The sequence below is a fragment of the Chlorocebus sabaeus genome, chromosome 4, assembly GCF_047675955.1.
Source record: "Chlorocebus sabaeus isolate Y175 chromosome 4, mChlSab1.0.hap1, whole genome shotgun sequence".
NCBI classification, from domain to species: Eukaryota; Metazoa; Chordata; class Mammalia; order Primates; family Cercopithecidae; genus Chlorocebus; species Chlorocebus sabaeus.
Window position 1 is genome coordinate 89,019,073 of NC_132907.1, and position 288,358 is coordinate 89,307,430.

Consider the following 288,358-nt stretch of genomic DNA (forward strand, 5'->3'; position numbering starts at 1 on the left):
TTAATCATCTTTACATCTGCTCTTTCACTGATGAGGAAACATGGTTCAAACATACACATTTACTCTCTTCTCAATAATTCCTGACCTCCACCCTCACCAAACTAAGTTGCAAGAAAAATGGGACCTAGTTGGAAGATCATCTTGGTTCTTCTACTCTGCACATATTTCCCCACTTATGATGCTTGTGGAAAGCTGAAGAAGTTTCTCATCTTTTCATTTTTGGCAGACTTATTGCCTGAGAGCTTTGGCGTGCAAGATACCTCAGCCCATGAAACACCATCTGCTACTAGACAGAGACTCTTCCTCGAGGCCCCAACATTCTCCGCCCTGGGCTTCTGGGCTGAGCCTTCCATCTTTTTCTATCTCTTTTCAGTAAGCTGAGGAGAAATGCTAAGCAGTCAGGCTGAAAAGAAAATATCTCACCACCCGCTCCCATCCACAAGAGAACCAGGTGCGTTTGCAGCATGGATACTTCACACTGTGCCAGTGACCTCATTTCCTTGGGACTAGATACTCTATTGAAACAAGGGGCTCCTTCCTCATTAAATCACTTCCTTGGTTAAATGAGTGTGTTTCTGAGATTCTAAAAGTAAATTCAGCCAAGCCTAAGGGTATTCAGACTAAAGGTGAAAGGTAGATTGTTCTTGTGTGGATGGAAAGAAGAAAATGTGCTGGGGACCCCTTGATGTCCTGTGGAGGGACTGGAGGTGAGAAGAATGGATAAGGGTGTGGGGCTTGTGGGAGATCAGTGGGGTTGGGAGGGAGCTGGGGGCAGGTGTGGGCTCGTGCTTGCACATGGTAAGTGTGTGGCCCTGCCAGGACACCCAGGAGAGCTTGTCTCAGGGCCCAATTGACAGGCAGAGGCCCGCGGGGGAAAGATCTGGAGGCTGAAGATTAAGCAGGGAGCCAAGCGGGCACAGGGAGCCCTTGGGAAAGGAAGAATGGGAGTCATCCCTGCTGCCAAGCAGACAAGGTGGCCACGGACTGTCAGGGAGGAGCCACGCAGAGTCAGCCTGGGGGCTTTTGTCTTTCTCTATCTTTGACACACAAAATAGAGAAAGTGAGCTCAGCTTCCAAAACCACCATGTGACCATGGTGAAAATCTGGAAAACAGGTTGATGAGAGTTCGCAGCACACTGGAACAAGGTCGCTGCTCTACTTCAGAGTCTAGGAAGGGGTCACGCCCTCCACTAAGGCCCTGAGAACTGCCCAGGCCCTGGGTTTTGCCTCTTGCTGGCCCTAGAATAGAACTTGCAGAGACCTTACATCTCTGTGGCTGACCAAATGCAAGTGGCAGCATTGTCCACACGGGGCCTTTTCCCGGTTGTCCGCTGATCTGCCGTCTGTCCAGAAACAAAACTCCCTCCCTGAGTGTGGAGAGCCGCGAGTATGTGGAGGAGAGGCTGAGACAGAAAACACTGTCTGAGACGTACCCTGGGAGGCTGTGGGTGTTGATGTCCATGCACAGACAGAAACGTGGTGGATGTGAAAAGTGACTGACCACAGTCCTAGGAACTCTGTCCTGCTGCTGAGGAGCGCCTGAGAAGGAATGAATGATGCCGAGAAGATCCTTGATGTTTATTTACCATGGTTTCCTGTTTCTCAAAATGGAAGACAAGTCACTGGTCATGGAGTCTTCCCAGGCTGCACCCTCAGTGAAGACGATAATGAAACAAACTACTGTGCACGTGTATGTGCCTGCATGTGTGCATGTGTGTACATGTGCACGCGTGTCTGCGTGTGTGTGCATGTGTTTGTGTTTTTAAATTGTCCCTGCAGGTTGCTCTATCTTGATAAAACTTCCAATGTTGAATGGCTGTGCCTACCACTTTAAGGCCTATGTGACCACCAACTTCTAAAAGCAGCATCAGGGCCGGGGACGGTGGCTCATGACTGTAATCCCAGCACTTTGAGAGGCTGAGATGAGCGGATCACCTGAGGTTAGGAGTTTGAGACCAGCTTGGCCAATATGGTGAAATCCCGTCTCAACTGAAAATACAAAAATGAGCCAGGCGAGGTGGCGGGCGCCTGTAGTCCCAGCTACTGGGGAGGTCGAGGCAGGAGAATCACTTGAACCCGGGAGGTGTAGGTTGCAGTGAGCCGAGATCACGCCACCGCACTCCAGCCTGGGTGACAGAGCAAGACTCCATCTCACAAAAGTAAATAAATCAATCAAAACAGTACCAGCCGCTTTTTTCCTCCTACCGCCTCTCCTTCCTTCATTTAAACTCACCAGGAGCTGGTGGAGGCAACGGTGAAGACACAGGGCTCATTCTGAAAATGGAAATAGAAGAAAGAATAACAAAATTCTTTTTTGAGAGAAAGAGAGAAAAAGATAGAGACGTACATATCTAGGGTGGCTTAAACAACACACACTTATCTTCTCACAGCTTTGGGGGCCAGAAGTCCGAGGTGGAGGCCCCTGCAGGGGTGATTTCAGGTGGGGGTTTCCCTCCAGACTCATGTGTGACGCCTTCTCAGTGTGCCCTTGCATGGCCATTTCTCTGTGTGCACACAGAGCAAGAGAGAGAGGTCTCTGGTGCCTCTTCCTGATCTTATAAGGACACCTGTCCTCTTGCCCCGCCCTGATGACCTCCTTAAAGTCTCTATCTATTTCCAAATACAGTCACATTTGTGGGGAATTTCCAATTCAGTCCATGATGTGTGGTCCTGAGGAGGGGTTTTGGATACTTAATGGTCTGGAAGTAAGCTTAGTGGGTACAGACATATGACAAAGCATAGTACCTTCAAGAAATATTACACTCACTCAAAAATGATGGGATAGAGTTAAAGCTGAACGAATATTTGGTCTGTTTCCCCTCAGGCACTGATCCCCAGTGCAGTGATGGGCTATTTAGGTGCACTAAGTACAGAAGACAAACAGAGCTAGGGCCCCTTCTGCATTTGCAGGAGGCCTCCCCCAGGGAGGACAACTTTGTGACCTTCCAATGCTACAGGAGAAGGCGTGGTTTTCAGGTTGAGTGAGAATGGGAAGCTAACAGCACACCATGGTGCGGAGTTATTTGGTGAAATGAACCAGGGGAAATGGCACTCCAGGGGGATTATGGAGACAAATGTAACCTGTTTTTCATTTATCCTGATGGTTTTGAGCCTGGTTTTCCTGGGGAGACCAGCATGCCTTCTTTGGCTCTGAAGAAAGGATGGTGACAACCAGATGTGCAAGCAAAGTGGGCAGCACTGCCCCTCCCCATGATCCGGGCACCCACCTGGCAGAACTCCTCAGGCCTGGGTTCCCACCAGGGCTCAGCACTCGCTTGACTCTTAGCCCTGGGGCCCCTGAGTGTTGCTGGCTCTCATTCCAGAGTTCAGATTAAAGCTCTTAATGATTGCAAACCCACTGCAGAGGCTTTGTGGTTTAGCCTCCAGCTGGGAGTCAGCTGGCTGGGTCAGCCGTCTAAACCCTGAAGTCAGAAGAAGAGATCCTGCCACTGAGAACCATGCCCAGAGGCTGGCACTGGTGTGGAGCTTTGCAAGACTCTTGTCAAGCATCCGGACCATGGAGGGGAGCCAGGTCTCTGCCTGGGTGACTCTAGCAGGCTCACGGGCATGGACAAAGCTTCTGCGAAGGACCACTGGCAGGAGGATTTGCCCGGTGGACAGGCAGCCTTGGATATTCTGACCTGGACTCTACTCACTTGGTCTCTTGAAGTATTACAGGTGGTTCTAGCTCTGTTGGCAGCAGGAATTCTGTAAATGTAGCTGTAAAAATGTGAATAGGCATCGCCAAAATCCTTAAAAATCCTCCAGAGCCCACTTTGTCTGGCTTCTATTTCAGAGCATAACTTTCTATCCATCTCCTATATTACACGAGTTGAGATTCTGTTTTAAAGTTTGGTGCATGACTTTAAGCAATGGATTAATTGAATAATAGTAAGTGAAATGGAAAGGCTGGCATCTCAGAACTTTGGAGGAGCCTAAGGAATCCAATTTCTTTGTTTTATAAGTAACAAATCCAACAGCCAGAGCAGTAAAGTGAGTTGCCCAGGGTCACCCAGCTAGTTAATATAACCACCTGTTGCACTCTGGAACCCTAAGGGAAGGGGTCATGCCTCATTTAGTTTGAAGCCTGGAACACAGCAGGTGTGGTGGCTGGTATTGTTCTGAATTACTCATTCCCCTTCTGTGTGAGTGCCGTACATACCCCACCACTGACACTTACCATGCAGAACCTGCCTGTAGGAGTTCACTTCCCTGCCTCGTTGACACTGGACTTGACCATGTGCCTTGCTCTGACCAGTGGGGCATGAATGTATGACAGAGTGCTGGTTCTGGGCAGAAGCATTAAGAGGCAGCTGACATTTCTAGTAGCTTTCACTCTTTTTCCTCTGCCAAAACCACAGGACGTCCTGCGTAGGGGCTGTTCTTCAACCTGGATTCTGGAGTGAAGAAAATGCAGAGGACAGACCCACAGGCAATGTGCAGCCAAGATATAACGTCTTGAAGACGTGAACCTTTATCATTGTAAGTGGCCAAGATCTCCAGGTTCTTGTTCCAGTGACCAAGTTGACAGATACAGTGGTGTGCAGTGACTATAGGTTGAATTAACGGAACGATAAATGACCAGGGATAAAGGTTGTTTCTTTCCATGCCCTCTAGATACTGTGGTGTTCATCTGGATTTCAGGCCGTTACTTTTATGAGTTGGTGATGTGATAAATCAGGTTAAAGTAGAAGAATTTGGGCAGGGACAAGGGATACCAAGATGAAGGAGCGTTCTTGAGAATACAGCCTGAGGCAGGTGTGAACCCAGTGTAGTGACACTGCCAATATGTATGCTTTGCATGGCTCTGCAGGTGACCAGCCTCAGCAATGTGATCCACAGAGAGCATGAGCTCCTGCTGCTGCCACTTCTGGTAGGTAAAGTGAGTAAAGCCATTGTCTCGCCTGGTGGAGACTAAAAGCAGTTCCAATGAAATGGCTAAAGCAGCGTGTTGCATGTGTTGGTGAGTCTGTGCCTTCCCCACCATCCTGATGAGTGTGTTGTTTTGCCCTCTCTTCTCCTCTGAAGTGAGGTGATCCTTCTTGGATGATGAGACACATGGTTGCCCTACGGAGGGCTCAACTCCAAATGCAAAACTAGTTCATCTTGACAGTAGCAGATAGGACTAGCCGAAGACTAAGCAAAAAGTCTTTAATCACTTTGGGTTGAAGATAATTAAAATGAATTGATATGAAAAGAACTTATTATGTATCTATCTGTCCCACTGATAACTCAAATACACACACATTACTTAAATATTGCATTTGCATATCTGAATGTATGTGTAGAAATAAATCAGGATCTTGAATTCACAGTTTGTGTTTTCGATCCCTCATCACAGCACCCCTTTTCCACGTCTAGATGATCAGGTAAAATTGGGGTTTGGTTCTAGGGCAAATGATCATCCCAGTGTGACCTCTGCTTGATCCTGGGACTCTGCTCACCTGAGTTATGCTCTCAACCTGGAGGGGTCAAGGCATCTTTTCTCCCTGGTGAGCTCTTTTAAGCCTGCCGTCGTGACACGGAGGACAATGACATGTAGATGGTTACTAAGCCTAGAGTAACCATAAAATGGGATAAAAATGTGTGTGAGAACCAGGGTGTATTCATCCATTTTCACACTGTTGATAAAGACAAACCCGAGACTGGCTAATTTATAAAGAAAAAGGCAGTGTGCCGCCAAGATATAACGCGTTGAAGAAATGAACCTTTATTGTTGTAAGTGGCTAAGATCTTGAGGCTCTTGAGCTTGGAAAGCCAGCGTACCAAGTTAACCCAAGATGAGTGCATTAGTCAGGGTTCTTCCGTGAAACAGAACCGATAGGATACCTGCATACGTACATAGACAGATGTGAATATCGACATATAGATATGCAAGAGGGGATTTATTATGGGAATTGGCTCACGTGGTTATGGAAGTCCCCCTTTATTCCGTCTGCAGGGCTGGAGAACCGGGAAAACTGGTGCTGTAATTTAGTCCAAGGCAGAAGATCCCAGAGCTGTGGGGCTTGGGAAGGGGCCGGTGTAAGTCCTGGGGTCTAAAGGCCTCGGACTCAGGGGAGCTCTGATGTCTGAGGGCAGGAGAAGATGGGTGTGTGTCCCTGCTCAAGCAGAAAGAGCTGATGTGCCCTGTTTCTGCCTTTTTGTTCTATTTGGGCCTTCAGTGGATTGGATGGTACATACTCACATAGGTGAGGGCAGACCTTTACTCAGTTTACCAATTCAAATGCTAATATCTCCTGGAAACACCCTCACAGACGCGACTGGGAATAACGGTTTTGCAAGCTTGTCCAACCCGAGGCCTGCGGGCTGCATGCGACCCAGGATGGCTTTGAATGCAGCTAACATTAAACATTCTTTCTTAAAACATTGTGAGATTGTGTGTGTGTGTGCGTGTGTGTGTGTGTGTGTGTGTGTGTTATAGCTCATCAGCTATTGTTAGTGTCCGTGTATTCTGTGTGTGGTCCAAGACAATTCTTCCAATGAGGCCCAGGGAATCCAAAAGATTGGACACCTCTGGGTTAAAGGGACCTGGGCATCCCTTAACCCAGTCAAGTTGACACCTAAAATTAACTATCACAAAATTAACCAACTGAGTTATTTGGGCGCTGGCCTCTGACGACCTGTTGATCTGTCAGCACCTACTCAGCCTGATAATGCAGACCATCTCTCTGCTTGCAGCAGTGGAACTGTTTTCCAGACTGGCTGCTCCACGACCTCACCAGGCTCCCAGGTGGCCCACGCCCAGAGGAATCCGTTTTCAAGCATCTGAATTTATGGCACTGTTGAATGGCCGCCATTTACTATTAGAGTTTCACTGTATTCCAAACTCCTCATGACTTCCTGAAAATGGTCTTTTAAAGAGCTGAATCTTCTACAGGGTAAGGGGAGAGGGTGAAGTCTGCAAAGCTGAGCTTGTAATGAGGTGATAGTCTGTTCTAGGATTCCGCAGAGGAAATAAGAGCCTATTAGCATGCTCTTGAGTTGTAAAAAATAAAGGGTACATTAAAACTACCTACTGATGGCCGGGCGCGGTGGCTCATGCCGGTAATCCTAGCACTTTGGGAGGCCGAGGCGGGTGGATCACAAGGTCAGGAGATTGAGACCATCCTGGTGAACACGGTAAAACCCCGTCTCTACAAAAAATACAAAAAATTAGCAGGGTGTGGTGGCAGGTCCCTGTAGTTCCAGCTACTCGGGAGGCTGAGAATGGCGTGAACCTGGGAGGCGGAGCTTGCAGTGAGCCGAGATTGTGCCACTGCACTCCAGCCTGGGAGACAGAGCAAGACTCGGTCCCCCCCCCCAAAAAATATATATATATATATATATGTGTGTGTGTGTGTGTGTGTGTGTGTGTGTGTATTGATTATGTTTACTTTTCAACTATAAATTTGACACTGGAATCAATAATTTAGGAGCAGAAAAACATTGTGCTTGAGATAACTGAGATGGCCTCAGGCGGGGATCGTGTCCTCTGTAGTGTGAGAGCCAAATCATCCTAATTCACACTGCAACAGGTTTCCCTCCATTCTAGCAACCACAGAATGGCATCTGAATTAAATGTCAACATATGGGACTCTTATATTTAGCCTTTAATCTTAATCTTGATACAATATCTCCTTGCAAAAAAAAAAAAAATTGCAAAACATTACCGAATGAGGTGTTGTTTCTTTCCAAATGGTAGCTGCTTTTCTTTCTGAGGTTTAAAGTTTGCCATCAAATAGTGAGCTATGAAATCCTGGGGAAGGCGCTTGTCTTTCTTGGGTATCAGGATCTCCCTCTATAAATTTAGGCCTGGACTGCAAGGTCTCTAAGATTCTTTTCAGTTCTGACAACCTGCACCTCTGTGATACGTTTTGGCTATGTCCCCACCCACATCTCATCTTGAATTGTGGTTCTCCTAATTCCCACGTGTCATGGGAGAGACCCAGGGGGAAAGTATTGAATCATGGGGGTGGTTTTCCCCATACTATTCTCATGGTATTGTATAAGTCTCATGAGATCTGATAGTTTTATAAAAGGGTTTCCCGCTTGTTTGGCTCTCGTTCCCTCTTGCCTGCTGCCATATAAGACGTACCTTTCACCTTCCACCATGATGGTGAGGCCTCCCAGTCACATGGAACTGTGAGTCCATTAAACCTCTTTTTCTTTATAAATTACCCAGTCTTGGGTTTGTCTTTACCAGCAGTGTGAAAACAGACAAATACACCCTGGTTCTCACACACATGTTTATCCCAGGCAGTTCAAATCTCTTGGAGCCCTTTCCACAGGGTCTCTGGTCTTGGTGAGCCAGAGCCCAGCATGTGATGTCCCTGGAGGCTGTATCCCATCTTTGCTTATTATTTTCCTCTTTCTTGGTACCTCTTTTTTGGTACCACTCTTGCCGACCTTTCCCTATTTCTTTGACTTCCTCTTGTATAAAGTCCTTTCTTCTTGAACCTTAATACTCTATGTTTGCTGGGGCTCACTAGATGCCAGACCCTTACTGATCCCAGCACATGCACAGTTGGCTGAAAGCAAAGTTCCTACCCTTGAAGAAATCCCCCCAAGGTGAAGAGGCAGGAGGCCAACCAGCCTCACATGTGGTGGTTGGTGCTGTGATGGGGTCTCCACGACCCAGTACTGGGGGCTAGAGGAACTTGGGAGGCTGGTGAAGTCCTCTCAAAAGTACCCGTGTTTGAGAGGGAGGACCCCTTAAACAAACTGGACCTTTTCACCTGCACTGGAGAGAAAAGTACAGTGCTGGCTCAGAGGTGACTGGAGATTTCCAGTGAAACGCTATTGATAATTAGGAGGAAACAGAGGAATTTTGGCCCACAGTGAAGGGCTCTGCACACCCCACTTAGAAGCACAGGTTTTATCCACAAGTCCTTCACCCAGCGGCTGACTGTGATCTGATGGGTTCATATGGCAGATAGAATGAGAAAAGACAATTGAACGGCAACCATTTAAAAGATTATTGCAACAATCTAAGCAAGACGATAGAACAGAACACTTTTTAAGACCGGACAGTGATAGCGCTCAGGGAGTGATTTGGAGGGGGTTGTAAAGTGGAGTTGGAGCAAGAGAGGAGTCCAAGGATGACCCTAAGTTTCCAGTTTAGGACACTGTGTGAGTAGCGACCCCAGGATAGAGTAGACAAGAGGGATAACTTTGGGGGCTGAAGAGTAGGAAATAGTGAGCTTGGCCTGGGGTGTGTGGCGTCACAGTGCCTGGGAGCTTTTGGAGAACTAGGAGGAGACAGAAGAAAGGTATGCCCCAGGCCCAGGAAGGTGAGCTCTACGGAGGAGGACATGTCTGCAGCAGAGATGCTTGTGAGAGACCATCAGCAGCTTTAGTAACAGCAGTTTCCTGAGAGAGAGCAGGGCAGGAATCAGAGACAATAGATGAGTGGGTGGTACTTGAGGGGTCACCAAAAGGGACCTCTCTCCCCTCTCCAGAATACTTTTGATTACTTAAACTACAGTGAGACACTGGAGCAGAGAGGGGTTGGTGACAATGTTTGATGTACCCTCGGCCCTCTGTCCATGCAATGAGATGCGACCACATGGTCTTTGGCCTCCAGCCATCTGAGCTCTGCACCCCGAGCCCCTGTGGCTGGGAGGGACGGCAGACCGGTGCACATCCTCTGCAGGTGTGCCCTGCGCAGAGCTTGGGGCCAGTAGAGTGCTGGGTGCTCTGACCTGTCTTATTACTGTGTCTGGACTGGGGTGAAAGTCCAGGGGGAAGAAGCTTGTGATTACATTCCCCAGAGCAGAGCCTTGCTGCCTCTGCCGATGGCCCCTCCAGACACAACCGAGCAACAGTACATCATGGGGGAAAGAGAACAGGGTTTTCTTCTGATGTATGCAGGAGCAACAAACGGCAAGAGGGAGTGAGCAGCTCCCTTACCACAGGGGCTTTCCAGGCGAGTGGCTTTGTGGTCCTCTTGCAGAGCCGAGGAGTGGCTGCTGTGTAGGGAAGGGCCTGGTCTTGCCCATGGACCCTGGACATGATTCCCATTAAGGGGACGAGCACTAGTGGCGGGTCTCAGGAGGCCCGCCTCTGCAGCATGTCCCAGATGACCCCATCCTCATGGATGAAGTGAGAAAGCAAACACAGGGCCCAGGGCACACAACTTGCAGAAGTGAGGGCAGGGTCAGGAGGGTGCCTTTGGAGGGACAGGTGCAGCACCTGGCATTGCTGAAGCTCTCAGAAGGGGACTGGGGGAAGTGGAACACCAGGCAGAGATCACAGGCTGGGCTCAGGAGGGTTCAGGGAGGCCTCGGGCCAGCCTGGCCTGCTGCCTTGGGGAGCAGACTCCGCTGGCAAACTGGCCCGAGGAGCCTCTGAACCCATCCCGTGCGATGCAGAAGTGAGAATTCCAGGCTGAGAAAGGGCCTGTGCTGAGCCCCTGGTCCAGGCTCACACACACTATTCAGGATGCAGACACGCCGGCAGGGGTGGGGTGGGTGGTTCACATGGTTTTTGTCATAGGAAAGGTGCAGTGTTCTGAGGGTTTGGGGAGAGTTTCTTCACTTTCCCAAGTCTCCTGCTGACTTTCTCTGTTAAGGCTGCTGAGCTGGGAGCTAGCGGTGTTTCTAGCTGGGGTGGGGGTGGGAGTGGGGGTGACATTAGAGAGCTGCAGGGAGACAGAAAGAGGCAGCCTGATTGCGGGCTGGGATGTGTCCAGCTGGGGCCAGCCCCGCTCCTCCTCCAGCACAGCTTTGTTTTGTCTGGACTCCTTCACTCAGCCTGGAATATCTGGGGGCTGCCTTTAGTCCAGGGCATTGTGCTTCCTGGCACACAGGGATGTCCCCCTTCTCCCCCTCAGGTTCCATGGGGCAGCTCCTGGTGGGCTTCCCGGGAGTCCAGTGAGACTGGAACAAAGGCTCTCTGGGCCCTGTCCCGGCACTGGAAGGCAACTGAGAAGCAAGTGGAGAAAATCTCCACAGGCAGCCCCCTGCGATAAGGAGAAGCCTGGGTCTCACCACCGGTGCAGCTGGGTGTCCACCTATACAACGGCCAGGGCGCTGTCCAGATGCTAAGACGGCTGTGTAACTGCACCAGTCTGGCCCCCTTGTCACCCATCTAGGGCAGGCAAGGGCAGTGAGGATCACACTGTGATTCGTGAGAATCAGGTTAACTCAACGCCCCCCAGACAAAGCTCCCCGCAGCCCAGGAACCACACAGCGACTTCCGGGGAGCTGCAGTTTTACGGCATGGTGGCCTGCGACTGAGTGGAGAGGGGAGTGAACCTGTGGATCCACTGAGGCTGAAGGTTCAAGATATTCATGTCAGGAGGGGACGCAGGTGAAGGGGGTCTCTCTAGACTTGGATTTTGAAGTCACCCCTGTGGTAGCTATCAACTTCACATCTAGAGCTTGTTTCTAGCCAAACATGCTGAGACTATATTGTGCAAAAACAAGGAAAAGAACCCCAAACCCATCAGTCCAGATGGAAGGAGATTCTCGGCTGGCCAGAAGTTTCCAGAGTGCTCGGTGGGCAACGTCAGGCACCTGCCTCTGAGGAGCTCTTGGAACATCAGGAAGCCAAGAGGTGCAGGCAGGAAGATGGTGGTGTACAGGGAGGGGCTGCACTGGGGAAGAGATGATGGACATGGCCCGGCAAAGCCACAGAGGCCGAGATGACATGGGCACTGTGTGTCCACAAAAGACAGACCAAATCGAGAGAGGAACAGGAGGTGAGGGACACAGGGTGAGGTGCGAGGTCACAGTTTAGCACCCAGCTGTGCCATTTACTGGCTCCATGGCCTGGGAGAGTCACGAGGCATCAGTGTGCTGCTCCCTCTTCCTCCTGCTGTGGACAGGCCCATTGATGGCGCCTCCCCCAAGGGAGGGTCAAGTGGGGCTTTGCACATGAAGTACTCATCTTAGGGCTTGGCACACAGCCAGTGCTAAATATAGCCTAAGGCAAATGCAGCCCACACGAGTTGGATGTTGTGATGTTGGCCATAGAAGCAGATGAAGGCTTTGGCCAGTGCTGACATGATCTAAGCCAGCCTCTCTCGAGCCCCTTGTGGGGGTGTGTCAGGCCAGTTGGAGCGGCCGACTGGGACACAGAGATAGCCTGGGTGAGGGATGCTAACCAGACGCCAGGACGATGAGTCTTGCAGCCCCAACAAGCCGGGCCCTAGGCAACCCCTCACCTGCCACGCTACCCTTCTCCAGCCGGCATCTGTCTCAAGTGCACGATCATGAACAGAACACAGGCTGGTCATAGGCAAATTATGGGCAGATCATGGGCAGGTCACAGGCAAGTCATAGGCAGAGCCTGGGCAGGTCACAGGCAGACCATGGGCAGGTCACAGGCAAGTCACAGACAAATCATGGGTGGATCCTGGGAAGGTCATAGGTGCTTCTTCCATCTGCCCCTCTTGCCCATGCTCCCGTTTCACTGTAAGAGCCCAGGTTGAAGAGCCCAGGTCTCTGGTCTACCATTTCCCTCCTTAACAGAAGCAAATCCACCCCCTCATCCTAGCCCCATCCTGTGGTCATGGTCAGCCTCATAGTACATCCATTTGCGGCCATACATTATTTCACTGCTGGAACATAAAGCCCTTGAAGGCAGGCCCACATGTTGGCCATTTTTGCCTCCTTCATGGGACTAGGTCAGCAGGTGTCCCATGAAGGGCTACTGACGATATGATGAAAGGATTACTGAAAAGCCTCTGTTTGAAGGACAAAGGTCTGGAGGACAGCCCCAGTACCTGGGTGAATCAATAAGACTGTGGTATCCGACGGCTCTGGGTTTTGGAATAAGCTGCCCCCAGCTCCCCAGAATCCCATAGAATTCTGCAGAATCCCCCTTTCTTTCTGGCAAGTCCAGAAAAAGCTATATAAATTTTCTGTCAGATTTCTGCTCTGTAAAATGGGACTGGGAATATTTCCTCCCATGAGTGGGTCTGTGCGTTGGAAGAGGTGGTGCAGAGCCTGCTGCGCCGCATCAACAGCTGGTGTTCTGCACAGACCAGGCAGCCGGAGCACGTGTAGGACCAGCCATCCATTCCAGCGGCTGACATCCCGAGAGCAGGTGTCTGCCTCTGTCACACCAGTGGTAGTGACTTCTCACTGGGTCCCAGTTACTGCAGGTTAAATCCAACCCCAGGGAAAGGGGCATAACGGTGAATTTTATGTGGCAATGTGGCTGTGCAGTCTTGAGGTCGAATTGCTGCTTCTCAGGGAAATCTCAGTCTTTGCTCTTAAAACCTTCATCTGACTGGATGAGGCCCACCCATATTACGGAGGGTACTCTGCTTACAGTCAATTGATTGAAACGTTAAGCACTTCACAGACGCAGCATAGAAGCCCTGCCTGGCAACAATAAATAGCTTACCAACGAAAAAGAGCCCTGTACTAGACGGATTCACAGATGAATTCTACCAGAGATACAAAGAAGAGCTGGTACCATTTCTGCTGAAACTATTCCAAACAACTGAAAAGGAGGGACTCCTTTCTAAATCGTATTATGAGGCCAGCATCATCCTGATACCAAAACCTTGCAGAGATACAACAAAAAAAGAAAACTTCAGACCTATATCTTTGATGAACACCGATGCAAAAATCCTCAATAAAATACTGGCAAACTGAATCCAGCACACATCAAGAAGCTTATCCACCATGATCAAGTGGGCTTCATCCCTGCGTTGCAAGTTTGATTCAACGTATGCAAATCAATAAATATGATTCATCACATAAACAGACTAAAGACAAAAAACACATGATTTATCTTAATAGATGCAGAAAAGGCCTTTAATAAAATTCAACACCCCTTCATGTTAAAAACTCTCAATAAGCTAGGTTTTGAAGGAACATACCTCAAAATAATAAGAGCCATATACGACAAACCCACAGCCAATATCACAGTGAATGGGCAAAAGCTGAAAGCATTGCCCTTGAAAACTGCCACAACAAAAGGATGCCCTCTCTCACCACTCCTCTTACACATAGTATTGAAGTTCTTGCCAGGATAATCAGGCAAGAGAAAGAAATAAAGGGTATATTCAAATAGGAAGAGAAGAAGTCAACCTATCTGTATTTGCAGATGACATGATCCTACATCTAGAAAATCTCATTGTCTCAGTCCAAAACTTCTTAAGCTGATAAACAACTTCAGCATAGTCTCAGGATACAAAATCAATGTGCAAAAATTGCTAGCATTCCTATACACCAAAAGGTAAGCTGAGAGCCAAATCATGAATGAACTCCCATTCACAACTGCTACAAAAAGAATAAAATACCTAGTAATACAGCTAACAAGGGAAGTGAAAGACCTCTTGAAGGAGAACTACAAATGACTGGTCAAAGAAATCTGAGATGACACAAACAAACCATTCCATGCTCATCGATAGGAACAATTAATATCATGAAAATGGCCATACCACCCAAAGCAATTTACAGATTCAATGCTATTCCCATTAAACTACCACTGACATTTTTCACAGAATTAGAAAAAAATCTATTTTGAAGTTCATATAGAACCCGAAAAGAACCAAAATAGCCAAGACAATCACAAGCAAAAATAACAAAGCTGGAGACATTACACTAGCTGACTTCAAACTATACTACAAGGCTGCAGTACCAGCATGGCACTGGTAAAGGGACAGACACACAGACAAATGGAACTAAATAAAGAATGCGGAAATAAGATAACAAACCTACAATTGCCTGATCTTTGATAAACCTGACAAAAACAAGCAATGAGGAAAGGAGTCCGTATTTAATGAATGGTGTTGAGAGAACTGGCTAGCCTTATGCAGCAAATTGAAACGGGACCCCTTCCTTACACCACATACAAAAATCAACTAAAATGGATTAGGATTAAAGACTTAAATGTAACACCCTAAGTTACAAAAACCCTACAAGAAAATCTAGGCAATACCATTCGGGACATAGGCACGAGCAATTGTAACAAAAGCAAAAATTGACAAATGGAATCTAATTAAACTAAAGAGCTTTTGCACAGCAAAAGAAACTATCATCAGAGTGAACAGACAACCTAAGAATGGGAGACAATTTTTGCAATATATGCATCTGACAAAGGTCTAATATCTAGCATCTACAAGAAACAAATTCACACACACACACAAAACAAAGAACCTCATTAAAAAGTGGACAAATCACATGTCTGGACACTTCTCAAAAGAAGACATACATGAGGCCAAAAAATAAATGAAAAAAAGCTCAATATCACTGATCATTAGATAAATTCAAATCAAAACCACAGTAAGATACCATCTCACACCAGTCAGAATAGCTATTATTAACACATCAGAAAACAACAGATGCTGGCGAGGTTGTGGAGAAGAAGGAACACTTTTACACTGTTGGTGGGAGTGTAAATGAGTTCAACCCTTGTGGAAGACAGTGTGGTGGCTCTTCAAAGACCTAGAGACAGAAATACCATTCGACCCAGAAATTTCATTACTGGGTATATACCCAAAGGAGTAGAAATTGTTCCATTATAAAGACACATGCACGTGTATATTGATTGTAGCACTATTCACAATACCAAAGACATGATCAACCCAAATGCCCATTAGTGATAGACTGGATAAAGAAAATGTGATATATATACACCATGGAACACTATACAGTCATAAAAAGGAAGAAGATCATGTCCACCATAGGGACATGGATGAAGCTGAAAGCCATTATCCTTAGCAGACTAATGCAGGAACATAAAACCAAATACTACATTTCCTCTCTTGTAAGTGGGAGCTGAATGATGAGAACATACGAACATGAGGTGGGGGGGGACGACACACACTGGGTCCTGTTGGAGGGTGGGGGATTGGGGTAGGGGAGAGCATCAGGAAGAACAGCTAATCGATGCTGGGTTTAAAACCTAGGTGATGGGATGATCTGTGCAGCAAACCAGCATAGCACACGTTTACCTATGTAACAAGCGTGCACATCCTGCACAATTTCGAACTTAAAATAAAAGTTGGAAAAAAGAAAAGAAAAAGAAAGAAAAGAAACTCTGCTTGAGGCGCCAGGCCGCTGTCCTGTGGAATTTGAACTAGAGGCTGCAACATCAACGTTTACCATATCTCCAGCCCGCCGGCCTGCCCTCCAAATTCCCAAACTGCCAGCCTCCACAATCCTGAGAGCCAATTTCTGAAAATAATTTCCCCTGCATCCCCGGCCCCACCAACCCTCTTGATGTCCTACTCATTCTGCTTCTCTGAAGAAGCCTGACTAATAGGAGTTGAGGTGGCATGGGGAGGTCCCACCTCCTTTTAATTAAATGCAGCAGGAAGCCACCATCACCAGCTGCCACCATCTCCCCTGCAGCCTCCCCTTTACTCAGGGGCACTTTCTTCTAGGCCATTTCTAGTTTTCTCCTACAGTCTAGAGCCCCATTTCCTCCGCTTTGAGACCCGTCTCCCAGTATGTTTGTTCCATCCTTTGATTTCAGTAACTAACCTTGTGAAGAATCATGAGGTAGTTCAGAAGCACACTGTACAATATAAACTTTATTATAAAGCTTCAGCAAATATAAATATCCAGGTGCCCCTTCCGAATGGAGCCACAGCGCCGGACAGGAGAACAGCAGCGGCGCTGAGGATGGTGGGGGTGGGGGGGGTGTGCCGGAGACGCCGGGCAGATTCCCACCCAAACACCCGCGGCCTGGCTTCCCACCTGGCATTATAGAAATGGCCAGACTCACCAAAAAAAAAAAAAAAAAAAAAATAGAAAAAAAGAAAAAAACAGATTAAAATCTCACAACACACAAAAACAAAACACAGGACTCTAAGGTTATTGTCACACCGGCTGTGTGGCTGACGTCTGCTATAGCAGAACCGTAACTCTTCTCAGGATGGTAGGGTTTTGATGTAACCTATACTTCCGATCTGTCATTTACAAAGAAAAGCATGAAGAAATGGGGTTTTAAAAGGACACTCACTTGCAAATAACTGAGAAAGATAAAACATACAATATAAAAATCTCTCCTTCAAGGCATGAATCTGAAAGAGATGGAAGCACCTTAGCAGGAATTTCATTTTTCCCATTTCCATAGGCAAAGTCCCAAATCAGAATGCAGTCCCCTGGCCCTAGAGATGACGCTGGCTCAGGCGGTGGCTCCAGGTTCCTAGTAAGAGATGCTCAGCAGCTGGGGAGGAGGAGGAGGAGCCTGGGCAGCCTCCTGGAGCTCCCCTGACCTCCACTCAGGAAGTTGGTCACTCCTGATGGCTTGAGGGGCCTCCCCAGTGGGAGGGGAGGCTGGTGAACTTGGGGGCAGATATTTTGTATGTGTTCCTTATTTCATGGCCTTTCCTTCTTTTTATAAGGCGCCAGACATTAAGCAAGTTCAGCCCCGCCTGTCTTTTTGACTTGATTTTGCTGCAGTACAGGCAGGGGTGAGAGCTGCCTCTCCCGTTGTGGAGCCTGCCTTCTGCCTCACGAGCCACAGCTGTGCCTGCCAGGGTGCCACATTTCAGCCTAACAGGAGAGGCTGTGTGTGCGGGGACACAGGTCTGCACGCAGGCTCACGGTGAAACGTGCATACATACACTCCTGGTCAAAGAGCCTAACACGGTTTTCTTCTTTTGGCTTTGATCTTCCTTGGATGTATTCCGACACAGATTGCACAGCTCATTGGTGGGAAATTTCCCTGCCACACAGCCACTTTCTCTGCCGTGGAAAGCTGTCCTGACTCACAGGTTGGACTTGGAGCAGGTCTTGCAGCACTGCTTGCCGTAGAACTTGTGGCTGCACACCCCGTGCGGGGGCACCAGGTAGCACCAGCGGAAGTAGTCTTTGCAGAAGGCATCTGAAAATGAGCAGAGCTGCATTACTCAGTGATCCCGAGTGCGGTGGCTGATGTTCAGCTAATAGCTCTGTTTGGCAAATAAAAGCGTATTTGTCACACTCCGCGGCTGCTGCACAAAGGCAGCCCCCAGGTCTGAGGCGGGTCCTGTGGAACACATTATTTTCACAAGACCCTTCTTGGAAGCTTCCTGCAAAACTGAACTTTTCTTCTTGTGCTGAACCCACTCACTCAACCATGCATCTATCCATTGGAGTCTCTGTTGACTGAATTTCAATTCTCCAATCCTCTGGCTGAGCCAAACCACTTGCCTTCCTCGAGCCGCATTATCTCTCAGAATAGCCTTAACGGGCACCTGGCCATCTGTCTCTGCAATGCTGGGGGCATTTCTGTGTGCACAGGGATGGCATTTAGAGGGCACCCAGTTAATAAGGGAGGTTTTTGTTTAACCTAGGGAGAGAAGCTGCTTTAGTTAAGATTGATTCTTTAAATACAGTGAACAACATTGATATAGGAAAGAAGTCATGCTTATGTCATGACCATCTATGTTGTCCTGGGGTGTCATGAGAGGCAGCAGGGTCAGCTTTATGGACCATTTCATTGTAGAACTGGAGAAGATGTAAAGAGAGAAAAGGTAGGTCAGATGTAAGACCCTAACTCCAGGCCCTCCAAGGAACTGCTCCAGAAACCTGACATTCCAGCCCCATGCCCAGGCCATGCTGAGGGGCCCCAGGCACTCACCTTTCTTCTCTGCAATGGGGCAGAAGTGAGTGTTGCAGGCCAGGGAGGCCGAAGGCTTCTGGTGCAGGAGGCAGCCTGAGGCCGGCCGGCCCCCCACCAGGCACTGCACGGACCTCGTCTGAACGCCACCCCCACAGCTGGCTGTGCACTGCGAGAGCAACACACACATGTCACCATGGCCCCAGGCTCTCAGGCACCTGGTTAACCTCGGTGTGCCCACGTTTCTAAGAGGCCCGCTGCTGCAGGCCAGTGAGGGAAGAGTGACTTCCATGGGGAAGAGGGCCTCGTAGAGGCAGGTGGAGTTACGGTTGGCCAGGATGCGCGCGAGCGAGCCCCATCCCTGCTCACCTTTTCCAAAAGCAAGCACCAGGCATGCACTCAGCCAGGCCTCAAGCAAAGCATTCTAAACCAACCAGCTGACATAGCTCCTGGAACCCTTCCTGTTGTTCAGATAGAAGACAGCCTTGGCCAGTGACAGGACTTGCTCAGGCTGGGACTTGAACTCCTAGAGTTGGATGATACGGTCTCAACAGAGAGGTCCCGGGCCTGGGCTTTGTCGGGGCTGAGTTCACTTTTTTAAAAAGTAAGTATACTGACAGGTGTGGTGGCTCATGCCTGTAATCCCAGCAATTTGGGAGGCTGAGGCGGATGGATCACCTTGAGGTCAGGAGTTTGAGATTATCCTGGGCAACATAGTGAAACCCCGTCTCTATAAAAAATACAAAAAAATTAGCTGGGTGTGATGGTGGGCACCTGTAATCCCAGCTTCTTGAGAGGCTGAGGCACGAAAATTGCCTGAACCTGGGAGGCGGAGGTTGCAGTGAGCTGAGATCATGCCACAGCACTTCAGCCTGGGCAATAAGAGCCAAACTTCAACTCAATAAATAAATAAATAAATAAATAAATAAATAAATAAGTATACTGATTTAAAAAGCTGATATTCATGGATGGGCATATTATCTCTTCAAATTACAGGCAGCAAGGAAGGACAAACTTAGATCCCTCTGCCAATAAAGTTATCTACAAGTTATCCTTCTGATTGAAAAACATGAAAAGACTTAACATCGTGGTTTCTATTTATGGTATTTCAGAGAACACAGTTGCTGATGTTACCATTTGGGACCCGGCGCAAGGGTACTTACTTACCTGGGCTGGGTTCTTCCCTAACTCTTGTCCCCAGGGCCAGCCCTTGTCACTGCTTGTTGGCGTAACCCCTCATTTCCTCTTGCCTCTCCAATTGAAAGCACCGCCCCCTCCACCCAGACCATTCAAAGTGATCTCTCTCTCTACAACTGGGAGTGGCTGGCCAAAATTCATCTCAGGTATGGATAGAAGGAGAAGTGCCTTGAAGTCTAGAGTATTTTTTGAGTGTGTCAATGATGGTTGCGTGGCCACAAGGAAACTTGTGCATATCTGGGGATAGCAGGCTTGTTCTCTGAGCCTAGCGTGAAAGAAGTAGTGCCCTTCAGGGAATGCCCTTGCCAAGCCATCCTTTCTGGTGGTCCGATGGGGAGAAGCTTGACAAGTCAATCTTTACAGTGGCACCATCACCCACATTCCCAGGCCCCCCATGCATGAGGGTAGGCACTGGCAGCTGCTGGGGCTCATTTTGCTAAGGTGTTGGCATCCTATTGAAGCCTCCACAATACTTGGAGTATCAACAGCACAGGGAGAGAGAGGGAAGGAAGGGAGTGGGCTCAGTTAGATTATCTTTCATGAGCCGGCCTAATGCACACACCACAGAACACAAGTGGGACCCATCTGAGATCAACCACTGCAAAGAAATCAGGGGATAGGCAACTAAAGAGACAGAGACACTGGAATCTGTGATTGAGTCATTTGAAAAATAAAACTACCCACTGTCTAGACTAAATCATGTAAATTGTGCTCAGACAAGGCTAGGGTTGGAATATGTTGAAAATGTAAGCAATTAAAGGAGCGCCTGCAAGAAGACTGGATCAGATAACATTTTAGAAGTCCTGGCGCATGGTGGGCAAACAAAACAACAAAACTGTTGCTTTAAAATGCAAGGATCATACTGTGAAAAACTGGGGACACGCATGACTGTCTTTGCGCCCCAAACCTACAAGAGAGTATGTCAAAGACCATTCCAGCAAGTGAAGGCATCAGGCCTGGGGCTGGTTCTCCACAGCCCAAACCAGCCTGCCAGTGAACAACCAGGGACTGAACCTTTCTAGGACCTCCTGCAATCAGAGCTTTGCAAAGTGACTTAAATCGCTGGGGACAGGATTCAGTGATGGAGCAGTCAAACATCTTTATCTGCCCATTGAGAGGAGAAAAGTCGGAGACACGAATGGCCCTGAAAGTCAGAAGCTGAAACTGTCTGTCTGGTTTTTTTTTCCTCTTTGGATGAAGAATGGTTGAGCCCCTCAGCATGTGTCTGGAACATATCTGGGAGGCTTACTCCCTTTGTTTCAAACCCAATTTTAGCAAAAGTTGTCAACAATATATGACTATAGAAACTGGAAAAAATAATGTGGGGAGATTCACGTTTGATTTCAGAATTATCAGGGTCACAAGGATAGAGCCAGATGCTGCCCATCACATATTACATCTTTCTGAACATTCTGCAGAACCACATTTCTGCCTTTTTTCTCCGCTGTCTGCATTCCAGACACCCTCTGAGCTCACGCAGCGCACCGAGAACCTTGGGACTGTGGTCACTCTGCTGAGAAAGCAGGTCCCAGGAACTCATTGGTCACATCCGCTTCCATCAGTGTCTACAACATCTTTTGTTTCTTGGGTTAGACTTATTTTACGATAAGCAACTCACGCAGAATTCCATTCTTGCTTAAGATATGCCTCAATTAGAAATCAAGAGATCTCACCATTGTTTTTGGGGTTTTTTTTGTATCATTTAAACAGTTCCAAAATAATTAATATGTGGTTTGATTCATTTTTGTCACTGATTCACTTATTCAGCAGATTTTAATCACTGATATGGTTTGGCTGTGTCCCCTCCCAAATCACATCTTGAACTATAGTTTCTGTAATCCCTAAGTGTCATAATCCCATAATCCCCATGTGACCAGGTGGGTGGTAACTGAATCATGGGGGCGATTACCCCATGCTATTCTAGTGATAGTAAGTGAGTGAATTCTCACAAGATCTGATGGTTTTGTAAGGGGCTTTTCTCCCTTTCCTCAGCACTTCTGCTTGCTGCCGTCATGTGAAGAAGGACATGTTTGCTTCCCATTCCACCATCATTGTAAGTTTCCTGAGGCCTCTCCAGTCCTGCAGAACTGTGAGTCAATCAAACCTCTTTCCTGTATAAATTGAGCATCTCAGGTATGTCTTTATTAGCAGCGTGAGAACGGGCTAATACAATTGCCCACCTCCCCAGTACCAGGCACTGTTCTAGGCACTTGATACAAGTGAGGAACACAATCGACTTGGCCCCGAGCCTTAGGACAGTTGCAAATCCTTGCTACTTACGGTGAGGTTCTTGGCCCAGCCACAGGGGCCTGGGGGGAAGCTTGTTATCAGGGCTGACTCTCAGCATCCCTGATTCCAAGACGCACAGCATCAGAATCTGCGCCATTCCCAGATGATTCCTACGCACAGGAGGTGTGAGAAGCACTCATCCCGAGAGTTTTACAATTCCCCGTGAAAAAAAATTCATGGAGAAATAAGCTTCCACATTTCTCAAAATTTTCATTTCTTTATGTAAGATGACAGAAAGATGTTCAGCTGCACATTTTGGAAATATTTTGAATGGATAAAGATGGTTATATGCTTGGAGATGAAAAAGAAGAAACCTGAAAATGTTTATTCACTTTTCATTCCAGGAAGAAAAAAATCCAAGTTATTCCTCAGTCTCACAAATACGATGGCTTAAAACTCAGCACAGCCGTTTAGAATTCACCTTCCAGACGTTCCCTTGGATCTGTGACTTCCAAACAGACGGATCCAAAAAATCACCTGGAGCCTTGATAATCACACAGACTCCTGGGTGACGACAGAGGGGGCAGGCAGGTCTGAGAGTGTCCGACAGGTGTGGTGGGTAAGTCATATGACACAGCACCTTAAGGAAACATACTACTCAGTGGAAGGGGGGCCTGGGATTTGGATCTGGAAGTCAGTGCTTAGTGCTTCTTCCTCCAGCTTCATGGGATCCAACCTGAGCATCCTACCGATGGTGCAGTGAGAGGGGACACCGGGCTGTGCTGTGATGGTGACTTGCACCTGTACCTCCTACCTATCCACTGTCAGAGCCAGCTGTCCAAACCCCCATGATGGTGGCTTCACCCCCTGACTAGCAGCTCTCCAATTTGAATGTGCATTAGAATCACCCAGAGGACTTATTAAAACAGACCACAGGACCCCACCCCCAAAGGGCTCAAGCTTGAGCCAGTCTGGGTGGAGCCCAAGAGCCTGCACTTCTAACAGTGACTTTGCTGCTGCACTGCAGGTGGGGGCCATGCTAGGAGAGTCACCGCCCTAGGTTTTCAGAGTTACACTGGAAAATGCTCTTCTGTCTTTTCTTATTTTCAGAACTGACTTCAACCACATCTTAATCTAACAAAAGTGGTGCATACAGCCAGCGTGTGGCCTGACTGCAAACATTAGAGAGACTGAGACTCCTTTCCATCATTCTAGACAGATGGTTCCCAACCCTGCCCCACCCTGTCACAGCCTGCAGAGGACCTCGTGACCCCCAGTTCTACAGAGCTCTCTCCTGTCATAGACCCCTCTTCTGTACACACAGCAGTTTTGCAGTGTCTGTGAGGACCTGTCTTTAAGGCTTGCCTCTCCTCCAGCTGTGAAAACTCCCCAGGGGCAGAGAAGGGTAAGCCTTGGCAGGTGTCCTATCTGAATGACTGGGGTTGATTCATCCCCCATGGGAGCGTGGAGCAGAGTGTGATGCAGAAGCATCGCAGGCTCCCATGGCCATCATCGGGCTGGTCATCCCACAGCCACCCAATCTTCCAGTGCCTTCGTAAGCCTCTTGGTCTGCGTCCCTCATGGGGGTACACAGCACTGCCCAGCTGTCTACCCGGGGCCTGATGCTAGTCCCAGGTGAGCCCAGCGGCTCTTGCCAAGACTGTTGGATTTGGGAAATTGGATGTGGAAAAGCATCAACGCAGTGTCCAGGGGATAGTTCTCCCCGAGGTCCTGCAAGCAGGGCCTTTTGGTCATCTTAGGACTCAAGGACTTCCTCAAGAATGATGGCAGCTGCTTCTTCACCTGAAAGACCACCTTGCTGACTTTCACACTCTAAGAGAGGCTCTGCAGATAGCATTAGCTCCAGCCCCCTTCCAGCAAGTCTAATCCAAGACATGGACTAAGCACCAAGTTTCCTGAGTGTTGAAGTACTAGAAAACCTCTCCCTCCTAATCTTCTGTATGCTCCTGTTTCAGTGGCAGGCTCCATGCTTTTAGAGAGTTCAGCAGCTCATGTACCAGAGATGAACCACACAACTACACGAACACTATTGAAGAATAGGAAGTCAATCATTACTATTAGTCATTAATAAAATAAAAGAGATGCATTTTGTATAAGAACATTTGCTTTTAGTTTTGTTTTGTTTTTCTGTTGTTGCTTTTTTTTTTTTTTTGAGATGGAGTCTCACTCTGTTGCCCAGGCTGGAGTGCAGTGGTACGATCTCGGCTCACTGCAAGCTCCACCTCCTGGATTCACGCCATTCTCCTGCCTCAGCCTCTGGAGTAGCTGGGACTACAGGCACCTGTCAGCACGCCCGGCTAATTTTTGATATTTTTAGTGGAGACGGGGTTTCACTGTGTTAGCCAGGATGGTCTCGATCTCCTGACCTCGTGATCCGCCCGCCTCAGCCTCCCAAAGTGCTGGGATTATAGGTGTGAGCCACCACGCCCAGTCTTTTTTTTATTTTTTATTTATTTATTTATTTTTTAATTGGAGCAATTCTTCCTTGTTACGTCACTGCTCTTTATGGAAAGGAGCTAGTGGGACTTGAGGCTGCCAGTCTCCCTCACGACTGAAGCTCTGGTGGCCTCTCTCCAGCATGCTCAGAGGAAGCATGACAACCTTGGGGCTTCGGCAGGGCAGAGCTCATGTCTCAAACAAAGGGAACAGAAAACAAACAAACACATGCTAATTCCTGGAGGTCACAGGCTTCACACACTTGTTTTCTTACCGTGAAATCTCTCCTGAGAGGCCTGCTCTAAGTCCCCCTCTTTATTCCCCTTCCTCCTGAGGGCCTGGGTGCGCGCTCTCTCTCCCGGTTTAGAGCTTCTGCCCTGTAACTTTCCCACTATCCCAGGACCAAATGTCCATGCTCATTTCAGGATGGGATGGCAGAGACCTCAATGGCCTTATTCACAGAAACCTCTGCTGTCCACATAACCGAGGTCGTGAATTTTTGCACAAACCCCACTGGTTCCAAATGCAAACTCCCTCAAACTCAGCAGGTGTGTGTGGTGACCTTCTCTATCCAGCAGCAGGCCGGTTCATGTTTTTCTGGGCACCACATAATTTTGGAAGATGATGAAAGCAGATTTACTGTAGAATTATCAGAGGTGGGAGACTAGATCAGGGTTCAGGGAATAACCCTGGGATGAACAGCGCAGCGCTCACGCAGCCTCATCGGTTGAGATGTCCATGCACTCCGTGTGTGTTTGTGTACACACGCAGGCACATGTATGCTCCTGTGTGCGCTTGGTGCAGGATGCAGTCTTATGCAGGCTTAACTGCCACGGTGGAAAATCAAATTCATTCTCTGACAAGGCTGCTGCCCCTCAGTGCCCATGAGTTTCCAAATCAGTGTGTGCTCTGTCTTGGTCACAAATTGACCAGATTGGGAGCTCCTAGAATGAGTCGGGGCTGCCCCACACTGCCCAGCACTGAGGGCACACCCTGTCTCTACATGTGGGGTCAGTGTCCAACAGGTGATTGCACGCAAGCTATTCCCAGACCAAATTAGCGTGGGAACAACCTGACACTAAGCCCAAATGACTGCAGTGATTTAAATCAGTCCCGGGCTGCCCTGCACCATGAAATGTGAAGATAAGCAAAACATTTAAATCAATAGAAATCCTGCAGACCAAATAATAGGAACAGCGATCTTTAGACTGTCACAAGAATAAGCCTGTCTGGTGGCAAAGTTCAGCCAGACCCGGGCCATTCATTACCGTCTGACAATTTCCCACAGTGTGAAGGCAGAGACTTGGGCGCAAGTGCTACGGTAAACATAGCCCTTTCAGCCATTACCACCCCCAGGAAAAGTTACAACCTCAGAACGCAACAGATGAATCATGGTGGATAAAGACTTCAGCCAGCTTATGGTAAAAATGACTTAGACAAACAGATTGAGTATCTCAGAACGGCAACAGCTATTAAAGATGCAGTTTAGGTTTTAGATGTATTTTAGGGCATAAGTTAAACAATGATAAACCTTGTTTTCTACTTTCTAAATTTGCTGAAGTCTCCGCAGTAAGCAGGGGGGTGGTGAACACGGGCTTGACAGCCAGAGGACAGGGTTCAGTTTCAGGGTCCTCAGTTTCCTCTTTGTCCCTGACCCACCCACATTTCTCACAGACAGAGAAGGCAAAGTGTCTGCCTGAGAAATGCCTCGACTCAGCTGCCTAGCTCACTTACTGCTTCACCTGGCTCAAAAGACAGCAGACTCAGAAGAAAATGAAAGGAACGGGGCTGGGTACAGTGGCTCATGCCTGTAATCCCAGCAATTTGGGAGGCCGAGGTGGGTGAATCACCTGAGGTCAGGAGTTCGAGACCAGCCCGACTAACATGGTGAAACCCCAACTCCACTAAAAAATACAAAAATTAGCTGGGTGTGGTGGCTCACAGCTGTAGTCCCAGCTACTTGGGAGGCTGAGGCTGGAGAATCCCTTGAACTGGGGAGGCGGAAATTGCAGTGAGCCAAGATCACCCCACTGCACTCCAGCCTGGTGACACAGCGAGGCTCCATCTCAAAAAAAAAAAAAAAAAAAAAAAAAAAACCGAGAAGCAGACTGATACACAGCAATGCAGCAATGCTATCTCACACAGGCACATCCAGAACTCCAGCGAGCAGGGTGAAGCATGGTGTCATTTGGAGGAGATTTTGAACTGGTTTTATTTTTGTAAAATTTTAGCTAATACTGAAGAAAGATTCCAGGGTGGATTAAATTGCTTTGGATTTTTGCTATGTCAAACTCGCCTGGTTCATTGCAGCTTCCCGTGCAGGGCTGGGTTTAAGTTGGCCAGTGCTGATTTTAGGTCTCAGGTGGTGGGGGGTGTGAGTGAAGGCAAAGGGCTGCAGAGCTGGGGCTACTCCGGTTCAAGGGGAGTCAGGAAGGCCGAGAGTGGAAGAGCCAGCAAGTCCGTTCCTTCTCAATGTCCTGGCCACAGAGGCTGCGAGGCACAGGGCCCTGAGGTCTTGATTCTGCGTCTCTTGGTTGACACAGGAGAAGTCCAAGTGCCAGCAGAAGCCACGGGCATTCAGTGAGACCCAGTCCCTGCTACTCACACTCCCCTGGTCCTCGTGGCTCTGGGCTAGGGCTCTGTAGCACATAAAGCGAAAGAAGACACTTGTCTGCAGGCAGCTGACCCTCTCTGGGGTCAGAAACAGACACAAAGAGACAAGGACACGAACAACACCCACGTGAGTTCCCTGGGGCTGCTGTAATCATTGCTACAGACTAGGGGCTTGAATCAACAGAAATTTATTCTTCCACAGTTTAGGATGCCAGAAATCCAAAATCAAGGTATGAGCAGCAGAGATGGTTCCTCCTAGAGGCTGAGGGAGAGCCCGTCATGCCTGGTCCAGAATCTGGTGGTGCTGGCAGCTCTCGGTGTTCTTTGTCATATGGGCATCACTCCGACGCCTGCCTCTGTCACCCATCACGCAGCCAGTGCCACCCACCACTTGCTCCCCACGTGAGGAGTCTCTGTGTCTTCCTGTGGTCTTCTCATGAGGACAGCCAGTCCTTGGGTTTAGTACCCACTCAAATCCAGGATGATGTCAGCCCAGGTAATTACATCTGCATTTATTTCCAATAAGTCTACATTCGGAGGTCCTGGGTGGACTTGAGTTTTGGAGACATTACTCAGCTCAGGACACTGCCAATGAGATACGGTGTGGGGTCCCTCTCCAGAGGACAGATGACCAGTGGCGGGCTGGAAGTGGCCACAGAAAAGGGAATTGGGGGCTAGGAAGGATGGGAGATGGGCTGTGCAGTGTGGGTGGGGTCCTACCAGCTGGAGGATGGTGGACACAAGAGGAGAGACACAGGCTTGGGGAGAGCTGGTCACTGTCAGGGACCAGTGATTCCAACTGACCAAGCATTCGGGGGATGCTTGGTTGCTGAGCTCAGCCTCCCTTGTTCACACCTTGACTTTGGCTGCCCAACAGGCACCTGCACTGATTTCTGCACTCCTCTGCCTACGGAGTGGCCTATGGTGGGTTTTGCCCCATTGGCAGGTCCATCTCAGGAATTCCTCAATCCTTAAAAACCCAGTCAAATTGGTTACTAGGTGATCTGGCCACCTGACTGGGATGTGAACTGTGTACGACTCTTTATGAGCTCGTCTGGCCACATTCCATTTGCTTTCTCTGGCAGTGCCTCTCCCTCTTCTGATCACATGCACACAAACACACACACACACACACACACGCACACACGAGGACATGGCCTGGATCTCCTAAACCCACACATGCACTCTCCAGCCCACCCCAAACCAGCCACATGCTTGGGTGTGTCTGTTTCCACTTGCACCATGGGTCAGCAGCCAGGAAGCACATGGTTGGCCAATGAGGGTTACCTTTGGCTTTTAAAGATGACACTGTCACAGACAGGTCTCTCAACAGATGCACAATATCCACGGACAATGAAAGAAAAACCCAAGACAAGGGTGTGCTTTGATGGTCTGTGCTGCAGGAGGAAACGTCTCTAAAGACAGAATCTTAGAAGCTGCCGGGACTCACTCACTGAATTTGCCTTTCCTTTAAAATTCACCATTCAGCAAATTCAGAATACTCAGTATGGGTTAGGTGCATGGCCACCATATATATGGTATATCAAAGACAGTGAGCCCTCCTTATCTGTAGGTTGCACATCCCTGAAATCAACCAACCAAATCAACCAACTGCAGATCAAAAATATTTGAAAAAAATTTTTCACAAAATTTCAAAAAGTGCACCATTGCTACACTGACTCCATGAAAATGAAACGATGTGTAGCATTGTATTAGGCATTACTAACAATCCAGAGATGGCTTAAGGCACCTGGAGGATGTGTGTAGGCTGCATGAAAATGCTGTGTCATCTTCTTTCAGGAACTTGTGCATCCTCAGATTTTGGTATCCAATTCCCATAGATAGAGAGGGATGACTGTATATGTGGTTTATGCATGTGTGTGTGTGAGAGTACGTATGTGTGTGAATATGCACACATGTAAATATATAGAATATACATGTAAAACACATAGCATAACAAAGCAATCTGGATAAACATCATTTTTGATGGTTTTCATGTGATCCTATGTGCTTTTTTTTTTTTTTTTGAGATGGAGTCTCTCTCTGTCACACAGACTGGGGTGCAGTGGCATCATCCAGGCTCACTGCAACCTCTGCCTCCTGGGTTCAAGCAATTCTCCTGCTTCAGTCTCCTGAACAGCTGGGATTAAAGGCATGCACCACCACACCCAACTAATTTTTGTATTTTTTAGTAGAGATGGGGTTTCACCATGTTGGGCAGGCTGGTCTTGAACTCCTGACCTCAAGTGATCCACCTGCCTCGGCCTCCCGAAGTGCTGGGATTAGAGGGATCCTATGTGCTTTTGAGCAGCCTTGATCTATGCTGGCCTTACTAAGTTTGGGGCCCACTATGGAATGGGAAGCGTGTCCAGGCAGCTGTTTTCTGTCCATACTTCCTTTCAGCGCAGGCCCTGGGGGAGGTTGAGGGTGTGAGGTGCTCCCTGGGAGGACGTTCCCTCCTCCGTGGGATGGGCTTGTTATGCTGAGAGCTCACAGCAACACCTGGCACAGTGCAGGGACCCAGGACAGGGTGGCCTGGAGAGGAGGATGAGTGGGCAAACCGGGAAGAGGACTCATGGGAGAGTCCAAGCAGGGACTTCTCTGTGGACAGGGGCAAGAGGTGGGCAGAGAGGGAAGGCTGGACATTCACTGCGGATAGGGTTATTCCTGTGGCACCAGGCACCACGCTGATCATTTGGGAAATGTCTTTGGAGAGAGACAAGGACCTGTGAAAGTTTTTCTGAGTGACAGAGCACAAGCCACAGCCCAGTGGCCTCTGGAATCAGATGCTGGAAACCATGGAGGCCCAGCTGGAGTCTGCAGGAAAACTCTTGGTGATGGGCGCCTTGGTGGCACGATCAACGTAGGACTTCACCTTGGGTGTGTTGGGGCAAATGCCACCTGTTATGGTCACGCAACCCTGGCGGGGGGCGGAGGTGTTTTGATAAGGTAGGAAGCAGAAGCACACGCATGAGCTCATTTTTACTTGCTTTTTAGCAACCAGCATTCAGTCCCCATGACAACAGGCTCCCATCGGGTCAGGTCTTTGTTCTGCTGCCCTCATCCAGGAAAGGCAACCTCTGTCTGCCTCCCAGAAGTGAGGATACAGGGCAGAGGGCCCCGGGCAGCACCATCGCTGGGACCCAAGGACCCCGACACAGTGACTATTCTCCGAAGCCAGACGACTGGCGTGTGGCCCCCATTGAGCCGGTGAGCTTATGCCTCTCACCAGCACTGTGGGGGCTGACTCTGTGCCTCAGTTGCCTCATCTGTGAAACAGGGATGATAATGTCACCCCCTTAGAGGGCTAATAGGAGAGAGAAAGGAATTGGCTCAGAGCAGCGCCAGCACACGGGGCTCTCGGTGGGGCTAGCTGTTGTCCCTGTGCTTATTCCTCTTCATTCCACTGTGGGAATCCCTCAGTCCCTGAGGGCCCAGTTAGGGACCCTCATGAAGACGGGCAAGACAGTGAGAGAGCGCATGTAGGGGCTGCTGCCACACACAGTCACTCCTGTTCCCTTCCACCTGCTTCCCTCCACCTCCATCTCTCCAAAACGAGAGAATCAGAGCCAGCGCCTCTGCAGCAGGCAGAGAACCTCTGTGTAAATTGGAAAGAGGCTCACTCTCCCAGCCAAGAGTTGGGAAAAGAAGTCCAGATAAAGTGCCACTCTGCTGGGCAGCCAGGAGCCAGTGCACACGGTTGTGGTGAGCTGCAGAGAACCGAGTATCAGCCTTCGGAACTCCTAAGGGGTCTGGGCCTACCACGACCTGAAAGCAGAACCGCCAGCAGAATCGAGGGGGCGGAGCGAGGCGCAGGCACAGACTCCCACGAGGATGAACACAGAAACAAAGACCCCAAGGAAGGAACCCCTGCTCCATTGTGGGTGTGAGGCTGCCAGGGACCCGAGCAGGAAACAGCGAGGGCTGAGGGTGGGCTGAAAAGAACCGTAAACTTACAACCACCTATTTATTCCAGGGCCCACATGCCTTTCGTGTTCACACTCATCTCTGGGGAATTCAGCCCAGATTTTACCCAAAGCATTGCATTTCCTTATACTTAATTGGGTGACATTTAGAGGAAAACACATGTGCCCTAAAAAATTCAGCAACACTTGGAGACCATCCTCAGAAAGCCACACCCACACCCAGGAACCAGGCTACCCGCACACGCTCTGGAAAGAAAACCTCATGCAGTGGCTTGGCCGGTTTTGGGAAAACACCTTCGCAGAAGCATCGCTGGGAGCCACGTGCCAACCCCAGGCCCGAGCTGTGCTCGCCCACTCTCCAGGAACCGAGCGCCTCCCCTACCTGAGACCACGGTGAGGCAAACCAGCTGCCCCTCGAGGGTCCTGCAGCAGCAAACGGGGGGTGCCTGGGGCACGGAAACGGGGCACAGGCACGTTCCAGCTCCAGGCTGGGCTTCGGCAAATGCGAGCACTTCTTTGAGGCCAGCTCTCGATACTTTCCGGAAACATACTTTTCAGCACATTTTAAGAATCTTTTCTGTGTTCCTCTTTCACATGTCACAGAGCACTAAAAATAGGAGAACAAAAGATGTCGATGAAAAAAAAAAATCTCTTTTTTGCAAAATCTGTGGGTTAAAATATCAAAGACACCTGCTTGAACATTTGTATAAGTGTGAACATTCAGTGAAAATCGTTGAACCTTAGCATTTTTAAGAGACATTATAGAATCTATCATTAAAAATAAGAGGACCTTGAGGGCATCATGGGGCATAAGTAGGGGCAGGACAGTTAGAAACCATGAAGGGAATAATTGTAAAGCTACCGTTTCACTGGAAAATTTAAATGTTGGGCTGTCATTGCTAATGGAACATACTGAAACTTAATACATAAGTACACGTGGTAACTACCACGGCTCCACTCCATAGATTGACCCACCCAGCTGCAGTGATGTTAGTTCCCAAAGCAGGGGCAGGTAGAAGAAACTCAGGGCTCACAATCTTCCCTAGGAATCCGGGTGCTGCCTGTGAGGAAAGGAAGGGTGCATGGAGAGCAAATCCCTTAGCTCCCCACTAAGGCAGGCTCTAAGCTTGAGCTGCTCCAGTTGCAGACACCCTGGCTTATGCAGAGGTGCCCTGTGCAAAGTAGCAGCCCAGGCAGGAGGCTGCAGCCCCCGCTTGCCGGGAGAACACACAGGAGCAAGGTACACTGTCCCAGCACAGACTGGGCACGGAGGGTCTCTGGGGCAGAGGTCCTGGCTCCCGGCGTTGCTCTCTCCTGCTGGGGTAGAGTGGACGATGTGCAGCTCCAGTGCACCTCTGGCTGAAGTGCCCTCAGGTTCCCCAGCAGAGAAGCCCAGGTGGCAACACCTGCCCAGGTCCTGACCTCACATTCACATTTTTAGGCTTACAGGTGTGCTTTTTGTGCATCCTGATGGAAGACGGAGAGGAGTTGGAACACTCCTCTTGGTTGCTTGCTGATCCAGGCCTAAGAGAGAAGCTCTGGCATGCGTGTGTGTGTGGTGTGGGATGTGTGTGTGTGCATGTATTAAATTTCAGGGCAAGGACTGTCTACCTGGACACAGCCCACAGATTATATAGCCCATGTCACTTATTTTCTGTAGACTCTGCCTCTAGGGATATGTACCCAGGGACCTGCGTTTTCCAATGACAGTACATTCAGTTCTATGGGACACTCATTCCTACCCTCCAGGTGAAAGAGGACCTGAAGTACATTGTTACCAATGGCAAGCTCACTTAAGCGAGCAAGGGTGCTCTTATTTTTTAGTGACAAACTGAAACAGTGTCTCAACAGGATTCAATGCCTTGCTTGGCACTGCCTACCAATCTGAACAAAGTAGGCATCGTTCGAGGGTGGGGAAAACACAGTGCCTGATGAGACCTGGGTCCCTCCCTGAGGAGCATGGTATCAGGGAGGAGCTTTCTTCCCACAACTGCTGTAGCAATACAGAGGCGCAGCTCTGGGTTACGGTAATCTCTCAGTACCCCGTTCAGACAGGTTCATGCTTGGCTGGTGGTGCTGTTACCACGCTGTGGGGTGTAAGATTTCCGAAGCGCTTTTGGAACCATTTGGTCCAAAGCTAGTCATGAAACCATCAGTATTCCAAACTAATGATTCCAGTGTTATTCCCATGATGAAGGGGTCCAGGACAGCTCCTGAATGGTGCAGAAGAAAGGGCTTCCCAGCCTCCTGCAGCACCAGGTGACTGATTTCAATAAAACTAACAGGAGAGTTTCCTTTCACAAACAGAACAGCTGCCCCCGGAAACTTGTCTCAGGAGATGGGTACTGTTTCTTTCCAAGCAACCCATGTTCTTCTGGAATGTGGCTACACCTGCCCAGGAGTTATGTGATCCCCTATTCTCACGCTCACACCCCCTCAATCCTCTCGTCCCCTGCTCCACTCCGGACCAGTGATAAGGACATGGATGCCACTGTGTGAGATGCCCCCAGGACATGATTCAGAAGCCAAAGGAAATGAAGCAACCCCATGAAGTTGATGGAAGCCGAGAGGGTGGTCTGAAGCTGGCAGACCAGAAACTTGGCAGTGCAAAGAAGTCAAGAAGAGATAAAAAGAGAGAAGAGAGAGGAGCGGGAAGAGGAAAACCAGGAGAGAAGAGGCAGTCCTGGTGGGGAAATCTGGTGAACCTTGCTCCCCCGAGACCAGGGTGCACCTACCTGGGACCAGGCGGACACCAGCCACTGCAGCTTTTTGGGCTTGTGGCAGCGCTGAAGTAGACAGGCTTCATGCATCCTGGGCTTGGGCTCTGAAGTGCAGACAGTGTCGGGCAGCAGCTGCGCTCTGGCCGAGGGGTTGGTGCTCTTACAGGCCACTGCCCGCTTCCTCCACCCCTTCCCACAGGTGTGTGAGCACTGCACAGAACAGTCAGGATCAGCACCCAGCAAGGACCACGTGCAACACAGCAGATCATGCAGGGGACCTGCCACCACCCATGCCAACCCCGCCCAGGTTACCTCTGCCCAGGGCCCGGTGCTCCATGCCGGTGGGCAGCTCTGAGAGTTGCAGGCCTGCCTGGTGGAGGGAGCAGGCTGTGGGCACAGGCTGGCTGGGACTGGCTCTGAGTCATAGTGCACGCGCCGTGTGCACTGCACCGGGCGGCTCTGGGCACCCCCGCCGCATGTCCGACTGCAGGCACTCCAGTTCCCCACGGACCAGCTGGGCAGGGACAAAGAGACCTTGGTGAGGGATGGCTCCATCACTCTGACAGAAGTGGCCCCACACCTGATGTGGAGGTGGCGGCAAGATTTCCCAGCCACGGTCGTGTGTGTGCAGTTATTTTCAGTTCCGCCGTTCCCGGGTGAGCACTCCTGCCAGAGCCTCCCTGCGCCTGCTGTTTCTCACCTTCCTGATCCTGATTCATGCTATGCCATTCTTTCCCCTCCTCTGGCTTTTGGGTTCTGGTGGACTTGGAAAAGACCCTATTCGGCACAGTGTGTCTGTTCTCTTCTTTTTTAAAAAATGCAAAATTTCAAACATATAAAATATAACACATCTATGGGTTCCTGTCCACTCAACTTTCACAATGTCAGTGTATGTCCCCAACCCCTACTGCATTTTGAAGGTGATTCCAGACATGAACATATCTCAGTATGAATCTCTAAAAAATAAGGATGTTTAAAAAACATAACCATAATATCATAACATCTAGAGCACTAATGATTCTTTAACATCACTGAAGAGTTAGTGTTCCAATTCCCAGCTGTGTCATCAATATCCTAATTTGATATGTTTGTTTGAGGAATCCAAATAAAGTCCAGACTGTGCAACAGATTCACATCTTCTCTTTCAGGCTTTAGGCTTTCCCTTAAATTTTGTTTATTTTTATGTTTGCTGTATTCGTTAAAGAAAGAGGATATTTCCCTTACTGAGTCTTCTACAGTGTGGAAGTTGATTTTTTGCTGATTACAGGATTCTTGGAATTACATCTCTGTGATGTTGGTTCTTGTGTTCTTCTGTCCTCTATTTTTAATTCTTTAGTAGTTTGTTCTAGTGGCTTCTTCAGATTCTGGTTCAACTTTCTCATACCATTATTTCGTAAGTGATCACGCATTCTTCCAGCAGGAGGCTCAAGATGTCAGAGTATCTTTCTTTCAATTTGTTAGCAGCGGTGGATACTTGTAAAGTGTTTTTCTTTCCTGGTGATAAAAGCATACCCCGTCAACATGCATGTTGTCAGGTGATGGGGTGCGGAGTGAAGTTGGAGCCAGGCTTTGTCCAGTGGGGTCACCTTTGATCGAGACACTGTGCCTGAGTGTGTCTACCAAGCCTCAGCTGGTTTTCACAAGCCCATCTGCAGGAGGGACTTGGTGTGCACCTTGGAGAGGTTGTCAAGAGGAAGGGGGAATCATGGCCCCACAACAGGGACTCACTGGGACGGAGGGCTTGAGCTCCCTCCTGGAGTCACTTCTGAGGACTTGACGATTTCCATTCATGTTAATTTCCCTGTGCAAACCCCTGTGGGCCAGTCACAAGGGGATGGGAGGGGAGCTGGCTTCCTCACCACCTCCTTGCAGCACATCAGTGCAGGGCACCAAGGGTCCCACCTAGGGGTTGCCTGCAAGGCTCTGCCTGCAGCTGTGTCTGTGCTGAGGACCCAGGGCAGGGGCATCCTGTGTTCCACTCTACAGCATTGCTGAGTAGAGGTAGGGCAACAGTGACTTGCTCCTGAATCTCAGGGTAAACCTGAGGACTTGTGAAGATGCCCAGGCTTCTCCTTTGACCCTCCATCCTGTGCTCCCACACTGAATCCCACAGTCAACCTCAGGTTTAGGTGTCAAAGCAGAAGCCCAGGGAGCTTGGCCAGGAACTCCGGAGGTGCCTCTGGCAGCAGCCACGGCACCTGGGAGAAGTATTCTCGAGGATGGCATTTGTGGACCCAAGTTACACAGAGAGAGACAGAAAGGAGAAGGGAAATCCACCATGATTCCTCCTACGAACATCACTGCGACGATTTCCTCACTCCTGCTTCCGGTGCTGTCTGTGTGTAAACATATTTTTAACATGGTCAAGAGCAGGCAGTATATGCAAGTTTTATTCAGCATTCAAAAAATTCATTGGCTAGGCTGGGTGTGGTGGCTCATGCCTGTAATCCCAGTACTGTAATTCCAGGCTGAGGCAGGAGGAATAAGCCTAGGAGGAAAACTCTTAAGCCTAGAAGCTTGAGATCAGCCTGGGCAACATGGCAAAACCCTGTCTCCCACACAAAAATTACAAAAATTAGCTGGGTGAGGAGATACACAACTGAAGTCCCAGCTACTCGGGAGGATCACTTGAACCCAGGAAGTCAAGGTAGTGGTGAGCTGTGATTGTACCACTGCACTCTAGCTTGGGTGACAGAGCGGGACTCTGTCTCAAAAAATAGAATAGAATACAATAAATAAATAAAAATAAAAATTCATTGTCCAAAACAAGCGTTTTTCTTATACTTCAAAGCCTTTATAAACACATTTCAGTGTTTCTCTAATTCCACAATCTGGATCGAGGTATGCAGATATCTAAGTAAGAAATACAGACAAAAAGGTTCGGACCTCAAGCTCCAGGAGATCCAGGAATATCCTGAAACTGCCTCAGTTCTATGCATGCCTGGCTGGACGTGATTTCTGAGCAAAATGATGAGGGCCTCTCCTCAAGTTCTCCAGGGAGTCTGTGACTCAAGTAATTTTAGAGCCAAGGTTTGGACTCTTCTGAAAGTCCCGAGGATGAATTAGGTGGCAGAACCTCGAAGGAGAGGGAAATTGATGGGAAACAGAATTGATTCCACCCCGAACATACCACATGACTTACGGCTTTCAGATCGAGCACCATGATAGTTTTACATTCTTTGGTTTGTAGAAGCTTTGAATTATTTTCCACCAAGTGTTTTTACTGAAAAGATTCAATTGTAGTTTTAAGAAAATTATGAAAAGACTAAAATGTAAATTGTGTCCACATAAAAAGTAAACATGTCAGGGTTGTAGGAGTTGCCCTATATGGATTGTGGTAATGCTTCAATTTTTCAGTGTCAACAAGATTAGTGTTTTTTCTTTAATTCAATGTTAAGCCACCTAAATTACATATCCTCATTATGAAAGATTGATTATTGGCTTCCTGGCTGTGATAATTCTGCAGGTAAAGCCTCTCGGTTACTCTGTGGCCGCTTCTGTGTGCTTTCCTGTTGTTTTTAACTTTCCTCCCATTTCTTACATTTGCTCTCTCAATCATGCAGCCTTATAAATTACAATGGGTGTTCTACACTGTGTTGGCTGTTCAAGAGCTTTTCACACCGCCTCGTTAAGTCTTCTGTCTCCACCACCTTAAGACGTTCCAACTGGGTGGATCCATTCTCTGCCTTCTCTCTTAGCTGCACATCATTAAAACAGTCCTCCTGAACAAAGCTCCTTCATACCACATCTGGAAACACCAAGTGTCTGTTTTGTTTAAAAAAACCGAGCTTTAGGGGAATGTCTTCATTTCAGCTCATGAATGAGTCAAACTCCACGCAAGCTTCTGTGCTAATGTCTGAGGGTTCCACGAACGGTAATAAGCTGTGTTCAGTAGCTCACCAGTGGCCACAAGGGTTCTCATTTTGTTTTGGTTTTCCTAAGTCCACCAACTGGAAGAATGCAAAGTGGCTGGTATTACCCAAATCAGTCAGTTTCCAAGGCAGGACTCTGGAGACTCAGTTCCCACTGACCCTCAGGACCTCCACTGCCCAAGGCTCCCTCCCAGGGTGCACCTTTGTGGCTCTCAACACTGCCCAGCAAAGTGATGGGGTTTATAGCCTTCACTGAATAGTCTACCTAGGATTTCCTGGTACCATCTAATCAATATGCAATATCCCTAATGCCAAACAGTCTTTAGTCATTTCTCAACAAAATGACTCCCTCTTCCCCATTAAAAAAAATTCAAATGACATGTTGGCTTTTGCATGTAATGCTTTCTTTGAAAATGCCAGTTTCCAAAAAGGGTTTAGCAATGTCCCTTGTCATGACGCACCACACAAGCAGATTATGTGTCCTAACGACAGCTCAGACGCAGAGGCCAGCCCTGGGCTGGACCCGAGCTGCTGCCTAGGGCCCAGCCCCACCAGGGCAGCCGTGTTCTGCCTGCAGCTTTCACATCAGCACGTCTCCCTGAGCCTCACTTTCAGAATTTAGTTTCAGTGTCTTTTGTCTGCTGATTCTTTTTGAAATTTCACCATCCAGCACTCTGTGGTTCTATTTTCAAGAATAACTCTAGGAATCCTACACAGGAATCTCTCATAACACAATAAAGACAGAATAACAATGGGGCAGAACCCTTGTCACGGCACAAGCCTACACGAGGCATTGATGAGGGTCAGGGCTCCAGCTGCCAGCTGGATTTAGTCCAGAGGGATGGGTGCTGGATGCCGTGAGATGCAACATTAGAACACAGCATTCATTACGCCGTGCCTCTTCAGCATCGGAGTTAGACGTGGGGACTCCTGACTTCCGCATGCTGGTGTGTGGGTCACAACTTCCCAGTAGGCTGTTCTAAATGAAACCGTTCCTGTCACTGACTATACCCAGATACTCATACACTGCAGACTCAATGGCCCAGGGGTCAAGACAGCTGCCAACATGGTCTGACAGGATCAATATTGCTTGGTTTTCGAAGACACAACAACCTTGTCTTCATATAAAATAGCAGCATCTTCATGTGTATAATTTAAGATCTAATGTAAGTAAATTGAATGTTTTAAAGATAACAATGCACATTCAACAATAAACAGGTGACAACTGGAAAAATCTGCCTCTTCCACAGGGAAAACATTAGTTAACAAATTAACTAAGAGTGCAGGCCAGCTGTAAGCTGAAAGCACAGAACCCAAGATCAGCAGAACTTGGGAGACACTGATGTCCTAAGCCTGTCTGATAGGTGGCCAAGGGTCTTTTTAGCTTGTCGTCCTCCTCGGCTGGCTTGGGGATTTACTATGGGTCTAGGACAAAGGATGCTTCATCAGTATCACCTGGTGCCAGCTACACTTCAAGCAAGTTCAAAGGTAGAAGTCCAGCTCTAAAATAAACAATGATCTCCATGACCAAGTACACAAATGAGCACAACAGGTAGAACGAGTTATTAGACAGATTGCACTGTGCCCACACACGACGCCTTCTGGAGCAATGCACACCAGTCTCCAAATCCTCCTAAAGTCCACCAGTCAGTACATCAGAAATCACATCCTCCAAAAACCCAGCAGTCAGGACATCAGAAATCACATCCTCCAAAAACCCAGCAGTCAGGACATCAGAAATCACATCCTCCAAAAACCCAGCAGTCAGGACATCAGAAATCACATCCTCAAAAACCCAGCAGTCAGGACATCAGAAATCACATCCTCCCAAAACCCAGCAGTCAGGACATCAGAAATGACAGCAACATGCCCGCCCATCCCTCCCAGCTGCAGTTGGTTTTCATAGATGCTCCTGACACTGCCTGGCAGGGCAGTGCCCTCAGACTGTCTCCTGGGAGGTATCCATCTAGGAGTTAATGCCAGGGTCTGGCCTGGTTTTTCACATGGGAACGGACAGCCCATTTCTGATGACTGGTTGGTGAGGATCAGGGCCCAGCACCTCAGGGCTCGCTGTGAGCATTTGGAAGCTTGCAACTTGACAATCACTTCGTTTTCTTCAGCCTCAAAGTCAAACCACTTTGCCTGACTTGTGAAACCGAAGGACAGATTTACAACGAGCCAGACAGACACTGAATTGTTTTCACCTCTAAATGCAGGATTTCTTTGCTGAAGCACACAAAGCCAAACTGAGGACATCAAAGCTCCCCGCAAAGGCGGCGCTGTGGGCGTCAACTTCAGGGACTGTGAGGAGCCAAAGGTGTGTGAGGAGTTACTACTCTGAGGCCAGCATGCCATTTTTACCAGGTTTTCCTGTCTCACCATCCTGTCATCAGATCTTATCTTCAAAGGAATCAGTATGATCTACAGAGCTTTCAGTGATGGGGGAAAGACAGGAACATGCAATTATGAGACACACAGACCAAAGAAACTGACCTTGCTTTTCAAAACAGACAGCCTCAGTAATTCCCTCTTTCAACAAAAACCCCTCAGCAGAGGGTTCCTCTGCAGAACCGTGGGGGGCTTTTGCATTCCCTTTTAAAAGGGAAACCAGTCAACTCTAAATGGCAACAGCGCTCTGGTTCTTGGGAGGCTGCCCCTCTGCCCACTTTCCAGGGACGACTGGAAGAAAGAGCAAGGCACTCTACTTTTTTCATCAGAGTAAGAGGTCTTCTCTTCTGTCTGGTGTTGACTCCTGCATCGTCTCTGCTGTGCTCCACAGCCATATACGCCATTGCTTACAGACCTCTATGTCTTGTGGGTAAAGGGCATCCAGAGCCAGTGGTCCCCATCTTTGCCCTCTATGCACCGGGAAGGGCTCCAGCATTGATCACATTTACCAGCCTTGTCTTCTGTATGTGGAGACCAAGCTCCCAGAAGCAAGGAGACGCACATTTTACGGCCACCCCCCTCTTCAAAACAGCACTGCTGTCACAATCAGAGTCATTCCTGCCCTGCTCAAAAGAACAGGAGTATTTCGCCCTCTTCAGGTTTCTGTGCTGGAAGGGCACCTCTCCCTTGCTGCTTCTGTGCCCCTTCAACACCCACCCATTGAGCCAATGGTTTCTACTACAAATAACTTAACTTTGCTGTGGACTAAAAACTCCTGGGGTGGTAACACACAGGTAGGCAACCTAACCATCTAGACCTAATTCCATCTGAGGTTGAGCCCTGTCTGAGTAAGAGGTAACTCCCTCTTTACCAGGCTTAACATCCAAGTTCTCATGCCCAACAGTAGCACAGAGGTGTGGCTGCTGTGGGCTTGCAAACACCTGCACATTCCTGGTCTCGCTCCTGTTCTGTGTGAACCAGAAATCGGATGGCCTCGGCTCTCTAGGGATTAGAGGTCAGGAATCTGAAATTGTGCAAAGCCCCGGGGGCCTGGATGACTGGCAGCTTTGGAAACATGATTTTGGAAATGTAACATCCAGTTCTTCAGAAAATCCCCGAGACTGACCACAAAAGTTCTGAGCTATCCTCCCTTCCCCTTTGTGGCCTCAATTTCTTGTATTAAAGTTGTACTAATTTTATTTTTCAACCATTATGAGGACTAACTAGGATGTGCCAATAAAAAAACTGGGGAGGGCGGGGGAGTCTGGTCAATCGATTCTTCCGGAGGAAAACAGATGCTTTCATTCCCTGTCATTAGCATCTCAGCAAAGCCCAGCTGAGCCCCTCTGAGGAGCAGGCTCTCTGGTTCTGCACAGCCCTAGTGATTTTGAAGAGCGTGTCTGCAGCAGGCTGCTGGCCCACAGCGCGTGACTTAGCCTCTGTGAGTGCAAAGTCATGGAAGCTTGAGTTCCTTCTCAAAGAGGGACCCTCCCAGAACCAAAGGGGTTTCAGACCGGGGATGGACCACAGCTGCTTCCTTATATACTGACTCTTCCAATATTGAAATACAGATATCTGAAAAGTAAAGGTAAAGATCTCCAATATTAACGTTCTTTCAAGCCTCCTAAACAACTCAGCTTAAGAACTGTGGAGACATTCCTAGCCAAGGATGTCCTACCCTCAGGGCAAAATCTTAAACTTCCATTGTATTTGGACATAGAAGGTTGTAATGGATGTACTGATAACTGTTCAGGGTACAAACGTTCTTCTGCTACCCCGACATGGAAGCACACAAGTGGTTTTCCAGGGGTATATAACTTCCTGTGTGAGAGCCCTCGGCTTTGTACTCTCTGGAGGGCAGAGCACTAGAGTATTCTCTGGATCTATTTCTGTGCTAGTGGCTCTCTACCTGTCTGCTCCGTCCATCTCTGGACACTAGATGTGCTGCCTGGATGGGCTCCTCCTTGCCCACTGGTTTACTTCCAGCCTCGTTAGAAACTCTTCTTTAGTCATCCTGAACTGACACATGAGACTCACTGTGCTTCTTCATCCCTTGGCAAAGCACATTGGCGGCCGCCCACACACTAGCTGAGCGCCAGTGGGTGAGGTGCCAGCCTTGCCCAGGGATGTCAGCATCCTTCTGCTGCCACTCCAAGGCTCACAGGGAATGGGCTGAGTCTGTCCTCCAATCTGTTTATGGCAGCTGAACTTGTTATTGGAATTATGTAATATAATTAAATTTGGTGTAGCTCTATGAAACACGAGCATTAGAAAAGAAAAGCTGTTTCTGTGAAAACGAAGTTAAATCTTTGGAATGACTCAGCTGAGACCAGTCATTAAATGGCATTGCTGTCAAATTAGGTGTGGCTGAGACAAAAGTAAAATATTGAGGAAACATAAAAATTTTAAAATGACTTCCCACTCAGATAAATGGGACAAGTTTCATCCTTCTTTCAAGAAACTCAGACTGGAAATTATATGCAATGAGCATGTTCTATGAAATAATCCACTTAGATCCTTCCACAGGCAGACCCTACTCAAAAAACAGTTCGGATCATAATTAAAAGAATTAGCAAATGAATGCACATTATGTCTTTTAAGTGAACATAAATGTTTCAGGTATGTGTGTGCGTTTTTTAAAAATAATTTTTCCCTCTATCTACTTTTTTCATCAGAGTAAGACGTCTTCTCTTCTGTCTGGTGTGGACACCCGCATCTTCTCTGCTGTGCTCCACAGCCATAGAAACCATTGCTTACAGACATCTCGGTCCAGTGGTCCCCATCTTTGCTCCCTCTTCCTTTCCTGCCATCTGCCCTTCCTGTCATCCCAGAAGTGGGGTGCCCCTGGCTTCATCCTCCAGCCTTTTTCTGACCCCACCAAATCACACAGACTCTGCTTCCCGATTTTCCAGCAAAGCTACTCCCTCCTGTGTATCTGACATTCATGTTGGCTGTGTCCAGGTCTGTGATGGTTAATTTGATATGTCAACTTGTCTAGACTGCAGTAGACAGCTATTTAGCTGAGCGTTATTCTAGACATTTCTGTGAAAGCATATTTAGGTGAGATAAACATTCAAATCTGTAGGCTTTGCGTCAAGTTGATGACTCCCATAATGGGGGTGGACCTTATCCAATCTGTTGAAGGCCTGAATAGAGGGAGGTCTCCCCAGAAGGAGGGAATTCTGGGCTTCAGACTTGAACTGCAAAACTGCAACTCCTTCCTGGGCTTCTGGTCCACTGATCTGTCCTGCAGATTTTGGACTTGCCAGTTCCCACAATCACATAAGCCAATTCCTTTGTTTGTCTCTTGTCAGCTAAAGAAAAGGCAGGCTTTTAAAGAAGTAAAGTTAGTTTTATTTAGAAGTCTTATAGAGGACTGCAACCAGGAGAGCCTTTACCTCACACAGGCACTTCCACATCCAATTGGTTCTGGTTCTTTGCAGAACTCCCATATGAGATCCCTGTCATTTTTCACAGGCATTGCTCCTTAATTGTCCCCTTGCTTCTGAGTCTGAGTTGATAAAAGCCAATCTCCACTCTGCTGCCAAGAAGAAGTGTTTTCAGTGTGAACAAGAACACACAGCACTACTATAATATCTGAAATTCTCCAAGGCTCCCCATTTCCCAGGACACAGGGCTCACACACATGGACCTGCGGCCTCCACCACCCCCTCTCTGAATGTCCACAAGCCCCAGTGGGTCAGTGGTTCTGGGAGTTCAAAGCTCCCAGGAAAGGGCCCCTCAGCTGTTAGAGTAAAGATGGGCTGTGTTGTCAAAGATGCCACAGGATGGCAAGTCTCCAGTGTTGCTTCCTTTACGTCCAGACCTAAGGGTTCATTTGGTCACTACAAGTACCTAACTAATATGTCCACTGGTTGCTTTTTTACCAAACGCTCAATTTGGCAGTCTTGCCCTGTATGTGGTCCCTGCCTCCGCAATATAGTAAACTCTTAACCTTTTTTTTTTTTGAGACGGAGTCTCGTTCTGTCATCCAGGCTGGAGTGCAGTGGCCGGATCTCGGCTCACTGCAAGCTCCGCCTCCCGAGTTCATGCCATTCTCCTGCCTCAGCCTCCCGAGTAGCTGGGACTACAGGCGCCCGCCACCTCGCCCAGCTAGTTTTTTGTATTTTTTAGTAGAGATGGGGTTTCACCGGGTTAGCCAGGATGGTCTCGATCTCCTGACCTCGTGATCCGCCCGTCTCGGCCTCCCAAAGTGCTGGGATTACTGGCTTGAGCCACCGCGCCCGGCCAACTCTTAACCTTTTAAAGGAAAGGAACGCAAGCTCACTGCAAGCACATTGGAAAGGCACGGACAAGGATAGAAACACAGCTCCTCACGATCTCAGGACAGAGAAACCCCCTCTCATAGCATCCAAGCTCCCGGACAGACCTGACCGCCTCCGCTCCTGAAACCCAGCCTAGGGTGCTCTCTGGCCAGCTCTTTTCTGACAGTGCTGAAGAGAGACACGGTGATGAAGGGACAGCAAGAATGAAACCACATATTTTAAGGGAACGAAAGAGACTGGTTTGCAGATCAAGAGGAAACAGCATGCAGGAGCTCTGAGGGTTTCGTCCTGGGCAGGAGGCCACTTTGCCCACTGAATACTTTCTTCTCACACAAAGGACTTGCGTGAGGGAACCGAGAAAGGAAGCTGGGAACACACAGCGACACGAGGCAATGGCTCCTAACTGTTCTCAGGTTCAATGCCACACCTATCAAGCTAAGAACGTGCCAGCGCCATCACCAGAAAACCAATGTTAGGAATTACATCTCATAAATTAAAAAAGAGCTAGAAAACCGTGACACCATCAGAGCCTTTTCCTGCCACCTGGACATAGGCCAGGAAATGGCCTGTCAAAGTGCCCTCCACCTCTGAGTCCTCTACTGGGTCCCCTAGACTCACAGGGTCATTGTGGCTTCCATTCCTGTGAGACGCACCGCCTGTGCCTTTCCCTCCATCCACGGCGTTCGCTGTGTTGAAGGGAATGAAGTAAAGCCTGTCATCCCTGTCACAGACGCCATGTGGGGTCCATGGGCCAGGCACCACAAGCCCATGCACCCAGCCAGACCCAATCGAGGGCCTCCCTGGACATTAAGAATGGCTATGAAGAGGGATGACAACAAATATGTCCCAAGAAGGGGTGGATGTTAAGGTAGGCTGTGCAGGAAGTCAACAGTGAAAGGTTATGGTGACAGCAGGGCAAGGAGGTCTTCAGTGTGGCAGGAATGAGGGCTACTAGGACAGGGTCTGTGAAGACACTGGAGGAGGCAGTAGCAGGTCCTGGAGGGTCATGGAGGCCACATGACAGCATTTAGGTACCAAGCAAATGACAATGGAAAACCATGGAAGGCCGGACTTGGAGAAATGTCTATACTGGGTCTGTATTTTATTTTATATTTATTTTTAAAATTATTATTATTATTATTTTTTGAGCTGGAGTCCCACTCTGTCACACAGGCTGGAGTGCAGTGGCACAATCTCAGCTCACTGCAACCTCTGCCTCCCAGGGTTGAAGCCATTCTCCTGCCTCAGCCTCCCAAGTACCTGGGATTACAGACTTGCACCACACACAGCTAATTTTTTGTATTTTTAGTAGAGATGGGATTTGTTCATGTTGGCCAGGCTGGTCTCACACTCCTGACCTCAGGTGATCTACCCCATTCAGTCTCTTAAAGTGCGGGGATTACAGGTGTGAGCCACTGTGCCTGGCCCAGGTTTGTATTTTAGAATGATCACTGTGACTGCAGAATGAATAAGACACTAGAGGAATCTAGGCTGTAGGTAGAAATTTCTACTCAAATCTCCTGAGGCTGCAAGGGCGAGAGGCTGGTGGCTTGACTATGACTAGAGCCTCCTTTCCATTAGAGGGGGCCATGCTGTCTGTCCATAAAACTTACACTTTATAATTTGACATTTCATCAATGCCTCTGTGAAACTCACAGGACTGAGCACACGTAAAAATACTAAACATTTGTTGACCAGTTGACAATGAACATCACCCTCCTCAATTCACAGACACAGAGCTATGTTATTTCTTAAATATAGTAATATATATATGTAAGATATTAATATAGAAGTTTCCTTTTGGGCTCACCATAATGTACCTGTGTTTCAGCAGATTTGCTTTTGCCTGTGGATATAGAAATCCATAAAGTTATAACCAGGCACCAATAGGACAACACAAATCAAAGTTCTTTGTGAAGTCTTGCCCTGGTCCATGACCCTGGCTGGCTGACCGCCCGAGGACAGCCTTCCTGTGTCTGAGGCCTTGCGGTGCAGGGTTAGGGAAGCGGTGGCTCTGCAGTCAGGATGCCTGGGCTCCAATCTCAGTTCCAACCTTGCCAGCTGGACGGCCTTCAGGAAATCATTGGACACCAACGTCTCCATTCTCTCCGCTGCAAAGGGGAGATGGTCACAGTAGCTTTTCTATGCAGTGCTGGGCAGGCTGGGAGGACTAGCAGGGAGGAAGTGCTCAGGAAGGGCTGGCTGTGGTTACCATGATTTCATTCCTTTGTCTCTTCCTCATCCTGTCCCCTGCCTCTTCTCCTCAACCCTCACCTGGGAAAGGGAGCTCATTCACATGTGGTCCACAGGATTCCAGACATTCAGTCCCCCAGGCTGTGTACCAGAGGGGAAGCCACGTTTCCCTATAGCAGTATTATTTTATACTTATTATATACATCCCTTCTGAAAATCAACAAAGAACCACTAAAGACCTGACTGGTAAATATGAATTAAAAAAAAAAATCACAGAGACACAGACATTAATTTTGTTGTATTGCCTCTTAGTGATTTTCTGGCATGGGTAAAAATGATGTAATTATGTGGCCATTACTTGGAAACTATGTGATTTTGAAATATTTACTCTTACGAGAACTATTGAGAAATTTTAGAATTTCTAAAATGAGAAGGACGGGGAGGTTGAAAGAATGCAGAAAACAATGCTCTCAAGCAGCTGTAACTGGATGGATTTATTTATACCTAACGAAAAGAAAGTGAATGCCATCTCAATGATGCCGGAAGAGCCCACACAGGTGTTCTCCACCTCGCCTGGGGAGAGAATGAAAGCAAATGATCACAGTGGGAAGAACAGGCCTTTCATGTCCTACGCCGTGAAGGTTTATAAGGGGAAAGAAAAGACTACCAGTGCCTCTTACAAATCCCTCCTTTCAAACAGAAAAATGATATTAAATGCTTGATTAACTCCCAAGAGAAGCTGCTGAAGCCCACTGCAGCATGGAAACAAGAATTCTAGGGCCTCCATTTTGTGCAACACCTTTTTTTTTTGAGATGGAGTTTTGCTCTCGTTGCCTAGACTGGAGTACAATGGCTCGGTCTCAGCTCACTGCAACCTCTGTCAAGTTCTCATCTCAGCCTCCTGAGTAGCTGGGATTACAGGTATGCACCACCACATCCAGCTAATTTTTATATTTTTAGTAGAGACAGGGTTTCACCATGTTGGTCAGGCTGGTCTCAAACTCCTGACCTCAGTGATCCACCCGCCTCAGCCTCCAAAAGTGCTGGGATTATAGGTGTGAGCCACCGCGTCCGGACTGGGCAACACCAATATTAACATTCCCAGGGAGAAGTGGCCCTTCTGCCACAAAGTTCATGGACTGTGATCACGAGACCACTGACTTTGTTTAGATATTTTAACAGCTGGCTAGGAAATGTCTTCCTCACACAGTTTAGGTGAAAGCCAGCTGCAAGAATACAAGCTTGTGTGTTACACAGATTTGATGATTTCAGATCTGACTTGCTTCTTTACCTAGGGAAATTTTCCTATCCTGAAGACAAGCCATTTTCTTGAGAAAAGAAATATGTTTCCTAAATCACTGAGAAGAAAAATTTACTAAACAATACATCATCTAAGTCAACAAAAGATACTTGCACGCTAATAATGAGATGACTGCAGACTGAAAGTAGCTTTAGGTTTTCTGAACTACTTGGATATTCATGGCTGCAATGCCATTAACACTATTATTTTGCCGGGATTGAAAGGTGATGTAGAGACGCACTTTTGATTAAGACACGCATTTTGCTGGAGGATGCTTTCATCTAGCCCAAAAGTTGGCAAATATCTTATTAAAGGACCAGATAGTAAATATTTCAGGCTGGTGGTGATCTCTGCTGCGAGGACTCACCCCTGCTGCATCACTGAGAAAACCACTGGAGACCCCGTGCAAATGAACAGGCCTGACTGTTCTCATGAAACCTTACTTACACAATCAGGTATGTCAGGCTGCACTCGGCACACAGACCATAGGTTGCCACCTGCTGATTTAACCAATTCTACTTATAAATAATAGAATTGGACATATCTGCGAAAACCAGGAAACAACTAGTGTTTTTAAGCACCCAAGACACCTTACAAGATAGACCTGTTGGAGTTTGATACCTACGTTGAGCCTAGCCATCATGGATTACTAGGAGATTAGGACAAGTGACCCCATTGTTGGGAATGTTAACAATGAAACTACAGCAATAACAACAAACAACAACAACAAGCCCCACATATTAAAGCCTGAAGTTCTAACAAAATATTTGCAAATCTTAAAGGGACGAAATGAAGCTTATGCAGACAGCTTCAAATATTGCAGCAAGTAAGAAAGCAAACCAGCCGCACCTTACATGTAGTATATGAATTTGGTTATTAACAGCCACGCAGAATCAGTGGCCCCTGCAGGACAAACCAAACGCTAGGCAGGGCACTAAGCTTTTTTTTCTATTATCTATTGACTGGTTTAATTTTCCCCGCAAACCAATGATGTGGACCGATGCTATTATTTTCTAAAAGTGAAGTGCAGAAAGGTGACATAAGTGGTGTGGGATGGGATTAAACCCAGGAAGCCCTGGGCCTGGACTCTCATGACTAGTTCTGGTTCCTTTTCAAGCACGCACACACACACCAAGTAACCGATTCACATACATTAGCCCACTGAACAACCTTACAGGGCAATGGCATTAGAATTTCATTTCACAAACAAGGAAGCTAAGGCTAGAGACACCGAGGGCCCTGTCTGCAGCCACAGAGGTTGATGATTGTTAGCATTATACAGCTGGACGGCAGGATCAGGAAGCCCAGTGAGCCTGGGTTCTTATCCACTGTGCTGCATTGCTCCCAGATAAATATAACTTCTGCAAGCCTGGCTAGTCAGCTGGAGAAAAATCTGATGTGAGTTTGTAATTTAACATTGCTTAGCTCTAAAATGACCTGGGAAAAATGTATATATTTAGTAATTTTGTGGGCTTGAATATTTTAACTGGACAATGGCAATTTATGTGATGCCTATCTATTTTATACCCAGGTAACTATAGAATTCATTACTCCTGGTAAAAGTTGTGTATTTCTACTTTCTGGCTGATTTTCTACTCAGAGCAGTTTTCCAAAAAGTCCTGAATGATTCAGTATTGAATCAGTGTCAAGTTACTCAGGGCCTTGATCATTCCAAACAGGTTTCCCTTAGTCATTATGCACATACAGATTGTCTATAACATCTGAAATATCTTTTCCTGCCTCTCACCGGAGCTATTTCGTGGTATTCTAGAGAAAGCCTACGTGTCTAACATGAATTTAAACATTTCATGAGTAATGTAGGTTCATTTTTCTTTCTTTTGAAATGAATGACCTTCCCACAGGAGATGGTTTAATTCATTTCTCGAGGTGTGAAATGCAATTTAAATCACGGAGGATTCACTAGCAACTGTATGGGCTTCCGTTCTTTGGCTTTTCATTTCTTGGGAACACTGTCAGCTTCCCATTCTATTACAGACATGAACCCTCCTCGCTGTAACTCCTTCCTTATGACAAGGATTTTAAAATGATGGCCTCCCTCCTCATCTAGTTCCAGGCTTTTCTGGCGCTTTTGCATTAGGGTTTCTTAGATTAATACTTAGAAATGATGTTCTCCAGGCTCTTGAGCCATTTTCTGAGAATTTTTTCCAGGTGTCCTCCTGCAGCGAACCCGGATGCTTTGAGGCTGGCCTGCAGCCGCCCGGTTCCCAAGGCTCCTGAGCTCCACTAGTCCCGGGGCTGTGAGGGTCTGGGCCGAGCAGGACTGGCCAGTTAGGACCATCCACCAAGGTTTTATGTAAAGTCTTCAGTGACAGGGTCGCCAGGAATCACCATAAATCTAATGGGTTTTAAGAAAGAAACCAAAGAAGTGGATCGAATCCATATTTTACACAGATCAAATCCACAAGCAAGCTGACACAGTCCGTGAAATCAACATCAATATCCTGCCTGGAGTCTCAGGGACATTCTCTGCTGTCAGGCAGTAAGAATATCTTGGTCACATCATTGGATCCACGAGGTCTCTACATTGCTTTCTAAGTGGTTAGCTTGCTCATGCTAAACAAAACTGGGAATCGAATTTCCTTGCTTTTAAAGAAATTGGTGAAAGCAGTCAATTCCATTCAGCAACTGAATGATAAGGTATACCTCATATACCTTATACCTCTGTAGATGGGTCTAGGCAAAGGACTGAAAAGTGAAGAGTTGAAATGACAGCAGACTCAGGAATACTGACTGTCATTTCCACATAGGATTTGATTTTTTACAATGATTTGTAAGCATCTGTAAGTTTTATCTTTTAAGCTTTCAAATAGCTACCACGATGAGACTCAAGTATGAGAGCATCAGATGCTGCAGACAGTTTTTCTGGCCGATAGATGCTGTTAGGCCAGGGGTCTGCCTAGAGTATATGGCTAACATTTGACATCACAGTCATCTTTCTTGATAAGTCTGGAACAATTTCATTCTCTGCAGGAAGGACTTCACACTGAGGCACTTTGAGGAGATGAATCAGCTCCAGGAAATGAACATATTGAGTAGGTAGTACAATATTTATGTAACCTCCTGGCTCCCGTCCCTTGAAACTACCTTTCAGATGCCTTCATTCTTCTTCAAGACACCTTCAGATTAGTTATTTCTGATTTTCTTTCTAAGTCTTAGGTACTCATTGGTTGAATCTTTTTCCCATCAAGTGGGTTCTATATATTAGCAGACACTAAAGGGTTATAAAAATGATTTAAAATATTTAAATAATATTGTTAGCTATTTAGGCTAGTCAGCTAAATAACTAGTTCAACAATGGTTACTGTTTCATTCTTTGGAATCAGCTTCACAATGTAAAGCTTTAGCCATTACGTCACAAAACTTATCAAATGAATCATGTTGAAACTGTCATATTTATCTATTGCTCTTAAAAACATTGGTCCAGAACACTAAGGGAATATGAGGAGGAATATACTGTACTGGTATCTCATTAATGAAATTAGCTGTATTAGAGTTGGCATAATTTATTGGTCTATGCTGCAAAAGAGCCTAATGATTCTCTGGTATTTATGTATATAAATATAGACATCAGAAAATACTCTATTTTAGATTTCAGTGGTTTCACATATGCTCAGTATTCTTACAACGAGTTGGGGATAGAGAAAGGCTGTATTTAAAGACCTCCTTCTCTAGTTCATCTGGTTTAAATGGGAAAGCAGCCAACTCTTGTAGCATTTATAATAATTCATTCTGAAGAGTCATACGTAGAACAAAGGAGCAGTGTCTGGGTAGTTTAGGCAGTGTTGTGATGTCTTCCTTGAAATGCCCCTATGATGCAAAGTCTATATACACACAAGTTGCAAGAGAGAATTGCATTAGCATTCACAAACTCAGGAAAGAACTGGGGAAATTAAAATTATTTGAAGTAAAGAAAAGGTTCTCCTGAAGAAGAAGAAGTGAAGGCATCTGAAATGCTGACCTTAGTGGAGAGTTGAATGCAGATGTCTAATGTACGGTTAGTTGTGTATTACAAGCTAAAAGGCATTAAGTGGCCTTGAATAGACAGTTAAAAATCTCATTGTCTTAAAGAAATCAACATCTATTGCAAGTCTCTGAACCATCTACAGTCAGATGATCCCTGCTGAGTAATCCAATGCCCAAATCCCTCTAGTTTATAGGGTTCCTATAATGCTAATAGCTAATGTTTAATGAGGTGCTTTATCTGCATGAAATCTTTAATTCTCACAACAAATCTGTGTGGTAGGTTTAATTATTGTGCACATGTCAGAGATTAATAAACAGGTGCAGAAATACTCATGAAAGTGCCCAAGGCGATGCAGGAGCATGTTGTGGAGCCAGGATCCCAGCACAGACAGGCAGACAGGGCTGCACGTGAGTTTGGAACATCGTGAGACCCATCATTTAGAGGCAGACCGAAGGCACACCCCAGATGTGGGCACACTGGCCACGGGAGAGTGTGGCCACTGCCAGTGCTGGGGAAAGCTTTCACAAGCATCCTTCACTGCAGGTGGAAAGGCAGCAGCATGGTTTTCATACAGAAATAACGCTCCTGTTGGTCAACACAACAGATTCTGAGTTAATGTCTTTGGTAACTATAAGGTCATACAATAATTTGACAGGTATGGACCACTCTTTGATAGATTTATTAAAAAAAAAACACATCTCTCTGAAACTTATTTTTTATTTTAAACATCATGGTGGTCATTTTGGGAGAGATGGTGCAAGTGAGGTAGTACAGATTCCTTTTCCCCAAATCAAATAAAGGCTGACAAACTGTGAACATCTCAAAAGAACCAAAACAAAACACTATTCTTGTTACAAGCCATTGATATTGGTTCCATAAAGCACTCAGAATAAGGGTGCCAGAGGAACAAGGCCTACAGCAGGGAGATCAGCTCTATTTTTGGTCTAGAAATGCCTTGTATGCAAATGCCCTGGTCAGAATGAGTTGGGAGAAAAGAAACCTCACATGGAACCTACAGAAAAATTACAAACCCCTCCCTACAAAAACACATATATGAAAAGGGTATATGGCATTAAAATTTTTAAAATATTCTGGAAGAAGATTGACTTCAGCAAATCAATTTCACAAAATGTGATTACACTGTCAGGTAACATAAGAGAGTGAGAATTCAATGACAACACCAAGTGGAGAAAAGAAGACAGAATTCTATCAACAGGAGCTGGCATGGAGCAACAGAGAAGCAGCAAGCAGCCAGGAAATCCAGGAGCAATCATCCTTTTGAACAACACTCCTGAGATGCTCACTCGCTGAGCAGGGAGACTTATACCATCAAACTTAAGAATCAGAAAGTTACGGCACAGAAGGACTGGCAAGGCTACTGGATCCACTTAAACAGACAATTCAACCTGAACAACTGTGGTCAAGACTGTAAAACAGAATTTACATGCATTACTATTGAAAGATTAGAGGTACACAATATAAAATTAATATTAAAGCTAAACTGAAACAAGGGAACTGCAAGCAATTATAACAAAGGTTGGAGCTTCAACTGAAATGAGAGGACTAGAGAATGAAAGAGGTGGAAATGTGCCAATAGCTTTATTTTGCCTGAGAAGGTCTTTATGGCTTTAGTTTAATTTGTAACATTAATAAATCAAGAAAGAGTGGCATAAGCAATGATTTTAAATTGTAGAGGCAACTATAGTAGTATTAGAAATATACGGTATGTTTTCTAAATAACGAAAGGGTACAAAAAAGAAGACAGTCATATAGCAAAAGCTATAAAAGAAAAGTAAATGTTAAAAAACATGAAATAATTCAAATAAGAAGTAAACTTAAACAATATAAGACATATTTTGAAAGGTAACACACAAATAATATAGACCAATCTTATGAAATGTATAAAAATTATAAAGAAAATACTATTAAAGCCACCAGACCATTAAAGAATACATAAAGATCAACTGGGGCTCATTACAGGAGTGCAAGGATGGTTTAATTACTCACACACCCCAAGCTTCATTCACCTAAGGCTATATAATGAGATGTACTTTTCTTCACAAATGTAAAGTCATGACTGCTTACTTCTTTTGAGTGATGGAAATGTGAATGGGTTCAAGTGTTCTTCGTTGATGGAGCTAACACAGTGTCATGAACACAAAGACACAGAACATCAGTCAACACTCAGCATCCTCTGTGACTCTCTGACTCTGGGGTCTCGTGAGTTTACACCTTTTGACTATTAAGCCCAGGATCCTGTGTGACTGGACAAAGCCAATCTTCTTGATAAAAGAAATAGTCACCAAGGATTGGTAGCCACAGAGCTTGAGGTAACAGTGTCCTGTGGGCCTTCTGGGGGTGAGGTGGGGGTAGGGGTATGGGTCTCTTCCTTGTGTCATGTACAGATTGTCACAAACTTTAAAAAACACATTTGTTAACTTCTTTTCTTACAATTTCTCCAAGGCCACTATAGAATAGTTATGTAGGAGAAAAGCCATGAGCAAAAATTTAGTCATGCTGAGAAGATGGAAATAAGTGAATGTTTCTATAATCAGATAAAAAATTACAATGTAATAGGTGATACATATCAAATAAGAGCCAGCACTTAATTGAGAAAATGCAGAAACATTCCAACTGAGATCAGGGACAGGAAAAAATACATTGTAGTATTGTTCTAGAAATATGTGCCATTGTCTTTAAACTAAGGGCAGGGGTGAGCAAGAGATATACACACTAGAGAAAAAAGAAATCTCACATGGAACCTACAGAAAAATTACAAACCCCTCCCTACAAAAACACATATATGAAAAGGGCATAAGGCATTAAAATTTTTAAAATATTCTGGAAGAAGACTTAATTCAGCAAATCAATTCCACAAAATGTGATTACACTGTCAGGTAACATAAGAGAGTGAGAATTCAATGACGACACCGAGAGGAGAAAAGAAGACAGAATTCTATCAACAGGAGCTGGCATGGAGCAACAGAGAAGCAGCAAGTCAGAAGTGTTTCAATGGGAAATTCCAAGACACTTTCCCAACCTTCCCTCTGTGCTTCAGCGTGCTAGGCACACATGTTGAGGCACCCCGGAATACGTACATACCTCCAACTAAGTCGTCATAAGACACACAACTTACAACTAAGTAGTCATAAGACGTTCATTGTAATAATTAGCAACAATAAATTGGAGGAGTGAAGGACACCCCTCCAATGTCCTTCACTCTGCCACAGGATCCTTCTCCAGAGAAATGGATGAACCCGAAGGAAAGAATCTGGGAGGTGGCAGAGCAGAAATAAAAGGCTTCCTGCCCAGCCACTGATGAAGGAGTCTCTCAACACAGAGAACATCTAAGTAAAGTCTTGGTGACTCAGCCTTAACGTGCCTGGATTCAGGATTCAGGATTCAGTTCAGGATTATTAGATATTTATGGAAGATATCAACACACACAAAAAAGGAGCATAATCTACCGCTCAGACACTGTGAGGAATATGGAGGAAAAATACTCTACAGATAAAAATACTTTATGGAAGGCGAAGAGAAGGGAAGAGAAAGGAAAGAAAAAAGGAAGGAAGGAAGGAAGGAAGGAAGGAAGGAAGGAAGGAAGGAAGGAAGGAAGGAAGGAAGGAAGGAAAGAAAGAAAGAAAGAAAGAGGGAAAGAAAGAGGGAGAGAAAGAGAGAAAGAAAGAAAGAAAAAGAAAGAAAGAAAGAAAGAAGGAAAGAAGGAAAGAAAGAAAGAAAGAAAGAAAGAAAGAAAGAAAGAAAGAAAGAAAGACAGAAAGACAGAAAGAAAGAAAGGAAGGAAGGAAGGAAGGAAGGAAGGAAGGAAGGAAGGAAGGAAGGAAGGGAGGGAGGGAAGGAAGGGAGGGAGGGAAGGAGGGAGGGTGAGGGAGGGAGGGAAGGAAGGAGGGAAGGAAGGAAGGAAAAAGAAAAGGGAAAAGAGAAAAGAAAAGAAAGAAGGAAGGAAGGAATGGAGGGAGGGAAGGAAAACAAACTAGTATCTTCATAGAGAAACAAGTAGAGCAGGATGCTTTAAAAGAGAAGAAACAAAGACCAAAAAAGAAAATAAGCATTTGAAAATATAAAGGAGGATAATCAGGTATAAAACAAACAAACAAACAGAAGCAAAACAAAAAGCATAAAACCTGTAAGATAAAATTAAAAAAACTTCCAGGACAAAAACACAAAGAGATGGACATTTGAAAAGAAAACACAAGAGCATCGTAACATTTGTCTACTGCGTTACAGTTCAGAAGGCAAGAGAGTAAACAAATGAAGGACAGTATTAGTAAAATCTATTTTCCCCAAATTGAAAGGAACCACTGTGGACTCAGCAAATGAGTGAAAATACAAAGCCATTAAAGCACATAAGAGAACAGAAATAAGTAAAAGTCCCTAAAGCTTCCAGAAAGGGGAGAGGAAAATGAAATAAAGACAGTTTCCAAATGAAGGACTGGGGATTGGAGGAGCAATGAACTTCTTAGTAGCCACAGTGGATGGGAGACAAGGACATTACGCTAAAACTCCTGGGAAAAGTGACTTCTGCCCCAGAATCCTGTTCTCTTTGCTAGTTGAGAAGCCTTAGAGGCAGTCAGAAGATTGCTTCTGTGTTTCCCACATACAGACAATGCCTGGCATCCACAAACAGGGTGTTCAGCATGGCAGAGACACACAGGAAGCTCCAGGAGGGTGACAGACCTGGGCTGGAACAAGGAGGGCAGCACTGGGAATGAGGAGTGCAGGGAAAAAGGGATGGAGAGATTGGCCTGTGAGGGCGAAATAGAGCGTGGGCATTTCACATGCTCATCTCCTCCTAACCTTTGTTCAGATGGCGCTTTCTATTCAGTCTACCCTACCACCTGCACCCCCTTCTCCTGGAATTCTAATCTCCCTTTCTCCCTTCGTTTTGTTTGTTTGGTTTTTTGTTTGTTTTTTTCCTCCCTTTTTTTCGTTTTTATCCATGACACATCACTTTCTAAAATATGCTATCATTTAAAATACACTATGTTTATAAACATCTATAAATAAAAAAATAGAAATAAACATAAAGTCAAAGCATATGGCCTAAATAAACACTGCATCTGTTGTTGACTCTGTGTCGCCCCCAACTTAAATACACGCTCCTCCAGGACGGGGAGCTTTGTCTGTTTATTCACTAAGGCGTCCCAAGGGCCTGACACATAGTAGACACTCAATTATATTTGTTAAATGAATCCATGAACTTAACATATATTTTGGAATTTATATAACAAACTTAAGCAAACAAAAGTCAGGCAATCATTAGCTTCTAGACAAACAACATTCTATACATGAAAGAAGACAGAATCAGGGAGCTCTGCTTTGCTAGCAACAATAATAAGTAATGATGACAATGAGTAACCATGGGTTCTAATCATGTAAGCAGGACGGAGGGACAGGAAGTTGGTGGTGAGAGGGTTGAGTGATATAAAACTGATAAAAGGTGCCACAAAAAAGCTAGGTCCTCACCTGCAATGGATAACAGGATAATCTTTAAAATCAGTAAATGGCTATCATGCATGTTATTTCCAAATATCAGGATCCCAGAAGAGAGAACCAAAGTCACTGCAATTCTCAGTGCTGGGTCACTGAGGTTGGAGGTGGCTGGGGCAGGGAACTGTGACTTCTCATAGATGGCTTTAAAGTACAATACAATGTTTTAAACAATGCTCATGTGGTGACTAAGTAATAAAAGTTCACTGAAATACTAGACGTAAGAAACAAAAACCTAAATTTAGTTTAAGTGTTGAATTTTAACAATTTATACAGATTCTTCTCTTTACTTCTCTTTAGTTTTTTTTTTTTTTAAGACAGAGTCTTGTTCTGTTACTTAGGCTGGAGGACAGTGGCATGATCATAGCTCACTGCACCCTTGACCTCCCAGGTGCAAACAATTCTCCTGCCTCAGCCTCCTGAGTAGCTAGGACTACAGGTACATGCTATCACACCTGGCTAATTTTTAAAATTATTACTATTTGTGTAGATGAGGTCTCACTGTGTTGCCCAGGCTGGTTTCAATCTCCTATCCTCAAGCGATCCTCCGGCCTCACCCTTCTACAGTACTAGAATTACAAGTGTGAGTCACCACACCCAGCTTAGTCTTTGTAAATTAAGGAAATAGATCACAAATGCATTAAAACAATGAAAAAGTCCTAACTATTGGAATTTCATTTGGTGTAAAAGTAAAAATCAGACTCTGGGACAGTGTGGGTGGCTGGAGCTGAGAGAGGAATTCTTCAATGGATTCTTGCCTCGCATTGGATCCAGACAAACCCACGCATTCTAGGAGACTGTGGTCTTCCTTCATGACGACTGCAATCATTTCAAACCTTGAAATGATTCTGTGCATTCACTGGTCAGCCTGGTGAGCAACCGCTCCTCTCTAGCACGTTCGCCCTATAGCTCAGGGGCCACTTGCAAATCATGTAATCTGTGGCAGGTGCTGGGCTGTCTATCATTCAGTAAGTATCTGCCGAGTAACTGAACACGCGCTGTAGTATACACAGTCTCCCCGATAAAAGCTGTCTTGGTGAATGGGGAGGAAGCCTGGTTTTCTTCTGTGAACACGCGCTGTAGTATACACAGTCTCCCCGATAAAAGCTGTCTTGGTGAATGGGGAGGAAGCCTGGTTTTCTTCTGTGATGTGGTTGAAGCATCTGTCCTTCCCCTGACATTTGACTGTTCTTTTAAATTACATTAGCAAACCTCAGGCTATGAGACAGCATGAGGGGAGATTTCAATCCAACTCTGTCATTGAAAGTCACAAATTCTAAAGTAGTGACATCTTCATACATTTCACATCCAACACATTTAGGATCTGCGATTTTCAGAATCAAAGGATGGTTTAAAAGACTGCAAAGTGTCACCATGTTTTCGTTAACAGAGTTCAATGCTCTTGAAAATGAGGCCTAGGTGAGTATCTTCAAAGAAATCGTGACACTAAAACATATTTATTCTTAATAAACACAGGGTTAATAAAACAGGTTTTTTTGGTTGGTTTATTTGTTTGCGTTTTTGTTCGTTTTGTTTTGTTTCTTGTTTTTGGCAAGAAAAAAAGAGAAAAATGAGACTAGTGGTCATACTCTGAGGGAGATGTTCCCTTTCTGGGGCCAGTTGTGCTGGGTCCTGTTTCTAGGCTCAATAGTCCTGGCTGACCCCACTCCAAACGTGAGCAGCCCCACTGTGTGAGTCAGGGATGCCTGCCTTTATGTCCACTGGCCCAGTCTCTCCAGAGACCTTCCATCCTAGTGTGTCTGTGGCAGAGCACCTGACCCTTGACCTGCTGCTTTCCAACACCCCTTGAAGAATGTGCACAGAAAATCTAGCAACACTGCATCACGGGTCTGCAAAAAGATTTCATCTTCAGTTTAAGCTCATCACAACTCACTTAGCTCTTTATGTAAATTACTTATTTCTCAGAGTTTTAAGATAATCATATGTGAGTAATCCTGGATATTTAGCAAGTCATAGTAATTTATACTAGGATCTGTCTTATCTATTTTAAATCAGAAAGTAGTGGTCTTATAGCAGAATATATCACTTCCAGCAGTAGCGGAAATGGAATAGAATAAAGCACAATTCTATGGATTCGTTAGAAATGAGCAGAGGCATGAAATGATAAGATGAAGAAAAGAAGACATGGTAAGTAGAAGACATACAATAAATTGGTGAACCTAAATCCAAATACAACCACACTCCATAAGAAGAGATTCAGCTTATGTTAAAAGAGATAGGTTTGGCCGGGCACTGTGGCTCACACCTGTAATCCCAGCACTTTGGGAGGCCGAGATGGGTGGATCTCCTGAGGTCAGGAGTTCAAGACCAGCCTGACCACCATGGCAAAACCCCTTCTCTACCAAAAATGTAAAAATTAGCTGGGCATGGTGGTGCGTGCCTGTAATCCCAGCTACTCAGGAGGCTGAGTCAGGAGAATTGCCTGAACCCGGGCGGTGGAGGTTGCAGTGAGCCAAGATTGCACCACTGCACCCCAGCCTGGGTGACACAGTGAGATGCTGTGTAAAAAAAAAAAAAAAAAAAAAAAAAATTTTCACTTGATAAAATCAAAATCCAGCACAATATTATTTACTAAAGACATAGGAAAACATAACGACACAAATATATAAAAATAAAAAGAATTAAGAAATGTAAGACAGGTCAAAAAAAATAATAATAAATGGAGCTGGTACCCACAGTATTAATTTCAGACAAAATAAATCATAAATTGGAAAGCAAGATTAGAAATAAGGATGATCATTACTTAATAACAAAAGAACAATTCATGCAGAAACTATAACTACCTAACAATACAAAGTGGAATTTTAAAGTCAATGGTAAAATAAAACTAAGAGAAGAAATGGAAAAAAAAATCATAATGTGAGATTTTAATAGACTTTTCTCAGAAGCAGAGAAAGTGGACAAATATAAAAACATAACAGATTTAAATAAGTGACTATGCAATTTGATCTAGTTGTCATATGAATAACCCTGTTCACAACACATTCCTTGATTCTCACGGGAAATATTTATAACAAACTCCCATTGCTAAGTCATAAAGGAAGTCTCAAAACTGCCAAAAATAAGATAACTTTAAAACTTCCTTTTATTTCGACATAAGAATACTTTAAATAACAGAAAAAAAATGTACCTGAAGCTTCCATGCATTTGGAAATATAGAATCACAATTCTAAATTAGTCATGGGTCATTGGGTCAGAGAATAGAGCAATGGTGCCTAATTGTGTCTAAAAACAATATATTGTGTTCTTCCCTCCAACCCTAGAACCTTGATTCTGAATGAAGCTTGCAGTTTTCAGCAAATATTTCAGGAAGCACTTACTAGTACACTTGCAGTAATTGCATGGACATAGATATAAATAGATTTGTAATGCAATCTATCTATTCTATCTATCCACCAGTTTGTTTTGTATTCTCATTCCAAAATATTTGAAGCATGTGCTATGGTTTTAATTATTAAGGGACAGTTATGCTGAGTGTGGGAAATCTCAGTGAATTTTAGAGCCAACCACACTGGAGTCCCAGAAAACAGAGTAATGAAAATATGAAAAATTTAATGATTTAACCTAAATAACCAGCTAAGTTTCCTGAAAACTAGAAGTATTCTTAAGTTCACAAGGTATCTTTCTGCCCTTTCTTATATGGATCATATACAAATATGTGTGTGTGTGTATGTGTATGTATACATTTAAACATTTAAAAATAAATGTGTATATATAATATATATAATAAACATTAGTATATTATATATTATACATTAGTGTATATATACACACATTAGTATATATATAACACACATTAGTATTTTAGTATATATAATATATAAGTTATAATATAAGTATATATAACATATACTTTCGTTAGAGACATATGTAGGCCAGTGTCTGTACCTGCTTAAATACATTTCAAGCTCATTGTTTTGGTGCGAAGTGACATCTTCTCTAGGGGAGAGACAGTAAGGTGTCATCTTTTATACCTCAGAATCAGCATTTTGAGGTGATTAGACAGTTTCAAGTCATGGCATTCTTACCTGAACTGGTGACGTCACACTGTAACTGAATAGTTCCCTAACAGTGTTTATCTTTTATTTTATTTTAGTGCTGTTGTGTGTGTGTGTGTGTGTGTGTGGTTTTTTTTTTTTTTTTTTTTTTTTTGAGACAGGTTTTCACTCTGTGGCCCAGGCTGGAGTGCAGTGGTGTAACCAGTGCAACCTCTGCCTCCTGGGCTCAAGTGATCCTCCCACCTCTCCCTCCCAAGTAGTTGAGAGCACAGGTGTGCGCCACCACGTCAGCTAATTTTTGGTATTTTTGGTAGAGCTGGGGTTTCGCCATGTTGCCCAGAGAGGCTGGTCTCGAACTCCTGAGCTCAAGCCATCCACTTGCCCCAAAGTGCTGGGATTACAGGCGTGAGCCACTGTGCCAGGCCCAGCACTCATTCTGGAGGGGCCATAGCACTTCTTGTTTCCCTGGTAAGACTGAGATTGGTTAGATGTCTTTGCAAAGGGCACAGTGGTGGGCAAACAGGTACCCAAAGACGATCAGGTGGGCCTCAGCACGGTGGCTCCTGTGGGTGAGCCACATAGTCCCGTGTCCACCCCACTGGGCTCTCTCCCAGCAGAGCAGGGAAGCCTTGGGATCTAGAGAACAAAGCTCTAATGACTCTGGAAGGGCCCCTCACTGTCACTTCTTCCCCCTGCAAGTACTCCAAAGCTGAGTAAAACTGGCTCTCATTCCAGAAGCACAAGGAAAGAAATAGCAGTGAACTGCTGCCCGCGGGCCTTTGAGGCTCACACCCATGATCCAACAATGGTATAAAATGGCTTCTTGAACTCAAGGAATGAGTGCATAGTAGATCTGCTAAAACACCCCGCATTCTAATACAATTCTCAAATATTCCAGAAAGCCACGTTGACACAGAAGTGGGGCTGCCTGCCACCCCGGCTGTGACATTCGTGGGCCCCAGTGCAAAACAAATGTGCCAGGCCCCTTGTTAAAAATCCTTTGGAGGCCAGGCGCAGTGGCTCACACCTGTAATTCCAGCACTTTGGGAGGCCGAGATGGGCGGATCACAAGGTCAGGAGATCAAGACCATCCTGGCTAACACGGTGAAACCCCGTCTCTACTAAAAATACAAAAAACTAGCCGGGCATGGTCGCAGGTGCCTGTAGTCCCAGCTACTGGGGAGGCTGAGACAGAAGAATGGCGTGAACCCGGGAGGCGGAGCTTGCAGTGAGCCGAGATCACACCACTGCACTCCAGCCTGGGTGACAGAGCGAGACTTCATCTCAATTAAAAAAAAAAAAAAAAAAAAAAAATCCTTTGGAATTTCACATCAGCAACAGCAGAGAATAAAACCACACAGGAGGCTCCTCTAAGCAGGGAGCCCTGGGGGCTGCGCGGGTCTCACTCCCAGGAAGCCCATCCTGCTGCTTGGGAAGGCGCAGCTACTTAGATAATTAAATGAACCGAGATGTTCACTTCTCCAGCGTTCCTGTGAGCAAAACCCTCTCCTATACAAACATCACCTAAGCAACCAGGTTTCTTTTCATTCCCTTGGTAACCTGTGCATTACTGGGTGATTAGTATTTTCACGGCCTCAGATCGAAAAGAGATAAGGAACAACAGAAAAGGAAATTGCTCTCCCCTTTCCATTGCAAGTGCTTCTAAAGGAGAGCAGTGGAAATAACGCTGCCCTGCTGAGCCTTATCTTTCATTTCTAGAGCGTGCAACAAGCAGGCAGAGCTACGGACCCATGTATCTTGGTTGTAAAAGGAATTATTCCACTAATGGGTTTTGTATAAGCGAGAAGAATAAACCATCCAAATATCAAGTGGAGATGGGGCTACAGAGAAAACAAAGCATTTGATCACGATATGTGATCCAGACTCTTACTCAGCGTTATCTAGACTCTTACTTGACGTCCCTAGAAGAGTCCTGAAAAACAGAGGGGGAAGTCTCCATTTATCATCTGGAAAGCATTTCCTCTTGTATCTTCAATCCCCTGTCCAGGAAGGTGTGTGATTAGTGTTAATGCTTAGAAAATGAGAGTTAAGATCAATGACCTGAAGAGCCACTCCATTTAGATAAACTGAGAAGTATAAAGGGAATAAATATTTGTGTGATTTATCATCCATGTTTCAAAAGCAAGTGATAAAAATGCCTGATTCATGTTAGAATGCAGATGGAGGCAGGGCAGCCGCGGGAGGGCCGTGGGCTGCTTGTCTGGGCAGCGCCAGCGCACGGAGGAGGCTCTGTGTGAGGGAGGAGCTGGAGGAGGGAGAGCTGGAGGCTGAGCAGCTCCCCCACGTCTGGGAGGAGCAGGTGGGAATTGCTGACGCCTCTTATTTCTCTAGGATACTCCTGCTGACCGAGGCTGCACAGACATTTTAAGAGAATCTCCAGCAAGACTTCTAGACACCCAACACCCTGCCCCCAGCAGAGATTTATGACTTAGGGGATCCCATCCAGCAATGCAATTGCAGGAGCCTGCAAGTCTGCAGGACGGTCTCCGGGTGCTGAGGAGGAGGCTGGGGCTCCAGCCAGCACAGCGGGTTTCCTTTTTCATTTAAGTTAAAAGTGAGAAGGCTATGGATTAAGATGCTTTACAGGTTCCACCCCTCAATCCTTGTGGGACCCTCCTTCAAGTTGAACATGAAACACCAGATCACACCCCCCTGAGCCCCACTTAGTGTCAGACAGAGCACGAACTGTGGGGAAGGAAAGCACTGCTTATTCCCTCGGGGCTGCGGCTCCAGCTTTGCCAGGCTGCTGAGGACACAGGTCGGAGCACCTGCAGCCTCGAGGCCAGGGAAGCCTCGCAGGGAGACAAAATTCGGTAAGAAAGATGCACACTCCATCCTCAGAGAAATGGAACATGGGTTTCCTAACCAATGAATCAGGAACAAAAAAAAATTGTTAGTATCCAGAACATAATAGAAATATATTTTGCATTTCAGAAGAAAAGTAAAGTAGCATTTTAAATTAAAATCTATGCTCCCAACTCAATTGTTAATATAATACAATGAAACAACAATCTCCAAGGGTTGATATATGCAATGTAGGTCCATTATTCTGTGTTTTTGCCATGGATAGTTTTGCTTTATAGACTAAATACATAACTGTTGTGAATTTGTTTCTCCTTTTACAGCAACAATAATCATAGCCGAGATTTAGTGAGAGTTTATCACACGTGAGAGCGTTTACGTGGAATCCTCACCTTATCTTAGGAGACAGGAAGCCTGGATCACGCCTGAAGTGGGGAAGGCAGGGTCAAGCCCAGGGAGGCAGGCAGTGTCATGGCTGCACCTTTGACAAGGAGCAATGCCGCCCCGCGCCTTTGTCTGTCTCTGGCCCGTGGACATAACCCATGCCAACGAGGCCACTCCACAGAAAGAATTCCAGTGCAGGAGAGTTGTGGGAGGGGAGTCTGGAGATCTTGTTTCTCCTGTGAGACATAAATTTACTGAGCCCCACGGGCGATCAGGCCCCTGCTATTTGCGGGCGTTGGATTAGGGGTGGGGAGATCGACTTGGTTCTCCTTAAGATTCTCCCAGACAGGAAAGCATGGCATCGGGTTCACAGAGAGCCTTCTGTATTGTCTCAAAGTTTCCCCTTTCAGAGGGCAATATGAACCTTCCAAAATATGAGGTCCGCGTGTCAAAGGGTTCCATCGGATGGGGGGCTCCAGGGTTGACTGAAGTGGATGTGGGGCAGCCTCAGTCTCACGTTTCTACCTGCTGTCGGTACATCAGCTCCAGCTTCCCCTAGACTGGCCCTCTGCTGCTGAACTGCACCTTTTCTTCCAGCACACAGTGCTCTTCACAGCACGTGTGTATTAAATCGTGTTTGAAAGAGTCAAGTGTAGAAGATAGGACACAGCAGAACGCAGGGACGTCTTTGCCTCCGAATCTCTCGATACCAGAAAGACCAAGCATAGAGAGGCGGAGGCAGAGGAGGCTTAGCCAGAAAAACAGCAGGAACCACAGGGCGAAATGGGTCACTCATATGGAAAATAAAGGTAACTTCCAAAGGCTCCTCTAGAGGCTTGGGCCGTCTGCCCCTTGTGATGGGAGGGAGGGCAGAGTAGGGGGTTGGAGGCACAGAGAGATATTGGCAGGAGGAAGGGATGGTCATTGTTTCCTTCTCTTTAGTCTGAGGTCCCAGGTGGAGAGTGTGGGGCAAGGAGACGGAGGAAATTGTAGGTGACGTGAACCCAATGTCCTGGGAGGTGGGGAGTAAATGACCCAGGAACAGGTGTAAGGATTGTGTACCATCCTTGGGTGACCACACTTTTAGAGTGAGAACATGCGATTTTGGGGATAGCATTTACTGCTAATCTCCATGTGCAGAGTGGGTCAAGAGTTGGGGGTATCCAGACTGAGGTGACCAGGGTAGTATAGGGGAGGTAGGGTGAAGCAAGGCAGCTCAGGCACTGGTGAGGGGAGGGTTCCAGCACTGCCATGGACTCTGCCTGGGTGGGGGCTCCGGGGTCCTGGGCAGTGAGCGGTGGGAAGATCAGCCACGCAGTGAGACAGAAGGACAACATCAGTGTGGATCCTGAAGCACAGAAGCTGCATGACAAGAGGCATGACCTGTCTAGAGAGGGGTGTTCAGGACCGAGAGGTCACAGGTGAGGTGTGTGTGAGCTCAGAATGTGGTTGAGCTGCACCAACTAGACCCAGCAGGCGAGGCTTAACAAGGGAGGGAACGGTTCCCTTTGTGTGAGTCTGAGCTGGTGGGCAGCCGTGGGGCGGGGGGAGCGCAGTCCTTCTCCAGGTCACCAGGCTCGACTACCTCCGTCTTGGCCCTCTACTCCCCTAGGAGGTGACCCCTGCCCCAGGGGCTGCAGCTGCTCACTAAGGCTAGGCCCTGCTGTAGCCACAGAGGTGGGCAGAGGAAGAGGAAGGAGCAGCTGCCTCTTGAGGGCTTGGCATGGAGGGCACAGGCTCGCATCCCATGGGCCAGACCTCAGCGTGGGAGGACAGAAACAGTGTCCAGCCCGGATCCCTGTGCAGGTGGGTATATACAGTGTATGGGGCAGAGGCTTCTATTAACAAAGACAAGAAGGAGAAATGGACCTTGAGGGATCCTTCTGGGCAGTTATTGTTGATGGCAGGAGCGAGAGACTGAATCAGGGGAGACCATTTGAGTGGACAGTCAAGGAACAGACAGGTAGGTGCGTTGGAAGGATCCCACGGGTGGATTTAGTGTTGACAAACTGACCACAGCAGTAGCAGTAGCAGTCGCAGTCGCAGTCGCAGTAGCTGTGGTGACTGAGTATCTGATGAGACCTCCGTTTGCAGCACGATGGTGAGTCAAGGATACTGCAAATGCTCCTATCTCGGGGTCCTCCCAGGGGAGCTCCTGAAGGAGGCTGATGTGAGGCAGATACTTTACACGAGAGACACGTGGGAACATACAAATGTAGTTTAGATGTGTTAAGGAACAGTTGATTCCAGAAGCTTTGTGATGTTTGAGTAGTGCCTATTTCTCAATGGTGGCAATCCAGACAGGACCTGTCCAGCTTCTCTACAGAACAGCCCTAAGGGAGAGTGGAGTCACAGAGCTTGGCATGTGACTCCACACATTTTCTTTTTGTCATCTCACAGCTGGGCAAACTGAGGCATCAAGAGGTGAAGCCACTTCCCCAAGGCCACAGTGCCAGCCTGAAATGTCTCTTCCTGGCCTAATGGGACCATGGTTCATCCACATCTCCTATGGACACATACTGAGGTCCCATGTGAGCCAGGCACGTTTCTCATCCCTTGGGATGTGTCAGTGGACAAAGCAAAGATCTGATTCTGATATGGGTACAGGGCAGGGAAGTGCTGGGAGGAGAAGGGCGGGGTCCCTGGTGAGGGCTCCACCCTTGGGCCTGTGCCCATGGACCTAGGTGAGGACAGGCATTTCTGTTTTCATGCCCAAACGTTGCACTTTCCAAGACCACCCTGGCCCACCATTTCCCCATCCTGTGCCTATACAAACCCTGAGACCCTAGCCAGCACATAGACAAGCAGCTGGACGTCGAGAGAAACACATTGGTGGAAGAACACACAAGCGGTCGGGTGTCGAGAGAAACACGTTGGTGGAGGGGCATGCTGACAGGCACCAGCAGATGCCGGCGGGGCCATCAACCAGAGCTTGTCTGGGACGGTCAGAGAACTCAGCTGTGGAGCAGCCCAACTCCAGGGGAAAGACCACTTTCCCATTCCATCCCCTTTCTGGCTCCCCATTTGCCTCATTGAGAGCTACCTCCACTCAAAAAAACCTTGTACTCATTCTCCAAGCCCATGTGTGATACAATTTTTCCAGTACACCAAGGCAAGAACCCAGGATACAGAAAGCCCTCTGTCCTTGGGATAATGCAAAGGGTCTAATTGAGCTGATTAACACAAGTTGCCTAGGAAAGGCAAAACTAGAGAAACACATTGTAACACGGGCCCTCTGGGAGTTCAGGAGCCCTAAACATTCACGCTTAGACGTTGCTGTGGGGTCGGAGCCCCACAACCTGCCCATCTGCCTGCACCCCGTAGAGGTCTGGACAGCGGGCCATCAAAGACGCGAGCCACACCTTCATTGTACACCCTGCAAGCAGGAAAAGGGAGCTCCTGTCATTTCAATTCCAAAGAGATATTTCCAGATAGTAAGTGCGAAAATTCTGTACCAGGAACAAAGATTTATCGAAATGGATACAAGAGGTGAGGATGACAGTCTTGGATAATGGTTGAGGGTAAGGGCAATTTTACCTGACCATGTAAGAAGCTGCTTAGATTTCCATTATTGAAATTCAATAACTGTATTATGGTCTCGCTTGGAAAGCAATGTTTGGACAGATTTAAAACAGGGTGAGACGATATAGAAACAGCAAACCACTAAGAGTGACAGTAAACGAGCAGCCACATAATCTCCTGTTGAGCATGTTCTACCTGAGGTTTGGTTGAAGAAGAAGTCTGGGTAACACCAGGAAGAGTAGCCCCAGGAGGAGGAGAGCTCCCTTCCCACTGGGCCCATCCCCAACATCCCAGGTTTCCTCTTGCCGTGAGTGTCAAGGAGGACGTCCCTCTGGGCACTATGGGGGAGGCGGCAAGAGAGAAAACAAACAACCAACAAGCAGATTGCAACAATGGGCAACCATAATTTAAATGAACTCTTCTGCTCTTTCCAAGAAAGAACCAAAGCAGCTGCCAGCATTCTCCCCTTGCGGTAGGACGGAGGCCCGTCCTAGGGAAAGGACGCAGTTGCTCCCCTCTGCCACTGCTTTTGCTTCTCTCTGCTGCCCTGAGGCCGCCAGCTCTCCTGCTTTCTATGCCTGGTCCTGTGGAGTTTGCAGATGCAAAAGGGTCTCTTCAGGGGTATCCCAACTATCACTTTGTATCTGAATTATGTGATACTTCGAAGCACACAATTAGGAGCCCAGACACTGGTAGCTTGTTCCTGTGTTGGGGTGAGTTTTCTCTAGCATTCTTTTTAGATGGGCTTCACTGAGTAGACCAGGGCCGACTAGACTGCAAGGCTATGCTTGATCCATTAATATGACTAGCTTGAGAAATAGCATTCAAGCACTCAACATTTCCAAATACCCTGAGCTTTAACATCCTGACGGATTTACTTCCACATGGAACTAGTAACCCTAGTTCCTCCTGCATGTGAAACTCACACACGCACACACACACACACATACACACACACTTCTTTAAGTCTAATTTAGTGGTTTCCCCACTTCACAGCACTGGTAACTAGGTACCTTGAAGAACCACAGATGCTTCTCGCTTAACAAACCTGGACTAAACACGGTATGGAAAGAGGAATTCAGCACAGGAAGCGATGCTCCCAATTTCCATATGGCAAGGCAAGGACCTGCAATCAAGGTCACAGTGATGTCAACACCAACTGGAATGCACGCAGACTCCACTGTCTAGGGAGCAGGGGGTGGGAGATCGAGTTGCTGCAGCAGTTGACAATGTTCTGTCCTTGGCCTAACTCTAGCCAGGTTCCTCTGAGCCCGCTTCACCACAAGGCCTCACCTGGGCTTATGAAGTCCTGAAGAAACACTAACATGGTTTCTGACAGCTCAAGGCTACATCCCTAAGATAACCCCAGCCCCTTTTAAAGTGCCTGTCTGAGAAATCTCAAGGCTTCCCAAAGCATTTCCTGTTTGTTCTGGCTGACACCTGAAGATAGGACCCCTGTCTCCCAGTCTCTGTGGGAAAGTGGGAGCCTCACTTCTATGATCGCCAGTTGGCAAACCAAGAGATTTCACAAGGACCAACCTTTCTTCATGCTTTTTGCAGGTTTTCACCTCCCCAACTCTCCTGAGCCCTGAGTCTGCCCCTCCCTGTTCTTCTATTCTCCCTGTAAAATGCCCAGTCATCTCTGCTGATCTAAGGGGAGTTCACTTCAGGCCACAATGTTTTCCCTATTGCAGCAGGGATCACTGACTAAAATCTCTCCTGACCACTTTATCCAGTATTTGGCTTCGTTTTTCTCTGACACAACTCAGCAAGGGGCTTCCATTTCCTTCGGACAGGAAGATCACTTTTGCCCACAACGGTGCCATGCTACATACTGCCTCAGCCAGCCATGGGGTTTATTTCCTAAACGATGTGGGTGTGTCTGTATTTGCTGTGTCATTCCAGACACAGAGGGAGCCTCTGGTGAGTGGGCTGTGCTCTTGTCATGGAGCTCAGCACAGGCTGGAGGCCTGTCAGGGTGGGAAAGGCCAGCAGCCAGCTCTACTGCAGTGGCCCACAGGGTTGGCTCAGGGACAGCTGAGGGCCGTGGAGCATCATCATGGGTGTGCATCAACTCCACAGGCCCTGGTTGATACTGGGAAGAGTCTCCCAGAGGGAGTCCCACGCCTCAGTGTGCTGCATCTTAAGCACTTAATTTCTTGTGTAAATTCTGACTGCATCTCTCTCCATAGCAGGTCTTGGGAAGTGGTGGTTCAGGAACCGTGACTGAGGCAGGGGTGGTGGCTTTATAAGGTGACAGGTCCCCGATCACATCAGGGGCAGGTGTGCTGGGAGGACAAGATCTTCCCAAGGAGGTGTCCTCCTTACTGTGATTGCAAGAAGGGTCCTGGCTCTTCAAATGTTGGTAAGTGACCTCCTTCTCTTTACTGAGAGACCAGGGGTAACACCTCCAAAAAGAGAGTGCCTCCCGTCTTCCTGTACTTTATTGCCTCGGGGAGAGTACCCAGCTTCTTGCTTTTGAGGCATAGTTCAGCAAACTTGGAATCAATTTGCCAGCTATTGTGGATCTTTATCATCAAAATGTATTAGATTATCTTGTATTAAGTCTTCGAGTGCCTTGGGCTATTTGAAAGATCTAGTTGGAGCTAGAATTTCATTCTGTAAATATGTGATCTCAGGTGCATTTTAATGGAGGCAGGAGGCAGAGAAATCCTAGGCAGACAGGGGCAAGTCCCCATGAAACCCCAACTTCAAGCCAAAAACAGCCCAAAACCCACAGACCAGAGGGAGAACTTCCATTCCTGTTTGCCTACTCTCTTTCAGTTGGTTCTTTCTCAATAATGCCTTTTAAGCAATCGAATGTTGCCCTTTCCAATAGTACATATGGCCTGGCCTGCCCCCATCCTGTGCCTCTAAAGACCCCAGGCTCAGTTGGTAGAGGGGAGATGGCCTAACTTGGGGGAGGAGACCTCTAAAGACTCCAGGCTCAGTTGGTAGAGGGGAGATGCCCTAACTTGGGGGAGGAGACCTGCTGACTTTGGGAGAAGACGACCTGCCATTTTCATACCCTCTCCAGCTCCCCTCCCTGCTGAGAGCTTTTTTTATCACTTGATAAAATCATCTGCCCTCACCATCCTTCAGTGGTCAAGCATGACCTCATTCTTCTTGGATGCTGGACAAGAGCTTGGGGCCCACTGAGCGTGGGTACCAGAAAGGCTGGCCCTTTGCCCCTGCTGGTGGAGGGCAGCTGCCCCACACTACAGGGTTGGGGCTGACTGAGCTGCTAACACACCTCTGTTCATTGGGCTGTGGATGATGGAACTAAAAAAGCTAATTAGCACATTAACACCCACTCTGGGGATCTGGGGTCACGGGCACCCTTGCCTGGGTACCACTATGTTCCTCTCCAGGCAACACGCCTGGTCTGGCTGCGGACTTTACCTGGAGCTTGCTCCTGTGTCTTCAGATCGACAAGCTGGATCCTGTACACACTTGCTCACATGCTCCCTCCCACAAGGGGCTGAGTGCAGGAGGCCAAGTAGACAAGGCGCCCCTGCTAGGAGTCCAGCAAAGGGCCTGAGAAAAATCCTGCATCAGTTTTCACAACCTTTTGTGACATGTCCCACTTAAAGATGAAGAAAGTGAAGAACAGCGGGATGAAGGCCTTGCCCAGACGTGATAGCTCCTGACAGTGTGGTAGGACCATGGCTGCCTCAAGGGGGTCCTTCCCCACGTCCTGCCTTAGAGAACCCAAGCTTGGGTTTAGGAACTCCTAGGGGCAGTAGCAGTGAGGGTAGAGTAGGGTGACAAGAACCCTGACTTTCTGTGGCTCCAGCCCTCACAATTGTATGTTTGCAAGGCACTGAGGAATCCAGGGTCCATTCCCCACTGGCAGGCCTTTTAACGCGTTCTTCCAGCAAGTTTCATTCGGCAAGAAAAGCACACACTAGTGGACAGGACAGCAGGCTAAGAGAGAATGCATCATTATCACCATAGCGTGTTATCACTCCTGCCAGCCTGCAATCAATGAAAGCACAAATACAACAAATAGGACACCATTCTAAGAATGTCCACTTACAGTCACAGGAATTTCCAGACCACTTCCCAACTAAACATACTCTCTAGGTCCCTTGTCCAGGAAGCTCTTGTCCCCTTTGCTTCTCCACTGTTATGAGTGACATGATGGCAATCAGCACTTCTCTGTCTATATCAGGAGCTATAAGACTCACTGAGCACGTCTGCAACCTGGGAAACCTGCTTTGATGAACACGATGCTTCTTACCTGGGAGGACAGGCGGACACTTTGCAAGGCACCAGCCCCGTGACAGGTCGAGTCTTGGGATTGCAGAAAGATGTATTTACTTGAAACTTCAGGTCTCTGTAGCAGCCCTCCCTCACAGTCATCTGTCCTATAGAGAAGGATGACAAGTAGAATAAAGACTCACATGCATGCCCCACAGTAAAAGGTAGATGGTGAGCTAATAAAATCTCTTTCAAAAAATCTTAGCCATACTGGCATATCTTTGTGTGAATGACTAACTGGCCAACTATTAATATTCCACTTTTCTGACGTGTCTTCATAAGTTGTAGTTAGTGAGTTTCATTCATTTTAAGATGTATATATTTTCCCTCCATATTTTTATTTGAACATCTTTAAAGTCAACATTCGTTTTGCGATCGATGTCATCATACATTTGCTGAAATGTACCTGCTTCTTTTCTACTCTTTCCATAGCTGAAAACACCAGTGGATTTTCAGCAGAAACACCAATATTAAATATGCCTGTTCCACTTTTCCATTTGAGATGACAACAAGAAACAGTAATAAATCAGCAGGAAACACAGACAACAAAACAACAAGCAGTTTGTCACCAGAGAATTCAGAGAGCTAAATCTGAAAGGCTAACTTTAACAATCATGACTTAGGTGTTGCATAGAAGGAAGTCGATGGAAATGCAAGTTTGTTTGATTCTCAGCCTCTATCTATTTAAGACTTTGTGAACATTCCTATATTTGTTCAATATTTCAATTAATTAAATTTATCTCAAAGGGATTTTAACTTAAGTGAGGTACCAGGAATAGTCAATTAATTGAGACAGAAAGTAGAATGATGGTTACCAGGATCTCGGAGGAGGGAGAATTGGGAGCTAATGTCTAATAGTCACAGAGTTTCTGTTTGAGAAGATGAAAAAATTCTGAAAATGATGCTGGTGATGGTTGTACATCAATGTGAATGTACTTAATAGTACTAAAATGTACATTCAAAAATGGTGAAAATAGCAAATTTTACATATATTTTGCCACAATAAAAAAGAGATACTTTGGGAAGCTGAGCCGGGTGGATCACAGGGTCAGGGGATCGAGGCCATCCTGACCAACATGGTGAAACTCCATCTCTACTAAAAATACAAAAATTAGCTGGGCGTGGTGGCATGTGCCTATATTCCCGGCTACTCAGGGGGTTGAGGTAGGAGAATCGCTGGAACCAGGGAGTTGGAGGTTGCAGTGAGCCGAGATCGTGCCGCTCACTGTACTCCAGCCTGGCGGCAGAGCAAGACTCCGACAAAAAAAAAAAAAAAAAAAAAATTACAGCTAAAAGACACTTTGAGGAATGATATTAAAGAGTGAATGCAGGACCAGGCATGGTGGCTCACACCTACAATCCCAGCACTTTGACAGGCTTAGGCACGTGAATCGCTTGAGTCCAGGAGTTTGAGACCAGCCTGGGCAATATGGCGAAATCCCATCTCTACAAAAAATACGAAGAATAGCCAGGCATGGTGGCACGCGCCTGCAGTCCCAGGTACTCAGGAGGCTGAGGGGAGGATCATGTGAGCCTGGAAGGCAGAAGCTGCAGTGAGCTGAAATGGTGCTTCACTGCAGTCTAGCCTGGATGACAGAGGGAAACCCTGTCTCAAAAGAGTTAATGCAGTAGGGGAAAAAATAAATAGAACCAAACTAGTGTTGATTTAAAATTAACACAAAATATTTGGGAGGCCAAGGTGGGCGGATCACGAGGTCAGGAGATTGAGACCATCCTGGTTAACATGGTGAAACCTCGTCTCTACTAAAAAATACAAAAAATTAGCCAGGCATGGTGGTAGGCGCCTGTAGTCCCAGCTACTTGGGAGGCTGAGGCAGGAGAATGGCCTGAACCCAGGAGGCGGAGCTTGCAGTGAGTTGAGATCGTGCCACTGCATTCCAGCCTGGGCGACAGAGCGAGACTCTGTCCCCAAAAAAAATAAAAAAATAAAAAAATAAATAAATAAATGAAATAAACACAAAATACATTCAGAACTAAAAGTGATTTTATCACTGTCTTTGGAAATACGGATGAATGAATCCTGCAGATTGGGTAGAACACCTGTTCTCACTCCTCTGCAGCCCAAGCCGTGTACAACTCAGACGGACTCAGACAACTCAGAGTTTGCTTATAAGGAAATACAACAAAGAGATTGTCTCCGAAGAGGAAAGGAGCAGACTGTAGACACCAGGCATGAAAATCTCTCATGCCAGTTCCACAGAAGTCAAACCCCTCCTGACTTAAAGAAAATTGGAAGTCTCTAAAATATACATTGAAAACAAGTTTGACATTTTGGCATTGCTTAGTCAAAAGGAGTGGGGCCATTCAGAAGGGAAAGTCACACTCCACACATTATCAGTTTTCTCAAGTGTAAAGAGGAGGGCAGCTCTCCTAAGTTCTAAAGCAGGAGCCACTGTAGGAGCTCATGGCTCTAAGCCCCAAACCACCCATTTTTTGGGGTTTAGCCCTTTGAGCATTGATAAAGCAGAAAGAGAAGTTACATAGGACCCTCCTAGTTTTGTAAAACCAGTCATCTCTCTGCTAACTTGGCAGAATTATATATTTAAGCCAGGTAAGTGCATGATGCCCCCTTAAGGTGAATTTTGCAATTATTTCTCTGATTTTAGTGATCTTTGATCAGGAATAGGTTATTTAAAAATGACTTTGATACATACTCTAAACATGTAAGAAAATTATTTTAACATATTGAGCCTCTTGAAGAAGAATATTTCTATGAAAGAACAAGATTTAAACCGCTACAGACTAAAAACAAGAGGACTAAGGAGGCGTCCATTGAAGATGGACCTCAATCCCTTGGGGCAACAGAAAGACAATACAAGTAAATATTTCTAGTACTCTGGTAAATTTGCAGTTTCAACATCTGTTCTAAAAGATCAATTTAGGAAAATCAAAGATGGATTTGGGATTGGCCTTTGAGTGTCCAACATCCCCCCAGGCAGGTGTAGTGGAGGTGGGGGGAGGGAGCTGCTCAGGGCAGCCTTTGAAAGGGGATGACACCATGGGGCGAGAGTAATGCTAAAAGAAAAGAAAAACTCAGGATTCCAATTCACTACGCCAAAAGGAAAAATCAAGCTGAAAACTGAGTCATGCAAAAAGCTGCCTTTCCTTTTGTTCCTAAAAAGAAAGCTGCAGATACAAGGTTAAACACCCCCACTGGTAGCTACCGCATGTTCACCTTATCTGGTGTACAGTGCCGATTTACTGAGTGAGATGAATACTCAGTTGACGATTCCCTGCCTGCTCCTTTTCCCTTGCGACCTGTGGATTCAGTGGTGGGACCATAACCTTACTCTTTCTCCTCCAGTCCACTTCTCCCCCTTAAGTATTGAAGCTCTCAAAATAAATCATCTTTGGAGAAAGGCACAAACCACAGACTGTGTTTCTGGGATTCTGACTTCCTTTCTTCTGGCCTATCCTTAACCTTGGCAAAATAAACTTCTAAATTGACTGAGATCTGTCTCAGATACTTTTTACAGTAAACAGGGTGGATTTCTAGAATTCTGATGCTCAGCTGCCTGAACCTCGATTCAACAGATGCGTCCTTGTGTTGGAGACGAGAGTAGAAGTGGAATCTGCAGAAGCCTGAGTGGTCACAGGCTCCCGCTCCATCCGTGATGCTGGACAAGGCTCGGTTTGCAGCTCAGGTGGGACTCAGCGGGGCAGAGACACGTGCAGGTGTGTACAGGATTCACAGAGGTTGTGCACGATGACCCAAATCGCTGCACAGTGGAAAGGAGGTGATGTCCCAGAAACCTATCACTGTCAGTGTCCCTGAGATAGCAGTGGACCAGCTCTGTGAGCCAACACGTCACACTCAACACAGACACGGGTACCGAGGGGTGGGCAATGATATGCCCCAAATGCCTCATAGTCAAGGCCTCACAACCGCTCCCGCCCTCAGGAGGGAAGAGCAGCACTCTGTTCTGGATCAGCTTCTGTTTTCCAGCAAATGAATGTCCTTTTAAAAATGGCATTTCCTTTTAAAAATATACATACACATGCACACATTCCTGCCACTCCCAGACTAAAAGCCCATTTTTTTCTGTGTTTAAGCTCTGGACTTCCCAGCCTTGCCCTTCTAGCCCTGTGATGCTGTGACCCTGCCCTGCAAGCTCCTCTATGGTCCTCTGACTTCCCAGGGCCGTCCACCTGCTGTTCTCTCCACCTGGGGTGCTGTGCTCTACAGCCATGCCTCTGGGCTTCCCCGGCAGGTTTCTTCTCATCCCTTTCAATCGGAGTCAAATACCCGCTTCTTTAGATTCCTTGGCTCACTGGTTCTCAAGCTTGAGTGGGTATCAGAGCACCCTGGAAGGGCTCATTCATTAAAACAGGGAGTGCCAGGCTCTGCTTCTAGATTTCAGCTGCAGCAGGTCTGTGGCTGGGTCTTAGAATTTGCATCTCTAACAAAGGCTCAATTGCTACTGCTGATGCTGGACCAAGGACTACACTTTGAGAAGTATAAGTCTGCTCTGGGCAAACTTAGAAGCCACTATTGATTTCTATTTCAGTTTACCCCAGTGTGATTGGTACACACAGCTCCTAAGACTCCTGGGATCTCTGGAATACGGAACTTTCAGTCCTCACTCCCTGACCTCACCAACATCCAGAGAGGGCAAAGAGGCTTGAGACCTGGCTAATCACTGATGGCTGGTGATTTAATCAATCATTCTGATGTCATTCAACCTCTTTAATGATGGAGTTCAGAGAGATTGGTAGTAGGTAAACACATCCACATGGTGGGGAGTAGCACATCCCAACTCCATGGGGTCAAAAGCCCCTGTGCTCGGGACCCTTCGAGACCTCAAGACCTATGTAACTCTTCATCATTTGTAACCTTTGTAGTAAACCCATGATCGTAAATCAAGTGGCTTCTTGAGTTTTATGAGCCATTTTAGCAGATTAGCAAACCTGAAAGGGAAAGCCTGTGGGAACCCCTGACTTTGTAGACAAGTTGTGGGTACCCATGAGACCCAACACTGGAAACTGGCATCTGAGAGGAGGAAAGTCCTGGGGAATTGAGCTCTTACCCCTCTGGGGTCTGAGGCTAATTCCAGGTAGTCAGTATCAGAATTGAACTGAATTGTAGGACACCAAGTTAGCAGCATCTACAGAATTGGAGAACTGGTTGTTAGTGTGGAAAAACCCCCCTGATTTGGTGTCAGAAGTGCTGTGAATAAAAACGGTTCATGTCCAGCTAGCTCAGCTATATGCACATTTGCCCTGAAAAATGATAGCAGTTACATCTTTTCCTCTCAAAGCATCCCAGTTGTTTGCATTATGTTGTAGTTTGCATTACCGTTGCAGTTTGCATTACATCACAATTTGCATTACATTCCTGTTTGCATTCCAGTAATGCATTACATGGTGACTCTAATTATAAGGTTCTGTTAACATTTGTGTGTCATCTGTTGGAACAGATTTCTCAGAAACAGATTTCTCAGAGTGCATGTGTTATTCATTGTTATAATTTCAGTAGCAAGCATGGATTTGTTTGTCACTTCACTTAGTAAGTAGTTTTTGAGCCATTGGGTAATTCTGTTATATTCATTAACTTCTATGTTTGGACAAGTTATTAGTGGATTAACTAATACTTATCCCCCCAAACATCATCAAAATAGGGGTATATTCTTTTCTTTATATATTACTCAAGGACAAACTGGGGCACAATTTCAATGACTGACTCATGTATCAATGCTGAGATGCAATTTGAAGATGTTTTATGAACCCACTTTCCACTTGCTAACTAGGACTGAGAGACTATTAAATTAGAAGAAGAAACAAATGTTTGTTTTAAAATATTCGTTTTAAAATGTTCTGCAGAAAATCTTACGGACTTCCTTAAGTGTAACACTTATGATGATCCAATTTAAATAAGAAACATACTGAATAACGATGCTATTTTTCTCAAACTGTTAGAGGTCTAATGAATACAGGTGAAAATTAACCTGTTCCTCTACTTACACTTACTTTTCAAGTTTAAAGTCTATTTTTTAATTCTTAACCAAACTCTAATGGCTTTTAAGAAGGTGCGATTCTATAAATAATGGCTTCAGTTTGGTTTCCTGTTTTGAAATTTAAAACATGTGAAATTCAAACCTTTTGTTCAAGTCTGAATAACGAATCATGCCTCTATGATCATTCATTATTTTGCGTAAGGTATAGTCTCTTAACTAAGCAAGTAAAGAATCTGTTTTGCTTTGAAATAGAAACAGGAGTTGGCTTTATTCATGTCCTTAGTTTTTTTTCTTATTGGAGACATTTGTTTGGCTTCACTCTTGAGCTGCCTCAGTGTGGGCAAAGTCCCAGGTCCAAGTCCCAGAACTTTTACCTGTTAATTGGATAACAGGGAAGTCTGGATCTAGTAAGTCATTTGATAATTTAGTAACAATGTAGTAAAAAAATTTAAAACTCAATGAAAAACACTGTTTGTCCAATGTACGTGCAAGTTTTGCCTCAGCCAGTTATTTTTTAGCTGTGACTTTAGAAACCTTTTGTTTTCCTTAATGAGACTTTACTAGCATTTTAGGCAACAACATCCCTTGTTATGTAGCACAGCAGTGCATATTGCAAGACTTTTAGCAACCCTGGATCCTGCCCACTAAGTGTCAGTAGCATCCCTCTCCCAATTATCATGACAACTAAAATCTGTCACAGGTTTCCAAATGCTCCTTATGAGGTACAGTAGAATCTTCAGTTGAGAACACCGATGGATGACAAGCACATAAGGTAAGTATATAATTAGGAAATAAAAGAGAAATGTAAAGTGTTCCTTTGAAAGTTTTAGCAATTAATAGAAATAGAGCAAAAAGAAGAGCAGGTAGCAGGTTCCAAAAAAACTTACTTAAGAAAATAATGATGAAAATGGTACAAAAGATAATCCATGGAATGTAGCTAAAGCAGTATTCAGAGGACAATTCATGGCCTTAAATACTTATGTCAATATATGAGTAAGAATAAAAATAAGTGAACCAAATATTTTTAATTAGGATGTTAGAAATAAAGGATAGCCCAAGAAAGCAGAAAGAGGGATCTGATATAGAAACAAAAGTCAATATATTAGAAACAGAAGTCAATATGTTGAACATAATAACATACAACTTTGCATATCTTCTTTCGCACTCTCCTCTGTATCATAGGTTCTAACTCTCTTATCTGTGAAGCTTTCAGTTAGATCCCACCAATCAGAGCCACTAGCATGAGATTTGGAAGGTGAAAGAGAGTGAGAAGCCACATGCTCCCATCTTTGGAAGCAGTGGAGGTAAGGATGGGCTTTGGCAGATGCAAAGGTCTGTGGCCATCTTCAAGCCTTCCCTGGGAATCACTTGCTCCAGTGCTGGATTATCTGTAATCATCACCATTGATCTCTAAAAGTTTCTGCAACTTTCTGGCTTTTTAAAATCCAGAGTAACTCTGAGAGCTACAGATGTCTGGCCTTTACTCCTTCAATCTTTCTCTTTTGTAAACAACCAATTCTCTGTATTAATTAACTTCTTGCTTGAAATACCTAGAAAGGTTTCTATTTTCTTGGTGAAACTGTCACTGATTCATTGACCTCATGAAGAAAATAAGTAGTAAGCACCAATATGCAAGATAAGAAATGAGAATAAGAAAATATTTACATGTAGAAGAAATGAAAATAACCTAATGGGATACTACTTCCAAATATATAAAATTAAAATTAAAATTATACATTTAAAAAGATGGTTTTCTTAATTAGAAAAACTCCAGAAGGGATAAACAATCTAAGTAGTCTATTACCACACATAATAATATAAAAGCTTACCAAAGATCTAACTCCTTCAAAAAGCAACTGATTCAGCTGCTTCAAATATATTTTACCAAATGCTAGGAGATAGCTAACACCAAAGCTATTAAATTGTTCCAGAGCATAAAAAATATGAAAGATTTCTAGCATTTATAGAAATGAATGCAGTATATTTTAGCACACAAAAGAAAACTACAGCTCAATAATACTTAGGAACATTAATGTGAAAAATACCAAATAAATTAAGAGAAGGCAAGATCAAATAGCATATTAGAAAGAAATAAATCACCAGATAATGATTCACAGCAGGAATGTAAGGATGGTTCAATGTCAAGAAAATATGTTAATATATTTCACCATTTAATGAATGAAAGGACAAACATAAACTCCATAAATGTAATAAAGTTTAGCATTTCATAAATTTACCCTCTATTTTTGATAAAAATATTAATGAAACAGACAACAGATGGATATTTACTCACATCACTGTATCTGAATATTTGTATGAGTTTGTGTGTTTAAGTGTGTATATCTGTATCTACATATATAAATGTAGGTACTTGTATGTTCATTTAAACCTAGAAGCTAGCATTATGGGAAACACTAGAAATATTACCATTAAAGTCAGAAATAAAAAAAATTAACTATTATTAGTTAAAATTATTTTGGAGATGCTGGCTGACACAATTTGACAAAATAAAAAGAATATAAGGAGTATGAAAGTTATGACAAGGGGAAAGCTTATGTGGTACGATTATGTATCTAGCAAGTTCAAGAGAATAGGTGTTAAGATGGATCTGATAACTGATTATTGGAAGTAGGGAAAAGAAAGGACTAGAAACAGGGAGCGTGAGATGAATGATCAGAGATTCTCGGGTAACTTGAAAAAAATCAAACCTGACTGTAAAAAGTCCAGAGAAGTATCTGAGGTAACTGGGAAACTGACCCCTGTTGCCAAGAAGGTGTGAATTCGCTACAATGGGGCAAACCAAGCAAAGGTGCCCTTCAGGCCACCATAGGTGTAGGACTGAAAACAGAGATAGAGGCAGAGATTCATGCAAAAAGACACAAGCCCCTTCCTGGGTAGTGATGGTGGGGAAAAGCATTCGATAAGCTATCACTCTAAGGGAGAATACAAAGAAAGGAGGGCCCTGATCTTGTTAGACATCTGCATTCATGGAAATAAATAAGTCTTGGAAATCCAGAGGAAAGAAGTTTCAAGGGAGCAGTGGCCAGCTGTCGAAGGCTGCAGGGAGACCAGCGAGGAAGTGCTGAGGAAGAGCCTATGGATGTGGTGACCAGGTGGGGTCTGGATTGGATGATCTTCGAAGATGATGTGGATTGCAGAGATGAAACTGAGGCACTGGGGATGAGTTGGTGGTCCCTTGGTGGGAACGCAAGCAGGAAGTACAGATTGCACTGATGAAAACCTTGTGAGAGGAAAATAAATCTTGGGACTTCAAAATTACTAAGCTAAAGGGAAAAGTCAAGCTGGGAACTGCTTAGGGCAAAGCTGCCTCCCCTTCCATTAAAGTCATCCCTCTGAGGCTCACCTGAGACAAACGCATATCTGATTGCTTCCTCACCCCTATTATGTAAAAATGCAGAACTGCTGAGCCAGACTAAATAGTGTATTCAGTGGAAGGCTGATCAAGGACTCAAAAGAATGCACCCTTTTGTCTTTTATCTACTTGTAACCTGGAAGTCCCCACTTTGAGTTGTCCCACCTTACCAGACTGTACCAATGTACATGTTACACATACTGATTGATGTCTCATGTCTCCCTAAAAATGTACAAAAGTAAACTGCACCACTGACCACCTTGGACACATGTCTCAGGACTTTCTGAGGCTGTGTCATACCAGTGTCCTTAATCTTGGCAAAATAAACTTTCTAAATTAACCAAGACCTGTCTCAGATATTTTGCATTCACAAGCTTCACATTGAAAAGCAAAGAAGGAAGAAGAGGAGTAGGAGAAAGAAGAGTTTAAGATTACGGAGGCCTGAGCACATTTAAGAAAAAGGAATGGTTGGGAAGGAGAGGGAAGAATGACATTGAATGAAAAAAAGGGTATATTTGATGATAAGAAATGTGGATAATGGGATGAAGAGCACCAGTGGAGAATTTCATTTAGAGAGGAGAAGCATCCCCTCTGGGGCAAAAAGACATGACAAGATGAGTAACAGGGGACCCTTGAGAGAAGGTGGTGGGAGCAAACTGATGCTTACATGTGGCACGGCCTTCCCTGCATAGGGGAATGGAAACTGCCTGGTGTACACTCAGAGACCTAGGCTGATGGAGACAAAAACATATGGAACCTATTGCAGCATATTCCATCATAGGTTTGGCTTTCAATTTGCTTCTGAGGGTAAAGTGTTGACTTTAATCCTTAAAGATCAGTAGGGTTTGGGATTCTGTTAACAGAAATTGTTTTCCTCTTTTTACAAAATTACCATGATTAAAGTCATATTGCGGGGGGGGGGGGGGGCAGTCTGCTAATGATCCTCAGGCTTGCTTCCTGGGAGTTCTCCAGGGAAGCCTTTGTCTTCAGTTTTCTCCCCCATGCACTAAGGCATCTCCACTCACCTTTCAAAGGTCATAAAGGCTGGCCTTTCCCTATCCCAATGCCTGAGAGACAATCTTCTGATTGCCACTTTAAAATTAACTGCTGCATTCAGTGGAGTTATTGTTTTTCCTTAAAATGCAGCTTTTCCCCCAGAGAAATCACTTTCTCGTTGTGACTTCTGAACGCCAGAGATTCCAGAAATCTCTCTGGGGGCTCCCTGGAGTACAAGTCAGGAACTGGTGAGTGTCCTTTGCATATGATGCCTTTGGAAAGAAGTCCCCTGGTGAAAACACAATGGAAAACGACTTTCCTGTGCATTGTAGACACTGAGACATAGTATTAAAAGCACAGACTACTTGGCCTCATGCCCAGCGCTTTTGATTCAGCAGGTCTGTGCTGGGGGCCCAAGAATCTGCATTTCTTAGGAGTTCCCAAGTGATGCTGATGCTGCTGGCCTGGGGTCCTATGATTCAGAGAGCATCTCAGTCACTCTTCCACAAGAGTTCTTACACAGTGATCTTACCCTGGCAGGCACCCAGGTTCATGAAAGTGAAATCAGAATCTTTACAACTCAATCTCTTTTCAGTCTCTGTGCCACAGAACTAAAAATTTCTGTGTGTGTGTCACATGCACATGTATTTGTAGTCAGGATTTCCTCAAGAGAAAAGGTTTTAGCCTTTTAGAAACCACCCCATTTGAAACACTCTCCATAAAAGTGAAGCCAATGTTTGTAATTTCTAAGGAACTTTCTTTAGAGTATGGAAGCATTATTTGTTTATAGTCTGTTGAAAGTAGGAATAACACTTGGATATATTAATAATTGCTCAAGAATGTGAGCTGCCACATTAGAAGTGGGTTGTTCATGCTCATATCTAAGGAGAAACTCTCTGCAAATGAAGGATACAGATGACATAGTGACACAGAAAAAGCCGATCACTAGGCCCCTCCTGAAGGGAAGGTATGCATTTGCAGAGCTGTGCATGGAGGGAGAGACAGGTTGGGTGCACTAAGATGCTTACAGTGATGTCTTTCAAGGAGGGGTGTCTCAGGAATGATTTGTGTTCTTTACTTTACATTTATTTATGACACTTGTAATGAAAAACATGCCCAAAACTTGCAAATTTCAGCCTTCATGAAGGTGGATATCCTGTCTTGCTGACACCCTGGGCAGGCTTGGCTCAAGGACACTGGGGAGGAGGCCCTGACTGCTCTGAACTTTCCTATCTGCCTGCACTCTCTCTGTCCACCACTACTCTGGCCTCCTCTTCCCCTGACTGCACAGAGGGTTCTGCATCCAAAGGCCTAAAGGGGTGAATGGAGGGAGGAAGGAGCCAGGGGTTACCGGGTAGCTGACATTTGGTTTTACTTTGATTCATCTTATATATTTGCTGACTGACCAGACCACAGAACATCAAACTGGAGAGGCCTTAGAGGCCCCTTTAAAACACACATCTCTGCCTGTCCAGGAGTGAACATGTGCACACACGCACACATGCATGCACGCGCGCGCGCACACACACACACAGAAGAGGCAGACAGGGTGATGAACCAGTTGAAGTACCTTTCTCAGCAGAAGGCAGAATAGAAGTTAGTCCCAAACACCACCCTCTCCACCACACCATCCATCACACCAGGGTCCTGCTCCTGGGCCTGGACCCCAACACTCATACCTGACCTGTCAGGGATCACACAGGTGTCACATGGTTGGGTTACTAAAGAGTAGGTTTGAGTTACGCTTTAAGAAACCATTTTTCATGGTTAATCCAGCGCTATTGGGAAACACATGAGATCAGAAGGTCTTTGCTTGACTGGAGAACCTGAAGTCGTAGGCTAGTCAGGGACATTCAGATTTCTTCTTCCATATCTTTGATTTTGTCCCTTATTTTCTACATGGCTCCTATCAGACCAGTTCCCCTATAGGATTTCTCCCTAAATCCTCTCTCAAACTCTTGCTTTTCTGTTATCAGTTTGATATGAACAGGAGGCAGGGAAATGCTGGGTAGAAGAGGGCAGGGTCCCTGGTGAGTGTTCCACCCTCAAGCCTGGACCCACAGCCCAAAGTGAGAACTCTCCCTGTTTTCTTGCAAGAATGTTGCCTTTTGGCTTCACCTTGCCCCCTGTCTTGTGCCCATAAGAACCCCAAACCTCAGACTCAGTGGACACACACATACATAGAAGAGAGAAGCATCTGAACATCGAGTTGAGAAAAGTAGCTGGACATTGGAGACTATGGTTGGAGAAGAGTTCAGTCAGGGATGGTTGGAGAGGAGTTTGGCTGGGGACAGCCAGATTCCAGGGGAAGATTATCTTCCCACTCCATCCCCTTTCCAGTTCCCTTTCCTGCTGAGAGTCACTTCCACCACTCAGTAAAGTCCTCCACGTTCACCACCCTTCGATTTATTCCTGTGACCTGATTATTCCTGGATGCTGGACAAGAACTCAGGCACCAAGAGGGCAGGGTGTAAAAGGCTGTCACCTGACCCTTCACTGAGCTGGTTAATACTTAGCAGTCTACAAATGCTAAAAGAGCACTGATTGTAACACAGGCCCTCTGGGGCTCCAGGGGTCACAGACACTCCTTCCTGGATGGCAGAGCTAAGAGAGTATTGTGACATACTTGGATGCTACAGCAGGGCCCGCGCAAAGCCTGTTTCCACCACACAGGAGCCACCAGCCAGTTCCAACGTTCATTCACTCTGGTTTCTACATCCATCTGCTTGTGTGCTCCTTCTCATAAGGGATTGAGCACAGTGACTGAGTAAATAAGTCACCCCCTTCCTGGGTCTCATGCAGGGAGTCAAGGGCACTCTCTCCTCTCATATTCAGAACACCGTGCCAATCCATGTTTCCATTCTCCAGTAATAAGACATCTATTTCCTACCTGTCCACCTCCCATGTAGGAAAAACTACAAGAGCTAAACCTAAGCAAAAGAAACTACACTCCAGTTCTTGCACACTCTGTTTTCAAAGGATTTTTCTTGGGTCCTTAATCAGAGACTTTTGATGACAATACACATGTAATTTGCTTGCTCAAGATCTTGGATTAGTCTACTTAGACCTAAAGTACTAAGTTCTTGTATGTGACATCAGCAAATCCTCGGCCTTCAGGCTCCAGGACTTACAGCATTCTTCTCCAGCCATCACCTCAGACTCAGACTGGAAGACCCCTCTCTGGTTACCTTGTTTCTGTAGCTTGCATACAGTGAATTACATAAGCCAATCTCTCCCAATCAATCTCTTTTTCTCTACATAGATAGATAGATGAGTAGATAGACCGATACGTCCTTTTGGTTGTTTCTCTGGAGAACCCTAATATACCAAGCCATATAAACAGTAATAGACACAAAAGTGAATTCAAATGTTTATTCCATTGACTAATTTCATATGTATGAATATTCTGAGAATGCAAAAATATGTACAGACAGCCATATGTCCAACAGTATTGAGGCTTTCCAAGGTCTATTATTATACCAGATTTTGGATGATTATTTTTAGATTCATCTCACATGATGGAATGGAGTCTCCTTGGCCATTTAGCTCAGGTATTACTTCTCTGGACATTTATGGAGACTCAGGTATTATTTCTCTGATTAATGGCACGTCCATGAAGCAACTTCTCAGCAGTACTTACAATCACTTAACTTTGTCAGAAAGAAAAATCACAGAGTCTATTTGAATGCCAGAATCACAGAGGCCAATTTTCTAAATGATCTATATTAATAGATAAAAGAAAGGAAGGGCACAAGCTTCAAAAGGTAATGCAAGAAACTCAGAGAGAACAATCCATTAGCTGTGGAAAGACAAACCCTGGCCATGGGGTGGTGAGTTTGATGAGCAACGTGCTTGGGCACTGCTTTCATCTTTTTACAGAAACCAACTCTGGCCAGGTCTTTGGAAACCACTTAAAAACCATCATGTTTGCCAGACTGTCTAGAAGAAGAGTCTTAAGTCTGAAAGATCATGATTTCATCAAAGAATTGCTGAGTTTTCCATAATTCGAACTATAGAACGAATTCCAGCTGTTGCCAAATGCTTTATCCTCCTTTTATAAAGAAAAAGAAAAAAAAATCAAACCAATTCTGTAAGCAAAATTACATGGAAAACCAGAGGATGTTCCACAAACGAATGTATGAGCTCTCAAAAGAAGCATGCATTGTTTCTATCACATATGCTAGATATATTACTGATGCCTCATGCATGAGCATTACAGGACCTTGAACTTGGAAGAGGGAAGACAGCTCAAGAGAACTGGTGTATTCCTGGATGCAGTCCAAATTCTGAATGGTTCCCAGTGTATTTAAGTGCCAGGTTGGCCCGGCATGATCACTGTGGACACATGTTATCTCAACATTTACTAGAGCTTGGAGGCTGAGGCACCTTCACATGTCTTACCAGAGGCAGATTCCCTGCTTCATAGGGAACTGGCTTCACTAGCTGATTTCCCTGACAGCCTTGACCTGTCAATGGCCAAGGGACATGCAGCCCATCTGGATATAGGTAGTAATTACCCATTTTTAAGGCTCCAAGTTTGCAGACTTTAAGACCTGTGGGCAAAAGGGACCTGCACAGAGAAGGTGGAGAAGAACAGGCCATGGCCACATAGTGGGAATGTGGGAAGAACCCTGGCACCCCTGATGAGTGGAGGCTTGCTGGAACTGCACAGACTCTGGCAAAGGGAAAGAATTCCTGCTTTTTGGGAAGATGTGGGCTTCTTTGTTTGACCCTGGAGCTCTGAATACACTTGAAGAAATGGGCCCGGGTGACATCACACAGCCCAGGCCCCTGAAGAATACATCCCACTCTCTGGAAGACAAACCTTTGTTTTTTTCTCTGCTTTTTTGGGCAGAAAGGGGTTGGTGGGGAGGTAATACATTTTGTAATTTATAGGGACTTAGATAAAGAATAAAGAACAGGAGACATTTTTAGTAGATCAGCTCAAAGGTGACCCAAGGCAGGGAAGAAGAAACCAGAATCATTTCAAGTTGAACTCTGGGACCCAACCCTTGAGCCAAAGTTTAAAAAAGAAAGAGACACACCCACTCTAGGATTCAGAACATTCTAGCACACAAAGTGAGGATGGGGAAGATCTTATCTGAAGCAGTTCCTGTGAAAAAGATCTAGAAATGTTAGCCAATCAGATGGGCAATAGGAACCAAAACCCACTACTGCTCTTTAAAGCCATCTCACAGCAATGGAACTCAGAGGAAGACAGGCGTCCCAACTGCAGTTGAGCTGACGCTTTTCCTGTGCACAGGCCTGGAGATCTCTCTGAATTCTCACAGTTCTTGGAAGGCAACAGAGTCTACCATCTTGCATTGTCAGACATGGGCATATGGGTAACTCCTTGCTCCAGACTGCAAGTGATTTTGAGGACAGAGCCAAGTATATACCATCTGTCCTTATACAGTCCGAACTCAGCATAGTGGCTCACACATTTAAGAAAAAATTGCTGGATCGAAGTACTCGATTCCCCAATTAAGATGCACAAATGTAAGATACCTCAACTAGCTATGACACTAAAGAGACACTAAATAGTTTTCATGTAAAGCAATACCTACTTTGGCATTTCATTGTTCAATTCAGATAGAGAAGAAATCAAGCAAAGGTCTCTTGTATTTCCCCAGGTGGCTTTAAGATGTTTAGGGTTCAGATCCAAACACGTAAGCATTTGCTGACTGATGATCAATGAATGAATGGATAAATGGATAGTTTGATATCAACAAAGTCAGGCAAGTTTGCAAGTGATTTCAATCATTTTTTTTCAAATTTAATCCCTAAATGAATTAAAGCTTAAGTCCTAGAAATATCTGTGGATGGTGAAGAGAATATTATTGAAAAAAATGTAAGAGAGGATGGTTTTCAAGCCAGTTTTAAGATTTGTCTGAGAAATTTTTGTTGTGAATTGGATGAATATTTCCATTTGAATAAAAATGCATCATCCCCAGACATTACAGCATACAAGTTGGACAATTTAAGACATAGGTAAAATTTTAATAAGTATTTTTATTTGGAAATAAATCAGAGGTTGGAGATTAGTGATTTGGAATACATTGAGCCTAGTGAATTGTAGATACTGACTTTAAAAGAGGACAGCATATATAATTTTGAGAAAAAGCTGATGTTTTGACAAGGTAAACAAAAGTCTAGTGAAGTCATTACCACATCAAAAAGTCTCCCTCTCAGAGACAGACACAATAGGATAAACTGGTTCTGAGCAATGTTGTTGGCGTTGGCATGCCGTTTCCTTATTTGAGTTTTATACCCCATTACCGATGCTCCAGATACCCACTGAGTGTCCAGTTAGGGCACAACGAACCAGGAACATTGAAATTAAAAAATGCAATTATGTCATAAAAGTGAGAGGAGAGAAATAAGAAACAGAAGAAGCTGTCAAAAGGGAGATAAAAGGCATTACTTGGCTGTGTGAAAACCTTATTTCCTACAGAGAGATGGACCCATTGTAAGAGATAAGGAAATGAGATCTCTTTAAATCAAAAAGAATGATCCGTCCTCTTTTGATGCGAAGTAGTGTTTCTGGACTGAAGCAAGAGGTGGGGGAAATTTTCCAGCAATCTTCTTCCCTTTCATGAATTCCATAACTGCCCCTTGTAGACCCTTAAATTCTCAAAGAGAGAGCTAAGAAAAAGATGATTTAAAAGTTTCAAATTCAGAACATTGGAAAGTCTATGCAAGTAGAAGCCTTAAAATTTCTAAAATATGCAGATAAGATGAAAATGGCATCTATACGTTCCCTTTTCCTTTGGGAATCAGGTCAAGAATTTTCAGGTGATGCACTGACCTAATCTTCTAAGAAATGAGAATAATAATCAAAGGTTATTATATCACGCTCACTGGCAAAGTTAATTATTCTCTCACAAAATTGAAAAACTAAGAATGAGACTCATACTGGATTTTCACCCTCCAATATCAATCATCCAAGCAGTTAAAATACGCTATTGTCAGATACCACAGAATTTAAATAATCTGATTTAACTTTTGAAATTTAGAAGGCTCCAACAGGATACAACTAATGAAGCATTTAATAAACTCAAAGTAATTGAGCATTTAGTTCTAAAGGATCTATGTCATCAGATATCATCAACTCCTGAAATCCTGAAGTTCAGCAAGGCAGAGACAGTAAATTCTGATAAACTGCTTAATCAAAATAACCACTTAAAATTGAGTAATGAAGTCTTGGGATATAAAAGCCCTTATCTCATAAGCAGTCACTGTAATTAACATTCAGTGAATATACTATCTTAGTTGAGACTATTGGGGGAATAGTCCCCCAAACATAGATCAAGGGAAAATTGAATACGAGAACTGAAGAAGATCAGTTTTCACCCTGAATGGCCATGAAACGTGAACACCGCCTACGTGTGAGGTCACCTCCTCATTGCTGATATTTCAATCTAATGTTCAATGGACTGCAACACCCATTGCCAGGTAGAAGCTGTATTAGGAAAGGAAGACAGAAAGTCAGAGAACACATTATGCTTCCCTGGCAGAATCATCTTTGTTAAAGAATGTGAACATCAGTAACAAGCTAAGTAGCAGTTTGGCTGTGGTGGGGTGACATAAGAATGGGAGTCAGTAAACCTGTTTGAACCAAGTTACCTGCTAATGATAATAAGGATTGCTTCCAGGCATTGATATTCATACAGTCTTTACACTTCACAGACATGAAACGTGTCAGGCCTCTGCGCCCAAGCAAGCTAAGCCATCATATCCCCAGTGACCTGGACGTATACATCCAGATGGCCTGAAGCAACTGAAGATCCCCAGAAGTGAAAATAGTTTAACTGATGACATTCCACCATTGTGATTTGTTTCTACCCCACCCTAAATGATCAATGTTCTTTATAACCTCCCCCACCCTTAAGAAGTTTCTTTGGAATTCTCCCCACCCTTAAGAAAGTACTTTGTGAGATCCACCCCCTGCCCCCAAAACATTGCTCTTAACTCCACCGCCTATCCCAAAACCTATAAGAACTCATGATAATCCCACCACCCTTGCTGACTCTCTTTTCGGACTCAGCTCACCTGCACCCAGGTGAAAGAAACAGCCTTGTTGCTCAACAAAGCCTGTTTGGGGGTCTCTTCACACAGACACGTGAAACAAAATGCTGGTTCAAAATTTCTAAGGAGCGTGGCCTGATGAAGACAAGACTTGAATCTGATATGGCTGCCCCATACCTGTGGTCATTCTACCTTTACCCTGTCAAAGGTTTTGACAAGATAATATATGTGAAAGCACATAGTAGGTGCTCAATACATGGCAATAATGTGTTTCTTACTTTCATCTTGGTTGTGTAGAAAGTAATTCTGGGCATACTAGGGAAGGAAAGAGAGAGAACAGGCGAGAAAGGCTGTGGTTTTACGCATCTACAAAAACAGAGGAGGATTGACTATAGTTCAAACCCCGCAGGATACAATTTGCAAGTGTTCCTCTTCCTAATCATACAAACATGGCCAGTGACAGGGTGCCTTGATTGAGTTCTGAGTCTCCGTCCTATGAAGAGGTCAGGTTTTTACCAGGAAGACTGTAGAGCATCATCCTACAGGAGGTGGGAAAGTACAGACATCCTGAACTCCATCCAGCTGTTGAATTGAGAATCCCTGTTTTCCACTGAAATTGAAAACAAACAAAACTCACTGGCTCTATAATGCAGCTCTTTAGAAAAGTGATTTGGGAATGGATTTCGGGTTGATTTCCCCCAGAAACTCTCTATTCCTTAGGGATAGTTAGATGAGTTGCAAATACACTAATCATTCATTCAGTGTTTCAGGATACTGAGATGAGTAGCCTGGTAGTAGCTGAGAAAACTAAGAGTTCCTCTGAATGCTTGATGCTCAAAGGAAAGACACCAGTGAACCTGGTCGATTGAAACAGAATCATCGACTGGCCATTCTCTACAGATGTTTCCATGGAATTCATTATACATTTTTTACCAAATGAAAATGTACAAGAAAGAGTTCAAAAATTCATACTTTCCTTAAACAAATATGAAGTTTTCTGATTCTATTATTATCCTAACCAATTATTGTTTATTAGAAGATCTTAAATAGGAAGAGGTAAAATCAAGTGCATTCAACATAATCCACAAAAACATGGGTATGATTGTAAGATCAGAAGGAAAAGGAAGGAAAAATACATATGGTTAGAAACGTTCCATGTCACACAGAGAGAAGAGCATACAATGTCCTTCTGTTCCAGGATTTCCTAAATAAAGTAAACTGATGGTTGACTTGGGCCATATCACTAGTGTGAGATTTCCTTCACATTTCTCTCTGGTCACTATTAGAGCAACGTGCTTGCTATCCTTCTGTGTAGAAGGTAGTCATGTTTTTCCTAAGACAGTATTTCATTCAGAGTCATTAGCTTTGCTAGCATCCATAATTTAACTATTTCATCCTTAGTTCATACTGGGGGGAATGAACATATGTCAAGCACATAGCGTTAACTTTTAGGACTATTTAAGTTTTTTGTTAATCTCTCAGTTTTCCTTTAGTTTCTTCATCTTATTTATTTACAGCAACTATTGAGAACATACACATTTATTTTTATTTATTTTTGTTCATTCATTACCTTATTACTTCATGCCAGTTCTCATTTATGAATCATTTTCTTTTACTTAAACATAATATTGTCAGATTAACTTATTAGTTATTAAAACCCGGATTGCACAAAGCTGAAATCCATTTGGCCAGATGGAAACTTGTGTATTTTATAAATATCAGATAGAATTTACTATGTTGTTTTAAGCTTGAAAATATTTACTCATTACTATTTATATCAGTCAGTCAGTACATATTGGCTCTAGCTAAAAACTTTCTTTAAGTGGAACCAGCTTTGCTGACTTAAATGTGAGCTTCCATTGTTTATGGTATGAAGACGACAAGGCACTCGACTGACAGGTGCAGTTCTTTTTGACATGTTTTTTCTTGATGTTTTCATTGCAACTTTCAAAATATTCTTTTATTTTCTGGGCAAATCTGACTATACAACTTGCAGGCAAAGCTCTTTCCAGGAAACGTTTTGAACAAGATTACTTAGATCAAAAAACCCACTTTAGGACAATGTGTTTTCCATGCAAGTGTCTGTTTCTCACCATCAACATGATGTATCTCATAATTACAGTGACTTTCATTTGGCTCATCTCAATTAACAAAATCACAAATGAGATGGAAAGCAGGAACCAATGCATCTGTTGACTTCCTCAGAGGCATACACTGAAGCAGATAAACTGGAAAAGGCAGCTCAGGCTGACAAGCGACACTCAGGACCACCACTCCCCACCTTGGGAATGTCACTGCTACTGGCAGGGAGAAGCCCGGGCTACTCATTAGGACTCAAGAAAGGCTGGTGCAATGTACCCCATGGCTGAAGGCTCACATGCTGCCTCCAGGAGCAGCATTAGAAGGGACCTACCCCCTCCGCAGGACACGGAGCACTCAGAGCGCACGATGGCCCAAGTGTAGCTGGGCTGGGCAGGGGGTTGCTTCTCAGCCCCCAAGCGAGGCATGGAGTATTCCCAGGCAACACCCGGGTTCCTTCCCTGAAACAGCAGCTACAAAATAAGAAAGGGGGAAAATAAAACAAATTAATGCAAAACCAGCAAATACATGCTAACGTGCTTTAGATTACTTAAAATAACAATCAATCAACAAAATGTTTATTATGATGATAAAATAAATTCAGACTATCATCCAAACTTTACATAAAATTTTTGAGCAGGAATAATCCTCCCATCTAGATTCAAGCTCATCTAAAAAAATGTCTAGACTTTGTACCCTTCTCCTTACAGTTAGTGTATGCCCACATGTAAAGCTTCAAACACTTTTGCAGCTTAGAAAAAGCATTTTTAGGTTATCATTTTTTATTGATACATAATAGATACACATATATTGGGGGTACCTGTGATAATCTGATACAGCCTAACAAGAGCATTTGGCTATCTCCCTCGGTGTTTCTTTGGGATCCTCTGCAAATCCCCACATCTGAGTAAATCAGAAAGAGAGACCTACAAAGCGTCGTCACGCTTCCTGGTGTGTTCAAATAACCCAGGACATTTCAACAGCAATAGGTATGATCCATGCCTGACCAAAGTTAAGTTAGAGCACTTTCTACTGGGAAAGATGAAGGAGACTTTTGCCTACTGGCAGGTACCCGTTAAGTCCACGGGAAAAGGTGTTTTATTAGTAAAGGAGATCACTGAGTCATAGTTTAGGGCATGGAATGGGTTTGGACTCTACATTTCCTAGCTTGAAACCCAATCATATGGACCAGCCACCATTCCTCTTATAAATGTATTAGATCCTTGAATCTTGGTTAGAAGACTTTTCTAGAAAACTCACCATAACCTGTTGACATAAATCCCATGCATGCACCTGAGAGTCATGGCATCCTGATATGATGCCCATGTAGACCAAGATCCTCACCCTCCCCTGAGCACGCTGGCCCCATGCTCCACCCTCTGCCTGATGACACAGCTCCAGTCTCAGTGGTGCTAATGTTGTGGGACAGGTATAAGCCCAGGACAGGGGGTTGCACTGCAAGGTCATTAAGATACTCTCCAGCCCTGACATTCTGATCCTCTGTAACTCTTCTTCCATTAAGAACAGTTTCCTAACAAGCCCCACTTATTTTCAACCCGGAGGCATCTCTCTTTCTCTCTGATTGTTAAAGCTAAAAGCCTTAGATGGTGGGAGACATGATCAAGGAAAGAATTCAAGATAAATATGTTTATAAAGGGGTAGAATGAAAGAGTTCAGGGGCAGGACAGGAGATGGAAGTAGGACCTGTGGAGATGCAGCAGTTGCTTCACTTAAACCACACCCTGACTGCCAGGGGAGGCATCTCCCAGGAAGACACAAGTGGATGAGATAGGGTGGCCAGTCCCAGGGAACAGGTGGGGGTATCCAGGTGGCTGTACCCCCATAGCAAGGTGTAGGTCGATGGGGCAACTTTTTAACCAAGAACCTTCTTTCAACCGCGCACAGAAACATAACAAGGTGGGGAGTTAGAACATCCACTGCCCACCACTGCCATCTGCACAGTTGCATGTGATAGATGGTGTTGTCAGAATCGGACTATATTTTGCGAGCCTCTGCATTCACAAGTAAACAGAACTGCTCGGTTCAGGAGGTGACCCACCCACTGGACACTGGGTTGATGTGACTGCAGAGCTGTGGCCAGCCAAGGTCAATGCTGTGACACAGGCAGGTCATCACACAGCAAGGGGCTTCGTCTCTGGGCTCTCTTCTCCTGTTGCCACAGAACACAGCAGAAATGCTGATCTCACCCCAGACACAGGTGAAGTCAGAGCCCACCTCCCTCCCTCAACAGTGGCCACTTCTCACAGCCGTCGAGCTTATAGGACAGAAGAAGACTTCTGCAAACATCTACTGCTAAAACCCCCAAATGGGAACACAGGTGGGCACTTAAATACAAATGTAATCATGCACCAAAATGTGAATGATGATAAAAACAAGTCTGCTGCCCCATTCCAGCTATGGATGGATCACTCTTTTTTATAACTGTTTACATTCTTCTTAAAATTATGCCAACAGCCATGAATTTACACAAATACCAGAACACCCCCAAAATCTAAGCCCCAAAACCAAGAGGCTGGACTTTACCTCCACAATCAGTGTTTCGTTGGTTGGTCCAGCAGCAATTAAGTTCTCGGGCTCATTATAGGACCGTCTGTAGTCGAAAGTAGTGCCTGAAAATTTGTACCGGCCGGGCCAGTCCACGGTCCAGTGCCCATTCAAGTAGTACCTTCTGAGGGCATTGCACACAGAAATGTAGGAGGTAGAGACATTCATTTCATAGATGCGGATACTCCGGGCTCCAGAAGGAATGGTGACCATGTGATAATACTCTAGATAAAGGAAATGGGGAAGATACAGCTTGTCATTCCATAAGGCAGAATCTCGAAGCAACCCCAGTCCTCAGTAAACGAAACCTGAGAATCCACATTTGGAACTGGGGGAAGATGTGTTCTGGTGACCAGTCACCTTAGAACTATACCCGACTGCTTTTTATTAATTGGAGCAGACCTCCTGTGATGTTCACTCTTCTTAAGAACAATTTTATTTCAAATAACTTAGCAACCACTTCCAATCAAAGCAAGAGGCTCGAGAAGCCAAGCGCTAGCTGAGGCAGGAAGTGAGGCAGTGGAAGGTAGGCCTGCTATTTTCGCTGTCGCCTCAAGCTCCTCTGCTAGGAAGCCTCAGTTACAATCTTCTTTGCCCAAGGCTTGCAGGTAGCTCTAAAGTACTCACGGTTGGTGTGGTGGTGCTTGGAGTAGAGACCCCTGTGAATTGTGCAGGCTGAGTTATTCCCGTTACACACCCCACAGACATCTTCAACAGCATCAGATCCAAGGACATTGTCACATCCAACTCTCTGGAGGGCCCACGAGGTCACATGTCATTCATGAAAGAAAGGACAACACAGCAATACTGTCACCAATCTCACGCGAGAAACCTTCTCCCCACTAGAGTTGAAAATTTCACCAACGTAGGGTAGTTAACAAATATTTATTGGATACCTAATATGTGCACAGCGGGGCTACAGTGTCACCCTTCAAAAATGTAGGAAGCTTTTAAAATGTGAATCGTCACCTGTCCTCTTTAGTATTGTTACACAAGTGGCCCTAAATTGTTGTCATGTTGGAGTGACGGGTGAATTTCAGACTGACCTAAAGGGCTTAGTACAATGACAAGCAATGTGTCTACACAAGGTTCTAACAAAATATGCCATTGTGGGCTTTAATTGTCTCATGCAATGACAGAGAAGGAGCAGATGACACACAGAAATTCTCCTCAGTAGTAATTACATAAAGGCCATGTTTATTCACTTCCTTAGAATTTTAGGAGCTCTTCAAAATTTCTCTGATGTTCGTTTGTATTACACTTTCTAACAAAGAGAATAGGCTCTATATGTCAAAAAAAAAAAAAAAAAATCCACTCAGAAGCAAAATAACTACAATTCTTGGCTTGAAATCCACAGGGCCAGATGCATTTCAGAACTTAGAGTGTTTTTTTAAATTCAGAAAGGTAATAGATGTTATGTATGTAATGCATATGAGAATCCCACAAGGGCCTAGGTGGCATCCCATAATTAACTCATGAATGTTTCTATAGTAAAGCCCTACATATTTATAGTAAGTGAGATAAATAAAACCAATCAATAGTCTCATATCAGTTCAGGAAAGGCTTTGCCACCAAACAAATTCAGGTACCCCCCCCCCCCACCCCGCATTTTCACAGCTTTTTGGATTTCCGAGTTACAAATAAGGGATTATGACACTATATCATTAAGAATCCTAAATACAATAAAATAATGAACACATCAATTAACAATTAGACAAAATTGAGGACTGTACAGCTGAGGTACAATGAAAGAGATCTTAATGGAATCATCCAGCCTAACCCTCATGTATTAAAAATGATTACACTAAGGATCTTAGTAGATGACTGAACTTTACCATGGTCAATAATTTAGGGGAAGTGAGAACTAGAAAATATGTTTTTGGACTCCATAAGATATGCAGGTTGAATAACTTCTTCATTTGAAACCCCATTGTCTACATGCAATGTGTTTGATCTGCTAACACCTTTACTTGGTTTATAACAACATTTTTTTCCACCCCTTCCCTCTGCCAGTCAGGGTAAGGGTAACATCAGTCACTTATGTTCATTTAGCTGCCGACACTTCCCCAGCTTGTCTCCTGCATCCCTGACCGCCCGCCCTCCTCAGCGAATGTGTAGCTGCTGTATGTTGCTGAGGCCTCTGTCCGAGCTGAAAAGTGGCCCAGGCTCTCACCCAGCCCTGCTTCACTGACTCTCCACACTACTGCCCACAAACTGCAACCGAATCCTGTGGCTCCACTGTTCCCAGACTCAATACCTGCTCTATGTACATGGGCACAGGATCCCCATCCAGCCCTGGAGATGGCCTTGAAGACTCTCTTCTCACCCCAACCCTTCCCACAGCATCCCCCAGTTCCCCACTTTCCCTCTGGGCATTCCGATGACTGAATCGGCTGCTAGCAACCCATGCATCTGGCACCACCACGTCCCCTCTCTATTTTCCTGACATCCCTCTTCCAACTCATCCTTTCAGATCTAGCTTGGATGTGGATGTTCCCTTCTCCTAGGAGCCCCACAAATGTCCCAGACCCACATCTAAGACAGAATGGGCCCCTCCCTCTCCTTATGCTCTGCACACACTTCCACTGCTGCAAAGCAGCGTGTCATCAATGTGTTCTTCTGGCTTTCTCCCCACTGGGCTGTGACTTAGAGGGAAAGGCTTGTCTTATATGTCCGGTCTTTCTAGCCTCTATGGGATGCCTGACACAAAGCAGACTGTCTGGAATCATTTGTTGAATGAATGAAGGATCATGATTACCTCACATATCCCATCTATACAAACATTACGGCTATCCTCCGAGCATGGAGTCCCATCTTTGACTTTATTTGACAAAGAAAAGAAGAAATCAAATCCTTCTGCGATACAGTAGAGTTTGCATAAGTCCTGATCTTAAAAAGAAATACACACACAAACACAAATAAGAAAAATACTTAAGCTCTGATCATTTTTGCTCTGAATTTTAGATAGACTTTCTTTCTTCCCCCATAAAATAACTCCCACACAATAATACATTACAATGGCATTTTTAATGGTTGGCTCATTATGTTTTGTTTTGTTTCTTTAAATTTATTTATTGCTTCACTATTAAGTTTTACTCTATAGTGTCCTTTAAGACCTTTGATTTTTATACAGTGTTTGGCACATAGTAGGCATTCAATAAATATTTGTTGGCTACAACATTAATGCTTTACTGTTTCACTAGTATCATTAACTACTATCTTGTACAAATGCAAGAAAAAAAAAAACTACCATTTTGTAGTAACACACAAAATTCTTACAGATAAAATGTAATAAAAGAATTGAAAACATCACTGAATTTCTTAATGCATTTGGTAAAATACATGAAAAATTAAACAAATAAAAAGAATAACTTAGATGAAATCTCTTGAGAACAATGTTTTCTACAAATATATTGTTTTAAAATATTGGTACCTAGAGAAATAGGAAGTTTACTTCCTTCCTAAATAATCCATTTCAAGGTTTTTTGGTTTATATTTAATATGAACTTTTTTTTGAAACCATTTTGCCTCTTTTGTTCTCTTCTTAGTAAAAAAGGAGACAATTAATGATGAACATTTTGTCTGTCTTAGAATTTTTTATAGGCCTGAGATTCATCTACAGGTATTTTCCTTATCATTCAAGATAAGAGGCACAACTGAATAATTCTAAGAATCAAATTTAGTGTGTGCTTCCATGATGAATGAGCTTATTCACTAAAGATTGTCAGTCAGGAGGAACGCACACACGTGTTTGAACCATGATTTCAAAGCTCATTCTACCTTTCTCTCTCCCTAGCGGCCTGTATCACACTGGCTTCATTTGTACAGATTTAGGAGTAAAGGGACAACCAAACATGCTTCGGGGAAATTGCTTGCAATTTCCTTTCAGAATTTTCTAACTGCATGAACCTGACACTGTGAAAACACTGTATACACTGAGATGATGAACGTGAATGTCAGATGGGACATCCCCTTGTCTATGTCCAAAGGGCTTCTGTCATTTTTTTCAGGCAATGTTCCCAGTTTCAAGCAATAAGATGATTAGGTTTTCTTTGAATTTCTCCTTAATTATGCCACTTGAGCTACTGACCTTAAGTTATTTTAATCACCGAAACACACTTATTTCTTTCCCAGTGGGGAGTAAAGTCTTATACACACCACAAATAAACTTCTTGGTTTATAGTTATAGATCAATACTTTCTGAACATAGTATGCTTCAAAATTATTCCATTTTCTAAAATATACTGAAATTTCTCTTTCATTCTTTGACAATTATAAGTATTCAACGGGTAACTGGCTTATAGCAACAACTACTGTAATTCTTAATTCATCAACTACTGTAATTCTTAATTCAAAAACATACAGATTCAATTTCCACACAGGAGCTATCTTGTATTTTTTTTTTTATCACTTCTTTGATGAGTTTCATTGTACTATGCACACCCTTTCTATGTGGTGTGTTGATTTCTGACCTCATAGCTGGTCAAGTTTAGATAAGAGGTCATGACAGTGGGGCTGGCAAAATAAAACTAACCTCCAGAAGAGAACATGTGACCCTCACCTCCCAGAGCGACAGCTGGTTTATTTGTGCACCACGCTCTCAATCATGTACTTCTTTAGAAAGTAAAGGTGGTAAAGCACAAGGCTTATTACCCGAAAGCAGTTTGAGATTTACCTTCCACTTGAGTGTAAGGCTTCCACTTGTAGTGCCGCCCTCTGAATCGTCTGCTGTTGTGCTCGGCACACTGAGCGGCGCGGAAGTCAACACTGTCCCGGGGACATTTCTGACTGTTGCAGAGCTTCAGAGTGCGAGTGGAGCCCTCGCAAAACTTCCCTCCATGCGATGGCCTGGAATGTGTATTTTGAAGTCAGAATTTTCATATTTTAGTAGCTACCTAAATTATTTCAAATTAGGTTTATTGGAGAGATGAAGCTAAGAGTGTTAGAGTGGGTACTTAGGGAAAGTGGATTTCTTTTTTTTTGAGACACCCTCACTCTGTTGCGGGCGGATCACGGAGTCAAGAGATCGAGACCATCCTGGCCAACATTTGTGTTCTATATACTTTTCTTACGACTTATTTGTTTTAATCAGATCCTTGGTATGTCAAGTAAATGTGGTTAAAATCCAATTCCTGAACATTACTGTTGGTGCTGTTATTTTTTGCTGTGGTCAGGTAGTTAGAAGCATCTTAAGTTATAGCACAGAGAGGTAATTAAGAAATGCTTGAGTGAAATACCTTTCCTACTCAGTGCTTCTTACAATCATATGCATAGCACAGACTTACTATTAGGAGCTGAGACCAGGCGTGATAGCTCATGCCCATGATCCCAGCACTTTGGGAGGTCAAGGCAGGTGGATTGCCTGAGGTCAGGAGTTCGAGACCAGACTGACCAACATGGTAAAACCATGTCTCTACTAAAAATACAAAAATTAGCAGGGCAGGTGGTGGCACCTGTAGTCCCAGCTACTCGGGAGGCTGAGGCAGGAGAATAGCTTGAACCCAGGAGGCAGAGGTTGCTGTGAGCCAAGATCACACCACTGTACTCTAGCCAGGACGACAGAGCAAGACTCCATCTCAAAACAAAAAAAAAAAAAAAAAAAAAAAAAAAAGAGAGAGAGAGAGAGAGTGAGCTGAGACACAGGCATACTTCTTGGAGGGTTGATGGCATGGAAATTGTCGTTTGTGCGGAAGGAGGTCAAGGCATACTTACTTGGGGTTGGTGCAGAGGCGACTCCGATGAGACACTCCCCCTCCGCAGGTCCTGGAGCATGGGGACCAAGAAGACCAGTCTGACCAGTGGCCATGGGTGGGCTTGGGGCCTTCATCACCATATTTCACACACTGTCCTCCCCGGCACCACTAAAATTTTCAACATAAATAAGTTGACTTGACTCAGACAGATAGGTAGATGGGTTCATCTCACCACTGCTAAAAGGCTGAGTAGTGGGAAATTTTGCAAACTACGCAGATGTTAGCCTCCCTACCCTCAAGTAGCACCTAATATAAATACAGTACATTCAAGGTTGCTTTTTTTTCCTTTCCAAACCTAGCATCCTCCTATAAATTCACATTCAAGGTTGCTTTTTTTTCCTTTCCAAACCTAGCATCCTCCTATAAATTCACATACAGGGAAGATGAATAGGAAAATCATTTTCAAATGTCTGATCTCCTGGAAACTTAACACATTTAATGAAGGAGTGTTATCTGAACACTCAGTCTCACTGTTTAACTCCCAAGTCAGCAAACTCTGACCTGTCCTGAAAACAAGGTGCTTTTCACATCTCATGTTCAGAACAGAGAGAGTCTCAGGTAGGAAAGCACAGCTGGGGGCTCTGCATGGCTCAACACCTTGTCATTTCAGGCCAGTGCTCTGTGCTTTCACCCCAAAGCACCTGGGCTCAGAGCCTTGGGACGATTAACCGATGCCACGTTAGAGGTCACGCAGCTTCCAAGGCAATGAAGCAATCCTTGTGGAATTTCATCTCTCCCCACGAAGGCTGGAGATGCTATCTGTTCCCCTTTCTCCAGAGAAGTGCTCATTCGTTTTAATTCATGCTAAATTCCACGTAGCAAATTCACTGCACCACATATCAGCGCTATGCACTATTTAACATGGTGTCCAACAGTGGTGGTTCCCTGGGTGGTTTGGTGTGAACTTCTAAGATCTTAAAGGTCCAGACTGTCTGTTGGGAGGAAGAAGGAAGATGTTTGTCCCTTGTCCTGGCCCCGGTGGAGTGAGAAAAACTTGGCCTGTGGGCTGGGGAGACCTGAAGTCAAGTCCCTTTTTACCTCCAAGTTTAGAGCCACTAGATTTGTACTGAGAGAGAGAGAGAGGAAAAAAAAAAAAAGGCTACTTCCATAGGAGGAAAGTAATACTTCTATTATTAAATGATGTATTAGGGTAACACATATCAAGACACTGATATTTGACCAGTGTTGCCACATACTATGGCAGTTCAAATGGCTCCATTTAATGCTATTTAAGTAAGAACAATTCAATTTAAAAACAAGAAATTCTGAGGAGTAAACCTCATCCATTCAATTTGTCAATTTTTTTCTTTAAGCAAAACAACATCATCTCTTCCATCCCTACCTGCCCTCGCCCCAGGTGTAGAACAAAGTCCACTGTCCTAGGCTCAAGGAGAAGCCCATTGCCGGGAATAGGCTCCTACTCTTAGACAGCCTCCAACAGGCGTGGGGACAGGAGGGAGGTTGCACTGGTTGTGCAGAGAGGGAGGAGCTGCCAGGTGTGTACTACTTGTCATTGTTGTTTATTTTTTTCCCTTTCTTAAAACCGTCTGGTCATAGCTTTCTAATGCAGGAGACATGAAACATGAAAACAGAATTTCAATAGGTTAAATAACTGAAAATATTTCTGGGAAAATCTGTCTTGGTTCGAAGATGAACAGGATTTGAAGCCCCAGAATGAGGTCAGGTTAGTGGAAGACAGGAGTGCTGTCTCGAAAGCAGGATGTTTATCAAAGAACCACTGTTTTTTACCAGGAATCTGTGAGCAAACTCAATGTACATCATAACATCGTTGTTGATTTACTTTGCTGCTGTTACTTGGCAAAGTTCACAGACTCAGAAAGGGGTACTGGCATGGTAATAGCTTTCACTCTTCTGTTTTTGTAAAAAGCTTATTTTTAAATGAAAGATTTACAGATACACACAAGTAGAGGAAATAGCACAGGAGTCCTTGAAATCTGCGGTCCTGCCTCAACATTTATTAACTCATGTCCAGTCTCATTTCACCTAAATGCCCGTCCACTTTCTCTCCCCCAACACTGACTCCCAGACTTGAAGTCATTTCTTCAAAGCTCTTTCACGAAGGGTTCCCCAAATTAAGAATGTTAAAAAACATAACCACAACACCATTGTCATACCTAGAAACCTACAATCATTCCTTAATATCATCAAATGTCTAGTAAGTGTTCAAAATTCCAATTTGGTGTTTTTTAATTTTTCTTTCAGTTAACATAGAATCACAATCAAAACACGGTTCATTTATTGCATTCAGTCGACATGCTTCTCATGTCTCTCTCCACATTTCAACTCTCCCTTGACGTTTTCTTTAATTCATGTGATAAGGGAATGGATCTGTTTGTTGGGAGTTTCCCATACTCTGGATCTAGCCGGCTGCGTCTCTGCATGCCATTGAACATGTCCCTGGGTTCCCTAGATCTGCTTCAATCAGGCAATTGGATCCAAGGCATTGGTAAGGTTCAGAGTTGGATTTTTGGCAAGACTGAACCATTGATGGCTTTATGTATATGCACACAGAATGCCTGGTAAGGCCTCCAGCATTGGTGTTAGGATGCTTCAGTGTTCAGGGAATATAGGCTGACTTGCAAAGGTCCCCAGCTTCCTAACTAATGCTTTTAGCAGCCATTAATAGTCATTTCCTAGATCCTTTACATCTTTGAGTGTTGCAAGACTAATGATATTCTAATTTTTTTTCTTTTTCATGATTGTCTGGATTACTTCTTTTAAGAAAAAAACAACCTTCAACAAATACCTCGGTACCCTGAGTTTGAGATTGTACAGGAAAACCATGATGCTTTTCTCTAAATGATAAAGAAAAATATGCTAATGTCATATGTTTCTTTTGGAAATGTTGCTTGAGCTTCCTCTTGACAGGAGCCGGACATCTTTGGCAGGCTTCTAGCTTTCTGACTCAGCAAGGTATCCCAGGCTCATCTTGTACATTCCTTGTGTGGGGAACGGGTGCTTGGTGTTAAAAAAAGTCAACACTCACCGAGACAAAGGATCTCTCAGCAAGGCTAGTGTACTTTCTGCAGAAAGGGTACACTTGCCAGCAGTTTTGCCACCAGAGTACACCAAACAAAGGATACAGGGTCATTTATAACCTGACACATCCACCCTACTGCAGTGTCTGGTTTCCATTGGCTGGAATGGGATCTCACGTTCTCTATTTGTCCCAATTGGTTAGCAACTTAGAACTTCTTAAAAGAGGCAAAGGCAGAGGAGAACAAAGGAAGGAGGAAGTAACTGTGGAATGCTGAGAAAGGTAAAAGCACCTTCAAACAAGGAAGAGGAACAGGCTATGGCCTAATGCTTGCTTGGACCAGTATAAGCATGCCAGGGCAAATATTTAGGCTAAAATGTGGGAGCTAAAAACACAGAGTACATTGATTTCTTTATTACGGCTAGCAGATATCTAAGAATGTTAGCATGGGTCTTTGAATAAATTGTGCTTCTAAGGGAAGTTACTATTTATTCCTAATTAGATGGGGAGAGAAGTCTCTCTGAAGAGGAACTTCTACTACACTTTTTATACTTGTTATAGGCCTGGAATCATCCATTTACATAAGAAGTTCTGGCTCCTTTTATTGAGAAAACTAGATTAAGAGGTTGTAGCCTCTTTAAACATTTTAATTTTAATTTTTTCTTTACATTTTAATTTAATCTTTAAAAATTTTAATTTTAATGAAAAAATACTTCATTAGTTCTTAGAAATGTATTAATTTTAAATTTAGGACTATAAATGTTACTTAGCTTCTTTGATTTTATATATGTATCTCTTTTATATATTAAAAATCTTGATTCTTAACAACATAAGCACATTTAGTACTTCCTTTATCCTAGCAAAATAAATCCATCAACAATAATGTGATTACTGAAAACAGTTTAAAATTATTTGTAGCATTTTTTTCTCCACTGAATCTATCCCATTTGGAATGCACAGACTAATTACTGGAGTTTAAAGTCTTGAAATAATTCCTCTGTTAGGATTCTGGTGAAGCCAACAACTTGATACATTAGGTCAAAATGTTTCATTCTGCCTTTGATGTTTAGGGATTATTAAATAGCATTTTAAGCTATCTAAAATAATTACAAGCTTTTCAGCATTTAGGGTTTATTCTTTTTAATGTAAGCAAATAGCTATTGATTAGTATTTACTTTTCTTTGATAAATGACAGCATATTACCCAGAAGTTTTTCCATCCTACTTTTCCACTTAACAATTTGTTCTGTACATCATTCCACAGAAGTATATAGACAAGACTCTCATCACATTTTACAGATACATAATATTCCACAGGGTGTTTATCCAACTAGTCCTCTATCAATGGTCATTTGCAGTATTCCAGTTTTTTGCTGTGATAATGACTGTTGCAATTCCTTGTATTAGGCTGATGCAAAAGTAATTGCAGTTTTTGCAATCAAAAGTAATGAGAAAGGAAATAGCAAAATATGCACGTATTAAGTCGATGCAAAAGTAACTTCGGTTTTTACATCTTTTGCTATTTCTGTTAGAGTATACTTAAATGATTTTCCTAATTTTAAAAAGTATTAAAACAAAAAAACTTTGAGAATCTGATGAGAAAGCACTATATCTTCTGCTAAGGGGGTTGTGGGAAATATAGGTGCATGTAGACACACACACACACACACACACACAATATTAGATCTAATTTTAGGCAGATAATAGATGGGTGAAGCCATCAGGTCAAGATTAAGAATGCTATGTTAAATATACATATAGATTTCCACTGAAATACCAATTAGGTTTCTTAGGACTGACTTTATCACAGTTTTGTGTCTTATTGACAGATACTGTGACTTATGAAAAGGGCTTTATCTTACAGAGGAAGATGCCACAACAAAGTGCCTATGCCTGTGGCGATTGCTGCTCACAAAATAAGCACGTCACACCTAAACGCAGCAGATGCAGGGGAGCAGTGTATTGAAGCAGAAAAAACACCACTGAGTCATCAAACGGGCATCACAGATCAGCTCTGCGAGCTGTGTGATCTGGGGAAGGCACCCATGTGCTCTGAACCCCGTGTCCTCTTCTGAAATTAGGGATGATAGAAACTACCAGAATGAGTTCAGAGGGAGGGTTCAATGTAAGGACTAGGCCAAGTGCTTAGCACTGGACCTGATGGAATCACATAGTGAGAGCTGGTTTGATTTCACAAGAGGGGTCCTCAGTGACCAAAGAGCTAGAATCCTTCAGGCACGCATCGCATCTCAACTGTGGCCCCTGCCCCTTGCCCTGGATTTCTCCTGGGGTGATCACAGAGGAACCCAGGGCCTTTCCCAAAAGAACTCTGGAATGTCCAGTGAGGACTGCACTAGGCTACCTGTAGGGCTGCTTTGAGGATGAAATATACACAATGCACTAAGTTTAGCATTTGGCATTAAAAATGAAATAAATATCAGTCTATGTTACCACCTCATACAACCACTGTGGAGCCTCAGCAACATCCTTAGTAGCAGAGAGAGGAGACAGGGTCCCATCAAGAAGAACAACATTGGGATACTGACCGCTGGCCAAACACACATCTAAACTGATAAACCACAGGGGCACATGCAAACCAATGACAATGACACACAGACACACGGCCAATATCAAAAGGGACTGTTTACGTGAGACTTGGATGTCTTACATGGTTTGGCTGTGTCCCTACCCAAATCTCATCTTGACTTGTAGCTACAATTCCCATGCATCATGGGAGGGACCCAGTAGGAGGTAATTGAATCATGGGGGTGGGTCCTTCCCATGGTGTTCTCATGATAGCGAATAAGTCTCATGAGATCTGATAGTTTTATACATGAGAGTTCTCCTACACAAGCTCCCTCCCGCCTGCCGCCATGTAAGATATAACTTTGCTTCTCTTTTGCCTTCTACCATGATTGTGAGGCCTCCCCAGTCATGTAGAACTGTGAGTCCATAAACCTCTTTCCTTTATAAATTATCCAGCCTCAAGTATGTCTTTGTTAGCAGCCTGAGAAAATACAATGTATGAAAGGAAAATAAAATCTCGGAACTTCACACTCACTATACCAAAAGGAAAAGTTAAGCTTGAGAGCTGGGTCGTGCAAAAACCACCTCCCATTTTGTTTCTAGAGAGCTGTGAAGATGGAAGGCCACGTGTCTCCACGGCCGGCCTCCCTCACAAATTACTCACAAGGAAATTCTTTGTGGGCCTCCAAATCTTTACCCCAAAACAGAGCTCTGTTGAATTTCACCATCATCATATGAATTAATGAATTAATTTCACCATGACCATGTGAATTAATGAATTAATTTCACCATGACCATGTGAATTAATTATCTTCACAGATACAGGACAAAGACAAGACTAAAACTCACCTCTCCACCCACCCCAGACAAATGCATATTTGCCTGCTTCCTTGACTCTGTTTTCTTTATCCTCACAAATCCTCAATCTCCACTCACATGTAAAATGTGGATTCAGTGAGTGTTGACTGAAGCTTCAAAAGAATGTACCTGCTGGCCTCATTTGCCTACTCTCCCCTCTTTTCTTCTTTCCTGCTTTCCTTGCTTCTCTTTCCTTTGTTTTTGTTTTTGTTTTTGTTTTGAGACCAACTCTCCTTCTGTTGCCCAAGCTGGATTGCAGTGGCACGATCTTGGCTCACTGCAAACTCCATCTCTGGGTTCAAGCGATTCTCCTGCCTCAGCCTCCCGAGTAACTGGGACTACAGGCACCTGCCACCGGGCCCAGCTATTTTTTGTACTTTTAGTAGAGACAGTGTTTCACCATGTTGGCCAGGATGGTCTTGATCTCTTTACCTCATGATCCGCCCGTCTCAGCTTCCCAAAGTGCTGGGATTACAGGTGTGAGCCACCAGGCCTGGCCTCTTTCCTCTTTAAATATTGAAGTCATCAAAGTCCTCTTTGGAAAGAGCAGGGGTCACAGGTGCCCCTGTGATTTTTGTCCCACCCCCTCCTAGAGCACATCCTCAACTTTGGAAAAGTAAACCTCTACATTCATTGAGATTTGCCTCAGTTATTTGCTTTGACTTGCAGAGTCCCACATTGGCCACTGAACAACCAAGTACCCTGGACAGAACACTTTATTGCTTTGGACCATGGTTCAGCTGTGTAATTTGTAGGAACCTACTCTATGTCAATATAGCCTTTTTTTTTTTTTTTTTCAGTACAAAGGAAAAAGCTATATTTGAAATACAAGGGAAAATAATGTCAAATATCAATGGAAATTAATTTAATAGTGTTTTTGAGATAAATAAAATGTAACCAGAACATACAGGTTATTTTGAAAGAGCATCACAACTACATTACCTAGGAAAAAGTAGCACCTGACCACAAAGAAAGCAGGATGCCTGGAGAACCACCTCCTGTTTCATGCAGGCAATAGCTCAAGGGCAACGTCAAAAAGGCTGTTGGTCTTTTAAGAAATAGGCATAATTTTGCAAATGACCACCTGAAGAATCCATTTTAATCAATGACAGAAGAAAAGTCATGATTATCTGCAGCATAACATTCAAGTAAATTACCTGATGTCCTTTGACAATTAGAATTTCCACGCCATATCTCATTATACTCATTTTCTTTCAAGACACTGAAAGCATTGGTATTACATTACGTATTATGGATTAAATCAACTGTATCACTGGATCACTAGCAGAATTCAATGAATTAGAAGAATTCAAGGATCAATCTCATGCCCTTTGAGGAACTGAAAAAAAAGCACATTAGCAGTGTGCCCAGAATGAATGGTGGCTGGGGGCTATTCTCAATAAGTTTATCTTATTTCTGTTCATTTCTTCAGTTGGCACTGCAATAATTTAACCTGAAAACATGTGTTAGCATTGTTGTCAACATTTTAAAACCTTTCTGTCTGTAGTCACATTTGAATATGTATAAGATGTGATGTAGTTTCTTTGGTATTTAAACATAATAGAACAATGGTATTTAGGCATGTTCAAATACTGTACTAGATCAATGCCTAAATATCATTTCATATTCACTGATGCCACTAAAAAACTCAGATACATAAAAAGCAAAAATACTTATAGTGATAATTTGGGTCCAGGATCTTTCTATCTTCATCAATAGTCTTTTACATTTAAAAAATGCAATTACAAGTTAAATCAAAAGAATTAAAATATTATTATGGAGTATTATGATAATTTTTTAAAGTTTTAGTAATGAAATTGTCATTCTTTACCATTTAGTAATAAACTTGTTATCCTGTATATTTCTTTTTTTTCCGACTTTTATGTTAGGTTCAGGGGTACATGTGCAGATTTGTTACATGGGGAGATCACATGTCACTAAAGTTTGGCGCTCGAATAACTTCATCACCCGTGCAACGAGCATAATATGGGATAGTTTTTCAACTCTTGCCCCCTCCCACCATCCCCCATCAAGTAGCCCCCGGGGCCTATGGTTCCCATCTTTGTGTCCACGTGTACTCAGTGTTTAGCTCTGGCTTGTAAGTAGCAACATGCGGTATTTGGTTTACTGTTCCTGCATTAGTTTGCCTAGGGTAATGAATGGCCTCCAACTGTGTCCACATTGCTGCAACATCTTGTATACTTCTTCTTCTCTCTACTATAGCTCTCTCTCTTCTCACAGGGGCAACAATAGGTGAAAATGATGTGCTCCAGGATCTTCAAACTGATGTTCTGTGACTTTCACAGCACTGTTTAATGCTGTTCCTTTCCATGATAAATGGTCGTCAATGGCTTAATGTTTCCCCTCAATAGACTGAATCTGTCATCACCTATTGTCTGATTTCCGTGTCTATGAATTCCAGGTAGCTCATCAATTTTATTTTCACAAAAGTGAGAAAAAGATTCCTCTTCACATTATCAATATAAAATAAACACAGTGTTTGATAGGAGCATGGGTATACATATGTATATGAGAAACACATGTTTTAAAAATACCTATGCAAGAGGAGTAAAGATGCATGGGTTGAAAGACTAGCATCTGAATACGATGCTGTACCTACAGTTAGCTTCTTACCATGTCATGCCCACAAATAGTGCCTTCTGCTGCTGGCATAAATTTAGTCTCACATTTCCTTCCAATACGATGGCACCACAGGGCTTTACAGATGTCCTAAAGAAATTTTTTAAAAGGTCATTAGGATTACATCATATTGTCCATTCATCTATAATAAAAATATCACTGAGAGATTTAAGGTGAAAACAACAGATATAATTTACAAGCAAATGCCTACTTAGCAATATGATAGCACATAATAGAGTGAGGAGTAAGGAGACGCATGTTCTAGACTTGGTTCAAATTAATTCCATCTCTTATACTTTGTTTTATTTATATATTATCTATTTAACAAAATTATATTTTCTAAATTAAAATGTAAAATATGCTTAATTCAGATACTGCAGAAAACTATGAAAAGTTAAAAAACCTAAACTTAATATTTCATAATGTATCCTTCTCAACTCCACCTTCCATGAATCTCTCCAAGTCTGAATTCTTATTTTTAAATTAAGAATGTTTAGGATGCTTGTTGGCTTGTCCATCCATCTGTCCATCCATTAATCCATTCATCCATCCATCCATCCAACCATTTAACGATGCATCCACCATCCCCAAATCTGTGATTAAAGCTTAAAATATGTGAGGCATCTTGCCAGGCAAGAGGTTCCATTGTGAATATGACCCTCTTTGCTTCTTGGTTTTCATAGGGTAAAGAAGGAATTTGCCGTAAATCACCAATTAGCGCATACAGAAAGAGATGCCCCAGTGATAAAGATTTATAAACTATAAAAGACTCTCCAAGTGCAAGGAATTGTTTTTACTGAGTTCAGAGGAATGTCTCAATGAAGGGCAAACAGTAGGACTTGTGAAATGATGGAACCTTCTGGAATGCTGGTGGTAGACTCAACTGGACATGTTGAAAACATTTCTTAAATTGTCTGCACAACTGTTCAGAATATTTAAACAAGCGCTGCATTATTCCCCAATAAATTACATGGCTGCATCTACTGGGTGATTCATGTTATGAGGAAAATGCAGGCAGTGAAGCACATCAACATAGTGCAGCTGGGAAGATGGCACTTTGCTGCATGGTGATCTCACTCCATATTTCAACCATGTGAAAAGAAGGTTTTCTGCATTGTGTGAGTCATCTCATGAAGGGTTTTAATACTAGTTCTTAAATCTCCTGCATGTATTTCATTATATACTTAGAAGTTAAGGTACTTATTAAAGACACAGCTTCATATTTTCCCTGGCTGTATCTCCTTCACTAATAAACCAGATTTTGGAGCTTGAAATATTAACAAGTAAACGTTCAGTGTTTTAACTCAGATATCAATTGCTTTCATATTACGCTATGGTTTAAAATCTCATATGGTTACAATCACTGTGCAATTAAATGTCATGATCTTTTGCATCCCCTGGGATCCTCTCCCTTGTGGAAAGTGTGTTGTGTTGATGGTCAGGGCTTTGCCTGGCTGAGGTCTTTGTCAGCAGGGAACAGACAGTGATGCACCTGTGGCTGCTCCCATGAAGACTGCTGCTGAGCACCCTGGTTTGCTCTCCTTCAGACAGGCTTTAATTATGTTCATTAGTATATGGTGTCAGGGGCCTCTGTTCTTGGCCAGAATGGTGTTTAGAGATAAAAAGTGTATGCAGAAACCAAGGAATCCATGAATTCAAGGGCCCTGAATGTAATTCTCCAAACAGACAACTGGACAGTTCTATTTGCTTGCAGGAACGACAACTTGATAGAATGCCAGGATAAAAATAAACTTCCTTAAAACCACAGCCTGTGCACACCAGCTCGATGTCTGGGTGGCAATATGATAGGTCAGAACCGGAGCTAGGGAGAGAGGTGGGGCAGCCCTTGGGTGGCTCACAGAGACCTCCTGGACTGATGGGGCATAGAGATCTCCTGCTTCAGGAGGCTGAGCACGCATACCTAAGGAATGAATGAATGAGTGTGAAAGCAGATTCCTTCATACTGAATGAATGAATGAATGAATGTGAAAGCAGAAGCTGCTCCTGTGGTTGGGTGATCTGGGAGATAGCCACAATGGTCCAGTAGAGTTTGGGATTCCTAGGTAGACAAGCAGATCCAGTGTGGATTTTGCAGGCAGATCTGAGCAGGCAGGACCCCTGAGTCCTCAGTGGGCACATGAGGATAACAACATGGAATCGTCGACTTGTCCTGGGGGCCAAATGCAGTGGTTACAGGTAATGTGTTCGGCTCAGGGCCTGGCACCCAAAGTAAAGGCATGAAGGCACTTCACATTTCCTTTCTCACTTTAAGGGCTCGAGGAGACAATGGCACAGGTCTCCATCTGCGTTCAGGGCTCTGCCATGTGACTACTGTGACCTTAGGGAGTTAGGTCCTCATTCACAGGGCTGTTTCTAAGACTACTCAAGATAATACAAGGTAAATTGTGTTTTAAAATGTTAAATTTTTTTACTATGTTCCTTATCATTATCTGGTACAGTGCTTGCTACTCGTCTTTCAATAAATGCTTTCTGGGCACATAGAATATGTACTCATTTGCTCCTGTGAAAACCAGTGACAGAGGACCAGGAAAGCTTTATGGACAATAACATTAGCAAGAATCAGGAAACTGTGATCACAAAAGGCCAAAGATGACTTAAGATGACCATGATTCAGACTACCATTCAGAGTAATTTCAGAATATTCTTTGGGGGAGCATTTTGCAGAATAAATACTGACGAAGATATTGTTAAAGGGATGGGCTTTCAACTTTTTAAAGTGTAAAGCCTTCAAATATAGGATGCTGGTGACAGCTCACTGCCAAATCATGTGTCTCTCTAATTCAGTCTGTGACTCGGCTCATGCCATCTCTGTTTTTCAGCCTCATTTTGGAACCTGCTCAATCCCCAACTCCAGTCCTCAAGGCTGGAATAAATCACAAAGTTAGAAGAAACTTGAAAATCACATAACCTATGGTATTGTCTTTCGACATTTAAAACATCATTTGGGACCTTGATATCCTATAGATGTACTTGTCTGCCATTTAATAAACATGACACACTGTCCCAGACAAACAAATAAAATCTATAGTGTCTTAAAGAGTTGTGATGACAAAATAAAAATAGTGTACATTCTCACTCACATATGGAAGTGAAAAAATGGATTTCAGGATGGTGGAATGATGGTTACCAGAGGCTGAGAAGTGTAGTGGAGGGGGATGGGAGGAATAAAGAGGAGTTGGTTAGTAGGTTCAAAAATACAGTTAGATAAAAGGAATAACACCTAATGTTTAGTAGGACCATAGGGTGACGATAGTTAACAACAATTTATTGTATATTTCAAAATAACTAGAAGAGTGTGATGTTCCTTACACAAAGAAATGATGAACATTTAAGGTAAGGGTATTCAGTTTCTCTGCTTTGAACATTACACATTATATGCCTGTACTGATATGGGAGGGGGCAGGGAGGTGCTGAGTAGAGAAGGCAGGGTCCCTGGAGAGGACTGCACCCTCAGACCTGTGCCCACAGACCTAAGTGAGAACAGACACTCCTGTTTTCATGTCCAAATGTGACATTTTCCAAGACTACTCTGGCCTGCCATGCCCCTGATCCTGTGCCCACAGAAACCTGAGATCTTAATGGGCACACACAGTGGCTGAACGTGGTCAAGAGAAGTAGAGGAACAGACCAGCAGACACCAGCAGACTGGCAGACCAGTGACGGCGGAAAGATGAATGACGCAGCAAAGGAAGAGAGGAGGGATGTCTGGATGCTAAGGGGAATTCAGCTGGGGGCAGCCAGAGAAGGGTCTGGCCACTGGGCAGCCTGACTCCTGGGGAAGACCATCTTCCCACTCCATCCTGCTCTTCCAGTCCCCCATCCATCTTGCTGAGAGCCACCTCCATCACTCAATAAAACCTCGTACTCATCTTCGAGGCCATGGGGGTGACCCAATTTTTCCAGTACACCGTGAGAGAGCTTGGGATACAGAAAGTTGTCACACTGGTCCTCCGCCCTTGGAATAAGGCAGAGGGTTTATCGAGCTCGTTAACACAAGTCGTCCACAGATGGCGAAGCTGAAGGAGTGCACTATAACACACGCCCACTTGGGCTTTGGGAGTTCTGGGAGTCGCAGACACCCACTCCTAGAGGCGGCCGTGGGGCCGGAGCCCGAGAGTGCTCCCCACAGTCTCTGTACCTGCCTGTCTGCAAGCTCCCCCTAGGGGTTTGAGCAGAGGGGTGACAGAGGAGCGAGCCACACCCCTGTCGCCTGTCCTGCAAGGAGGAAAAGGGAACTCTTCTGTTTTAGTATCAATGTATTACAAGTACCCCATAAACATGTGCAACTATTATGTATCCATAAACATTAAATAGAAAAAGTTTTAAAAAAAAAGTAAACCACAAATGAACAGCCAAAAACCAATTGTTCCCTCCAACTTTATCAGTTTGACTTAACTGCTAACATCATGGTACGTAACATACCATGATTTTATTAAAGCATTACTGTTGTAGGTCATTATATCCTTAATGAAACTTCAGAGTCTTCTTGGAACAAAGATCCTATTAAACATGGTTCTAGAGTCCAGGCAGTTGGAATGTAAGACTTGCTGGGTGTTGGGGGAACTCCAAGTTTAACAGCAGTACCTAGGATGCTGAGGTGATCAAATTTCAAAGCAATTCTGGTGACTTATGTTTCAGATTGCAGGGTCAGGCCACCGAAGCAACACTGACAAAGCATGATAGGTACGCGATGAAGACAAAATGTTTTTAATAACAAATACCTAACTTCGGTAGAAAGGAGCCAAACCTATGCAGAGGATTCACTCTTGCTTTATCTCTGCAGCTAAGGTACACTACCTTTAACGAAGCCTCTCTCTTTTCATTCTAGTCGATAATTTAAGAGTTATGTTCACAAAGACCAATTTCAGTAATACAAACTTGGTTAAGGTTTATCATCACAACATAACACCCCAGGTAAAACCAACATTTTCAGATGGCTGGGCTGAAACCGTATTGTGGTGCTTCAATATTGTGAATGGCACACCACCAGATTCACTTCCTCAAATTGTCTGTACCACTCTTCAACTCGAGATGGATTACGGACTTAAACCTAAGACCTGAAACTATAAAAATTCTAGAAGATAACATTGGACAAACCCTTCAGGCATTGGCTAGGAAAGAATTTCATGACCAAGAAGCCAAAAGCAAATGCAATAAAAACAAAGATAAATAGCTGGGACCTAATCAAACTAAAGAGCTTTCGCGTGGCAAAAGGAACAGTCAGCAGAGTAAACAGACAACCCACAGAGTGAGAGAAAGTCTTCACAATCTATACATCTGACAAAGAACTAATATCCAGAATCTACAATGGATTCTTACTCAAACAAATCAGTAAGAAAAAAATAAACAATCCCATTAAAAAATGGGCTAAGGACAATTCTCAAAAGAAGATATACAAATGGCCGAAACATGAAAAACTACTCAATATCACTAATGATCAGGGAAATGCAAATAAAAACCACAATGCAATACCACCTTACTCCTGCAAGAATGGCCATAACCAAAAAATCAAAAAACAGTAGATGTTTGTGTGGATGCAGTGAACACGGAATACTTCTACACTGCTGGTGGGAATGCAAACTAGTACAGCCACTATGGAAAAAAGTGTGGAGATTCCTCAAAGAACTAAAAGTAGAACTACCATTTGATCCAGCAATTCCACTACTGAGTATCTACCCAGAGGAAAAGAAGCCATTATTCAAAAAAGATACTTCCACACGCATGTTTATAGCAGCACAATTTACAAATGCAAAATCGTGAAACCAACCCAAATGGCCATCAATCAACAGGTGGATAAAGAAATCGCGGTGTATATATATATGATGGAATACTACTCAGCCATAAAACAGGAATCAATTAACAGCATTTGCAGTGAGCCAGACGAGATTGGAGACTATTGTTCCAAGTGAAGTAGCTCAGGAATGGAAAACCAAATATTGTATGTTCTCACTGATACGTGGGAGCAAAGCTATGATAACACAAAGGCCTAAGAATGATACAATGAACTTTGGGGACTTGGGGGGAAGAGTGGGAGTGGGGCCGAGAGATAAAAGGCTACAAATATGGTGCAGTGTACACTGCTCGGGTTATGGGTGCACCAAAATCCTACAAATCGCCACTAAAGAACTTATTCATGTAACCAAATACCAACTGTACCCCAATAACTTATGGAAAAAAAGAATGCAGTTACAATTGATGTTACAGTCAGATATACAGTGCACTGTCATTATTTTTTAAGCAGTGAGATGCTTTTATTACTAATCCTGATTATCACTCCACATCAGTGGACAGAAAAATCCATTGCCATATATGTGTCATGTATTATATGTAAGTATGTAAACATACACATACACCAAATATACATTCACATATACAAAAAAAGGATGCATACGCATTTACATTGTCTATTCACTTTTCAAACTAAATAGTGTTAGGTATTTAAAACAGATTTATCCCTTCCTAAAATATCATCCATCCATCATCTAGATTAGTATATTTCTGAGTGAGTCTACTGTACCCAGGGCTGGTCTGGGCACTGGGTCATTTGCTTCTTATTGTTATTTCTTGTTTTATAGCCTCCCATTAAGAAACTTCCTGATCTCTACATTACGTCTGAACAAAATAGGCTCTTTTAAATAACAATTCAGCAGGTGTTCATTTAAAAAAATAAGTTTTACAGTTTAAATTGTTCTAAGATGTTTCAATTCACATAGAAAATAAAAAAAATCTCTAACTGCCACGCCATATGTAATTTTGAGATTTGATGACTGAGAGTTACTGGCCACACAAATAGGTTTTAATTTTTAAAAGAAAAGACAAAGCTGGGTGCGGTGGCTCACAGCTGTAATCCCAGCACTTTGGGAGGCCAAGGCAGGCGAACTGCTTGAGGTCAGGAACTCAAGACTAGCCTGGCCGACATGGTGAAACACTGTCTCAACAAAAAATTAGCTGGGCGTGCTGGCATGTGCCTGTAATCCTAGCTACTCAGGAGGCTGAGACTTGAGCCTGGGAGGCAGAGGTTGCAGTAAGCTGAGAGCTGGGATGGTGCTACTACACTCCAACCTGGGTGATAGAGCAAGATTTCATCAAAATAAATAAATAAATAAATAAATAATAAATAAATAAATAAATAAATAAATAAAACACATAAAGTTTTGTTAAAGAACATGTTATACATTTTTTAGTATAGAAATATGCATATTTATGATATATCTAATTCAGTGTCCAGTTTGTTTTCTGATTTTTGTTTACTAAAGAGAAAGAAAAAGAGCTCTATACTCTCTGGACAAAAACATGCTGGACTTAACACTAGCTAGCCAAATGTGACCTAATTTTAAACTGCAATTGAAGAGTTAGGTCCTATCAAAACTGCCTACTCACAGGACTCAAAAAATGACCATGTACAAACCAGTAAATGACCATGCAAATAGACAAGTGAATAAAAGGAGAACTGAAGGTCAATCTATAAACTAAGGCAGAGAGAGTAATTTATTTATGATTGAAAAATAAAAATAAAAGTTTAAAATGCGAATAGAAATTTTCATGTGAAGATTGAAGCTATGGTTCTATAAATCTAAATATTCCCTGTACTAAAGTAGTTAGACAGAAATTAACATTTTATCATTATGGTTTCACCTGGGAAGATTCTGAATTTTACCTATGTCTAAGCAATGCTTTTCTAAATGGATTTTGAATAAACTCAGAAATGACATCACAAAAAAAAAATAAATAAATAAAAAAATAAAGAACATGTTATATCATAAGGAATGATCTGACATTACGTGATTTTAATGGATGTATTGTTTGTTTAATTTTAAAAGATACTTTACTTCTACTGTCCACTGTAAAGTAACTGGTATCAAATTCACTTTTCTGCAAAACAAAACAAAACTGCCACGAAACTATGAAATTATATACACCACATATATGGACCAATTGTTTCAGGTCTTGACAATAGTCAACACAGTACTGTGATGCTCAAGAGAAGGAAAACACGCAAGGAGAATGCCACAGTTGCCCACCTCTCTTCCTGGGAGCACTTTGCAGATCCCTGCTGTGGGGAGGTGCATCCCAGGGGGATGATAGCAGCAGTCTCACTGATTGGAGCATGCAGAGGTCAGAGTTGAGGCCTGTTCAGTAGCTAATTGAGAGTCGGCTCATATGGAAAAATGTTACATTGGGCTGCGGGTCCCAGGTGTCTGTCTCAGGATTTGCTGCAGGTCCTAATGGTAAGGGGTGAGCAGCTGCCACACAGCAGGATATTCCGGGTGGCCTAGCAGAGGACCACAGCTGCAGGCTGAAAGCTGATGAGGGCTTCAAGACAGAGGATGCCTAGGGCTGGGAGAAACTAGAGTTTTGGCTCACGCAGAGTAGAGAGACCTCAATGGGCATCCTGGGCATTCAGTGGAAAGCCCAGAAGTCCATGCCTCATGGAGAAGAACCACACACGAGAGTACCGGCTACACCACAGGGCGCCTCATGGAGAAGAACCACACACGAGAGTACCGGCTACACCATAGGGTGCCTCATGGAGAAGAACCATACACGAGAGTACCGGCTACACCATAGGGCCCAGAGAAAACAGAAAGAGATGACCCCTAATGAAGAATAAAACACAGTCTTTGGGGATCAAAAGGACTCACCTTATATGTAATAACATAATGTAATAGAAATACCTATATCATAAAATAATATACTATTCAAGAAAAAGTAGAGATAATAAATGAATAAATGGGAAAATGCAGAACATAAACAGAAACTATAAAAAATGGAATTCTGGAACTAAAACTTACAATAAGCCAAAGGTATATTTCACTGATTTATCTAAGCACTTTTCATCTTCAAAACCTAGGATGAATTCTCGACATTTTCAGATAAAGAAAACTGAAGATAATTCGCGGTTAGCAGCTGTGTGCTAGAATAAATACTAAAGGAAGTTCTCTAGGCCTTAGGGAAATGATATCACTTTGAAACAGACCTACAGGAAAACATAGATGCTAAACAGTAAATATAAAAGATGGTCTAATTTCTTGTCTTATTTAAAAGCAGCTATTTTAAAACAAAAACGACAACATTGCATTTTGTGGCATTTAATTTGCAGAGAAATGAAATACATCTCAATGATTGAAAAACAGGGATGCATGGACTTATTTGTTGTAAGGACCTTGCATTTTGCAGAAAGTAGGCACAATGTTAACTCCGCCTAGGCTCTAAGGATGCATGCTGTCATCTCTAAAGAAACCACTAAAAATTAACATAAGGAAGTATAGTTACAAAGCAAGTCGAGGTAAAATACTAAATTTAAAAAGTAGTTTAATCTAAAAGAAGGCAGAAGAAAGGGAACAGAGAAACAAAACAGAAATGAGACTAATAGAAAACAAATAGCAAAATGGTAGATTTAAATCTACTACATAATTTTTACATTAAATATAAAGAGATTAAACATGCTGGTGAAAGGTCAGAGACTGTTCAAATGAACAGAAAAGCAATACTAGGCAAAAGGATGTTTACAGCAGACACATTTTATACAAACACACACATCAATTGAAAGTAAAAGAGTGGAAAAAGTGATCATGCAAAGAGCAATCCCAAGTGAGCTGATGTGGCTATATTAATATCAGATAAGTAGAATTCAAGCAAAGTAATATTACCCAACAATAAAAGAGGGTATTTTACAATGCAAAAAGAATCAGAAGACAAAGCCATTCTAAATGTATGTGCACCTAATTATGAAGCTTCAGAATATATAAAACAGAAACTAATAGCACTAACATGAGAAATAGAAATATACGTAATCATTGCTGGAGATTTTAACACTCATCTTTGTGAAATTGGTGGAACAAGTAGGAAATATGATGGATGATGCACAAGATGTAAGAAATATTATTTAAAAAATAGTTATTTCTTGAATATTCTACCCAACCACTGCAGAATTTATATTCAAGTCTCCACAGAATGTTCACCAACATAGATCATATGCTAAGCTATGAAATATGTGTCAATACATTTCAAAAGTATATGCAGAGTATATTCTCTGAACAAAATTATGAAATTAGAAATCAAAACTGATAAGTTATCTGGAGAATTATTTGGCAATTAAATAATATTTAATATATTTCTACATAATATGTTGGTTAATGAAGAAGTTACTAGTTAAATTAGAAGATATGCTTAGTAATATTGAAAACCCAATATGTAAACATTTTCAGAATACAGCTAATGTGCTTAGAAAGACATGAATAGCTTTACATATATTAAATGGTTATATTAGGAAAATAAGAAAGGTTTAAAGTCAATGATTCAAGCTGCTACTTCAAAGAGCATGAAAAAGACAGGCATACTCAGCCTTGGAATATAATAAAGACAAAACAGAACTTAGTGAAATAGAAAAGAATCCAACAAACAAATTTTAAAAATTAACATTAAGCCCAATATTGATGTTTTTGAAAGGATTAATATGATAAACTCCTAACTAGACTGATAAGAAAAAAAGATTTTAAAATGCATATTATCATTATAAGGAATGAAAGAGGATATATCATTATAGATCTTACAGTAATTAAAGGAATTCATAGTCATTTGTTGAAAAAATATCTCCTTTAATATCACTTTTAATGATTTCTTTACTTTTTCCAATGAATTTGATCAGTCTAGCTAGGAGTGTCTTCTGAATAACGCTTTATCTGTTAGTGTAGTTGAATCAGTAATTACAAAAACCTTTTCATACACAGAGCTCACTGGTGAATTCTAATCAACATTTAAGAAAGAAACAACACCAACCTTTTTCAAACTTCAAGAAAACAGAAGAGGAGGGGATACTGTCAACTGATTTTATTAGGTCAGCACAACTCTGATAATCAATTCTTGAAAAGAAATTATGAGACAGAAATTTCCCAATAATATCAATCAAGAACACAAATGTAAAAATCATGAGCAAATATTAGCAAATCAATTCAGCAGATTATAAAAATGAACAATAGATTACGACCAAGTGAGGTCATCCCAGGAATGCAGATTGACTTAACATTCAAAGTCCCATGGAAAAAACTAAAGATCAATCAATGTAATTCACCACAGTAACAGAACAAAGGAGGAAACAATATAACTATATCAATAGATATAGAAAAAAAAAATTGACAAAATTCAACACAATTGTGTGATAAAATCTTTGAACGAATTGGGATTAGAATGAACTTCCTCAGTTTGATAAGGGGTATCTGTATAAAAACCAACAGCTAACATCATACTTATTCACGGCAAAATATTATACAATTTACTTTTAATATTAATATATGGAGCAAGGTAATTATAACGTTCAAGAGCAGGCAACATTTAGCAATTATGATAGAAATGAGAATAATTGTTACTTACTGGAGTCAGAGAGGGGTTGAAAGAGGGGCACAAGGAAGGTTCTGGCTTTATGTAAATAAAACGTGTCTTGATTAAGATGCCAGTAACATGGGAGAATACATTTGTTAACATTCAGATTGCGCATGTAAAATGAGTGTGTTTCTCTGCATGTAAATATTTCCTCAAGAATAAAAATGCACCTTGCATTTAACTTTTCATTGCCTATGTTTTCCAAATGACACCAGGGCACCATGAATGACACAGTCCGTGGTCACAAAGCTAACTACCATGGAAACCAGAAGCACGATCTAGAAGATCCTACCTTTGAAAAAAAAAAAAAAACCATTAATTTTTTGTCCATTTTCCTTAACAAAGAAGAGTAACACTGAAAAAAAATTTCTTAGGGAATTCATATCTTCTGCCCACAAGAAATGGCACTATTGAGAATGGCTGCTGCTGCTGCTGACAGATTTACAGCTCTTGTTCCAGTCTGGGACTCCCCAGCCGAGGAGATAAGGATCCAGTTCTGGCACAGAGCTGGAATTGAACTCTGGGGGAGCTCTGCTTGACTTTAGAAGAAAGAAGATTATCACGTTAGATTTAAGTTGGGAGTATTCCCAATGCATTTTGAAATGTGTGGAAGTTTCTGGAGGACTATATTTTTTTCTAATTTCTTCTTGATTTTTATTATAAACTAGAATAAGAAAAATCTTAAAAATAGTTACTTTTGTTTAATTTATGCATAGCTTTTCCTGTGTTTGACAGAGCAGGTTCCTAAATCTCAATTTTCCCTTTCTAGCAAGAGCATATGTCTCTGTGTTACATGAGGAATTTCTGTTAGTAAATCACTCTGGTAAAGTTCCTGGGGTTGACAGAGTAGATACTACCTTCTATGAGAGACAACTCTATAAATACCTTGTTTGAGGGAAATTTATTAATCAGTAGCCCTAGGTAGGCTGCTGCTTTATAATAAAATATGCTTATATTGGGAGAGAGGAGGGGGACTTTGTTTTTTTAAAACCATTTAAAAAAATGCAGAGTATTAATTTGCCAACTTACACTGACTAAACTTTATTGCTGAACTCCCACATGATAAATCAGAAAGAAAGATCCAACCTAACAGGCCAAGTCGGCTCTCAAATGAAAATTGATACCCACAACAGTATCTCCTGTCATCTTCTTTGCCAGTGAAACATGTGTTGCCTGTTATACGGGACCAGCCTTAACATACAGGATTTGACATTTGGTAGGTACCCAATAAATGCAGAATACATCAACATCAGTTACACTAAGTAAAACAGTCTTATGAATCATGTTGCATTGAGCATATGCCAATAATCACTTGCCTTTTTAAAGTCCAGCATGCAGAGCTTGGCCTTCTCTCCGAACTGCCACTTGCACTGTGTGTTTGCATCATACAGTTCTCCTGGCAATTTCTCGGGATACTTATATTCCTTCACAGGCTTTGGTTGATCAGCAAGGCAGATAGCTTGAGCAGTGCTGGAACAAAGAGGAGATGAGCTACTAGTAACTGCCCACAGAGTAACCAAAGGACATACAACTAATTATGCCCTTTTACCCCATGCAATTTTACAGCATATATTGTGTATACCAAGAGGAGAACTTTTTGTCTCCTGAGGTACAATATAATGTTTATCTTAATTATATTTAAATACAGAGACTTCAATTTCTGAAATTATTTATTATACATTGTACTTGTTCCAGAAAGACGATTTGTACTTATTAAATTTCTTAAACTTATGAGGAAAAGTGCAACTGAATAATTACAGCCAGTTTTCAATGTGAGAAGCTCTTATGATGGACACCTTTTATGCACGCTTCTTGCCAGAATCAACCAAAAGATGGGCATTATAAAAATAAAGCACAGTTTTTTCAAAGCCTGGAATTTTCTTTCTTTCTTTGCTTTTTATTCTTTTTCCCTCTAGGGTAAGGGACACCTGTATATTATCTTCCAGATTCTAGAGGTTCTTCATGGAACACTGGATTTCCACCAGCAATGCTCTATGTTCAGGATGATTTCTGATGACCCCCAAGTCAAGCAGAAAATTAACCTTGCTAAAATTCATTGGTAGATGGCTAAAGACCAACTAATAATTTCTTTTTCCATAAATAGATTATCCTCTTCTCTGCCAGGATGTTCTTTGGTATAATTTATGCATTTGGTGAAGAGTATTTAAATATTTTTGTGTTTTCAAATAGCAACTAAATCCCACCTATAAATTTCAATAGGCCCTTCCCCGAGAAAACCAAAAAACAAAAACCTATAATCACAATATAATGAGCAATGGCAGATCATCCTCCAAAATTGGCTCTGCATGGTTGTCCACCTTGATTGGAAGATTTCTGGCTCATTTCTAGGACCCCAGTCCCACGTTCCACTGCTTCAGAGCTCAGGACTCTGTGCATAAAAAGCAACAAATAGCCCAGATGGGTTCTCTGTGAATTACACCAGAGATTAGGGAAGAAATTACACTAATTCTCTACAATCTCTTCCAATAAATCAGAGCAAAGGGAATATTTCCTAAATTATAAGATGAGGTCAGCATTATCCTAATATCAAAACCAGACAAACATGTCACAAGAAAAGAAAGTTTTTCTTATCTCTCATAAACATAGATACAAAAATTCTCAACAAAATGTTAGCAAATTGAATCCAACAATGCATGAGAAGAACTATACACTATGACCAAGTGGGATTAATCCTAGGTCTGCAAGGCCTGTTCAATATTCAAAAGTCAATTAATGTAACCTATTACATCAATAGTCTAAAGAAGAAAAAACACATGATCATATCAATAGATGAAGAAATAAACCATTTGATAAAATTTAACACTTATTCATGATTAAAAAAAATTCCAGCAAACTAGGAATAGAGGAGAATTTCCATCTACAAAAAATATACAGTTAACATTATAATTAATGGTGAGAAACTTAAAGCTTCTCCACTAAAATCAGGAACAAATAAGAATGACTCCTCTCACCACTCCTTTTCAACACTGTAATGGAAGTACTATCTAGTGTAATAAAGCAAGAAAATTACATAAAAGGTATACAGATTGGAAAAGAACAAATAAAACTATCTTTGTTCATAGACGACATGATTGTCTATGTAGAAATTTGAAAGAATCCACCAAGAAATTTCTGGAACTAATAAGTTATGGCAAAGTGGCAGGATAAAAGGCTAATATACAAAAGTCAATTGCTCTTCTACATGCTAGTGACAACCGTGACAACCGAACAGAATTTATTGAAAATTAAAAACATGTCATTTATATTAGCACCCCCAAAATGAAATAGATATAAATCCAGCAAAATATGTACAACACCTACATGAGAAAAATCTACAAAACTCTTATGAAATAAATCAAAGAAAAACTATAGAGAGGTATTTCAGGTCCATAGATCGGAAGACTCAATCTTGTCAGGAGATTAGTTCTTCCCATTTTAATCTACAGCTTTGGTGCAATGCCAATCAAAATTAAAGGAAGTTGTTTTAAGGATATAAACAAACTGATTCTAAAGCTTATGTAGAGAGGCAAAACACTTAAAATAACCAGAGCAATACTGAAGGAAGAGAACAAAGACTGACAACACCCACCTTCAAGACTTACTATAAAGTTACAAGGAATGGACAAATAGATCAGTGGAACAGTATAGAAAGGCCAATAATACACCCACATACACATAGTCAACTAATCTTTGACAAAGGAGCAAAGGCAATGGAATGGAGAAAAGATAGCCTTTTAAACTGGTCATACTGAAACAACTGGGCATCTAAACGCAAAAAAATTAATCTGCCAGGCACAGTGGCTCACACCTGTAATCTTAGCACTTAGGGAGGCCAAGGACGGTGGATCAGTTGAGGTCAGGAGTTCAAGGCCAGCCTGGCCAACATGAAGAATTCCCGTTTCTACTAAAAATACAAAAATACTAGCCAGGCATGGTGGTGTGCATCTGTAATCCCAGCTACTCAGGAGGCTGAAGCAGGAGAATCACTTGAATCCGGAAGGCAGAGGTCACAGTGAGCCGAGATCACACCACTGCACTCCAGCCTGGGCAACAGAGTGAGACTCCATTTCAAAAAACAAAATAAGATAAATAAATAAATTTTAAAAATGCATGTAAATGCAGACCTTATACTCCATACAAAAACTAACTCACAATGGATCATAGAGCTAAATATAAAATGCACAACTATAGAACTCCTAGAATATAACAGGAGAAAATCTGGGTGACCTTGGATATGACAATGGCTTTTTTGATACATCAAAGGCACAACCAATGAAAGAAATAATGACAAGCTGTACTTCATTAAAATAAAAAATGTCTGCTCTGTGAAATAAATGTCAAGAAAATGAGAAGACAAGACACAGAGTGGGAGAATATATTTGTAAAAGACATAGCCAATAAAGGACTGTTACACAAAACATATAAATAACACTTACAATCCAAGAATAAGAAAACAATAAAAACAACAATAAGAATAACAAAAAGTGGACAAAAATCTGAACAAACACCTAATCAAAGAACAGATATAGATGGCAAATAAGTATATAAAAAGATCTCAACATCATATGTCGTTAAGGAATTGCAAACTCAAACATCAATGAGACACCACTACACACCTCTTAGAATAGAGAAAATCCAAAACACTGACAATGTCAAACGCTGATGAGAACATGGAGAAACAGGAGCTCTCATTTACCTCCAGTGAGAATGCAAAATGGTCCAGACCCCAAAAGTGTGGGTGCAGAGAGGAAAATCTTTTCAACCATTTTAAAAACAATCGACCACAATAACCACATGGATAAAATGAATGTTGACTTTTTCCATGCCATATACAAAAATTAAGTGGTCTACATGTGATAAGCAAACAATACAACTTGTAGGAGACTATGTGGAAGAAGACCTTTGCAACTTTGGGACGAGTAGAGGTTTTTTTTGTTTGTTTTTGTTTTTTTTCTAGCAGAGTACAAAAGCACCAACCCTAAAGATTTATCAATAATTTGGACTCCATTAAAAAAATAAAAATTTCTGTTTAGCAAAGCCACCATTAAAAGTGTAAATAAAAAGTCACAGAGGCAGAGAAGATTTTATAATACATATATGCCAGAATGGGACAAAATGTTTATATTCAGAATGTATACAATCCTCTCATCAAGAGAGAAGAAAAACAACAGGGTCTCTTTTTTTTTACATGCACAAAAGATTTTAGCGCTTTACTAAGAAGGTTACTCAAGTAGCCATTAAACATATAAAATGTATTCAATCTTATTAATTAATACATTGATATGAAATTTCACACTATCAGATATCTAAAATGAAAAATATCAACATGACCAAGTGTTGGGAAGGATTTGAAACCATTTTGAAAATTTCACAAACACTTCTGGGAGTGTAACTTCACACAGTCACTTAGGAAAGCTGATTAGTACTGTCTATTGCACCTGTGCATATATATTTATGACTCTGAAAACTCCATTCCTATATATACTCAGAGACATATATGCAAACCAACAGAATATTCACAGTGCTGTTCCTTGTAATAGCCAAAAATTGGAAACTCAAATGTCTATTACAAATTGAATGAATAAGTTTTACTATATTTATATATTTAGTATGTAAGTTATATGCAACAAACTAAGTAGACTAATGCTATATTTAGATGCAGGAACAAGGATGAATCTCACAACTGCACAATGGTGCATAACTCCTGATTCCAATATACAGTGTTCCATGTCAGGAGTTAAAGAGTTTGAGAGATCTTTTAGTTATATCCCATCATTTTTCAGTTAAGAAGACTGGGGCCCTCAGAAAAGGTTATATTATCCGTCAAGGTCAAGACCTTCCCAGACATGGGTGAGCAAGACATGACCTGATTCCCTCGGTCCTTCTCTCCTCTGCAGGAAAGTGCCTACCCTCCAGTCTTAGAGTCACACTAGCACTGCAGACACAACAACTAGCCATGACCTAAGATGAGCCTTGTATCTCAGAGCAGGATGTGAATTGAAATGCATTATTTCCATTGTGTGCAAAAACACACTTAATGGGCTCTCAGGTCAGATCTCATTTCCTATCAACAGAAGTAGTATGGGGTATGGCGCCACTTACACTCCCAGTTCCCTGTGATGTTGGTCACCATTCTCATGCTTTGATGTGTTCAGATTCATACGGTCAGAGAGCTGGCATTTTCACTGATCTGCAGAGCGTGACTTAAATTTTTAAAAAGTAAACTGAAGATGAGTCCCTGTTGTCATGAAATTTTAAATAATGAGCTCAAATTTCCCTAAGTCACAGGCCTTCGGGATGCAGACATGAGTCATGTGATGAGGTCTGTGTCTGTTAATGGAAAATGACAAATGATTTTATTGACTCGGTTGATGAATTCACTCCAAAAAAGTATCAAGCCTTCATAACTCTACCAAGAATAGAGAAAAGTTGTGCTGAAAACTTCAGGCCAATTGAGTTCCCTTATATTTTTTTTTTCCACTATCAAATGCTAGACTACTAATAACGAGAACAGATTCATCTTAAAAGGTAGCCATTTATCCTTACTCATTGTTGGGATCATAGCCAAAGAGCTACCTAATTGGTGGAGAATATAACAGTATTTTGATTACTTGGAAATCAGAAAGTCAGCAAACAATCAAACAAGACAGTCTCAGATTCATTAAGTCAGTGAAAAAGTCAAGATTTAACACACTGTAGAAGTGTCCAATTTGCAACTGGTTTTTGAGTAAAATGAATCTTAATAGTGAACTTGACAACAAGAGACTTTCTTGGAAAATTTCACCATTCAAGCAAACAAATTTGTAAGCACGTAAAACCTTACCTATTTATTTATACTCATGTGGTCAGAAAAAATTAGTAAAGTCCCTGAAAATAAATGTTTATCACTGAAATGCTACAGAAGCGTTTTGCTGGATTCACACAAAAACACATCAGCACACTTCAACTTATAGTTCAGGTGTTCCAGTATCATAGAATGAAAATGGCTTTTAATTTCAGTATCTTAATAATCACTCTTAGGACTATATTATATCTTCAAGATGACAATCTATTTTCAATGTCCTCAAAATAATTACTCTCCGAGCATGTAATTATCTTCTTTCCATGAGTCTGCCTATATTTTTTTGGCAGTTTCAAAACTTTTCTTGGACTTTCATTATGCTGGTTCTCACTGCGCACCCAAATTATAATCCACTGATTTTTTAAGTTGTCAGAGGATATTTCAAAGTAGAAAAAGTGTTACTGTATCTTCCTCATAACCATTAAGATGAAAAAGAGGGTTAAAAAATTCTGAATCTAGAAAATTATAGAAAGGATCTGGAATATAGAAAACTCCAAATTTTCCTCGTTAACGCAAATAAAAGCATGGTGAGCCTAAAGTGAATAATCTTCCTTGTTTCCCAAAGTAGAATTTCTACACACACACAGAGAAAAATGTGAACAGCTGCAAGAAACAGCTAAAAACAATGTTAACAATCCCCAGCTTGACTCTGAGAATACCATGCAGGGAAAAACAAATGCTAAATGTACTCCTATACATCATGTCAGTTGTAGAATAGCTTTAACATGGTCTTTTTTGGTAATATAAATTTTTTTTAAAAAATGATCAAGTGTATATTCCCAGAATATGGGTTTATATTACCAAGATACACATGTTGTCCAAACTATTGCCACTTATCCTGGGTGGCATAAACTATGAAACACAGTTGTTCCTTAATATGTTAACATACCTTGACTTCGTCCTTGGAGTAGGAACACCAAAAAGGACCAAGCTAGAGGAACACAGCCCCTGGAGGCTGATGATCAAGATTCTGGCTGGGAAGATGGGAAGCCAGGATCCCTAGAGAATGAGGGAAGAGGCAGCCATAGGGGCAACCCAGCCCCAGGTTAGCCCTGGGGCAACAGGCCACCAGAAAGTAAGCTGGAGTAAAATCAACAGAAGTCCTGGTGTGATCCTACTCAAATAGTGTCCTAGAAATAAGAAGACTTAATTTGTGCAACAGAAAAAAAAAAGAGCTGTATTAATTAAATAAATGAATAAAAAAGGAAGAAAGAAAACAAAAGAAAAAGTAGGACACAAAGAAGTAGGTCAGTGAAAGGAACCAGAGAGGCCAGTTGAACACTGAAGAATCTACGGGGTCTAATAGGGTAGGGGAACTTTGTTCTTAGTTCTCAGTTTGGAATAACTAGTTCCTAGTTTTGACTGAAAAGACATGTACTTTACGAAGACTTGGAAGGCAGATAATCTGGTTTCCTAGCCTGGGGACTTCTTGGGTGCTGCCAAGTTATTTTTTTCTTCCGCCAAATCTGGTAGAATCTCCGTGGAGATTATTTCATTGGTCATGCAAACAACTAAACTCATCTTACTGTATACATTAAATACGTGTCTTTTTGTGTATTAATTTTAGCTCATTAAAGCTGTTACTTAAAAAAACCTTTGCTTTTGTTGGAAGTATTAGTAGTTGTCCTACTTTTTAATAATAGAAATATAATTCCTTTCTGGTCAAATTTCAAACTTTCCTATCACAACTAGCTAGTTCCTTAGAATCTATACATTTGTGTCCTTCTCTCTGTTCTTCATTTTTAAATTTTTATTTGCTTCTCCTCCTCATCTTTCAACTTTACTAGTAATCTTGTGATTTCTTGTGCAATCTCCTCCAAATTCTTAAGGTGGTTGTGTTTGTTAATGTGTTCCTAGAACACTCCCTTGAATTAAGAATAATTAAGAATAAAGAATGCTTTCTTTGATGAATCTCAAAAATACAATTTTCAAAAACATTGTGAATGAATTTAATTGAGAACTAAACATGACAGCCCATTTCCCTTCAGTATTTTCAAGCATTCGTGTATTTTGAAAATAAGGAAACATTTTTGTGTATCTCCTCTACTAGAATCAGTGAACTACTGTGAGTCAGTATGTTTGTTAAGAGCAAACACAGTCCTTCTATGTGTCTGGCAAAATAAATTTCTGGCTAATGAATAAACATATCCTCCACCCTGAATAAGAGTAGGTCTCAGCTGGGCACGGTGGCTCAAGCCTGTAATCCCAGCACTTTGGGAGGCCTAGACGGGTGGATCACGAGGTCAGGAGACCGTGATCATCCTGGCTAGCACGGTGAAACCCCGTCTCTACTAAAAAGTACAAAAAACTAGCTGGGCGAGGTGGCGGGCGCCTGTAGTCCCAGCTACTCAGGAGGCTGAGGCAGGAGAATAGCATGATCCTGGGAGGCGGAGCTTGCAGTGAGCTGAGATCCGGCCACTGCACTCCAGCCTGGGCGACAGAGCGAGACTCCGTCTCAAAAAAAAAATAATAATAATAATAAAATAAAATAAAATAAAGAGTAGGTCTTGCTGCTAGGACCAAAGAAACAGTATTCCTTAAACAGCAAAGGTGCAAATCAGTGTGTTTTCAATGAGGAGCAAAAACATCAAGCCACAATTTCTCCCCGGCACTGCCATTCAATCTGAGAAGCTGTGTTCAGAAGTGAAGAAGAGGAGTGTTGAGTTTAGGTGGATCCAGCATGTGGCATCCACTCAAAGCTCGTGAATGCAGATCCAGCATGTACCCTGCCTCCGCTGTTTCTCACAGATCAGTCATCTTCGAGACATAAAAGCTGCTTTCTAAACACTCTCATTCATCTTTTTAGTATCTGAAACAAACGATTTTGTTAGTACTTAAATATTTTAAAAAACAATAATAAAGGCTATGATTGCAACAGAGTTGCTTTTCCTCTGCTGGCTGCATCCATTGTCCTTGAGATAAATACAGAGAGTTCACCTCTAGGGTCCAGAACGCTGGGTTCTACTCACAATTTGGCCACTGACTAGCTGGTCCCTCCAGGTTTCAGTTACTTTTCTGCAAAAGGATTTGGGGTTCATCATTTGGCACAGATGACTCTCTGTCACCTAAGCACATGGGTAGAGGACATTTCTCAATGCCCTCTGCACTTTTGGGCAGTCATATGAGTTCCTCCAGGACCACCACCCTTGTCCCGCACACCTTCCTGTGCTCTCTCTGTCCTCAGTCCCCAGATGGCTGCAGTGGGGAACTAGGTCCTAGAAGAGGAAAGGTCACAGGATGGAAGAAACCTGGGTCTCTGAAGGACTGTGTGGAGCAGAGACATTCCAATCCACACTAGACTGTAATGTCAGAAATAAAGTTTTGGCTTAATATTTAAACCAAACTTCAAACTGAAAGCCAAAGAGATTCAGGGAATAGTGTATAAACTAGCAGTTCTAAGAATGTTTCATAAAGTTCCTCATTTCTCTGAAATTTTAAAATCTACTATTTTTCAAGGGTCAAACCCTACCTCCCTAATGTTTTATCTCCTAAATAAGTGTTTAGAGAAAATTTCTAAAAATATTATTGACGATTACAGAATATTAGAGCTAGGTTAAAGTTTATATACTCAAGTTTCTTCACCTAATGAGGAATGCATTTAGTAGAAAAAGAGAGAGAGAAAGGAAAAAAAAGAAAGGAAGAAAAAAATGGAAGGAAGAAAGGAGAAGAAAGAAAAAACTAAACAGAAGGAAGAAAAACCAAAAAAAAGCTATGCTTTATTATTGTGTATACAGCTGTGTACATGTATGATCTTTCTATTCACTTCCTGAAGATTCCTAGTTACAGAAATGAGAATAGTAAAACTTAAATGTTAGTGACAAATATTTTGGCGAGTGTCTTACGGCTCCCTTTTAGTCTCAAGCCACTGATTCCCTTTGAATCAATGTTGGATTAAGCCAGCAGGCCTCCATACTCTAAGGAGATTTTTAGCAAACTCTTAGATCAACTGAATGTCTCAAGACACCTTCGAAGGGAACCACATCAGGAAGCACAGCCTGGGGCTGCTTACACAGGATCTGGCTGACCAGGCAGTGAGCATCAAAGGCACTGAAAGATCATAAGACCAGCTCAAAGAGTTCCTACCTTAGAAATTTGTGTAGATACTGGCGGCTGCAGGGAGACCAGGAGAAGACCCCATTGCGTCCTGCCAACGTAGGGGACATGATGTTGCCCTCGGACTTTTTGCACATGTTCCCTTCTCCATCATGAATCATGCCAAAGCTATGAGAGAGAGAGAGATGTTTCTTTCAGAAAAAAAAAACAATTTAAATTATCTAATACCCTCTAACAATTACAAGTCAAGACTGTGAGACTCCCTCACCCCTGTATGCTAGGCAGGCAAAAATAAAAGCCACAACAGCCAATTGGTTGAGAATATTCATGTGTTCAAAGACAGTTTCTGAAGAACGGACCATCCACCAAATTGCCTGAGAGTGTACACCAATATCAAAGCAGAGTAAATGTCCAGATGCCTGAGTTTTGAATGGGGTGGAGGAACTTGGGATCTTCTTGATTAGGCTAACACTGCTCTATGTTGCTTCTTTGTCTCCACACTCTTTTCTGCTCAGCAGGATCGTTAGAGTTTCCATGGGTGTTTGTTGGAAATATAGATGCCAGACTTCTACCCAGGAACTGTTGACTCAGAAAAGAGAGATCCAGGCGTCTGAGCTTTCCAAGCAAGCTCCCCAGGTGAGTCTGATGCTCACTGCAATTTGGGAACTACAAACAGCTACTGCAACTCACGTGGGCTGACATTCTGTCTCTAGCCCCACCTGGGGATGTTCCAGCTCAAACTATTAGGCCTGCACTACTGGAGGCTGTGATAGATGGGCAGCGCTTGACCTGCATCCTTCTGTCTATTTGGAGAGAGTAGCTCCACGGAAACCCAACAGATGACTATGGCTGAATGTATCTGTGGGTGTCGTTTGAAGCAGCACAGGTTACTTTTATGTGAAAACCACACCACTTTGGAGATCCACACCTGGCTCAGAGTACAGGTACATCTCAAGCTACAGAAGCTATAGGAACCCTTAATAGGGGCCATCAGAGGTGTTCAGAGCCCACGATGCCAATCAACACTCACTTAATAACACCTGAGAAAATGGAGCCGTGCACCTGGGAGAATCACATTTTCCAGGGCTGCTACCTCCCTCACCAGCAGGTCTGCTTCTTCTTCTTAACCTGTGAAAGCTGTAGGAGGGCCCTGAGTACACTCAAGGCTCATTTCAATGATCCCATTTTCAATTATCCTAGAAGAACACAACATACTTCCTTGGGAGATGTTATAGCTCCGAAGACCTCCCATTAAGGTAAATACATTCTGGCAGAGCTAAGCCACTATTGCCATTAACGTCTGGCACCTAGCCATTGTATGGATTCCCTGAGCACAGGGTCCCATTGGTAAGATGCAGAGAAAAGGAGGAAGGCAAGAGAGAGGGAAAGCAAAGAAGGACATGGTGGTTTCTAGTTATGGGGGACATTATGCTGCCAAGAATTCCATAAGGAGTGGATAGAAGGCAGCAGGGACAGGAAGACACCAATGTAGGGGAAAGTCAGCTCCAAACGGTGTCAAGAGAATCTGTACTTATTACCTAGGCTGAAGACACATTTGTCTATTTAACTCATTGCTTAGAGCTATTTAGTAATATATTACTAGAAAATAATCAACATTTATAAGGACTCACTATTTTACAGCTGTTATGGTAGGCTTGTAACCTATATTCTAATTTAAAACTCAACACAGTTCTATAAGGTGGCTTTAATATAAAGACAGCAAGGCCGAGGACTGGAGAGAGACTTCATCCAGGGTTGCAGAGTCAAGGCTGAAGCCTGGACACTTTGGTGTCAGGGCCTAGCCAGGATTCATTTAATAGTGTAACCTGAACGTGATTGAAGACTGTATCCAAGGAAATCTGGCGTGCAAACACTGCTGAATTTCTGCAAAATTCCTGATCAGTACCAAGGATGATGTAGATGTAGTCATTTTAGCCTCCACCCATTCTCTGAAGTTCTATTAAAGGCAATTAATCAAGGCCAGAGGAACCGCATGGCAGAGGAAATGTGTCATGGCTGTGAAAAAGATTCAGGCTGAAATCCCAAATGGCAGGCTGCCTTAGGGAGAAAAGGGGGAACACAAAATACCAAACTACCCTCCCCTGTCTGGCCCTTGAGCTGCTAATAAAGAAGACACATTATGGTCCAGAAATTGCCCTTGAGAAATTTGCTATCGCGTCTACCCATCTTTCTAAGGAATTCAAAATCCACAATGTCCCAAGTCTGGGGAAATCTTGGTCTTCAACTTTTACATTTAAAGTATTTTCAATGATTTTTTTCTAGTATCAAGTCTCAAACTCTGATGCATCAACATCTGAGAGATACACAGCACAATGTAGCTACCCAAGCCTGCAGTGGTATAGTTCTAATTTTGTAGGTTGAGGGTTAGGACCTGGCTTTTGGGCATATTCTAACACACCCCCAGGTGATTCTGATGTCCACCAAAATCTCAGCACCACTATTTCACAATTTCTGTCTCCAATCAGTACAATGCCCACATTTGTAATGCAATGAATGCCAGCAGATCAGCATAAAAGTAGCACACAGTGATTGCATTTAATACCAACATTAATAAAGTCACAGAAGAATGAATAGAACATATTTTGAAGATAAGGTTGCTATTTGGCAACAAAGAAATATAACTATATTCAAATTATGCAGACCAGAGAATGTATCTTGCTCCTGTGCACCATAGTACTTTAAAATGGTTATCATCCCATTTGCTAAAATCGTAAATATGTTTTATCTTTTTCTCCCTTACTAGTTCATAAGTTTCTTTTTTTTTTTTTTTTTTTTTTGAGACGGAGTCTTGCTCTGTCGCCCAGGCTGGAGTGCAGTGGCCGGATCTCAGCTCACTGCAAGCTCCGCCTCCCGGGTTCACGCCATTCTCCTGCCTCAGCCTCCGGAGTAGCTGGGACTACAGGCGCCTGCCACCTCGCCCGGCTAGTTTTTTGTATTTTTTTAGTAGAGACGGGGTTTCACCGGGTTAGCCAGGATGGTCTCGATCTCCTGACCTCGTGATCCGCCCGTCTCGGCCTCCCAAAGTGCTGGGATTACAGGCTTCATAAGTTTCTAAAAGACAGAGACACCTCTTAACTAACCCACTGCCAGCGGACTTGACGGTACATAACAGGTCTCTATTCATGTTTGTTGAGTGAAGAAACGACAACATTTCCAGCCATAACATACCCAGACATAAACCTAATTTCAGATTAAATTGAATTTGGGAATTATATTTCAATGTCATGCTTTTATTGTCTTCTACAATATTTTTGAGTGATTCAATTACTCTTGGGAAGTATTTGTTTATTATTAATGACATACTGAGAATGCTGAACAGCCAACCAAGTGTTCATAGAAGCTGTATCACTTATTTCGGGCTGTTCAGGCAGTAGTGGTTAAGGACATTAGACATTCTTTAAAGGAACTACGGGCCAATGTTATCTGGATGTCAAAGTCTACCCTTGGCATAATGATGGCAACCACAGGTAGGACTGAACTGCCCCGAGCCCTGATGTAGGCTTCATGCAGGCGTGTGGAGGAGCACAGCTCATCCTCCATGACAGGCAGAAGGCTGAGCTGAAGACAGCAGTCGTGGGGAACTGAGGGACATGGTCAGGGAAGATAATGGGAAAAAGCATGGACTGTGGAGGTGGAAGGACCTCAGTCAGGGTCTTGGCTCTGTCATTCACAAGCTGCTTGATATTGGGCAAATTACTTGACCTCTTCCAAGCCTCAGTTTCGTCATATATAAAATGGGATAGTAAAGCCTTCCTAATGAACTGTACAGAATGCCTGGGACTCTGCACATCACAAGGAAAATTCAAAACTTCTATTCCCTTCTATGATCCAAATGGGGTCTTGGTCAAGTCACATAACACCTAAGTGCCATTCATGGTGGGTATGCGTGTGTGCACGCATGTGTATGGGAAGGTCTGGCCAAATGTCAACGGATTTCAAATACTTGTTGGACACAGAAACAGAAAAGAAATCCTAAGAGGAAAGACAACCAATGTAAATGGTAAGAACTGATGCTCTGACCTACCACAGCTCCCCAGAGAGCAGCCTAACAATCCTCAGTCCAGATGACGGTTAGAGGGGCTGGCTTTCTCCAATATTCTTCAAGTCTTTAAAAATCACCATGTGCCTCCCAGGTGCACTGGAAGATGCCCCAGACTGATGACAGAGCACAGCCACAAATGGGGTGGAGGCACTTGTCATCATCAAATACTGAAAAGGGCATCGCTAGTGACTGTGGGTGAGCTGAATGGTATTTTCAGGTTAACTAGTAGTGACAGCAATAGTGACACCAATGCTGCTTTTTTTGTTTTGTTTTTGAGATGGGGTCTGTCTCTGTCACCCAGGCTAGAGTGTGGTGGCATGATCTCGGCTCACTGCAACTTCCACCTCCCGAGTTCAAGCAATTCTCTGCCTCAGTCTCCCAAGTAGCTGGGATTACAGGCACCTGCCACCACACCTGGCTAATTTTGTATTTTTTAGTAGAGATGGGGTTTCACCATCTTGGCCAGGCTGGTCTTGAACTCCTGACATCATGATCCACCTACCTTGGCCTCCCAAAGTGCTGGGATTCACAGGAGTGAGCCACCATGCCCAGCCCAATGCTGCTTCTTTTAAGAAGGCCTCCCTGATCGTCCCTGTGTGGTCTCTTGTAATACCAACAGCTCTCATTACTTGATCTCTTGCGTGGCATATCTATTTAATCTTTTCTCTTAAACTTTCAAAGGGTGTAGATCACAAGTCTTTTTATAGACTCCTACACAATGCCTTGCTCTCAGAATGCAAACTGTGCCCATAAACTAGGGAAAATGCAAGAGACAGACTGATGAATAATGAATACTTTTGAACACAGTTAACACATTTGTTTTAATAGCGCCTTAATGGTCTCAAATGATAATGCAACTTAGCTATTTAAGCCTATTTTATATAAGTGGAATGTACAGCTCAAACAATGCAACCTAAATTACACTTGCATATATGAACTACGGAGCAAATAGTGCTCTATTGATTTTGCAGATGGGAAACGTAGGTGAGAGCTGTTAAGGGGACATTCCCTGGTCACTACCAGACTGTGGTAGCACTGTGCTGATCCAGAATCTGAATCCCAGAGCCCCACCCATCAAATGACATGACTTCCCTTAGCAAATGGGAATTTTTCAGATGGATTCATGCACAGATGACATATTCTCCCAGAGGCGCAGTTCAGCCCTTGGTGTATCTGTGCCAGTGCTTCAGCACCTGCATTAGCAAACCACATGTCCTGTGTCAAGTGATTTAACATAACCAGGAAACTCTCCTTTTACCACCAGCTTAATACAAATCCCAATTCAATCCGTTGTACTACAAGAGAATACATATCTCAGTTCTGGTTCCAGTCTCTGCTCCTCTCTTTCCAACACAAATCCAAACACCTGTTCTTAGTAATTTCTATTTTTAGGTCACATTCCCCAGAATAAACTACATGACATTTTGAGATTTAAAAACAAATGGAATTTAGGAGGACAGATTGGATGGACACTAACTAAAATATTTATTTGAGTTAAAGATTAGAAACCTATGGCTTGCAGGCATACAGAAGTACTCCCCCATCCCAAATAATGTCCTCTGAATGTCAACAGCACTGAAAAAGTAAAATTTACCTTTGAAGCAGGATGTTTTACATGTGTTTTTTTACAGTAAAAGTCATAATAAATACAGAATTGCTTTTTAATTCTTGAATTACAGAACTCAAAAATTTGACTCTGCTTGGAGCTCATTGATAAAAGCAGACTGCTGATGCTCTGATGTTTGTTCCATGCATCAAACTTACCATTCCCTCTTCCAAAAATTAAACTCCCTAAATAAATGAACTGAACAAATGTGTTTATCTTCAGTTCAGTTCAACTAAGATACATGGAGTTTTATCATTGAGTCTTACACATCACAAGCTTTCTCATTTGAAGTGGTGGTCACAGCTAACAACTCATTTGAAATGTTTACTCCTCACGTGTTGCTTGCTCATGCCCTGCACCACTCATTCCCCGACTCCATTCATACACATTTGCTGAATATTCCACACAGTCTCCCCTAAGTTAGAGAGGGCAACAGAGGGACTGTCCCCAGTGGTCTCCATGGTTTGAGCTGTACGTGAAATTGCTCGGCGAATTTTACAAAAAGTGCTCCACAAAGAGCAGATATTACTATTATCATTACCATTACTACTGTTACTATTATTACAAATCATTTTGGCATTTAGCACATGATAAATACAATATATTTCATATTTTCTTCACATGGGCAGAAGGGTTTTCGCTGACAAGCTCCAGGTTCTCTGTTTTAGAGAACTTGAAGAAGTCAGGTGTTCAAGAAAGATCTGATACTTTCTGGCAGTTAATCCTATATTAGCAACGGGACTCTCCTTCATCCACATGTAGGGCTTATTTTTATTTTTTTTTATAAAGGGTCTCATTCTGTCACCCGGGCTGGAGTAGAGTGGTGCAATCTCAACTGACTGCAGCCTCAACTTCCTGGGCTCAGGAGATTCTTCCACCTCAGCCTCCCAAGTAGCTGGGACTACACAGATGCACACTACCATGCCTGGCTAATTTTTAAAATTTATTGTAGAAATGGGGTCTTACTATGTTGCCCAGACTGGTCTTGAACTCCTGGGCTCAAGTGATTCTCCCACCTTGGCCTTCCAAAGTGCTGGGTTTATAGGCGTGAGCCACTGTGCCCAACTGAGCTTCTTTCTTTATTCACATCTAGATTCTGACCTTCCAGGAAAAAACATTTTTTTTCTTGTTTGGAGAAAATCTTTTTCCAACTACATTCAATTTGAGTGAGGAAAGGAAATAGTAATAACTGACTTCTAAGAAAAATAAATGCCAACATTGATACTTGTTTGGCACTGAAGACCAGCTGAGGGCCTTGTGTTGGATGCCTTGAGTTTAACTTAGCTAAGTTCACCACCTGCAACGGCTGGCACTGCCAATGCCCATATCTCAACTGCTTATCGAACGTTCACTGGCTCAGCCCTCAGTGACTTAAATATTTCTTGCCTTGATTGTTTAATTAAATTCAGGTATGGTTCAGAGGACAGCAAGAGCTTCATGTTGTTACAATAATGAGGGTTTTTGAAGTTTTAACTCTAGCAGACTATTAAAAATACAACTATGATTCAGCTGAAAGCTTTATAAAGTGAAGGTGTAATTTTCTAAGCAATGAAATAGTCAATCATTACCTGCAATGATGAAGGGATCAGTAATAAGATATGAAGCTTCATTTTTCAGGTCATCAGTTTGCACACAGCCAAAGCGTGCAGAACCTTCGCATTAAACACAAGCGCATGTGTATACACACGCACACATACACGTACACACACACACACACACACACACACTGCTTTGAACAAGTCTGAGGACTCCTCAGTCCATTTTCCAATAATGGATAAGTTAGCTTTGCAAAACCACAAATCACAAACACTTGCCTTGCTTTTCCTTTTGCCAATAAAATCAGGTTGAAATTAAAAAAAAATAAAAACTTATAATTCCTGGTTGTAAATTTTTCTAGGAGAAATTTCAAGGATTGTTTCAGCGTAGCAGGAAAATATTTGCATTCCAGCTGGTGGCTCTGGTATTAATCAGGGTGATTGCAGGAAGTCTCCAGCTGCTTGGGCAGCAAGTGGGCCCTTGAATTTTTTATTTAATAGACGGCACTTCAAGGTAAAGCAGCTCACAGAATTTTTAGCCCCAGAAATTGTATTAAGAATAATAGTTTCCACAAATAATTGCTAGAAATTGTTCACTCTACAATTTAAGCATTTCATGTAAGGTGAAAACACTAATGACCCACCGCCCATTGCTGAGGCCACCAACCCAGGACTGGCCTCTGTGTTGAGCCCCCAGGCTCGTGGGACTCCCTGAGACTTTTATTTCAGAACCATTAACGGTGCAGTCAGAGGTGGAGTAACAGAGGCAAATCAGTTCCTAGAGGCCTGCCCGATCTCTTGTCAGTACCCATGCTTCCAGACTCTGCTTGGAGTACCAATGAAAAATAGCGTCTCTATAAATTGTAAATATATATACATACACACACACACACACACATATATACAAGAACACAAACACGAGGGTAACAGCAGGAAGCAATGGGAGGGTTGACACTGTTCTTCATCATTTAGAGTCCCCTGTTAGCAGCTAACCACGGAATGAGATCAGCCCACCAGACCAAGTTCAAAACACAGGACAGAGGAATAGGGGCAGATACAGCTATCCTCAATCTTAGGCACAGGTGTACACAGGAGTGTCAGAGAAAGACCCAGGGACATGGAGACTTGTACATTGCTGTGGCTTTAAAATGTGCATAGCCTAAGCAACACGGTGAAACCCCATCTCTCCAGAAATTACAAAAATTAGCCAAGCATGGTGGTGCATGCCTGTAGTTCCATCTACTTGGGAGGTTGAGGTGGGAGGATTGCTTGAGCCCAGGAAGCAGATATTGCAATGAGCTGAGGTCATGCCACTATACTCCAGGCTGATTGACAGAGTGAACCTGTCTCAAAATAAGTAAATAAAAATAAAATTTGCATGATGTGGCACATAGAAACAGAAATCCTAAGTGACAGCATTTTATAACTGTCAATGGCATTCTCATTGGATATATGTGAATTCCCTTCCTGGACTTGACATGATGAGTCAATATTTCTATGGAAATCATCCAGTAAGGAAAACACTTGGGATGTCATCCTCCCATGGAGATGCACTTACTTGTGTCCAGACTCATGGGCAATGGTGAAGGCCAGTCCAAGACCTGTATCTTCATTAATCGTGCAGCTGCGATATTTACTACACATTCCACTTATGGGTGCAAATCCTATGAAGGACAAAGATCAAAAGAATACAAAGCAGTGTTGTAATAAAACAAAGCATGGTATATTTATTTTCTTCCCCTTAGTGAAATTTAGTTCTTGTGTTCATATGGGGAAATATGCAATGGGAAGCACTTAGATAACCATATAAAGGGCATTTGATAACGTAGGGGAAGGGATTCCATTCCAGGGAGCCCAAGGACTCTCTGTATTGTGGAACACAATTCATAGTTCTATGTAATGTTCCTGGTGCAGGCTCTAACTGGGGCAAAACAGAGAGGGGAATCTATTGCAGATGGAGGAAAGTCTTTGCCTTATTCTAAACATCTATGTTCCCAAAAGACCAAGTGAAAAAGTGCTGTAGAGAACGGGTGTGCTGGGAGGTCCCCAAGACCACCCCTGGCTTTAATGATTCACATCTGTCATAATGAGCATTTGTCCCACTCACAGTTATTATTTAATGTTGCAAAAGGATACAGGAAAAAATCAGCCAAGGGAAAACACATGGGCAGAAGTCAGGGGGAAAACAAGCACACACGTCTAGGGGTCCTTTCCCCGCAGAGTCACACAGGATGTGCTCTCTTCCTCAGCAACGAGTAGTGACAGCGACGGCGAATGTTGTCCACCAGGGTCACTCATTAGAAACTCAGGGTCTAGGGTTTTCTCTGGGAGCTGGTCACATAGGCACCCACTGCCTAAAGTGTGCCAGAATTCTAGACCCTCAGAAGGAAACCACACTGTACACACAACGTAGGCACAATGAGCCACTGGTTGGAGGTAGGGCAGTGGGAGCCATCCTACAACCTGAGTTCTCGGAGGCCAGTTAAGAGCCAACGGGGTAAGCAGACCTGTCTAAGGACAAGCAGCCAGGACACCACGTTAACTTGTTTTTGCACAATAAGACTAACTGCTGTTAAATTGGGTTTTATCTGAAAGTTTTTATAAATAAAACCCCTTCCTCCCTAAGAACTTGGGAAGAAATGGAGAGTTAGAAGAAATGTTCAGCAGAGTCCTGGCCAGTAGCACAGTGTTTCACACAGACCATCTGGAAAAATCCCAAAGTGCTGCCTCTAAGTCACACCCAGCCCTGTAAATGTCTGAAACACTGCTAAGATTGAGACATAGACAGAGAAGTGAAAAAAACAGGAAATATAATATGGTCATAGTAACTCCACAAATACACATCAATGTACTATTTCCACCAGATAATGAGAAAGCCTTCGATTTACCCACCCTATTCTCACAAATAGTAGAAGAAACAGAAAAATATATATATTTATTATGTTAGAAGAGATAGGAACTCTGAAATCTGTGAGAGACATTCACTTGTTCAATAATCACTCTTGATGAATGCAAACATACTTCTATATTTGGCTAAAGTTTGTACAGGGAACTGAGTCTTTACACCTTCACTAAGAAGCTGCTACTGCTTATTAACAAGGAACAAGGGCAAAAATACTCAACACGGTGCCACGGCCAGGGGTGCACATTCCACACACGGTCCTCACACTCTGCTGGAGGTTCTCACCCAAAGTGTCACAGGGTTCATTCTTCCAGGAACATATATCCAGGCCAGTCAGTAAGATGGCGTGGTCATGACGAGTCCCATCTTTCCCCATCAATCCAGACTGCCACTGGCAGAAGCTACTTAAGGTGTGGTCTGCATGATGACTTATCACCAGCCCTGGCTGTGCAAGAGACAAGGACCAAGGACCCCATGATAATGGAGAGAAAACATATTATAATGCATTGGCGTCACAGCAAACTATCATTGACCTGGATTTCAAATACATGGCTGGATCTGGATGGCATATAAGTTAATGCCTGTATTTTATGTATTGTATAAAACCTGTACAGATCCAGTGTACACAGTTATGGACGTTTCTCTAGTTCCATACATAAACAATTGAAATGTATCTGGCCGATCTTGAATGCATGTTCAATGACCCAAGAAAGATTACTTCTGCGCATGAACTTTTTGTATTCAAAAATCTTTAAAAAACACTTTTCAAAATTAAGTAAAGCCACAGAATCATTTATACCTGGCTTTGCACATACATATACAAAAACACGTCTAGACAGCAATATGTTTATCTCATAACCAAATTAAGCAAGTGGGATTTCCAATAAATAAGTCTTTTAATATTTATTATTACAGTGTTCAATGAAATATCTTTTCTTCAAAGGCAGTATATTTCTGAGAGGAGGTAGGTCAGTTGGTAAAGCTTTGTTTCTGGAAAATAAACTGCAACTAAAAGGAGACTTTGCAAGCCGTGTTCAACCTCCTCTGTCTCTATCAAGTTCGGATAACACAACAATGAAGTAACAGGGTGTAGAACATTGGAACTCTTGGGAATGGAAGAATTTGAGACACAGAAGAACATGCATCAGACCAGGCTGCACCAAGTTTTTTGAATCTTATTCACTGACATGCTCTAGTTTCCTATGGCTGGTCGGACAACACCAGGTTTAATTACCTCAACTTCAGGACACTGGCTTGTTTAAAGCTTTCACTGTTAGAATGTCGTATTGAAATTTTTGTCTCTCAGTCACTGAATACGTTTTCTGCTGAAATGTTTATTTTGTTTTTCCAGAAAGTCAAATATACCCAAGTTAAATGCTACACATAAACACGGGGGCATGCCTTGCGTTCTTCAGCAGGTGATTTTCAGGAAAACTGCATTAATTAAAGTTAACACAGGTGTACGATCAAACGATAACCTCGCTTATTCTTTGCAGCTTGGATGAATTCCAAGGCGAAAATGTTTTAATACAAGGAATAATTAACCTGTCACCTGAGAAGCCCGGCATGTTCAGCAGCCCCCTCCCCAACTGCGCACTCACACAAAAGACAATGAGGTCGTATCTTCCCTGACTAGTCAGACTAGAAATAGCCCGTCCACACATGCCCCCACCCTGCACAGAAAAAGAGCAGCATCCCAGGACTTTAACATCGAAGGTGTCTTAGATCTTATGAATGATCTCGGGTTTCATCTAAAAAATTCTTTGTTTTATAAATAAGAAAACTGTGGCTAAAAGGAGACTCTGAAAATGTCAGCAAGGGTGGAGCTGAGGCTGGGCACTTGGCTCCTGTCCAGCACCCACTCTCCTTCACCCAGTCAATGATTAGCTTGGGGAAAAATGGAAGTGAGAGCCTTTTGTGCCTAAAATGCCTCCCCATTACTTATGCCGCGAGGTGTTCATGTCCATCTTCACTGTGAAGGGACCACCTATATGCATTTACAGGGGTAACAAATGAAGGCAAAGGATCTTTAACCCACTGCTACCAAGATCCAGTGTAATCTGGGTTTTTGCATGCAGTGAGGGAAACGCACTTGAGAGTCCATAGAAATCTTAATAAAAATAAAAATCTCAGACTGCAAATGGTGACAAATGGTGAGGGTTAAGAGCTGGGAGATAATCGAATAAAGCAACACAGGGCCACAGAGTACAATGTAACTTCAAGACCACAAAACATTTATGCTCTTCTAGCACGAAGCAGAAAGGGCTCATTCCCACTGGCATCCTGAAAGCTCATGATGGCTAAGATATCTTGTGTGCTATGTATTCGTAGTGTGTGTCCCTCCTATATGCTGAAGGCAGCTTTTACATGCCATTTTCTTACAGGCCAATTAAAGGATAATTTCTTACCACTTCTGCACAAAAAAAACCCCACAAAAACTCCAAAAAAAGTTTAAAAGAATCAAAAAGACACTCATTTGCAGTAAAACACAAAATATTAAATACTTGCTGCCCTCGAGAGAGAAGAACCCATAGAACAATTATATTACAGAAAAACGCATTATTTTGCATTTACTTTTCTGGGAGTAGAAAGAGTAGATAGTTTCAAAGATAAACTACCTGTTCATCCTCTAGAAGAATCAGACCTACAATTGCAATGTTGATGTTTCCTCCTATTGTTCCATCTTTGAATAAAGCAGATACCTGAAAAAGACAGGAAATCCAGGTTAGCCCCATAAATGGCATTTCCCCCCCTACTTACTAGTGGGCCTAGAATCCAAAGCTCTTGTTCTTCAATGAGAGAGCAATGTTAATTTTCTTGTATTTTAAGCAGACAGATATATTAATCATATCCCTGTAAAAAGCCGAAGCTTCAGGTGGGAGTGGGGTCCACCTCTTACTGTTAAACACCTATGAAAGGATCACAAGACTGTGGGTTGGTAAGTGTTCCTCTTAGAATATAAAGAGGATTTTTAAGCTAATCATGATGACTACAGAAACCAATCACTTCTCAAGCTCTTTTGGCAAGGAATTCCACAAGTGCAAGAGAAACTCGTGCACTTACGGGATTCCAAGAGGATACAAGAAAGAGAAGGAAAAAATCGTGGTAATGAGATGATGAGAGAAAGACACAAACATTAGAGGTGATAGATCATGGAAGTGGAAATGAATGACCAGAGTGGCATTTGGGGTGGTGAGCAGGAACAGCACGACTACCATGGAATGCAACCTGAAGTGATTTGGCACTGAGCTGTGGAAATATTGGAAAAGCTCTACGGAAGAGTGGCAAACACTTCCACACATCAGAGCAGTTTGCTGAGGACAACAGGGCAATGCTTCGACCCCATGTGGTGGGAAGGTGGCTCTATTTCACTGCCTCCTCGGCTTCCTGGGAGATCAGAAACTGAGTGGTTCAGTCTACCAAAAATGACACTAGCCATAGTAATCACATGACATCATGGAAAAATGGGCACATTCAGGGGTACTCTGTTTATTGAGGCAGAAGAATGTAAAGACATACTTTTAAAATATTGTCATTAAAACTATTCTTAAAAACACACTTTGGTGACCAAAGATTTTGTCTTCTGTTACTTAGATTTCATGTACATGAAATGAGGCTTAGTGTACCTCTCATCACTCTTCAGTGATTAATACAGCTGACAATTTGAGACACAAACACATTTAACCTGAGATGATATTCTAAAAGGTTGCACTTTCCCCGTTTTTATAGATAAAATAATTTATATTTAGCATTTGAACATTAATATTTCTAAAAAGTTGGGCATTTCTATAGAGCCATCTAAAATCACACATCTAATGCTGATAATCAGATTTACTGCACTACAGTGGCTCAGTATCCCCTTAGAGATTTCCAGTAAATAGACACTAGTAAGCCCAAAACATCTCATAGGCTTACAGAGGCTTATAGAGAGGGTCAAATGATTTTTTTCCTACTGAATTAGTCTATGAAGTTCTGAAAATGGCTCTTTTCATTGGAGCATGGAAAACTAAATGAGTTATCACCAGTAAAATATTTCTCATATATGAAACATCAATCCACAAGTAACAAGTAAATCCACATGTTTCTTATATGAAACATCAATACACACACACACACACACACACACACACCCCCTATGAAGTGCAATGACACAGATGGCCTCAACTGGAAGGACGATCCTACCATGTTAAGTATCGTGAGCACGTAGGTCGTGATATTTTCATGGCCATGGTTTTGCATCATCTTTTTGTCAACTACCACCAAGGTCTCCACGTTCAGTTCTTCATTTCTATGGGACCTCAGAAGAGAGCGCTTATGCCGTAAGCAAGACTTATACTCATCTGGCAAGATGAAGAGGTCTTCCTTGGGAGGCTGGGGCATGTCTATGGAGGGACGTATGGAGGGCAAATGAAAGCACAAGTCACACACAAAATCAGAGCCATAACTCATCATAGAGAAATTTGGTCTCAAAAATGAATGCTTATGATAAAAACCACATAACCTTTAAAACCTTGTGATGCAGAAGCTTGTATTAAAGTAGCACCCTAAATTTAAGTAAAATTCATGTAGTCTAGGCGTCATGGAAATCGTGGCTGTATTTCCCTTTATATAATTTCATCCTAATTTAAAACAGCAAGAAAGGGCACTCTTTGACACTGACTCCTAGCATCTGGTAGCAAAAGGGTTCAAAAACTTTGAGCATAGGGATTTGTAGAACAGATTCCTCTGCAAAGACAAAGCAATGGAACAAACAATTACAAGAACACGAGCTGGCTGGCTTGCACTGTTTTCCTACTTGAAGACTTTTAATGACTTGACAATGTTTAAAGTTGATTTCAATGTCTGGACACATAACTAGCTTGTCTACACTGTTTCCAGTAGATTATAAAATGCTTGAGGCAGCTCCACTTCACTGAAGAGCTTAATTTCCTAGAAAGTACCATAAATATTTATGTAATTTGATTAGAAGACAAAGCATACACTTTTCTCTTGAAGTAATCCCTTTAAAAATATTTTTGGCATGTATAATCGTTAGGTTAACACTACATTGAAAACAATTAGGTTTAGTGGATGCCTCAGAAAATGTGGTTAAAATTGTTTCATGTGAAAGTGGACTTCAAAACACCCAGATATTTAGGTGGCGTGCACACAAAATCTATGCAGACTGTATTCAAGGAGCATACTGTAAGCAGATGCTATTTTGTTTGACTAGCACATCCAACACATTTTATTTTCCTTTGTTAACATACTTCCAAAACTAAATAAAGCTTTTGGAGTATAATAATGATACCAGCTAATGTTTACTGAGCACTCATCATTTGTCATTAATGTTTATGCAGTGCCCATAGGTGTGAGCCCCACCCTAGGCGATGTCTCTGTGTAACTCGTGCAGTCTGTACCCCAGCCTGAGCACGGGGTTCTAAGGATGAGGTCATGAAGGCAGAGGAGAGGAACATGACTTGCTCACACCCCTTCCTTCGAAAGTGTTGGAAATGGCTATCAGATTTGGACAGTGTGGCCCTAGAGCTCTTATTCTTAATTACCACTGGTGGAAAAATGTCTTTAGGATGAAAACAACATGTTAGCACAGGACCCAGCAGCTGCAGGTCCTCAGTATTGGGGGAAGGGGTCAGAAACTCCGTGGGGTGGTGATCTCACGGGCCTTGGCTCTGAAAACCCCTCAGCAAATGACTGCCCCTCACTATGGGGCTTGCAACATTGTCCCCAGAACACACAGGCCTCAGCTGCACACCCACTATCACCTGAAGGGCAGCCGGTCCACTAATCAGCCTGAGGTCCAACCTCACTATTGGTTTGCAGCAAATCAACCTGCCTCTGTTTGCCCTTTTCCACCGAAAAATGCCTGAGTGAACACAGAAAAGGCTCCCATTTTCGGAACAGGAGACTCTAATAGGAAAGAACCATTGTAAGTGTGAATTCCACCAAGACAGAAGAGCAGGACTGCCCTGAGTTCAAGGGAAAGTCCAAAAGCCTCAGGGACAACATGGAAATATCAATGCACAGATGGCACAGGGCCCTGACGATGTGTCCGTGCACAGGTGACACAAGGCCTTGAGGTGCATCATGCGTAGGTGACACAGTGTCCTGGGGGGTGCATCTGTGCATAGGTGACATGGGGCCCTAGGGGTACAGTGCATTCACGCACAGTTGACACGAGGACCTGACCTGGGTGCGTCCACGAACAGGTGACACAGGGACCTGGGAAGAACTGCTGTCAATTCTGTTGATTCTGCTCACTTTTCCGGGGACTGGGCCAGTCACATAGCCCCTGGCCACTCGAGGCCCAGGAGTGCAGTACCGTCACCAGCATAGCCCAGAGGGGACAGAAATATGTGGCAAACTAAACAGCAGGATATCAATCACCAATGTTCTCCACCTACAAGAGGCATTTTGTTGAGCTTTCTTTCTCTAGTTTTATTATGAAGACCATGGGAACTTTTTAAAACTTTTCAAATACAAACTGTATTATAGAGTTTAGTATCCCTTTTCAAATAACTGCCTTTCACTTTCCACCACTATTACGATTCTGAAATGTCTCTCAAGGCAACATACACTACACACACACACACACACACACGCCTATGCACACATGCCCAGATGTGGACAACGCTCTGAGGGTCATCTCTACCGCCTTGCACACACAGCTGTGCCTGAGCTGTGCCACCAGCCTGAGTGATGGTGATCACCTTCAGAGAGGAATGAAAGGATCACAGTCCTCTCACAATGGTCTGCGTTGCTTGATGTTTTCAAGGTCCACTGCAGCATCTGCTTAAGAGCCTGGTGTGTGGTCTGTCAAAGCGGTTAAGACGGCCCTGCTGTCTCTCCTGCTGAGATCCAGGTGTGTGGGCCACTTTATCTCCTTGGTATATGGAATTTGTCCTGCTCTGACCACACCCACACCATGAGCCCTGGCAGCAGAGTCCTGGCTCTGACCTTGTGGATGCCTCCAGCATGCATCTCAGTCCTGACCCGCCAGTCAAGACAGCCTCGGGCAGCTGTCGCTGATATGCACACCCTTTTCAAACACTCACCCAACCTCAGGATTCCCAACTCTCTCAGCCTCCTGCTCACCTCCCTTCGTTCTCAGCATGGTTCTTCCTGCTACCTCCCCTACACCTGAGCCCACTAAGCTCATCTGGGTGTGACGTTTTCAAGTCATCTGAATGCAGCATATGACTTTTGGGGGTAGGATGAAATGGATTTGGAGGACGCAAAGGCACTGATGGTTTAACAGGCACTAATTCTGTTGTTGTAGGTGCCAAGAGATTTGTGTTTATTCACTCATTCAATGAGATTCACTAAGTACTTGCAACAGGTCTGCCTCTATTCAGGGTGCTGGGTAGAGCAGTCATAGAAACCAACCAAGCAGGAAACGATGGGCTGGGGGGAGCAGGGGCTGTCCAGAGGCTCCTGGGGAAGGTTCACCCAGTGATGTTTGAGGAAAGAGCTCAAAGAAGTAAGGCACATCCCACAAAGTACCCCACTTCGATTCCTGAATTTCTGAGAGGTTTCTACATAAAATGTAAATAACAAGTCATTTCCTAAATGGTCATGACAAAAAAGACTTTGATAAAGCCTCGGTGATAAATTGTACGTATATTATGTCACACTGAGTCTGCCCTTTTGATGTGGTAATGTATATAAGTATGCATATAAATGAATTACCTCAGCAGGAAAACTATGTGGACTTGAATAAATCGAAACCTCAAAAATATAGAAGGACTGAGTAGTGATGCCAGGGTTCTTTTGAAGATGTCTGGTAGATTCTTTACTTCTGCACACTGTGTCATTTAATCTGCCCAGGAAAGAGTTCTTAAAAAACATCATTTACCATTATCCATCCATCTGCTATGGAGAGACATCCCGTGCTGAACTTACAAATAAGGGACTCTCTCTGGAATCATTGCTTCGGTTTAGCAACGACAGATCAATAGATTTCACCTCGTGGCAGACATGCTTTGAAGAAAATGTACAAGGTTCCATCAGCTTACATAAATGTCAGAATCACTAAATACACGCAAATATTCGCCCTTACATACATTTCTTGCGTCTTCCACAGAAATGCTGTTTTTGTGGCAGTCCCAGGTGAAGGTCACTGCTGTGCAGGGGTTGATGCGCCAGCTCCCACGTCCTGGAGGTCACCAGGACCTCACTGGCCCCAGGTGCATGGGGCTCTGTGGATCTCTTATACAGTATGTGGGATGGGGAGCTGCCCTGGGCAGCGCTGCTGAGTTTCCACAAGAGGTGTGAAGGAAGTGGCTTTAGGAAGTAATCTGCCTCTTCTGTTCGTATCATGCCTGACTGGAAAAAATAAAAGGAAAGACAGAAAACACAATTAGACTTTCTGTTTGAAGCCAGGGCCGATTCTCCAAGCACCGCATTTGTTATTATTCTCTCGGAAGCATGCTCTTCCCTCCAGTGAGAGCGAACACTGGAAAGGTTCAGAGACCCCGGCTGAGAGTTAGCAATGGGAAAGGCCTCACACACAGCCTGAGCTCTCTGGCTCTGCATCCCTGCAGAAAGGCCGGCGTGGAGCTGCTCCAGGACTGGACTCCGGGAATGAGAAAGGGACAGAGGGTGCACAACATACCAAAGTCAGTTAATTTACACCAAAAGTAATGACGGTGCGAGAAAGAACACCTGCACACTTAAATATTATATATTCACGTTGGTGAGGGGTCTCAGATAAAGCAACAAAAATTAGAATCCTAATAGGGTAATGTGCAAAACTCTGTTAAAGCGAATTTGAAAACAAAGCCAATGTTACACTTTCTAGAAAAGTGTAACTTAACAAAATTAATCCTGAGGAAAGCATAAAAAATTTTCTTGGGGAATCTGGAAGGTTTTTCTAAGCAAGATATTAAAGGAAATAGGAAAGCAGTGATTTTATAAAAATACTAAAAATGTCTGTAGAGCAAAACAGACTAAATACAATGTTCAAAATCGTAGAGACAAAATCGACAGATTGCTTTTTTACCTTTTAGGGTGACAAATATTTTTAAGATCTTGGTAGCACGATTGTTGGTGAGCATGAGGACAAATGCAATCTTACATTCTGGGAAATGTAAACTGAGGCCCCACTTGGGGGGCAGCCCCAGGGCCAGCCCATATATCTGTGCACTACAGACATTATGAGTTAAAGTGCACAGTTCAACTCCAGGGAGTTAACTCTTGGGAATTCTCGCCAAATATTTCTTGTAAGAATTTCTTAAATATCAGTGAACCAGGTGTGAATGTGTACGGCAGCATTGTTTATAATAGCAAAACAGCAAAAACAAAACTAAAAATAATAAAAGCAGGAAACAATTTAAATGGTTACCAGTAAATTCAGGATCAATTTTTAAAGTACATTTATTTAATTGGAGGTTATATAACTACTAAAAATTGGAGTTATGTACTGATGATAATTATAATTAAACATGTTTTTTAGTTCCTGAAGCTGAGGCCCATATTTTCTATATACTACCTATTGATTACTCATCAATAGGTAAGTTCTGTAAGGTATCAGTGTCCCCGTTTTATGGGTGAAGAAATAGAGATGTAGAATGATTCAGTAGTGTTTTCAAGGTCAACTGGCCAGGAAATATAGTGTAAGGATTCGAATGAAATCAGAGTACATTCAGAACTTGTAAGTTTAAGGTTTATACTACAGGGTTTCCAAAAGATATTAATTTGTTAAAAGTGTATAATAGAGTATATAGTGTGCTCTCAATTACGTTCATTTTAAAAGTTGTGCATCTACACTTAAAGAATTCTCTTGGATGACTGAAGATAAATTCAAGTCAAATTGGATGGTGGAACAACAACCATCTTCAGGGGGAAAAGCCTCTTCAGGAGGAGAAAGTTGAGTAGGAGGGATGCAAAAAGAAAATTATACTTCATTTTTATAGCTCTCTGCACTACTCAAGTTCAAGTCTGTGCATTCTTTCTTTTAAAATAATGTCCATGGCATTGCTGGATCATTGGATTACAAATGAATTTTAAAAGTCCTAATAAATGTTATTACATATTGCTCTAATTTTATAATGCAATCAACTCCTATGGTACCCATCAGGGTACCATTTAGAGCTCGCCAACACTGAACTATTAGTATTACTATTGTGCTGATTTTTTCAGTGATTTTGCAAATCTAGTGCTGCACACTGGCTGAGACACTCACTAGGTATTCTCAGCTGCTGACCCACAGCTTCCAACGTCCATTCTAAATTTGTCTCTGATGTGGGAAGCCTGTGTCTGATTCTCAGTTGGGAGTTGTGGGGAGACTTCCCTTGCATTAATGTTCATGTAGTGAAGCCCTGTGTGGGGCTAGGCTGTCCTGGGTGAGTCTGGGCATTTGTACAGTGTGAACTGCAGGCATGGAGGAGCATTTCCTAGACCTTGAGAAAATGCCAAACACAACTCTCAAGGAAAATAGGGTTTGGGGTGGGAGACATAAAAGAAAGAGAAGAGCAGGTTTATCAAATATAGGGAGAGGAAGCATTGGCTGAAATGTTACCACTGGGGGTGAGAGGAGGCAAGACCAAGGTAAGCTTGGTAGACTATCAGTGAAGCCATCAGCACCACCATGGGAGGTAGACCTCCTGGGGCCCAAATACCACATAGCCATGGGAAAGTGGAATTCTTGGAATTTATGCCCAGGATTGAGGGAGGGGGCAGAGGCAGTCTTTCCTGCAGTGCTATTCATAAATGACTTTGGAACCTTCTTGGCCTTCTAGAACTCCGGGAACTAAACGAAGACACGACAACACTTTACCTTTTGCAGTTCTACCGGGGAATGCCAAGTGTGAAATAAATTAAATAATGGTTAGAGCCAATTAGGTTTCAACCTTTTTGCATTTTAACTAACTGAGAAGCGTAAGCAGTCATCGATGTGTTCAACCTTGTATAACGCTACCCAATTCGTTTCTCCATTACCTAAGGTAACCAGTTTAGGTATTAAATCAAAAAAGAAGAAAAATTCATGCATGGCTTAAAACAATAACAACACTTTTTGATATGCAAACAATTGCTCATTTTTCAAACCACCCCTCAGAAGATGATTGGCTCTTTAAGAACCTTGAATAGACGTGATTCAGTATCTCCCCTGCAGGTTGCAGCAGACTGATAGAAGGCAACAGCTGGGTGAATTGGACACTGCAGAATTTATCATCCCATTCTCATATTATTAGCTGTGTGACTTTGGATGATTTACTCAGCCTTTCTGTGCTGTTCTGTGATCTAGGATGCAGATATAAGAACAGCTACTTGTCACGAGTTTGTAAGACTTAACATTCTTAAAGTATATGATTTAGTGAACATTCAAACAAGATTTGCTGAATTAATAAAACGAAGGATGTAAAATATCATACTTTACTCTGATGATCTTTGCTCTCCTTCTGATAATTCAGAGAGCCCCTGAGGAATTTTTCACTCTGCAGTTGGAGATCCCTCTGAAGCCCTGAGTGTTGGTGCACCCAGCACCACAATCATCTCAAACACAATTTTGTTTCTGACTTGCTGCTTTGCTTTTTACACTCTTTCTGGCTTCCTGGCCTACACACTTGTGATCTAAGACAGCTGTTTCCTATTCAGAACCATCTCCTCCTTTCCCCTAGGCTCAAGGCTACATTCTGGGTGGCCCGGGCTAAGAGGACCGGATCCCCAGGCGAAGGTGTCCGGCTGCAGTTGGCAGATTTTTGAATTTTCATTAACAAAGTCATCAGGCATTATACTTACTTCAATAATAACTTAGTCTGAGTCACAATATTCAGTATTTAAATAATCTCCAATTTCATTAAATATATAGAGCATAGTAACTGATAAGACTGATATTTCGATATCCCTTGATAAACAACAGATAAAAATACAAAAAAAGTTACTTCATTAGCTTGTTGCATTATTAGTTTGCAAGCTATTCTAAAAGATAAGGTAAATTGCGGAAGATTAATGTTTTCTTCTTATCAGAATGAATAATATTTGTTTGGAAACTCAAAATGTCTAGGGGAACCTGCCTGTAGCTCACAGTAACCACTGGAATGTCAGGCGGGTGGATTATTAACCAGGCTTCAGAAAAGGCCAACTCCTTCAGGCTTTGCAGAGGACAGGCTTTGTTCTCACAGGGCCTGCCTTTCTCATGATCAATTCTGGAAATCATTTTACATTCGAAAACTCACCAACACTTATGTTGCCTTCATAAGAAATGAACGAATACGTGTTGTTACTGCTGGGAAACGCTAGTTCTGAGCAATGTAAGTAAAGAAAATATTGAAGCTTGGCAGTAGGATGTTTACTGTAGTCTATTTGTTGTCATCCGTAATTAAAAGTTGGTAGATTTGTATTAATTATGATCTGTTGAGATTCATAGAAACTGCTCATTAAAGTTTTCATGAATCAAAAAATAAAATAGAAATTAAGAAGAAATGAATAAATGCCCAATCACTGAGGTTATCTCTACTGCAGTGAGAGAGACTCCCAGTGAACCAGTTCTAAGCGTGTCTCAGGTGACACCCTGTGCCCTATTCATGAGAGCTACCTATCAATAAACACAGTCAAGAAGTCATTGGACTCATTATGAGAAAGAGGCATTTTCATTTTCAAGTGATTTCATTTTTACTCTCCTCCATCTTTTCTCCTGAAGTGTCGTTTGTTTTGGGAATATTCTATGCATTCTAGGTCTTCTTAGTGATATTTCAGAAATGCTAGACAGTTTCAACTTTTATCAAACTTCAATCCAAGTGAAACTTTGCTTTTCGTTTTCTTCCAACCTCAGAACCAAATAGGAACCTACACCGAAAGCCGCAGTGAGTCTTGTTGCGTGATTACATGTGATATCTTGAAAATAAAAATTTGGCTAAAATTTTCTAAGAAGTTTAAATAAACCAAAAAGCTTCCTTTTTCTCCAAGAAATTTTGTACGTTTCTTTTTGCACCTCTCTCCACTATACCTGACTTAGGCACTGGGCTCACTCAACCTTTCTGTCTTCAAGGACAATAGGGCTGATACGCCGGTCACAAGAATCACACATCATCCTAAACCCAAAGAAGTCCAGGCTTCATAATTTCAGTCATTTGCTCAGCTGTAAACTTGGCCCCTGGTCACTTTCCAGTTGCTTATATATAGACTCAAACTACTAACGTTTTAACACTGGACACTCTGACAAAGTTTCTGGTTAAAGCTGACTCTTGTCAGTGATGAGTTATTCCCATCATCCTAATCCATCAGAGAGGCCTCAGTCCTTGGTTTCTTATAAAGCCCAGTTCCTCCTACAGTGACATCAGCACACAGTTGTAAAACATGAATATCTGTTGTTTGTGCATGAGGAGGAGAGGGGGTAAGGGTGAGGCAGGGCTGGATGAAGGAGAAGCAGGACTGGGAAGGAGTCATCTGGAAGTTGACTGGATAAAGGCATAGATGGAATTGTTGAGTTCTACCTGGATCTTGTGGCCTGGCTAAACTGGACCAGTGTAATAACCATCCCAGCAGCAGAAGTGTGACTTGGGTGAAGTGCCAACTGTCTACATGCCCCACAAATACTGTCTCAGATGGCCAACGTGCTTCCCATCCATGGTTTCTGCACAGCTGGGCACACCTGAATCATCAGCCAATCAGATTTTGATGAATTCTATGGCAGCAAGAAGGCTAGAGAAAGCAGACTATAATTTAATAGTATAATTTAAGAATGCACTATCATTATCCTTGGTTATTCCAAATTATTACTGACTGTGGATTTACTCAAAGCCATTCCTGTATCTATATGGCCCTTGTTCACTAGGAGAAGCAGTGATTTTTTTCGTATGTTAAAATCTCATCACTGAAGCCTCAAGGGTACAACACTGAGAACATTCACATTTCTGGCCTTGTTCTTAGAGCATGAAGAGCTCTCATATTTTTATTATTTAATACTCATTTAATTCACCTGGACATTAATTAAATTTTCCAAGATTTCTTGCCAAACTCTACAAGCTAATCTTCATAGTGATATAACTTTTGATTAGAGCTTAGATGAAAATGATATATGTGACTTCCTCCATCCCTGGCTAAAGAAAGAATCTGGAGTGAAAGGTGATCCTCTGTTAGGGGTAAATACTTTTTACCCATGTCTTAGGGTTTTCTAAGAAGGGAAGGACACAGGCGCACAGGACTTCTCAAACCCAAAGTGCAAGAAGGAAACATTTCAGTGGGAGAGAGGATGTTCTCAGCATTGTCCTTGCCCGAGGTGTCAAGGGGAGGGTCAGGTGGAGGCAGCCAGCTGTGAGTGAGGAACAGCACAAGCCTGCTGAGAAGCCGATATTAAGAAGGCAGAGCCAGATGGCCAAACAGAAGCTTCCACCAAACCTAGAATAATACATGCAGAGAAAATATCCCTAAAACGTGAAGGAGAAATAAAGACTTCTAAACAAACAAAAGCTGAGGTATTTAATCAACACCAGACCTGTCATCCAAGAAATGATAAAGAGATTTCTTCAATATGAAAGAAAAGGACATTAGTGAGCAATAGAGAAATCATGTGAAGGTAGAAAACTCACTAGAAATAGTAAATACACAGAAAAACACAGGATTTTATAATACCGTAATTACGTTTGTAAGTCAGTTATATCTTGAGTAGAAAGACTACAGCATCATCAAAATAATAACTATAGCATCAAAAATAATAACTACAGCAACTTTTTGAGACATGATACAGTAAGATACAAGTAAAAGCAACAAAAAGTTAAAATGCAGGAGGACAAAGTTAAAGCACAGAATTTTTATTAGTTTTCTCTTTGCTTGTTTCTTAGTTTGTTTATGCAATCCTGATAAGCAGTCATCAGTTAAAAGTAATGAGTTATCCTGTAATCCCAGCACTTTGGAGGCAGAGGTAGGCGGATCATGAGGTCAGGAGATCGAGACCATCCTGGCTAACATGGTGAAATCCCATCTCTACTGAAAATACAAAAAATTAGCTGGGTGTGGTGGTGGGCACCTGTAGTCCCAGTTACTCAGGAGGCTGAGGCAGGAGAATGGCGTGAACCCAGGAGGCAGAGCTTGCAGTGAGCTAAGATCACGCCACTGCACTCCAGCCTGGGGGACAGAGTGAGACCCCATCTCAAAAAAAAAAAAAAAGTAATGAGTTATAAGATATTATTTGCAAGCTCATAGTAACCTGAAATTAAAAAAAAAAAAGATACACAAACAGTAAAAAGCAAGAAATTAAAACATACCACAGAGAAAATAACTTTCACTAAAAGGAAGACAAGAAGGAAAGAAATAAAAAGCCACAAAAAAACCCATAAAACAAATGACAAAATAGCAGGAGTAAGTCCTTACTTATCAATAATAAAAATGAATGTAAATAGACTAAACTCTTCAGTCAAAAGACATAGAGTGGCTGAATGGATTAAGAGAAAAAAACAAGACCCAATGACCTGTTGCCTACAAGTAATTTCACCTATAGGTATACATAGACTAAAAATAAAGTAATAGAAAAAGATATTCCATGCAGATGGGAAGGAAAAGGGCTGGAGTCCTAAACTTATATAAGACAAAATAGATTTCAAGACAAAAACTACAAAAAGAGACAAAGAAGGTCATTATATGTTGATAAGAGGGTCAGTTCAGCAAGAGGATATAACAATTGTAAATATATATGCACTCAATATTGCAGGATCCAGATATAAAAAGCAAATTGTTATTAGAGCTAACAGAGAAATAGATCCCAATGAAAAAATAGCTGGAGATTTCAACGCCCATTATCAAGACAGAAAATCAACAAGGACACATTAGAATTAATCTGTATTATAGACTAAATGAACCTAACAGATATTTACAGAACATTTTATCCAATAGTTGCAGAATACACATTTTTCTCCTTAGCACATGAATAATTCTCAAGAATAGACCATATGTTAGGCCACAAAAAATAAATCTTAAAAACTTTTTAAAACCCTGAACTTCTATCAAGTATTTTCTCTAACCACAATGAAATAAAACTAGAAATCAGTAACAAGAGGAATTTTGGAAACTATACAAACACATGGAGATTAAATAATATGCTCCTGAATGACCAGTGGGTCAATGAAGAAATTAAGAAGAAAATTAAAAATTTATTTAAAAAATGATAACAAAAATACACCATACCAAAATTTATGGGATAAGGCAAAAGTATACTAAAAGAAAAGCTTATAGGTATAACTGCCTACATCAATAAAGTAGAAAAACTTCTAATAAACAACCTATTGGTGCATCTTAAAGAACTAGAAAAGCAAGAGCAAACAAAACCAAAAATTAATAGAAGAGAAAAAATAAATATCAGAGCAGAAAAAGATGAAAGTAAAACAAGAAAACAATAAAAAGAACAACAAAATGAGAAGTTGGTTTTTTGAAAAGTTAAACAAAATTGGCGAACCTTTAGCTAGACTAAGAAAAAAAAGAGAGAAGACCCAAATAAATAAGATGAGAGATTACAAAGGAGACAGTACAGAAATACAAAGGATGATTAGAGGCTTCTGTGAACAGCTATATGCTAATAAATTGGAAAACGTAGAAGAAATGGATAGATTCCTAGACACATACAAACTACCAAAGTTGAATCATGAAGAAATCCAAAACCTGAACAGACCAATAACAAATAATAATATCAAAGCCATAATAGAAAATCTCCTAGGGAAGAAACACCCAGGATCTGATGGCTCTCCTGTTGAATTTTACCAAACATGTAAAGAATTAATACAGTCCTACTCAAACTATTCTGAAAAACAGAGAAGGGAATAGTCCCAAGTTCATCCTAAGAGGCCAGTATTATCCTGATATCAAAACCAGATAAGAACACACCAAAAAAAAAAAAAAAAAAAAAAAATGAAACTACAAGCCAATATCCCTGATGAACATTGATGCAAAAATCCTCAGCAAAATACTAGCAAACCAAATTCAGCAAGACAAAAAAGATTATTCATCATGACCAAGTAGGATTTATCCCTGGGATGTATAAGATGTTTCAACATAGACAAATCAATCAATGTGGTACATCACATGAACAGAATGATGGACAAAACCCACCAAATCATTTCCATTGATGTTGAAAAAGCATTTGACAAAATTCAACATTCCTTCATGATAATAATCATCAAAACACTAGGTATAGAAGGAACATACCTCAACACATTAAAAGCCATATATGGCAGACCCACAACTAGTGTCGTACTGAATGGGAAAAAAGCTGAAAGCCTTTCCTTTGTGATTTGGAACACAGTAAAGATGCTCACTTTTACCACTATTATCCAAAATAGTACTAGAAGTCCTAGCTAGAGCAATCAGACAAGAGAAAGAAATAAAGGGCATTTGAATTTTAAAAAAAGAAGTCAAATTATCCTTCTTTGCCAATGAAATAATCTTAGATTTGAAAAAATCTAAAGACACCACCAAAAAATTATTAGAATTGATAAATTCAGTAAAGTTGCAGGAGATAAAATCAGCGTACAAAAATCAGTAGCATTTCTATATGCTAACAATGAACAATTTGAAAAAAGAAACCAAGAAAGTAAATTCATTTATAATCGCTACAAATAAAATAAAACACCTAGGAATTAACCAAAGAAGTGACAGATTTCTATTATTAAAACATTAGGGAAACTCTCCAGAACACTAGAATGGGCAGTTTTCTTGAATGTACCCCATAAGTACATTTTGTAACCAAAGCAAAAATGGACAAATGGGATAACTGAAAATTTAAAAGCTTCTGCACAGCAAAGAAAATCAACGAAGTGAAGAGGCAACCCACAGAATGGGAGAAAATACCTGCGAAGTACCCATCTGACAAGAGATTACCAACCAGAATACATAAGGAGCTCAAACAACTCTATAGGAACAAAATCTAAGAATCTGATTTAGTAATGGACAAAAGGGCTGGGCGTGGTGGCTCACGCTTGTGATCCCAGCACTTTGGGAGGCTGAGGCGGGCAGATCACCTGAGGTCGGGAGTTCGAGACCAGCCTGATAACATGGAGAATCCCGTCTCTACTAAAAATACAAAATTAACTGGGTGTGATGGCATATGCCTGTAATCCCAGCTACCCGGGGGCTGAGCCAGGAGAATCGCTTGAATCCAGGAGGTGGAGATTTCCCTGAGCCGAGATGGTGCCATTGCACTCCAGCCTGGGTGACAGAGTGAGACTCTGTCTCAAAAAATAAAGAAATAAATAAATAGAAATAAAAATAAAATAAAATTTAAAAAACGGGGGAAAGTTATGAATAGACATTTCTCAAGAGAAGACGTACAAATGGCAAACAGGTATATGAAAAGGTGCTCAACATCATTAGAGAAATGCAAATCAAAACGACAATGTGATATTCTCTCACTTCAGTAAAATGGCTCTTATCTGAAGAACAGGCAACAAAGTGCCGGTGAGGATGTGGAGAAAAGGGAATCCTCATATACGATTGGTGGGAATGTAAATTAGTACACCCACTCTGTAGAACAATTTGGAGATTCCTCAAAAAACCAAAAATAGAGCTACCATAGGATTCAGCAATCCTATTCCTAGGTATTTTTCCAAAAGAAAGAAAATCAGGATATCGAAGAGATGTCTGCACTCCTATGTTTATTACAGCACTATTCTCAAAAGCCATGGTTTGGAAGCAATCTAAATGTCCAACAAGAAACAAACAGATAAAGAAAATATGGCACATGTACACAATGGAGCACTATTACATCACAGAAAGGAATGATGTCCTGCCATTTGCAACATGGATGGAACTGGGGGTCATTATATTACATGAAATAAACCAAGCACAGAAAGACAAACGTTGCGTGTTCTCACTTATTTCTGAGGAGCTAAAAATTAAAACAATTAAACTTGTGGAGCTGGAGAGTTGAATGGTGGTTATAGAGGCTGAGGACAGTGTGTGTGTCAGTGTTGGGAGCATGGGGGCTGGTTAACAGGTATAAGGATATAATTAGATAGAATGAATAAGATCTAGTATTTGATAGCACAACAGGGTGATTACAGCCAACAATAATTTATTATACATCTAAAAATAACTGAGAGAGTAGAACTAGATTGTCTGTATCACAAAAAAGCGATAAATGCTGGAGGCGAAGGATATTCTATTTACTTTGGTGTGATTATTACACATTGCATCAAAATATCTCATGAATCCCTGAATATATGCACCTACCATGTACCCATAAAAATTAAAAACGATTTTTAAAAGACAAATTTAAAAATAAAAAATTAATTTAAAAAAGAAGCTGATTTTGATGTATGAAACTCATTTTGAAAAAAAATTATTTAAAAATTATCCAAAATTATTACAAAATCTCTAAAAATAAGGTGTTGCCTAAATCTGTTTCAGAATTGACGCTATTCATGGAGACTGAATGTTCCAGGCAATGAGGAATGAATGTGGGGTTCCTCCTAGGTCCTTCCTCAGCCCTGTCTGGACATTTAACACAACTGGAAGGATTGTCTGTCTGTGAGAATTCAGAGCAGCTAAGCATGGACATGTTCTGAAGACCAGTATTTCCTCCCACATGAAAGAAGAAATGTTGCCAGAAGCAACACAGTAATACTTATTAATGGAGCTTCCATTTACTGAGCCTACCATCTATTCAGGGAACTGCACTTCATAGATATCAGTCTATTGGTCTTCGCTGTAGATCTGTGAAGAGGCTGCAGGAACTGATGCCTACCAAGGTTAAACCATCTACTGGAGTTCCCAAGCCAGGAAGTGAGTGAATTCGAAATCAAAACCCAAACCATCTAGTCCCCATGCCATGGGGGTACCATGCTATCTATCACTACCTCACACGATGGAGGAAGCGGTATTGCACAGCACAGGGAGAAATCCAGGGCTCAGCGTCTAGTCCAGCTTCAATGTGTTAGGATGCTCCTGACTTAGCTTGTTAGCCGCCTGGGTACTGATTTCTCAGAAAGATCACATTATTGAGCAACATTCTCTTTTTAAAAAATGTGTTGAAATCTGTTAACTCTCTTGCCTTTATCTTTGGTGCTACACAGGTCAAATTCTAATCACTGTTCTGTGAAACATTTTTCAATATATGCAGTTAGTCATGTCTTACTTAACTATTCTTTCTTCCATGCCAAATATCTTTTGGCCAGCCATCATAACATTTTTACATAAATGTAAGCCTCTCTTCCCTCTGTGGCTCTCCTGGGTCCAACACCAGTTTTTCAATGTTCTTCTGAACACACATTTCCAAACAGGGAAAACTCAGTGAAAGGATTAGATGTGGAGGGGTTAAGTAATATGGTATGAGATTTCATGATCTGCTCAGCGTCTTACACATCATAAACTCATCAACTTTTTTCATATCCATCATTTTGAAAGCTGGCGTCCTCAATCCTACTCCTGTAAGTGAAATGTCCCCCAAATTTCAGTGTACACATCTAGGAAATCATAGTAGCTTGTTAGCAGTGCTGTTAAATCGTTTCTTGCCCATTAAAAATATGCAAGAAGAAGATGTGCAACTGGAAGAAAGGTGGCCACAGGTTTGGACACCGTGGTTAAGAAGAACTTCTGCCCTAAGAGGAAGGCAGTTTTCTTGATGACAAAACCAAAAACCATAGACTGAAAAACACAATCATTTACTGGGCCCTCTCTGTCCTCTGAGTGGAAGCAGCATAAGCAACCAGAGATACTAGTAAAGCAAAGGCTGCTTTCCCTATCAACTCTGCTCATGGTTCAGGCACCACCTGGAGTACAGAATGGGAAGCTGACTTGCTACAGCATGGGAAATATTCTCTGATGTGGCCACAGTGGCTGCCCAGCCATTAAATACTCACCCTCTATTAGGCATAATAGAATTGGCCAGTGATGGGGGAGGAAAAGAGAGAGTGTGGTACATCAGTCCTTGGAAGTATATTTGACCCAAAAATGAAAGTAATGTAAGTGTCGTGCCATTTGCAAAATAACCAATGAGTAGAGTGGATTTTCATGAACAGCTCCCCACCACTCGCTGATGTCGATTCTCCAGCATAGTCAATGACCCAATATTTAGAGATGCAGGTGAAGTGCCTCGCATTAGTTCAGCAGAATCAAATTAGGAGGTGACACACATCTCCAGGGAGTAGACATCCATTTCTGCTGTCCACTCAAGTCCAGGCAAGAACCCGAGGGCACATGAGCAGACGAGAACAGGAACTCAGTAAGCACCCTCTCAGCAGACACTGGGCATGGATGACTTGCTTCTCACTCAAAAGGGAGCCACAGAAGAAGTCCGTGATTGGTTTATGAAGATGCAGCAAGGGCACCTAGTGAGCAATCACGTGATTAAATGTTAATGATGAGAATCAATGCTGCAGAAAGGCAAACCAGCCATGTGGAGGAAAATCACTAATGGCTCTGTCAGATGCAACAGAGGAGGACCAGGGCACGCAAGGCTCAAGGAAGGTGATGATACTGAAGCCAGCTGAGGCCCACCTTGGAATTCCACAGCTCACCTCCAGTCATGAGAGGTCCCAGATAGTACAACTAACATGCAAAACAAAACTCCAGGAGACTGAATGTGCCGGGCAATGAGGAATGAATGTGGGGGTCCTCTTAGGTCCCTCTTTAGCCTTCACTGGGCATTTAACAAAACTTGGAGGGGCCTTCTGTGAGAATTCATAGCAGCTAAGCATGAATGTTTTCCAAAGACCAGTATTTACTCCTACATTGAAACAAGAAATGTTGCCAGAAGGAGCATAGTAACAATCATTAAATAGAACTTCCATTTACTGAGCCTGTCTTCTATGCAAGGAACTGCATTTCACAGACATTAGTTCATTGGTCTTTGCTGTAGACCTGTGAAGAGGCTGTAGGAACTGATACCTATGAAGGTTAAACAATCAACCTGAGTTTCCACGTCAGGAAGTGAGAAGTCAAATGTCAAACCATCTAGCCCCCATGCCACAGGATACCCATGCTATGTATTGCTACCTCACGCCATCGAGGAATTGGCACTGCACAGTACCATTGGGAGGAACCCAGGGCTCAGGGTCTATCCCAGATTCAATGTGTTAGGATGCTCCTGACCCAGATTGGTAGCTGCTCCTTGCTGATTAGTAACTACTAGATCAAAAAGAAAAGAAGATTATAATAATTAGTTCATTACGAAGTGGAAAATAAGGGCTCTGTGTACAATAAAAATGGTGATAGGTACTTATGGTGCAATTAGTGAAATTTAAAGTTCTGAATGTTTTTTTTTTAAATTAAAAGTAAAGAAAATAAATAAACTAAGCATTAACTTGAAGAGTTTTTTTAAAAGTGCAAAGAATGACCACCCACAAACCAGAAAGGAATTGTAAAATAATAATAATAATAAATTCCGCATAAGTAAAGATGTAAAAGAGTAAGACAATGTAAATATTAAAGGAGTCAAGACAATTCAAGAGCTAATTTTTAGACCAAAATGGACATGCCTCATAAAAATGGAATGAATGAAAATATTAAAAAGTCAAGAAAATAGATGATATATGACTGAGATTTAAAATGAGTGATGGAACTTTTCTTGGAGATTAAATGTCATCATAGTAAGTATTCTTACTTTACATTAGTGAATTTGTTGTTACATTTGTAGTTATATTTGTTGCGCTTTTCAATTCTGTGACATCTTTCAGGCCAACATACTAGAAGGATCTAAGTCTATTAGAGGAAGCTTTCCAGATCTGGGCTGTTCAACATGGTAGACATGAGCCACATGTGGCTCTGCATATTTAAATTTAAATGCATTAAAATCGGATACAGTTAAAAACTCACTTCTCCAGTTGCTGAAGAGCCCCACATGGGTATTCAAATTTAAGTTTAAATAAATTAAAATCAAATAAAATTTAACGTTTAGGCCTTCAACTCCTCAGTTGCCACACGCGGAAGGAAGCTACTGTACTGAACAGCACAGATATTTGTATCCCAGGGCAAAGCGCTAGTGGAGAGCAAGGCTCTGGAACCCTGGGTAATTAACACATCTTTGAAAGCTTACTTAAGACTAATTTGCTAGACAAAGGAGAAGTGGCTACAATATTTTTCTGTAAGTAGCACACAGAGCCCAGTTAGGGGCAATCTAAGAAATCACACTCACTAGCAACCTTGTAAAACTGTCCCAGCTAAAATATTTAGAACACGCCAACCTAGACTGATTAATCAATAAGACTGCTTTGATTGACACAAAAATATCTGAACTAAGAACAACCAAAACTTAGATTCTGAGATCCTGTACCTGTACGTTCCCAAGACACAAAGAGAGAGATTGAAGGAAACGATCATCAGTCAAAAGGCTGAAAATATTCCTGGGACCTAAGACACCACATGTCATATTTAGGCATGAATCTCATTCCATATTGTGGAATAGATTCAGTCTCTCTTATCCAGGGAGTGCAGTGTTTTTGTTCAGTCATTCAGTCACTATTCGTGAACTGCCTGTTATAAGACAGGCACTCTACTAGACAATCCAGACACAACAATGGCAAATATCCTTATGCTCATGAAGCTTAGGTTTCAATGTGGGTGGCGGAACTGATAATAAACAGTAGTCATCATAAAAATGCAAAGCTCTCAAAAGAAGTTAACAGGTAATGAGCACTACAAAAAAAGAAGAAAAGAAATATACAATTCTGGATGAAAAGGGACATCAGAGTGCAGGAAAAAGGGTTTGACTTTTACATAGGGTCATCAGGTAGGGTCGTCATTAAATAGGGTTATTATTTCAGTGACGGCTTTGACGAAGCGAGCAGCTGACTGTGAGCATGAGGAAGGGAAGGACTTGGGCCCGGCGGATGGAAGAGACGCTGCAAGGACCTGCAGCTCCACGTGACAGCCACTGACATGTGTGTCTTTGCAAAATATCCACATATGATACTTTCACCAATTAATAATAATAGTTCAGTGGAGCCTTGTTTTCTGACTGGAAACACTGTCTTGGAAATTATCTTCCAGCTCATCATACAGAAGGGACAGTTCAAAGTTTTGAGGTTTTCTGTGCCATCTGGGACATTACCATCTTCTTCCTCAGAGAGTGACACTTGTCATCTGGCTGCTATCACTCTGGACCCCCTCACAATGTATTTATTTATCTGCTGCTTTATAAACCAGATCACCCTCTACTTACAACCTTGCAGCAATGTCTCTGGGAATACAGCCCAGCACCCCCCTTCTCAGGAAGGTTCCCAGAAGGTGCACCCCTGGCCAGTGTTGGCTCCCCCCAGGCTCTCTGGGGGCTCAGGACCCTCCAGCCATGCCACGTTGCTCTTAAAGGTGCAGCTCATATTAGACTCAAGTCTGTGGCCCACACAGTGGCCACTGGAGAGCCAGGGGTGGCTTCTGAGGTCACAGAGCTGGTGCAAGTTCTGACTTTTCCTGTCTTCAAGACATGAGCTCCGTGTGTGTGTGTGGTGTATGTGTGTGTATGTGTGTATATGCATGTGTATGTGTATGTGTGTATGTGTGTGCATGTATGTGTGTGTATGTGTATGTGTGTGTATGTGTCTCTGTGTGTATGTGTATGTATGTGTCTGTGTGTATGTGTATGTATGTGTGTCTCTGTGTATGTGTGTGTGTGTACGCATGTGTGTATGTATGTGTATGTGTGTGTCTGTATGTGTATGTGTATATGTGTGTATGTGTGTGTATTTGTGTCTGTATGTGTGTATGTGTGCGTATTTGTGTCTGTATGTGTGTATGTGTGTGTATTTCTGTGTGTGTATGTGTGTGTGTGTCTGTATGTGTATGTGTGTGTGTATGTGCGTGTATTTGTGTCTGTATGTGTGTATGTGTGTGTATGTGTGTGTATTTCTGTGTGTGTGTATATGTGTGTGTGTGAGATGGTGAGTGGGGCAGGGGGACAGAGTAACTATATGTCCAGAGATCTAGTTTCTATGTTTGCAATTAGAGGATAAATCCGTAACTATTTCACAGGATGACTGTGTAGATTAAATAAACAAACTTCAAAGATGGCAAAAAACAAAGATATTTTAGAGCTATCAATCAAGATTACAGGACATATTTTTAAAGAATACAGGCAGTGTGTGGGGACCTGTGGAAGACAGGAGATAAAGTGGGTGCAGGACTCTGTGCTGTTGAAAATGACCGGAAGGCCAAGGGCAGTGCGAGAGAGTCACAGCTGATTCAGGAGAGCTATTGCCTGAGTAAGGGCAGAGGAGGTGGCCGCACTGGCAGGCGGGGCGAGAGAAAGCCAGGCATGCACATTTGTTTCTCCAGAGGTCATGGGTCCTGAGGGGTTGTCACCTGGACCTATAAGCCATTGCTGAACTCCCCCACGTTTTTGCACTCACACTCACTCCATCCCAGTGTGCGACCCCATGGTGCCATTCCCTCTGGCCACAGCAGGTTGCCAACCTGAGGCCAATTCTATGCTGAGCTCATCAAGTTGACACTTAGCTCATGAATCAGCTGTTTTCTCTATTTAATTCTGACACTAGTGGTACTTCTCCCAACCGGCTTTGCTGTTGATATGTAGTCTCTCACAACAACGCTCTTCAGGATTCAGGTTGCAAGAAGGTTATATCATATTAATAGTTCTTCTCTTAGTCATACCAACATTGACGGCATTCACTTATTAACCACCTCCTACACCTCTGCCTCTGTCCCAGGTATTTTAAACCATATTATTATATTATCCATAATCCTTGGAACAGATTTGCAAGGTAGGGATTAGCAGCTGCATTTGTGTAGATAAGAAATTGAAGCTCGGTTAATCCAAATGTCCATTAACTGGTGAATGGAGAAACACAGTGGGATACAATGGGGCGCCACTGAGCAATGGAAAGGAGGGAAGTACTGACAGACACAACGTGGATGAATCCAAACACATTACACTTCGTGAAAGAAGCCAGAGCAGAGGATCCAACGTTGTGTGATTCCATTTCTACGAAATGGTCAAAAAAGGCATTGGAGGTGGGAAGCAGATGAGTGGTTGCTGGGGCTGGGGCTGGGGTGGGGCTGGAGTGACTGCTAAGGGGTATGTGAGTGCTTTCTGGGTGCTGGAAATAATCTAAGATGGAACTGTGAAGAAGGTAGGACAACTCTATATTTACGAAAACATTACTGAACTGTGCACTTCAAGTGGTGAGGAGTAGTTATGTAAATCATACCTCAGTAAAGCATTCAGAAAATAGAACAAAGCTGAAGCCCTGGAGGGTGACCAGGACACGGTGAGCCCAGGGCTGGCGGGCATCTGCTCCAGCCACTCCCTCCACACCGTGGTGCTTCCTTTGTGCCCAGGGCATTGTGCTCTTGTCATTCAGAGAGAGTAGCCTAGGAAGAGAATCAGTCTAACAATGCAGCACAAAGACTCAGAAGGCTGACTAAAGGGCTAGAATCATTACGAAAGAACACACAGGCAACTAAGAAAGCTGAGAGACTGCAGCCAGTGCCAGGAAGGCAGCATGTGCCAAACTCGCTCCCCTTGACTTATGCAGAACATGGCAAGACTGTGGAAAAGAATCTTTCTTTCCTTTTCAGCAATGTCACTCTAAAGGCAGCTACGATTTGAGACCAGTAGTTTCCTGCCTCCTCCACGCTGCCACTGCACAGCGCAACCTGAAATGGAAGGTCAGAGATATTTTCACTTGCGGGTTCCCAGCTGTGGGCATACAACAGAACTGAATGCATCTTCGCTGAAAACAGGACTGGTAGGTTGAGGGTTATCTATGGAGTTTGCCTCCTTCTGCATATCCACCCATGATTCTCAGAACTCTTGTCTGTGAGAATCACCTCAGAAGATCTTCCTTTCCCGAATATTCTGCCTCAGCTGGTGTGGGTGGGGTGTGATAAGGGACATGTTTAGTAAGATTCATAAACTCAACACCGGGATACACCACACGGGTCACAAAGGCCTAGGTCCTGTTCACCCTGAGCTCTGTTTGTTGTGTTTGTTTTTCTCCTTTGTTCCCACAATCAGGGAGCAGGACACGGCCTCTGCAGGAAAGCATGGTGTAGTGGGGTGTCCACCACGTATCCAAAGGACCGCCAGGACACAGTCTGACTTTATGTGGAGTTTGTTATCACTGACATTTCCTTATTCTCAAGCAAGTTGACCTTATATACCGAAATTTTCTGATGGCAATAGATAAATATCGAAAGCCAATAGTGAGTACAACAATCATCCGTTAAGTTCACTGACCCAGACAGAAGACATGGCCTCGTCATGGCTTTTGCACTGTAGGACCTGAGGATGATAATTTGTACCAATACTCACATTCTACATGACTTGCCTTACACATGGAACACCCCAGGCCATCACCTTAAACATCTGTTGCTGTGGCTACCAAATTTGACCATTCATAAACTCTAGTCCCAGTTGTATATATGACTGCATGTACTCTCATATATGTCAGAATCCCATGGGGATTAGAAAATTATGACTGATCTTTCAGGATGCTAGCTCAAATTGTATAATCATCAGATGATGTGGTAACTACAGTTCAGATGAGATTTGGGTGGGGACACAGCCAAACCACAGCAGGCAGTGAAGTTATTTATGCTTAGGTTACCCAATAAAATAATTTAGCAAAACAAAAGATTTCTAAAATGAATTTTTCTGAAATCACTATATAGCAGTGTGTATGCATGTCATTCATTAATAAGGATGGTTCCTGGCAAGTTACATATTTTTCTCCACAAAATAAGTAAATAAAAAAATAAAAATGCCCCAGCACCTATTCTCTCAGCAATTTGCAGGTGAGACCCTCACCCTTTTTGGTCAGGCAGTGGTGGCTGTTATTACAAAGCTCCCTGAAGTCACCTTTCCATCAATTCTCCAGAAGCATTTTTGGCTTGGCCACATTAAATGGAAATAATGCTGTTGAAACTATTGCTGTTATGTCCACAATAAACGCAGAATTCCAGATAGCTGTGAATCAAGCTGAACTAAGGAGACCATCCACTCTCCAGGATTTGAAATCTCTATAGGCTTCTTTCAATTAGTTTTTGATTTAAAAATGCTTTAAATGTATGTGTTTCTCTGTCTGTCTACCTTATTCTCTCTTCCTCTCCTTCTCCCTTCCCTTCCCTTCCCTTCCCTTCCCTTCCCTTCCCTTCCCTTCTCTCCCTCTCTCTCTCTCTCTCTCTCACACACACACACACACACACTCTCCCCTCCCCCTCCGTCTGCCTCTCTCTGGCCTTTCATCACCCAATCATATAATCATGGGAGCTGATAATCACCAGAGCTATGAAAGTTAAAGAAGCCCTCCAGAATTCTCCATAGGAATTCTGACTTTCTCAGCAAGGTCATGCAGAATTGCAGAGCTGTTCCCCGTGCATGCACCAAAGTGATTAAAAGCACAGACTTTGTACATCTAAGTTCCTCTTTTCCTGCCAATACCCAGTGTTGCCCAAACAATCAATTAGACTCCAAGGATGCTCATGGGAACGTTCCTGGGAAGAGATACAGATGCCTGGTCGAATGCTCAGCCTTTACACTGAGATCCCATAGCCACGGTGTGGTTTCCGGACTCTAACCCTTGTTAGACGTCAGCTTTTGGTAGGTTAGATAATGGGTCTGATTGGCAGATTTCCCTTAAATAAAATAGGAATAAAAATGTTTCTCATAATGTTAATATAATTAAATGCAATAGTAGTTCCTGTAATGAATCTGCCTTAAAATTTTTTTTAAATGCCTGGCATACAGTAGGTGCTTTTTTCAATATCAATTATTTTCACTACTTATAATGGGTACATTTTCAGATGTTATTGGAAACTATTCAAATTGTATCACTGACACATACTTTAACATGCATATGTCTATGGTAATAAAGCAGAATTCACTATAGGCTTGCTCCATAACCACCAAACATGGAAATTAGATTGCAAGTATGCCTTGGTACTGGGGTACACTAAAGATGAGAAAACGTTTTTCTCCCAAGCTCTGGTTTGGGAGTTGGAGAAAAGGGATATGTATGTTGAAAAAGAAGAGTGAGATAAATAATGCCCTTTGCATAAAACTTTCACAGTCCCTATCCCCTGCCCCAGCCATTGTCTAGTTACAGGAAGCAGAAGAACCATTTGTGAAGACCCACATAGCTGAAGCAGGTCAAAGCCTAAGAATGTGTCTGCTCTTCCTGTGCTAGAAAATATATTATTGAGTGCGACAAAAGCTACTCTTCTAGGTAAGGGCTGTGAATGTAGGCTACAAGAATGGTATTAATGTGAAGAGAGAAAAATAGTGGAAAGGACGTGTGAATGGAAGGTGAATTAAGACATTATGGAAATTTGGAAATTTAGCTCATCACAAAAGAAATTATACACCAGCATCCAACCTTACATGGCGACAACAGCAACCAGACTCTTCTGACACATCTATGTATTTATTGATACTTTACCCAACATGATAATTAACTGTCCATTATACTTATGGACTCTACAGTTTCACCCACATGTGCATTGGATCTAGGACAGCTGTGTTATGTCTCCTTATCCCATGACAGAGTCTGGAGTCAGCCACATCATTGACAAAGGGTGGATGAAATGCTGAAACTGGAGAAAGAAGTTGGTTGTCGTTGACTTTGAAACCAAGATCAAACAAAAATGACCTCTTGAAAGTTTCCAGCTCTAATCCATTTTAGAGTGCAGAATATGAAGGCGAAATCTAAACTGTGAATAATTGCCAAATAAGAGGATTAATCTGCAAACTGTACAATGGAATGTGATACAATGTCAAAATGTAATTAATATGCTTGGCCTTCAGATTGGATATGTCTGTTGGATAGAACAGATAACTCTTGATTTTATCATAGTATAGTTAATGCCATGTGCATACAAAAATATAGATAATAAACTACTATATATATAACTGAAAGCTGACACTCATTAATGTGATTATTAAGGTATGGGCTTTTAAGATATTTTTACATTTAAATTGCAATCTGTGAGATTAGCAAATTATTCCAAGATAGTTAACACTTTAAGACATATGTGCCCAAATCTATCGAACACTGTGTTTTTTATATACATATAAAGGCACGGAGCTCCCAGGGCACTTGTCCTCTCTGGTGGATCTAAAAGCTGGGTTTGCCAATTCTCAGCCAATAGTGCACACATGTAACTTAGGCCTGAGGTCAAGTAAAGCTGTTTTTTTTTTCTTCTTCTTCTTTTTGGCATATTTTTAAGTTTGTAAAGTTTTAAGTCAAGGTAAGGAGCACTTTCACTAGTTTAAGTAAATGGAAACTTGTGCATGACCCAGTCAGTATTGGAGAAACAAAATTCAGAGGAAATTATTGATCCCATAAAGATCTTGCACCTACCACAGCCTGGGCCTGCAGTTGCAGGTATTTCAAGACTTTAGACTTGGGTCTATTTCAAATATGTGGGCATAGACAATTCTTCTACATTTGTATAAACCAAGTAGCTCTGGTTCTTTGTCTAGTAGAGGAGGTATTGCTCTAACTTTTCATGGGGTAATCACAGGAAACTGCAAAGTGCTGGGAGTCAGCGGACTTTAACTAGACTGCAGGAGCCCACAACTATTTCCCAATGGACAATATATTGAACTACTGAAGGCAGAATAATCATGATGGACATTAGATCCAAGAATGTTTTAAAGTAGTAAACATATAATTACGTTACATGTCAAAGCCACACTAGAAATTCGCAACAATGGTGCTGAATGGTGAAAATAGCCTAAATTAAATTTGGGCCTTCTTAAGGAACAGATAATGACTTTTGCTTTTACATATGGTCTGCCTATTCTGCATAGCCCTTTATTCTTAAACACTCAATATTTACTCACCCAAGTCTTCTACACATACTTGTACATTTCAGCTAGAGATGTGCTATAAAAGATCCTAGCTTCTTTTTGGCTTATTATCTGCACTCTATCATTCTTTATTTATTACCTAATGATAACCTGCAAAGGGAATAGTAAAAACTCCCCCATCTTCAGTTAGGTAATCTCTGCAAATAAAAAGAAGGTTTATGGCTCCTTTGACGGCTGCAGGGGGAATACGAGTCAAAATGCTGGTTATGCTGGGCACTTCCCTTGTTTATGATAACTTGCTAAGCACAAGTGATCTCCCAGGTGTTGGGAATAGGCAACTGTCTTCCAAAATGTGGCTCTAAACATTGCAGAAGACTCTCACATTTTAAATAGCTTGCTCAAATGATTTGTCTTTTTATCATCCTAATTGCTTTCATAAGTCACTCTGAAGGTTCTAATGTAATAAATAATATTCTAATGTAATGTAATAAAATACATTCTAATCCTATTCCCATCCCATCTGTGGGACTTCTCTGAAGGTCAGTATAACTTCACCTCTTGGTTCCTTAACTCTGTTTGAACTGGCTTGCATTACAAAATGTGCACTGATTTTCTGATTAGATTTTATTTGTATTACACAGTTCAATAATGAGTGGTGGTGGGGGGGGGGGGGGTGCTGAGGAGAACAAATACTTGTTCAGTTCTTACTTTGTGCCTAGTCCTGTATTAAGGGCTTTCATATGTTCTTACGCAAAACTCACTCAGCCCTAGGAGGCCACAGTGTTAATTGTGAATTAAGAAAGTTGAAGCCCAGGGTAGTGAGCTAGCTGGTTAGCAAGACCTGTGTGACTCCAAAAGCCATGTTTTTCATCATATTTTCCATTTACTTAAGAAGCATTTTTATTCTGCTTCTCGTTTGAATGTTTGTCTAAGGCAATATCTTTCTTTGCATGCAGAGTTCATGTTTTCCCACTGATTTATTTTGCAGAATGACTTCTACAGTCCTTCAATTATAGGTTCTCTGAAGTGCTTGTTGACTCACTTGGTTCCAGATTTTGATAAAAGACATTGATTATTATCTGGTTTATCTTAACTAACCAAATAAGGTAAATGTTGAGCATGTTTCTGATTTTACGAGAAGTGCCAGCTTTTCATCTTTGAGCGTCAGTATAGACAGTCACTGCATCACTTTTTGTGGAGGACGCAGGGTGGTGAAAGTGCCTGTTCACAAGAATCCTAATACACAATAGGCAATCTCTCTTTGGGGTAAGCTTGGTAATTACATAAGACATGCCTAAGAGACTGAAGCACAGAAATTAGGACGTCTCTATGCTTAAGCAGTAGATACAAAAGGCTAAGAGCTGGACAAAGGCCACTTAGCTGCTTGACTTGTACTTCACATAAATTGCATCATATCATGTTACTTAAAGTGTATTGCAACATTTATTATTTAGAATTTGTTTAGAGATTTTCTTTATCTGTAACTAGAGAAATGACTCACATGGTTAGGACTGAAAAAGTGCTCCCCTCCCATTGGCCTTTCCTGAGATCATCCACATGTGAATAGCACTTGCCCCATTTGCTTCCTTGATTTTGAGATATACTCCTAGGGCCTCAGAGACACTCCTTAGACCTGCATGATGGCTGATTGGGGAATGCATGCTTCCCAAATGCAACTTAGGGCCAGTTTTAGATTGGGTCTTTTGCAGTCAATGCACTTCCTCTGTAGATACAGTGACTCTCTCCAGCACAGATACAACTAGCATCTTTCTTCCATCCATTTACCCATCCATCAACTTATGTATCCAACCATGCACCCATCTTCCCACCCATCCATCCAATTCCTTTCATGGGCTGGGAACACTGCCAGGCAGTGGTGGTACTGTAGGAATCGTAACAATCATGGAGTTGCCCTTAAAATGCTCTTTGTCTATTGAGAGGAAGGGTTAAATGCTGAACTAGTACCTCAAATAAGAATTTAATTGAGATAAATCTTCTTAAAGAGAAAAATAAGGTGTGGTATGGATGCATAAGAAAGAAGCCTGCCCTGGCTTGGAGCAACAGTGAAACAGTGTGATATTGCTTATGGGAGTGACTTTTCAACTGAGACCTGAACAACTAAGTGACATTTAACCAGAAGGAATGGGACGGTAATTGTTTTACAGGCAGAGGCAACTGCATCTGCTAAAACCCTGCGGGGATGGGGTGTTTCTTTATTTTGGAACTTACAAAAAGTTGGTGCAGCCCCCTTGCCCACTTTTGCTGGAAGTTCCGCAGGGCACAACTTGAAGTGCCTTCTGTGGAGGAAGGCTCAATTAAAAATAACATTCTTTGAAAAAGCTCTCAACAACTGTGGATGTAAAGAGGGGTTTACCACATTGAAGGAAAAGCTCTTGCTTTTTTTCACCTAAGAAGAAAAGACTCGTACAAATTTAAATTGTGATAAAAGAATTAAAGGACCCTAGGGTTATTGAGACAATTACTTTTCACAGATTTTGGATACTAAAATAAATCACCAACTGCTTAAGCCACATTTCACTTGACATGTTTTGCATCCAATTTCTAATGCATTAAGGGATGTACAAATAACTATTCAGTGACAGAAAATTAGAGCCACCAGACACATCATGTCACTACTATTGAAGCTTCCTATTATTCTAATACCATTTTTAAACTAAAGGCAACCAACCATTTAATCATATGTATGAAGCTAGGGAGTGATCAGCATATGATTTTTTAAAAATTTTATCCCAGTGAGACTTATTTTTGCTTCAAAACTGCTAAGATTTTACATAATGCCAGTACGTGCCTTATTTGGTATTTCCATTTGTTACTGATTAAATATGAAGAAAAAATAGAAATTCAACCTATTTTTAGGTAGATATTTTTTCAAACACATTATTTTAATTAGTTTCTATATATTTCTGTGAAATTATAGGAAAGAAGATACAAAATTAGCACTGATTTTGCTACTAATTTACAATGCTGATTTACTTGATTTTAAACACATGCTGTTTTTCCTAAAGAAAAAAAAAAAAAAGCTAAACTCTTAAGTAGTGAAAAATACATTCAACAAATGACAAATGATGGATGTTGTTATTTTGAAAGGAATCGAAGTCAGTAAAAATGATCCATGCCTGGAATCACTGGGGATGGAGGATCAGCGGGAGAGCAAGTGCAACTAGGAGTTTCTGATTCACTGCTGCAGCTCATGGCACTTGAGTGTTGGTAGGGGATTACTGAGAACAGCTGTTGTCCACAATCACGAAGGACAGGACTCCATTGAGTGTATAAATTCCCTTTGATACAGAGTCTGGCCTCAGGCCTCTAGATGATGATACCCTAACTTCTTCTTCAGGAGTGATTTAGAGTAGCCAAACTCAGACTGAAAATAGACACACACACAAGCCCCTGAGTGCTAATTTATACCTGAATGAGTCATGAAATACAACTCCCAAGCCTACTGAGGAAACTGTTCCTTCTCCCTCCTGGCAAGCTACACAAGAGGCTTAATTTTAATCAAAGCAATAAAAGAGGTCAAGTGCAGCCTACCATGGGGGAGGAATGTCTGGACACATTGTGTCTGATAGTTTCAGCTCCATACCAGAATAAGCCTGTCACAAGGCCTAGCAAGGTCTAGTTAGTGAGCCAGCCCATTCTTTTCCCTATATAAGGCTGGAATATTCCTACTTCGGTTTTTGGGGTCTCTTTTCCCCCATCCAAACCGGTGGTTGTGTAGATGATTTTTGTAAGGCAACAGAAGTCTTGTTCCTCCACTGTAAAAATCATTCATTATTCGAAGACATTCTTATTGAGGGCTTTACTATAGGCCAGGCAATACTGAAAGTGTTGGGGATAAAGAAAGAAAAAGTCAAACATCCCTGGTATTTATTCTCTCAATATTTAGGGTAGTAGGCAGCTTGATTATACAAAGAAATCACTTCTCAACTCAAAGCTTTCCCTTTAAACTCTGTTTCCTGATGTGAACCTGAAACTATACAAATCCCATTTCTGTTTTACCACCTGCTCCCTATTCACATCCACCAATAGCCCACACAATGGGGACAGTCTAAGGAAGGTGGAAGAACTGGCTCTTTCCTATCTAGACCCTGGGGACTGTCCACCCCTCACTTCCTGTCTGTTCCTTGTGGACTTCCTGTCTGAACCAGTGGGCTTCCTGTCAAGCCCCAGTGGACTTCCTATCTGCCTCCTCACTTTCTGTCTGTTCCCTGTGGGCCTCCTATCCCTCCCAGTGGGTTTCCTGTCTAACCCCTGTGGACTTTCTGTTGGCTCCTTCACTTTCTGCCTGTCCCCCGTGGACTTTTGTCAGCTCCTGTGGACTTTCTGTCTGTTCCCTCACTTCCTCTTTGTCCCGGGGGGTGGACTTCCTCTTTGTCACCAGTGGGCTTCCTCTCTGTCTCTGGTAGGCTTCCTGCCTCCTGTTCCTGTCATTCTGACTTCACCCTTGCAGTGGCAGATCATTCTAGTTGCAGTTGCTAATTCCGGTTTGTAGCTTACTTGAAGAACAAGCTACAGTGTTTTCCCTCAGAGTCCTAGCACCAGCCAGCTCCTACTACTAGGGGATTTGAGGCCCAGCTCCAAATTTCTGAATTTTGAAAATCCCAAACTCTCCCCTTAGTTTCCTCAGCCCCAGGGGCAGTATATGCTTCTTGTAGTTGTTGTCTAGGGTGCTTTGATATTCTCTGTTTAATTTTTCAGTTCTCAAGTGCCTACTTAATACATTGTATTAATTCTCTCTGTTCAAATAATTTGTGTGGTTTCTGTCTCCTGACTGGACTGTGATTGATATAGTTAATGATAAATGCCAAATAGAAAAATAAAATAAGAGTAGGAAGTGAGAAACAGGGATAGGAATTAAACAGGGACTGGATGAGTTTAGATGGGTGGGCCAAGGAAGTCCTTAACAGACTTCCTATCTGTTCCTTGTGCACTTCCTCTCTGTTCCAGTGGGCTTCCTCTATAGCACCAGTGTACTTCTTTCTTAAAAGGTAACATTTAAGGAGGAAAAAAAGGTCACATGCATGTTAAGCAGATACAATCAGACTGCTCTCGTTAAACCTCAGGCAAAGCAAGATCCTGCCTTCAAGAGCTTGGTTTCATTTAGACTCTTTTACTCTCTTTGTACTGGACTTTTGCTTGAGCAAGCACTCTCTTTAAAAGTAGATTTCAGATATCCTGTCATTCAGACAGTCCCAGGCCTGTATCATCCCCGAGAGTCTGGCCACAGGGTTCATCTTCTGTTACACCCAGAGAATCAAGTTTCAGGTCTGAGAATTACTAAGAAGTCATCTCTTAACTCCAAACTCTCCTTTTAAACTCTGCTTTGTGAGGCTGAGGCTGGGACTCTACAAATCCCATTTCTGCTCTGCCACCTGATGCCTATTTCATGATGAAGAAGTAATATCATCAAGTGATTCTTGGTGAAAACATTGCTGGAGAGAGAATCTGAAGACACACCATAGACGTGTCTGACTCCACACGACTTTGTAATATTGACCAACTGACTCTAGTCCGCTTGGATCTCAGTTTCATCACTTCAAAAATGAGAGAAGTGGAACAAAACCATAGATTTTATAGCTAAAATTCTCTAGTCATCTAATTTTTGTTTACAACTAACAGTAAATTAATAGAAAAATCCGTCATCACTTCAAAGATGAAAGATTACCTTATAAAATATTATTTGATCTAATGAAATATATTCATTTCTGTTAATTTCAAAATTGCACTATTATATTTGTTCTTACATAATTAGCAGAAAAGTAAGAAGAAATTATCTACATTTTCAATTAGTTCTTCACAACCACCTTATATTTCCTAGTCACCCCCGGCTTTGGCCATTCTTTATCCAAAAACCTAGCATTTACTACATCTGTCTCACATGCCTCCCAAGACTGACATTTTTATCTGCTTATGCCATCAGCAGTCCTTCTCAGATAGTGACACCTTTCTTTCAAAACTTATAGTATCTCTTCTGATCATTCCCCATGTGGGTTCTTCCTTTCTATTCCTATTTTATTACCCTGGCTCAAGAACATTTTTTAAAGTCAGTTGAAAATCTGGCAGCATTTCAGACAGTTGCCTAAGATTTATTGAGTGTTTTAGAAAAATCTCTCAGTGACTAGCACTTCCAGGGAATCCCTGGAGTTTGTGGGTAGAAATAAAACCCAGTACAATTCAAACCAGGGCCCTGAGTAAGTTTCAAATCAAGTGAGAGCATAGACAGAACTGAGAATTACAAGATTTACCAGTTTTCCAACATTTTTGAAAACAATAATTAGACTTTAGGAAAACTGATACTTATCCTATGCATTAATGCCTTGACAAACATCATGTTTTATGCAAGAGGAATTCAATTTCATGCAGATTTTATGCCAATGGCAGTCGACAGATTATATTAATTTTTTTCTAATCCAAGTACAGAGCTTTCAGAAAGTCCTAAGAAAAATCTGTTCCCATCATATGCAACAGAAAACATTTTTAAACAAACCTCACTTAAAAATATTGACTAACGGAGTTTCTAAAAATAGTTTTGTTTAAAACCCTAGCGATTGAACCATTTGTTAATAAAGTATACACTTCAAAAGAAAATGTACAGTGTTTGACATTAGTCATAGCAAGAAATCAGATGAAGTGGATTATAAAACTAATTTTACTTTTATTAATACCCAAAAATGGAGGTTGAGAAGATACAGAATTTCTGTTTGTAAATTGGAAATACAATCACTCATTACAAGAAAAAAATGAACTTAGGTTAATGTTTAACAAGAACTTTGGGATACAAAGATGAATAATAAAGGACTCTTGAAGAGTTCATAGTCTGGTATTAAAAAAACTGTAAATAAATAATTATGGAATAAAGTACATATATGTGCTTTAATATTTACACACTGCAAATTTAACATTACACACTGCAAATGTGGTCACTAAGCTCAAACAGCATTAGATGCTGAGGAAGATGGCACTGAAGTCGAAACCAATGAGAAAGTCATTACCCCTTAGAGAAAGTTCAGGTGATACAATGCAAATTCATGTGCATGAGCTCACAAGTCCCTGTAAGGCAGCAACAGCTTCATGATTAAGGGAAGTGAAATAGTACTGTGGTTTCAAGTGCTAGTTCTGGACTCCCACGTTTTGAAGAATTAGCTTTGGGATCATCTGTAAGGTGGGGATAATAAAGTGGTCTTGTATTATAATCTGTAAAATATGTTAATAATAGTGTCTATTGATGACATACTTCCAGAATGGCAATTTGAGAAGCATGGTGGGATTTCACCCCAGTGAAAGAACTACTTACTTGCTGAAAATTACACACATGCATGCACACATATGCATCAAAAGTCCTTGGAAATTATCTTAAGGACATAAAATATGGAGAAACAATTACTGAAAAACATTTCAATAAACCTTGAACAGAACAGTGAAATTTGGTAGCATTTGAGCCATGGTCTGCTCAAGTCTTTAGCTTGGCCCCAGCTCAATGCAACAGAAGTTCTTCTCCAGGTATGTGTAGCCAAGAAGAAAAAGAATCCCTATTTCCTTATCCCCAACAATATCTATTCTGGGACTCCATTTGCACCACAGGGGAGGCAAGCCACTTGCATCTGAGATTCCTTCAGTTCCATATTGCAGAAGCTCTACTCCAGGCAGGCATGGCCATGAGAACTTGATTCTCTTCTGCCAAGCAGCCCCTACACATAGAATGGGCACTACTCTCCAGGCCTGTCAGGCCAACAGTAATGAAACCCTGAACTCATCCACTGCATCTCAATTGCAGGTTAAAGTTTCAAGACAGGAAGCAAAACCAGGGAAGACAAGGGGTTACCATCCCAACAGCTGTACTCATAGAGTATGGGTGTCACAGTGGGAGAAGCAAACCACTCTACCACTCCCATTTGCAATTCAGTGTCTTGGAGGTTTTGCCCAGGGGAAGAGACAGGCTGCATGAACAAGGAGCTTGCCTCCAGGTTCTGAAATTATTTGGAACAGAATGTAGGAACTTCATGCCTAAGGGCATTTTCAAAAATAATAAAGATTTTTGTTGTGAGTAATTAACAAAAACCATTTATGACAGCAAGGATGACCCTGGAAGACAATGTACTAAGTGAAATAAGCCAGAGACAGAAAGACAAATACTGTATGGTCTCACTTATACGTGGAATCTAAAAAAGAAGTTGAATACATAGAAGTAATGAGTAGAGTATTGATTAGAACACTCCTTCCCAGTGGCAGAAAGGAGGAAGAAATGGGGAGAAGTAGGTCAAAGAATACAAACTTACAGTTACATAGGATGAGTAAGTCTAAAGACCTAACACACAGCATGATGATTATACTTAATAATACTGTATTGTATACTGAAAATTTGATCAAAGAGTAGATTTTAGGTGCTCTTAACTAACACACACACACACACACACACACACACACAAAGGGAACTATGGAAAATAATGGATACATTTCCTTGGCTCTAGTAATGATCTCATTGTGTGTGGTGTGTATATGTGTGTGTGTGTGTGTGTATGTGTATAAACATCATGTTTTCACCTTAAATATATATGATAAAAATACATTAAAAATAAAAATGGGCCAGGCACAGTGGCTCACACCTGTGGTTCCAGCACTTTGGGAGGCTGAGGCGGGTGGATCACAAGGTCAGGAGTTCAAGACCAGCCTAGCCAACATGGTCAAACCCCGTTTCTACTAAAGATACAAAAAATTAGCTGGGCATGGTGGCACACACCTGTAATCCCAGCTACTCAGGAGGCTGAGGCAGGAGAATCACCTGAACCCAAGAGGCGGAGGTTTCAGTGAGCTGAGATCGTGCCATTGCACTCCAGCCTGGGCAACAGGGCGAGACTCCATCTCAAAAAAATAAAATAAAATAAATAAAAATGAAAAAAGAAATAAAGGAAGCCATGATGGCAATGTCATACAGAGAATTTGAATGAAGATACATTTTTAAAATAAATAAAAAATTTTGAAATTGAAAAGTACAATACACAAAATGTAGAATTCATGATGGGGCTTAATAATATATTTGAACTGCCAGGATAAAATCAATGAATTTGAAGATAAACAAGGAATACATAAAAAAATGAATGAAGGAAAAATGAATGGAGCCTCAGGGAAATGTGGGACATCATTAAACATATCAACATACGCATAATGGATACCAAAGTATACATGCTAACATATGTGTAATGCAATATGCATAATAAACCACAGTGAAATAAACAGTTGACTTTTCACCAGAAACAATGAAAGTCAGAAAGCAGTAGGATGACATATTGAAAGTGCTGAAAGTAAAACAACAAAAAACCATCAACCAATGCAGAACGATTCTACAGATGACTATGACCAACTGAGTCCTCCCCATTTTCTTCCTTGCCATTCTCAATAATGACTGCAAAATGTGCTGGAAATGCAACATCATGAGATAGGAGGAAAGGGCAGAAACAACCTGGACTCGGTTGCAGTCCCTGCCTTGTAGTATGATGTGATGACTGAAATGTAGAACTTGTTGTGATGATTGAACTGCAGAACTTGTTCAGTGCATCATGTGCCCAGGTATAAAATCCAGGGTAGGCTGCTTTCCTGGGTGCCTCAGCCATGTTGCATGCACAGACAAGACTTCATCCACTCAGACAGCTGTATTGAGCCTTGTGTACCAGCCTGTGATTATTCCTAGACTTCTGCTGTCCCTTGTTGCCCTACCTATCTCTAAGTAAGAAACCCACTTCATGTAACTTGTGTGTGGGGGTTGCTGTCTCACCAAACTCAGACAAGCTGCTAACCTCTGCACAGTGAACCCTCTTCCAAAGCCAATAATCTCTATCCAGTAAATCAGAACCACAATGGATACTCCTTCATACTCACTGGGATGGCTATTTAAAAACAGAGAACAATAACAAGGTTTGGCAAGAATGTGGAGAAACAGGAACCTTCAGACATTACTGGGACAATATAAAATGGTTCAACTGATATGAAAAACAGTTTGAAAATTCCTCAAAATGTTAAGTGTAGAGTTTCCATATGCCCCAGAAATTACACTCCTAGGTATTTACCCAAGAGAAATGAAAACACATATTCATACAAAATCCTGTACACAAATGTTCATAGCAGCATTATTCACAGTAGCCAAAAAAAGTAAAACAATAATGTCCATCAACTGATAAATAGATAAATAAAATATGTGGTATACTTTAGCAACAAAAAAGGATAAAGTACTGATATGTGCTGCAACATGGATGAATCTTGGACACATTACGCTAAGTGAAAGGAGTCAGTCACAAAGGTCACACAGTGTATGCTTCTATTTATAATCAACGGCCAGGTTAGGCAAACCTATACTGTCTAGGATGGGAACAGGGAGATTAGGGGAAGGAGAACTGACCATAAGAGGTTTATTTTTGAGGTGATGCAAATGTCTCCAATTAGACACTAGTGATATTTGCACATTTCTGTGAATATACTAAAAACTACTGAATTATACAATTTAAAGGATGAAACTCTATTAAACAAATAGAGCTAATTAACTCTTTAAGGAGTGAGTTACATCTCAATAAAATTGTTTTTAAAATAGTACCTATTTCTTCGACTTATCTCCAAGCTAAGTGAGATAACCATTGTAAAGCTATTAGCAAAGTATAACATTCAATAAGTTATTACTGTTCTTTGTGCTATTGCCATGGTCATCATTGTCTCTTACTTATAACTAGCCCTCTAAGTCTATCCATTATTTAACCAAGTACTAGAAAGTACCTAATGAGTGACACACATTTATGTGCTTGTGGTTGGTGACCACAAACAGATCTGTAACAACAATTTGGTAGAGACATAAATACAACAGGGATCCTTTTTCCAAAAATTACCCTTATTTAACTAAATAAGAAATATTTTAAGTCAAGATACTTGGTGGCAATACCAGGGTAAACTCTAGAAATAATTTTAGGGTTTACAGATCTCATTGAATATATTATACTTGGGTTTAATATGCAAATATTAAGGTCTTAACGTTTATAGGTGATGTTAACAGGATGTGAGCTTGGCAGATGCCAGCAGTCTTCTCCAGGACTGCTTGTTACTCCTTCATTTATGGGCATCACATTCTAATTTTACTATGGACTTGGTTTCTGGATAGTTTCCAAAATCCTATCCTGACACTCTCCACCTACCAGCAAGGCATGCAGAGGCATCCTCCTCTGGGTTCTTCTGGCTCCCATGTCTGTCCCTGTTTCCTCCCCCTGTAGGGGACTTGCCTGTGTCCTGCCTCTCTCGTTAGACAATAAACTCCTGAGGCCCAGGTCTGCTGGGCTGCAGCCATATGCAATTTTCAAGGTCATTCTGTACTCAAATTGTCATTGTGAACATGAGATTTAGTGTACTATGTTTGTTTAGTTTTTCCTTTCTTCTTTGTGAATATTTATTTACTATAGATAGGATAACACCTCAATGATTCACTTTCATGCTATTCCTCAAACCAATCATTAGTGGACACCAGCAAAATCCTTCCAAATGCAGAGTCTGAGAATCAGGGTGAAAAACTATATATCAGTTTGGAAATTGCATTGTCTTACAACAGTAAACCATTTTCTCTAATTAAATGACACAAGATATTATGTGAGAATTAAACAATATATTTTTAAACCCGAAAGTAATGTTCTTATCCTACAAATTAAATAGATAGAACGGAATATAGAGCATTTCCTGCTAGAAGAGATCTTTTCAAAGTGATGGCCTCTGGGCTCTGCAAAGATACCTAAATAAGAACAGGGCTCTTTCCAATGCCTTTGATTTATCCTGTCTTATGACGAAAATCCTCAACCTCACACTCTTAAGTCTGGTTGAGGTCACATTCGTAGTGACCATCTGTGGACAAAATATCAGTAAAGCTGGACTACAGGTATTTGGAAGATTAATGGAGAAGACATAAATTTCTCTTCCAGCAGCTACAGTATCAGATACCACTGTTTATTATCCAGAGAAGTATTTTTTTCTGTTATTTATAATTTCTTTATCTTTCATTATAATTATACACTTACTTTACTGTTAACTTTTCCTGTTAACTCTGATCAAGCTCAAAAAGCGCCAGAAATCTCAAGCTATTGCAAGCACCTCGATTCAGGGAACAGACTCCAGGGCACAGCTCAGCCACCCTGGCTCAGGGAGATCCAGGGGCCTCAGGAAGCTTGCATCCCTGCGGGGTTAGCAAGAAGTACCTCACCAATTTCCACAACCAAATCCAAAATTACCCAAGGGTAAAGGGCACGGCACACCTCGTTGCCACACAGATGGCTTCCATTTCTGGCTTAAGCCCTTGTGAAAGAAAACCAAGGAAGATGTATCTTCATTTTGTGCATTTCCTGAAGAGTTCTAGTCCGTTAAGGAAGACTTATTTTTCTTGGGAGAGTGTGAAAGAAATCAGCCCCATTGTCTTCATGCTTAACAAGAGCGCCAAATAACCACCACCCTATCCCTAGCAACTCAACCCAAAAGTTTCTTATGAGTGAAATAGCAATGAGATCAACTCATATCAAATTTCCCTAAAAAGCAGAATGTTCACATTAAAAACAATTTTTTTACAGGATTTTTTTACAGGATTTAGCATTTACATATATTTAGTATTTTAAGGAATTGGTTATGAATTCAGCATCCAAAATTCACACACACAAAATCTTTATGAGATGTGGGGTCTGAATTCCCTCTCCTCAAAGAGGGAAGGAAATTTAAACACACTGAAAGCTTTTTCTAGAAAAGCAATAAATGTCCCAGACCTGTTAGCTAAACCCTTAACATCCTCAAGACCTTGAACCTTGAACACATTTTCACTCTGCTGTCTAAGTCACACTTCGCTCCTCTGCACCTGAGCAATTCATTTGTTGCCAAGAATCTAAGAATCTCCTAAGATTTTTCTCCCTAAATATATGAAAATATTTTAAGAAAAGTAAAAAGCAAGCCATTGAGATTTTGACTTGGGTAGGCCTGAGGGATGCAGGTAGATTCTTAGCTCAGCCAGATGCCCCCCTCTCTAGGGTCCCTGAACATCGCAGCACCAGAAGCATCGAAGTGATGTGCCATTCCAAACCCGATATGCAGGACACGGGGAATGCACCCTGGATTCATCAGTCCAGGAAGACCAACAACGCCCTGCCATGGATGAATGCCCTAATGTGTAAGCAGATTATCATCATCAGAATGATAGATGTACAGTATTCACAGTCTTTCAAATATCTGATCAAATAATCCTCACGGCCAATCTCTTGAATACTGTTGTTCTATTCCAAATGAAGACATTTCTCCAGTTTCTGTCAGTTAGAAGCTGTAAGTTGGAGTAAAAACATCCCCTAAGAAGCTAAAGAATTCAGATTTGGCCAGAGGTTCTTATACACAATTTTCAAACTGAAGTGCTCTCCACAATAATTCTAGAACAGCAGCAGCAGGGTGGGTGTGCGCACTGTTTCCAAATAGGCCAGAGGAGGCGCACAATGTTTTTTGGAAAGTTTTACTTGGCAATATTCCTCCTGCTTAATCTGTGCTGCAGTACAAGAAGAACTCGAGGGAAAGTCCTGGTTACACTCTCCTTTCCACCATCACCAACCTCGCCTCCCTAGCTGGGACTCGCGCTGTACTCACCAAGCCTTGGCAGGTTGAAAGGGCCACTGAGGAGTTTCTGTGGGATCGCAAAGAGCCTTGATAGAAACAGAAGTCCTCTGGCGGTAAAGTCTGCACAGACTTAGTGCCTGTCTTTCCCAACGTCTGCACAATAAAGCCGGGAGCCACCAGGCTGCTGGAAGTCCTCAAATCCATGTGGAAGTCATGCCTGGAGCCTTTCAGTCGAAGGTGAAGAGACTCAACCCCTGACATGGTCACTGCTCTTCGCCGCCGTTGATGGTGCATGATTTCGTGGGACACGTAATCGCCCCTGTGGTCAACCTCGTAGGCAGAGACCAGGTCATATTCTGGAATGAAAAGAGTGAGGAGAGGCTGAGTCATTTCATGATTCCGAGAAGAATCAGGAAGTCTTAAGATATAATATTATTTTACCACATGATCTTTCCACCCAGTCAAAAATGACGAAGAAAAATGCAACACCTACCCATACTGAATTCAAAGTGTGGAATACGGAACATCACAGTTTCAAGAAAAAAATGGTAACAAAGTCCCCATGATGTGCTATTCCCAAGCCAGGAAATCCTACGACACTTAAAATGGAAAATAAATTATTGATCAAATAAAACCAAAACCGAACTTTTAGGATTGCATTTCATAAATTGTACTAATAACTATCAAATACAATCATTTTATAGTTTTCAAACATACCTTCAGTCACGTTATTTCTGTTTCTCACTGAGCTGATAAGAAATTTTACCTTGAAAACACCCAGAATTTTTCAAAAAGCAGTTAAAAATAAAAATATGATAGGCACACTTTTCTGCTAATTTTCTAAAATGTTTATTCATGATATCATGGAACACAGAAGAGAAAAGGCAGGATGCACACACGGTCCAGGTCTGCCAAACGTTGACATTTGGAAATGGTCACGTGTGCATTTGTTCCTGATAAAAACCGTCGGTGACCCTGCCATTGGCCTGGGTTCTTGGGACTTGATCAGGTTTCACATCAAGCCCTTCTGAAGACATGCACCACGTTCATCTTCCCACTGAAAGGTAGCATATGCTGGTCTCAGTCATATTCAAGGAAGTTATTTCTTTTAAAAAAGTAAAGAAAACCCCAAGGAGCTGTCAAATTTCAGGGGACCATGTAGGTCTGCAGGGCTGTAGTCAGAGGCGATCTTTCCAGGAAAGCATTCGGTGTTCACTGGGTCACCACCTTCTCAGCAGAAAACAGAGGGACACCCTGAAGCTCCACCAGCATCCTGGGCAGTGGTCCTGGGCTGCTTTTCTGTAAATACCGTAGTTGTCTTCTCCAAGGAGGTTTCTCTCCTTCTCGAAAATGGTCATTGAGTTTTCATGGTTACAAGTAGGATTTGTTATCTCATTACCACCGTAACAATATCATCTCTGCTCTCCACAGTTCAGGGGGAGGGTGTTTCTGTCCTAGACAGGCCAGAACTTGGATGGGAGGAGAAGGAGTAGTGCCTGCCCCGGCCAGATGTTGCTGCGTGCCACCTTCTCAACTTAGACCTGGGCTTTTAGGTTATGTGAAGGTAACTTTATTAAAATACTTTTTTGTTAATGATTTGTTAGCTTGTTTTATACCTATTAAATACTTACGCGTTGGTATGTGTGCCTCCAACTGTAGGCGAGCACTGGGCTTCCACATGTTAGGAGAGGGCCTGCACCCTGGCCTGCATTTTGCTAATCATGAGAAAATAACAGCTCAGCATGATGCCAACACTTTCTCCAAACTTATGCTGAGATGTCTTTGAAAAGGTCAGAGTCAGGCACCAGAGCTGATCTCTCTCTAGCGTAATGATGAGGAGGTCAGTCCTCAAAGACTCAAAAGTGCAGCTTCCTCTTACTAGTTTAAGACCCTGGTTCTAATGTTCTGTTTCTTCCCCTTTATCACCAACATGTGCTGTTAGGAGACTCTTCTGTCAGGTGCTTCATAATCAGGGCCCTTCTATGCTTTGGCCTGAGTTGGACAGGTTTTTTGGAATAATAGGATAATATAAAATAGCATCCTGCACAAGGGGCATTTGGTTAGAAGTGAACAGTACTTGGTCAATCATATTTTTCTGGAAAAAGAAAGTTTTCCTTATAACTAAAACTCTTTCAATGCAGATACTTGTCCACCCAATTCTGTCCTATCCTGGCAGGAAATTGGGTGGTTACAGAGAAAGAGAGAGAGGTAGCAGCTAGTGGGAAGTCTGAAAGGCCGGCGTTTGGGCTTGAGAGAAGTGAAGGAGGCCAGGATGGATGGCAAGTGTGCACACAGCTATGGACAGGTACTCTGAGGGTAGCTGGCTGAGGGGCACAGCATGTTCCGGCAGACAACTTGACAACTAACCATTGAGATTTACAGCAAAGTCAGTAACTTGTGGACTCATAGGTAAAATACACTGGAATTATTTAAAATTTAATTAGGAAAATGAGAAAGCCAAAAAATCTGGTGACAATGTATCCAATGATAGAAAAGGGAGAGCACAGCAGCAAGCAGCATGTCTGGCACAGGTATGTAGATTCCAGTCTGGATTTGAGCCACTCACAAACACAAGAGTGAAACGTGCACACCTGTTTGCTTTGCATTTCCCCAGGCCACTCTCCCAGCAGTGAGACTTCTGCCTCTCTTATGCCTGGGTCTCTGGACAGAGGGGAAAGGCCAGCGTGATGCAGGGATGTTAACAGCTGTCATCTGCCGTCCCAACCACTCAGGGGCATGCTCCTCACCTCCCACCAGCTCCTACCACTGTAGCTGAAGCAGGGGAAGGATGACAGAAGGCAGGATGGCTTGTTCCAGACAGTGGCAGGTCAGCACATTTTATTGTGTATAAAAAGGTGATTACTCTTTAAAAAATCAAATTATTCTCAGATGAAATAAGCCATATTCTTAAGACCTTTATTTTGGAGAGAGACAATAGTTGTCCTTTACTGGGGGCTCATATAATATTTACCATGCAAAATAACTACTGATAAGCCACTTTTACATAAACACAAGGCTGTGCTAATAAACATTCAACAACCCGCTGTCTGGAGAAGAATGACCTGGATTTTGGCATTTGCCAATTTCCCTGGTGTAAATCTTCCCCCCCATGGCTGATTTCAATGACTGCTGTGCCATCACTGAATATGCAGTGTGCAGAGATACCCAGCAGCCCCCACTGTGTAGGATTTCTGCCATACAGATGCAAAAGAGGCCAGTGGTCTCAAGAGCCTAGATTATTAGCAAATATAGTGAAATAATTATGAAATGATGAGTTTTGAGCATTGCAATGTTTTTAATATAATTAATTTCACTGTAAATTTATGTATTTTAATTATTTTCACAGGGATTGGTGTCGTTATTAATACAGTATTTTTTCCATAGATGGGAAAGACATATTTGAAAGACTTCAAACACAATAATCTTGCAAGAAGAAAAGTTTGTCCTATCTAAAAACTCATATATACAAGTGGTAGGTTCATAACCTCAACGTTCAGGCAAACTGAACTCCAAGAAGTCCTGCAAGGCTCCCGTGAGGTCCTGATTGTCCTGGGAGAGCTCAATTCCAAGAGGCTGTGGGAGACGGCCAGAGCTCCACACCTCGCCCACCCGACAGGAGCATTTCCCATAGGCTCCACCCTTCCCACTCTTTCCACAGTTGGCTGCTTAGATGGCACCTGACTGCAACTTGCTCCAGACTCAAAGACTGAGCCTGTAACTGTCCAAGAGCAAAGGAATGTTCACAAGCACCATAAGAGGATAGCAGGGAAGGAGAATCCAGAAAACAGAGAGAAGGGTGGGGCAGGTGGCAGGAGATATATTGCCTTCTAAATAGAAATCAATCGCATTAACAAAAAATCAGTCCACCACCAGCCACCTCTTTCAAACATTGCTGATGTCAGGAAAGAAAAACGACACTACCTTCCTGAAGTCTGCTTTGGCAATGAGTTGCAAAAGCCTTCGGCCTAGGAAATCACCCTGAGGAAATAATCTCAGATGAATTTTTAAAAGTTTATGTAAATATTTTCATGGAAGCATTATTTGTAATGAGGCAAAATTTTAAACAAGAATAAACAACAGATACTTGGTAACTACATTATAGTAAAGTCATAGAAAGGAATACCTTAAAACTCGTAAAAAATATACTCTAAAAGAATGAAATCTAAAAGATTATTTCACCACATGAGGCAAAGTTCATAATATAATGAGCTTTCAAAGTACGTTGTAAGCTCTGAAGCCAAAGTGACCTTTTAAAAGAAAAAAACAATGTAGCCTGTAAGGAACACAAGGTGATAAGTAAATTCTTGTAGATCATCTGGACAAAATGCAGAAGGTAAATAATAAAGGTAGAGGGTGGTAGGAAGAGAAACTAGCACAATTCTATTTTATATTCTCTGCACTGTTATTATGTTCACTAGTGAGCATGTGACCACTGATTTTTTTATTATACTTTAAGTTCTGGGATACATGTGCAGAACGTGCAGGTTTGTTACATAGGTATATACGTACCATGGTGGTTTGCTGCACCCATCAACCTGTCATCTACATTAGGTATTTCTCCTAATGCTATCCCTCCCCTTGCCCCTCACCCCCCAACAGGCCCCAGTGGGTGATGTTCCTTTCCCTGTGCCTATATGTTCTCAGTGTTCAACTCCCACTTAGTGAGAACATGTGGTGTTTGGTTTTTTGTTCCTGTGTTAGTTTGCTGAGAATGATGGTTTCCAGCTTCATCCATGTCCCTGCAAAGGACAAGAACTCATTCTTTTTTTATGGCTACATGGAATTCCATGGTGTATATGTGCCACATTTTCTTTATTCAGTCTATCATTGATGGGTATTTGGGTTGGTTCCAAGTCTTTGCTATTGTGAACAGTGCTGCAATAAACATACATGTGAATGTGTCTTTACAGTAGAATGATTTATAATTCTCTGGGTATATACCCAGTAATGGGATTGCTGGGTCAAATGGTAATTCTCATTCTAGTTCCTTGAGGAATCACCACACTGTCTTCTACAATGGTTGAAATAATTTACACTCCCACCAACAGTGTAAAAGTGTTCCTATTTCTCCACATCCTCTCCAGCATCTGTTGTTTCCTGACTTTTTAAAGATGGCCATTCTAAATGGTGTGAGATGGTATCTCATTGTTATTTTGATTTGCATTTCTCTAATGACCCGTGATGATGAGCTTTTTTTCTTATGTTTGTTGGCTGCATAAATGTCTTCTTTTGAAAATTATCTGTTTATATATTTCACCCATTTTTTGATGGGGTTGTTTGTGTTTTTCTTCTAAATTTGTTTAAGTTTCTTGTAGATTCTGGATATTAGCCCATTGTCAGATGGATAGATTACAAACATTTTCTCTTGTTCTGTAGGTTGCCTGTTCAATCTGATGACAGTTTCTTTTGCTGTGCAGAAGCTCTTTAGTTTAATTAGATCTTATTTGTCAGTTGTGGCTTTTGTTGCAATTGCTCTTGGTTTTAGGTCTCACATTTAAATCTTTAATCCATCTTGAGTTAGTTTCTGTGTAAGATGTAAGGAAGGGTCCAGTTTCGGTTTTCTTCATATGGCTAGCCAATTTTTGCAGCACCATTTATTAAATAGGGAATCCTTTCCCCATTGCCTGTTTTTGTCAGATGTGTCAAAGATCAGGTGGTTGTAGATGCGTGGTGTTATTTCTGAGGTCTCTGTTCTGTTCTATTGATCTATATATCTGTTTTGGTACCAGTACCATGCTGTTTTGGTTACTGTAGCCTTGTAGCATAGTTTGAAGTCAGATAGTGTGACACATCCAGCTTTGTTCTCTTTGCTATTTTGTAATTACTTCAGCCACCAAGAACAATTTGCAATAATAGTTTGAGTCAATGTGCCTCTTTAAACAAAATGTATGGCTACAATTAGTTATTTCAGAACCAACTTGTCTAATGGATACCTAGACAGGTGACAGTAAGCTGACCCCAGCAGTCACCAAGGATCTTCTAGCTCTTCTGCTCCAGGTCAGAGGGAAACAGGCAACACTGTTGAGCAGGATCTTTTCTCTGGTGGCATAGAAGCTTGTTGTGGATGTCCAGACTCACACGTTAGCCTTTCATAATTAAGGAGCTAAAGTGCATAGACGGTAGGGGAGGAGGGTGTGCTGTGTTCACTGGGCTAGAACTTCACTAAGAAGGGTTCGGTTCTTTCCCTTCAGGTTCTCACCAAGCCAGGTAAGTCGTTGTCATGGAGATGTGACAATAGCCGAGGTGCCAGGTGTTCAGAGCAGCACGCTGACACACCACTCCCAGAGAGGATGCTGAAGCGGATTGAATCGCTTCAAGGGAAAAGCACAATTAGGCAGGAAGCCCTGGCTTTTATTCTTCTTTCTTCTGTGTCTATAATGTGCTTTATCTTAAACAAAACTTCATAAATTCAATAAACTAAAGTATTGTGGAAATCTCCTGAGTCCCTCTGGAATTTTCATGATTTTAGGGAACTAGAATTTTTTTTTTTTTTTTTTTTACAAAAATCTTACTTAAAAAGGTGAATTAGAATTAACTTTTAAAACTGTAAGAATTAACTTTTAGTATTGTAAGCAAAACGCTAAAAGGAACAAGGACAACCAAAAGAAGATAGTCTGTAAATGGACAGATAATTAACTTTCTCTTGTAAATTCACCATGACAATTTTTTTAACATTTTATATCATTTGCACCTAGCGCCCCCTGGTGGTTCTCAAAAAAGTCCTATGGTGAGCGTCAATCTGATATTGGTCACCTTATGTACTATTTGTATAATCATTCGGTAGGGAAGAATTTGAAAAGTTAATGCATATACTAAATTCTTGCCTTTATGTTATTTTATCAAATTGAAGTAACTATACTGAGAAATTCTGAATTATTAACTAATTTTCTAGATCTGGGAATATATTGAGAGAATCAAATCTAGTTCTTCCTATAAAAGTCAATTAATATTAATATTTGATATGGCAATTTATTGTTGGTAACAATGCAAAATAATATTTATTAACTGTCATTAGATGGGTTCAGGTTAAAAAAACCACCCAGCAACCAGTGTGACACACCTGCTTTCTCATCTACCTGATGCAGTATGAAGACACGGAGATCCCTTCCCATAAGACAGCACATTTGCAAATGTCACTTGTAAGTGGCAGAAGTAAAAGCATGCATTGAAAAAGAATAAGACTTGTCCCCATGTCACACTGTGGCCCAGGACATGAACGTTGCTGATGGTGTCACAATAAGCCGATAAGCCATTTCGGGCACTATTATGTTTGAAGTACTCCCTGATTGTTGGAGCATTAAATTTAGTATTGAGATGCTAAGCACTTGTTTTACCTCCTTCACTGAGAATAAGCAACGATAGAGAAATACTTTAATTTATAAAGGAGGAGAAAGAGGGGTTGGGGAGGGGAAGGAGGATCCGAGGATGTAGGAGGGGATGGAAAAGGGAGTAATTTGCTCTTTATGACGGCTTTGATGCATACAGATAGCTTTAGATTCTTCCTAAGCAATTTAGAATAAAATAAAATGAACTTCCTCACCTTTTCCGTAATGTTATACCAATAACTCTGGCAAACCGTTTTGCCAGGGAATGAAATATAAATATTGGTGGAAGTCCACTCATCGGTGCTCGCTCATACAGTTAAAAAAAAAGTGCACAACAGCATCTTAAAAGTAGGGGTCCACAGAGTCATGAACATTCACAGCACCTAATAAACCAGCGGCGCGGGGATTACGAGCTGCTAAATGGCAAGGATTAGAAGCCCCCACCTCACTGACTTACCGCCCTTTTCCATCCAGCCTGGCCGCTCCGCGGGTGGAGGAGGACGCGGGACGCTGGGGCTCCCAGGCGCTGCCGCTGCGGGTCCCATGGCGCACGCAGGTGCCTGCGGAAAACAGCGGCGACACCGCAGTGAGACGGCGGGGGCCGCGGGAGAGGAGCCGCGGGGGACTCGCCTCCAGCTGTCAGGACCCGCGGTTTCCGCGCGCTGCCGGGAGCGCCCGGGACTCACCTGTTCGGCCACCTGCGCCAGCAGCAGCCACAGCGCCGCGCAGCCCCGCCATCCGCGCGCGCGGGGCTTCATCCAGGAGCGCTCCGAGGGGCTAGGGGCCACCGGAGGTCCCCGGCCGGCAGCGTGCGAGCGGGCAGGGAGTACCCGACCCAGGCAGAGCGCGGGAGGATTCCCCACAGCGACTCCGCCGCCGCGCCGGGGTTATTACTGGGACTCCGCGCGGCGCGGGGGGCGGAGTGGCAGCCGCGGCGGCGGGGGCGGCGGGAGCCGTGGGAGAGCGGGGGGCGGGCAGGGGAGAGAGGAGGGGAGGAGGCGAGGGCAGAGGGGGTCAGAGGACCGAGGAGGGGAGAGGGCAGGGACAAAGAGCGGAGGGGAGGAGGCGAGGGCAGCGGGGCGCGGAGGCGGAGGCGAGAGGGGAGCAGAGGGAAGGCGGGAGACTGCGGGCAGCGCCGGGGGAGAAGGATGTGGGAGGATGGAGCTGCTCACGGCCCGCAGTCCGTGCCTCGCTGCCCGCGTGGGGACCACGCGGTTGGAGAGGCTGCTGGGCACCGGCGCCGGCGATGCTCAGCATGGACCTCCGGCCGGTGCGCTCTCCTGCCCTGCCTTGGGGCTGGGGACTCGGCGGGACTCCAGCTGCTGCAGTCGCTCCGCGGGCTCCCACCCCGGGGGCCGGACCGGCGCGGCCAGAGGCTGGGACACCTGTAGCCCGCGGAGTGCAGCCGGGCCGCGCCTCTGTACCCGGGCACTGCTGTGGGGACACTGGGTGCGGAAAACCGGGCGCCCGGACGTGGGAGAGCCGCATACCTGCTTCTAAAGGCGTGTGCTTCGCTCTGAAGTTTGCGGCGTGATCGGAGACCTGGAGGCCGAGGAGGAAGCTCTTCCCCCACCCCATCTGCCCCGGGATGTGGCGGCGCTCCTGGCCCCGGGGTCATAGCCGCCCTTGACTGGCCGGGCCGCGGGTGCCAGTGACCGGCTGCTGGGTGAAATCCCTAGGGAAGTCTCAGGGCTGCGGATGGGCCTGGGTCTCGGCCGCCACAGGGGTGGATCGGGCTACTGTGTGCACAGGGTGGCCAAGGAGGCAGCAGGTGTGCGGTCATCGGCCTGGCCAGAGTTCTGCGTAGCTGGATGGGGTGTGTGAGCGCGCGGGTGTACATGTGCCTGGGTGTGCGCGGGTGTACATCCACACCTGACTGAGCGTGTGCGAGTACATGCTGTGAGCCCGTAGGACTGCGCGCGTGGGAGTGCATGTTTGCACATGTGTGTGCGTGTGGCCCTCCCTGTCCCTGGCTGCTCTCCCATCACTCACCTTCTGTAGGTCCTGGGCCTTCAGCCGCTCTTTGGTTCCAGTGTCCTTCATAGCCAGCTTAGCTTGACATTGCCTCTTTTGCACACTTTGGAGAGGGGAATGAATGGGGGAAATGGTGTCTTGGGCTCTTTCTTTGCCCAGCCTGTCACGAACCTGTGGGTACCCAGGGAGAGCTCTCAGCAGGCGCCCTGCTAGGGCTGTCCTGAAGCCGCAGAACGCCTGGCTGGGTATGGACATCCCCATTCCATAGCAACACACACTCCCTCTCTTATTCATTTATTTGAAACCATTCTTCAAAGTGCAAATATTTTTACATAAAGACTGGCATTGGGATGGACCTTAAAACACCCGCCACGCTTCCCCTCTGCCAGTGCCTAATAAATGTCTGCCTCAGCTCACACCTCAGGGAGCTTACACTTACCTGGAAGGAGGGTTGGGCGGTGCATGGAAGTATCCAAAATCTCCTACCGGCAGAATTTCCCTTGTCCTGAGTACACTGCATGCTTGATAAATGGGGATCTCTACGTACTTCTAATTGTGTCCAGTGTAACATGAAAGGGAGTGAGATTTTTTCGAGTCTATCACGTGGAGATAACCAGGGGCCCTCTTCTATAAGTTCAAACAAATGGAAAAAAAGAAGAATGGCTGATGTAAAAGGATTCACTCTTAGAGAGTACTTAGAAAGAGTAAGACCAGAACAATGCTTAATGAGTCTCTTTTCAGTGTGAAGAAAGAAACAACATTCTTTAAAATGACTAGTGTTTCCTAGTTCCTCTAGCTGTGCATGGACTTCAGCACTCATCCTGCAGTATGAATGTCTCCAGGTAACACAGAGGGGTGGTCGAGTCCAGGCTATAAAGGCCAGATTGGCAGCCGAGATGAACAACACACGAGTGGACCGAGTTTAAGACTGGCCATCGAACATGGCAGTAACTCGCAGCTGCCTGTCAGTCTCAGAGAGGGATGGAGAGAGAGGGGAGGGGCCCGGGCAAACTGGAGCAAACATGTCTGCCTTAAAAGGGACTCTTGGCACTGACTGGCCAGTGCATGGGGTGCTGCCATACAGTGCTGGGGCCCAGACCTGCCTAATTTTTAAAGGTAAAATGGAAATCTCAATATGTATATGGAGTTCCTTCAATTTAAAGGTGTCCCAGCAAAATAACCCTGAGAACAAATATTGGAAGGGTCAAAACAAATCGCCAGCCTCAAAGTCCTTCACTTTGCAACCCTTCAAGAACGTAGCACTCTTAACTTTGAGGTCAAAGTTTAGGAAAGCAATTTTGTCATCATTTGTTTAGATCCAGGGTCAGAAAACTCACTACTGCCCAAGATCAAATCTGGCCAGCTGACTCATTTTGTAAATAAAGTTTTATTTGTTTGCAGATCGTCTGTGAATGCTTTCACGATGGCAGAGCTGAGTCACTGCAACAGAGACTGTGTGCCCTGCAAAGCCTAAACTATTTACCATCTGGCCCTTCACAGAAAAATTTTGCTGTAAATTATTTAGACCATTCACAGTTAGCACTTGTTTCCTTTCAGACAGAGGTTCTCATTACTTAGGAGGTCATTTTGAATATCAAGTAGATGTTCCAATAGAAAATAAAAAATAATTAAAAATAAAAACGAAGTGCTTCGCAAAGGATCGGTGAGAGAGTATCTCCTAAAGGCTGCCTGCTTTCCCATGCCCAGTGCCCTTTCAACATGAAAGGAGCCAGAGGCCTTTCTCTTGTGGAAACAAATGGCATTTTAGATTATAAGGATGAAATTTTGTCATAACCCTTTTCTAAATTGCATAAACTTTAAACTAAAGCAATGCAAGTGGGCACATTACCTTGTATGTAAAACCACCATCCACACAACTGAAACAGAGAAGAATTGGATGTGTTTGTGTCCTATGAAGATTCTGTTTAGTCTGTAATTTTGTTCCTTCCTCATCGCACACACAGCTGAAACTAGTCAGGTTTCAAAGAAGTTAGCGTCGTATTGTGCATCAACACTTTTCTTTAGTGGCAAAAATTACAATGATTGTATGAAAAATTGTTGTAGTTCATATTCTTTTCTGAAAGATTAGGGTCATTCTTTATTACTTTATACAAATTATAAGGCCACAATGTCATTAAAACACCAACACAATAATGTCAAATAACTTTCCAGCTTGGAGGCCTATGAGTGGCTCTAGTCCTTCTTTGCAGATTGCAACTGAGAAAGGCAAGCCCCAGGAAGGTCAAGCAGGTCTGCTGACCCACCGCAGGGCCAAAGCGCTCAGGCCTCATACACTTACTCCTTCCCAGCCCTGCTCTTGGCCCCTCTGCAATAAGATGATTTATAGACCGGAAGTAGTGAGGCGCTGCACTCTCTCCCGGTGCTGACAGTACTCCGACAATGTGAGAAAGTCACATGGTTAAAACACAAGAAAAGGATATTTTGACAGAAGAAATACGAAATGAATCATATAAAAGGTAGACCTCACTATGAAGTTGGACTGAGTATAACTTTAGAAATCAGAGGGCGTTGAAGACCTGTGCCTGGGGAATGGTTGGCAACACTTGACCCAGCCCCCTGTATTTCCACAAGATCCTTTGGCCAAGTTCTAACTGAACCTGAGCATCTCAGCTCCTCAGTGCTAATAGGATTAGAATCCTTCCCTCCACGGGCCAAACACGTCCTCCAAATGCCTAGGCAGTAACGAGATCGCGTCAGCCCGCGGTTTATACGAAGATTCTGTTCGTGATTGCACTCTGGTCTCTGTCGTCCTCCCTTACTTTGAGACTGGACTGTTTTTAGTAAAAAGAAGAAAAGAAAATTGGAAACCAATGATGATCACAATATGGCATTTATAAGCTCCTTTCCTTTTATTATTTAACACAGAAAAATTCAGGTTAAATAGTAATAATGTATCTAATTATACAATAATTATGTATTTTTTCTAATAATAAGTGAAATATTTGTTATTATTTTATTATTATTGCTATTGGTATTTCATACCACCTCTTGCCGTGAGGCCCCTCACTCTTCCCCAGTGCTGAAACTGCACAGAGAAGGTCAGTTACTCAGACACCTCCGGAAATAAGTCCGAGCACTTTTTCCTGAAGACGTCTGATTCATAATAACACTGGCTTCTGCTAAATATACTTTCTTCTAATGGGTACAAAGGCTGCATAATTGTCAGAGCCTGATGTATCAGTTAGCTATCGATGCTTGAATGCTATCGTGTTTTGGCTTAACTTTTAGTTTGACTGTGACTGGCAATTCACAATTTCTTGGTATTTCTTTTCTCCTGGTATGGAGATTGGTTCCACGCTAGTTTCCTTGTACCAGGTTTGGTCCTGGCTTTAAGAGTCAATATTTTGTGTGTTTGCTGTTTATATTTGTATTATTTTCATTCTTACACTACTTTAAAGATCACCTTGAGACTGGGTAATTTTAAAGAAAAGAGGTTTAATGGGCTTACTGTTCTGCAGGTTGCATAGGCTTCTGCTTCCAGGGCAGCCTCAGGAAACTTACAATCATGGTGGAAGGTGAAGAGGAAGGAGGCACATCTTACATGGAGGGAACAGGAAAAAGAAGAGAGAAGTGGGAGGTGCTATACACTTTCAAACAACCAGATATCATGAGAACTGTATCACCAGAACAGCAAAGGGAATGTCCCCACCTCACCATGACTCAGTCACCTCCCACCAGGCCCCTCCTCCAACACTGGGAATTATGACTCCGCACAAGATCTGGGTGGGGACACACAGCCAAACGATATCACTATTTATATGTTTCTTTAGACATCTTCTATCTGCACCCCAAATTAGAAATATTTTCCAAAATTAATATTCTCAGTTTCTTCTGAATGTATTTATTATTTTAATACATTTGCAAAATTATAGATTTAAACTGCTATTTATTTTCTTACAAGGTATGAAGTAGTGATCTAATTTTCAGGGTTTTAAAAGATTAAAAATATCCTATTTTTCTCAATTACTTGTATAATTCACTTCTTACCACCCTATGTATTTAAAAACTTAACTTTGTTTAATAATAAGTATTTTGAGGTTTTTTTTGGCTTTCTACTGTCAGTAAAACACTGTTTTAATTGTTATTAATATTTCATTTTTTATTATGATAGATTTTTGACACTGGCTGACTTGTCTTCTCTTATTACTCCTTTTCAACAATTTTCTGTCTATTCTTGTTTGTTTACTCTTTCAACATTATTTTAGGTTTATTTATATCAAGTTTTAAAATCCCATTGGGATTCTGATTGGGATCACATACATTTATGAATTAATTTAGATAATACCAAAATCATTAAAATATTCAATATTATGAGACAAGTAATACATTTTTTCATGTATTCCCATTTTTAAAATACTTCTAAATGTAAAATGTTTGTTTTTGTTCACACAGGTATTTAACATTTCTTATAATGTTTATTCCTAGGATATTCATATTTTTATTGAATTCAATTGGCTCACTGTATCTCATTTTCTAACCAGAATGTTAAAATAATGAAAGGAAACCCAGCCAGGTGCACTGTATCAGAGCATGGGCTCTGAAACCAGATGTCCAGGGGCCAGGGCATAAATCCTGGCTTGCCCACTTAGTCAGTATGGACACGTCACTCAGCCTCTCCAAGCCTCAGTGTCCTCATCAGTAAAATGGAAACAATGATAATGACAATATTAGCACTTACCTCATAACTGTTACAAGGATTAAATGAGTGAATATTTAAATAATCTTAAAATGGTCTTTTAAGATTTAAAAAATCTTAAAACAGTCTTTGAAACTTATTATTGCTATATATGCAGGGTTTTGTTTTAAATAAAATAAATAACTTATAGAAATGGTACAGGTATTTTATTTTCCAGTTTCTTCTGTTTTTACAAGGTCTAATAAACTTTTAATAAATTTGCTTGCTTTTTCCAAAAAGACGAAGTTATATTTTCTCAAATAATTGTCTCTTTTTTTTTTCTTTCTGGTATTTACACCTTAGTTTTTCCCCTACTTTAGCCCATGGACAGGGTTTCCAGAGACAGCAAAATACTGGTGATCAGGAGCACAGCTGTCTTATTCCTAACTCTAGTGGGAATGGCTCTTGCATTCTGTTCCTAAGGATGGTATCAGCCCTTGGTTTTCAGTAGATTTGTTTTAAGATGCTATAAAGAGTTCTTTTCTAGTTTGCTAAGAAGAAGTAGTGGTAAGGAATATTGAATGTTTAACATCATCTCTCTGGATTGGTTTTCTTCTTCAACAAACCCAAATCTCCAACATGATTCTCATTCTGGAGATTAAGAAACTGTGAGAAAGGGGGGATTTTTAAAAACCTTTTAAGTAATTCTAATGTATCCCTCTGGTATGGGTTGGGGGAGTGGATGTGTCTCCTTTTTCAGTTTCTAAAAGTTTTAATTCTTCTTTGCCCTATTAATTAATGTAATTACCTAACTTAAAAAAATTGAACAATGCTGTTCATGAATTTATCCTGCTTTGTTTTGGTATGTTTAAATTATATTGATTAATACATAAAATTTAAATTTAAATTTAAAGTATATTGATTAATTCAAATTTAGAATATTTTGTTGAGTATATTTATATAAATAATAAGAAGAGATATTGGTCAATTGTGTGTGTGGGAGGGTGTCTGTGTGTTGTCCTTGGACATACTGTAGTGTAAGACATAAAATTAAGGGTCACTATTATATGCTGCCTTGACATCTGGTAAAATTGACAATCTTCCTTGTCATTGGGATGAAGTAGTATCTGCTTATTCCTGAGTAGAAGATTTCAGTCTTCTGCCATCTCATGGAATTGTTCAAACAGGCCAATCACACCCTCCCATGGGAACGGGCACCTCACCCTCTTGATACTACAAAGTCTTCTCCACAGCCCTCGTTGTTCAGTGTGTTCCAAGTGCAGCCCCACGTGGCCCTCCATGGAGTGTGGCATCCTCTTCCCTAGACTGTGAGTGTCAGTGACTAATAAACATTCCCCCTGCCCAGCGCATGCACCTGGCCCGCCCCATAACCTTAGGGCAGGAATTCCTCCCTCACCATGGGGCAAAAAAGAGGCAATTAAAACACATTTGCCTCCCTTTTTACAGTTTATTTTTAGTGCTTTGGCAACTTGTAAAGTTAACTGGAAACTTTTCCAAATGATTTCTGTGTTCTGGAACATTTTAAACAAGTGAAAATTGTCTGCTTCTTCATGATTTGACAAAACACTTGTACAATTATTAGAGTCTGATTTATTTTTTGGAGGAAATTTTTTGCCTGACTATTCAATGTGTTTTATTGTTAATGGCTTGTTGTGTCTTCCTCCATCATCTTGAGAGCTCGTTTGGAAGTTTTAAAAGGTGAGCATAGCTACTCATGTAGGCTTGACTGAAGACCAGTCCTCTTCTATTGGGGATGACTATCCTCTTGGACTGAGTGTGCAGCTTTGGGAGAGATGCACATGGAGCAGTGAGGGATGAAGGGGACGCCTAGCTAGCCAGCCAGATCAGCCTGATCCACCCTGGCGATCAATGGGGTAACAGATATTGCAGCCAGATTGCCTTCACTTCCCTTCCGTCTTCTTAAAGCAGTTTTTCAGTTTGTGTTTTCCTATAAGAGAGTTCCTTTCATTGAGATCTTCAATGAGTTTAGAATAGTTTCTTACTTTTCTATTAGTCTCTCATTAATCATGTTTAATTATGAACAATTATCTACTTATTGAGAATCCACCAAGGAAGTTCCTTCCCCATTAAGCTTATTACTCAGTTGGGAAGACAACATTGAACAATTACTTTCAATGTTTCAGTGATTGCATATTTTGAAGAAATACAGAGGGCTGTGTGAATGGTTACTGTGCCTTATAATTTTATTTTTGGACTTTATATTTTATCAAGGATATATTTATTAATTGGGTTCTTTCCCAAACACTTTACAAATTCATGATAATATGTTTAATGTAAATATATGTGTCTTTCCTATCTACATTTATAAATAGTTTCATCCACAGTTTTTTTTTTTTTTTTTTTTTTTTTTTTTTTTTTTTGCTGGAGAAAGGGTCTTGCTCTGTTGACCAGGCTGCAGTGCAGTGGCACAATCAGCTCACTGTAGCCTCAAACTCCTGGGCTCAAGCAATCCTCTTCCCTCAGACTCCCAAGTAGCTAGAACTGGAGATGCATGCCACCATACTCAATTAATTTTTACCTTTTCTGTGGAGATGGGGCCTTGCCTTGTTACCCAGGCTGATTGCAAACTTCTAGCCTCAAGCAGTCCTGCCACTTTAGACTCCCAAAACACTGAGATTATAGGCGCAAGCCACTGCACCAGACCTACCCCCAGTTTTGATCAGTAAAGTCTTCATCCTTGTCCACGTGTTCTCCATTGTGAAGTTAATTTTACCCAATTTGATGTTTGTTAAATTGGGGTTTCCTCTTAAAACCTAAATGTATATTTAACATAACAGTGTGTTTTATCACACCCCCTCTCTATCCTCCTCCCTCCTCATCCCCAATCCCTGCAAAGAAAACCCCTGTCATTGGCTGTTGGACCCACATCAATGACATTGTAGAGTACAGGAATCTGGCATCTGCTTGAGTCCTGATTCTGTTCTTTGTAATTCGGAAGCCCATTACACACGTATGTTGTCGAGCATTCTTTGTCTTGTATAGAAATTATCTTTTGGCATTAACTTTATCTTCTCTTCTTCTGTTTCCTATATTACTTAACTTGCATTAAAGTTTTTTTTTTATTTTTTTTGAATGCTAATTCCCTTTTACTTTGCTCCTCTGTGTTTATACAGTTTGCTTCTACATATTTAGTTTTCATGACAAAAAAGTCTCCATTAACTGAGTAAATCATACTATGTTTTTCACCTTCACTTTTAGCTCATATTTCTTTAGAACTTCATGCTCTTGTAGCAACAATTTAGATATTTAGCCCAGAACATGTCAACCACTGTACCTCCTCTTCCCCTCTACCACCACAGAGTGGAGGCCAACGTGGAGTGAGGAGTTCCCAAGGAAGAGGAGGGAAAATCTTGAACCGAAGTCAAACTATCATGGGTTAGGAACACTTGGGAAAAATAGTGCATGTTTGACAATTTATATCTGCTCCTTACACTACCAAAAACATCAGCTTGGAATAGAAATTGTGAACCACAGCTTTTTGTTCTCTCAAACATGCCATTGTTGTGATCTGACATGTACTTTTGCAGAGGAGAAATCTGGAAGCAAGTTTGGATTTGTTATTTTACTGGTAACCCCTTTTGCTCTTCAGATGGGATCCTCATAGGATTTTCATGTGTCTCTGACCTTGTGTTTTTCAAGCTGTGTCTGGCTGTACATTTTGCCATTCATTTTTGCTTGGAACAACATGAAATTTTTTGAGCCCTGCACTCAGTTTTGTTTTGCTTTCCAGCTTTAGAAAGATCTATATACTTATGTGCTTATTATTGAGGACATATAATAATATTAAATGAGTAGCATCTAGCATTACAAGAGATAAGCTGAGAGTTTATACAACTGTGAAACCATACAATGACAAAGACAATTACTTTAAAAACTATATATGCATATGTATCTTTAACTTAACGAGGTTAATAAAAATAGTATGCTTCATATTGTTCACAATAATTTCAAGGATCAGAAAGGGAAGAAGTGGCAGAAAAGTGAAGTGAAATTCTACAAAATTCTGTCTTACAGATGAGGGAATACTATTTTATTCATAACTGAAAATCAGAGAAATAAAATCCTTTTGAAAAGTCAAAAGAAAAATATTGATGATAAAAAAGAGCAGAATATATTATAGAAGTAAATAAATGTTGGTTATTTTAGGGAAAAAAAGCCAAGTGTAGCAATAGAAAAATTCAAATTAGAAGGCATAGGATGAATAAAATATCCAAAAAAACCATAATCTGTTATATGCAATAGATTAAATTTGTTTATTACAAAACAAGGTCTTAGATTTTTTAAAGAATTGAAATTCAACAGTATACTCTTAAAATACACACATACTGCAAACAAAAACTGAAATATAAAATTAAATTAATTATTCCATTAATATTAAATTAATTTAAAATATTTTTTCAGGTAAGTAGATAACAAGGAGAACAAGATATGAGCATGGATGCATTTCTCAACTTTCAAAAGTCTTCATGTTTCCATCTGTGTAGTGGACATGTTAAAAATACAACCCAACTCAGAAGGTTGTTATGAGAATAGAATAGATTAATATTTGTAAGGAACTTAGAACAATACCTGCAACATAGGAACTGCAACGTAAGTTTAATATAACTTCAATATAAATGAAATGTAATACATTTAAATGAAAAATAACACAAATTATTTAAAAATAAAACAAATGGGAAAAATAGCTGGCAGGGTCCGATCAGTAAAGACCAAACTCAAAATCAACATGAACATTTTCTTTGTTCTAAATGTTGCTTCCAAATCTGGTTGATTTACATGGGAAATAGTTCCAGTGATCCTTCCAGGATAAAGATTGCAGCTCTTGAACAGAATTTAGCATTCCTGCATCCCAAAGACCAAAAACTGCAAAGCAAATCTGTTGTGACAAATCTAATTCATTCTTCCCATATCGTATCTCATTTGTAAGTACCTTGAACTAATGGGAAAATTTCCCATCAGATTCGCAAAAATTATAGGAGAAGACAACCCAGTCTTAATCTTTGCAAAAGCATATGGGAAAAGTCTGGATTATTTTCAGAGATAATGAATATCATCCATGATGTTGCAAACGCCACAGTTTATGATGTTCTTCATGCCCTGGGACAGATTCAAGTGGAAATTTTGATATGTACAACTAATTAGCATCAAGACTCCGTTGTGAAGTGATTTTAGTTCAGCTGTCTCATTCTATCTCCGAGAGATGAAAAAATACAAGTTTCCAAATTATGAAATTCCAACTTGGTAAGCATACGATACAATTTTACAGACTAAGATCAGTATACTTATAATAACAGTATTGTTTCTTTTATGAACAAAATTAACAGTGTGTAAAATCACTAGAATACAAAAATCTAATTAACTTCTGATAACTGAGCAATAATTTCTCATGACAAATTTGAATGCCTAATTTTCACATCTTGATAATCAAAATAAAAACATCTCAGTCTCTAGCTTTTTCCATCTGTCCTCTCAAAAGAACTGATGAATTTGACTATTGTTTCTGAAATATCCTTAAACCAAATCAAGCTTGATAAGGTATATATCTGATAATTTCCTTTAATGCAATTTAGAATGTAAAAAACAGCATATATAATAAAGCAAGGTAAATCAATGGAACTGTGGATTATACTTTTTCAAATGCTATCTGACTTAAACATTTAACATCTCTCTAGCAAGGACAGACACTCTGATTGTGAATCACTAGTTTGAACACTGAAAAATCACTGTGTATAAAAAGCACTGCTGGGGGAAAAAAAAAACAAAAACAAGCCTAAGGAAATGTCATTCTCTTTTTTTCCTATCCCTTCTGAGTCATAGGGTTTGACCATACTGATATGTTTTTCTCAGAAAAGATAATCACTCCCTATCCCCTCACCTTAGTTTATGTTCTTTATCACTTTTCTACTGCCTGGAATCACATAACATAACTGTTCAGTGCTCTGTTGATCATTCGCATTCCCCCTAGAATGCCTTGATCACTGCTGTGTCTCTTGTACTCAGAAAGTGCCCAGCACGTGGTGAGGTTGGATACCTGTTAGTTGCCTGGATGATGAAACAGGTCTACATTCAAGTTTCCTTTTTGCCTTTTATGATATTCAAAAAAAGTTCATGGCTATTGTTTTCCTGGAACAGTAATAGAAGAGCTGATATCCTCCAGCCTGTCCTCAAAAACTTCAAACTCTGCTTTCATGATAGGCAAAAAGTAGGAGCTCTCACTACATATTTTAGCAGTGCAAATTGTTGAAAGAATGACCTTATTTTTTCTGCCCAGAGACACTGTGGCTGGCATAGAAAGCCCTCATTTTCCAGTGGAATGCTTATTAACTGTGGACATTCAATCTCCGTACCCCTTCTCTCATTCCTTCCCTCAGCAGTCAGCACAGAGTAGAAGAGAATTGAGACCTTTATATTTTAGGACATGAAGAATGTTTAAGCCTTTATTATTTATTTATTTATTTATTTATTTATTTATTTATTTATCTTTACCCAATAGCCCGACTTCAAGGAGATGTTTAAACCTTTCAATTCAACATATGCCAACATATTTTTAAATTATTTGGGCTGCAACTTTTTCATTCTTTAGGATGGGATGACTAGAAGTGAAGAAGTGTTAATCAGATTCCAGAGAAGGCACTAAACAAGGGGAGGCCTACGTGGGGCTTTCATATCTCAATAGGCACTTGGCAAGGAGTCTGGAACTGCCAGTGAACAGAACTGGGCAGGATGAACAATAGATCAACACAGAGCAGCACAGCAAAGCCAAGGGACAGGAGTGGTTAAAAGGCTGGGGTGGCATGGGCACGCACAGAAACAGGTGCTAAGAGTGAAGGTCAATCAAAGCACCAGAGGAGCATGCCTTGTCCATTGTCAGGGCCATGGAGGTTAGGTCAATTTCAGATGTGTTACAATTAACTCTCAAAGAACACAATGAACTCATTCTCATTCAGCTGTAGTCTTTTGTGGGAGTGGAGTAAGGATCAGCTTAAAGACTCGAGATGATAGACCAGAGGCAGCTCCTGATCACCACTGTCAAAGAGAGGGGCAAGGTGAAGAGTAAACACTGACCCTGGAAGCTGATTATCTAAGAAACCATGTGGAGATCCATCAAAGGAGTGAGGGGAGAACAGAGAAGAATGAAGCTGAGTAGCTGCCCATCTGGTATTGGTGTGGAGCCAGAAGAAGCTCCTCAACATGGGGAAAGGGTGAACGAGTGAGAGTCCTCCCGGGATCCAAACTTCCCACAAAGTCCTGTGAAATGCTGAAAATGAGATACTCCCTCTAAACCTCTTGGCTTCTAGACCAGTGAAGAAAGTGCCTGCAGATTTGTGGAGGCAACACTCATGTCTATGGGGCCTCACGTGGGCCTTGGGATCTGCGGAAGCCTGGTGCCAGTGCCTTAACCCCTGTAAAGGCCACAGTCACAGTGCCTGGGAGCAGTAAGATTGCTCCACAAACCCACACTAGACAAGGTTCAATGACAGCTTCCAGCAAAGTGGTCCTGCTTCTGCCTGAATTTTGTGGGTATGTGCAGCCCTGTCTTTCCCTAGAAAGAAATGGAGAGCAGAGCAGACAACTCCACCCACCCACCATCACCACTCCTAGTTGAATGGGTCATGCCTAATGGGACTTCCAGGACAGTGGACCCACTTCTGCTTGAACTCTGCAGGTGGCCACAGCCCCATGTTCTCCCAGGAAGCATTCAGATGTCAGATGTTGGAACAGATTATTCCACCCACCCTCATTGCTTCTAGCCAGTCAGGACTCACTGGCTTGGGTGGCACCCAAGCAGGAGGGGAGCCCTCACTCTCAGAACACTGAGAGAAGTGAGACACCTGGGTTTGTGGATTGGTGGAGGTTGGGCCATACCTCCTTCTGCAGAGCCAGCCTGGGAAGGGCATGGCCTGTCTGCCAACCATGGCTTCTTCCTGAAGGATCCCTGTGGACCAGAGCACCTAACAAAGAAAATATGGGTGCAGAGCCAGTGATTGGTTGGAGCTCTTTCAAAGCCCAGAAGCAGACCTTGTGGTGGGGGAGGTAATCTCTCTTTCCCCTACCACAGAACACTTCTGCCAACAGTGCCAAAAGGCTAAGAGCCTGTCTGTTAGCCAATACTCTTAAGTGCCACCAACTGGATTAAAGCCCACATTACAACACCGAAATATTTTGCCATTATACAATGCCTGTGAAAACTAAGAAAAAAATCCAGCCACAAATAAAGATTCTGCACAGAGTCTTGACCTTCTACAAACACCCAGAAATAAAGCCAACTGACTATACTCAACTTATACCACAGTTAAAGGAGCACCAGCCCTCATGTATGAGAAAGCATTAGTGCAAGAACTCTAGCAACTCAAAGGCCAGTGTATCTCTTTACCTCCAAACAAACACACTAGGCCCCCACATATGGTTCTTAATCAGATGGAGATAACTGAAATGGTTGATGTGGAATTCAGAATCTAAATGGGAAAGAAGCTCACTATGAGTTAAGAGAAAATTGAAACCCAGTGGATCAAGTTGAGGAAACAATTTCAGAGCTTGAATATTGGTTCTTCCGATCAACTCAGTCAGACAAAAATAAAGATAATTTTAGAAAATGAACAAAATCTCCAAAAATATAAAATTATGTAAAGAGGCCAAATCTATAGCTCATTGGCATTCCTGAAAGAGAAGGAGAGAGTATAGAAAATTGGAAAACACATTTGAGGATATAGTCCATGAAAATTTTCCCAATCTTGGTAGAGAGGAGGACATAAACATTCAAAAACTACAGATAACCCTTGCAAGCTACAAGATGATCATGAGATCCACCAAGGCATAGATTCATCAGATTTACCAAAGTCAATGCAAAAGAAAACATCATAAAGGCAGCTAGAAAGAAAGATTAGGTTACCTACAAAAGGAATCTCATCAAACAAACAGCAGACTTATTATAAGAAACTATACCAGCCAAAAGAGACTGTGGGCCTATTTTTGGCATTCCCACAGAAAAGAAACTCCAACCAAAAATCTCATATCTTGCCAAACTAAGATTCATAAGCAAAGGAGAAATAAAATCCTTCTCAGATAAGCAAACACTAAGGGATTTTGTTACTACCAGACCAGCCTTACAAGAGGTCCTTAAGGTAGTGCTAAACATGGAAACAAAAGATGGAAACCTGCTACCAGAAAAACACACAATCAAGCGCATAGCCCAGATAAAATATAAAGAAACTACATAATCAAGTCTACAAAACAAACAGCCAACAACATAATGACAGGATCAAAATCATGTATATCAATGTTAAACCTTAATGTAAACGGTCTTAAAAGGCTCAGGGTGGCAAACTGGATAAAAGTCTCAGAGTGGCAAGCTGGATAAAAAGTCCCAACCCTCTGCTGTCTTCAAGAAATACATCTTACATGTAAAAACACCCACAGGCTCAAAGTAAACAAACAAACAAAAAACAAAATAAAACAAAACGAACAAAAAACTACAGAAAGATTTACCATGCAAATGGAAAATGAAAAAGAAGTGTCACTATTCTTATATCAAATAAAACAGACTTTAAACAAACAAACAAAAAACAATCAGGAAGGATAAAGAAAAGCATTACGTAATGAGAAAGGATTCAATTCAAGAATAATTAACTATCATAAATATATATGCACCTAATACTAAAGCACCCAAATTAATAAAACAAGTTTTTCTTGTCCTATGAAAAGACTTAAACGGCAACACAATAATAGTGGGGGACTTCGACACCCCACTGACAGCATTAGACAAATTACTGAGGCAGAAAATTAACAAAGAAATTCTGTATTTAAACTCCATACTTGACTAATTGGGCTGAATAGAAAACTACAGAATACTTAACAACCACAGAAGATACATTCGTTTAATGTACACACAGAGCATATTCTAAGATCAATCACAAGCTTGGCCATAAAGTAAGTCTCAATAAATTTTAAAAAAATGAGATCATACCAAAGACACTTTTAGACCACAGTGCAATAAACATAGAAATCAATACCAAGAAGATCTTTTGAAAATACAAAATAACATGAAAATCAAACAACTTGTTTCTGAATAACTCTTGGGTGAACAATGAAATAAAGCCAAAAATCAAAAAATCATGTGAAATTAATGAAAATAGACACACAATGAAATCTTTGAGATGCAGCTAAAGCTACGTTAAGAGGAAAGTTTATATTGCTAAATGCATGCCTCAAGTGGTTAGAAAGATTTCAAATTAATGATCTAACATTGCACCTAGAATAAGAAGAAAAAAAAGAACAATCCAACCACAAAGCTGGTAGAAGAAAATAAATAAATAAGATTAGATAATAACTTACAAAAAATGAGACCCCAAAGTCTCATAGTATTGGAAGTTCTGGCCAGGGAAATCAGGCAAGAGAAAGCAATAAATGGAATTGAATAGGAAGAGATGAAGTCAAATTGTCTCTGTTTGCTGATGACATGATTGTATATTTAGAAAACACCATCGTCTCAGCCCCAAATCTCCTTAAGCTGATAAGCAACTTTACCAAAATCTCAGGATACAAAATCAAGGTGCAAAAATCACAAGCATTCCTATACACCAATAGCAGACAAACAGAGAGCCAAATCATGAGTGAACTCTCATTCACAATTGCTACTACGAGAATAAAATACCTAGTGATACAACTTACAAGAGATGTGAAGGACCTCTTCAAGGAGAACTATAAACCACTGCTCAAGGAAATAATAGAGGACACAAACAAATGGGAAAACATTCCATGCTCATGGATAGGAAGAATCAATATCACGAAAATGGCCTTACTGCCCAAAGTAATTGATAGATTCAATGCTATCCCCATCAAGCTGCCACTGATTTTCTTCACCGAATTGGAAAAAATGACTTTAAACTTCATGTGGAACCAAAGAAGAGCCTTCATAGTCAGGACAATCCTGGGCAAGAAGGACAAATCTGGAGGCATCACATTACCTGACTTCAAGCTTTACTACAAGGCTACAGTAACCAAAACAGCATGGTACTGGCACCAAAACAGATATATAGATCAATGGAACAGAATGGAGGCCTCAGAAATAACACCACGTATCTACCACCATCTGAACTTTGACAAACCTGACACACACAAGCAATGGGGAAAGGATTCCCTATTTGATAAGTGGTGTTGGGAAAACTGGCTAGCCCTATGCAGAAAACTAAAATTGGACCCCTTCCTTACACCTTAAACAAAAATCAACTCAAGATGGATCAAAGACTTAAACATAAGACCTAGGACTATAAAAATCCTAGAAGAAAACCTTGGCAATACCAATCAGGACACAGGCATGCGCAAAGACTTCATGTCTAAAACACCAAAAGCAATGACAACAAAAGCCAAAATTGACAAATAGGATCTGATTAAACTAAAGAGCTTCTGCACAGCAAAAGAAACTGTCATCACAGTGAACAGGCAACCTACAGAATGGGAGAAAATTTTTGCAATCTATTCATGTGACAAAGGGCTAATATCCAGAGTCTACAAAGAACTTAAACAAATGTACAAGAAAAAAGCAAACAACCCCACCAAGAAATGGGCAAAGGATATGAACAGACACTTCTCAAAAAAAGACATTTATGCAGCCAACAGACATATGAAAAAGTGCTCATCATCACTGATCATTAGAGAAATGCAAATCAAAACCACAATGAGATACCATTTCACACCTGTTAGAATGTCAATCATTAAAAAGTCAGGAAGCAACAGATGCTGGAGAGGATGTGGAGAAATAGGAACACTTTTACACTGTTGGTGAGACTGTAAATTAGTTCAACCATTGTGGAAGACAGTGTGGCAATTCCTCAAGGATCTAGAACTAGAAATACCATTTGACCCAGCAATCCCATTACTGGGCATATACTCAAAGGATTACAAATCATTCTACGATAAAGACATGAACAAGTATGTTTATTGCAGCACTAGTCACAATAGCAAAGACTTGGAACCAATCCAAATGTCCATCAATGATAGACTGGAATAAGAAAATGTGGCACATATTTATCATGGAATACTATGCAGCCATAAAAAAGAATGAGCTCATGCCCTTGGCAGGGGCATGGATGAAGCTGGAAACCATCATTCTCAGCAAACTATCACAAAATCAGAAAACCAAACACTGTATGTTCTCACTCATAAGTGGGAATCGAACAATGAGAACACATAGACACAGGGAGGGGAACATCACACACCAGGGCCTGTGGGGGATTGGGGGCTAGGGAAGGGATAACATTAGGAGAAATGCCTAATGTAGGTTGCGGGTTGATGGGTGCAGCAAACCACCACAGCACGTGTATATCTATGTAATGCTGCAAAAAAAAAAAAAAAAAAAAAAAAAAAAAGTAGTAAGTAGAAAAATCTATTCTTAAATTCATTCAGAAGCAAAAAAGAGCCCAAATGGCCAAAGCAATCCTAAGCAAAAAGAACAAAGCTGGAGGCATCACATTTCCCAACAACTTTAAACCATACTAAAAGTCTACAGTAGCAAAAACAGTATGGTACTGGTACAAAAACAGACACACAGACCAATGACAGAGAATAGGGAACCTAGAAATAAAGCCACACACCTACAACCATCTGATCTTCAACAAAATTGATAAAATTAAGCAATGGTGAAAGGACCTGAATTTAATTTTTGTATAAGGTGAGAGTTAGGGGTCAAGTTTCATTCTTCTGCATTCAACCCAGCAATCTCATTACTCGGTATAATGTATATTCAAGAGAATACAAATCATTCAACAAATGGTGCTGGGATAATGGATTAACCGTATGTAGAAGGATTAAACTTGACCCCTAACTGTCATCATAGACACAAATTAACTCAAGATTGATTAAATATTTAAATGTAAAACCTCAAACTATAAAAACTGTAGAAAAATACTAAGAAATACCCTTCTTGACATTGGCTTTAGGGATGAATTTATGATTAAGTCAGTAAAAGCAATGGTAACAAAAACAAAATTAAGAAGTGGCACCTAATGAAACTAATGAGCAAAATTAATTACCAACAGAGTAAATAAACAGCCTACAGAGTGGGAGAAAATATTCACAAACTAAGCATCTGACACAGGTCTAATATCTAGAATCTACAAGGAACTTAAATCAATAAGCAAAAACAAACAATACAATTAAAACATGGGCAAAGGACATGAACAGAGACTTCTTCAAAGAAGATGTACAAGTGCCAACAAACATGAAAAAATGCTCAATATCACTAGTCATCAGCAAAATGCAAATCAAAACTACGATAATATACCATCTCACACCAGTCAGAATGACAATTATTAAAATGTCAAAAAATAACGGATGTTGGTAAAGCTGCAGAAGAAAGGAATGCTTATACACTGTTGGTGGGGGGAAAAAAAACAACTAGTTGAGCCACGGTGGAAAACAGTTTGGAGTTTTCTCAAATAACTTAAAACAGAACTAACATTCAACCTAGCAATCTCATTACTTGGTGTATATCCAAAAGAAAACAAATCATTCTACCAAAGAGACACATACACTCACATGTTCATCATAGGACTATTCACAACAGCAAAGACATGGAATCAACCTAGGTATCCATCAATGGCAGATTGAATAAAGAAAATGTGGTACATCTACACATGTAATACTATGCAGCCTTAAAAAAGAATATGATCATGTCCTTTGCGGCAACATGGATGGAGCTGAAGATCATTTTCCTAGGAAAATTAACACAAAAACAGAGAATCAAATACTTCACATTCTCACTTATAAGTGGAAGTGAAACAGTGAATACACATAGAAATAAAAAGGAAAATAGACACTGGGGACGACAAGAAGAGGGAGGGAGGGAGGGGTGTGGTCTGAAAAACCACCTATTGGGTACTATGCTCACTACGTGGATGACAGGATCATTTGTACCCCAAACCTCAGTGTCATGCAATATACCAATGTAACAAACTTACACATGTAACCTTTAATCTATAATAAAAGTTAAAATTATTTTTAAAAATCAGAGGACATGGGATATTGAAAAAGGAGAACTTTCCATTTTTCCCTATTCATGTGATAATAACTGTGGGTTTGTCATATATGGCTTTTATTATGTTGTGGTATATTCCTTCTATATCCAGTTTTTTTAATCATGCAGAGGTGCTGAATTTTATCTAATGCTTTTTTGACAGATATTGAAATGATCATATAATTTTTTGTCTCTCCTTGTGTTAATATGCTATATCTAATTGATTGATTTCTCTAGGTTGGATCATCCTTGTATCCCTTACATGAATCTCAATTAATTATGTTGAAAGACCTTTTTAATACATTGCTAAATTTGGTTTACTATTAATTTCATGAGGAATTTTACATCTGTGCTTATCAGAGTTATTAGCCTGTAGTTTTCTTTTTTTGTTGCATTTTTTACTTGATTTTTGTATCAGGGTAATACTAATCTTGTATAGTAAGTTTGAAAGTGTTCTTCTCTCCTCCTCAGTTTTTTGGAATAGTTTGAATAGAATCAGTTATAGTTTTTTAGATGTTTGGTAGAATCCAGCAGTGAAGCAATCAGTTCCTGGGCTTTTCTTTGATGGGAAACTATTACTACTTCTATTTTGTTCCTTGATATTAGTCTATTCAGGTTTTGTATTTCTTTATGGTTCAACCTTAATAGGTTGTATATGGCTAGGAATGTATTTATTTCTTCTAAGTTTTTAAGTTATTAGCATTGAGTTACTCATAATATTCCCTAATGAGCCTTTGAATTTCTATATTAGCAGTTGTAATGCCTCCTATTTTATCTCTAATTTTATTTATTTGGATCATGTCTCATTTTTTCTAGTCAGTCTGGCAAAAAAATGTGTCATTTGTTGAATCTTTTTTTTTAAAAAAAAATCTTTTCATACCATTAATCTTTTGTATCATGTTTTTAACCTTAATTTTATTTATTTCTGTTCCAATCTTAACTATTTATTTTCTTACATTAATTTTGGGTTTGATTCGCTCTTGTTTTTCTAATTCTTTAAGATGCCTCATTAGGTTGTGTACGTGAAGTTTTTCTATTTTTTGATGTAAATGTTTATTGCTGTAAACTTCCCTATTAGTACTGTTTTTGCTGTATCTTATCCATTTCAGGATGTTGTGCTTCTATTTTCATGAAATTATTTACTCATGTATTTTTATTTGCTTATAATTTTTAGAGATAGAGTCTCACTTTGTCATCCAGGCTGGAGTGCAGTGGCACTATTATAGCTCACTGCCATCTCATATTCTTGGACTCAAGGGACTCTTCTGCCTTGGCCTCCCAAGTATCTGGAACTATAGTTTCATGACACCGTGGCTGGCTAATTTTTAAATTTTTTGTAGAGACAATGTCTCAGCATCTTGACAAGGCTGATCTCAAACTCCTAGGCTCAAGTAATCCACCCACCAACTCCCAAAGAATTTTAAAATTTTCTTCCTATTTTCTGCGTTGTTTCAGTGGTTGCTCAGGAGCGTATTGTCTAATTTCCACATGTTTGTGTAGTTTCCAAAGTTCTTGTTACTGATTTCCAGTTTTATTCCATTGTGGTCAGAAAAGATAATTGACTGATTTCATGTTTTTCTTTTCTTTTCTTTTTTTGATATTTTTTGAGACTTGTTTTGTGACCTAACATTTGGTCTATTTTTGAGAATGTTCCATGTGCTGAAGAGAAGAATGTATAATCTGTAGCTGTTGGATAAAATGTTCTGTAATTATTTATTAGACCCATTTAGTTTATGGTACAGATTGAGTCCAGTGTTTCTTTGTTGATTTTTGATATGTGTTGGCTCTGTTTCCCTACCCAAATCTCATCTCGAATTGTAATCCCTACATGTCAAGGGAGGGACCTGTAATCCCCATGTGTCAACAGAGGAAAGTGATTGGATTATGGGAGATTTTCCCCCGTGCTGTTTTCATGATGGTGACTGAATTCTCATGCGATCTGATGGTTTTATAGTTGGTTGTTTCTTCTGCACTCTCACATGCTGTCCTCTCTCCTGTCGCCATGTGAAGAAGGTCCATGCTTCCTTCTTGATTGTAAGTTTCCTGAGGCCTCTCCAGTCATGTAGAACTGTCAGTCAATTAAACCTTTTTCTTTTATAAATTACCCAGTCTCAGGTAGTATCTTTAGAGCAGTGTGGAAATGGACTTATACTATTTTCTTTCTAGACTCTGTCCCATTCTAAAAGTGGAGTGTGAGTCAAACTCACAGCTGGTATTGTTTTGAAAGAGGAAAAATGGAAAGCCCTTCCTCTAAGATCTGGAACAAGACAAGATGACCACCTCCATCACTTTTATTGAACATAGTGATGAAAGTCACAGCCAAAGTAATTAGACAAGATAAAGAAATAAAGGGCATCCAAACTGGAATGGAAGATGTTCACAGATGATACAATCTTATATTTAGTAAAACTTAAAAACTCTACCTAAAAAAAACTATTAGGATTGATAAACAAATTCAGTAAAGTTGCAAAATACAAAATGAACATACAAAAATCAGTAGCATTTTTCTATACCTGCAGCAAATAAATCTGAAAAGGAAACCAAGACAGTAATCCCATTTAAAGTTGCTACAAATGAGATAAAATACCTAGAAATTAACTAACCAAGGAAGTAAAAGATCCCCAAAATGAGAACTATAAAATATTGATGAAACTATGTGAATAGAATATAAAAATCTGAAAAGATATTCATTTAATGGATTGGAATAATCAATATTTTTAAAATGTTCATACTACTCAAAGTGATCTACAGATTTAATGTAATCCCTATCAAAATAGCAATTACTTCTATGTCACAGAAATAGAAAAAATCCTAGAATTTATATAAAACCACAAAAGACCCCAAATACCCAAAGAGATACTGAGTGAAAATAACGAAGTTGGAGGCATCACATTACCTGACTTCAAATTTTACTACTGAGCAATAGTAAACTAAACAGTGTAAAAACAGACACGATGAAACAAAATAGACAACCCAGAAATAAATTCACACATTCAAAGTCAACTTGTTTTTGACAAAGTCACCAAAAACATACGTTGGGATGGTATCTTCAATAAATGGTGCCTGGAAAACTGGATATCCACAGGTAGAAGAATCAAACTAGACCTCCATCTCTTGCCATATAGAAAAATCAAGTCAACATGAATGAAAGACTTAAATCTAAGACTTAAATTTTCAAAATTACTGGAAAATAACACTGGGAAAACTCTCCAGGACTTTGGTTTGGGCAAAGATTTCTTGAGTATGACATTGAAAGCACAGGCAACAAAAGTAAAAATGTATGAATAGGTTCACATCAAGCTAAAAGCTTCTGCACAGCAAAGAAAACAATCAAAAAAGTGAAGAGACAACCCACAGATTGGGAGAAAATATTTTCAAACTATCCATATAACAATGGATTAATAATCAGACTATATAAGGAGCTCAATCAATTCGGTAGGAGAAAAACCCCAAATGATACAATTTAAAAATGGGCAAAACACTTGAATAGACATTTCTCAAAAGAAGTTATACAAATGGCCAATGAGTGTATAAAAACATGCTCAACGTCACTGATCATCAGAGAAATGCAAGTCAAAATTACCATGAGGTATCATCTTACTCTAGTTAAAATGGCTTTTATCAAAAATATAGGCAATCATGGATGCTGGTGAGGATAGAGGGAAAAGACACCCCTTCTACATTGTTAGTGGGAATATAAATTAGTACAACTATGGACAATAGTATGGAGGTTCCTCAACACACTGAAAATAGAACTATCATATGATCCAGCAATCTCACTGCTGGGCATATATCCAAAATAAAGGAAATCAGCATATCAAAGAGATGTCTGCTTTGCATATTCATTGCGGTATTATTTACAATAGTCAACATATGAAAACAACCTAAGTGTTCATCAACAGATGAGTGGGTAAAGACAATGTGGTGTATATATACACTATGGAATATTATTCAGCCATGAAAAAGAATGAAATCCTATCATTCATGGCAACATGGACGGAACAGGAGGTCATAAAATTAAGTTAAATAAGCCAGGCACAGAAAGACAAATATCACATGTTCTCACTAATATGTGGGAACCAAAAAAACTGAACTCCTGGAGTCAGAGAGTAAATGATGGTTGCCAGAGACTGGGAAGGAGAGTGAAGGGGAGTAGGAGATAAAAAAGAGATGGTTAATGGGCATAAAAAATGCAGTCAGATAGAAAGAATAAGATGTGTTTGCAATAGGACCAACATAGTTAGCAACAATTTATTGTATACTTCAAAATAAACAGAAAAGTGGAATTAGTATGTTCCTAACACAAAGAAATGCTGCTTGCCCTTCTGCATTGGTAGGATGTGTGGCTTAGCACAACATCCAGCCTGTATTCACCAGCGATCTCCTGCCTTTCCTCCCTACCCAGATCTCCAGAAATGCAATGTGGCACGCTCAAAAGCTAGTTCCAAGCCTACCCTCTTCTAGAAGCTTCTATCTCCAAATTGAATTGCAGAGGTGTGGAGTAAGGTGCTTGTCTACTACGAAAAACAGTGCTGGAAGTAGAGGAATAGGTCTCTAGGTTTTGAGCTATTACAGAATTGGCGATACTGAATCATGTGACGTGGAGTGGGAAACAAATATGGCATTTTTCCAGCATTTTTAAACATGAGTACTATTTGAAGAGGCAAAGAACAGGTGGAATACTGACAACAAAACAAATGTCTTCATTTATTTGTCATCACTTCTTCTATTTAAAAATGTGTTTTATTATCATTATACAGGTATGATGAATCATCATTGAACCATCATTCAATGGTCATTGAAAAACTGGCAGTGGTGTTTGTCCTTTTGATGAGTAGAAATCCTTGCAGATTTTATCTATCCATCTTAGATTTACATTGGTTATATTAGCTTTTTTCTCTCTCTTTTTCTCGCTCCACCTCTCTCTTTTATTTTCCTTGTACTTTTGATATGCCCTTCAATTTCACTTTAACTGGAATGTTTTGCAGTATTAACTTTTAAGTTAGATTTGGATGCTAACAAATCTGCTTTTTACCATGTTTGGACATTGAGCAGTCTCTTAACTCTGGGATTCTTCATTTTCCTATCTGTAAATGGGACATGAGACTACCAATTTTACATGCCTGTGGAAAAAAATAAAAGAGAAAGGCAATTTATGTAAAAGCAAAAGACACTTAAATGTTGTTTTTACCTACTTACCTATCTATCTATCAAGGAAGGTTGATTTATTTCAGGTTCCATTGTGACTTTTGTAGTACACTCAGGCACTATCTTCTCCTATCTATACTATAGAATTAATCTCCACTACCATTTCACTCATCTGTACAAAGCTTCATGTGGTCTAACCTCCATCCATTGACCTTTTTGTTGATCAAGCAAAATTTCTTAATTTGACTTCGATTCTGGTGCTGTTTCTGTGGACACAGCATTTTCCTTCTCTGCCTTTCAAATGCTTTCAGTGTTTTATACATTGGGCCAATGTTATATTCTTCTCGAAGCCTGACTTGCATACATGATGTCTCCATTTATTTGTCATCACTTTCTCTATCTAAACATGTATTTTATTATTGTTATTCAGGTATGGTGAATCATCATTGAAATGTCATTCAATAGTCATTGAAAAGATAGTTTGTTACTCACAGATCCCAAGAGGAGTAGGAATGCCATACCATGGAGGTCCACATGGGGAAATACTAGGTTAGCTAGGAGGCAGAGGGAATGAGAGACAAACATGAGCAAGAGCCTGCATTGTGGTTTCTTCAGGAAAGAACAGGCTGACACGGTATAGACAGGTTTGAATTGGCTAATTTCAGTAATGTCAGCACGTGCTGAGGGATAGGAGGTGTCCCTTATCTGCCATCTGATGCTGGTGTGATTAGGACAGGAAAGTAGCAACCCTGAGTATAAGTGTCAAAGTTGGTGGTCCAAGGTATAAACTCTGGATTGGTTGATTTGCATATGGAAGGTACATTTGCAGGCAAGTCCTTTAATATATCTGGCAATTAGTTAGCCCTGGAAGGGGCAATCTTTCCAGAGACGTGGAAAGATTATACATGTCTTGGGGTTAGAAAGGTGATTATAAATTGTCTCAGGCACAGTGGTGACCAATAAATGAAATTAAATAGAACATGCATGCTTTGTCTATCCAATACTCATTATTTGACCTCTAAATGAATCATTAATTAGTAATTTTAGCCTCATTGCTTTTCTTTCTTTCATTTTTTCATCTCTTTTAAAAAATCCAATGTTTCTATCCTGCTATCACATTTTTATCATGTGCTATATTCTACATATGTATTGAATCTCTAAAGAAAACCTCACAAAATGTGAAAGTGCTAGTGATTCATAAAAGAACTGAAGCATAAGCCCTTCTATTTAAACAATGCTTATCTTTCCTTGACTTGCTATGTATTTTCATGTCTTTATTCTTGGCAAAGCCTAAGAAAGCTCACTATTAATTCAGTGACAGTGACAGCCCAGGGGACTTTTCTAATTAAGTAGGCTGAATATAAAAATGCACATTTATTTTACACATGTGTGTATGAATATGTATGGTGACTGAATTCATTTCCTTTTGGTCACTTGAGGAATCTGGAGAGGTGTTCTCCAGCTGCTCCCGGCAGCTTGGGCTTGGTGGCCCTGCTCACACTGCTGAGGTGATTCCAGGAGACAAATGCAGGGTCAGGGACCCAGAAAACCACAAGACTCTGGGAAGCTTGCCATAGCTTTTCTTCAAACCAATCTTTCAAATTAGATTTGCAGTCGCCTCTTTTTCTCAGTGGGGAATTTGGAGGATAATGGAATATTTGTACAGTATGTGTTAATCTAATGATCTATCTCTTTTAACAACTTCAAAGCATCATAAACACAAGACACTCGTTAATGCTTACATGTGAGGAACACAGCTGGCCAGACCATTCTGATTCTGAGTCTTGACAACAGCTTTTGGAAACTGCTTATGTCTCGCTGTTACATGAGACACCATCTCGAGAAACATCTTTTAACTTTCCTTTTTGGGCACAGAATTTCAGGAGTAAGTATGCCACAAGTGTTCAGTAGAACTGTCTACACTATAGGGCTGATGAGTTGAATGAGCTGATCCCATATTGCCACCCACTGACTAGGGTGGTCCTCTTGTCTCACCAATCCACACAATGAACTTTATGTATGTGTCGGATAAACTTAAGGGCACATTCATCACATTAGTGATGTTGCAGCTGGGGAAGAATTGCAGGTGGTGTCGCTGGTTCCAAGCTCCTCTCATGTGCTTCTGTCTTAGATGGACAAGCACTCCTCCTCTCTATCAATGCCGTTTCTTCTATCCATGCTCTGGATTCCAACTCCTGAACTCCTAGCTTCCTCTGGATTCTTGCTGCTGGTACCTCAGTTCTCTCTCCTGTTTCTTCTGTATTTTCCTCTTACGTGGCTCTCTTTCTTTTAAGAACGCACCCACTTCTTTCCTACCATTAAAAGGGTTTTCAGAGTCCGTGGCATGCTTAAGCTACTATCATAATGTTCTTCTCTTTACTGCAAAAAGCCTGAGCATCTCCCCTTCCACATCCTACATACCCTGAGCAAATACCAGAAACTTCTCTATAAATGTCACTCAGGTCATCTTGATTGCCAAATATGATAGCCTTTTTTGTTTTTCTAGCTAAATTGCTTCTTCTCACATTCTTTTTCTTTAAAGGACAGGCCCTAAATTCTGTGTTCTTTCATTCTTAACAGATGGTGCCTAAATCCAGAGTATTGTAACCGCAGGTCTGTTCTGGAGCACAGAGATGCTATCTAGAGCAGCAATAAGAAACACAGACACCAGACCCCACTCCCTGTGGGACCTCGGCAAGTCACTCCATGTCTCCGTACCCATCTTTAAATAAGGTTAACTACAGCCTCTACTGACAAGATTGCTACAAGCTTTGGATGTGCGAATACATGAAAAATTTTTGAACAGTTCCTAGAATGCAATAGGCGTGCTCATCTTTGTTATGTTTTTGTTTTGCTTTATTTTATTTTATTTCTAGTCTTAGCCTCCACTTATTTCTGGTCAAATACTGATTTTCATGTTAGATATTGGGCACAGGCTTTATATAGGAACTCAATCTATGTTTTTTTTCTCATCACTCCACATAAGATGAACATTTTTTTTGTCACCCTTTCTCACCAGCTGTCCAGTATTTGGTTTCTGAAGAGGTGGAGACTTGTTGGCAAGAACAGAGAAGTCTGGCCACTTTGCCCATGGGTTTGAATTGTACATAAGAGGAGGACTGATCATATGTCTGGAGTTAGAGGAGAGAGCTTCTCAACTCTTCAATACCACTATTTACCTTTGTTAAGGAGTAAAACCTCGAAATTAATTCAAGTGGCACTGTGAGACTCTTCCAGATTTGGCTAACACTTGTCGAGTGCCACTCATTTCTAGTGTATTTCATGTAAGTTGTGCACTAATTCTGTTGGGTGGTTACTATTTTCCATTCACAAAGAGGAAGACTTAAAAAGTCCCAAACCAGAGAACATCATTTTATCATTTAGGGAGTGGCAAATATAGTACTTGACTCAGAGCTCCTGGGTCTAATTTTATTTTATCACAATCTAATAACAAAATGAATTTGAATTTTAGTAATAAAGAAAAGAAGATATGAAAAAGACAATAAATCATGAAAGAAAGATATGCCTCCTGATCTTTGGAGGGCAGCCACTGACTGGGGGTCTTCCCTACTCAGTTTCTCCTGCCCTGTGTCTATGTTGCCCTGCAGGCTGGTACTTATGAGAGTCAAGTATGGTTCATGGAATACTGGAGCGGTTCTCATTAAAATATGACACCTTTCATAAAAAGTGGCCTTGATATTTCAGGGGCATTTGCAGACCTCAGGCTCTCGCCTCTTTCTTCACCGTTGCTATGATAAAAACCCGAAGCCTTCTCCTACACTTTCTCCTAAAGGAACAAAAAAAACCCAACATGCACCTCCAGTCACATTGCTAAGTTTCATTGTCTTTATTCAAAGTCATCAAAGAGAAAGACAGACCACTGTAAACAATGACAATAACAAACATACTTAATGAATAATTTTAATATAACAAGTGGCAGTTTTTATAACCAAAAAGATGATGCTTGCAAATGAACAACCAGAAAATAAAATGTTTAGAGATTAAAGAATTAAACAAACAGGAAACATTTTCAAATGTAGATTGAAAACTAGAGTTTCCACAATTTTGAGCAAGAAGAATAAAGGTGGAGGCATCACAATTCTTGATTTCAAAATATATTTAAAAACTACAGTAATCTAAACAGCATGGTACTGCTGTAGACACAGACATATAGATCAAAGAAGCAATAGAAGAAAAGGGAGTCCCTGTACACCGTTGGTAGAAATGTAAACTAATACAGCCATTATGGAAAACAGTATGGAGATTCCTCAGATAAATAAAAATATTTACTATTAGTATTAATTAACTATTAACTATTAAACATAACATATCACCCAGCAATCTCACTTCTAGGTGTTTATTCAAATGAACTGAAAAAAGTATATTGAAGAGTTATCTGTACTTCCATTTTCATTGAAGTATTATTCACAAAAGCAACCTAAATGACCTTTGATGAATGAATGAAGAAAAAAATTGTGGTATATATATACACAATGATATATTATTCCACATTAAAAAAGAAAAAGAAGATTCTTCCATTTGCAACAACATGAATAGATGTGGAGGGTATTATATTCAGTTAAATAAGCCAATCACAGAAATACAAATACTATATGATTTCATTTACATATGGAATCTAAAATAGTCAAACTTACAGAATCAGAAAATAGAATGCTGGTTTCTAGGAACTGGATAGAAGAAAATAGGAAGGTGACAGTTGAAGGATACAGAGTTTCAATTACGCAAAATAAATAATTTTTGCGACTCTACTATGCAGCATAGTGCCTAGAGTTGATAATACTTTATTATACACTTTATAGTCATGAAGAGAGTAGAAGATGTTAAGTATTTTAATCACAATAATAATAATAAAAATAAATAAAAGGGTAGGAAGAAAGTTTTGGAGGTGAGGAATAGGTTCATGGCATAGATTGTGGTGGTGGCTTCATAGGTGTATACTTATCTCCAAACTCATCAAGTGCTACACATTAAATATCTACAACTTTTTCTTCATTAATTTAACAGAATGGTTAAAAAGACTAGACTTTATATAAAATATAACTTGTTTGTTTGTTTTTCCATGAAACAATGACTTAGAGAGGCATATAAAGAATGGCTAATTTTGTTTCAGCAATACAAGAAAAACAAATGTGTTTGGTTTATTAAATATAACCAATTTAACACATCCAGCACTATTACCTTTGTTAAATTTTTTCAGCTCAAATGAAATTATCTTGCCACTTCTAAAACATGTGTTTTTCCTGGCTAACATAGTGAAACCCCATCTCTACTAAAAATACAAAAAATTAGCCAGGCGTGGTGGCAGGTGCCTGTAGTCCCAGCTACTCCGGAAGCTGAGGCAAGAGAATGGCTGAAGGCGGGAGGCAGAGCTTGCAGTGAGCAGAAATGGTGCCACTGCACTCCAGCCTGGGAGACAGTGAGACTCCATCTCAAACAAACAAACATTTGTTTTATGATTTTCTATTGAACTGTTACTGATTGAGCATCCGTTACAGCCTTCCCACTGGTGTTTCAGGTCAGGTTCTGGATGAAGATCTGACCCCCCTTACTGCCTCCTGAATTTCTAGTAAGTGAAAAGAAGAATGGGGTAAATGGAAGAAAACTGGCCTTGGCACTGACACATGGGAAAAGAAATCCAATACGCCATCCATACACAAGAAACACTGAAGAGTTTCTGCAGGGCAGAGGAAAGGCAGGACTGGCTTGAGGTAAGAACCAACAGGTAAATAATGTGAGACAATGCCCACTGGGGAAATCAGCCCAAAGGGAATACGGCAACACAAGCCACTGTGTAGACAGGGCTGCAAACCAAGACCAGAGCAGGCGGGGACAGAGATGAAGGGCAGAACCAGACCAGAACCTTCCACAGTCAGTGCCTACACTCCAGAGCTGAGACAGAAGAGGCTGCGATCATTGGGAATGGGAATGGTGTCAGGGAAAGCCAATGGGTGGGGATCTGAGGTCTGGGCCAGCAGGTGACCCTTGCACCTAGACAATGAATGGGAGAATCAAAGGGAGCATGCCTGCAAGAGACCCTGAGAGGGGACAAGGAGGCGAGATGAGGGATGAGAACAAAGCTTAGGAGACCCTCAAGTGAAGATGATGCACCGAATACCATTTGGAATTCTGACCATTGAAAATTCACTTTGTGAAACTATTTTTAAGACAGACTAGCCTTTTTTAATTAATTTGTAAGAGCTTGCTAGGGCCTGAATGTTTATATCTTTTTCAAATTCATATGTTAAAGTTGTGGCCTTCAAGGTAATGGTATCGGGAGGTGGGGTCTTTGGGAATTGGATTAGTGCCCTTATAAAAGAGAGCCCTGAAAGCTGCTTGCCCTTCCAGCAGGTGAGAACACTGTGAGAAGATGGCCACCTATGAACTGGAAAGTGACCCTCACCAGATATGGGATATAGCGTCTTGATCTTGGACTTCCCAGTCTCCAGAACCATAAGAAATAAATGTGCTATTTATAAGCCACCAGTTTAGGGTATTTTATTTTAGCAGCCCAGATAAACTAAGATGGAGCTCATTAATATTAAAATAGGAACATTTTCTCTTATACTGTTTGTGTTACACACATTTTCTTCCCAGTGGACAATGGACTTTTAGCTTTCTTCTAAATCTTTTAAGCACATGGGTTCTCAGGTCTATCAATGTTTTCCTGCGTGGGTTTTGGCTATGGTGCCCCCTGAAAGGTCTTTCCCAAACTCTTCACCTCCCACTGGTGCCTCTTCCCCACTGAGTGACAGGAGGCTCTCCATTTATTCACATCTTTATGTCCTCTGAAAAGGTCTTATAGTTCTGTTCACAAAAGTCCTGTATTTAAATTCCATGCCTCCTATTAATATTGTTTTCCAATAACATTTTCTAAGCAGTTACTTCTAATTTTTAGAAGCACTAGGGTTTTTTCATTTATTTTTTAACCAGTCTTGATTTTCTTGTGTTTTTCAGCACACCAATGTACGTTTTATAAATAATGATTATTTACTGCTAAAACTTTGTGTTATTTGTGACTTCTCATATTCCTTCTGGTCTTGTAGTAATACTTATTGCTTACAGAAAAATGTGAATTACAAAAATAATGACAAATAACCTTGCTTCGTTACAAACTTTAACAAGAATAACACTACTATTCCAAATTATTTATAACAACAGCCATGCATTAGTCAATCACTAAGTGTGGATCCGGAGTATGCAATTGTTTCTTGGTATTCACAGGGGATTGGTTCCAGGATTCCAGTGGATACCAAAATCTACAGATGCTCAAGTTCCTTATATAAAATGACATAATACTGTTGGCCCTGTGTATTTGAGAGTTCTGAACGTGAGGAGTCAACCAACTGTGAATGGAAAATACTTTTTAAAAAAGAATAAAATAATAATACAATAATAAAAATTAATACAAATAAAAAGTAGCAGTATAAGTATTTACATAGCATTTATATTGCATTAGGTATTACAAGTAATTTAGAGTTGATTAAAGTTATATAGATGTTCATAGTTCTATGCAAATACTGTGCCACTTTATATAAAAGATCTGAGCATCCACAGATTTTGGTATCCATGGAGGTCCTGAAACCAATCCCCCGTGAATGCCAAGGGATGAGAGTATTTGCATGTATAACAGTCTACACATCCTACTGTATACTTTTAAACAACTCTGGATTACTTATAATACTTAATACAATGTAAATGCCATCTAAATAGTTGTTATACTGTATTGCTCATTTGTTGTTGTTGTTTTGAGACCGTGTCTTGCTGGAGTGCAGTGACCCAATCTCACCTCACTGCAACCTCTGCCTCCTGGGTTCAAGCAATTCTCTTGCCTCAGCCACGCAAGTAGCTGGGACTACAAGCATGTGCCACCATGCCTGACTAATTTTTGTATTTTTAGTAGAGAGGGTGTTTCACCATGTTGGACAGGCTGGTCTCAAGTTCCTGACCTCAAGTGACCCGCCTGCCTCGGCCTCCCAAAGTGCTGAGATTACAGGCATGAGCCACCACACCTGGCCTCTGTATATCTCTTTATTTATATTTTTAAAAATTGTTATATTGTTATTTTTATTGTTAGTTATTTTTTCAAAGACTGTTGATCCGAGGTTGGTAGAATCTACAGATGTGGAACCTGAGGATACTGAAGGCCAACTTTATACTGTATAAAATTCTATAAAAAACTTTGTGAAACTATTAAAGTAGATTTTGTTTAATCCCTTGATATCACAATGTGATAAACTCTATTAATTTCCTAAAGTTAAATTATTCTCCAGTCAATATGAACTTCTGGGTTGATAGAATTTTCCCCCTCAGAGCATTGTTTTGGCAGATTTTGTTGGGAGTGAGATGCCTACTCTCAATTTAACAGTGGTTCCATTGTTGGTATTTTTATTTTCTCTCCCACAGAACCACCACACACAGTTGTTCATGTTATATACTTTACAAATTAAAAAGTGCCATTACAAGACAGTCCCTGTGCAGTGCACAGCCAGTGAAGCTATGAGCAAAAGACTTAGCTTTCAGGTTTTCTAAAACACATTTATTTCCATTTATTCTAGTCAGCATATGATGTACACATGGAATCTGGATTCTCACGTCTCTTTTATTCTGGAAAACCTTTAGCCATTAGCCATCGCCAGTTTCAATATTGGCTTTCTGTCACTCTTTCCTACTCTCTTCTGGAGATCCTATTTAGACATGTCCTTATTTCTGTCAATCTGCCGTACATATTTCTTAACTACTTTTCCTATTTTGTTTCAAAATCTTCTTATCTAATTAGATTCTGTATCTGTTTATTGTTTTTCATCTTGTTTTTATTTTATTTTTTCACTCTGGGCTTAATCCTTAACAAATTCTTTTTAGTACAACTATCTAATGTGTTAACTATTTATTTGTAGCCAACATATAGTTTCTCCCATCTGTTGTTAATTTCCATTTTAATGACTATTTTTAGCTCTAAGTTTTGTTTATATTTTTGGAAGTATTTTTTATTTAAGTAAACTAGTTGATTCTAGCATGGTTTTAGAGTTTCAGAGAAATTGCAAAGATAACAGAGTTCTCTTATACTCTGCACCTGGTTTCCTTTATTGTTAGTGAATATTTCAGGTTAGTATTATACATGTGTCACAACTAATAAAGCAAAATAATACATTATTGTTAACCAAATCCTTTACTTTATTAATATCTCCTTAGTTTCACCTACTGTTCTTTTTTATTCTAGAATTCCACTCAGGATATCATGTTACATTTAATCATTGAGGCACCTTGGTCTTTTCTTGGCTGTAAGTGTCTTAATTGAATATCCCAAAAACTTTATTAGGAAAGACTGGGACAAGCTCTTTTTTACTAACAGAACAACTGAGATCCTCTTTTTATATCTGTCGAACCCATACTGAATTATAGTTTGTCTTCATGTGCACATGCTCTATAGGGAACTCTTAGATGAAAGTTGCTCGAGTGGCTTCCTGATTTGCTGAGATGGTGTAAAAAGGTATCTAAGTAGTGATCGTATCAACTGCTGGCATCAATCTGTTGTAGAATATACATTATTTTTCTTTTTTGAGATGGAGTCTCATTCTTTAGCCCAGGCTGCAGCTCAGTGGCGCAATCCTGGCTCACCACAAACTCTGCCTCTTGGGTTCAAACAATTCTCCTGCCTCAGCCTCCTGAATAGCTGGGATTACAGGCATGTGCCACCATGCCTGGTATTTTTAGTAGAGATGGAGTTTCACCATGTTGGCCAGGCTGGTCTCGAACTCTTGACTTCAAGTGATCAGCCCATGTTAGCCTCCCAAAGTGCTGAGATTACAGGTGTGAGCCACCATGCCTGGCCAGAATATACTTTTAATTAAATAATTTTAATCTTGCTGCTTCTACTTTACTTTTTTTTTTTTTTTTTTTTTTTGAGACAGAATTTCACCTTGTCACCCAGGCTGGAGGTTTAATTGTTTTAATGTAATAAAGTTTTAGAAAATCCATTTGGAAATAAGGAAGAATGCAGTAGAAAAATGGCAAAAGATCTTAACAAGAACTTCATATACCCTAAATCTAAATAAATATAATGAAATAAATATTAAACATGCTAACATTTATTCACAATGAAAAATGCAGGTCTACTTGGTATCAATCAAATATATAGCACAATTGACTGATCAAGAGAACAGTAAGCTGCTAACTCTCTTAGGTAACAGAATTATCAGTGGTGCACAAGCTTGAGAGGATTCTATGACAATGCTGGTGGCAGCAGATGCTGTTGCTGCCCCACCCACATCTCCTCTGTACCATGATGTCAAAGCAGGCTAGTCTGACTTCCAGCTGCTGAGCACCAGCTTCTCTTCCACCAAGGGCTCACTCTGCCGCAGGCTGTTCATTCAGGGAACACAGGAGGTGGAGGAAATCACTCCCACCCTCTAACCAATAACTTACTGGAGTTGGTGGTGGACACTTCAGTGTCCAACCTTCTCTGGGGTGTGCATACACTGAGGTATATGCTTCATTCTCACTCTCAGGGTTCCCCGATTGGTAACTGGCTGGCTCGAACACTTACCACTTTTCTTCGCTTTTCTTCTGATGTTTCCCATCGTCTGTTGACAGATAAACTATTTGCCTTTGAATTTTTATGTCGGGGTCTGTTTTTTGGGGGAACCTAAACTGAAACACTGGTATTTGTGTAACTGTGAACAGCTTACAAGAGGCTTTCCATTCATGATGTCAGCCTTATGACGTGCATAGGAGGAGTTACCGTGTGAATTTTACAGCTACGTTGAGGTTCAGAGAGATTGAGCAATGTGCTCATGTTGGCAAAGCTAATTGAGGAGCAAATACTAAAACCAGTGCTCTTGAGTACCACCTCCTTTCCTCATCTCCAAATTTGCCAGTCAAATAGATAGAGTCAGTACACAATTCTCAGTTAGAAGGGATAAAAACTGGAACAGTTTTGTAACTGGTCACATACATGAAAGCTACTTGCCTCTACTTTAAGAATTTTTCGTTTTAAGGAGAGTAGCCAAGCACAGTTTGCCAACGGAAGTTATAGTAGGAGAGAAGGTTTAAAGTATAATCTTTGAAACTCAGATTTGCCCACAAGTAGATCAAAGTTATGTAATGAACACATTTTCTTTGCAAGAAAGAAGAACCTCCCTGAGGTACAGAGAACTGGGCAAGATCCTGCATGAGGCCAGTAAGTGCTAGGCTGATTGATCTGCTGAGCTCAGTTCTATGCCTGGCTTGTTCTCTGAAAACAGGGCTCTTGGTTCATGTTGGCACAGGGCTACTTGACAAAGTTGGACCCAAATGTTGTGCTCCTCATTTGATAATTACATTCCAGCATTATTTTTGGCAAGTTTTTAACATGGAAAAGTATGTAAAACATACGCAATATAAAGTAACAAAAGTAAAATCATGAAGTTTGACTCAAAAATACATGAACTAAGAACTCTTGAGGTATGAAAATAGATTTTATGGAGAATTTCTTGGAAAAGGGGCAGAATGTGAAAAACAAACAAAAATATAGCAGGTGAGTGTACATATCTATCCATTCACTTAAGCCCAGGATGAAGAGAGGCCAGAATTAGCAAACCTGCTTCCATTTCTAAGTCCTTATGGAGATAATAGCCACCAAAGAAATATTTTATAAGAAATTCGTGTTGGAAAGGGTAAAATGAATATGCTTGCAGCCAAGAGAATACTTCTCAACATGTGAAAGTCATATACAACCTGCATCAATGAAGCCAATGAAATCTATGATCCCATGTTGGCCAAGGGTGCCAAGTGCCACCACTACGTTGCTGATGGAATCAAAACAAGAATGAAAGTTTTCTATTTGGAAGGTTGTGGAAACATTCTGGGTATCAGGCTTCAGATGGCATAGGAGCCACGTGTGGCCAGAGGGGCAACTAAAGGAGCCAGCAGTCTGTGGGGGTGCTTGGAGCAATCTAGGCTGTCTACATGAACCCTACAAATCAATCTTACCCAGGCCCTTGGGCAGAGCTCTCCCTCTTCCATACTATGATGCTTTCAGATGCAAACTTAGACCTCGTCACTGGGCCATCTGTGATAGTCACAGAACTTAATGCATTTATGTAAAATAAGAACTGTCATTTGTAATAGTGTAAGCATATCCTTTTTTTTTTTTTTTAAATCCAGAATACTTGTGAATCTTTTGCTTTTCCTACATGCTTTATGGGGCATTACAGGACAGAGATAATCAGTCTAGAATGTCTGAAGCACTGTCAGCTGGCCCTGGATGTCTATTTGTGGGAACTATGGTTTATATTTTGGAAGAGCCATTTAACCTCCTGAGAATTAATTGTCCAAATAAAGATTATCAACCATTCATTTGTTATATGGAATGACTTTTGAGGCCCACCATTTTTCTCTTAACATCCCAACATTTTATTATTGATGTAATACATATTCATACTTATAGACCCAGTTTACTTACTTAAATTGCTATGTAACATTCCATTCTATGAATATCGATTATTTATCTGTATAACCTTTTCAATGACTATAGTAGGGTGGAAGTGGAAGTGGCACCACTCACCATCACCCCTAGTAATCCACTAGCAAAACTTTTGCTTCCTGTTCTGCAACATTATGTTCTGCAACATTATGTTCTGCTGGCCTAGAGGTCTTGGTTCCAGAGGGAGGAATGCTGCCACCAGGAGACACGACAATGATTCCATTAAACTGGAAGTTAAGATTGCCACCTGGACACTTTGGACTCCTCCTGCCTTTAAGTCAACAGGCTAAGAAGAGAGTTACAGTGTTGGCTGGGGTGACTGATCCAGACTATCAAGACGAAATCAGTCTACTACTCCACAACAGAGGTAAGGAAGAGTATGCATGGAATACAGGAGAGATGCTTCAGGAATGAAGATTTGGGTCACCCCACCAGGTAAAAAAACACTGCCTGCTGAGGTGCTTGTTGAAGGAAAAGGGAACACAGAATGGGTAGTAGAAGAAGGTAGTCATCAATACCAGCTACGACTGCATGACCAGTTGCAGAAATGAGGACTGTAATTGTCATGAGTGTTTCCTCCTTATTTTGTTAAGAACCTGTTTGTGTATGTAAAAACTTGTACTGAAAATATCTTTATTTCTTTTTTCCTTTATTATGTGACATAAGATTTATTGACTTATATCAGAATTTAAGTGTTGTTAACTTTATGTAACAGCATTTAGGTTAAGGATTAATGTGCTTCCGTTGTATGAAGGATAGCTGTATTATGTTAGATGTAATTATGACCTTATTATTACCTTCATTGAAGATTATGTCTGATTTCAGGAGATGTGTATGCGTTCAAGTTGACAAGCGGTGGACTTGTGATCATTAATATTGAGTGTTAACTTGATTGGATTGAAGGATGCAAAGTATTGTTCCTGGGTGTGTCTGTGAGGGTGTTGCCAAAGGAGATTAACATTTGAGTCAGTGGACTGGGAGAGGCAGACCCACCCTCAGCCTGTGTGGGCACCATCTAATCAACTGCCAGTGTGGCTAGAATAAGGCAGGCAGAGGGAGGTGGAAGGAGCTGACTTGCTGAGTCTTCCAGCCTTCATCTTTCTCCCATACTGGATGCTTTTGTCCTCAAACATCAGAGTCCACGTTCTTCGGCTTTTGGACACTTGGACCTACACCAGTGGTTTGCCAGGGGCTCTAGGTCCTTCAGTCATAGGCTGAAGGCTGCACTGTTGGCTTCCTTACTTTTGAGGTTTTGGGACTCAGACTGGCTTCCTTGCTCCTCAGCATGCAGATGGTCTGTCGTGGGACTTCACCTTGTGATCATGTGAGTCAATTCTCCTAATAAACTCCTCTTTCTATAAACATATATCCTGTTTGTTCTGCCCCTTTAAAGGATGCTATTACACGGTTTTGGGGAATTATCATCCCAGCATCTGGGATTGCAAAACCACAATATCTGATATCTAATATGTGCTAGTCTGTCAGGAAACACTGGTGGAGTTTTTCTTTAGGTACTATTTGTTCTTTATTTACAGTGTTTATAAATTCAACTGGAATTAACTTCTCTTATCATTAAAACTTTATTTTTTTTATTTTTTTATTATTATACTTTAAGTTCTAGGGTACATGTGCATAATGTGCAGGTTTGTTACATACGTATACTTGTGCCATGTTGGTGTGCTGCACCCATCAACTCATCAGCACCCATCAACTCGTCATTTACATCAGGTATAACTCCCAATGCAATCCCTCCCCCCTCCCCCTTCCCCATGATAGGCCCGGTGTGTGATGTTCTGCTTCCCGAGTCCAAGTGATCTCATTGCTCAGTTCCCACCTATGAGCGAGAACATGCGGTGTTTGGTTTTCTGTTCTTGTGATAGTTTGCTGAGAATGATAGTTTCCAGCTGCATCCATGTCCCCACACAAACTCATCCTTTTTTATGGCTGCATAGTATTCCATGGTGTATATGTGCCACATTTTCTTAATCCAGTCTGTCACTGATGGACATTTGGGTTGATTCTAAGTCTTTGCTATTGTGAACAGTGCTGCAATAAACATACGTGTGCATGTGTCTTTATAGCAGCATGATTTATAATCCTTTGGGTATATACTCAGTAATGGGATGGCTAGGTCATATGGTACTTCTAGTTCTAGATCCTTGAGGAATCGCCATACTGTTTTCCATAATGGTTGAACTACTTTACAATCCCACCAACAGTGTAAAAGTGTTCCTATTTCTCCACATCCTCTCCAGCACCTGTTGTTTCCTGACTTTTTTAATGATTGCCATTCTAACTGGTGTGAGATGGTATCTCATTGTGGTTTTGATTTGCATTTCTCTGATGGCCAGTGATGATGAGCATTTTTTCATGTGTCTGTTGGCTATGTGAATGTCTTCTTTTGAGAAATGTCTGTTCATATCCTTTGCCCACTTTTTGATGGGGTTGTTTGTTTTTTTCTTGTAAATTTGTTTGAGTTCCTTGTAGGTTCTGGAAAAATGTATTAGTTTCACTTTTTTTAAAAAAAAAAGAAAAAACCTATCAAAGCATTTGGAAACCTATTTCCACTTCCTCTTTGGGCTCCTTCGAGGTAACTGGCATGATGGTAAAGTGAGGAAATGAATGTGAAGGTCAAGTTCATGGGCTAATTTCCTATGCTGTGTATAGAGAGACAATGAGGAAGAGATAAGACTTTCATTTGCCTTTGAAATTCTGAGTTGTTTGTTATAGAAACTAATGTAAATCGCATAATAATTTTGACTCAATGTCCACATTTGTACATGAGAATAATTCCTTTCTTGACCATTTTACACTTATGACTGTGAAAATCACAGAAGATAACTTAGGCCAAACCGTATAATGGCATAAAAAGTTAAGTAATTTAATATTATGCTATTGATTGTTACAATCTTCCCTAGAACTGTATACCTTTATATCATCATTTTTCTAGTAATTTAGATGGCCTTATTAGTAATAGGGGAAAAGTATTAAGGGAATTAGGGGAAGGAAAGAGAGGGAGAAGGCAGGAAAGGGCTCGTGCCACACTGTTGGTATCTCATCCACCAGCTGTCTTTATTATAGAGCTGAAATACGCTTTCAGAAAGCAGCAGGTAGTAATAGTTTTTACTGAAACAAAATGAATTATAGGTAGTGAGGGTAAAGCTGGTTTTGAGCGAGCTCCCGGATTATAGTCCCAGGGACCATAAGTAGAAAATCAACAGGGTTTGGTTAATATCTGACTATCAGAGAGACACGGCTTTCCTCTGTACTCATACCCTTGTGTGACCAGATGTGGGTGAGTGTGTGTGTTTTCCACAACACAACCCATTCCTCAACTTTCTGGAAACCAACTGGATGTTCTACAATCAAATTCATTTCTGACACTATCTCTCTGGAGTTGATGTTGGATCCCATAAGATAAAGGCTCTGCCCACGTCACATGCCAATCACAATCCATGTTGTCCCTAGAGCTGCTCTCCTTTCTTCTGACCAACTGCCTATAAACCAGAAGTTTCTATGACCCCCTCCTTGGGCTTGATCATTTGCTTTAATGGCAAACAGAACTCAGGGAAAAACTTACATTGCTGGTTCATTAGAAAGAATATGATCGAGAATACAGAAGAGCAGCCAGATGAAAAAGTGCATAGGGTAATGTCTGGAAGAGACCTAAGCATGGAAGCTTCTGTCTCCATGGAGTTGGGATGCCCTACCCCGTTGGCATATAGATGTATTCTCCAACACAGAAGCTCTCTGAACACTCCAGTTCAAAGATTTTTATGGAGGCTTCACCATATAGGTATGATCAATTATTAACTCAGTCTCCAGTCCCTCTCCCTTTCTCACAGGATAGAGGTGTGGGACTGAAAGTTCCAAGCTTCTAGCCATGGCTTTGTGTTTCTGGTGACCAGCCCCCATCCAGGAACACACCAAACCATAGGAAAAATAGATGCTCCTATTGCTAGAAAATTCTATGGGATTAGGGGTTATATGTCAAGAACTTTGGTCAATGAACAAATATTCGAACAGAAGATGCACATAGCATTTCTGTCACTCAAAAATTACAAGGATTTTAATTGCTGTGTGCCAGAAACCAGGGGCAGAGACCAAATAAATATTTCTTATTATAAACCACAACATCCCAATACCACATAAAATAAAATACTCATATAAATGTTAAGAGTCTCAACATAACAATTCATCTCTGGGGAGAAAATTGGCAAGAATGAGGCATATAAATTCATATTAACAAACCCATCATTGGATTTGAAACAATAGCCGTGTAAAGAAAAGTGGCCACTAAATTCGTTTTGAAACCACAATAAATTGGCTTGTATATGCTTATAGGGAATTAAGTACAAGCAAAGTCTGCAGCATCTTACCGCCATCTCATCTAAAAATGCATTTTAGTTTAACCAAGTCTCAGGATATAGCGTGAGGCCCCACCTTGCCTGACCAGGCACTACAGTGGACTGTGTTTAGAACTATGCCTGTGAGGTTATGTTACTTCCTTCCCATCTCCTACTATGTTACTTACCATCTATAAGCCTCAATTTCTGCACGTATAGAAAGGGAGTGGGGTAATATTTCTGCCTATTTTTAGATTCTCTTGTAGCAGGACGAGCTGCAGACAAGAACCCCTCAGACACCGAGTTGTAGAAGGAAAGGGCTTTATTCAGCTGGGAACATGGGCAGGCTCACATCTCCAAAAAACTGAACTCACATCTCCAAAAAACTGAGCTCCGTGAGTGGGCAATTCCTCTCCCTTTTAAGGGCTTACAACTCTAAGGGGGCCGCGTGAGGGGGTTGTGACTGATTGAGCAAGCAGTGGGTACGTGACTGGGGGCTGCATGCACCAGTAATCAGAAAGGTACAGAACAGGACAGGGATTTTCACAGTGCTTTTCCATACAATGTCTGGAATCTATAGATATAACCGGTTAGGTCAGGGGTTGATCGTTAACTACCAGGCCCAGGGCATGGCTCCGGGCTGTCTGTCTGTGGATTTCATTTCTGCCTTTTAGTTTTTACTTCTTCTTTCTTTAGAGGCAAAAATTGGGCATAAGATAATATGAGGGGTGGTCTCCTACCTTACTCTAAGAAAAAATAATTTGTTACATGCAAAGTTAACACACACACGTATTACAGTGGTGAGTGTCCACAGTGGCAACTGGAGGAAAGAAATCTTTTGGATTCCTCACAGAAACCATATAAAAATGACCATCCTGCTTCCTGGATAAGATAACAGCATGTGGAGTCTGCCAGTCACTGGGACTGTCCAGAAATTAGGAAGGCCTATGGTCTGTGAGCCTCGGATGTGAAGGCATGATATTGTGATTTTGGTGATCCTCATGGGCTGGTCAAGAAGTCTATTCCAAAAGGATAACCCCCAATAGGTTGTTAGACAGGTTTATCAATTATAGGGTAAAAACTTAGAATGACAACACAACAGGCATTTGGACTAAAGTTTTAGTTGTACTTCCAAAATGCACTTAAAGGGAATTGTAATGGTTGAATTACACATTTCAATGCATGTTAAGATGCGGTGTTTTTAGAAACAGCTCAAGTATCAGAAAAGCAGAAAACAAGCATCCAGCTGTGGGGCCTCGGGAATGTTTACTCTTTACTTTCTGAAGGTTCACTGAAAATCAAATGACAAATGGAAGCTTAATAGGAGAAAAGAGGCATACAAATTTATTTCAAGTGCTTAGCATGGGGGAGTCCCAGGAATATGGTCACTCAGTAACTCAATAGGGTACGAATGTTTATGTCTTCATCTTCCTAGGGGAAGGGAAGCTGAAAGGTGTAGGAGCAAGTGATCTTCAAGGGAATGAACAGACCCAGAAGACAGAAATTATCTTGTGAATGATTCTTTTAGGGAATTAAATGGGACCTACAAACAGACAACAGTTTAAAACAAAATTCGAAGTGATTTTTTTAAAAAGCTAAGTTGACTAGCTTCAACTTCAGGAAAAATTTTTTAGTGATTCCAAGCCAGAATGGTGGGAGAAAAATGGAAAACATTAGTCTGGAGGGTCAAGCAAGCCCAGATATTGGAAGAAACTACAAATTCAGGATTGCAATCCAGATTTTTTTTTAAAGACAAAAACTCAAAAACAAACTGACGAGGCTAGAATCAAACAAGTGCACTACAGTTTTTTATTTTTTCTGAAACGTGATTTTTCTTTTTCTAGTCTCTTCATTTTTACCAAAGATAATCACAGTAAGACCAATTTATTTGCAAAATTAGTCTTTGTTCTGATTATTTATATACATAAGTTCAGCAAGGATAGTGATGTATGATACAGAACTTTGCTAAGTTGGGTTTGTTGAAACTTTTTCATAAGCAATCTCAAATCAAACCATTAGAAGCTTCTCTAGAATAAGTAGCCAACCCAAAGATTTGACTTGCCCCATACTGCCTGTTTAAGTTGGGTTAATTACTCTCTTCTTGAGGTCTTCCAAGTATCCTGAGGTTCCCAGGCCTGTCAGAAAATGACATTATTTACTTAACTATGGTGTCAGTAATCTTGTAAGAAAACTGTGTAGAAAAGGTGCCAGGCCAGTCTTTCTAAGAGGCTTTTTATTGGTTCCATGAAGGTTAACCTCAATCCCTCAAAGCAGTCTGTTCACATATGAAAATATGATATTCCATTCTAATCTGTGGTAAAATAACCAGTGTTTCTAATTGTGTCCTGCTACAGAAGAAAACAGATTCATATTTAATATATGCAAATAACTATAGTGTCATAAAAAATATCCATGAATAGCTTCTAAATTCTGGAGGGATCAGGTAGAAAGAATGATAAATGCTTTGATTCTGTTTACAAAAGTATACCAAATTACTGCGAGTAATAGATAACTTCAAAAAAAAAAAAGTTGTATAAACTCTGGAAAACAAAACATGAAAAAGAATCAGAACAAGTCTTAGAAAAGCCAATTCGGGGAGATGTTAAGCTTTCCAAAAGGTCAGTAATGTTCTAGTTAACAAGGCTTAGAAAAAAATTTGTCTAGTTGACTAAGACATTCCCACTGAAGATATAGTATTTAAAAGGGATCACAAAAGAATCAGAGCTCTTAATTAAGCTGACATTTGACTGTAGAGCTCTAAAAAATTCTTTTAAATATACGAGTAGAAAACCTTCTGTCACACAAGCAGCTGACCTCTGCTGGAGCCAAAGGAATGGCAGCTGTGAGTGCAATGTTCCCCCACCCAGTCCCCTGTCTGGGAGGATCCCAGCTTATCTGTTCACCAATTCAGATACCAGAGGTGGTGGGAGGCATGTCTCTTCGACCCATTAGAGGAAGAAAAATAAATGAGAAAAAAGATACTATCGCACTCTAGATATAAACCAAAGCTTTCAGCCAGAGGTATACCTAAACAAATGACTGAAAACTAAAACAAATAAGCACATGTGATACTAAAACCAAGAAGCCCTTTATGGGGTTAACCAAGGTCTCTAAAAAGGAAGCAAAAGCTGCAGGCTTTTGAAGATCCAGACCCCTCACAATGATGGCTGAAAGAAGGGAAGGTTTGCTGGTGGCAAATGGGGAGCGGCCCACATCTCTGGCCATATTCTCCAGGGCTCTCACCTTTTTGGTTGGCTACCTGTACTCAAAAACCCAACAAGCTTGTACACTAATGGATGGAAAATTCAAAGAGACAAACAGTAAAACAAATAGGAAATCAAAAGCTATCGCTGGAGGAAGAAAGAATGATAATAAATGGGTATCCCAAAGGTCAAGGAACATACAAATAGTTTAAACTAATTCTCATAAATGCTTTCTTTTTATCCCCTGAGTAAAGGGCTTATGTTTCCAAGGGACTGGCTTCCCGAAAGGGAATCAGGGAATTGAACCGCATTCAGGCTACAGCAGTATAAGTGTCCAGTTTTAACCACTGGTCTAAGGGTAGGTGCCTTTTTTTACAAATCCCTCAGGGAATCCAAAGAAGACAGTTGGAACATTCAAGGATTTTAACTATTGTTTCAGGTTAGATTTTTGTTCTTCCGTTTTGTCAAGAGAATTTTAAGGCTAGTCATGACATTATTATGCATCTTTCTTTTAACTTGATCCTTCCATAAATATAAATAAGACCTTGCTTAGAATGAAAGATTTCTATAATATTTTTAAAATATAGGGGTCTTCTAATGCAAATAATTTATCTTCTGGTCACAGATGATTAGATCTTCCAGTGGCATACTTATTTCAATAGTGACTCAATCTAATAAGCCTCTTTACAGAAAGACCAGGAGGTCACTTTCCAGGCTTAGGATACGTTTTTACTATATAAACAAGAGGCATTCCTGGAGAGGGCATAGAAGGGGCAGTCCTTACGATCCTCAAAAATTCCAGGCTAAGAAAGCAAAAGGACTTTGCTGCCCTGGGTAGTTAAGGATGGCATAGTGTGAGTGATGCCTCTGTCTCAGAATCACATGGATGCAGGGGCATGTGGAGGTGGCTCCAGTAACAGGCCTGCTCACCTGGGCTGCCAGGCGGGCACTTCTGGGACTGAACTTTTCCAGTACTAGCCAGACAATAGAGATGGAACTTATTAAGACAAAGTCTCCTGAGAGCTTGGCACATTCAGAACAAAGAGTGCTGCTTACAATTTTATATGTCTCGAGATTCCCAGTCCTTTCAGAATGGTCACTAGATGAAATCTGAAGTCATGCTCCCAGCTGGCAGAGACGAGGGGGAGAAACTTCTCACTTGGTTACAAAAGCCAGGTACTCAGGGTATAAATCAAGATGAAGGGAAACCTTATCAGGTTTTCCTAAGGCATCCCTCTTTACAACAAAATGACAAGAAGACAAAGACAAAAGAAAAACGAAGACTATTTCTGGAAGGAAAAGGTTCAGACCATATAAATATTCATACCAAAAGTATACCAGAGTTGCTACCCCTAAGACTAGCCATACAATGCTTTTCTCTCATTAATCTTAAATTTGGAAGGGAAAAAGAGATGTGTAGTGATGACATTTCACAGAGAGAAAGATTTCACAGAGACAGAGACTGGGAGTGTGAGAACTTATCATCTTTTTTTTGTTTCTTTGTCATATCCTGGGTTCCCTTGACTGTGGCTTCCAGAAGAGCAGAGTGGTTTGGGTCTACCCTGCTCACTGTGCCAAATCTGTGGGAGTGAAGGGAAAGATTCCCCTTTACCCTCTGAAGGTTGGTTGAAAATCAACCCACAAAAGGCAGATTAATAGGAAAAAACGTCTGTATTAGTCTGTTCTCATGCTGCTAATAAAGGCATATCCCGGACTAGGTAATTTATAAAGGAAAGATGTTTAATTGACTCACAGTTCAGCATGGCTGGGGAGGCCTCAGGAAACTTAACAATCATGATGGAGGGGGAAGCAAACACATCCTTCTTCACATGGCAGCAGCAAGAAGAAGTGCTAAGGAAAGGAGGAAAAGCCCCTCATAAAACCATCAGATCTTGTGAGAACTCACTATCACGAGGCCAGCATGGGAGTACTTAACTGCCCCATGGTTCAATTACCTTTCACCAGGTCCCTCCCACCACATGTGGGGATTATGGATACTACAAGTCAAGATGAGATTTGGGTGTGGACACAGCCAAACCATGTCCATGAGGTACAAACTTATTTTAATGTGCATAGAATGGAGAAATCACAGGAATGTGGTTACCCAATAACCCAATGGGGTATGGATTCTTACATGCACTTCATCACAGGAAAAAGGGAGATGGGGTTGTAGGAGCAAATGACCTTTGGGGAGAATGAATGGACCCATGGGGCAGACATCATCTTGTGAACAATTATTTTTGGGAATTGAAAGAGACCCGTGAACTGAAAAAGCTCAAGGGATCTGGGTGTGGTCTTTAATTTTCAGTCTCTTCCTCTGTGACACGAGTTTTAATCTTTTCCGGTTAATGAAATTTCAGGGAAGGCAATTGTGTTTCCCTCTGACATGCCTGGTTTCTCGGTAGATATGGACATTTCAGAGAAGTTTTGTCCTGCGCTTTGGGAGAGTCAGAAGATTGAGAGGTGATGGTGTGATGGTGCGGGGGAGTGAAGGACGGACAGATTTTGTGACTTTTACTTTTTTGGTTCACACATATTTTGAAGAGAAATATTCTAGTTTCCTACACAGTCATGGCTCCAAATAACCCGGAAACATATAAAGAACTTGTAGCACAAGATGAGTTTCACATCCGTGAACACTTGAACAATCTACTCATCTCATAAGATGAATGAACATGACTGAGCTGGCCCAGCAGCTCCCAGTAGCGGTTTTCCCCTCTTGCTGAGTAATAAGACCCCCTGTTTTTTATTCTAAGTTGGGCACAGGGGCCACACTGAATAAAGACTACATTTTCCAGTTTTTGCTGAAGCTCGTTGATGTCAAGAGATCAGTTCTAGCTGGCAGAATATAAGCACAGCAGAAACAGGTAATGTCCTCAGAGGAAGAATCCTCTTTTCTGCCTCCTTCTTGCTGGATGGAAAAAGATACAATGGCTGGAGCACTAGTGACAATCTTGGACAATGAACTGGTAATTATGTGCAGAGAGCTGAGGAGGGTGCCATCCTCAGAGATCAGGAACCTCCGAAAATCCTGCAAAGCCCATCCGGTAGCCTGCCATCTCCTGGCCAGCTTGTCGTGAAAAAGAAATGCATATCAGTTTTGTTTAACCCAAGTCTACTACTCCTAGGTACAGAAGGAGTGATTAACTCTCCTATATGTGACTTCCAGGTTAGAAGACTAAAACTCAGGTCCAGAATGACTCACAGTTATCTATAAAGATGAGATAAGAATACGTATCTTAGGACACAAAGGGGACAATAATTTCCTAAAATGACAGAAGGAATTAATGTTTACTTTTTCAAGCCTTGTTAATAGTTGAAGTAAGAGCAATATGTTTTTTCTTTATTTATATTGGTATTCACATGTTAACTCTTCCCACGTTAATGAATTGATGTGTTCCTTATTAGTTTGTCATCATAATAGGGTAGCTGTTTTGAATGCTATTACTTTGCTCACTGTCAGTGTACTAACTACCATTGTTTCTTCTTGGACATCAAGAACTGAAATACGCATGCTCAGCTTGTAGATTTAAGTGTCCAAGTCCCTCGGCACATTGCCGGTTTTCATACTGGGTTTTACATGAAGCCTGCAGGCACATGGGAGTGAAACTGAGGACATAAGACAGCCAAGATGTGATGAAGCAAACTGGTCTCCCTTTTGCATGATGAGCAGTGACGGACGCTGTGAAATAACATCCTACCTGACCCAGAGCTGATGGGACAATGCCTGGGTGACCTGTGTTGCTCAAACCAACTCTCGACCTTGGTTAATTGTTCACTCTTTACATAACTTATTTCTGACCCCAAGTGGTATTTCTACTGTTCCAGTGACCACACTCATCACCGAGTAACTGAGGTTAACACCACACACTGCTGTAGTCTGTCAAATTCCTTTTGAGCCTCCCTGCTATATATTATCCTGGGACTTCAATTTCTCTCCAGCCGAGAGATTCCCCCTTCTTCCAAGCAGAGTGAACGCCTTAGCTCCCAGGGTGGTGGAGCCACACTGAGGATCTTGGCTGGGGTATGGCCGCAGACCAGCTCACCCTGTGCTAAAAGTGGAGGTTGTGGCAATCTTGCCTGAACAGATATAGTAGCTCTCCCCACACAAACACACAATACACACACAAATACACAGCCACTCTACTGTGGAGAGACAGAGAGGAAAAGAGAGAGAAAACGGTCCCCATATTCCCTGGGGTGTTCTCAATTTTTTTTTTTTTTTGAGACAGGATCTCACTGTCATCCAGACTGGAGTACAGTGGCGCAATCATGGCTCACTGCAGCCTTGACCTCTTGGGCTCAAGCGATCCTCCCACTTCAGCCTCTGGAGTAGCTGGGACTACAGATGTGTGCCAGCACACCTGGCTAATTTTTATATTTTTTGTTGCCATGTTGCCCAGGTTGCTCATCTGACACTCTGGCTTATAAAAATAATTTTCTAAAGTATCGACTTTTTCCAAAGTTGAACATACTGAAGCAGCTTGTCCAAAGCCAACATTTTAAATAAATACTGAAAAATAAACAGAAGTGACCAGCATGGTGGTGACGTCACCCACAGCAGCCCCTGTTCGGTGATTAAAGGTTCAGTGGTCCTGCTTCCTGTCTATGCAACTTCCCACTCATTGCATGGGTAGAAAAGCTCATCCTGAGGCCCCCAGCTTGTATGCCAGCATCTCCTCAGAGCCAGCAAGGCCTGGAGCACGTGTGGGGCAATGGCAGTGAATGGAAGAGCAGCGATGTGTGAAGTTCAAGTTCTCCCTTCTTTCCCATGAGGTCCACTGCTGTTGTGTTCTCTTCTCCCTATCAGGTTACTCTAGGCAGGTTAAGAGCAACCCTAATTATCCAGAGAATCTTAAAGTCAGACCTGGACACATTGCTCCTAAGTGTACCAGGAACACAACACCCTCCATTCTGATGATCAACTCCGGGTAACAGTCCTACAGCACACACTCTGTGCCGGAGATTCTGTTTATTAATTCTTTAATCACCACCAGTCACCCTTTAAAGGAGAATGTGTCAGAGGCATTCGAACCAGAGTGACTCCATCTTGAATGAAGGCTAGGGAAAATGAAGCTGGGACTGGTTGGGCTGCATTCCCAGGAGTCTGGCATTCCTAGCCTCTGGATGTTTGCAGCTAAGAGAACAGATTAATAATGTTTACTAAACAGACCCAGGCTCAGGAATGTCCTGATATTCTGATATCTTGAGAACAAAAGCATTCCTAATTTTGCTTTAAAGATAACAATATTGATTCATGCAAGATATAATAATTAATGAAAATTAATCCTTTATCACAAACTCTTGTAGTAGAGCCCATCTCCCATGATTTGTTGTTGTTGTTGTTATCCTGTACATAAACAAGCATTATACCTAGGGTGGGTGCCCTCCTCCTCTTATTTTTGGGAACACCCTGCTCTGCCTATGGAGTAGCCATCCTTCCTCACTTTCCTGATAAACTTGTTTGTTCTTTATTTTATGGCTTCGTCTCAAATTCTTTCTTACATGAGATGCAAGATCCCTCTTTTAGGGTCTGGATCAGGACCCCTTTCTGGTAATAATACTGTTATTATCCTTACCTACAGATGAGGATGAATTATGACAAAGAGGTGTTAAGTGGCGGTCACAGCTGGAGAGCACCAGGCCATGCTGGGGTTGGATGGGTTCTCCTGGCTCAGAGTCTCTGCTGTCATCAAGCATCCCCTGAAGGATGCTCCTGTCTTCCCCAGGGACCCTTTTCAGGTTCTCAGAGTTTTGTGTCCTATTTTACTCAAGGGGTTTCTTTGGCCATGGATGTGGAGGACACGCTTGCTATTGACAGCTAGGGGTCATCGCGCTCAAGAGAGGACTATCTTCATCACACTGTTTTGGCCAGGAGTTAAAAATTTACCACTTTCACAATGATTCTCCACCCCTCCACTCCCCTGGAACACCAGCTTTCTGTGCATGAATATCCTAACCTCCTGGAGGGAAATCATCACTGGCACAGGCTGCCTTTTGAGGTTAAGAAGGTCCTTAACAATGAATCCTTATGTTAAGCACATGGCTTATGCTTGCTTTTTTTTCCTCCCACTAGGGAATGAGGAAATGCAAGGGAATCACCTCGTTTATACTCTGGTTTCCTTTCAGTGCATTAAAGAATGCCCTTAGGTTGACAATCCAAGCATTAACAATTAGCACATGTTTGTTTCATGTTTGCACATTTCTTTTGGCAAACACCCAATTTCCTCTCTACCATTTCTGACCATCAAGGATCACTCTTGTCTTGGGGGTAACTTGAAAAGTGAGTAACCAGGATTTTAGTTAACATAACCAAAGTCACAGGTGCATGATATAAGTGCTGATTTTGTCCCTGGGATGCCCTTGCAGTTAGCTTTTGAGTGCTCTCCACATGACCAAGCTGTGCTAAGCACCTTTTCATTGTGTTTCACATGCCTTTTGGGGGTTGTTTATCACAGATGAAAAAGAACAAAGACAAAAACAAAACTATTTTGGTGCTTTAAAACATCCTGATCAGTAACCAGTTTCTATTCTACACAAGAAACTTTTTAGGATCATGCCCTCCCAAAGGGCATGCTAACAGTTGTTTCTTGATCCAAGATATCTGTGATCAAACAAGTTCCAGAAATGCAGGATTGGACCAAGCAAGGTGAGTTTCTTGGAGCAGAATAGTCCTAGCCTTTATTCTGCTAGGGAATCTGCAGCTCCCTGTGAGGGAAGTCCAGCACTGGACAGCACAGGCTTAACAGACAAAGGAGAGCTTTCCTGAGGGTCACTGTAAGGGATCAGTATCTGTTAAGATATTATTTACAAAATGATATACTCGATTTAGGATTCTAAAGGTGAATTTCTGTGGCTTCTGCTTGCAAACTTTCATGTATTCTAGCTAGGCATACATAAACGAAAACTAAAATTCTAAGCCGCCCAGCCAACTGAACGGACCTCCCTTCTTGGCCAAGGGAATCCCAAAGAAACTTCAAAAACCAGTTCAGGTCATGACGGAAAAGGCAGCCAGACATGCATTATTATGCCCTCCTCCCTTTAGGAATTTAGGCACAACAGATCAGCATTGATACTGAAATGGAGATCTTCCGACTGATAAACGGACTCTTTGTAACAACAAGATACCAAATTCGAATTCCATCCTGACTCTGGTATAGCATCGCATGACAGAAAACAGATCCTGAAGGAAATCAAAGTATTTTACCACACTATATATTAATATTTCTTTGACATATTTTGGAAGGGCTCTGCATCGCCTTCTCTTGTGAGGGAAATTTGCATTTTGTAGAGAATCTCCTTCCCTTACTAGATCTTTTCCACAGAGTCTGACACCTTTTAAGGTTGGAAAAGAGACATTTACCGTGTATTGTCTCTGAAGTCTGCTAACTGAAGGCTTCATCGACATGACAAGAACCTTGGCTTCTACAACCTCCCTTATCTTAACTCAAGTATGTCTTTCTGCTGACTACAAAGCTTTCAGCAAAGCTTAACTCTTTCAACCAATTGCCAATCCGAAAATCTTTAAATTCAACCTATGACCTATGAGTCCCCTTGCTTCTAGATGTTCTGCCTTTCCAGGCTAACTAAATGTAAAACTTACCAATGTATGTCTTTATCAATGTATGTCTTTATCAATAACTTATCAATATATGTCTTTGCCTGTAACTTCTGCCTCCCTAAAATGTGTAGAATCAAGCTGTAACCTGACCACCTTGGCGTGTTCTCAAGATCTCTGAAGGTTGTGTCCTGGGCCAGGGTCACTCATATTTGGCTCAGAATAAACCTCTTCAAGTATTTTACAGAGTTTAGCTCTTTTTTTTTTTCATTAATACATGTTAGAAAAAATGAAAAATTAAGTAAATTATAACATTATGCATTTACATTTGGAAAGTTCCAAAGGTGTGGTGGGTGGTGGAAGGATTCATGAGAGAAGTGCCTAGGACAAGCAGCATGCCATTTAACAAATGCTTTCATGTTGCTCCCCTTGAATAAGTATTGCTTTTTCTCTTTACAAACTAAAGTTTATAAACCAAAGTTCTGCTCACATGGATACTAGAAAACATTTTCTACAAGCAGCCTGGCAACTCATTTGATGGTGTATATGACCATCATATATATATGTACATATACATGTACACACACATACATATATATACATGTATACATATATACCTGTATATACATATATGTGCACATGTATATACATATATACACATATGCATATGTACACAAACACACACATATACATAACTGGCAAATGGATGTCCAGTTTTTTCTGAGGATAATGAGACATAATTTGCACATTGTGGAAAGAAAAGAATGAACAACTAAATATTGTACTTTAAAGTTAATTTTGAATCATGATGTAATTCTTCTCCTATATTATCTGCCTATTTACTTCATAAATAAATGTACTAACTGCCTCTGAACTGTACACTTAAAATGGTTACACTTTAAACTATTTAATTCTACACTATGTGTAATTTAGTTCAGCAAAAACAAATCAGCAGAGGCTGAATGTATCCATAAATATTTATTGTCTCACCAATCAAAACAGAAATGGCATACTTTGCAAAGAACAGGGTTCATTTGATATATGATAGTTTTGCCAGAGTTCTCTATTTGTTAAAATAATTTTAAGTAATTTGTTTTCATGTATGAAGTTAATGTAAAAAAAATTATGGCATCTTACCAAAAATCCATAACTCCAGTCTAATCATGACAAGACATTAAATAAATCCAAGTTGAGGAATATTCAAGAAAACACCTGACAAGCAGTCTTCAAAACTGTCAAATACGAGGAAGACTGAGAAGTTGCCACAATCAGAGGAGATGAAGGTAACATGAATAAATGCAACTTGAAGAATTGGCCGGGTCCTGGCACTGCTTGGTCTTCGTGCCCAGGAAACCACCCTGGTGATGTGGAATCCTGCACTGGACAGAAGGGTGTGTTCTGTGGAAAGACTGCTGAAGTCTGAATGAAGTCTGGAATTTAGTTACTAGTACTGCACTCATATAATTTTTTTTTATTTTTGATAAATACACAACAATAAATTATATGTTGGGGCAAGAGAACCCTCTCTCTCCCCTGCTGAGGTTTGATACTTGAGTCTGAGAAATGAACTGAAATGAACTGATTAACAGGAGATAAGACATAAATTTATTAGGTGCTTGGAGACATCACAATACCTAACAATCCGATGAGACTTACATAACCTTTTTCATAGCGGAAACAGAAGCAGGGGCTCTAGGCACTGTTAGAAGAAAAGTAAATGATTTTCAGGGGAGATGAGTGGACTTGAAGAACAGACAAATGCCTGGGACAGTCTATCTGGGCTGTGGGTGTGATGTCCAATCTAGTCTCTTCTCCCATGAGTTAATCTTCGTTGTTTTATGAAATTATAAGAAGCAGGCTCTTGACAACTGCATTACTTCCAGAGGAACTTCCCTTAGTTCAGGAAGTGAACCTCAGATAAGGTCATCTTGCCTGTATTTCTGAAGTGGCAGAGGGACAAGAGTCTTGTACACGGGGTCATAGAGACCTTAGTTCTGGGGCCACTCCTTTAGTTCAAAGAGGCCAGCAGGTCAAAGCACTGTACTTTGAGGCATTGTTTTCTGAACCCCAACGTATGTAAACTGATGACATTAGAGGCAGCTGGGTGGCAGATACTTGGAACTCTCTGTAGTATCTTTGCTACTCTTCTATAAATTTAACATTATTTCAATGAGAAAAATTTTAAAGTAAGAAAATAATGAGATTGAGAATTTTTTAAAGTTTCTTTTAAAAGTTTATAAATAAATGGGACTCAGTCATCTAGAAATTCAGGTAATTTTATTTAGGCTATCTAGAAATTGAATGCTTCTATCATCTTCAACTTAATTGGTTGGTTGTATGTCAACTGAAATAGATGAAAGTTTCAACCCCTTCCATCTTTGGTTGTATGTCTAGGAGAGGTTCATTAACCTCTTGGCGCTTCAGTTCCTCATCTGAGAGACAAGCTATTTTAGTCAGTTCTGGCAGTCATAACAAAATCCCATAGGCTGTGGGCTTAAACAACTGAATTGCATTTTCTCAGAGTTCTGGAGGCTGGAAGTCTGAGATCAGGGTGCCAGTTTGGTTGGTTTCTGGTGAGGGCTCTTCCTGGCTTTTGCTCACAGCCACCTTCTTGCTTATGGGTCTTTCTTGCTTGTGGGAACGGACAGGGTGAGCTCTCCAAAGTCTCGTCTTATAAGGGCACTAATTCTGTCATGGGTACCTGTATTTAATCCATTCTCACACTGCTATAAAGAACCACCTGAAACTGGGTAATTGATGAAGAAAAAAGTTTAATGGACTCATAGTTCTGCAGGCTTAACAGGAAGCATGACTGGGAGGCCTCAGGAAACTTACAATCATGGTGGAAGGTGAAGGGGAAGCAAGCACTTTCTTCACATGGCAGCAGGAGAGAAAGAGTCGGGAGGAAGTGCCACACAGTTTTAAACCATCAGATCTCATGAGAACTCACTCACTATCATGAGAATAGCAAGGGAGAAATTCGCCTCCATGATCCAATCACCTACCACCAGGTCTGTCCTCCAACTGGACAAGAGATTTGGGCAGGGACACAAATCCAATGTATCAGAATCCCACTCTCGGGACCCCATGTAAACACAATTAAATCCCAGCGTCCCACCTCCCAATACCATCACATTGGAGATTGGGGGTTTAATTTATGAATTTCATGGGACACAATTAAGTGCATTGCATGGGGAACTGCACACCAACAAGACAACTTGTTTCTGCTGAGTGACATTATGTTTACAATGCTCTGTGAAGTTGCTGCCACATGGCTGCCCTTCACTGAGCACCAGTACTGTTGTGTGGCTATCAACGTGATTCCCCAGCACCTCTGTGGATGGACAGTGATTCATAGATTTAGGTTCAGCATCTCCCTACAAGGGTAAGATATTTAACTACATTAAAAAGTGACAGATGACACCACTGTCAGGAATAGATACAAACTCTGCAACTCTTAAATTAATCCAGATCATTTACTTGACACAAGTAACTTCGCATCCATCAGGAGCAAAAGGGGTTTAAAAATCCATCCATACCAGAGTGACAAGCTCAGACAGTGCAGGATAGGGGACAATAATGACACATTAGAAAGGAGGATGACACAGCACGGAAGGCAGAAGGCAGGACCTCCATCCACACAACAGTGATGGCAGCAATGCCACCAGAATAGAAAAGGTGTCGGGGAACCCTGTCTGCAGAAGGGCATTAGAACTGGATCCTGAAAGATCTGGATCTGAGGGACTCACCGGAATAGAAAGGGGACAAGGAAAATGCAATGAGTACAAAAGAGTCTGCAGGCCTGTCCCCAGAGATTTCAGGCTGGAAACAAATCTGACTGGGTTGCTCTATAGGTACACCTCTCTGCATTTCTTTGTACATGGTAAAACACTTGGGAACACAAAGCCAGCCAGCAGGACCGACACTACCACTTTATTTTGACTGAGCCCCAGCTCCAGAGAAGAAGCTTAGAGCCAGGGCATCTTCCTCCTGAAGATACCCTCTCACTCGCCTCCTCTGTTCCCTGAGCTGTGCAGGAAGAAAGGGCTGTAATCAGGAAGTGAGTTTTTGTCTAAAAGGGTTGAATTTCAATGGGTCAAGACTTGGATGTCATAGTGTGTGATGGCTAATATTGAGTATCAACTTGATTGGATTGAAAGATGTAAAGTACTGTTCCTGGGTGTGTCTGTGAGGGTGTTGCCAAAGGAGATTAACATTTGACTCAGTGGGCTGGGAGAGGCAGACCCACCTTCAATCTGTGTGGGCATAATCTAATCAGCTGCCAGCATGGCCAGGATAAAAGTAGGCAGAAGAACATGGAAAGACTAGACTGATTTAGTCTCCCAGCCTACATCTTTCTCCTGTGGTGGATGCTTCCTGCCCATGAACATGGGACTCCAAGTTCTTCAGCTTTGGGACTCTTGGGCCTTTGACCACAGACTGAAGGCTGCATTGTCAGCTTCCCTACTTTTGGGGTTCTGGGACTTGGATTGACTTTCTTGCCCTTCAGCTTGCAGACAGCCTATTGTGGGACTTCACCTTGTGATAGTGTGAATCAATATTCCTTAATAAACTCCTCTTTTTAGACACATCTATCCTATTAGTTCTGTTCCTCTAAAGAACTCTGATCAATACACAGTGCCATATGCAGCTTTTATTCCAACGAAGTTAAACCTGAGAAAGAGGCTACACAGGTGGTTCTCCTCTCTGCTCCTCAGAGGAGAAGTCTACTTGCTTTCCTGGTGACTGACAGGCTCTGAGGTTCCTGTCTCATCGTCAGTCATCCTTTTTCCACCCCAAACTTGACAACAGGTTGGGACACTCAGAAGCTCAGAGAAGTGTGCATGTTTCTACACTGCTGGACAGCTTGATGCTCATGTCCCTCGAGCTCTCCAAGGCTGACCTTCATGTCCTGCAGGAAGGACATTTCAGCCAGCCTGTGTCCCCCACAAAGCAGAGCCTGGGGGGAGAAGTAGGTGCCAGTCCTTCATGAGGTGGTGAAGGTGGAGGATAAGGGAGGTGAGACAGGAGCACTGTGAAGCAGAAATGTTGTGATGTCCAGCATTGCCCCGCTCCAGGCACTCCTAGGAGACCCACCAGCCTCTCAGCAGGTGGCCCTATGGTCCACAGGACTTCTCCAGGAGAGCTGATGGGAGGGATCGCACCTCAGAAAATTCTGGAGAGGGAGGGAGGGGTTCTTCCATCTACCTTGCTTCCTCCTACCTCCCTCCACCTTAGAAGAGCTGCCTTATACACACTTCCAGGTGTCCCCTCCTGTCCTGGGCAGCGGGAAGCCAGGCCAATGTTCTGGGTCATGGAATTGCATCAGTGTCAAGAAGGAGGCTGACCAGACACAGGCAGAGCACAGAGCATGCGGGAGAAAGAAAGAAGGGTCAGAGGAGGCTGAGAAGGGTCACAGGGCTGAGCTCTCAAAATGGCCCTAGAAGTGTTTTATCTTTCCTCGTTTTTGGCATTTTAAAAAATGGTCATTCGGGCATGACACGGCAGGGCTGGGCCAGAATATTCAGCTCACTGAAACACATGCTCAGCTGTTGTTCTGGATAAAAGACGTGAGGTAATGAATAATTCCTGAAGTTTGGTGGAGAATTTGGCCACATTTTAAAGGCACTGGAAAGAAAAACATTGTTTCTGCACGTTAGTGAAAGAGTAGTGAAGAGCACAGTGAGGCAGTGAGGCTCAGGGGTGAGAAGCAGCCAGGGAAACAGGATCCTGAAGAGGATGCATGGTCTTGATTATCTGGGATGATGCTGGGAATGCTGACATGGAACCTGCTCCTTTTTAAGTACCGCCTTAGTGCCATCAAAGGACTATGGCTGTGAGTGTGTTGAATAACATTTAGATACGCAATCTGAATGTCTTAGTACAGATTGCCAGGTCTAAGAGAGAGTATGTTTTCATTTAATAATAGCTTTGGAGTTCTCATTTCTCTCTGGTGGTATTATTCGTTTCCCTTGGGCTCCTGGTTTAAAATGAAGGGTTCATGGATTGGTCTGATATAAAATCACTAACACAGTCAACACCAAAGTGAAAAGAGAGTCCCAGGAAGGGCAATGAGCCCAGTGATCTCGCCGTTTTGATGGTTCTCATAAATCCAAGCATTTGCTAAAATTAAAATGGCAACCTCAAAGCCAGGCACAGTAGTAATTGAGAAGCAAAATTAGTACATTGCTGGAGAAAATAGAGAGAGAAATTAGAGACTAAAGTCCATTTAGACTGACAAAGGATGGAGAGGGAGAATTCAGAGGAAACAAAGGGAAATTATACATTATACACATACACACTTAGGATCAGGGACTACAAGGCCACACTGTTACCATGAAAAGCAGACTGTTAAGTTTTATGATGCTAAGAGACAAATGCCTTCCAAGAAGAAGTAAAAAATCCCACTAGGTTTATACAATCCTAGCCAGCAAAGTTTATGCTTTCAGAAAAATGTGTCTGAAAACAGGGAATTACAACACAAACCATTGTGTACCACCCCCTCCTGCCCTGGGGTTCCATGACGGCTTTCACAGATAGACATAGGAGATATTGAGCTCGAATTCTGCGGTGCATGGGGGTTTCTTTGCCTCTGGTGGAATTCCTTTCCCTCTGAAATGCCGTTATTCTCAAGGACAGTTTTCTTTCTCCCTGGTTTATTGTCTGAGTAAGCCTTTATTGCAGGCAAGGAGTCTTTGGCTACACTGGGCAGTGCCAAGAACAGTCGACAATAAACAAATAGTCATAACATTCAGCAGCATGTCCGTTATTGGAATGCGTAAGATAATTGTGGAGCAGGCTCAGGGGGCTTTGCATTTCTCTCCCTCCAGTCCCGGAGATTGCTTGCAAGTTTTCCTTCACGTTTTAAAAATATTGGAGCTGCTCCTTAAATATTTTAATGGCCTTTTGCTCCCTCACATTCACTTCGACCCAGCTTTCTGACTTAGCTCTAACAGGACACGAAGCTGTCATCTCTACCCAGCACTTGCTATGTCTACTCAGAAGCCTACTGTTTAAGTTTATTGCTTATTTCTTAGCTGGTATTCTTAGCTATCTCTTTCTGATATGGTCAACTCATAGATTTTGCTCTCATGCTTTGTGTCTATGCTTCTCTGCCAGGCAACAAACCCTGCAATTTGCTTTTGAATCCTACAACTGAGTACTTGGATGGATGGGGTGGTTGCAGGATACCTTTGAGGGATACATGTGAAGGTGGAAGCCCCGTGGCATGGAAGCTTCGCAGATGTTGCTGTCTCCATGGATCAATTGCAAACACAATGACCTGATGAGCAGAGAAATCCCATCTTGGAAAAAAAGAGAAAGTTGAGTCTATAGAGCCCCTACTTAGGAGTCTAACACTTGATAATCAATTGTGAAATATGGAATCTAACAGAAATTTAAATGCTATCTCTATTATATTAGGGCTAATAAAAAAGGGGCATATATGAGTAGTCTTTAAAAATTCCTTCTTGTGACTCCAGTTAAATAGGCTAAAATGAATTCGTTTAATATGCCTCTTCACATTTTATGTTAGTCATTTTATTCTTTGAATTATCACATACACAACATTCAATACTATTTTAAAAATAAATATCCTAGAGTCCCAACTCATACCATTTGCTGAGATTTTCCATTTAATTTTCTTTGATGTGGCTTCTGGTAATGTGGATGTGCCTGTGTGTGGATGCGTGTGTGTGTGTGTGTATGAGAGAGAGACAGAGAGAGAGAAAAATAAATGTGTACAGGTCACCCTGGAACAGCAGGGGATTAAGGAAGCCAATGCCTACATAGAAAAAAAATCCATGCATAACTTTTGACTCCTCAAAACCTGAATCACTAATAGCCTACTGTTGACTGGAAGCCTTACTGATAACATAAACAGTAGATTAATGTGTACATTTTATGCGTTCATAACATATCTAACATTTTGTAATTGTAAAAATATTTCTAGGCTACACAATTCATTTGTGAGTTTTTAAAAATTGTTGAAAACCTCCAAAATTGTTCCAAAATATTGATTGAAAAAAAATCCACATACAAAAACCTGTGCAATTGAAACCTGTGATGTTAAAGAGACTATTTTACTACACTTTCAGCATGCGGGCATTTAGTGGGGTTGGTTGGCTGGGAAACTTACCCTAAAGCTTTCGCCGATGTAGAATACACTGGGTATACAGCACAAAACAAAATTACCAAGAGGACTGCGTTTCAATGGAGTGAAAAGAATGTTCAAAATGAATAAAAGATTTTCAGTGAAGGTCAGCACATTTGAACAAGTAGGTAAAAACGTAGATAAATCTTATGTAATATTTACTCAGGATAGATGATTTTTGTTGTTGTTGTTTCTGAATAAACTTCATTTTTAGAGCAATTTTAGTTTATAGAAAAATTACACAGAAAGTACAGAGTTCTCATATACACCACCCCCTCCTCTCCAGTTCCCCTTTTATTATTAACAGCGTGCATGAGTGTGGTATATCTGCAACAACTAAGGAACCAATACTGATGAGGTAGTCTGAATAGAGCCTCTGACTTGGACACCTAAGAGTTCCCTGCAGAATGGCTGACTTAAGATCTGAATCTGGGTTCACCTTCTTTTGCATCTACGGTAATGATAGCCTACCTGGTTTTATTTGACTTTCTTCAAATTGAAGCCTTCTTCTAAAGCAAATTCATGGAGGTTGTCTGCAGGAAGAAGGTGGCTGAAGAAGCTCTTCTTGCAGTCCACTTCCAGGAAAGACACTGCAGGAGCGGAAGAGCCAGGGCTCCCCTTTTTATTACTCTCATATCCTCAGCAGGGCTTGGTGTGAAATTGGGAACTGGGTACTGTGAAGGCAACTATAAATTACTAGGAAAGAGTACAACTTATTTCGTAAGTGCATTTACACACCCTTTTTAACAAAAATACATAGTTTGAAACATGCCAATTCAACCCAGCAGAGTTACTGACTGCTGAAAGCGCACAGTCTGCGACTTCACAGTCCTGTAGGTCTTATGAGCTCAGATTTCTGAAAATATGTTTTTATTCATCTGAACAGCCCTTACTCAGAAATCAGAATTGAGGGAGAAATGTCAAAATGGAGAGGACATTAAGTGTTTGCTAATGCATTTGACTTTAGTTTCCTTGGATTCAATTTGGCAGCACGTATTCAACTTAAAACTCCCTTAATTGTTTCTAAGAATAAATGGAAAGAAAAAACTCCCTTGGCAGAGACAGAGATTAAATGTGTGAGACCTGGAGTGTGTTGGGGTGGTCAGGGGATGGCCAGCACTGGCTCTGCCTCCGCAGTGGGATGATCACGACTCGACTTTATCTGTCTGGGTTGTCATTCATTTTAATTCTAAAATGAGTCCTTCTAGTTCTAAAGATAATTGTATCTGCAGTTAAATAATTCTTAGTACATGATCATAGGAGGACCAGAAATATAATCTTTCTTGAAATCAAATTAAACTCAACTTCAAGTTAAATCCATTTATTTGTTCCAAAAATTGTGGAATTGCCCTTAATATTTGGGCAATTGCCCTTAATAATTGGCATTCATCTATTGCAATGCCACACCAGGTGCCTTCGTGGCACAATCTCCACGGTGTTGACATCTTTCTGGGGAAAGAAGGTTGAGGAGGAGAGGGACATCTGTGCTTTGGAAGCATCATCCACTGTTCATCTCTTGGAGACACTGTGATAGTGAGTAATTTCTTATTTTATTTTATTTTTTTTGAGACGGAGTCTTGCTCTGTAGCCCGGACTGGAGTGCAGTGGCCGGATCTCAGCTCACTGCCAGTTCCGCCTCCCGGGTTCACGCCATTCTCCTGCCTCAGCCTCCGGAGTAGCTGGGACTATAGGCGCCCGCCACCTCGCCCGGCTAGTTTTTTGTATTTTTAGTAGAGACGGGGTTTCACCGTGTTAGCCAGGATGGTCTCGATCTCCTGACCTCGTGATCCACCCGTCTCGGCCTCCCTAAGTGCTGGGATTACAGGCTTGAGCCACCGCGCCCGGCCGATAGTGAGTAATTTCTTACCACAGTTGTCATCGACTTCATTGGGCAATCTGTTAACTAATGGTGTTTCAACTGCTTTTCCTGAGGAAAGAAAAGAGAATTAGATCAGTGCCACAAAAAAGTGGGCTTTTTGTCTGCTTCTTTTAAAAATTTTTAAATAAATTACTTTCTTTTCTCCTCCTTAATCAGTGTTTCTCAACCCTGGAAGCATGTCAGAACCACCTGGAGAGCAATAAAAATACCGATGACATCATCTGGGCCCAGGCCAACTAAACCAGACTCTCAGGGGAAGAAGGCTGACTTTTTTTCCCGCCCTCTTGAGGGCGGGGGCCTGTTTTTATTTCAGTTCTTTTCAATTCCTTCCCCATAGAAAGAACTGGTGCTGCTAGTTGTCCGGAGACCACACTTTGAGCCACTGCCTCCTCAGTGACTTTTAAGGCAGTAGTTCTAAAGTGTGGTCTCCAGACAACTAGCAGCACCAGTATCTCCTGCACAGGAAGTGCCAATTTCCTCCCAGCCCTGCTGGCTGAGAAGCTCTGGGTGTGGGTCCAGCAGTCTGTGCTGTAAGGAGCCCTCCAGGTGCTGCGGCGGTGGGCTGAAGTCTGAGAACCACCCATCTAAGATCTGTGGCTTCAACTCTCCCATCTCGAGTGCAGTTTCAACTTTCTCTCTACCTTCCTTCAGCTGGCTCCCGGTGTGCATCTAGGTGTCCCAGCAATGCCTTGTATTCATGTCCAATACAAGACCGAGTCTTTCCTTGTTGTTTCTTAAACCATCTGTGCTCCTCACCATGATTCTGACGTTTAGGCTCAACAACTGGGAGCTGTCTTCAGTTTCACCTTGTTTCGTTCGTCTGGCAATTGCTCTGTCCCCGAGCCTGTGTGCCTCTCCCTCGCCCTCCCCTTTGCCACGGGGCTGGCTGTGCTCTTATTATCACTCTGCCATGAGCTCCCACTGCCATGAGCTCCCACAGAAACCCTTCTGGAGAGGAGGAGGACTCTTTCTTCATCTCCCTGTCTATCATCCTTATCACCTTGTTGCTTCGTTCCAAAAAACCTTCAGTTCTCATCAAAGCCCTCTGCCTCTCTTAGCACCATAAACAAACAGATCCATTACTTCACAAAAATTAGTACCAGAGCCAAGTCCCTGTCTCTCATCTGATCTGGTGACATTTATCCAAAAGCAACCAAGTTGCTTTTCTGTGTGCCCTCCTCAGACCCCAGAGGCTGGCAGCATGAGCCGCCCCCGGCTTCCTGCCTCTACAGCTGGCATCACATCACATCGCAGCTTCTGCTGGAAGCTCCCTCCTGAGGTTCAGCCTGGATCTGTCCTCATATCTGTCATTCATCCTTCAAGAGTCAGCTAAATTTTGACTGCCTCCCACCCAGAAGGAATCACTTCCTCATTTGTGCTCCTGTAGGATTTTCTTCGTAACATTTATAACACTTGGTGTGAGTCTAGCTTTTTTAATGATAAACAGGACCTAAACTTAGGAGTCAGTTCTCTCTCTCGACACCCAGGCTTCATACATGGGTTAAGTGTTGGCTTATTTCTTTCTCTCCTTGGATTTTACTCCTTTACCTTTAACTTCTTTAACCTTCTGCTCCTATCATCTGCTTGGATGTCCGTGGCATCAGTCGACACATATAAGCAACGCTTTGTCAGGGGCCTCTCCAGACAGGTTCTGTATAGATCTTTTTCTAATTTTCTTAATGGTATTACCACTATCAATGATTCAACGTGACTCCTTGAAGGTGTTTTTGACATATTCCCCTTCCACTCCCATATCTATAACTTGCTCTAAAGTGTTGACTCTTTCGTTTTATTTATTTATTTTTTATTTTTTTGAAACTGAGTCTCGTTCTATCACCCAGGCTGAAGTTCAGTGGTGCCGTCTCATCTCACTGCAACCTCTGCCTCCCAGGTTCAAGCGATTCTCGTGCCTCAGCCTCCCGAGTAGTTGGGATTATAGGCACCTGCCACCACAGCCAGCTAATTTTTGTATTTTTAGTAGAGATGGGGTTTGACCATGTTGGCCAGGCTGGTCTCGAACTCCTGACCTCAAGTGATCCATCTGCCTCGGCCTCCCATAATGCTGGGATTACAGGCATGAGCCACCATGCCTGGATAGTTTTATTCTTTATGATAGGAATTTTCCTCCTTAGTCAACAACCCAGTTGATCTCTTGTACATTTATGCCGGCTAAATGTGGAGCAAACAAGCTGGAGCAAGTCTTTGGGCAAGGATGACCTTCTCCTGTGTTCTCTACTGTGAGTGCTAAAATCCTAATGCCATAGCCAGGCAGGACAGGACCCCTGGCAGCTATAGCTCTGTGCAGAAGGGACAATTGTTAAGAATCTACAGCAGGCAAATGCAGATGTGCTTATGAATGATTACCCCACATTAGGGTAATCGTGGTGCACATCTCACTTCCATTCATAAGCAAGAAATTAACTTCGCTGTCTTTTGCCTCACCTCTGGACACATTCTTAGCTTATCAAATCTCCCGTCTCACCCTTGAACACTTTGTCAAACAGGTTTCCCATCTTTTCCATTAGTTTCAGTAGGACATGCTCATTTTTTAGCCATTTAGAAAGTTGAGACTGTTTCCTATTTCAATTTCTCATGACATCCAAGACATCCACCCTTCCCTATGGAGAGACTATCACCAGCTTGAGAATTTGGAGCAGGAGAATGCCAGCCTGCCTGGTTTTCCTCGCTCCTCCTCTTGGGTGGAGGCCAGGACTTGGAAAGGGGAGACATAAAGGGTTAGAAACTCTTTCTTGATGAGACAGCAGCCATCTGGGTTAGTGCCATGTTCCTGACAAGCAGTGGGGGCATGCTGGCTCTGTCTCTCTCTCTCACGGTACCTACAGAAACCTCACAGACCTGCTGTCCACTCTGAGCCTGTGGTTCCCTGGCAAGGTCTGAGCTCTGCTCCTATACTCGATTGTGGCACCCTGTGCCTTCTGTTCCAGGATACCCCAAAGTTCCTTTCTGCTAGACTTGCATCCCCTGGTGGGCAGGGTTCTTGGTAGGGCCTTCCTCATGATGCAATCCTAGCTACTTCTGGAAGCATCTTCTTGGGCCATGGGACAGGTCAGTGTCATGCCCTAACCATTGGCACAAGAGCTCCCCTGAGCTGGCCAGCAGGGGCTGCTCCTACCGGCCCAGGCGAGAGTCTAGTGTCAGTGTTCGTCTCCTACAGACTCTGGGAGGCGCATATTGAATGCTCTCCCCAGAGAACTCCCCTAGGGCTTCCCAGGGAGCTTCTGCAGCTCAGAAAGCCCCCAGCAGGGGTAAGGGTAGGGAGATAGATGTGAGTCTTCATTCCAGCAGATCACCTTTGCTCTCTGATTATTTCTCTCCAAGACACTTGTTTGTTTTGATGTGGGAAAGGAATGTAGAGCATTCCAATAACTTTGCCCGATAAATCCTCAACCTTTTTCTCACTGTAAATCATTAACATTCTCTATTATACTCTGGAGGTGAGTGAATAGTCTCAGAACCAGTTTTGGGCCACCACATGGACTATACGCACAGTTCTGCATCTCTTTTCAGAATGTGGAATGATTGAGACACGTTTTTCTCAGCTTTGATGCCTCGGGTGAGACCAGAAAAAAAAATTAACATTTGGCTGCACAGTTAATTGTAGCAAAATATATATGAGGTGCCTTAGAGTAGCAAGTTCAAATCCAGATCAGACCTAACTCACTCCAGAAAAGACAGAAGCTCCATAGCCTAGGTAGCATCTGTCTCGTTCAGTCCAACTGCGTCTTCTCCCACGCTGGCCATGTTTCATGGTCTCATCTGCTTTCCATTCTCTTATTTTTCTCGTCAAGCCTCTTGTAGCATGGGAAATTTCCCGTGTGCCTCTGTATGTGCACACATGCTCATGTACACTTAGTGTACACTTAGTTGAGCATACATTCTCAGATTTTAGAAATTTACTTGATCAATATTAAAATTGAAAGGGGAAATGTTAGTTTTTGTTCTCAGGGCAGTTTTTCTTCTTCTGTTAAGCTTTACAAAACTGTGTATTATCAGTGTGTGACTGCTCTCCCAATTCACAGCTCCCTGGGGCTTACATTTTTAAATTATTTTAATAACATCCTGGTGCACAGTGCTCTCTGCATTTTCTGACTGAGCACCCTGGGAAGGCTTAGGAGGGTCCCAGAGGGAGCCAGAGACAGGAATCTTCTTTTCCCAAAGCCCCAGTGGTTGGTGTTTAAATAGAAAGTAATTTCCTTTTGTCTCTAGAAGTTCCATAGGCAGATTGCCAGCTGCCTTGGGTCTGCAGCTCTTGACTTTGCCAACCTTTAAGATATTGACTAAGCATATTAGATTAAAAAGGAAAACTTTCTTTTCCCATTATTTATAATTACTATGTTTCTAATTCAGTTTCTGTAAATATGTAATCATTATTATTGAACAAATTCTACATTAAATTAAAATGAAAATATTTCATTTTACTTATAATTCACAACCATGCTGATTTCCTAATTATTTTACTTTGAATTAATAGATCAGGTTTCCAAGTTTAGCTCTGTGTTAATGTGCACAAATGATTGAAGGTGGTTTGGGGAGTGTATAAAAAGGTTCAACCATTTTGCTATCCACAAGGTGAACATGTTCTTTGCAGTAGTAGAAACCGAACTCTTCGAAGTTTTTGGTCACTGAAACATCCATATTAAAAAAACAATTTTAAAGGAAACCCTTTAAATGCACATCAGCAAACACATGAAAAGAGTCTCCCCAAAACGATAGATTAGTTTTATTCCAGGAGGGCAGCAGAAAGAATCACAGGAAGGGTCACTGACACGGGTGTTTTCTTCTTTTACTGAGAGGCTGACCAAGAATTGCCTGCGGAAAGCACCTCTAAAAAGAAAGAATTCATCAGGACGTGGGCGGCTAGAACTCAAATCATATGTGGTCGCCATCTTGTCGCCTCACTCCATATGCTTCATTTTGGTTCTTCATTAACAGCAGAGGCCTCGGCCTTCCTTGGAGGACTTTTTGAAAAGGTTTTCCATTCTGCAATTTCACACTCACATTTTGAAAGAACATATAGTCAAATCTCGATTTCTTAATTAACATCAAGAGTGAAATAATACCTCCTGGATGAGTATTACTCTTCTTCCTTTATCCAGTTACCATTTCTGAGTTTGGAGTGAAGTCATACAACATTTTCAGTGCAAATTTAAATTTTAAGTATAAAGCAACAATATGTTTTAAAGTATTTGCATTAAGCTTCAAAAACACATGCATGGCAATTGTTTCTGTTTGAATAAATGCTTTAATGTTGTCCATTTCTCAGATATCTTTCTTCTGTACCATCCTTTCCTCTTTATTGATTTCTTTATCCTGATTCACTTAAAAAATTCGTGTGTTACCATCCTGGCTAACACGGTGAAACCCCGTCTCTACTAAAAAATAAAAAAATAATAATAAAAAAAAAATCGTGTGTTACAGGGCAGGGAACATCACACACCAGGACCTGTTGTGGGGTGAGGGGATGGGAGAGAGATAGCATTAGGAGAAATACCTAATGTAAATGACGAGTTAATGGGTGCAGCAAACCAACATGGCACGTGTACATATGTAACAAACCTGCACATTGTGCACATATACCCTAGAGCTTAAAGTATAATAATAAAAAAAAATAAAAAAAATTCGTGTGTTAAAAGAGGTATTAAATGATATATTTCCTATGTTATTTATTTAACTTTTAATTAATTTATTTTGGCTGTTGCACATGTATGAGGGTTAGCTGAGTGTTGAACTCAATAGTCATAATCATTTTCCCTTCAAACTAGGTAAATATGACTGCACAGACATCTAAACCAATCTGATTCTGGTTTCTTTGCAAGAAAATTGTCCATTCCAAGTAGATGTAGGTTTTATTTTCTTTATATTAAATAAAAGAAATTAAATTAATTTGTTTATATTCAATTTATATCAAATTAAATTTCTTTATATTAAATATATTATATTTTCTTTATATTAAATGGTCTTTCAATGATTTTTAATTGAAATTTAGAAGTCAAACCATGGAATTGGAATTGTACCAAAGCAGTACCTCAGAATCTTTTTTAACATAGGCAACCACTATCAATCGGTAATAATTGGTGCACAAGATGAAAGCTATTTTCTACCTCTTCTCTAAAAAATAGGAGGTTTTTAAACTAACTTTCTAATCCATTAATTAGATTTTCTGTGGTAACTTGTATGTTACTTCTATTACATTTCAAAATTTGGAAGTCAGCTTTTTATTTCCCAGAATGTTTTGTTTCTTCCATACTGTTTTGTGCTTGTGGCAGGCTTAGTATGGTGGTTTTGATGATTTAAGTTTTTCTATTTTCCCTCTCAATTTATAGGGTCTCACTCCTGTCATTCAGGTGGGAGTGCACTGGCATCTAGGCTCACTGCAACCTCCACCTTGCAGGTTCAAGAGATCATCCAGCCTCAGCATGCTGAGTAGCTGGAATTACAGGTGCACACCACAGCCCCCCTAATATTTCTATTTTTAATAGGGTATTTAGTGTTTTTTTGTACTTCTAGTATTTTAGTTTGCTTACATTCATTGATGAAGACATTAAGAATTGACATCACTCCTTTGGTAATGGACTGAGTGTACCCTCCCCCAACTCTGGGTGAACATGACCAAGAAGAATTTCTGCTCACTCAGCTCGTCTTCGGTCCTCAGACACCTGGACCCAAGAGTTTCTCATGGGCCCTGGAAATTCGGGGGCTGAGAGGCACTGCCTCTATTTCTACAGAGGCTTCCCAATAGTGAGTAGGTTGTGCCTGCTCAGTCTCCTGCCAAAGCTGCTCCACGTATCAGGCACGTAACTAGACCCTCTTTATATTTTACAAATTTGATAATCTCTTTTCATATTGTATCGGTTTTGACATTTTGCAAGAAATTGGGAGACGTAAGGATTTGCATGCATGGCTTTATACATTTTTGAGGGTATTTTAAAATTATCCTTTAAAGTGTTTTAAAACCTAGCACTTTAGAATCCCCATTTATAGAATAATGTTCATATGATTAGCTATGATAAATTGAAATGTCACTTGAACTCTTTTCTCATGCCACATCACAGTAATGTAAAGTACAAAGTCTATTTGTCTTTGGGTTGGAGTTTAAACATTTAGTGCTCTATAGTTAGTTAGCTTTCATCTACGACTCCCAAGTTGATGTGAATGTTTTGTAGGATTATCCCTTAACAAATATGCAGGAGATAAAATTGGAGCAGTTATTACTATTTCTCTCTTAAAATATGGGACTGAGGATGGAGTGATGTCTGCCGCTTTGTCATGGTCATGTGGTGATGTGTCTGGCCCACTGGTCAAGTATCTGTCCACACAACTATGATGATTTCATGTTTTACACAACTTTCTCTTCTTTCCACCCAATTTTAGCCTTTTGGGCTTCTGTGTACACATATAGTACCTTCATAGCACTCTCAAATGACTACATCCCATTGTGTTTTGCTACATGTGAAGACCATGGTAGATTTCAAATTCTTGAAGATGAAAGACCTTCAATTCTCTAAAACGGCAATCCTAAAAATTAAAACACCATTTTAGAAGACGGATACATTCTCCAAGTACAATAGAATGTTTTTAGGCAATTATTGATCACATTTCATAAGTAGAATTTTGCTACAATTTTTGGGAAATTGACATTGAGTCTATGCCCAAATTATTATTACTAAGTATAATTAATATAATATAACAACTTATATAACTTAACTTATATTAACTTATATAACTTAATATAATTAATATATTAAAGATAATTATTAAGTATTGCCTTTTCCACTAACACCTTCATCAAAGTTCTGTTTTATTTACATTCCAAACCATCTTTATGCTGTGTTTGAAGTGCACCTAAAAGTAAAGAAGGAGCTAGTATGGCGGGAGGGGTGGAGATCTATAAGCCAAATTGTCAGATCTTACTCTCCGAATCTACAGCTCATCTCTCCTCTGCAGAAATCTATAATGCAGACACTCATGCAGAGGTAGCTTCTGTACCAGCAAAGCAATCAACTGATCAATTAGAAGGAACAGAATCTAAACCTTTCACCACTAAAACGGTATGTATTTGAATCATAACAAATGAATTTGGTAAGGTAACCTCAATCTAATTTGTATGTAAATTATCATGTTATTCTAAAATATTAAGCTTTTACTCTATTTAAATCATAAGCAAAGAAAAAAATAAAGAAATTCTTCAAATGTCTTGTTAGCAAAGCCAAATATTGATAGCATTCAGACTTCTTTAAAAATAAATAAAACTTGGCATTGGCTGCCTGGAAAATCACTTCAGGACTAATAATATTCCAGGAAATATATTTCAGTGTATGTTAAGCAAGAGACATAAACTGTGTGACTTACTTCAGCTGCCTGGGATTGATTAAAGTGTAACCAGTTGCAAATATAATAAGAACCTATGGGTGTGCTCTAAGCATAAAACTAATGTTGGTTCAAAGCATTTCTTCTGGGTCATCAAGCCAACATCAGCCATGAGGTCTAGAAAGATCACTGGATGGTTACTCTCCGCTACCTTTAAAAGATATTTTACCCCTTGATGACAATGAAAAGTAAAAGAATCAGTGTGTATCAGCCTTTTCACACTACTATAGCAAAATACTTTAGATTGAAAAATTTATAACTAATAGAAATTTATTGATCATAGTTCCAGGGGCTGGGAAATCCAAGACCAAGGTACCAGCAGATTCATTGTCTGGTGAAATTGTACTCTCCTTCAAAGATGGCACCTTCTAGCTATGTCTTCACACGCAAAAGAGATGAACAGACTCCCTCAAACCCATTTATAAGGGCAGTAATGCCATTCATGGGGCCAGAGCCCTCATGACCTAATCACCTTATAAAGACCCCACAACTTAATACCACTGCATTGGGAATTAAGTATTAACATGAATCTTGGAGAGACACAAACATTTAAACAACAGCAAAGTAGAAAATCTAGCTTAAACAATTATTGGAAGTTAAATTACTTGATCTATTAAGAATGCAACATCTTTCTTCCTAGCAATCTCTAAAATTAATAGTGGGAGATAATGTGGTTATCATTGTGAAACAAATGTCAACAGACATTAAAATAAATTTCCATTTCTCCCAAATCCAAATTGTATCTTTACTTTCCATTTGCGAAAAACTCGCTCTCTCTCTCTCACACACATACACGTCCACTATATATATATATATTTTTTTTTTTCAAAAGATAACTAAATGGACACTACAAATTATAAAATAGATGGACATAACCAAAGCAACAATGATTACAATGACCAAAAATGAACACACTCATACTATGTTGTAATAGTGACTGATTTGGCCCAGTAACTTGCCCTTGCAGCAGTTCTTTTATTGTCTGTAATAACTGACTTACATGTTTTCTGACTTTGAGACCTTGTAGGATTTCAAGTTCCCTTTCCTTTCTCTTCCTCCCTTTCCTTTTCCTTTTCCTCCTTCCTGTCCCTTTCCTTCCCCTTCTTCCTATCCCTTTCCTTCCTCTCCTTTTTCCTTCCTCTCTTCCACCAGTTTCATCTTTCAAAAAAAATATGTATTGGATCTCTAACGGGAGGTGGGAAACACGCTGTACTCTGGGGATGCAGTGCAGAGTCCACTGAGACGTGCCTGCAGGAGTGCGCAGCAGCGAGCAACGTGACTGAGTAAAATTCTGAGAGCACACAGAAGAGAGGGAGGTTTTTTTTTGCCTGTGTACTCTGGAAAGTTTCAAGAGCCTAATACTTCAAAAAATGTGTCCTGAAATTGCAATTTATATTTTACTAATAAAGAGGGAGCGGAAAGCTGAGCAACCAGAAAAGCGAGTGGGAGTGTGCAGAGCCAGTGCGCGGTTTTGCAAACAGAGCTGGTTTCCGGGGTGAGCAGCTCCTGGCATGTCTGGGGGAGTAGGTCCTTTCTGGGATGTAGCTTGAGGTAAGATTTAGAAGGATTTTAAGAGCAACGATAAAAGGATTGACATTTATTTTGAAGAGAGTGGGGCCATGTCACATTTCTGAGACGGGGACTTTGTGAACTGATCTGTGTTTTCAAAAGGCAACTCCCATCATAAGACTGGTAATAAATCAGCAGGGACGTGTCTGGAAGCTTTATTGTTTTATTTTGCACATTGAATTCTGTGGCCCAACTAAATCAATTTTCTTCTTTGATGTAAGTTAGAGGTCAAAATTCATTTTTTCAATGTAGATATCAGATTCACCTAGTGCTACTTATGGCGATTCTAAGACTTATCCCACTGATTATCAGTAGTTTCTTCATCACAAACCAGGTAGCCATGTGGTAGGTTGGTTGCAGAAAAATCTTAATAAGTCTCCCCATATCCGCTGCTTCAGTTCTATAATTTTTACTTCTCTCCAACTCTGCCTTGGACTCAGACATGTGACTTATATGAACCAATTGGATGTGAAGAAAATAATTTCAACGTACACTAAATTTCCATGTGCCTTTTCCCATCATTGGGCTTGCTGGGATTTGGCTGTCTGCATTTACCATGATGACAAGTGTGGAGGGATTGAGGAATGTGAGAGGCCGGTGGATGAGAGCCCAGTCATCTCAGCCATGCTGAAACCATCGTAAACTGGTCACAGCCACTGACCCCAAACATGTCAGACAGCCCAGCCTCCATCAGCAGAGGCATTCACCCAGCCTGCAGCTAACCACAGATGAAACCTGCAGTTGACCACAGATCCCAGGTGAGAGTAGTAAAACTGCTCAGCTGACCACTAATGCATGAGCAATAACAAATTTACATTGTTTTAAGGCATCTGTGGACAGTGTCTAAAACATCATTATCATGACAATAGGTAATTAAGGCAGAAATGCTATGCAGAATTGGGGTGCTGGTGCTGCTATAACAAAAATCTGAAATGCCTGTCATTGCGTTGTGGTCAAGGTTGGAGGAAGTGGAGGAAAATCAGGAGTCTGGAGTTACAGTGACCCGCGTCATGTGGTGGTGGAAAAAATTGTAAAACCCCCATGCATGCTAACTTGGGAGACAGCAAATGTACTTAGTAAACTTTTGAATGTGAACAATTAAATTTTGAAGCAGAAGGTTGAATGTTCAGCTGGCTCTTAGAGCAAAGTGTAATAAAGTATTGCAAGAGAGAGATGAGCTAGAGGAAGAATGGAGCATTTTGCAATCAAAATTTAGAGGGAATATGGAAGAGCCAGAATTTTCAAATTCGGGAGAGAAACTTGTTTCTCATCTCCAATATTTCCATTAGGTTAAAAAGGTCCTCAGGATAAAATTGTCATCTATGAGTGGAGACTAAATTAACAATATATTTGTAAGATCTTTTCTGATGACCTCAGTACATCCTCTCAGCTAGACAAAGGGATTTTACATATCAGTACAGTAATCAAAATTGAAAATGTAACATTGACTCAATACTGTTTTTAATCCATATTTCATATTCAAATTTTATTAATTTTCCCAATAATGTTTTCTGTAGCTACCTTTCTTTGTTACATGCCAGGATCCAATTCAGAATTTGACATTAAATTTAATTGCCATGTCCAGTTTGTCTCCTTTAATCCAGGAAATTTACTCAGCTTTCATCTTTTATGATTTTGACTTTAAGAATTCAGCCCAATTACTTTGTAGAATGTTCCTCAGTTTGGGTTTGTTACATGTTTCCTCCTGATTGAATTCAGGTTATGAGGTCATGCTTTTCTTTTCTTTTGGCAGAAATATTAAAGAAGTGATGTTTCCTTCCCAGGGCGTCATAACTGTAGGCAGATGATGTCCATTTGTCCTATTATTGAGGATATTAACTTGGATCACTTGGTTAAGGCTGTGTTAAGTTAACCCATCCCACAGTTTTTATTCCTGTTGTAAAAAAGCAAATAACATTGAGTCTACATAAATATTATTATTTAGCAAACTTACATTCATTAGTTTTTGTGTCCACTGAAGAATGCTGCCTGGATCAATTGTTGTAGTATCATGGTGAAACTGTATTTCCCCCAACATGCATAATGCCATTCAGAGTTGTTGGCTATACATTACACATCAATTCTAGTTTAAGCAGGAAAGAGACTTATTTAGGCATACTAGAGACCGTCAGAGTGTGTCACAGAAGGCCAGAGAACCATCCTTTGGTAGAACACCCATGTGGCCCAGCAGGACTGCCCCAGCAGAGGAACACGGAGCTGTGGGCACAACCCCTATAGACAGCACTGACAGTGCTGGGCCTGGGTGCTATGGCTGGCCTGGCAGAGGAGGTTTCCTCCCTTACCCTCACCACAGAGGATGCTGCAAAGCACCTGCTTTTGAGATTGTCTGGTCTCTGAACAGAAGCCTCACTCATGCCTATTCAAATATGCTTTACTGTTAGAGCCAAGGTCACATGCTTGCACCTTAGCTGCAAGGGAGGATGCAAAGTGAGAGCTGACTTCTTCCTTATGAGGGCAGAGCACCAGCTCACAACCTGAGGAATTCACAACCACTGGAGAGAAATGTTAGGAAGATTTAAAAACTTGTTAATTTTTAGCAGTAAAGCTTTTCTCTTTCTTCCTTCTTCTTTCTTCTTTTTATTTATTTCCTTATTTTTTCTAGTATTACCTTTTATGATATTAAAACAGTTATTTTATTGTCTTTTACTTTCTTTAAGTGTATTCATACTTAAATAAATGGGATTTATTCTAAATTTTTTCAACAGTGTCAAATATTATTTAGGTCCTATACTCTCCTTCCACAATAGGACAAGGGGCATGGTATTCATTAGCTATTAACTAGAGGACCACTCAATCTGTTGTCTAGAATTTTAGCCACAACAGTTTAATACACAGAAATCAAATTTAGACACAGAATTGGTTATATGAACACATAGATGTTAGTAGGGTCTTTACTGGGCATAGTTTCATAATCCCCACTATGCCTCCATAGGCACTTTGCTTTTTTTTTTTTTTTAAATACATAGTCCTTCCTTTCAATGCAGAAAGCTTGTAAACTATCTTAAATAAGACTGAAAATGTCTTTATTGCATCATAAATTCAAATGGTCATGGATTAGAACATAATTCAATATTGATTTTCCTCCCTCAGTACCCTGAGGATACTTCATTGATTTCTTCACCAATTTGCCAGTGATGTGTCTGCCATTATTCTTGCAGATATTTCTTTTCAAAACATTTTTTATAACTTTTACTTTTTTTTTCTTTAACTTGCTGTTCTAAATTGTACTAGATTATGTCCCAATATGGATTTTTTCCTTAACTCACTCTGAACTCAGATTAAGTGTCGTACAGAAGACGCAGAGCTTTTAAGTAGGAAAATAACCATTAGACTTTAACTTTTAGACTATTCACTTCTGCGTCATTGTCTTTTCATCTTCTAGAGTTGCCACTAAGAGTGTTTGGAGTCTCTCAGTCTATCTTCTGTATCTCTTAGTTTTCTGTATTTTAAAAATAAACTCCCTTCTTGTTGTCTTTCTCAGTGCTATCTTACTATGTGGAAATGGTTTGGGGAGCTCGACTATATCTTGTTCTCCACTCCTATCTCCAGTTTGACTGCTTAAATGTTTGTCGTTTTATCACAAAGGTTCAGAGAGATTCATTTCCTTATGGATTCGTACATTCACGCATTTACGCATGCTTTCAACAAGAATTCATTGAGTATTATTGCCCCGTGCTCTATGCTGGGGGTGAATATTCCAAAGATTTTAGGTTAGAAAATGGACTTTTTTGTTTTTTTACATATTTTTATTATCTTAGTTCAAGATAAGGAAAACGTGATCACTGATAACATAAGTCTCAGGATATCATTCTTAAAATGTGTTAAATTTAAATTCCAGAAATTGGCTATTGATAGAAAACAGAGGTTTTTTTCTCTCTGACATCTTACTCCCTGTGAATAGGTGTATGATACTTTCTTCCTGTGGGTCATTTAATGATAAGAGCCCCATTAATTTTTATACAATGAAAAAATTCAGGCCACCTTCAGTTGTCTTTTAGTTTTTTATTTCTACAATAGAAGTAATTAATATTCTTTTCAGATAAATGGCTATGGTTAAATCATATGAAAAGAATGACAGGGTCTGCTTTTTTCCTTCCTTTGTTCTTCTTCCCCTTCTTATTTCTTTCCTTCCTCTGTCTGTTTTTCTTTTTCTTCCTTTCATCATATATATGTTACCTGTATGGTACTAACTGCTGGCAATCATCACATCAGAAACATATAGTCCAGGTATCACAGGACTTCAGAGTCTCTAGAGCAGCAGAGCTATGGCGATTCTAACCATAGCAAGTTGACTGCTATACCCGTGTGGAAGTGAGACTGGAGCGGCTCAACTCCAAGATCTCTCTATAAATCAGAGAAACTCTACAGAAGAGGTGATGATTGAATTGAAGCTTTAAGACAGGCGAATAAGAGAAAGGAAACAGTGGCCGAGTTTTAGCATAGGCAGCAGACAGAAAGATCAATTGAATTCAAACCCCAGGTTTGCCTTTGATTGGCTGTGAATTTAACAAGTCACTTAGTGATTACTGTAAGGTTCTGTTTCCTTATTTGCAGCATGGGTTAATGACAGTATCTGCCCCAGCTGGTTTATTGTGAGGAGTACACCAGGTAGAACACACAAAGAACTTGGCACAGCGCCTAGTGAAGGGGCAGCCCTCCCCAGGGATGAGCAGCTACAACTTTTAGTTGTTCGGGATGGGCCGGTGCTAGTGTTGCTTCCCTTCACTGTCAAACCACCAACACTCCGCTGCTTGCATCAGCTTTGCTGAGGTCATGGAGCTCACTGGAATAATGGTGTGCCCCTGCCTCCAAGCATTAAGTGCCATGTTACGATCGCTGACCACTACTTTTCTGGGAAACTATCCACTCATTTGCCAGCAGCCCTCATCAGCTCCTAGAAACCAGGTGCTTCTGCTCGGCTTCCTACTGGGACCAATGAAGCAATGGAGCGAAGGTACGGGGATGACCAGTCAGATGCTGCTGCCCATGGGGAGAAGCACATGCCCTGAGGGCCTGATCATGAGGTGTCCAGCGTCAGAGCCCCCTGTTGGGAGGGAGTGCAGAGAGCCTGAAGTCAACCATTCTCCGGTGGCTTTGCTCTGTCATCCTGAAGGACTTTGCACAGACCCTGATCAGAACAGAAGCTGCTGAGGCTGAACATGTGCCCAGGGACTTAAGTGACTCTGAAACATCTTGATCACTCCTCCGGCTCCCAGCAGTTATCCCAAAGGCAGGAAGTAACTTTAGGATCACTGTGATTAACATGTGATCAACCAATCAACTAATTAACCAAATAGAACTTGCTTTGGCATTACCTTCTGAAGGAAACAAACTTGGTAACTTTGTTGAATGACTCAGAGCAAACAAGCCAAGTGCTTTGATAAAATCTGAACCCAGTTTGTTACAAGTCCAATTACCCCAACTTCTTAAGTTAGAGGATATTCCCATTGTTTTACTGAACTTCTGATTTTTTGTGAGGTGAGAGATACCTGTGTTTGTTTAAGGTCCCTTTATTCCTCATTCTGAGAATAGATCAGGATGCAAGAAAAGCCTGGTCTGCATAGAAAAATACCTGAAGCAAGAGAGTGACACAAACTACTTGCATGGAATCCTCGGCAAAGAGTTTATATTTAAGCAGGGGCTACTCTCAGGAATCTCCTTCCACCAAACCCCTAAGACCTCCTAGACCACTGGCCCAAATTTAAACTGTGGAAGTCTAGGAATAGCTCTGTCAGGCTATTTCTTTCTTTTAGAAAAATATTAACCTGAGCACTGTATTTCCTAAAAGACAAATACTCCATATTCCATCTTTCTCTCCATTATTGTTAATAAGTATTGAGTACTTGCTTAGTGGGCCATCCTTTGACCCAGCAGTGGGAATCTAGGGTCCGTTCGTCATCCTGCCGTTGCCATCTAAAGCAAATATGGAGGATGCTTGGATGCAAAATGGGGAGAGTTGTTAGACTTTAGGTAAGGAATTGACAACATTTGAACTTAATAAGAAATTAATTAATAAATAGTAAAACTATATTTCTCACCTGAGCTCCCCTTTTCTCTTTCCTGAATGGTGCAGAAGGTTCAGATGTGCTAGTAACAAGAATAAAACAGCACGTGTCATTGAGAAGAAAAAACAAGAAGGAAAACTTAGCCATCTGCACCAGAGAAAGCTCTTTATCTGCTTACAGTAAAGCTAATAAAGGGTTATACACGGTGGGGGTGAGATCTGCTCCTGATTCCCGTCATGAGGGAGAGGGAAAGATGAAAATGAGTACTGAGTCACCCAGGGTCAGGCCAGGAATTACTGTGTCAAGTTCTGTCTTAAGCTTCAAAACAGAGGAAAGAGGCAGAGGAGGAGAACCAGACTGACGACCACAGCCTGCATCTGGAAGACTGAGGCCAGACCCAGCACCCACACCCCCATCCAGAGGCCCCTGCAGCCCAGACATTCCATAGGCCAGCAAGGCACACACTCCCATCCAGAGACCCCTGCAGCCCAGACATTCTGTAGGCCAGCAAGGAGATGCAGGTGATTTCAGCTGTGTCTCACCCAACAAACGCTTCTGTGCCATCTGCTTGCTTGGACCCCTCTCACCTGGGCTTTCATTGTAGAAGAAGAAATTTAAATGTATCCTGCCGAACAAAGAAAAACTCTCCAGGTTCAGTGAAAACTTACAAGTGATTTCAGAACAATGACAAGCTTCTTAGAGACTAAATAAAATGAGTTGAGATTACTTTGGATTATCAAGGCAACCAAAGAGATAGAATTAAACCCAACAGTTTTCTGCCTTTAGCTGGAGAAGCCCAGAGGTCTTTAATGAGGCAGCCATTCTGCATATCCTTGCCCCTTCCACGGATAGGTCCAGGTATATGCTACTATGCTAAAACTCACTGCAAATGCTCATGGTCTCCATGTGTGCCCTAAGCTAGCTCAACAAGTTCTAATTAGGTGACAGTCTACTGATAGGGCACTAGGATCCCTTCTACATAGCATAAGAAGAGAAAAGGGAAAGGGTTTTGATTCAGGGTCCACCTTCACATGACTCCTGCACTAGGCATTCTAGGAGGGTCTCACAGAACTGGCTCTGTACACGGTGCTGTGATGTTTCAGATGAGTAACTACAATACAAGGCGACACGCTGCTCCTGCTGCCATTAAGGGACTGGATGAGAGTTCATCAGTAAAGGGATGATGCGTCCAGTGAAGGAGGGATGCTGGATGCAGGTCATTAAGGATCTTGGCAGGCAGGGGGATCTGGTTGCATTTCTTTCTGGGGATGGTGTGGAGGTGGGTGGAGGGCAGTATGTTCTAAGGTGAGTTAGGGCTAAAGCTTGACCAGAGATTAAGAAACCAGAGAGGAGAAAAAGAGGAAAATGCTTACTAATATTACAAAGGACATTTCACATCAATCTAAGAGACATTTATTTTACTAGTTCAGCTGTAGAAGAGAGGGCATTATTAGGTTTCAAAATATCATCATGGCACACTGAAGTTAAAACAGATAGGACAGGGGCTGGGCGCAGTGGCCCACATCTGTAATCCCAGCACTTTGGGAAAGCGAGGCGGGTGGATCACCTGAGGTCAGGAGTTCGAGACCAGCCTGGCCAACATGGTGAAACCCTGTCTCTACTAAAAATACAAAAAATTTGCGGGGCACGGTGGTGCACACTTGTAATCTCAGCTACTCAGGAGGCTGAGGCAGGAGCATTGCTTGACCCCGGGTGGCAGAGGTTGCAGTGAGCCGAGATTATGCCACTGCACTCCAGCCTGGGTGACAGAGTGAGACTCTGTCTCGAAACAAACAAACAAACAAACAGCAACAACAACAGCAAAATATAGATAGGACAGGACACTGACTATGGGCCAGCAGGCACAGCCAGACACTGCTACTCTACTCCAGACCAGTGCTTTCTCCTGTGCTAGTCACTGGCTGAACACAGCCACTGAGCAGTTGAAAGTAGACTAGTCTGAATTGAAATGTGCTGTAAGTATAAAGCACACTGTATTTAAAAGATTTAGTACAAAAAGAAGTAAACTATCTCACCTACGTTTTAACATTGATTACATTTTGAAGTGATAATATTTTTAATATATTGGGTTAAACAAAATACAAAATATATTATTAAAATAAAGTTCAACTATTTCTTTTTATTTTTCAAGGTGGTTACTAAGATTACTAAAATAACTTTTTTTCTTTCTTTCTTTCTTTTTTTTTTTGTTTGAGACAGAGTTTCCCTCTTGTTGCCCAGGCTGGAGTGCAATGACGCGATCTCGGCTGACTGCAACCTCCACCTCTCGGGTTCAATCAATTCTCCTGCCTCAGCCTCCCGAGTAGCTGGGATTACAGGCATGCGGCACCACATCCGGCTAATTTTGTATTTTTAGTAGAGACGGGGTTTCTCCATGTCAGGCCGGTCTCGAACTCCCGACCTGAGGTGATCCACCCGCCTTGGCCTCCCAAAGTGCTGAGATTACAGGCGTGATCCACCTTGCCCGGCCTAAAATAACTTTAAGCTGCCTATGTAGCTGGAATTATTTCTCTGTTGGGCAGTGCTGCATTAGACAATGAGACCCTGGAAGGTGGGCAGTGGACCTGGGGAGGATCAGAAGAGAGGCTGACTGGCTGCCTGGATGGGTCTTTCAGGTGAGGAGGTGGAACCCCAAAAGAAGTCCATTGGGAATAGGAAGAAGGACATCCTGTTGGAAAGATACCCTTTTTGGCTTGGAAACGGTAAAATGTGTGCCGTGCAAACTGTTTTTAAAACATAAGTAGTTGGCCCAAGGTCACATCTCAGTGTGGGTCAGTGTTGGGAACTGTAAACCAAGTGTGTCTAAAGGAGGTCACCTCCCAGGGCTCACTCCTTTAGTAGAAATTCGGAGACACAAGCCAGGACAATCTACTTGAGTGGGCAAGAAAAGTAACCTGCATGGACCAGTCACCTGTGATTTCCTTTCAGGCACTGGCAATGTGCGCCTCTTGGTGAAAGCTCTAGGTGGTTGCCTTTCCCTTGGCTACAAAGAGGGGTCTAGTTAGCGTCAGGCTTGCCCACCAACCTTTGTTCATGGGTAGGCACCTAAGGTTGCTGCCCACGTGTGTTCAGGAGGGTGCCTTCCTAGAACTGTGGAGCTCTTTTAAACTTGTACTCTTCTTTCAGCTCCTACAGGAAAAATCTCTATTTGATATGTCTGTGGCCCTACAACTTCCCTAGGCTGTTATATTTTAACTAGGATTAATAAAGAGGGGCTTTGCTGATCAATTTTGAAAGGTTATACTTTATAAGCCCATCTATTTTCTAAACCTACAACACAGATTTCTGTATTTTTTCCATGTGGATAATTTGAATTCTTGGAGTGCATTAATCTGTTTTAACAATATTTTCAGTTGCCAGGTAAACCTAAATTGCGTTTTTAAGCTTGACCTGAGGAATATCAATGTGTCCTATCATTTTGGCATTTAAAAAGTTTTCTTTCAATTCGATGAACATAAAACTATTCCTCTAGAAAGATACATACAATGGAGGCTTGAAAACATTTTGGTAATGCATTCAGCAAAATGAGATTGCTTCGTAATTGGATTAAGATGTAATAGTCTTTGGGGAAATCATTTAACCTCATGGAGCTTGGACAGTTTCTTGGCTGGTGAGGAAAGTTCACCTACAAATAACTTATGAGAAACCATAGGGAAAACACTTTCCAGAACAATTATGGATTTGACTATGGTGGGGATTGTTCTTTGCACAATCACTCTGAGGCAGGGCTGAAAAGGAACTGGGTCAGAGGCGAGTTCCGTCTCCCTCATACCCTTTCCATGGGGCAGTATCAGATTCGGGCTCCTGACAAAGGAAGCCAGTCGAATGACAGCCCCTTTGCAAAGTTTTCCAAAGTCTTTGAATCAATTTCCTTTGTGTTCTCAGGCCACTGAGATTTTCAGACACAAACCAAGAGGATTGAAAAGATCTCTTTTCAGGGGAAAAAAAATAAAAAGAGTGGATTTCAAAGGCATATATCCTGGTTAGTAATTCTTCTCAGCTCTTCTCCATCACTGAAACTGAAACACATTACCCTCCTTCACTAGAGTTTTCTGTAAAAACTACACCCAAATCACCTGACTATGCTTGAGCCAGGACTGATTAAAACATTATTAAAATTTGGGCAGTTCTTTGTTAACATGGGAAGTCCCATGGACCGAGCTCAATTGTCCTATATGAAGCTGAACTTTCGTCCTAAAAATCAGAAGTAGCTGGTGTTGGACTCAACATGATCCTAAACTCACCTACTAGCTGCTTCTGATAATGCAATTTCAGTCAAGAGCACAAGAGAAGTGCTCGTTAAAAGTGCTCATGTAACTTCATTAAAAGTTCCATGTTTGAACAAAGCCCTAGAAAAAAAAAATCAGTCAGTATTTTCAAGGTCCCACCTGGCTTGGTTCATCATCCGCAATCAAACGATTGAACCAAATGCATGTGCCTGACCCAGGTTCTTACTCATAATGTTTCTGTCTGAGATGTGAAGTTGCTATCACCTGCTCGTAGTCAGAATATTTAAAAATGAGAGTTCATGGTTTTAGTTGAGACTGTGTAACAGCCCCAAGAAAAAAAACAAGGGGAAAAAACTGGATGTGGAAAACTTAAGTTTTCTGTAGAGTTTGACAAAAATCACCATGTCTATCAACATGTGGCTTCCAACTTCAAGAAGTTTGTCTCTTTATGTTGAGAACAAGGACAGAGTAGAAAAGCAGAATAAATATTGGATCTAAGGTCTAAACAGATCTGCAAAGCGCATCAGCCCTCAAGGACCAGCTATAGTTTCTGCCATCTTTTTCTTAGATGCTTTGCTTCTAATTGCATAGATACAAAATGTTATTGTAGATGAATCCGGTTATACAAATGGGACCAGGAAATCCAAAGTGAAACATTATAAAACAGTCACAAAAGCTTATTATATTCTAAAAGATATCTTGTCATAATAAAAGAGCAAAAACAAAAAATCAAAAAGCAAAAAACCGCCAACTTCAATTTAAATCAAAGAAAAGAATAAGTGGGCAAATACTTTTTCAGGCACATCTGAGAAATTTTGTTTCAAATATCCTGTGTCATGACACAGGACAGAACTCAGTAAAGGATGGATTAAGATGTGCCAACACATGAATCTAGACTCCCTGGAAGACAGGAAATAGGAAAGAGAAAACTCACTGCAGGGGTGGAAAGTCCACTTTTGCAGACAGGCATGGGTGAGTGTCCTCTGACCAAACAGTGCAGCTGTCAGAATGAGTTCAGATGAAGCCTGCACCCCAGTGCTCTAGACTAGAATTCTTGCCTCTGTTGTGGGTACATAAGACTTGATAGTGTAGATAGGGGGAGCTGAGCCTGCGATTGAGGATTAACTGTCGTTATTTACTGGGAGAAAACTTGCCCCTGACTTGGTTACTTTGAGTCAGTCTGAGGTACCCACTGTCCACTCTCCTACTGGGGAAGGTCAGCACCAGCTTCATTCTCCTGACTACTGTGCCCTCCGCATGCTTCCAAGCCCACCACGTTCCACCAGGCTCTGCTTACCTCCTGTGAGCCTTGGCTCTGACCCTTATTGCAGCTCACGTCTTGCTCACGTGGCCTGGTTGCTTGGTCTTTGGCTGATGCTGAGCTCTTCTTCAAGGGCTTGGCTTGGACCCCTGCTCTAAGGATTCTTTCTGGGTCAAAACCAATGGCAGGAATCCCTGCCGTGTTTGTTCCTGATCTAAAGCCCAGCCGAAGGTAGAAAACAGGGGTCCAGGCCAAGGATGTTGTGTGGAGATCCCACACAGCTGTTGACTAATAGCAAGCCGCACTAGTATCATTGACGGTACTAAAAAAGGTACTCTGCTGTCATCACCTCATTGCGTCCCCTCTCTTATCTTGGCAAGAGAATGATTGCTACTGCTGTTTTGTAGATGAGGAAACCAAAGCTCAGAGGAAGAGGAGCACAGTCTCAAACCCGGTATCCTCAAGTGTCGGTTTTCATGAAGAATAAATGAGATGAACTGAAATGAACTGAACTGATTATATGAGATGAGCAATTACTTATCAGTTTCCATCAAGGTAATTAGCCTCAATAGGCTTTTCCTGTGAAATCTACTTTGGTTTGCAGGGCTGTTCCGAATAACCTCAGTACAGAGATTACTTGGTTTCACGGTGCAGGATTCTGTTCACGTCCCTTGGGTTTCACAACTGCTTAGGGCTTTTTGAATAACCTGATCTCTTTGAGCAGCTATATAGAAATTTTATCATGTGATTATTAAGCAAAATAAAATGACAGAAAGAGAGACAGAGCAAAGGACAGAAACATGTATATTTACCAACATACATGCACAGATACATATGTATATATGCATAAATACGTATTTGTATATATGTGTATGCATACACTCCCCCCCCAAACACACACACACATCTTTGATTCTTGATCCTTGGCTTGGTATGGTTAGATGGATGGATGAAAAATTAATACATAGATAATTGTATATATAATCCTCCACTCATTCCTATAATCGTACCATGAACCTCTGAAAGTTCATTTAAATTTTAGCAATACCATTGCTGTCATGTGAGATGTTTTCTTTATTCTATCAGGAACACAGGATACTGTAATGATTATGGAGCATTTATTTCTCTAAATTCTAAATCCAGTGATAAAATTAAACTCTGAATAGAGGATCAGATCACTGAGTTATGTTTAGAAAATGGTAGCAAAGCTGTTAAAAGATAAGAAAAATGTTCTAATGCAGAACTCAGGTCACTCATGCTTCTCACTGTGTGTAGCCAGATACACATGAGCCCAGAGAGCAGGACCAGATGCCCATGCAGTGATATGGAAACCTGCCATTTGAAAATAAATATTTTAGCAGGTTTGGAAAGAGATAGCAAGCATATTTTGAATTCCTAGGTAATCCTCACCAACTATTTGAACTATCTAAAGAAGAGATTCATATGGCCAACAATCACATGAAAATATGCTTAACATCACTGACCATTAGAGAAATGCAAATCAAAACCACAATGAGAACCATTTCACACCAGTTAGAATGGCTAGTATTAAAAGTAATAAAATAACAGATGCTGGTGACGTTGTGGAGAAAACAGAATACATATACACTGTTGGTGGGAATGTAAATTAGTTCAACCATTGTGGAAGACAGTGTGGCGATTCCTCAAAGACCTAAAGACAGAAATACCACTTGATCCAGAAGTCCCATTACCAGGTATAAACCCAAATAAATCCAAATTATTCTATTATCAAGACACATGCACGCGTATGTTCATTGCAGCACTGTTCACAATAGGAAAAACATAGAATCAACTTAAACGTCCATCAATGATAGACTGGATAAAGAAAGTGGTACATATACACGGAATACTATGGAATACATGGAATACTATGAGGCCATGAAAGGAATGAGATCATGCCCTTTGCCGGAACATGGATGGAGCTAGAGGCCATTATCTTTAGCCAACTAATGCAAGAACAGAAAACCAAATACCGCACGTTCTCATTTATAAGTGAGAGCTAAATGATGAGAACACATGAACACATAAAGGGGAACAACACACACTGGAGCCTATCAGAGGGTGGAGGGCGGGAGGAGGGAGAGGATCAGGAAAAATAGCTAATGGGTATTAGGCTTAATACCTGGGTCATGAAATAATCTATAGAATAAACCCCCATGACACAGGTTTACCTGCATCACAAAACTGCACGTGTACCCTGTGCTTAAAAGTTAATAAATGAAATAACAACTAAATATTTACCTTTTTATGTTTTTAAAATGATATATATTTAAGGTGTACATCATGATGTTCTGATATAATTATCTTGATATATATTTTTTGATATACATATCTTGATATATATACAACAAGATAAGTATATCCTCCCTCCCTCCCACCATCTTTCTCTTCCCTCCTTCCCTTCCCCTTCCTTCCTTCTTTCCTTCCTTCTTTCCTTCCTTCTTTCCTTCCTTCTTTCTTTCCTTCCTCCCTCCTTCCCTCCCTCCCTCCTTCCCTCCCTCCTTCCCTTCTCCTTCCTTCCTTCCTTCCTTCCTTCCTTCCTTCCTTCCTTCCTTCCTTCCTTCCTTTCTTTCCTTCTTTCTTTCTTTTTCTTTCTTTCTCCTTTTCTTCTTTTTGTGGTAAGAGTATTTAAAATCTACTTTCTTGGCAAATTACAAGTATGCAATAATATGTTTCTTTTACAGTTAATAAATAAACACACAGATACCTGTTTATGTCTATATCTATGTCATCTATTTACATCCATCAAACATATATATGCATGTGAATAAGGTAGTTGTTTCTCCAAATGTACAGAAGGATTGCAAATCCAAGCTGGGCTGATGAATTCAGAGCCATTGCCTTTAGCATAAATGCTATTTCTGGACCCTTCCTGGCCTGATCCCAAGTAGTGGTAAGGGATGTCAGTTGTCCTTTACAACCACCACAGAGGAGAGATGCAGAAGGCATCCTGCTGTTTTGCTGTCTTGTATTACAAGAATCCCAGGGTGATAGACAAATTTAGAATGCATTTATAAACCGAAGTTCATTGTAGAAAACCAGTTGGTCCTCTTTGAACTTTCCCAGAGGGCATATTTCCATGGAAGCATGGGAATTTAGATTACATTCTTTTTCAGACTGGTCACTTTTCTCAAGGGTGTTTCAAGTTCAAGTTCAGAACCCTGAGTTATTCAATTTTCCATTCACAAGGTAGAATTCTATAATTCCTCAGACATCCATTGTTGAAGCATCTGTTTTGTCAGCTCAGAGAAGCTCTGAGTAAGAATCCCACAAAGACAATCCAGAGATCAGCGGTTATTGGGTTTAAAGTACTCAGAACTTTCAAGCAAGGTGAGAAAATGAATTTCATATTTTCACGGTAAAAAACCAATCCCATTTATACATTCATTATTAATATCAAGTGCATGACCCATACTCTCTGACACCAGTTGTATAATCTAGATAGCTGAGGTTTAAACCAAGAGAGAGAAGTTGCCTTTCTAGTCAGAAGCCGGGTCCGTGAAGCCCACCATTCTGTTGCCAACAATAGTTTCCTGGGATATTCTATGAAATAGCCTTTTTACTTGTCCTGACATTGACCTCTGAGGTTCATTTATGGAACTGCTTTTTATTTTTTACTCAAACTAGTTTTACTTTTTTGCCCTTCTTACTGGTAAAAATCTTGGAGTCATGAACTCCGTAATCTGATTTTCTACTCTGAAGTAGCTTCTTTTTATTTATTCTCGGCCTGCCTTGCTCATGCTGAAAGTTGCTTTGTTTTAAAATTATGATCTCTCTATTTCTGTCCTCTTATTTGTTTTTCTCTTTTTATTATACTTTATCTATTTTCAGGAATAATTCGCGCAAGAAGTGCCCAGGTTTTAGTATAGACACCAAATTCATGCCTCTTTCAGTCACAAGAGAGAACTTTCCTTACCTCATCTTTATTATAATACAGTTCAGAGAAAAGTTCACATGTTCTTTTTTTGAGACTATTAGCATACTTACCACTTAGATTTTCCTGCTAAAATAGGCCTGACTGTGTGCTATCACAATTCTTCTCAATGTGCATTGAAATGAAACACAAAACACATTATTGTGACCATAACTTAACAAAAAATTTGGCTGAAGCTCATAGAACTATAAAAATTAGTACTTCGGTTCTCACAAATAAAATTTATCATATGCATTTCTTCAATAATTCAGCAGGCAGCTTTGCTTGCCTTCTAGGGTTCAGACCTGTGGCTTGGAGAAGCATCAGTACCCTGGAGGCTTGCTGAGCACTGGCCACTGCTGTCCACCTCCTCCCCATGTGACCTGGCTTCCCCCTCTCTGAGAAATGGAAACAATAAGAAAATAATGCTCCAGACTCCCTCCTCTTAGCTCTTCATCTGCCAGCACCCGTCTCCACTTTCTTCCCCTTTGTACATCTTCCTTGGATGCCCTCTCCATACTCCCGCCGAAGCAAACTTCTCCAGCAATGTGTGCTGCCCCCCCGTTTTCCCCTGACTCCAGGGCACGGCTCCCAGAGCTTTCTCCACTTTCTCCCACATTGCCAAGTTTCTCCTCTTCACTGGATTATCACCATCTAGGCAAAAGCATGCTGTCATTTCTCCCATTTTTGATGACCCTTCTCCTAACCCCATTTCTTCTGCCTGCAGTCACCCATTTCTTTGCTCCCTTTTTCAATAAAGCTGTCAAGAGTTATCTATACTCACTAACTCCGTTTCCTCTCCCCCTCTTGTCTTTTAACCTCACTCCACCAGCTTCTGTCCCCTATACTCCACAAACACATTGTGGAAGATCTTTTTGATGCTGAACCCAATGGGACCAGTTACATTCCACTCAGCTGACCCCTTCCTCTCTCTTGATTCATGTCTTCTCTTAGATTCCACAATACCACACTCCTGTGGTTTTTCTCAAAACAAGTTTTCCTTTCTTTCCCCTCTGATTTTTTACTTTTTATGGCCCAGAGCTCAGTCTTCCTCTCCTCTCTGTCCACACACATTCCTCTTGTGACCTTATGCAGTCTCATGGCTTCATATACCAGTCACACACTGATGTTCAAGTTCATAGTCTACACTGCAGCCTCCTGCCATTGCCTCCTTTGTCCAACTGTCTTTTCGACATCTCCACTGGTGCTTTATTCACATTGGACTCTCCACACATTCAACACTGAGCCCATTCCCAACCTTCCCTTCTCAGCTGATAGCTACCCTGCTCTACCAACTTTTTCCTCCCCCAAACCTGGGGTCATTCTCAACTGTTATCACTTTTGCACATTCCATATCCTTTGAGTGAGGGAATTGCTTTGGCTTTATTTTAAAACTTGTCCAGCAATCTAATTATTTCTTACCATCTCCGAGACTACCACTCTATTCGGGGGGACCACAATCTCATGCCCCTGTTTCCCCATGGCCTTGGATTTGGTCTCCACGTTCCTGACCCTGACTCTACCCCACGTCCTCTGGAGTCTGTCCTAGATACAGAAGCCAGAGTGGCTCACTGTAAATGTCTGTTCCTGGTATCCCTTACTGCTGAAAACCTTTCTTCTTCTAAAATGGTTTGCTAGACTCCACATAATCTGACCCCACATTATTTTCCTCACTACCAAACTTCTCCCTGTTCTCTTTACTACAGATGTGCCTGTCACCAGGTCTTCCATTCCATCGGCTTCCTCCAGCCTCAGGGCCTTTGTCCAGATGCTCTTTCTGCTGAGAAAGCCCTTGCCCTAGATACCGATGTGACTGATTTTCTCATCCTCTTTAAGAGTTTTCAAAATGTCCTTCTTAATAAAGCCTACCCTGGTGATAGGGTTTGGCCAAAACCCCCCACCCAAATCCCATTCTGAATTGTAGTTCCCATAATCTCCATGTGTCATGGGAGGGACCCTGTGGAAAGTAATTGAATCATGGGAGTGGTTTCCCCCATGCTGTTCTCATGATAGTGAGTGAATTCTCATAAGATCTGATGGTTTTATGAGGGACATTTCCCTTGTTTCACTCATACTTCTCCTTGCTGATGCCATGTGAAGAAGGATATGTTTGCTTCCCCTTCTGCCACTATTGTAAGTTTCCTGAGGCCTCCCCAGCCATGCCGAACTGTGAGTCATTTAAACCTCTTTCCTTTATAAATTACCCAGCCTTGGGTATCTCTTTATTAGCAGTGTGAGAACCACCTAATACACTTGGCCACTATATTTTAAAAATCATAACCAGCTGCCTTTGATACTATTTCTTTTCCTTGCCTTATTTTGTTTTGCTATTTGTCATTTGGTATACTTATTATTTGTGTTCTCACACTAGAGAACTGTAAGAGGGCAGAAGATTTTTTTTTTCTTGTTCACTGATAGTTCCAGGGTGCCCAGAAGAGGACCTAGCACATATTAGGTACACGCTAGTTGAAAAGTGACCATAATGTACTTAATTCTCCCAGTTATCCTTTGTGAAGTACTGCTGCTGGCCTCACACAGGCACAGGAGATGCATTGACTTATCTGCCCAAAGGCACACGGCACACAGCTTAGAAACTACCAAGCTGGAATTTGAGCCTGTGCAGTCAGACAACCAGAGGCCTGCTCTTAAGTGCTTTGGCAAAACACCCATGCTTGTCCAAGAACTGAGCATCCAGGATGTCTTAGTCCTTTCTGTGTTGCTGCAAAGAAATATCTGAGGCTGAGTGATTTATAAAGAAAAGAGGTTTATTTTGCTCATGGTTCTGTAGGCTCTGCCTCTGCTCAGCTTCTGGTGAGGGCTTCTGCGCTGCATCAACCTAGTGAGAAGGTCAAAAAAGAAGCAGGCACTTGAAAGGGACCAAACCCGAGCATGTCCTGGCTTCGTAACAACCCACTCTTAAGGGAACTCATCCATTCCTTCAAGAACAGATTCATCTCGTGAGTTGGAAAACTCACTCACTACCATTAGAACAGCACCAAGTCATTCACAAGGGATCTGTTCCCATAACTCAAACATCTTCCACTAATACCTTCCTCCTAATATTGTTACGCTGGGGATTAAATTTCAACACGAGCTTAGGTGGGAACAACAACAACAAAAAAAAACCACAGCACAGGGGAACATGATAGATAAACCTGCCCTCATTGATGGAGCAGTCCAGTGAGAGAGGTAGATATTAAACTCATGATCAAGCCCTATACTCAACTTGTCTCAAGTCTTCTCTCAGATGTAAGCGCTCTGTCTTCCAACTGAACCCAGGAATATCTCCATATGGGTTTCATCCATCACTTTGAAGCGAGTCAGCTCTGTTAGCAGTGGGTCACTGCAGGTCTTAGAAGGAAAAATCATAGCAACAACGTTTTGTAAAAAAATCATAATTAAAAACCTCAAAAGTGAACTATGGTGCATTATTTTTCTACTGCTATCATAAATTGCAACAAATTCAGTGCCTTAAAACAACACGAATGTGTTACCATACAAGTCTTTAAGTCTGATATGAGTCTCACTATGCTAAAATAAAAATGTCGGCGATCTTTTCTGGAGGATCTAGGACAGCATTATTCTCTTTGCCTTTTTCAGCTTCTAGCCGTGGTCCAGATTCCTTGGCTCACAGCCCCTTCCTCTATCATCTTACTCAGCTGTGTAGCATTTCCCTGGCCCTACTTCCATCAGTCATGTTTTTCTCTGATCCTGTTTGAGAAAGGTTCTCTGCTTTTAATGATCCAAGTGATTAGATTAGACTCATCTGAGTATTCCAGGATGATCTCCCCATCTCAAAGTCCTTAACTTTAATTGCATCTGTGAAGTCTTTTGTCATATAAGGTAATATATTCACAAGTTCTGGAAATTAGAATATGTGCATTATTAAGGACCATTATTCCGCCTATGTTGTAGGCAGAATATATAGCCAATATATATAATAGCTATATATTAAAAAGTTGGCTTCTGCCAAAAAATTGAAATTGTCCTAAGGCTTCAGATCGAAAGATTTTCTGCATAGTGAACAGTGCAGCTGATGAATCGAGATTGGAAAGTTGATCAGATGTGAAGGTTCATGAATGACAGCTTCAATCTGACTCTTTTAGGCTGACAACCTCCTACCTGCTCAGAGAAACACTGAACCCACAGGTTTGTTTTGACTGAAATGTTACAAACACTGAGAAACAGAAGCAGACATGGAAGCTGTTTGCAGACTTTTATTTTTTCTGTGTTTTAGTGGGGTTTTCTTTTTCACTTTTGTTTTCCTCTGTTTATTGAAGCCATTGTTTAATTTCTTACCCCTTCCCTATCTTTTTAGCTTTCTCCCAGAACCAAGAATGAAAAAGAAAATCTATACTACACATACTCCCTTCAAAGGTCCAAGAATTCTAAAAGATTTTTTTCCAAACCAACAGTGTGCTGTGAGACCAGTTTTTACAGGCTTTGGGTAGTGACAGGAATAGAGAAGAGTTTCTTAGGGGTTCAAAGGAATGAAACTAAAAACTAACATGGGGATCCCTTGGACAATGGGTAGTTTTTCTGATTTTTGAAGAAATACTTAGAGTAAAAATTGGAAAGAGAAGGCGGCAGAGGGAAAAGGTATGATACAGACAGCGAGTGAAGGTGGGGACTAGGATGAAGATCATTGCTCTAGATTTTGCAAAGCTCAGTTTTCATAGATTTATGACATAATCCATCAATACTCAGTTTTAGTTTCTGAGCAGAGTTTCATAAAAGTGGATGCAGTTATATTTATATTGGCTTATATTTTTATTTTGATATCTGTAGTTTGGCAACAGTTCATTTAGAGGAGACACAAAACCTTTTAGTAACAATTTATGATGACAATGTTGACATGTGTAGTAGTTGTTCTCCCCAACTGTTCTTTTTAGAGCTCTAAAAATAATTATTTTGCCTCTCCAAATCTAATGTTTTATATAAAATAATTTTCCCACTTTTTACTGTGATCAAGCTATATTTGACTTTCTAAGCTAGAAATTCATTTCAGAGATCAAATTGAGTTAGGCTGTATTACCTCACACCGCCCTGTCTTTCAATGAGTATCTATTAGCTAATTGCGTTTTGTTGGTCTTAGCTAGGGCATAAATTATATGTGAAGAGTGAGGTTAAAAAAATGCTGAGTGTGGCCAAATTGTAATCTTTTTTTTTTTTTGAGATGGAATCTCACTCTGTCTTCCAGGCTGGGGTGCAGTGGTGTGATCTTGGCTCACTGCAACCTCTGCCTCCTGGGCTCAAGTGATTCTCCTGCCTCAGCCTCCAAAGTAGCTGGGACTACAGGCACCTGTCACCATGCCCGGCTAATTTTTTATGTTTTCAGTAGAGACAAGGTTTCACCATGTTAGCCAGGGTGGTCTCGATCTCCTGACCTTGTGATTTATCCGCCTTGGCCTCCCAAAGTGCTGGGATTACAGACATGAGCCACTGCGCCTGGCCTGTAATCATTTTTTATAGCGTGACGAGAAATTAGGACTTCATCCTGAGG

General features: G+C 41.7%; 1 protein-coding gene and 1 long non-coding RNA gene across 2 annotated transcripts; one reads left to right on the forward strand and one right to left on the reverse strand.

The window, feature by feature from the left end:
* Nucleotides 1-16,911: 16,911 nt before the first annotated feature.
* On the reverse strand, nt 16,912-194,939 carry ADAMTS16 (ADAM metallopeptidase with thrombospondin type 1 motif 16). Its single transcript, XM_037988699.2, has 23 exons — nt 194,684-194,939; nt 194,455-194,557; nt 186,703-187,028; nt 150,428-150,689; nt 146,550-146,749; nt 144,986-145,069; nt 142,653-142,812; nt 141,024-141,129; nt 132,292-132,429; nt 122,684-122,837; nt 109,962-110,057; nt 100,906-101,054; nt 99,869-100,041; nt 97,952-98,082; nt 95,821-95,944; nt 95,173-95,417; nt 92,963-93,101; nt 72,158-72,284; nt 33,947-34,148; nt 33,650-33,844; nt 31,297-31,521; nt 18,514-18,661; nt 16,912-17,775 (listed from the first exon to the last, which is right to left on the reverse strand). The coding sequence occupies exons 1-23, from the start codon at nt 194,753-194,755 to the stop codon at nt 17,660-17,662; spliced, it is 3,675 nt and encodes a 1,224-aa protein (XP_037844627.2). The 5' UTR covers nt 194,756-194,939; the 3' UTR covers nt 16,912-17,659.
* Nucleotides 194,940-246,379: 51,440 nt separating this feature from the next.
* On the forward strand, nt 246,380-254,839 carry LOC119620814 (uncharacterized). The gene is made up of 2 exons (XR_005237363.2): nt 246,380-246,487; nt 254,516-254,839. It is a non-coding gene; the product is annotated as an uncharacterized lncRNA (long non-coding RNA).
* Nucleotides 254,840-288,358: the final 33,519 nt, after the last annotated feature.

Excerpts from the sequence above, each read along its gene's own strand:
- ADAMTS16 (XM_037988699.2), bottom strand. The coding sequence starts at position 194,755 with ATGAAGCCCCGCGCGCGCGGATGGCGGGGCTGCGCGGCGCTGTGGCTG. Across the intron at positions 33,845-33,946 it reads GCACCGGGCCCTGGGCAGAG|TGCTCACACACCTGTGGGAA; the intron begins GTAACCTGGGCG and ends TGTTCTGTGCAG. Across the intron at positions 31,522-33,649 it reads TGGTGTCCGCCTGGTCCCAG|TGCTCTGTGACATGTGAAAG; the intron begins GTAGGTGCACCC and ends TCCTATTTTTAG.